Below are 273,137 nucleotides of genomic sequence, written 5' to 3'. Positions count from 1 at the left end.
TTCATTTCACAGCAGACAGACCCGCTCCTGTCTTCTGGTTTCCCCCTCTACTCCAGCAGGAAGCGAGGACCCAAGTTTATTTTTGAATCTTCCACAAAGAATGCCTGTCATTTCCTGCCGTTCCTGCTTCCATATGCAACCCCCAGTTTCTTTTGGAACAATGGGAGAGATTCCAAAACTTCCAAAAGGAATTTTCCCCAATGGTAACATTATGGTATATACTCTGATTCCATAATGCATTAAAATAGTCAATACTGACAGGGTTTGTAGCTGGCCCATTTTAATTCAGACATTTCCTCAGAGATGCTTGTCTGGTAACTTTAAAGACAGCACGAGGAGAGTAAAGTACAGCATTATTAAAATGAATGAGTATCCTGCGGAGATGATGATGGTAAAGACAGTAACACAGGCCTGCCTTGAATCTCCATGTCCTAACCAATCAGCAGCTCTATGTTCCTTTATTTCACAAGCTGCACATTGGTGGCTCAAGTTTGCTGTGAAAATAACTCTCTACCATTCCACCATTTTGCCTCTACTGCATTCCCGCTATCTGTTTTTGATGAATTAACCAGACTTGTCGTGTCCATCAGTTCATTCAGTGTTATAGAGTTCACCATAAGGTGTCAAGGGGAATGAAAGGTGACTCTCACACACTGCATCAGTTTTAGAGAGCAGATGCTTTTAGACACAACTCAGCCACTCGGATTCCACCAGGTGAGAGGTGAGAGGGCCTGTGGGGTCGGTGAGGTGAGAGGGCCTGTGGGGTCGGTGAGGTGAGAGGGCCTGTGGGGTCGGTGAGGTGAGAGGGCCTGTGGGGTCGGTGAGGTGAGAGGGCCTGTGGGGTCGGTGAGGTGAGAGGGCCTGTGGGGTCGGTGAGGTGAGAGGGCCTGTGGGGTCGGTGAGGTGAGAGGGCCTGTGGGGTCGGTGAGGTGAAAGGGTCTGTGGGGTCGGTGAGTTGAGAGGGTCTGTGGGGTCGGTGAGGTGAGAAGGCCTGTGGGGTCGGGTGAGGTGAGAGGGTCTGTGGGGTCGGTGAGGTGAGAGGGTCTGTGGGGTCGGTGAGTTGAGAGGGTCTGTGGGGTTGGTGAGGTGAGTGGGTCTGTGGGGTCGGTGAGGTGAGAGGGTCTGTGGGGTTGGTGAGGTGAGTGGGTCTGTGGGGTCGGTGAGGTGAGAGGGTCTGTGGGGTTGGTGAGGTGAGAGGGCCTGTGGGGTCGGTGAGGTGAGAGGGCCTGTGGGGTCGGTGAGGTGAGAGGGCCTGTGGGGTCGGTGAGGTGAGAGGGCCTGTGGGGTCGGTGAGGTGAGAGGGCCTGTGGGGTCGGTGAGGTGAGAGGGACTGTGGGGTCGGTGAGGTGAGAGGGCCTGTGGGGTCGGGTGAGGTGAGAGGGCCTGTGGGGTCGGTGAGGTGAGAGGGCCTGTGGGGTCGGTGAGGTGAGAAGGCCTGTGGGGTCGGTGAGGTGAAAGGGTCTGTGGGGTCGGTGAGTTGAGAGGGTCTGTGGGGTCGGTGAGGTGAGAAGGCCTGTGGGGTCGGGTGAGGTGAGAGGGACTGTGGGGTTGGTGAGGTGAGAAGGCCTGTGGGGTCGGGTGAGGTGAGAGGGTCTGTGGGGTCGGTGAGGTGAGAAGGCCTGTGGGGTCGGGTGAGGTGAGAGGGTCTGTGGGGTCGGTGAGGTGAGAAGGCCTGTGGGGTCGGGTGAGGTGAGAGGGTCTGTGGGGTCGGTGAGGTGAGAGGGTCTGTGGGGTCGGTGAGTTGAGAGGGTCTGTGGGGTTGGTGAGGTGAGTGGGTCTGTGGGGTCGGTGAGGTGAGAGGGTCTGTGGGGTTGGTGAGGTGAGTGGGTCTGTGGGGTCGGTGAGGTGAGAGGGGTGAGGTGAGAGGGTTTGTGGGGTCGGTGAGGTGAGAGGGTTTGTGGGGTCGGTGAGGTGAGAGGGTCTGTGGGGTTGGTGAGGTGAGAGGTGAGGAGGTGCGTGTGTGGGGGGGGGGGTATATGGGTGGGGGAGTTACCTTTAACCTCCTTATGATGGGTCACCAGGCCCTGGGGAAAAGCCAGGTCTTACCTGTTATATGGATCGTCTGTCAAATCAATTTAGGAGGCTCTCACACGCATAGAGTTTGAAAGTGAGTAACTGACTTCATCTTTCAGTTATGTGAGATATTCCATTTTCATACTGACCTTGACAGCTTTACAACAAAGGGTCAAAGGGACCAAATGTCAAAGGTTAAATGCCACAATATAACCAATCCGCTCCTGGGAACCGGAGTGATGACACAGGAGGGACACCTGGCTAGCTGCAGGGATAGACCTGAAAGTGACCTCAGTCCATTGGCTAAACAAGAGGTACGAGTTCAGAAGTGATATTCTGAGGAGAAGGCTAAAGCCCAGGGCACAGTGCAGAGCTTCTTCCATTACCTCATTCATTTAACCCTTGACCCCCCATTAAACATTCCAACTACTATTAGTCATGTTAGGCCTCAGATAGAGAGGGTTGTGCAGTTATAAAATAAGAATAAGAATTTGATAGATTCATTCCGTGGTTGACTTTTATACAATAGTTATAGCATCGATCTCTGGACCTGAAAGTGACCTCAGTCCATTGGCTAAACAAGAGGTATAAGTTCAGAAGTGATATTCTGAGGAGAAGGCTAAAGCCCAGGGCACAGTGCAGAGCTTCTTCCATTACCTCATTCATTTAACCCTTAACCCCCCATTAAACATTCCAACTACTATTAGTCATGTTAGGCCTCAGATAGAGAGGGTTGTGCAGTTATAAAATAAGAATAATAATTTGATAGATTCATTCCATGGTTGACTTTTATACAATAGTTATAGCATCGATCTCTGGTACTGAAATATCTTCTTTTTTTAAACTCTCCCTGTTTCACTCTAGAGGGATGGTGCAAATACATAAAGGACGAGACCAGCTCATTGCCTCTGACTGCTTCAATGCTGGAGGTAGAGACGAGTACAGTACATTACTCTCCATGGAGCTTCCTGTTGTTTTTCTATCTCATCCAGATGACAGGTGACTAGGCCACAGTGGATGACAAATTTGATCTTATGTTTAAATGATTTGGTTTGGGGTAGAAAGCCCAACGAGGAGGAAGTGTGTGTTTCATATCCTTCCTCTTCCCGTGGACAGACGCAGTGGCACGTGGGGTAAAGAGGGGGATGTCTTCAATAATGCGATCATGTGCTGGTGAAGCAATTGATGACTAGCATGAGCACGTTAGCAAATTAAAAATGCACTGAAAGTATATAAGGCTTCATGAAATTTATGACCAAAATGTTTTATGTTTTTCAAGATATAATTAATGAATATATGTAGTTCAGTTGTTTTGATGTGATTCCAAAAATAAATAGATGACAGTGATCCGGATAAGGATGTCATTTTCCTACAAATAAAAGGGTTTATATTCATTCTGAATATTCATTGACAGTTTGATGGACTGTCTCAGCCTGTCAAATTCCCTCAGTTCTCTACTCTTGCTATTGTGACTAGAGAAGGCCCATTCCAGTTCTCTACTGTTGTGACTAGAGAAGGCCCATTCCAGTTCTCTACTGTTGTGACTAGAGAAGGCCCATTCCAGTTCTCTACTGTTGTGACTAGAGAAGGCCTATTCCAGTTCTCTACTATTGTGACTAGAGAAGGCCCATTCCAGTTCTCTACTGTTGTGACTAGAGAAGGCCCATTCCAGTTCTCTACTGTTGTGACTAGAGAAGGCCTATTCCAGTTCTCTACTGTTGTGACTAGAGAAGGCCCATTCCAGTTCTCTACTGTTGTGACTAGAGAAGGCCCATTCCAGTTCTCTACTGTTGTGACTAGAGAAGGCCCATTCCAGTTCTCTACTGTTGTGACTAGAGAAGGCCCATTCCAGTTCTCTACTCTTGCTTTTGTGACTAGAGAAGGCCCATTCCAGTTCTCTACTGTTGTGACTAGAGAAGGCCCATTCCAGTTCTCTACTGTTGTGACAAGAGAAGGCCCATTCCAGTTCTCTACTGTTGTGACTAGAGAAGGCCCATTCCAGTTCTCTACTCTTGCTTTTGTGACTAGAGAAGGCCCATTCCAGTTCTCTACTGTTGTGACTAGAGAAGGCCCATTCCAGTTCTCTACTGTTGTGACTAGAGAAGGTCCATTCCAGTTCTCTACTGTTGTGACTAGAGAAGGCCCATTACAGTTCTCTACTGTTGTGACTAGAGAATGCCCATTCCAGTTCTCTACTGTTGTGACTAGAGAATGCCCATTCCAGTTCTCTACTCTTGTGACTAGAGAATGCCCATTCCAGTTCTCTACTGTTGTGACTAGAGAAGGCCCATTCCAGTTCTCTACCCTTGCTGTTGTGACTAGAGAAGGTCCATTCAAACCCAGCACACATACTGGGCCTATATACTGTGCACTCCCTCCAGTGAGAAGAAATTATGTTGATCCATTGTTTGCCACAGGTGGAAGAGATAAGCCAGAACACATCTGCCCCCCCCCCCCCCCCCCCCCCTCTTCAGGAGAAAGACAGGGTGGGGTTATTTCATCCAAATTTCAAATGTAACCCTTTTATATAAAATATCCTACCTGTTTAAAACCATTTCCTCCCAAAGCAAAGCTACCTCCCCCTCATGTTGGCAGATCCACAGGCACTCACTCACACACGCACACACACACTCCTCCTCTACATCTTGAATGATTAGGATGTCCTGCTCTGTCGTTCCTGGACAGACAACAGAGGATGCTAAAATGAATTAAGTGTAATTTAGCCCTGTGAGGAGAGCCTAAATCCTAATCATAATACCACCACCACCACCACCACTGCACGTAGTAATAGACAGCATTTGTGTACTATTCTGTACTATGCTTACCTACTGCTAAAAATACTCCATAATTGTCATTATTTGTAGCATGCTGTCATCAATCGAATAGCCATTACAACAACAACAAAAAGATATTGGCATGCGTGAATTTGTTCATAAAAGTTTGGGCACTCTGTAAAAACATTCTTCACATTACAGGATCTTGCTGCCACGAAGCATCTCCAGATGGCAAAAGAATTTATGAAGATTGCCTCATTAACCTTAAGGCACTTTGGGGCTTGGCACTGTGAATGCAGGCAGAGAGAGAGAGAGAGAGAGAGAGATAAAGAGAGAGAGGAGCCTCAGCATCAAGCATGGTAGGCAGTGGAGTAGTCTGGAGCCATGGGGTTTCAGATAGAAAATGCATCTAAATATTTAATTTTAGTTCAAATTTATAGCTTAAAATTCACATTTCTGAGACATTAATGGATTGGAAAGTATTTATATAACATTTAAATAAAAGGCAATTTCTTAATTTCTATCTGCATTTTAAAGCGATTACAGACAGATGTTAACAGAACGGTAGCCTGATAACCCGCAGCATATCAGTTCAAATCCCGCAATTAGTGAGCAACATGGGTCCTATCTGTCCTCCAATCTCAAAAACTTCAGGGGACAAGCTCTCCTCCTTGCGAGTGAGCAATTTGTCAACTGCAATCATTCATGACAGTGTCTTATGCTACCCGAAGGCTCTTCTTTGATTTGATCTAACTCTAAACACATTATTTTATATGAGGACCTGACTGAGTCTGCGCAGGTGTGCCCGCAGCAACCACCGTTCCGCGCCCTGTTCCATTGACAACTCGACGCGCCAGCTAGAGAACATTGCGTGCGGAGCTGTGAGTGTGCGGTAACGGGGGGAGGGGGACGCGGTAGACACTGCTTTCAGACACACAGGGGGAGGAAGGCTCTGTTGATCGTTAGTGTGGGATTCAGGTGTCTCTCGACTCGGCTGGGCTGTGGTTGGTCGGGGGAGGTGTACTGACATAAACAAAGATGGTGTAAACTCCATTGTCCAGACCATGAGGCTCTCTTTAGGTTTGCTTCATTATATCCCTGATAAACTCTAGTTTAGGTTATGGATGTTATGGCTACTTTAAATCCAATGGCCATTGTGCCAGACAGGTTTAATTGACTGGTTCCAGGGTTCACACCCTGATTAAAATGCTGCGGTTTCTCCTGCAGTTGAGACGATAAAAATATAGAAACAAAGGCTGAAGTTTAAATGCATTGATTTATTGGATTATATTCAACCCAAACAAAAAGGGAAAAACTTTCACATATAGGCCTATAGGCTGATCCGGAACTTTCCGTAAAAATTGCATTGGTCGATGTGCGCAGATATGCCAGAAAGAATCTTTACAAAATATGCTAGATAGTGAACAATTATTCTGACATTTAGACTAGGTATCATAGGCTCCATACTCTCAGAAAAACACATTTTCTTTAGGCAGGTTGGAAGGATTCACGTGCGCTGATGTAATTTAGAGATGTTCTTTACAGCCACCAATTATAGGAGCTAGAGCGTGCCGATCCCAGACGGGCGCGCGGATACGCACCCTTATTGAGTTTAGCACACTTATTCATTTATTAAAGGAAGTGCTAAACCAACGAGTTTCACCACCGGTTACCGGTTAAATCATATCAATGGATAGTTTAATTGTATTGATAAAAAAAATTCTCAATACAATTGTAGTCTAATTCAGAGAAGGTGAGCAAACCCAAACTATTCTGCATCCATGGTAAACAATAGCATACAATGGGTTATATTATTTTTGCGGTTTATAAACAAATAGAAAATATGCTACATCATTTGGAATATGTTTTTCCTTTTCTTTTTCAATCGAAACATGCATATTAATTTCCTTGAAAATAACAAAAACGGAATAATTTAGGCACCAAATAAATTATTGCTATACTTACGAATCATTTCCATTCCTGCAAAGAGGCAGGATTAAAGCTCCTAATAAAAAATTGTGTTATTTGATAATGAGCATCAATTTTTTAAACTGTAGACGGAATCCTTGAAGCCTGCCACAGTGGCATTCTCACCGCATCCCATCGCGTTGAATCTCTCTGTGCTGCCCACGTCTGAATCGAAGTCCACCCCATCTGTGTTGAGACAAGAGGGAGGGAATTCAGGTCACATGGTACATGGTACATGGTCCTGGTTGGCTAGGACACTATAGTGGGATGAAATATCTGTTTTTCATTGGACGAGCAGGGGGGAAGGCGGGAGGGGGGGGGGGGGGGGGGCAAAGTGGATAAATAATTCGTGGAGAAAAATGGGGTGGGGTAATGAAGATATATTGATAGAATGGGAACATAGAATGGAGTATATATAATGTATTGATAGAATTGGAACATAGAATGGAGTATATATAATGTATTGATAGAATGGAAACAATATAATGTATTGATTAAATGGAAAATATACAATGTATTGATAGAATTTTAACCTTTATTTAACTAGGCAAGACAGTTAAGAACAAATTCTTATTTTCAATGACGGCCTAGGAACAGCGGGTTAACTGCCTTGTTCAGGGGCACAGGGGCAGAGAGACAGTTTTTATTTTTCTTACCTTGCAAACATAGAAGGGAGAATATATGATAAATCGATAGAATGGAAACATGGAATGGAGATTATATGATATATTGACAGAATGGAGAATGTATTATGTATTGATGGAATGGAAACATAGAATGGAAAATATATAATATATATATATATTTTTTTTTAAATATATATATTTCACCTTTATGTCACGCCCTGACCGTAGAGAGCTTTTTATGTCTCTATTTTGGTTTGGTCAGGGTGTGATTTGGGTGGGCATTCTATGTTCCTTTTTCTATGATTTGTATTTCTGTGTGTTTGGCCGGGTGTGGTTCTCAATCAGAGGCAGCTGTCTATTGTTGTCTCTGATTGAGAACCATACTTAGGTTGCCTTTTCCCATCTGTATTTGTGGGTAGTCTATGTGTAGTTGCATGTCAGCACTCAGTTATTTATAGCTTGACATTCGTTTTGTTGTTTTGTTTAGTGTTTCATTTGTTTATTAAAAAAGTATGTATTCACATCACGCTGCGCCTTGGTCTCCTCACTACGACGAACGTGACAGAACTACCCACCACCAAAGGACCAAGCAGCGTGGAAGAGAGGACTGGACATGGGAGGACATCCTGGACGGCAAGGGATCCTACACATGGGAGGAGATCCTGGCTGGAAGGGATCGCCTCCCATGGGAACAGGTGGAGGCAGCCAGGAAGGCGGAGGCAGCTAGGAAAGGGGCCAAGGATTACACGGGAACACGGCTAGCAAGGAAGCCCGAGAGGCATCCCCCCCAAAATGTGGCAGAGTCAGTTTGGAGACCTGAGCCAACTCCCCGTGCTTACCGTGGCGAGCACGTGACTGGTCAGGCCCCGTGCTATGGGGTGATGCGCACTGTGTCTCGGCCAAGCATTCACAGGCCGGTGTGCTCGGTGCCAGCGTCCCGCATTTGCCGCGTGGAAGTGGGCATCCAGCCAGAACGGGTGGTGCCAGCTCTGCGCTCGAGCCCGCCAGTGCGCCTCCATGGCCCTGTGTATCCGGTGCCTCGGCCAAGGAAGAGGCCTCCTGTGTGTCTCCCCAGCCTGGTGAGTCCTGTGCCTGCGCCCAGCCCGGTGCCTCCAGAGACGGCCTCCAGCCCGGAGCCTCCAGAGACGGCCTCCAGTCCGGTGCCTCCAGAGACGGCCTCCAGCCCGGAGCCTCCAGGGACGGCCTCCAGCCCGGAGCCTCCAGAGACGTCCTCCAGCCCGGAGCCTCCAGGGACGGCCTCCAGCCCGGAGCTTCCAGCGACGCCCTCCAGTCCGGAGCTTCCAGCGACGCCCTCCAGTCCGGAGCCTCCAGCGATGCCCTCCAGTCAGGAGCCTCCAGCGTCGTCCTCCAGTCCGGAGCTTCCAGAGGCGCCCTCCAGTCCGGAGCTTCCAGAGACGCCCTCCAGTCCGGAGCTTCCAACAAGGGTGCCCAGTCCGGCCCCCGCAACGAGGGTCCCCAGTCCGGGGCTCGCTACGAGGGTCCCCAGTCCGGGGTCGGCGGCGAGGGTCCCCGCTCTAGAGGCGCCACCTAAGTGGGCCAAGCCAGAGGTGGAGCGGGGTCTACATCCCACACCAGAGCCGCCACCGCGGTGAAATGCCCACCCAGACCCTCCACTATAGGTTCAGGTTTTGCGGCCGGAGTCCGCACCTTTGGGGGAAGGTACTGTCACGCCCTGACCATAGAGCGCTTTTTATGTCTCTATTTTGGTTTGGTCAGGGTGTGATTTGGGTGGGCATTCTATGTTCCCTTTTCTATGATTTGTATTTCTGTGTGTTTGGCCGGGTGTGGTTCTCAATCAGAGGCAGCTGTCTATCGTTGTCTCTGATTGAGAACCATACTTAGGTTTCCTTTTCCCACCTGTATTTGTGGGTAGTTGTCTATGTGTAGTTGCATGTCAGCACTCAGTTATTTATATACAATATACAATACATAATGTACTGATAGAATGGGAACATAGAATGGAGTATATATAATGTATTGATAGAATGGGAACATAGAATGGAGAATATATTATATTTTTATAGAGTGGAAACAGAATGGAGATTATATGTATTGATCGAATGGAAACAGAACAGAGAATATATAATGTATTGATAGAATAGGAACATAGAATGGAGTATATATGATATATTGATAGAATGGAAACATAACATAGAGAATATATGATATATTGATAGAGTGGAAACAGAATGGAGATTATATGTATTGATCGAATGGAAACATAGACTGGAGAATATATAATGTATTGATAGAATGGGAACATAGAATGGAGTATATGTAATGTATTGATAGAATGGAAACATAGAATGGAGTATATATAATGTATTGATAGAATGGAAACATAGAATGGAGAATATATGTATTGATAGAATGGAAACATAGAATGGAGAATATATAATGTATTGATAGAATGGAAACATAGAATGGAGAATATATGTATTGATGTAATGGGAGCATTGAATGGAGTATATGTGAGATTTTGATAGATTTGAAACATGGAATTGAGAATATAGAATGTATTGCTAGAATGGAAACATAGAATGGAGTATATATGATATATCAATAGAATGGAAACATAGAATGGAGTATATGTAATGTATTGATAGAATGGAAACATAGAATGGAGTATATATAATGTATTGATAGAATGGAAACATAGAATGGAGAATATATGTATTGATAGAATGGAAACATAGAATGGAGAATATATAATGTATTGATGTAATGGGAGCATTGAATGGAGTATATGTGAGATTTTGATAGATTTGAAACATGGAATTGAGAATATAGAATGTATTGCTAGAATGGAAACATAGAATGGAGTATATATGATATATCAATAGAATGGAAACATAGAATGGAGAATATTTAATGTATTGATGGAATGGGAAAATAGAGTGGAGTCTATATATAATGTATTAATAGAATGGGAACATAGAATGGAGTATATATTTTTTTATTTGTTTTATTTCACCTTTATTTAACCAGGTAGGCTAGTTGAGAACAAGTTCTCATTTGCAACTGCGACCTGGCTGAGATAAAGCAAAGCAATTCGACACATACAACAACACAGAGTTACACATGGAATAAAGAAAACATACAGTAGAACAAAAGAAAACAAAAAGTCTATATACAGTGAGTGCAAATTAGGTAAGATAAGGGAGTTAAGGCAATAAATAGGCCAAGGTGGTGAAGTAATTACAATATAGCAATTAAACACTGGAAAGGTAGATGTGCAGAAGATGAATGTGCAAGTAGAGATACTGGGGTGCAAAGGAGCAAGATAAATGAATAAATACTGTATGGGGATGAGGTAGGTAGATAGATGGGCTGTTTACAGATGGGCTATGTACAGGTGCAGTGATCTGTGAGCTGCTCTGACAGCTGGTGCTTAAAGCTAGTGAGGGAGATATGTGTCAATATACACTGCTCAAAAAAATAAAGGGAACACTTAAACAACACACTGTAACTCCAAGTCAATCACACTTCTGTGAAATCAAACTGTCCACTTAGGAAGCAACACTGATTGACAATACATTTCACATGCTGTTGTGCAAATGGAATAGACAACAGGTGGAAATTATAGGCAATTAGCAAGACACCACCAATAAAGGAGTGATTCTGCAGGTGGTGACCACAGACCACTTCTCAGTTCCTATGCTTCCTGGCTGATGTTTTGGTCACTTTTGAATGCTGGCGGTGCTTTCACTCTAGTGGTAGCATGAGACGGAGTCTACAACCAACACAAGTGGCTCAGGTAGTGCAGCTCATCCAGGATGGCACATCAATGCGAGCTGTAGCAAGAAGGTTTGCTGTGTCTGTCAGCGTAGTGTCCAGAGCATGGAGGCGCTACCAGGAGACAGGCCAGTACATCAGGAGATGTGGAGGAGGCCGTAGGAGGGCAACAACCCAGCAGCAGGACCGCTACCTCCGCCTTTGTGCAAGGAGGAGCACTGCCAGAGCCCTGCAAAATGACCTCTAGCAGACCACAAATGTGCATGTGTCTGCTCAAACGGTCAGAAACAGACTCCATGAGGGTGGTATGAGGGCCCGACGTCCACAGGTGGGGGTTGTGCTTACACCCCAACACCGTGCAGGACGTTTGCCATTTGCCAGAGAACACCAAGATTGGCAAATTCGCCACTGGCGCCCTGTGCACTTCACAGATGAAAGCAGGTTCACACTGAGCACATGTGACAGATGTGACAGAGTCTGGAGACGCCGTGGAGAACGTTCTGCTGCCTGCAACATCCTCCAGCATGACCGGTTTGGCGGTGGGTCAGTCATGGTGTGGGGTGGCATTTCTTTGGGGGGCCGCACAGCCCTCCATGTGCTCGCCAGAGGTAGCCTGACTGCCATTAGGTACCGAGATGAGATCCTCAGACCCATTAGATGATGGTAATCAACGTCTATACTGACCATATGCTGGTGCGGTTGGCCCTGGGTTCCTCCTAATGCAAGACAATGCTAGACCTCATGTGGCTGGAGTGTGTCAGCAGTTCCTGCAAGAGGAAGGCATTGATGCTATGGACTGGCCTGCCCGTTCCCCAGACCTGAATCCAATTGAGCACATCTGGGACATCATGTCTCGCTCCATCCACCAACGCCACGTTGCACCACAGACTGTCCAGGAGTTGGCGGATGCTTTAGTCCAGGTCTGGGAGGAGATCCCTCAGGAGACCATCCGCCACCTCATCAGGAGCATGCCCAGGCGTTGTAGGGAGGTCATACAGGCACGTGGAGGCCACACACACTACTGAGCCTCATTTTGACTTGTTTTAAGGACATTACATCAAAGTTGGATCAGCCTGTAGTGTGGTTTTCCACTTTAATTTTGAGTGTGACTCCAAATCCAGACCTCCATGGGTTGATAAATTTGATTTCCATTGATAATTTTTGTGTGATTTTGTTGTCAGCACATTCAACTATGTAAAGAAAAAAGTATTTAATAAGAATATTTCATTTATTCAGATTCACATTCATAGGATGTGTTATTTTAGTGTTCCCTTAATTTTTTTGAGCAGTGTATAATGTATATGTAACGGCTGTCGTCCTCCTCCTCGGACGAGGAGAGGAGAGGAGAGAAGGATCGGTGGACCAATACGCAGCAAGGTATGATGACATAAAGTAATTTATTGAAAGACAAAGACGAATACGAAAACACTTGGAAAATTACAAAATAAGAAAACGACGTAGACGAAACCTAAACATGAACTTACATAACTACACGTAGAACTCACGGACAGGAACAGACTACATCAAACGAATGAACAGCCAAACAGTCCCGTATGGTACGGACACAGACGACACAGGAGACAATCACCCACAAACAAACAGTGAGAACAACCTACCTTAATATGACTCTCAATTAGAGGAAAACGCAAAACACCTGCCTCTAATTAAGAGCCATACCAGGCAACCCAAAACCAACATAGAAACAGGAAACATAGACTGCCGACCCAACTCACGCCCTGACCAATAAACACATACAAAACAAGAGAAAACAGGTCAGGAACGTGACAGTATATACAATATACAATATACAATAATGTATATACAATATATAATGTATTGATAGAATGGGAACATAGAATGGAGTATATATGAATGTAGATATGAATCACGAGAATCTGCAAGATGTGTTGGTCTTCTTAATCTATTTATTTACATGATTCCTTTCTAAATATAAAACACACCTATATCAATCCCAGGATATAATCATGTGATTTACGTGAGACAAAAAATGATGGTAATTGTAATGGCGGTCCTCCTCCTCTTCGACCGAAAAGGAGGAGTATTGAGGGAACCAAGGCGCAGCGAAGTTTGAACGCATATTTATTTAACAAAGACACGAACTTGTATAAACTAACAAAACAACAAAACGGTGAAGACAGACCTATACGACGAACTTACATAAAACAATAAGAACGCACGAATAGGACAATTAGACTACACAAACCGAACAAACCGTAACAGTCCCGTATGGTGCAAACAATTACACAGACACGGAAGACAATCACCCACAACGAACACTGTGACAACGCCTACCTAAATATGACTCTTAATTAGAGGAACGCCAAACACCTGCCTCTAATTGAGAGCCATACCAGGCAACCCAAAACCAACACAGAAACAGAAAACATAGAATGCCCACCCAACCTCACGTCCTGACCAACTAACACACATAACAAACTAACATAAATAGGTCAGGAACGTCACAGTAATCAAAGTCTATACTGACCAAAATATAATTTCTATTGAGAAATGAAAAGAGGAGATGAAGGGATTTTGAGTTAATCAGGATGTAGACTTCTAGAACTCCTGCATTAATAGGCCGACAGAAAATACAATATATTAAGACAGAAAAGAAAGTCAGGATGTTGAAATGTATTAACTGGTAACTCAGTATTTCAGTGTTTTGTACCAGTTATGTCAAAATGATGTGCAGTGTGTATGTGGTTGTGTGTGAGAGTGCAAGGATAATGTGTGTTTATAGCGAAGTGGTGGGAAATGGTGCATGGATAATTCCGACTTCAGATCCTCCAGGGCTCTGAGTACTCGGCCGAATCGATACTCCTCAAAGCATTCTCATGTTACCTCTCAGCACTGTTATGACGCGTGACTTTGACAGGGTCAAGGGTGAAGGGGCTATGAAGGGCTGTGACATATGGTATTGTCTTCTCAGCTTTTGTTTGCTATTTGTGAGGTGAGGGTGGATGCAAGACTGTTTTTCTGACTCTGAAGGTATCTCTCATTCACTTGCTCCATCTCTCTCTCTGCCTCTCTCTCACACACACACACACACACACACACACACACACACACACACACACACACACACACACACACACACACACACACACACACACACACACACACACACACACACACACACACACACACACACACACACAAACATACACAGTACTTATACTGTTGCATAGCCTGCTAAGTGTAAATAGGTTGGGGAGATAGCTATAACATGTACAGAGATAATCCTACAGTAATAACCTCCTTGGGGTCTCTGTAGCTAAAACGCTACTTTCACTGTGGTAGCCATGGTGATCCAACACATTTTAACACATTTCTCCACACTCTGCAACAGCAGTCTGTCTGTATTGCACCCTGTACTTATGACTTGAAGCTATAGGTTTTAAATGCATTTGATTGAATACCATAACATTTTGTTTATCCCTGTAAATTGAAGTTTAAATCTGTTAGATCAGAAATATGTTAGGAAAATGCATTCAATTCAGTAAGATACTGCAACATAGTCTCATATAAAACTGATGAAACATCACGCAAGGTAGAAGTGTCATCTGAAGAAGGAATACAGTGCATTTCCTCCTCCCATCATTATCTCCTGTGTAAATGTGTAGGGGAATATGCATAATTCATGGTAATAATGATGCTCTCAGAGGTAGAAACCTAGATTTGTTCTGTCTAATTTTAGATCAAGGTAAAGAAAAATCCTTGGTTATTTTTCCTCTAAACCTCTAGTCTCTCTTTCATTTCCCTTTCAGAACTTTCAGTCTTTATTCTCATGTGTGTGTGTGTGTGTGTGTGTGTGTGTGTGTGTGTGTGTGTGTGTGTGTGTGTGTGTGTGTGTGTGTGTGTGTGTGTGTGTGTGTGTGTGTGTGTGTGTGTGTGTGTGTGTGTGTGTGTCCGTGTGTGTGTCCGTGTGTGTGTGTGTGTGTGTGTGTGTGTGTGTGTGTGTGTGTGTGTGTGTGTGTGTGTGTGTGTGTGTGTGTGTGTGTGTGTGTGCGTGCCTCTATGCATGTGTTTGAGTTTGTACAAAGAGTAGAGAAGAGATTGATGCATCTTCAATCACTTTAGTTTATTACTGTCATTAAGAACCATATATGTTGACTGTTTCTCCCAGCTTCCCTTGTCACTGATTCATACGCACTGGGGTGTATGTCTGTCTGATGTGCTAACGTAGATTTCCATGGCAACGTATTAATCCCAGGGATTTAACCATATCGGTGCCATACCAGCACTAAGTAAGATCCAGGGATTTCACTTTTTCTGTAACATACCAGCATTAAGTAAGAAATTATGATAGTGTAAGAAGTGATGAAATGTACTGTACCACCTCATGAGGATGAAGCCAAGTTGATGAAGACTCCACTCAGCTTAAGCTGTTAGGGCGAAACTCTATGTCAGCTGTCATTTTTAGGAAAACAATATTTGATGAAAATGATGAATGGCAGGAATGGTAACTAAGTCTGCTGGACTTTAGCTGGCAGAGAGTGAAGTGGAATCCATCTAAGAAATATGCAGTGCCTTCAGAATGTATTCATACCCCTTGACTTATTCCACATTTTGTTACGTTACAGCCTGAATTCAAAGTTTATTAAACATTTTGGGGGAGATTTTGCCTGTGCTTGGCTCCATTCCATTCCTCCATTTCCCAGCCTAAAACCCCAAACAGCAAGCAATGCAGGTGTAGAAGCACGGTGGCTAGGAAAAACTCCCTAGAAAGGGAAGAACCTAGGAAGAAACCTAATGAGGAACCAGGCTATGAGGGGTGGCCAGTCCTCTTCTGGCTGTGCCGGGTGGAGATTATAACAGAACATGGCCAAGATGTTCAAATGTTCATAGATGACCAGCAGGGTCAAATAATAATAATCACAGTGGATGTCGAGAGTGCAACAGGTCAGCACCTCAGGAGTAAATGTCAGTTGGCTATTTTATAGCCGATCATTCAGCATATCTCTACCGCTCCAGCTCTCTAGAGAGTTGAAAACAGCAGGTCTGGGACAGGTAGCACGTCCGGTGAACAGTTCAGGATTCCATAGCCGCAGGCAGAACAGTTGAAACTGGAGCAGCAGCACAGCCAGGTGGACTGGGGACAGCAAGGAGTCATCAGGCCAGGTAGTCCTGAGGCATGGTCCTAGGGCTCAGGTCCTCCGAGAGAGAGAAAGAAAGAAAGAAAGAAAGAAAGAAAGAAAGAAAGAAAGAAAGAAAGAAAGAGAGAGAATTAGAGAGAGCATACTTAAATTCACACAGGACACCGCATAAGACAGGAGAAATACTCCAGATATAACAGAATGACCCTAGCCCCCCGACACATAAACTACTGCAGCATAAATACTGGAGGCTGAGACAGGAGGAGGGGTCGGGAGACACTGTGGCCCCATCTGACGAAAAACAACCCATTCCTTAACAATTACAAGCATACCCATAACCCATACCCCAAATCCGTAAACATAGATATACCCTCATAGATATCATCCTAACCAACTTGCCCTCCAAATACACCTCTGCTGTTTTCAACCAAGATTTCAGCAATCACTGCCTCATCGCCTGCATCCGTAATGGGTCTGCGGTCAAACGACCACCCCTCATCATTGTCAAACGCTCCCTAAAACACTTCAGCGAGCAGGCCTTTCTAATCGACCTGGCCCGGGTATCCTGGAATGACATTGACCTCATCCCGCCAGTAGAGGATGCCTGGTTATTCTGTAAAAGTGCCTTCCTCACCATCTTAAATATGCATGCCCCGTTCAAGAAATTTAGACCCAGGAACAGGTATAGCCCTTGGTTCTCTCCAGATCTGACTGCACTTGACCAGTACAAAAACATCCTGTGGCGTTCTGCATTAGCATCGAATAGCCCCCGTGATATGCAACTTTTTAGGGAAGTCAGGAACCAATATACACAGGCAGTTAGGAAAGTTAAGGCTAGCTTTTTCAAAGATAAATTTTCATCCTGTAGCACAAACTCAAAAAAGTTCTGGGACACTGTAAAGTCCATGGAGAATAAGAGCACCTCCTCCCAGCTGCCCACTACGCTGAGGCTAGAAAAACTGTCACCACCTATAAATCCACTATAATTGAGAATTTCAATAAGCATTTTTCTACGGCTGGCCATGCTTTCCACCTGACTACCTATACCCTGATCAACAGCCCTGCACCCCCCACAGCAACTCGCCCAAGCCTCCCCCATTTCTCCTTCACCCAAATCCAAATAGCTGATGTTCTGAAAGAGCTTCAAAATCTGGACCCCTACAAATCAGCTGGGCTAGAAAATCTGGACGCTCTCTTTCTGAAATTATCTGCTGAAATTGTTGCAACCGCTATTACCAACCTCTTCAACCTCTCTTTCGTATCGTCTGAGATTCCCAAAGATTGGAATGCTGCCATGGTCGTCCCCCTCTTCAAAGGGGGAGACACTCTAGACCCAAACTGCTATAGACCTATATCTATGCTACCCTGCCTTTCTAAGGTCTTCGAAAGCCAAGTTAACAAACAGATTACCTACCATTTCGAATCCCACCGTAGCTTCTCCTCTATGCAATCTGGTTTCAGAGCTGGTCATGGGTGCACCTCAGCTACGCTCAAGGTCCTAAACAACATCATAACCGCCATCGATAAGAGACATTACTGTGAAGCCGTATTCATCGACCTGGCCAAGGTTTTCGACTCTGTCAATCACCATATTCTTATCGGCAGAGTCAACAGCCTTGGTTTCTTCACCAACTACTTCTCTGATAGAGTTCAGTGTGTCAAATCGGAGGGCCTGTTGTCCAGACCTCTGGAAGTCTCTATGGGGGTGCCACAGGGTTCAATTCTCGGTCCGACTCTCTTCTCTGTATACATCAATGATCTCGCTCTTGCTGCTGGTGATTCTCTGATCCACCTCTACGCAGACGACACCATTCTGTATACCTCTGGTCCTTCTTTGGACACTGTGTTAACTAACCTCCATATGAGCTTCAATGCCATACAACTCTACTTCCGTGACCTCCAACTGCTCTTAACCTCACTAGGGTATGTGGGACTAGCGTCCCCCTCGTCAACAGCCAGTGAAACTGCAGGGCGCCAAATTCAAAACAACAGAAATCCCATAATTAAAATTCCTCAAACATACAAGTATTTCAAACCATTTTAAAGATACACTTGTTGTAACTCCACCTACAGTGTCCAATTTCAAAAAGGCTTTACGACGAAAGCACACCAAACGATTATGTTAGGTCAGAGCCAAGTCACAGAAAAACAGCCATTTTTCCAGCCAAAGAGAGGAGTCACAAAAAGCAGAAATAGAGATCAAATTAATCACTAACCTTTGATGGTCTTCATCAGATGACACTCATAGGACTTCATGTTACACAATACATGTATGTTTTGTTCGATAAAGTTCCTATTTATATCCAAAAATCTCAGTTTACATTGGCACGTTATGTTCAGTAGTTCCAAAACATCCGGTGATTTTGCAGAGAGCCACATCAATTTACAGAAACACTCATAATAAACATTGCTAAAAGATACAAATGTTATGCATGGAATTTTAGATCCCCTTCTCCTTAACTTCTTATGGCTGGGGGCAGTATTGAGTAGCTTGGATGAGTAAGGTGCCCAGAGGTGCCCAGAGTAAACTTTCTGCTACTCAGTCCCAGTTGCTAATATATGCATATTATTCGTATATTTGGATAGAAAACACTCTGAAGTTTCTAAAACTGTTTGAATGATGTCGGTGAGTATAACAGAACTCATATGGCAGGCAAAAACCTGAGAAAAAGGTAGTGGGAATTCCCAGGAAGTGGGAAATCTGAGGTTGGTTGTTTTTCAACTCATTCCCTATTAAAGATACAGTGGGATATTGGTCATGTTGCACTTCCTAAGGCTTCCACTAGATGTCAACAGTCTTTAGAACCTTGTTTGACGCTTCTACTGTAAAGTGGGGGCAAATGAGAGGGGAATGAGTCAGAGGTCTACCAGAATGCCTTGAGCTCGTGACGCTCGTTCACGCGAGCAAGCTCTGAGGAAGCTCTGTTCCATAGCAATTCTACAGACAAAGGAATTCTCCGGTTAGAACATTATTGAAGATTTATGTTAAAAACATCCTAAAGATTGATTCTATACTTCGTTTGACATGTTTCTACGGACTGTAACGGAAATGTTTTACTTTTCGTCTGCTCGTGCGTCATGAAGTTGGATTACTGGGCTGAACGCGCTAACAACAAGGAGAAATTTGGACATAAATGATGGACATTATCGAACAAAACAAACATTTATTGTGGAACTGGGATTCCTGGAAGTGCATTCTGATGAAGATCTTTAAAGGTAAGTGAATATTTATATTATTATTTCTGACTTCTGTTGATTGCACAATATTAAATCTAGAATCGGCTTCCTATTTGGTAACAAAGCATCCTTCACTCATGCTGCCAAACATACCCTCGTAAAACTGACCATCCTACCAATCTTCGACTTTGGCGATGTAATTTACGAAATAGCCTCCAACACTCTACTCAACAAATTGGATGCAGTCTATCACAGTGCCATCCGTTTTGTCACCAAAGCCACATATACTACCAACCACTGCGACCTGTACACTCTCGTTGGCTGGCCCTCGCTTCATACTCGCCGTCAAACCCACTGGCTTCAGGTCATCTATAAGTCTCTGCTAGGTAAAGCCCCGCCTTATCTCAGCTCACTGGCCACCATAGCAGCACCCACCCGTAGCACGCGCTCCAACAGGTATATCTCACTGGTCACCCCAAAGCCAATTCTTCCTTCGGCCGCCTCTCCTTCCAGTTCTCTGCTGCCAGTGACTGGAACGAACTGCAAAAATCACTGAAGCTGGAGACTCGTATCTCCCTCACTAGCTTTAAGCACCAGCTGTCAAAGCAGCTCACAGATCACTGCATCTGTACATAGCTCATCTGTAAATAGCCCATCCAACTACTTCATCCCCATACGGTATTTATTTATTTATCTTGCTCCTTTGCACCCCAGTATCTCTACTTGCACATTCATCTTCTGCACATTTACCATTCCAGTGTTTAATTGCCGTATTGTAATTACTTCGCCACCATGGCATATTTATTGCCTTACCTCCCTTATCCTACCTCATTTGCACACACTGTATACAGACTTTTTTCAACTGTATTATTGACTGTATGTTTGTTTATTCCATGTGTAACCTTGTATTGTTGTATGTGTCGAACTGCTTTGCTTTATCTTGGCCAGGTCGCAGTTTTAAATGAGAACTTGTTCTCAACTAGCCTACCTGGTTAAATAAAGGTGAAATAAAACAAACAAAAATAAAAATAACATGATGCAGCCACCACTTGAAAATATGAAGAGTACACTCGGTGTAGATGTAGTGAGAGCACAGAATCCCTCGGATCCTTACCAAGATGGCTACTTCCTGTTGGTTTTCACTCTATTGTAATGGAATGTTTCCCGTCAGGAGGAGACCCAACACAGAGGGGGACCCGGTTAATGCTGCTAGTAACCGCCTGATTACATATGCACACACACACACACACACACACACACACACACACACACACACACACACACACACACACACACATATCTGGATTCACAGCAGATGTCTTCTAATCGTGGTGATCATGTTGAACTGAGGGGGGTAGGAAATAGGAATATGTGATGACTTTCCTCTCGCTTTTCAGTGTTCATTCCTTGACATCCTTTGGTTTATGCATCTGCTGTACAACCGCATCCAGAGTGCTTGGAGAGAGACCAGAGTGATGGATGGGGAACAGGAATAATCTTAAATAATAATCTTAAATGTGTGTCGGGGATGGCAGTGACTAATTCCGATCCTGGAGAGCCTTAAAGTACAGGCTTTTGTTTCAGCTCAGCATTAACATACACCTGATTCAAATAACCGTGGATTAATTTAAAGATCATGATTAATTGATTACTAAATAATTGTACTCTGCAAAAATGGTTTGGTTTCAGATGGAGCTGTAGCATGTACATTGACTATGCAAATTCAAAGCTTTTTGGATCAAGCAGGAAGGTTATTTATGCTGCAGCATGCGACCCCAGTTTCAGGTTCTACGGTGAATGCATTTTTGATTGCCAGGCCATTCTACATAGACATCCGTAATGAATAGCACTCACACCAACAGAGGAATAGTTAAGATACATCTCATACTTTCTTTCTCTTCTCAAAATACAGAATAAACTACGGAAACACAAATCAACAATAACTGTTGAGAAACCATTTGATTCCTTATGAATTGACCATAGGCGGACTAGAGTGAGACATGGCTGATCCCTCTGGGGATAGAGCCCGCCCTGTCACACTGGTGAAACAGCGTCTCTAGATATGAGCAGAAACCATTCCATACCCCATCGGCAAGTGTGTATGTGCGTACAAGTGTGCGAGTGTGTGTGCGTGTGCCTGCGCAAGTTTGTGAATTGGTGTGTCCATGCCCTATCACCGGAGGGTGTATTATGCATTGTTGTTGGCCTGGCCTACATGCTCATCCAAGCATGGCGTAGTGTGGTACAGAACGCACGTCTTCCCCTCCCATCTCTCTCCAGGCTGCTTCATTTGTGTTTGCTGCTGATTTAATGTTAGTTCGCTGTCACATTGATTCTTTATCTGCAGCCCTTTTTTTTGTCTACACTACAATCTAGCTTTAATGCTTTACGGGTTATTTCTAGTTAATTTATAAACACACGTAAATAAACATTATTAATTAAATTGGAGTGCATTTTTTAACAGTACCTTGCATATTATCAAACATTTCTTTATATCTCATTCATTGTAAAAGAGGGCCAAAACATACAGGATTTGCCACTCACCTACTAAGCGTGTGGATTTCTACTGTCCTACCCTGAAATGGTACACATAATGTCACTACTGTAGCAGACCCAATGGTAGATGTCATGTCACTACTGTAGCAGACCCAATGGTAGATGTCATGTCACTACTGTAGCAGACCCAATGGTAGATGTCATGTCACTACTGTAGCAGACCCAATGGTAGATGTCATGTCACTACTGTAGCAGACCCAATGGTAGATGTCATGTCACTAGCAGACCCAATGGTAGATGTCATGTCACTAGCAGACCCAATGGTAGATGTCATGTCACTAGCAGACCCAATGGTAGATGTAATGTCACTAGCAGACCCAATGGTAGATGTAATGTCACTAGCAGACCCAATGGTAGATGTAATGTCACTAGCAGACCCAATGGTAGATGTAATGTCACTAGCAGACCCAATGGTAGATGTAATGTCACTAGCAGACCCAATGGTAGATGTAATGTCACTAGCAGACCCAATGGTAGATGTAATGTCACTAGCAGACCCAATGGTAGATGTAATGTCACTAGCAGACCCAATGGTAGATGTAATGTCACTAGCAGACCCAATGGTAGATGTAATGTCACTAGCAGACCCAATGGTAGATGTATTGTCACTAGCAGACCCAATGGTAGATGTAATGTCACTAGCAGACCCAATGGTAGATGTAATGTCACTAGCAGACCCAATGGTAGATGTAATGTCACTAGCAGACCCAATGGTAGATGTAATGTCACTAGCAGACCCAATGGTAGATGTATCACATTTCAGGTAAGACCCAGATGCAGACAACGTCAAATTAACAACAGTTTATTAATCCAACAGGGGCAGGCAAAAGACAGGTCAAGGGCAGACAGGGGTCAGTAATCCAGATAGGTGGGGCAAAGGTACAGGACGGCAGGCAGGCTCAGGGTCAGGGTCAGGGCAGACAGGGGTCAGTAATCCAGGTAGGCGGGGCAAAGGTACAGGACGGCAGGCAGGCTCAGGGTCAGGGTCAGGGCAGACAGGGATCAGTAATCCAGATAGGCGGGGCAAAGGTACAGGACGGCAAGCAGGCTCAGGGTCAGGGTCAGGGCAGTCAGAAAAGGTCAAAACGGGGAAAACTGGAAAACAGGAACAATCGAGAGACAAGAACGGAGGGGAAAACGCTGGTAGGCTTGACGAAACAAAACAAACTGGCAACAGACAAACAGAGAACACAGGTATAAATACACAGGGGATAATGGGGAAGATGGGTGACACCTGGAGGGGGGTGAAGACAATCACAAAGACAGGTGAAACAGATGAGGCTGTGACAAGATGTAATGTCACTAGCGGACCCAATGGTAGATGTAATGTCACTATCAGACCCAATGGTAGATGTAATGTCACTATCAGACCCAATGGTAGATGTAATGTCACTATCAGACCCAATGGTAGATGTAATGTCACTATCAGACCCAATGGTAGATGTAATGTCACTATCAGACCCAATGGTAGATGTAATGTCACTAGCAGAACACATTTATGTGTAGTAATAAGCCTAAATGACAATTGCACTGCAGTGTTCTGTTTAGAAGGCTGTGTTCTAAGCTATGTGCTGGAATACATGCTTAGAAATCATTCACATTATTTGTTTTGAGTTTCAGTAACAATTAATTGGTTGTTACAGGAATGAGGCATTTTAGCATTCTGAAATCACTAGCTATCGTGTCAAGTTGGTTGGATGTCCTTTGGGTGGTGGACCATTCTTGATACACACAGGAAAATGGTGACATGAAAAACCCAGCAGCTTAGCAGTTCTTGACACAAACTGGTGCGCCTGGCACCTACTACCATACCCCGTTCAAAGGCACTTAAATATTTTGTCATTCACTCTCTGAATGGCACACATGCACAATCCATGTCTCAATTGTCTCAAGGATTAAAAATCCTTCTTTAACCCGTCTTCTCCACTTCATCTACACTGATTGAAGTGGATTTAACGAGTGGCATCAATAAAGAATCATATCTTTCACCTGGATTTACCTGGTCATTCTGTCATGGAAAGAGTAGGTGTTCTTAATGTTTTGTATACTCAGTGTATATGCGTGTGAATACATGAGCTTGTGTGTGTGTGTGTGTGATGGTGTGTGATGGTGTCAGGAGTGAGTGTGTTAAATTCTCTTAGCATGTGACAAATGGATGACCTGTGAAAAAGTAGGTTCCTCAGTGGCCTGTCTCTCACGCTGCATTCTAAAGAGGCAATATATCAATCGGACGAGGTCTCAACACTGCCCTCTCTCTCTCTTTGGCATTTGGTATTTGGTATTTTATTAGGATCCCCATCAGCTGTTGCAAAAGCAGCAGCTACTCTTCCTGTGGTCCACACAACACATGCAACATAATACAGAATAACATTGAACAGCTCAAGGACATAACTACATACATTTACTACAGACATCTTAATTTATTTCTCTCTCTTTCTTTGTATCTCTCTCTATATTTCTGTGTTTGTATATTTCTTTCTCTCTATTTGGTGTTGAATGGGGATGAGGCAGAGACTGTAGGGGAGATGGAGAGAGCGAGAGAGACAGATAAAGAAAGAGAACATCCCCCGCTTATACCTCTCTAATCCATGGTGTCTTCCAGAGAAAAGGGCCCCCTTTTCACGTGTCTCTGCGAAGCCTTTTATACGTGATCCCTTGCTGCTGTACAGCAATGTTGCATTTTATAACCTGTTATAGCCTAAGCTATGATGACCTGTTATAGCCTAAGCTTTGATGACTTGTTATAGCCTAAGCTATGATGACCTGTTATAGCCTAAGCTTTGATGACTTGTTATAGCCTAAACTTTGATGACTTGTTATAGCCTAAGCTTTGATGACTTGTTATAGCCTAAGCTATGATAACCTGTTATAGCCTAAGCTATGATGACCTGTTATAGCCTAAGCTTTGATGACTTGTTATAGCCTAAGCTATGATGACCTGTTATAGCCTAAGCTTTGATGACCTGTTATAGCCTAAGCTTTGATGACCTGTTATAGCCTAAGCTTTGATGACTTGGTATAGCCTAAGCTATTATAACCTGTTATAGCTATAAGGGATCCAAAAGGATTCTTTGACTTTCCCCATAGGAGAACTCTTTTTGGTTCCAACTAGAACTCTTTTGGGTTCCATGTAGAATCCTCTGGGGAAAGGGTTCTACATGGAACCCTTTCCCCAGACGAGCTAAACTTCTTCTATGCTCGCTTCGAAGCAAATAACACTGAAACATGCATGAGAGCATCAGCTGTTCCGGAAGACTGTGTGATCACACTCTCCGCAGCCGATGTGAGTAAGACCTTTAAACAGGTCAACATTCAAAAGGCCGCAGGGCCAGGCGGATTACCAGGATGTGTACCGCGAGCATGCGCTGACCAACAGGCAAGTGTCTTCACTGACATTTTCAACCTCTCCCTGTCCAAGTCTGCAATACCAACATGTTTTAAGCAGACCACCATAGTGCCTGTGCCCAAGAACACTAAGGTAACCTGCCTAAATGACTACCGACCCGTAGCACTCACGTCTGTAGCCATGAAGTGCTTTGAAAGGCTGGTCCTGGCTCACATCAACACCATTTTCCCAGAAACCCTAGACCCACTCCAATTTGCATACCGTCCCAACAGATCCACAGATGATGCTATCTCTATTGCAATCCACACTGCCCTTTCCCACCTGGACAAAAGGAACACCTATGTGAGAATGCTATTCATTGACTACAGCTCAGCGTTCAAAACCATAGTGCCCTCAAAGCTCATCAATAAGCTAAGGACTAAAGGACCCTAGGACTAAACACCACCCTCTGCAATTGACAGCCTATAAGGACCAGGTCAGAGACCTGGCCATGTGATGCCAGGACAACAACCTCTCCCTCAATGTGATCAAGACAAAGGAGATGATTGTGGACTTCAGGAAAAAGAGGACCGAGCACGCCCCCATTCTCATCGACGGGGCTGCAGTGGAGCAGGTTGAGAGCTTCATCACCAACAAACTAACATGGTCCAAGCACATCAAGACAGTCATGAAGAGGGCACAACAAAACCTATTCTCCCTCAGGAGACTGAAAATATTTGGTATACTCAGATCCTCAAAAGGTTCTACAGCTGCACCATCGAGAGGATCCTGACTGGTTGCATCACTGCCTGGTATGGCAACTGCTCGGCCTCCGACTGCAAGGCAATACAGAGGGTAGTGCGTACGGCCCAGTACATCACTGGGGCCAAGCTTCTTGCTACCCAGGACCTCTATACCAGGCAGTGTCAGAGGAAGGCCCTAAAAATTGTTCTCTCTGCTACCGCATGGCAAGCGGTACCGGATCACCAGGTCTAGGTCCAAAAGGCTTCTCAACAGCTTTAACCCCCAAGCCATAAGACTCCTGAACATCTGATCAAATGGCTATCCAGACTATTTGTATTGCCCTCTCCCTCTCCCCCTCTTTTACACCACTGCTACTCTCTGTTGTTATCATCTATGCATAGTCACTTTAATAACTCTACCTAAATGTACATATTACCTCAACTAACCGGTGCCTCCGCACATTGACTCTGTACTGGTACCCCCCTGTATATAGTCTCACTATTGTTATTTTACTGCTGCTCTTTAATTACTTGTTAGTTTTATTTCTTATTCTTATCTGTATTTTTTTAAGCAAGCATTTCACTGTAAGGTCTATTTGTATTCGACTTATGTGACTAATACAATCGGATTTTATTTGAAAAGGTTTCTACCTGGAACCAAAAGGGTTCTACATGGAAACAAAACGGGTTCTTCAAAGGGTTCTCCTACGGAGACCGCCAAAGAACCCTTATTGACTGTAGATAGCACCTTTTTTTCTAATAGTGTGCAGTGCTGAAGTGGCTGCAGAAAATACAGTGAAACTGCAGGAGTGGCTAGAGCTACGGTATTGTGCCCCAGGGCCTTCTGACTGTAAGGCTGACTAATATATCTGTTAGGAGAGAGTGTCACTTTGGAATGGGACTGACCCTAATAAAAACTGACCAGTTGGCATTTTATGTAAGGCTGTATTACTGTGAGGAGGATCCTGAAGCTGAAGTCATACTGTAAGTGTGTGTGTGTGTGTGTGTGTGTGTGTGTGTGTGTGTGTGTGTGTGTGTGTGTGTGTGTGTGTCTGTGTGTGTGTGTGTGTGTGTGTGTGTGTGTGTGTGTGTGTGTGTGTGTGTGTGTGTGTGTGTGTGTGTGTGTGTGTGGGGGGGGGGGGGGGGGGCTTGTCACACTAGCATCCCTATATACTCCCTACAGAGAAGGCTGGTGAGAGTTTCACAACCTTTTCTGCAGCCATTTCAGTATTGTACTTTGTGCTATCTACAGTCAATAAGGGTTCTTCAGCTGTTTGGGGTTTTAGGCTAGGTTTCTGAAGAAGCACTTTGTGACATCTGCTTATGTAAAAAGGGCTTTACAAATATATTTAATTGTAATGTCTGGAATGGAATGGATGGAACCTAGTCAAACAAGTGGTTTCCATATGTTTCATGTGTTTGTGTAGAAACTATTGGTCGCTAAATCCGGAGAAATTACAGACCACGTAAAAAAACTATTGGTCAATAAATCCGTCTAGACCAGGGGTGTCAAACTCATTTCGCATCGTGGGCCACATACGGCCTAGGGAGATGTCAAGTGGGCCGGACCATTAAAATTATACCATACTCTGCTATAAATAACCAAAATATCATGTCTTTCCTTTGTTTTGGTGTAAAGAAGCACAAGAACATTAGGAAAATATTGAAATTTAATGAACTATCCTTTTACAAAACATTTCATGAAACACCTCATATTTCCTTAGACAAATGTGCAATTTACTTTTATCATTCACAAATATGCATTGCAACTGATCCCACTGATTGTACAAAGGCACAAAACTTTAATTGGTACTGAAAAATATAGTAATGCACTTTAAGATTAAATGAGACTTTTAAAGAAAGGAATTTTTAAACCACTTACACATACGCATATAAAATCTAAATGTAATCCCTGCGTACACCTTACAAACTAAGGAGAGTGATTTTAAATGTGTAATGAAGAAAGTGTTCGCCTGTCCTGTAAATCTGTAAACTTCATACATGAAACATACATACACATACAATACATACTGAAAATTTATGGAGTTGTATGAACAGTAGAATTCCATCACACAACTTTTGTTTTGAAGCTGCTGACTAACATTAAAGTGCACATTTTTTAAATCACCACAGTAAGGATTCATCTTCACAGAGCTGTATTCTTTCAATGCAAACAGTATCTAAGGCAGCATTTTAAAGGTGTTAGTCTAGTCTGGACTTGTATTTGTTCCTGAAACTTGGCATCTTTTGGCCTGTACAAGTGCATCAACACCAGGTGTCATGTCCTGACTAGCTGTCACTTTCAGAATGTCATTTAAGTGCTTGTTTGTGAGCCTTGAACGCATTTTTGTTTTATTGATATTCATCACTGAGAAAATTTGTTCACAAAGGTAGGTTGTCCCAAACATGCACAAAATTTTAGCAGCCAGGGCTGTTAATTTGGGGTACCCTGGTAGTAGATACTGATAAAATCTGTCCAGACCTACAGAGGCAAATTTGCCCTTCAAATCTGCATCACACTGCAAATCAATTATCTCTAGCTGAATTTCGACCGGCAGATCAGAAGCTTTAACTGTGAAAGGTGAGCGAAAAACTGAAAATTCTGTCTCAAGTTCACCAAATACCTGAAAACGTTTCTCAAACTCCCGCAGTAGTCCTGCAATTTTGTCTTTGTACCGTTTCATGTCCGCATCAGGTCTGGTCACACACACATCTCTCAGACAGGGGAAATGAGCAGGGTTGCCATTTGCCAGTTGCATCTCCCACAAAGTCAGCTTCAACTTAAATGCATGTATGTTGTCAGAAAACTGTGTGACAACTTTTTTGCGGCCTTGCAACATTTTGTTCAGATTGTTCAAGTGTTCAGTAATATCAACCAAGAATGCAAGGTCCCGTAGCCATTCCTGAGATTGTAATTCCAACACCGGTTTTCCTTTTTTCTCCATGAACTGTCCGATTTCCTCTCGTAGATCAAAGAAATGCCTCAGCACAGCTAATGCTATTTCGCTAGCAATTAGGTAGCTGGCTTTTACCGCTGCTTCACTGACTTCTCGGCTCTGGATGAAAGTTGACTGCTGTTTCCTCAGACCCGCCAGCAATTCGTTAATCTTATCTCTTCTCAGTTGTCCTTGCAAGCCGTCATATTTTTCGCTGTGATGAGTCTCGTAGTGGCGTCGAATATTATATTCCTTCAATACCGAAACTTGTTGCAAACACACCAAGCACGAAGGTTTTCCGTGCATCTCTGTAAATAAATAGGACGTGGTCCATTTTTCTTTGAAAATTCTACACTCCTTATCTACTTTTCTCCGTTTGGATAACGACATTTTGGCTAATGAGGGTGTAGCGGAGAGGTAGAGACCAAGGTATTAACAACGTCGTAACAAGCAGCAGATGGCGCATTGATACCGTCTGCTGTTTTCAGTCTGTCTCAGTGATGCGGCTTGTCTTCTACTCTGATGGAAAGAGTGCGCCCCTTAGCGGATAATCCATGAATTGCAGCGAATTAAAAATATTAATTCCATGTCTTTTATGCATATTTTCCACTTTCAAATTATCCTGCGGGCCTGATCGAACCTCCTTGGGGGCCGGTTCCGGCCCGCGGGCCGTATGTTTGACACCCCTGGTCTAGACCGACCATGTTGAAATGGTCGGCTGGTATGCCCTCACCCGTCTAAGCGGTTGGCTGGTATGCCCTCACCCGTCTGAGCGGTTGGGTGGTATGCCCTCATCCGTCTGAGCGGTTGGCTGGTATGCCCTCACCCGTCTGGCGGTTGGGTGGTATGCCCTCACCCGTCTGAGCGGTTGGGTGGTATGCCCTCACCCGTCTGAGCGGTTGGGTGGTATGCCCTCACCCGTCTGAGCGGTTGGGTGGTATGCCCTCACCCGTCTGAGCGGTTGGGTGGTATGACCTCACCCGTCTGAGCGGTTGGCTGGTATGCCCTCATCCGTCTGAGCGGTTGGCTGGTATGCCCTCACCCGTCTGAGCGGTTGGGTGGTATGCCCTCACCCGTCTGAGCGGTTGGGTGGTATGCCCACATCCGTCTGAGTGGTTGGCTGGTATGCCCTCACCCGTCTGAGCGGTTGGGTGGTATGCCCTCACCCGTCTGAGCGGTTGGGTGGTATGCCCTCACCCGTCTGAGCGGTTGGCTGGTATGACCTCACCCGTCTGAGCGATTGGCTGTTATGACCTCACCCGTCTGAGCGGTTGGCTGGTATGACCTCACCCGTCTGAGCGGTTGGGTGGTATGCCCTCATCCGTCTGAGCGGTTGGGTGGTATGCTCTCACCCGTCTGAGCGGTTGGCTGGTATGCCCTCACCCGTCTGAGCGGTTGGGTGGTATGCCCTCACCCGTCTGAGCGGTTGGGTGGTATGCTCTCACCCGTCTGAGCGGTTGGGTGGTATGCCCTCACCCGTCTGAGCGGTCGGCTGTGAATACCGTCACCCGCTATATACTTCTAACTGATTGGTCTGGTTCTGCCCACTATAGTGCTGTCCAGTTAGAACATGATGTTGAGGCCCATCACTGTACTCTTGATAGTCACCACCACACACACACACAGACACACACACAGACACAGACACAGACACACACAGACACAGCTGTTTCCATTTGAAGATGTTTCTATGATTTTGGTCACCTGAATGACTTGGAATCTTATTGTTGTGGTAATTTCAATGCACGCACAACATTCAGACATTCCTGTTACTGTCGACAATAAAAAGTACCTCAGAAACGTGGCGTCTTCTCCATTCAGACGACGATAACACTCTGACCTGAGTGTGCGGGTGTGTTTCCAAGCGCTCTGATTGGTTGGGAATGGCAGGGCTATGATGGGTGAGGGATACCTAAGGTAACAAGGGAAACTGAAGAGACTGTAAGGGGAAGTTAGGTAGAGAGGAGAGGAGCAAGACGGCCTTTTTTACAGTTTGACTCCGTTCCATTTATTCCATTCCATCCTCCTATAGCTCCTCCCATCAGCCTCCTCTGCCTCCTATAAATATAAAGATTTATATGATTTATCTTTGGTGTAAAAAGGTGTACGGTCAAAAAGTGCAGAGCCCAGAGGTTAACACACGCTAAAAACATGCACTAACCACTGTCCCAATGGAATCAAATCTCTATTACGTGGTTGAAGCGTGCTTCAACAAGGACAGTATCCTCACCATATCAAGAGTGGCAGGTATTCTAGTTGTTAGAGCATTGGGGCAGTAACTGAAAGGTTGCTGGATTGAATCCCTGTGCTGACAAAGTATAAATCTGTCGCTCTGAACAAGACAGTTAACACACTGTTCCCCGGTAGGCCGTCATTGTAAGTAAGAATTTGTTCTTAACTGACTTGCCTCGTTAAATAAATCAAATGAAGAACAGGAATGTGTACATCTGCCAGAGAGCTGGTGGTAGCTCTGTCCTGTGTGACCCAGTAGGCCCACCCCTGGTAAATACAGGCTTGGATGTTCTCTCCATCTTTAAAAATACCCATTGCTGGGTTCTTATATGAGGAGTTAGTTAATATAGCTACTGTAGGGTTGCAGTCCGTCAGGACTCTCTCATTTGGTTCTTGTTAGCAGGTTTCTTCATTTGATTCCATAGAAAGTCTGTCCTATTATTCCATCAAATTGTATCCACATTTCATCTACAGTGCAGACATCACTCTCTGAAAGTACTTCACCCAACACAACATGCAGAGACATGTATTTATTTATTTATATTTATTTAACCTTTATTTAACTAGGCAAGTCAGTTAAGAACAAATTCTTATTTACAATGACGGCCTAACCCGGCAGAACACTAACCCAGATGACGCTGGGCTAATTGTGTGCCTCCCTCGGGGACTCCCAATCACAGCCGGTTGTGATGCAGCCTGGAATCGAACCAGGGCCAGTAGTAACGCCTGTAGCACTAAGATACAGTGCCTTAAACTGCTGTGCCACTGTGTAAATGCACCATGTTCAATAGAATACATAATTCCCTTTGGCGTTGTTGAAGCCTTTCGGTCAGTGTTGAGCATTCTGGAACAGATATCCAAACTACGTTCGGTAGGATCACTGATGTGGAAGTTTTGATGTAATTAAGTAGCTAAAGACTGCCATCTACTGGGCATTGAATAAAATTGTTCCATCGAAGTTATTTGCTTTTTGTACCAACACTGACCACTGCGTGGCAATAATTGAACATGTCAGTGTGAGTATTGTGGAAAATCACTGCAAACTGCACAGTCATCCAGGTCACACCACTATATCTCATAGACTATGGTGGACAAGCACGATTTAAATATTTCACTGTAGTACAGAAATTATACACGCAATAAAACCAATAAAATTCTATGCATAGCTGTGTGTGTGTGTGTGTGTGTGTGTGTGTGTGTGTGTGTGTGTGTGTGTGTGTGTGTGTGTGTGTGTGTGTGTGTGTGTGTGTGTGTGTGTGTGTGTGTGTGTGTGTGTGTGTAAGGCGTAGGAGGAGCCTTTATGGGAAAGCACAGTAAATTACTTCCATTTGAGTCAGAAGGGAGCAATAGAGAGAGAGAGAGAGAGAGAGAGAGAGAGAGAGAGAGAGAGATTTTTATTGTTTATTTCACTTTTGTTTATTATCTAGTTCACTTGCTTTGGCAAAGTTAACATATGTCCCCATGCAAATAAAGCAAATAAATTTAATTGAAAGGGAATTCTGAGAGAGAGAGAGAGAGAGAGAGAGAGATGTGGCTCGAGTTTTCTCTGGATAAAAGGCGGTGTGACGGGTCTTAAAAGGGAGAGGGCGGTGCATTCATTACCAAACAGACACTGGGGTAGATACGCCACAGTATGGATGGCCAGAGACCCCACTCCTTCTTGTCTGACTCCGACATCCCTTATTGTCTGAGCTCTGTCATCACCACACATTGTAGAATAATAGTGAAGACATCAAAACTGTGAAATAACACCTATGGAATCATGTAGTAACTAAAAAAGTGTTAAACAAATCAAAATATATTTTATATTTGAGATTCTTCAAAGTAGAAACCCTTTGCCTTGATGAAGGTTTGCACACGCTTGGCATTCTCTCAACCAGCTTCATGAGTTAGTTACCTGGAATGCATTTCAATTAACAGGTGTGCCATGTTAAAAGTTAATTTGTGGAATTTCTTTCCTGCTTAATGCATTTGAGCCAATCACTTGTGTTGTGACCAGGTAGGGGTGGTATACAGAAGATAGCCCTAATTGGTAAAAGACCAAGTCCATATTTTGGCAAGAACAGCTCAAATAAGCAAAGAGAAATGACAGTCCATCATTACTTTAAGACATGAAGGTCAGTCAATCCGGAACATTTCAAGAACTTCAAGAACATTTCAAGAAAGGAAGACCCAGAGTTACCTCTGCTGCAGAGGATACGTTCATTAGAGTTACCAGCCTCAGAAATTGCAGCCCAAATAAATGGTTCACAAAGTTCAAGTAACAACATCAACTGTTTAGATGAGATTGCGTGAATCAGGCATTCATGGTCGAATTGCCGCAAAGAAACCACTACTAAAGGACACCAATAAGAAGAAGAGACTTGCTTGGGCCAAGAAACACGAGCTATGGACATTAGACCGGTGGAAATCTGTTGGGATGAGTTGGACCGCAGAGTGAAGGAAAAGCAGCCAACAAGTGCTCAGCATATGTGGGAACTCCTTCAAGACTGTTAGAAAAGCATTCCAGGTGAAGCTGGTTGAGAGAATGCCAAGAGCGTGCAAAGTTGTCATCAAGGCAAAGGGTGGCTACTTTGAAGAATCTAAAACATAGAACATATTTTGATTTGTTTAACACTTATTTGGTTACTACATGATTCCATATGTGTTTTCATAGTTTTGATGTCTTCACTGTTATTCTACAATGTTGAAAATTGTCAAAATAAAGAAAAACCCTTAAATGAGTAGGAGTGTCTAAACGTTTGACTGGTACTGGTACAGCAGCCTCTAAAGCTACTCAGTAGGAGTGTCTAAACTTTTGACTGGTACAGGTACAGCAGCCTCTAAAGCTACTCAGTAGGAGTGTCTAATCTTTTGAATGGTACTGGTACTGGTACAGCAGCCTCTAAAGCTACTCAGTAGGGGTGTCTAAACCTTTGACTGGTACTGTATACAGTGCAGCAGCCTCTAAAGCTACTGAGTAGGAGTGTCTACACATTTGACTGGCACTGGTACAGCAGCCTCTAAAGCTACTCAGTCGGAGTGTCCAAATTTTCGACTGGTACTGGTACAGCAGCCTCTAAAGCTACTCAGTAGGAGTGTCTAAACTTTTGACTGGTACTGGTACAGCAGACTCTAAAGCTACTCAGTAGGAGTGTCTAAACTTTTGACTGGTACTGGTACTGGTACAGCAGCCTCTAAAGCTACTCAGTAGGAGTGTCTAAACTTTTGACTGGTACTGTATATAGGGCAGCAACCTCTAAAGTTACTCAGTAGGAGTGTCTAAACTTTTGACTGGTACTGGTACAGCAACCTCTAAATCTACTCAGTAGGAGTGTCTAAACTTTTGACTGGTACTGGTACAGCAGCCTCTAAAGCTACTCAGTAGGGGTGTCTAAACCTTTGACTGGTACTGTATACAGTGCAGCAGCCTCTAAAGCTACTGAGTAGGAGTGTCTACACATTTGACTGGCACAGCAGCCTCTAAAGCTACTCAGTCGGAGTGTCCAAATTTTCGACTGGTACTGGTACAGCAGCCTCTAAAGCTACTCAGTAGGAGTGTCTAAACTTTTGACTGGTACTGGTACAGCAGACTCTAAAGCTACTCAGTAGGAGTGTCTAAACTTTTGACTGGTACTGGTACAGCAGCCTCTAAAGCTACTCAGTAGGAGTGTCTAAACTTTTGACTGGTACTGGTACTGGTATAGCAGCCTCTAAAGCTACTCAGTAGGAGTGTCTAAACTTTTGACTGGTACTGTATATAGGGCAGCAGCCTCTAAAGCTACTCAGTAGGAGGGCTGATCTAGCATCCATTTGGTCTTTTAGATCATAATGAATAAGATTATATGGACTTGATCCCATATCAGCACTCCTACTCTGAGATGCTTTATTCATAATAATAATAATAATAATAATGATTGTCTTAACTCGGTCTTCACCCCAAAGCTTCTCTGTCCTAAACCCAAACCACTGATTCAGGATCAGAACACCTCATCTCTGGTCCTGTGTGGCTCAGTTGGTAGAACATGGACCTTGCGACATTGAGACGGTAGGTTTGATTTCTGGGGCCACCCATATGTAAAATATATGCACACATGAGTTTAGGCCTACTGGAATTCTTATTGCAGAGAAAATGTGTGCTGTGGGAATTGCATACTCTATACCAGGGATCATCAACTAGATTCAGCTGCAGGGTGACTTTTTTCTTGGGTGGGGGGCCGGAACATAATTACAAATAATTAGTAATCTGCAAATTCACCGCAAGAAGCCCAAACAGATATGTTGTCTAAAACAATCATTTCAAACCTTGCTTACATTTGTATACGATCACGTATCTATTACGCGTGGGAATACTTGTGAACAGATCTCTTAAAATAAAATCACTTGGAGCTAATTTCCTGGTGTTTTTACAGTCTTTTACGGAAACGTTTTTTTGTTGTAGTTCAGAACACTTTGGGGGCCAAATATAGCAAAACTCGGCTCGTGGGCCGCCAGTTGGGGAACCCTGCTCTGTCCACTGTATCCAGCAGTGTCTGTGGAATTTCTGAAGGACCGCGCAGGCGCACTAGGGAGATCGCCTTTTAGTCCAGTGCGGCAGGAAAAGCCAGGGGAGACGTCGTGGAGATTGAGGGTTAGGAGAGCAAAACAGTTATAAAGGAAAAAAATTACAGTTGCTTCCGTTTACTTATAACACCATCTTCAAAATATGAATTTAGCTATTCCTGTAAATAGAAGTTGGCGAGCAGTTTCGTAGATAGACGAAACGTTAGTCTACTGGAGGCTATGCTTGCTTGGCAAACTGAAGATAATGTCAGGGAATGGCTGAAAATCCCTAAACTAGTCTATTGCAGTTGCCTGGCTGGAATTGTCTTCTCGTACTGAAAATATCGGACACATGGAAATAAAAACGGTTAGCTTGTAACCGTGGGAAGGATCCACAACACATCTGGGTGTGAGGAATTCCAGTCGGTCTTCGGTTCGGAAACGCATTCGAAGTTTGAACGTAAAGAGACATTTTGCTGCATCGAATTCCTTTTCACGGGATGACATCTACCGCCGACAGAATTCCACGAGTTAACTGACCATCTGCCTCTCCGTAACAGGCCGAGCGAGCCAGGCGTAAAGATGGGTGATGCGGCACATACCAAGGGGTTGAGACGAACCTTTATCGTCCCCTCGATCAAGGCGTTTGATCATTATGATTTCACAAGGGCTAAAATATCCTGTAGCTTCACATGGCTTGTGGCCAAAGCCTTTGGCTCAGGTAGGTGGCGTCTTTTGTTGTCTTCTCAATATTGGTGTGGAAATGTGTAACATTTTATGCAAAATGTTGACAAATTGTGTCAGTGTGCACATCATCATAATAGGGCCAATCATAATTGGTAACCGCGATATTTCTGATGGGCCTAAAGAGCATCTATTATCTGTGTTAAGAATTTGTTATTCGGCTCCAAGGTCCTTGATGAAACATCATCTAGACTTCACCACGCGCGAATGCGACAATGAAACACGCTAATTAGTCATTTCATTAGTCACATCTGGGCGCTCTAATTGACATTGTGCCTGAGGGGAAGCGCACGTGTGTGATGACTAACTGTTGCTCATTCCAATACCTCTGCCTTTTCTGTTCTCAACATGGCAGAGGGCGTTGTTGTTGTACCTACCCTCTCCCATCTGCATGGATGTCTGTGACATGTGATTGATTAGCTATTGCAGCTGGTTCCTGATGTTCACAGCAATGGCCCAATGCCCTACAGGTTGTTGGACCATCTGAACAGTATTAGAAAGATCATTCCATGTGATTTGACCATTGACAACGACACAGTTGTTACTTCACTGGGTGATCTACACCGTTAAGATCAGAATCTATTCTAAACAATCAGAGGAACATTTCCAGTTGTTTCTGGATGAGAGACAGCGCTTAAGCTATATTAAAGGCTTTCGATGGGGCTTCCAGTGTGGCTGGGGAAAGCCTTGGTCTGCAGACTGTAGCCAGAGCAGCCCTAAAACGTGGAATTCCAACTGGCTAGCTCAGTGGCTCTGGGGTTGGTTGGAGGGTGACTGACTCCAGCTCTCTAATGAATGTTTTTAACTACCATCGACTAAGCCAGCTGAACATGACTAGAAGCTCCTCATATAGTAAACAAAGTTTTTCTCAAGTGTATAAATTGGTGTGAAACCCTCACTAGAAGGGCATGGCGTTAACTGCAGGCCTCACCTCATTACTCATTCCTAGAGAATTACATGCTCTTAGCATAGTAGGAGTGGGCAGATTTTCTTTCTTCCTGTTCCTCCCGGTGACACATATTACTGCTCCCTTCCTGCACCAATACAGAGAACTGTGGCCCAATTCATCAGTCCAGTCTACACACACAGCCATGTTTGGCCTAGTTACTATGGCTGTGACAGTAGTCTGACCCACAAAATGCTGAACATGTGCATGTACGTGTAACCGATGTGAAATGGCTAGCTAGTTAGCGGGATGCACGCTGATAGCATTTCAATCGGTGACGTCACTCGCTCTGAGACCTTGAAGTAGTTGTTCCCCTTGCTCTGCAGGGGCCGTGGCTTTTGTGGCGCGATGGGTAACGATGCTTCGTGGGTGTCAGTTGTTGATGTGTGCAGAGGGTCCCTGGTTCGAGCCCAGGTAGGGGCGAGGAGAGGGACGGAAGCCATACTGTTACATACGTACACTTCCACAAAAAGCTGAACATGTGCGTGTAGTACACTTACACACTCACAAAATGTTTTCCTCTATTATGACTGATTCCAGAGGCGTCTGGTTGTTGCTCTCCTGTGTGGCACTGGATCATTGACTAGGTGACTGACTGCTCTCTCTCTCTCTTTGTGTGTGTGTGTGTGTGTGTGTGTGTGTGTGTGTGTGTGTGTGTGTGTGTGTGTGTGTGTGTGTGTGTGTGTGTGTGTGTGTGTGTGCATGCACAAATGCTTTGCGAGCAGCTGTTCTAGAATGTGCTCTACACAGACAGTCCTCTCCTGTCTCTGTAACATCTGTGGTGTTGGCCTTGTGGAGACCCCAGTCGGTGACAACATTTGTCTCCATTACATCACAACACAGGGGCCTGCCTGTGGGATCCTTGGGATGTCCCTACCCTGAACATTAACCAACATTAGTCTCATCTTGTGTGAACTTATTAGCCACAATCAATGTGAGTGACAACAGCTTGGATCGCTTCTTTGGTCTGACTACATGAATGTTCGTACTGCATTGGAGAATAAGTAGTCTGACGTTAGTTTACATAGTGAGCAACTGAACAAAAATGTTACCTTTGAAAACCACTGCTAAAATACATCTAGTTATTTCTCAACGTTGTAGTCCAGTGCTTTGAATCAGACATTGTGAATATAAGCTACACGTTTCTAAGAATGCAATAACTGCATAGTAACAGAAAAGTGATGTTGCTGACAGCTGTACATGTTTTAATGTTCCCTCGCTGTGCTGTGCTCCAATTGGACGACTTTCTATGTTTGGCATAGTAAGGGTGGATGTTCCAGGTCCCGTGTTTGGACTTCCTGTGATGCTACTTCCTGTGTACTTCCTGTTTGATTGGTTGTCCTTGACACAGCAGGTTTTGATGAACTGGTGGAAAACTAAATCCTGCTCACTCTGTAAAGGGTGATCTGCACTCCACACTGTTACAAATAAGCCTGCTTTATTGGTCTAATAGAACCTTTCTGATGGACATATTTTCATTTTCTTTTAAATTGAACCTTTATTTAACTAGGCAAGTCAGTTAAGAACAAATATGAACTGAGCCCTATAACGCCTGTTTGGTTCTTTATTGCACCATCTTTTCTAGCAGCACTTGTATGGCTGTTGTTAGCAAGACTGTGTTAACATTGTAAAGCCTAATGTTCCATCCACTTAAAGGTGTGTAGTATTGTTACTGCTCTAGGAGGCCTAGAGGGAAGAAGTCAGAGAGCTGGCAGTGTGGTGCCAGGACAACAACCTCTCCCTCAATGTCAGCAAGACAAAGGAGCTGATCGTGGACTACACATCTGTAGTGGAGCGAGTTGAGAACTTCAAGTTCCTCGGTGTCCACGTCACTAAGGAACTATCATGGTCTAAAAACAGCAACACAGTCGTGATGCGGGAACGACAACGCCTCTTCCCCCACAAGAGGAAAAGATTTGGCATGGGCCCTCAGATCCTCAAAAGTTCTACAGCTGCACCATTGAGAGCATCCTGACTGGCTGCATCACCGCCTGATATGGCAACTGTTTGGCATCTGACCTCAAGGCACAACAGAGGGTAGTGCGTGCGGCCCAGTACATCAATGGGGCAGCGCTCCTGGCCACCCAGTACCTCTATACCAGGCGGTGTCAGAGGAAGGCCCTAAAAATGGTCAGATTCCAGCCACCCTGGTCATACACAGTCCTTTCTGCTACGGCACAACAAAAGGTACCAGATAACCAAGTCTGAGAACAAAAGGCTCCTGAACAGCTTCTACCCCCGAGCTATGAGACTGCTCAAGAGTTCATCAAATGGCTACCTGGACTATTTCCATTTCCACTTTTTCTTCACATTCTTGCACTGGCTCTGTGCACACTCACTGGACTCTACCCACACACACACATATACTATACTGACACTCCAACATACACACACACTACATATGCTCACACACACCAAATACACAAACACATGCATATTGACGCCACACACACACAAATTCACATATAGACACACTTTCTCACTCTTCACATACACTGCTGCTACTGTTTATTATCTATCCTTATTGCCTAGTCACTTTTACCCCTGCCTACATGTACATAGTCCCTCAACTACCTCGTAACCCTGCACATTGACTTGATACCGGTACTCCTTGTATATAGCCTCATTATTGTTATTTTATTGTGTAAATATTTCCCTTTCTGCACATTTTTCTTACTTTTTATCTCTGCATTGTTGGGAAAGCGCTCGTAAGTAAGCATTTCACTGTAAAGTCTAGACCTGTTGTATTCTGTGCATGTGACAAATAACATGAGATTTGATTTAAGAGTAGAGGTCGACCGATTATGATTTTTCAACGCCGATACCAAATCTATTTAGCCTCAAATAAATAATGAAACATGTTAAATTTGGTTTAAATAATGCAAAAACTAAGTGTTGGAGGAGAAAGTAAAAGTGCAATATGTGCCATGTAAGAAAGCTAACGTTTAAGTTCCTTGCTCAGAACATGAGAACATATGAAAGCTGGTGGTTCCTTTTAACATGAGTCTTCAATATTCCCAGGTAAGAAGTTTTAGGCTGTAGTTATTATAGGAATTATAGGACTATTTCTCTCTATACGATTTGTATTTCATATACCTTTGACTATTGGATGTTCTTATAGGCACTTTAGTATTGCCAGTGTAACAGTATAGCTTCCATCCCTCTCCTCGCCGCTACCTGGGCTCGAACCAGGAACACATCGACAACAGCCACCCTCGAAGCAGCGTTACCCATGCAGAGCAAGGGGAACAACTACTCCAAGTCTCAGAGCGAGTGACATTTGAAACGCTATTAGCGCGCACCCCGCTAATTAGCTAGCCATTTCACATCGGTTACACCAGCCTAATCTCGGGAGTTGATAGGCTTGAAGTCATAAACAGCGCAATGTTTGAAGCATTGCGAATAGCTGCTGGCAAAAGGCACGAAAGTGCTGTTTGAATAAATGCTTACGAGCCTGCTGGTGCCTACCATCGCTCAGTCAGACTGCTCTATCAAATCATAGACTTAATTATAACGTAACACCACACAGAAATACGAGCCTTAGGTCATTAATATGGTCAAATCCGGAAACTATCATCTCCAAAACAAAACGTTTATTCTTTCAGTGAAATACGGAACCGTTCCGTATTTTATCTAACGGGTGGCATCCATCAGTCTAAATATTCCTGTTACATTGCACAACCTTCAATGTTATGTCATAATTACATAAAATTCGGGCAAATTAAAAATAAAAAAAAAATGCAGCAAAATCTGCATCCAAATTTACCGATTTCCGATTGTTATGAAAACTTGAAATCGGCCCTAGTTAATCGACCATTCCGATTAATCGGTCGACCTCTATTTGAGATCATAGGAGCTTTTGTCCATCCTCTCGGGGTTTTGAGGTGGTTTTAAATTAGGGACAGTTGGTGGACTTTATATTGGGGACAGACAGTTGTTGTTGTGGCTAGGTCTGGCTGTTGAGTGGTAAATGCCTGTTATTGTCTGAAATAGCCCCCTTCATCTCTCTGGGTGGTGTCATGACGTTGGCCTGGGCGTAGGTTTATGACAGTCATAAATACCTCTCCCCCTTTTTCCTCTCTCTACCCTACTGATGTGACATTTGGTTAACATAGAGATTCTGGGAACATCAGAAGGTGGGGGGAAATGAACTATATTCTGGTAATCCGACCAATTGATACCGATTATTCAGCCAATTTTTAGTTATATATGTGTGTGTGTGTGTGTGTGTGTGTGTGTGTGTGTGTGTGTGTGTGTGTGTGTGTGTGTGTGTGTGTAATAATGACAATTTGTAACGGTTGTTCTCCTCCTCTTCGTCCGAAGAGGAGGAGTAGGGATTGGACCAAAGCACAGCGTTGTGATATGACATAATGAATTTATTTACAACAGACGAAAAAAACGAAGAACACTTGAAATGATTACAAAATAACAAAACGAACGTGGACAGACCTGAACTATGAGAACTTACATACAACACGAAGAACGCACGAACAGGTACAGACTACAACAACCGAACGAACAAACAAAACAGTCCCGTGTGGTGCACAGACACAAACACGGAAGACAACCACCCACAAACAAACAGTGTGAACAACCTACCTTAATATGGTTCTCAATCAGAGGAAACGTAAAACACCTGTCCCTGATTGAGAACCATATCAGGCTAAATGACAATGAACCTAAACATAGAAACACATAACATAGAATGCCCACCCCAACTCACGCCCTGACCAACTAAACACATACAAAAACAAGAGAAAACAGGTCAGGAACGTGACACAATTACAACAATACTGAATGAAAAATGAACACTTTAATTTTAACTTAATATAATACATAAATAAAAATCTATTTAGTCTCAAATAAATAATGAAACATGTTTAATTTGGTTTAAATAATGCAAAAACACAGTGTTGAAGAAGAAAGTAAAAGGGCAATATTGCAGCCACAGGTCCTTCTGATGCTGCACTCGCGTAACAGGTGGTCAGCCTGCCAGGTGGTCAGCCTGCCAGGTGGTCAGCCTGCCACACAGTCTCCTCGTGGATTGCAATGTAATCGACCATAATCGGCATCCAAAAAGGCCAATTACTGATTGTTATGAAAACTTAAAATCGTCCCTAATTAATCGGCCAACCTCTAATAGTAAGCCTAGCCTATAGAAAGCTAATGGGATCCTCCTCTTTTTAAGAGGCCATTACTCTGTTTTCTCCCGCAATTGCATAGCCTATAGAAATGTTGCGCAACCTGAGCTCATGGGCTCTCATGAAGTGTTTGATTAGATTTTCACGTACATTTGCATTGATGTCAGAGTGATTAGAGGGACAATAGAGTGCTTAGTACGAGTCAGTTAGCAAGTTTGGTAGGCTAGTAATGACCATCAGCAGCATCATGGCTTGGAAAAGCCTAATTACTATGACTAAACGGTCACGTGGAATTTGACTGCCTTCATAACTCGTGACCGCCAGTGTGGTGGAAATACGGTCACCGCAACAGCCCTAAACATACACACTCTCCTGATCGCATGCATGCACAAACTCTGCTCTAAGGTAGGGCTCTGTGGACAGTTTTCTCAGCGTTGTCTCCTGAAAGGACAAAAACAAGCCTAATGACAGGTTTCCACTAGCAACCACTGACACGGTCACCGCAACAGACCTAAACACACACAGACACACAGACACACACACACACACACACACACACACACACACACACACACACACACACACACACACACACACACACACACACACACACCTGAGCGCATGCTCAAACACACACACACACACAGGCCAGGAACACCGTCCTTGCCCCATACGTGCCCTTTCAACCCAACTGCCCCTCTGACTCAAAAACACTCGCAGGACCGCCTGACTCATCATGTGAGAGAAGAGCAGGAAGTGGTGTAGTCTCTGAGGGCAGACTGCAGTACAGTATGTTGGCTTTGTTGAAGAGTAAATCCCATTTAAATCAACAGGATTAAGGCACGTACACACCTCACAGAGACTGTCTAAGTGGCCCAGGGCCTGGGCCTGTCCTACACACCTCACAGAGACTGTCTAAGTGGCCCAGGGCCTGGGCCTGTCCTACACACCTCACAGAGACTGTCTAAGTGGCCCAGGGCCTGGGCCTGTCCTACACACCTCACAGAGACTGTCTAAGTGGCCCAGGGCCTGGGCCTGTCCTACACACCTCACAGAGACTATCTAAGTGGCCCAGGGCCTGGGCCTGTCCTACACACCTCACAGAGACTGTCTAAGTGGCCCAGGGCCTGGGCCTGTCCTACACACCTCACAGAGACTGTCTAAGTGGCCCAGGGCCTGGGCCTGTCCTACACACCTCACAGAGACTGTCTAAGTGGCCCAGGGCCTGGGCCTGTCCTACACACCTCACAGAGACTGTCTAAGTGTCCCAGGGCCTGGGCCTGTCCTACACACCTCACAGAGACTGTCTAAGTGTCCCAGGGCCTGGGCCTGTCCTACACACCTCACAGAGACTGTCTAAGTGGCCCAGGGCATGGGCCTGTCCTACACACCTCACAGAGACTATCTAAGTGGCCCAGGGCCTGGGCCTGTCCTACACACCTCACAGAGACTGTCTAAGTGGCCCAGGGCCTGGGCCTGTCCTACACACCTCACAGAGACTGTCTAAGTGGCCCAGGGCCTGGGCCTGTCCTACACACCTCACAGAGACTATCTAAGTGGCCCAGGGCCTGGGCCTGTCCTACACACCTCACAGAGACTGTCTAAGTGGCCCAGGGCCTGGGCCTGTCCTACACACCTCACAGAGACTATCTAAGTGGCCCAGGGCCTGGGCCTGTCCTACACACCTCACAGAGACTGTCTAAGTGGCCCAGGGCCTGGGCCTGTCCTACACACCTCACAGAGACTATCTAAGTGGCCCAGGGCCTGGGCCTGTCCTACACACCTCACAGAGACTGTCTAAGTGGCCCAGGGCCTGGGCCTGTCCTACACACCTCACAGAGACTGTCTAAGTGGCCCAATCCCATCAAGAGACACAGTCCTAGAGGAGCTGACTGTAGTGTCAGTTATTGTGTGACCAAACTAACCTGCTCCTCTCTCCATCTACAGACACAGCCCCAGAGGAGCTGACTGTAGTGTCAGTTATTGTGTGACCAAACTAACCTGTTCCTCTCTCCATCTACAGACACAGCCCCAGAGGAGCTGTCAGTTATGTAGCCTACACTCCAAAAGGGTTCTACCTGTAATCAAAAAGGGTTATTCAAAGGGTTCTCCTATGGGGACAGCCAAGGAACCCTTTTAGGTTTTAGGGTTCTCCTATGGGGACAGCCAAGGAATCCTTTTAGGTTTTAGATAGCACCTTTTTTGTAGCTATCCTCACACACCCTCCTCAACATCCCTAGACGTGCTCCCAGAGGATGGGGTCTTACTATCCCCAAACTAACCCGTCCCTTCCTCTCTCCCTCCAAAGATGCGGTCCCTGAGGAGCTGGCTGACCCCTTCTACAGGGACCAGTACAGCCAGGAGCACCTGAAGCCCCCCGTGGCGTCCCTGCTGCTGTCTGCAGAGCTCTACTGCCGGGCGGGTAGTCTCATCCTCCGCAGCGATGCCGTCAAACCTCTGCTGGGACACAACGCCGTCATCCAGGCCCTGGCACAGAAGGGACTGTACGTCACAGACCAGGACCGACTGGTCACAGAGAGGGACCTGACCAGCACTCCTATACGCATGGTGAGGATGGAGATGTCTGTCATGCACACACACCCTTTCTTTCTTTCATCCCCCTTTAATCTCTATTCCTTCTCTGTCTCTTTCACTCACACACTCATCCTCAATCTCTTTGTGTATGTGCTCTAAGGTAAGGTTTGATGATAAGTTGGGTATTTGAATCAGCTGGGTAGTGCTTAGTGTTATAACGGACCGTAGCTCCCACGGTTCGGCACGCATGTGAACTGCAGATCAATTGCAAAGTTTAACCATCATAGTGTGAAATACAGTTTTACTGCCGCTGTTACTATCCAAGTTAATAATTCCCTAAATCTTGATGCAGAGCTGCAGTGGAAAGATAAAGACAAGACAGATGCTGTGTTTTACTCTGAAGCCAGAAGGTTGATTTGGTAGTTGTTTTAAATCAGTTGTGTGTTCTGTTCACGTGAACGAGGCATGTTGAATCCCAACAAATCAATCCTGGATGCTCGCGTTGCAGAAAGCAAAGAAGAAAAAATAGCTGAAGAACTGGAAAAGCCTCCCGCTTCATTTAAGTCTCATGTACGGGAGCATTTAGGCTTCCCTGTCAAATAGGATGTCGGAAGCAGGGTGGTGGACAACACCATTACGGTGTGTTGGCATTGTGCCACAAGAAAGCCGTATGATCATGGAAATACATGGAGCACGGCCACACATTTAAAGCGTCATCAACCTGGTGTGTCAGTGACGGGAGCCAACTCAGCCTAGAGACAACAACTTCATGGAAATACATGGAGCACGGCCACACATTTAAAGCGTCATCACCCTGGTGTGTCAGTGACGGGAGCCAACTCAGCCAAGAGACAACTTCTCACCGTGACATCTAAGCCCTTTGCTGCAGAATCAGACCGGACTGAAGCCGTCACCAAATCTACTGGGATGTTTATCACTGCAGACATGAGGCCATACTCTGTTGTGGAAAACAAAAGGGTTTCAAGATATGGTGGAAGTGCTTGAGCTAGGAAATCGCCTGGCAGTATGAAGATCATGCCAGATCTTTATGAACAGGAAAATATCAAAATTGTCAACGAATTATCCAAGGCATCCTCTGCTGCCCTCACCACAGACGGGTGGTCCTCCAGGGTAACAGAAAGCTACGTGACTGTGACTGTTCACTACACCAGAGACGGGTGGTCCTCCAGGGTAACAGAAAGCTACGTGACTGTGACTGCTCACTACACCACAGACGGGTGGACCTCCAGGGTAACAGAAAGCTATGTGACTGTGACTGTTCACTACACCACAGACGGGTGGTCCTCCAGGGCAACAGAAAGCTACGTGACTGTGACTGTTCACTACACCACAGACGGGTGGTCCTCCAGGGCAACAGAAAGCTATGTGACTGTGACTGTTCACTACACCACAGACGGGTAGACCTCCAGGGCAACAGAAAGCTACGTGACTGTGACTGCTCACTACACCACAGACGGGTGGTCCTCCAGGGCAACAGAAAGCTACGTGACTGTGACTCCTCACTACACCACAGAGGAGTGGACCTCTAGGGTAACAGAAAGCTACGTGACTGTGACTGCTCACTACACCACAGAGGAGTGGTCGTCCAGGGCAACAGAAAGCTACGTGACTGTGACTGCTCACTACACCACAGACGGGTGGTCCTCCAGGGTAACAGAGAGCTACGTGACTGTGACTGTTCACTACACCACAGAGGAGTGGTCGTCCAGGGCAACAGAAAGCTACGTGACTGTGACTCCTCACTACACCACAGAGGAGTGGACCTCTAGGGTAACAGAAAGCTACGTGACTGTGACTGCTCACTACACCACAGAGGAGTGGTCGTCCAGGGCAACAGAAAGCTACGTGACTGTGACTGCTCACTACACCACAGACGGGTGGTCCTCCAGGGTAACAGAGAGCTACGTGACTGTGACTGTTCACTACACCACAGACGGGTGGACCTCCAGGGTAACAGAAAGCTACGTGACTGCTCACTACACCACAGACGGGTGGTCCTCCAGGGCAACAGAAAGCTACGTGACTGTGACTGCTCACTACACCACAGACGGGTGGTCCTCCAGGGCAACAGAAAGCTACGTGACTGTGACTGCTCACTACACCACAGACGGGTGGACCTCCAGGGCAACAGAAAGCTACGTGACTGTGACTGTTCACTACACCACAGAGGAGTGGGAGATGTGAAGTCCGGTGCTACAGACACGCCCCCTCTATGAGAGGCACAAATCTGGTGCAGGTACTGCTGGGAGCAGTAGCAGAGTGGACGCTAGAGAGGCCCAATAGCATCCCACCCACCACAGATAATGCCAAGAACCCATAAAATGCAGTGATAGAGGCTGGACTGGGGCCACAGATAGCTTGCTTTGCACATGTGATCAATTTAGCATCTCAAAGGGGAATCTCAGTGAAGCGGATGGACCGCCTCCTTGGGAAAATCAGGAAGGTGGTTTCCTTTTTCCACCGAAGCACAACAGCCGCTCACGTGCTTAAGACCAAGCAGGAAATGTTACAGCTACCGACCCACAAGCTCATACACCATGTCACAACAAGATGGAACTCCACTTATGACATGTAGGAGCGCTATCTTGAGCAGAAGACAGCTGTATAACTCTGCACTGACAGACAAGACCCTGAAAAAACATAAAGCCATCGTCACCTTGTCTGATGACGTGAAAGTGGCAGAGGAGGTCCTCCAGGTGCTCAGACCCCTCAAAACGGTTACAACCCTCTACTGAGCACTGAACCTGCCCCGTCTGTGTCCATGATCCTACCTCTGAAAACAAGGATCCTACCTCTGAAAACAAGGATCCTACCTCTGAAAACAAGGATCCTACCTCTGAAAACAAGGATCCTACCTCTGAAAACAAGGATCCTACCTCTGAAAACAAGGATCCTACCTCTGAAAACAAGGATCCTACCTCTGAAAACAAGGATCCTACCTCTGAAAACAAGGATCCTACCTCTGAAAACAAGGATCCTACCTCTGAAAACAAGGATCCTACCTCTGAAAACAAGGATCCTACCTCTGAAAACAAGGATTCTACCTCTGAAAACAAGGATTCTACCTCTGAAAACAAGGATCCTACCTCTGAGAACAAGGATCCTACCTCTGAGAACAAGGATCCTACCTCTGAAAACAAGGATCCTACCTCTGAAAACAAGGATTCTACAATCCATGGCCCCAAGTGAGGAAGACGGCACCATCACTAGAGATGTCAAGGCTGCCATTAGAGAGGACCTGAACCCCAGATACCCCCCTAATGTACAGGACTACCCTCATAGAGCTACTGCACTGGATCCAAGGTCCAAGTCCTTGTCTCACCTAGAACCTGTCTCACCTAGATCCTGTCTCACCTAGACCCTGTCTCACCTAGACCCTGTCTCACCTAGACCCTGTCTCACCTAGACCCTGCCCTACACCGGAGGACATACAGTGATCTCACCACTGACATTGTGGCCACTGAAGAGGTAAAAAAATAGAGTGAATTACTTGTATAATAAATGTAGTGCAGTCTAATCTTAGTCTATGTTATTAGAATCATCCATTTTTGATTTGGAATAATGGCTTTTTTAAAATGTTATTGCCACAATTATAGTTCTATGAAATATGAAAATAAATAATTTGTTAGTTTAATAGATCACGTCATTTTTTTCTGCAGGGTCAAGCCATAGAGCCGACAGGAGCAGACTCAGAGGCATCTCCTCCACAAAATCATTTGGCCATGAAGAAGCTTTTAGGGGAGACCTTTATGAGCAAAGACACAGGCAAGACGTTTGCCAACACCATCAAAGAGGAGGTGGCATCCTACAAGGCAGCAAGCGGCATTCCTCTGGATGGTGATCCACTGGCATGGTGATCCTCTGGATGGTGATCCACTGGCCTGGTGATCCACTGGCCTGGTGATCCACTGGCCTGGTGATCCTCTGGCCTGGTCATCCTCTGGCATGGTCATCCACTGGCATGGTCATCTACTGGCATGGTGATCCACTGGCATGCTGATCCACTGGCATGGTGATCCACTGGCATGGTGATCCACTGGCATGGTGGGAAAGCAATGAGAGGTCTCCCCTCTCCCCAGACAATGTAGAAATCATCATCTTTTTGAAAAATAATTAGAAGTTATAAGCTCAGGTCTGCTTTGCTTTCTTTCTTTTGTTTGATGATGTGGACACAGGCTATTTTCTTATTCACTATTCAAAGGAAGAAGGTATCATACCTCATATTGCACTTTAATTTAACAATTGAGTATTGAATATTTTATTTTAAGATTTTATTTAAACATTGAAAAGTTCCATGCTTTAAGTGTTCTTTAACTAATAAATGGAAAGAAAAGTTATATTTGTCCCCCTTTTTTTTTGCTCATCCGAAAAATGATCCGATCCGTGACTCAAAACGTGATCCGAACCGTGAGTTTTGTGATCCATTGCACCACTAGTAGTGCAAAAACACAAACCTCTTGTGGTCCCCAGGACTGAGTTGGGGAAACCCTGCTCTAATGTAGGGCTCTGTGGACAGTATTCTCAGCGTTGTCTCCTGAAAGGACAAAAACAAGCCTAATGACAGGTTTCCACTAACAACCACAGGCAGACAGACAGACTGGCGGTACTGTTATGTCACACAGTACAAGGTAAAAATGCCTTTCTTAGGAAAGAGCAAATAAAGCAGAATATTGTTTTTATGTGTGTGTAATGGAACGGAGAGTCATGATCATGGGCTACTCCTCACTATAACGTGTACAGCAGAAAGATTTCAGTTATTTCGTCTGCTCCAATTAGTAAAACCTCAAGCCTTTGGTCACGAACTGAGGATTTAAGCAGTCCTTTTAAATCTACAATCCTTTTCAGTTGATCTTCCATTGAAGAATGTATGGCAGCTTGATATGAGGGTATTTCATGAGCTTTTAAAACATTTAGACTTGATATCAGTTATGAGATATTTATTCTAATCTGATAATGTGTGTTTGAGAGCAATGAGTTTAAATCCAGCCACAATCTCATGCATAGTTAGAGACTGTATATACAGTGCCTTCATAAAGTATTCAGACCCCTTCACTTTTTACACATTTTGTTACGTTACAGCCTTATTCTAAAATTGATCAAATTTAAAAATGTCCTCATCAATCTACACACAATACCCCATAATGACATCACAATACCCCATAATGACAAACAGAAATACCTTACTTACATAAGTATTCAGACCCTTTATTACGAGACTCGAAATTGAGTTCAGGTGCCTCCTGTTTACATTGATCATCCTTGAGATGTTTCTACAACTTGATTGGAGTCCACCTGTGGTAAATTCAATTGATTGGACATGATTTGGAAAGTCACACCCCTGTCTATATACGATCCCACAGTTGACAGTGCATGTCAGAGCTAAAACCAAGTCATGAGGTCGAAGGAATTGTCCATAGAGCTCCGAGACAGGATTGTGTCGATGCACAGATCTGGGGAAAGATACCAAAAGATTTCTGCAGCATTGAAGGTCCCCAAGAACACAGTGGCCTCCATCATTCTGAAATGAAAGAAGTTTGGAACCCCCAAGACTCTTCCTAGAGCTGGCCACCCGGCCAAACTGAGCAATCCGGGGAGAAGGGCCTTGGTCAGGGAGGTGACAAAGAACCCGGTGGTCACTCTGACAGAGCCCCAGAGGTCTTCTGTGGAGATGGGAGAACCTTCCAGAAGGACAACCATCTCTGCAGCACTCCACCAATCAGGCCTTTATGGTAGAGTGGCCAGACATAAGCCACTCCTCAGTAAAAGACACATGACAGCCCTCTTGGAGTTTGACAAAAGGCACCTAAAGACTCTCAGACCATGAGAAACACGATCCTCTGGTCTGATGATTGAACTTGTTGGCCTGAATGCCAAGTGTGACGTCTGGAGGAATCCAGGCACTGCTCATCACCTGGCCAACATCATCCCTACAGTGAAGCATGGTGGTGGCAGCATCATACTTTGGGGATGTTTTTCAGCGGCAGGGACTGGGACACTAGTCAGGATCGAGTACAGAGAGATCGTTGATGGAAAAACTGCTCCAGAGCGCTCAGGACCTCAGACTGGGGTGAAGGTACACCTTCCAACAGGACGACGATCCTAAGCACACAGCCAAGACTATGCAGGAGTGGCTTCGGGACAAGTCTATGATTGTCCTTGAGTGGCCCAGCCAAAACCCAGACTTGAACCCGATCTAACATCTCTGGAGAGACCTGAAAATAGTTGTGCAGCAACACTCCCAGTCCAACCTGACTGAGCTTTAGAGGATCTGCAGAGAAGAATGGGAGAAACTACCCAAATACAGGTGTGCCAAGCTTGTAGCGTCATACCCAAGAAGACTTGAGGCTGTAATCGCTGCCAAAGGTACTTCAACAAAGTACTGAGTAAAGAGTCTGAATACTTATGTAAATGTGATATTTCATTTTTGTGTTTTTTGTTTTGCAAACATTTCTAAAAATCTGTTTTTGCTTTATCATTATGGGGTATTGTGTGTAGATTGCTGAGTTAAAAAAAAAATGTAATACATTTTAGAATAAGGCTGTGACGTAACAAAATGTGAAAAAAGTGTAGGATACTTTTCGAATGCACTGTAACTGCCGACAAAATGGCAGGCTGCATTGCAGTGCTTTTTCTCTCTCATCCTCCCCCCCTCCAATGCCCACATTCTAACCAGTGTTTATAATAAGACCAAACCATTTTTCTCTTGTGAATATTTAATGGCTGCTCGACACAGAGACCACAATTCATCTGCCCCATCTGCTGTGGCATACATAGAATCTCCTTCCCTCCCATCTAATCTTTCTCTCCTTCCCTCTATATCTCCTCATCAGTTATTTCTGTCTTTCTCTATCGCTCTTCTTCCCTCTCTCTCTTCAACAACACTTTCTTTCCCTCCTTGGTCTTTCTTTCTCTCTTTTTCCTCTCTTTTCTCTCGCTCCCCCCTCTCTCTCCCCCTCTCTCTCGTTGTCTCCCTCTCTCTCCTCTCTCTCTCCCCCTCTGTCTCTCGCTGTCTCTCTTCTCTCTCTCTCCCTCCCTCTTTTCGTCTCTCTCTACCCCCTTTCTCTCCTCTCTCCCCCCGCTTTCATCTTTCCCCCTCTCTGTCTCTTGCTCTCTCCCTCTCTCTCTCCCCCTCTCTCTCCCTCTCTCTAAAACATCTATAGAGGATAAAATAAAGTCTCTAGTTCAGTATGTTGAAGATTGATCAATGGAAGTAGTTTCTCAGGTGTGATGACGGGGTGGGTGGAGACGGGGGGACGGGACTTTGACGCAGTCCCCCTGTCCTCTATAGTATCCAAGGACAGGGTAGGACTGTGTGTGTGTGTGTGTGTGTGTGTGTGTGTGTGTGTGTGTGTGTGTGTGTGTGTGTGTGTGTGTGTGTGTGTGTGTGTGTGTGTGTGTGTGTATGTATGTATGTGTAATGAGCGTACAGGGTCCAATGTTAACTTTTTTCACACAGGGCCAATAGATTGGCATGGTTTTAAATGCATTGGGGTCACACAGGGCCAATAGGTTGGCATGGTTTTAAATGCATTGGGGTCACACAGGGCCAATAGGTTGGCATGGTTTTAAATGCATTGGGGTCACACAGGGCCAATAGGTTGGCATGGTTTTAAATGCATTGGGGTCACACAGGGCCAATAGGTTGGCATGGTTTTAAATGCATTGGGGTCACACAGGGCCAATAGGTTGGCATGGTTTTAAATGCATTGGGGTCACACAGGGCCAATAGGTTGGCATGGTTTTAAATGCATTGGGGTCGCACAGGGCCAATAGGTTGGCATGGTTTTAAATGCATTGGGGTCACACAGGGCCAATAGGTTGGCATGCTTTTAAATGCATTGGGGTCACACAGGGCCAATAGTTTGGCATGGTTTTAAATGCATTGGGGTCGCACAGGGCCAATAGGTTGGCATGGTTTTAAATGCATTGGGGTCACACAGGGCCAATAGGTTGGCATGGTTTTAAATGCATTGGGGTCACACAGGGCCAATAGGTTGGCATGCTTTTAAATGCATTGGGGTCACACAGGGCCAATAGGTTGGCATGCTTTTAAATGCATTGGGGTCACACAGGGCCAATAGGTTGGCATGCTTTTAAGTGCATTGGGGTCACACAGGGCCAATAGGTTGGCATGCTTTTAAATGCATTGGGGTCGCACAGGGCCAATAGCATGCTTGGCATGCTTTTCTCTCTATATGCAGGTATTAATAGGCTACATTTGGTTATTATGATGTGTGTTAAAAAGCTGTTTAATAGAATTTAAGTGTACTTGATTCTTTAGAATTCTATTCATTGCATACATGTTGGTTTCTAAAGTACAGTGGATGTCATTTCGAGAAAATAAATGTACATCTAAAAATAAGAAGCTGCCTCTTTAAGACAAACGTTCCTAAAGAGAGATCGTCATGGCTACAGTAGGCTGTATGCTGGCTGTCTTTAATGATCTTTCTTTTAGCAGACTATCAACAGTAGCCAGCGTATTGCTAGCATGTTCTCTATTGACGGTTTCCTTTTGTAAATCACTTTCCCTAAAATAAATAAGCTCAGCGAGTAGAGATGGTTCTTTTTGCTCGGGTCACGGTGTGCTGTGTGAACGTATCAACGTCTGTACTGCTCAGGTGCTCGTCAAGTTGGGACTCGTGGATAGTAATGCTTGAATGAACGGCCAGTTCTATTGCGGAAATACAAATAGCATGACTTTGCCGTGTATAGTCTTCTATGTTTTTTGCGACGGAGCAAGTAAATGTTGAACTGGAATACAAAAATGCGCCGAAAAGTTACTGGCCCGGTCGATATCCACTGGAGAGACAGGTTTTTACTGGCCCCGGGCCAGCGGGCCATCGTTACTGTTGGTCCCTGGGGTGTAAACAGGGAATTGACCTTAATTGGCGACAAAGCCTACAGCCAGTTAATTTACTAGCCTGTATATCCTCCCTGACACACACACACACACACACACACACACACACACACACACACACACACACACACACACACACACACACACACACACACACACACACACACACACACACACACACACACACACACTATATACACGCCCACACCTCTTTGTCCTTTAAACATGCACAATCTCTTCAGGATAGGCAGCTGCAGAGTGTAGCTCCCCATAGGAGTTGAGACAGTGTGTTTATGTACACTCAGCAGTCTGTGTAGTTTAGTGCAGATACGTGGTTGTTGCTGGGTTGGGTTTATGATGACCTCGTGGTTTTTCACACACGGCTACTTGGCCTGGGTACAGGTCAGAAGGAGGGTTGAGGATGACAGCAGGAGGAGGAGTGCAGTGGGGGAGCGGGGCAGGCCGACAGAGGATGAATAGAGAGGGGGAGTGAGGGAATGGAGGGGTAGATGGGCTTCGGCTTGGCTGGGGTCTAGGGAGGAAGCGGGAAAGGACTGTTTAAAGAGAGGGGGGAAAGAGGAGAGGAAAGGGGGTGGAGTTGAGGACTATGTTATGGTATTAGAGGAGGAGAAGACAGGGAATATATCTGTAGAGAGAAGAGAGAATATATCTGTAGAGAGAAGAGAAGAGGGAATATATCTGTAGAGAGAAGAGAGAATATATCTGTAGAAAGAAGAGAAGAGGGAATATATCTGTAGAGAGAAGAGAGGGAATATATCTATAGAGAGAACAGAGGTAATATATCTGTAGAGAGAAGAGAGGGAATATATCTGTAGAGAGAAGAGAAGAGGGAATATATCTGTAGAAAGAAGAGAGGGAATATATCTGTAGAGAGAAGAGAGGGAATATATCTGTAGAGAGAAGAGAGGGAATATATCTGTAGAGAGAAGAGAGGGAATATATCTGTAGAGAGAAGAGAGGGAATATATCTGTAGAGAGAAGAGAGGGAATATATCTGTAGAGAGAAGAGAGGGAATATATCTGTAGAGAGAAGAGAGGGAATATATCTGTAGAGAGAAGAGAAGGAATATATCTGTAGAGAGAAGAGAGGGAATATATCTGTAGAGAGAAGAGAGGGAATATATCTGTAGAGAAGAGAAGAGGGAATATATCTGTAGAGAGAAGAGAGGGAATATATCTGTAGAGAGAAGAGAGGGAATATATCTGTAGAGAGAAGAGAGGGAATATATCTGTAGAGAGAAGAGAAGGAATATATCTGTAGAGAGAAGAGAGGGAATATATCTGTAGAGAGAAGAGAGGGAATATGTCTGTAGAGAGAAGAGAAGAGGGAATATATCTGTAGAAAGAAGAGAGGGAATATATCTGTAGAGAGAAGAGAAGGAATATATCTGTAGAGAGAAGAGAGGGAATATATCTGTAGAGAGAAGAGAGGGAATGTATCTGTAGAGAGAAGAGAAGAGGGGATATATCTGTGTAGGGAGAAGAGAGGGAATATATCTGTGTAGGAAGAAGTGGGAATATATCTGTGTAGGGAGAAGAGAGGGAATATATCTGTGTAGGAAGAAGTGGGAATATATCTGTGTAGGGAGAAGATAGGGAATATCTGTGTAGGAAGAAGTGGGAATATATCTGTGTAGGGAGAAGAGAGGGAATATATCTGTAGGAAGAAGTGGGAATATATCTGTGTAGGGAGAAGAGAGGGAATATATCTGTAGGAAGAAGTGGGAATATATCTGTGTAGGGAGAAGAGAGGGAATATATCTGTAGGAAGAAGTGGGAATATATCTGTGTAGGGAGAAGAGAGGGAATATATCTGTAGGAAGAAGTGGGAATATATCTGTGTAGGGAGAAGAGAGGGAATATATCTGTAGGAAGAAGTGGGAATATATCTGTGTAGGGAGAAGAGAGGGAATATATCTGTAGGAAGAAGAGGGAATATATCTGTGTAGGGAGAAGAGAGAAGGATTATATCCATGCTCCAGAGAAGGAGAGGAAAGGGGGAATGGGTATGTGGTATATGAGGAGAGGAAAGGGGGAATGGGTATGTGGTATATGAGGAGAGGAAAGGGGGAATGGGTATGTGGTATATGAGGAGAGGAAAGGGGGAATGGGTATGTGGTATATGAGGAGAGGAAAGGGGGAATGGGTATGTGGTATATGAGGAGAGGAAAGGGGAATGGGTATGTGGTATATGAGGAGAGGAAAGGGGAATGGGTATGTGGTATATGAGGAGAGGAAAGGGGGAATGGGTATGTGGTATATGAGGAGAGGAAAGGGGAATGGGTATGTGGTATATGAGGAGAGGAAAGGGGGAATGGGTATGTGGTATATGAGGAGAGGAAAGGGGAATGGGTATGTGGTATATGAGGAGAGGAAAGGGGAATGGGTATGTGGTATATGAGGAGAGGAAAGGGGAATGGGTATGTGGTATATGAGGAGAGGAAAGGGGAATGGGTATGTGGTATATGAGGAGAGGAAAGGGGGAATGGGTATGTGGTATATGAGGAGAGGAAAGGGGGAATGGGTATGTGGTATATGAGGAGAGGAAAGGGGAATGGGTATGTGGTATATGAGGAGAGGAAAGGGGGAATGGGTATGTGGTATAGGAGGAGAGGAAAGGGGGAATGGGTATGTGGTATATGAGGAGAGGAAAGGGGAATGGGTATGTGGTATAGGAGGAGAGGAAAGGGGGAATGGGTATGTGGTATAGGAGGAGAGGAAAGGGGGAATGGGTATGTGGTATATGAGGAGAGGAAAGGGGAATGGGTATGTGGTATATGAGGAGAGGAAAGGGGAATGGGTATGTGGTATATGAGGAGAGGAAAGGGGGAATGGGTATGTGGTATATGAGGAGAGGAAAGGGGGAATGGGTATGTGGTATATGAGGAGAGGAAAGGGGGAATGGGTATGTGGTATATGAGGAGAGGAAAGGGGGAATGGGTATGTGGTATATGAGGAGAGGAAAGGGGAATGGGTATGTGGTATATGAGGAGAGGAAAGGGGGAATGGGTATGTGGTATATGAGGAGAGGAAAGGGGGAATGGGTATGTGGTATATGAGGAGAGGAAAGGGGAATGGGTATGTGGTATATGAGGAGAGGAAAGGGGGAATGGGTATGTGGTATATGAGGAGAGGAAAGGGGGAATGGGTATGTGGTAAATGAGGAGAGGAAAGGGGGAATGGGTATGTGGTATAGGAGGAGAGGAAAGGGGAATGGGTATGTGGTATAGGAGGAGAGGAAAGGGGAATGGGTATGTGGTATATGAGGAGAGGAAAGGGGAATGGGTATGTGGTATATGAGGAGAGGAAAGGGGGAATGGGTATGTGGTATATGAGGAGAGGAAAGGGGAATGGGTATGTGGTATATGAGGAGAGGAAAGGGGAATGGGTATGTGGTATATGAGGAGAGGAAAGGGGAATGGGTATGTGGTATATGAGGAGAGGAAAGGGGGAATGGGTATGTGGTATATGAGGAGAGGAAAGGGGAATGGGTATGTGGTATATGAGGAGAGGAAAGGGGAATGGGTATGTGGTATATGAGGAGAGGAAAGGGGAATGGGTATGTGGTATATGAGGAGAGGAAAGGGGGAATGGGTATGTGGTATATGAGGAGAGGAAAGGGGAATGGGTATGTGGTATATGAGGAGAGGAAAGGGGAATGGGTATGTGGTATATGAGGAGAGGAAAGGGGAATGGGTATGTGGTATATGAGGAGAGGAAAGGGGAATGGGTATGTGGTATATGAGGAGAGGAAAGGGGAATGGTTATGTGGTATAGGAGGAGAGGAAAGGGGAATGGGTATGTGGTATAGGAGGAGAGGAAAGGGGAATGGTTATGTGGTATAGGAGGAGAGGAACGGGGAATGGTTATGTGGTATAGGAGGAGAGGAAAGGGGAATGGGTATGTGGTATAGGAGGAGAGGAAAGGGGAATGGGTATGTGGTATAGGAGGAGAGGAAAGGGGAATGGGTATGTGGTATAGGAGGAGAGGAAAGGGGAATGGTTATGTGGTATAGGAGGAGAGGAAAGGGGAATGGTTATGTGGTATAGGAGGAGAGGAAAGGGGAATGGTTATGTGGTATAGGAGGAGAGGAAAGGGGAATGGTTATGTGGTATATGAGGAGAGGAAAGGGGGAATGGGTATGTGGTATAGGAGGAGAGGAAAGGGGGATGGGTATGTGGTATAGGAGGAGAGGAAAGGGGGAATGGGTATGTGGTATAGGAGGAGAGGAAAGGGGGAATGGGTATGTGGTATATGAGGAGAGGAAAGGGGGAATGGGTATGTGGTATAGGAGGAGAGGAAAGGGGGAATGGGTATGTGGTATATGAGGAGAGGAAAGGGGAATGGGTATGTGGTATATGAGGAGAGGAAAGGGGAATGGGTATGTGGTATATGAGGAGAGGAAAGGGGAATGGGTATGTGGTATAGGAGGAGAGGAAAGGGGAATGGGTATGTGGTATAGGAGGAGAGGAAAGGGGGAATGGGTATGTGGTATAGGAGGAGAGGAAAGGGGGAATGGGTATGTGGTATATGAGGAGAGGAAAGGGGAATGGGTATGTGGTATATGAGGAGAGGAAAGGGGAATGGGTATGTGGTATAGGAGGAGAGGAAAGGGGAATGGTTATGTGGTATATGAGGAGAGGAAAGGGGAATGGGTATGTGGTATATGAGGAGAGGAAAGGGGAATGGGTATGTGGTATATGAGGAGAGGAAAGGGGAATGGGTATGTGGTATAGGAGGAGAGAGGGAATACGTGCCGGTGCTTCACTGCAGTACCATAGAGGGTGGGGTCTCAGAGCAAGTCTGCAGTACCATAGAGGGTGGGATCTCAGAGCAAGTCTGCAGTACCATAGAGGGTGGGATCTCAGAGCAAGTCTGCAGTACCATAGAGGGTGGGATCTCAGAGCAAGTCTGCAGTACCATAGAGGGTGGGGTCTCAGAGCAAGTCTGCAGTACCATAGAGGGTGGGATCTCAGAGCAAGTCTGCAGTACCATAGAGGGTGGGGTCTCAGAGCAAGTCTGCAGTACCATAGAGGGTGGGATCTCAGAGCAAGTCTGCAGTACCATAGAGGGTGGGATCTCAGAGCAAGTCTGCAGTACCATAGAGGGTGGGGTCTCAGAGCAAGTCTGCAGTACCATAGAGGGTGGGATCTCAGAGCAAGTCTGCAGTACCATAGAGGGTGGGATCTCAGAGCAAGTCTGCAGTACCATAGAGGGTGGGATCTCAGAGCAAGTCTGCAGTACCATAGAGGGTGGGGTCTCAGAGCAAGTCTGCAGTACCATAGAGGGTGGGATCTCAGAGCAAGTCTGCAGTACCATAGAGGGTGGGATCTCAGAGCAAGTCTGCAGTACCATAGAGGGTGGGATCTCAGAGCAAGTCTGCAGTACCATAGAGGGTGGGATCTCAGAGCAAGTCTGCAGTACCATAGAGGGTGGGGTCTCAGAGCAAGTCTGCAGTACCATAGAGGGTGGGATCTCAGAGCAAGTCTGCAGTACCATAGAGGGTGGGATCTCAGAGCAAGTCTAGGTACGTATGGAGCATGTCAGTCTTTATAACACATGCACGCTCGACCACACTGCCCAATATTACAGTTGTCAGACATCCAGCAGAGTGGAGCTATGAATATCTCTCTCTCTCTCTCTCTTTTCCCGTCTCCCTCATATCTCTTTCTCCCACCCCCCCTCTCTCTCCATCTGAGACAGTGTTCCATCCACACCTCTCTGTAAGTGCTAAAAGCCTGCTATGAGAGACACATAGGGAGCTAAGAGCAAGGAGCGCGCTGTACAGGGAGGAGATGTTATTTCATGTGTCAGTACGTGTGTGAAAAGCCTAATCTGGAATGACATTAGGAGGCATGCCTACGTGACAGTCACAGTACTTAAGAGCAGACCAATAGAATGTATACACTCTAGATCAGGGGTGTCGAACTCATTTCATGGATGCCATAGTGTCTGTTCTCCATCCATCTCTATGTCCTCCATCCATCTATCTCCTTGTAAAGTTCAGGGCCATATCTCAATAGTCTCAAGTGGTCTCCTCTCTTCCTTACACTGCACTGATCTGAAAACCCATGATAGGTTAAAGAATTGTGGCCCTGAAGAATGTCTACTTTGAATAATCTTTCACATGTCCAGCTTTATTGTAATCAGTGTATTCCAGTGGAGACTCCTTAGAGGAGGAAGAAGAGGACCATCCTACTCAGTGAATTTCATACTTGTGAAACATTTAAATTTTTTAAATGTTTTGATAAAACTATACTAAATATATTCAGGTCACCAAATAATTGATTAAAACACACTGTTTTGCAACAGCACTCTGTAGAGTAGCACCATGGTGTAGCTGGAGGACAGACAGTTTTCCTTCCATAGACTTACACAGTAATTATGACAACTTCCGGAGGATGTCCTCCAGCCGATCAGAGCTCTTGCAGAATGAACTAACATGTTGTTCATTCAATCAAAGGATCAAAGAATGAATCTAGTACTGAAAGCATAAGCTACAGCTAGCTAGCACCACGGTGCATACATTGTGGTGAGTAGTTGATTTGCCGAAAACATTTTTAAGCCAGACTCAGTAAGTCTCATTTATATTTCTGAAATATCAAACTCTCGGGGCGACAAAAGAAACCCATGCAAGACGTAATGTAAACAAACCTGGACGAGACGACGTGTAAACAAACCCGGGCGAGACGTAATGTAAACAAACCTGGACGAGACGACGTGTAAACAAACCCGGGCGAGACGTAATGTAAACAAACCCGGGCGAGACGTAATGTAAACAAACCCGGGCGAGACGTAATGTAAACAAACCCGGGGCGAGACGTCGTGTAAACAAACCCGGGCGTGACGTCGTGTAAACAAACCCGGGCGTGACGTCGTGTAAACAAACCCGGGCGTGACGTCGTGTAAACAAACCCGGGGCGAGACGTCGTGTAAACAAACCCGGGAGAGACGTCGTGTAAACAAACCCGGGGCGAGACGTCGTGTAAACAAACCCGGGCGAGACGTCGTGTAAACAAACCCGGGCGAGACGTCGTGTAAACAAACCCGGGGCGAGATGTCGTGTAAACGAACCCGGGCGAGACGTCGTGTAAACGAACCCGGGCGAGACGTCGTGTAAACAAACCCGGGCGAGACGTCGTGTAAACAAACCCGGGCGAGACGTCGTGTAAACAAACCCGGGCGAGACGTCGTGTAAACAAACCCTGGCGAGACGTCGTGTAAACAAACCCGGGCGAGACGTCGTGTAAACAAATCCGGGCGAGACGTCGTGTAAACAAACACGGGCGAGACGTCGTGTAAACAAACCCGGGCGAGACGTCGTGTAAACAAACCCGGGCGAGACGTCGTGTAAACAAATCCGGGCGAGACGTCGTGTAAACAAACCCGGGCGAGACGTCGTGTTAACAAACCCGGGCGAGACGTCGTGTAAACAAACCCGGGCAAGTCATCGTGTAAACAAACCCGGGCAAAACGTTGTGTAAACAAACCCGGGCGAGACGTCGTGTAAACAAACCCGGGCGAGACGTCGTGTAAACAAACCTGGGCAAGTCATCGTGTAAACAAACCCGGGCGAGACGTCGTGTAAACAAACCTGGGCAAGACGTCGTGTAAACAAACCCGGGCAAGACTTCATAATGTGATCAGAGAGTTCTCAAATGGCTGCTGGGCCAGTATTAGTATTAGACAGCCGGGCCAGCCACCCTTTGATCAGTCAGTATTAGACAGCCGGGCCAGGCACCTTTTGATCAGTCAGTATTAGACAGCCGGGCCAGCCACCCTTTGATCAGTCAGTATTAGACAGCCGGGCCAGCCACCCTTTGATCAGTCAGTATTAGACAGCCGGGCCAGCCACCCTTTGATCAGTCAGTATTAGACAGCCGGGCCAGCCACCCTTTGATCAGTCAGTATTAGACAGCCGGGCCAGCCACCCTTTGATCAGTCAGTATTAGACAGCTGGTGTCCTCGTTTGCTTGTAGCATATAACAAGCATGTAAGCTTGTTACAGTAGAGTTACTGTATTATAAAATGTACATTTACAAGTGGAGTCAACTATGAACGTTACAGCAGTAAAATGCATGTCATCCTTTGATCACACACACACACACACACACACACACACACACACACACACACACACACACACACACACACACACACACACACACACACACACACACACACACACACACACACACACACACACACACACACACAGCCTTAGTTGCTGAATAACTGGCAACAAAAGCAGGATTTATGCTTTACGCCACACTAATAACAGCTTTACTACCGTGTTTGATGACCTAACGAGAGAGGATGGGATGTCAATATGTGTTCTCTTCAAGCAATGTCCATGTTTTCACTGTGAGAGGAGAGGAGTACAGCTGTCTCTATGACCCGTCATACGTTATCTGCTCATAAAACCACAGCCTTAGAAGGTGCTACTGTCACCAACCAAGTCCCATTAGGAATGGTACTGAAGACACACACAGCAGATATCTTTATGAGGGGATTAGTGAAAGCTAGGGCATGTCTTTTAATCCATGTTTACTGTCAACACCAGTACGGATTTCATTCCAGTGACTGTAAGCAGCTTGATCAGTTCAAGCTCACCCCAACTCAGCTATCTAGCGTGACAGTATCTTTCCCTACACTCTTAAAAAAGGGTTCCAAAAGGGTTCTTCGGCTGTCCCCATAGGAGAACTCTTTTTGGTTTCAGGTTAAACCCTTTTTGGTTCCAGGTAAAACCATTTTGGGTGCCATGTAGAAGAACCTTCTGTGGAAAGGGTTCTACTTGGAACCAAAACGATTCTACCTGTAACCAACAATTGGGGTGGCAGAGAGCCTAATGGTTATAGCGTTGGGCCAGTAACCGAAAGGTTGCTGGATCAAATCCCCGAGCTGACAAGGTAAAAAATGTTGTTCTGCCCCTGAACAAGGCAGTTAACCCACTGTTCCCTGGTAGGCCGGTAGGCTGTCATTGTAAATAGGAATTTGTTCTTAACTGACTTTCCAAGTTAAATAAAAGGGTTCTCCTATGGGGACAGCCGAAGAACCCTTTTAGGTTCTAGATAGCACTTTTTTTTCCAATGAGCAACAATGTAAAAAAAAAAGCCTCCGAAACAACACTTTGAAATAGTTTTTCAATAGTACACAAAGTTAAAATATCAAAATATTTATATATTTTCATATTTTCTCATAGCATATTATAGCAAACAACTTTATCAACACGGACACGAAGTGACTGTCTGTCTCTGCTATTACATCACAGAGTGCACTCCTCCCTAATTTTGGTTGCATTACAGTATCTAATATATCCACTGTTTTATTTGTGTTTTTATTTAATTGAATTGAAAAGTGTTTACTCCCATAAGCCCAACATGCCTCAAAGTTATTATACTTCTGCCAGCTTAAGAACATGTTCAAAACATTAAAGATGAGTGTGTTTGTGTACATACAGCCAGAGGGTTCAGAAGAGACTCGGACTACATCTCATAACTGCACACTCTGTCTATAAAGCTGTTGGTTTAAATCCAGTGGATTCCTGGATAATAAAGTCCAGTGTACTGTGAGCCTCTTGGGCTGTCAGTCAGAACAGAAGAGCTGCCAGCTGTGTGTCTGTCTTTTACCTTACTTTGATTCCGTAGACCAACTGTATATCACTGAATTCTCTCTCTCTTCTCTCTCCTCTCTCCTCTCTCCTCTCTCTCTCCTCTCTCCTCTCTCCTCTCTCTCTTCTCTCCTCTCTCCTCTCTCCTCTCTCCTCTCTCAATTGAGATGGTTTGGGATGAGTTGGACCACAGAGTGAAGGAAAAGCAGCCAACAAGTGCTCAGCATATGTGAGAACTCCTTCAAGACTGTTGGAAAAGCATTACAGGAAGCTGGTTGAGAGAATGTCAGGAGTGTGCAAAGCTGTCATCAAGGCAAAGAGTGGCTACTTTTGCCAGCAGCATACCACCCTGCATCCCACTGCTGGCTTGCTTCTGAAGCTAAGCAGGGTTGGTCCTGGTCAGTCCCTGGATGGGAGACCAGATGCTGTTGGAAGTGGTGTTGGAGGGCTGGTAAGAGGCACTCTTTCCTCCGGTCTAAAAAAAGATCCCAATGCCCCAGGGTGTGATTGCAGACATTGCCCTGTGTAGGGGGCCGTCTTTCAGATGGGATGTTGAACAGGTGTCCTTACTCTCTGTGGTAACTAAATGATCCCATGGCAATTATTGTAAACGTAGAGGTGTTTACCCTGGTGTCATGAGTAAATTCCCTTAATCTGGCCCCCATACCATCATGGTCACCTAATCATCCCCAGCTTCCAAATGACTCATTCATCCCCCCTCTTCTCCCCTGTAACTATTCCCCAGGTTGTTGCTGTAAATGAGAATGTGTTCTCAGTCAACTTACCTGGTAAGATAAAATAAAAAACTTTTGATTTGTTTAACACTTTCTTGGTTACTACATGACTTCATTGTTTTGATGTCTTCGCTATTATTCTACAATGTATAAAATACAAAAAATTAAGAAAAACCCTGGATTGAGTAAGTGTCCAAATGTAGGGCTTTTGTTAACGTTAAGGATTCCCATTTCATTTGAACATTCACAGCCCTAGAAGAGGGTATATACTGTATGCTATGTTAGGCATCTACTAGAACTATGAAGTTACACAGGTCCTCATTTCATATGTCTGAATCACACCGATTATGCTGCATCAGATTAAGCAGTTGATCTGTCATTCTTGGAGGAGTGATGTCAGAAAATACAGTCAACTGACGGCGATAAAATAGTAATTCGATGATCTATTTAATGTATAGCTTTCCCCAAATCCTAACTGTGTAATGTTTTACCACTGTAGTCTGTAGTGACACTCTACGGCCTCCTCCACGTCTCCTGATGTACTGGCCTGTCTCCTGGTAGCGCCTCCATGCTCTGGACACTACGCTGACAGACACAGCAAACCTTTTTGCCACAGCTCGCATTGATGTGCCATCCTGGATGAACTGCACTACCTGAGCCACTTGTGTGGGTTGTAGACTCCGTCTCATGCTACCACTAGAGTGAAAGCACCGCCAGCATTCAAAAGTGACCAAAACATCAGCCAGGAAGCATAGGAACTGAGAAGTGGTCTGTGGTCAGCACCTGCAGAATCACTCCTTTATTGGGGGTGTCTTGCTAATTGCCTATAATTTCCACCGTTTGTCTATTCCATTTGCACAACAGCATGTGAAATTTATTGTCAATCAGTGTTGCTTCCTAAGTGGACAGTTTGATTTCACAGAAGTGTGATTGACTTGGAGTTACATTGTGTTGTTTAAGTGTTCCCTTTATTTTTTTGAGCAGTGTATGTGTCTCTATGGGGTCATTATGAACAGAGGTTTGTGGGTCATGATGAACAATTTTTTTCTGTTTTGTGTTTCCCTGTTTTGTTCCTTGGTGCTGTTCGTTTTGCTGCTTGGTGCTGTTGGATTTGCTGCTTGGTGCTGTTCGTTTTGCTGCTTGGTGCTGTTGGTTTTGCTGCTTGGTGCTGTTGGTTTTGCTGCTTGGTGCTGTTGGTTTTGCTGCTTGGTGCTGTTGGTTTTGCTGCTTGGTGCTGTTGGTTTTGCTGCTTGGTGCTGTTGGTTTTGTTCCTTGGTGCTGTTGGTTTTGCTGCTTGGTGCTGTTGGTTTTGCTGCTTGGTGCTGTTGGTTTTGCTGCTTGGTGCTGTTGGTTTTGCTGCTTGGTGCTGTTGGTTTTGCTGCTTGGTGCTGTTGGTTTTACTTCAGTAGTTTTATTGGAATAACAGACTCAGTTCATTGCTAGGTTTCCTATAGATTGTCCTTATAATAGGCCACTTGCAGTTTTGTGACAACACAATGCCACAGATGTCTCAAGTTTTGAGGGAGAATGCAATTGGCATGCTGACTGCAGGAATGCCCACCAGTGCTGTTGCCAGAGAATTGAATGTTCATTTCTCTACCGTTTTAGAGAATTTGGCAGTACGTCCAACCGGTCTCACAACCGCAGACCACGTGTAACCACGCCGGCACAGAACCTCCACATCCGGCTTCTTCATCTGCGGGATTGTCTGAGACCAGCCACCTGGGCAGGTGATGAAACTGTGGGTTTGGACAACTGATCCTCACCAGGATCTTGACCTGACAGCAGTTCGGCATCGTAAGCGACTTCAGTGGGCAAATGCTCACCTTCAATGGCCACTGGCACGCTGGAGAAGTGGGCTCTTCACGGATGAATCTCGATTTCGGCTGTACCGGGCCGATGGCAGACAATGTCGTCATGCTGGCGAGCAGTTTGCTGATGTACCCCATGGTGGGGTTATGGTATGAGCTGGCATAAGATACAACAAACACAATTGCATTTTATCAATGGCAATTTGAATGCACAGAGATGCTGTGACAAAATCCAGCATGATAATGATCGGCCCTATGTCACAAGGATCTGTACACAATTCCTGGAAGCTGAAAATGTCCCAGACCTTTCATGGCCTGCATACTCACCAGACATGTCACCCATTGAGCATGTTTGGGATGCTCTGAATCGACGCGTACGATAGCGTGTTCCAGTTACCGTCAATAATCAACAACTTCGCCCAGCCATGCAACAGCCTAATCAACTCTATATAAAGGAGATGTGTCACGCTGTATAAGGCAAATGGTGGTCACACCAGATACTAACTGTTTTTTTAAGGTATCTGTGACCAACAGATGCATATCTGTATTCCCAGTCGTGTGAAATCCATAGATTAGGGCCTAATGAATTTATTTAAATTGACTGATTTCCTTATATGAATTGTAACTCATTAAAATCTTTGAAATTGTTCATGTTACGTTTATATTTTTGTTCCGTGTATACAAGTTATTTTTATATTTACGTCATTTAGCAGACACTCTAATCCAGAGCGGTTTACAGGAGCAATTAAGGATTTTTTTTCACCTAGTCGGCGTGAGGATTCGAACCAGAAACTTTCTGGTTACTGGCCCAACGCTCTTATCTGCTAGGCTACCTGCCTACTGTGATAACTACATAATGTAGTACTAGGTAATGTAACATGCAGTCATTTCGGCTTGAATCAACTGATTGTAGATCAGCCGTCCTACCACACTAGTTACCTTCTGAATCCATCTGAATGTGAAAGGCAACGCTGACCTGCGTCCCAAGCAGGAAGTAAACACACACTAGAAATGTTAGAGGGGAGCAGACCCATGAAGAGGCAGGAAGAGCAGCTGTTCTGTTCTGCCACCCCCCCCCCCCCCCCCCCCCCCAAGGAATGGAAAGGCCAGCAGAATGTCATGCTTTGTACTGTTCTACTCAGACCAACACACACACTCACACACATTTACACTCAAACCAAAACACACTCACACACATTTACACTCAAACCAAAACACACTCACCCACACATTTACACTCTAACCAAAACACACTCACACACATTACACTCAGACCAACACACACTCACACACATTACACTCAGACCAACACACACTCACACACACATTTACACTCTAACCAAAACACACTCACACACATTACACTCAGACCAACACACACTCACACACATTACACTCAGACCAACACACACTCACACACATTACGCTCAGACCAACACACACTCACACACATTCACTCAGACCAACACACACTCACACACACATTTACACTCAGACCAACACACTCACACACACATTTACACTCAGACCAACACACACTCACACACATTACACTCAGACCAACACACACACTCACACACACATTACACTCAGACCAACACACACACTCACACACATTACACTCAGACCAACACACACACTCACACACACATTACACTCAGACCAACACACACTCACACACATTACACTCAGACCAACACACACTCACACACATTACACTCAGACCAACACACACTCACACACACATTTGAGTTCCCCATTTAGAACTTAAGTGACGTCCATGAATGTTTTCATAAGTACTGAAACCGGTTTTGTACCAAACATGCCCAATGTTTTTTTGTGACGTACATTTGATCTTAGATGGATATCTTTGACCCTCAGTCTCACCGGTTTGTTCTGGTTGACATGAAGAGGGAATGGGAACTAATGTTCTCTGTGAAACATTGATGATGGTGTCCTCTCTGAGCATCTAGTCTAGCAACCATCTCTAGTCCATGTTCTCTGAGAGGATCCACTCTAACACCTCTCCATCTCTCTTCCCCAGAGTTCCCACCTGGCCCTGATAGACACTCTGATGTTGGCGTACACGGTGGAGATGGTGAGTGTGGAGCGGGTGATGGCGTGTGTCCACAGATGCTCCTCCCCTCTCAACGACCCCTCCTCCCACCCCGACGGACACATCAGAGATCTGCCCTACGACACTGAGGACGCAGTCACCACATGGATCAACAAGGTAGGGTACTAAGATACACACACACTCCTCTAATACCAGAGATATTATATATTAGGCCCCGCTGTATATTCTTAAAGCTGAGATCCCAGAAAGGTGAAACGACGCCACTGGCCGCCCCTAGCACATTTGTTATTGTTTTTGATTAGAGGAAATGAGCAGCCAGCATTGTGGGTAAAAACCTAGTAGAACTCAGCTGTTCTATGGGGCGTGCAATGATGTCAGAGGGAAAAAACGATGTTTGTTGTTTTAAGTAACGTCTCTGTTGTAATATTGCAAACGGACGTGGCAGTTTCACACGCAGCTTCCGTTTTTAATTAGATTTTATTTCACCTTTATTTAACCAGGTAGGCCAGTTGAGAACAAGTTCTCAACATGTCAAATCAGATTACTGAGAGAGACCCCGGTCAGAATAAACTTGATCTCATTTTAAGGTCTGTTTACACAGGATTGGGAGGTTTAACCAAGAACCAAATGTACGTACAGTCAGAGTCTTAGCCCTAAAAGATAGTTCTTGTTAGCTGCTAAAATTCAGATAATGCATCCCCACCGTTGGAATCCTAATAACATCCCATTAAATCAAGTCTGGCTCTGTGTCATTGAGCTTGTTTACATTCCTCCCTGCAGAAGCCCATGTGTTTCCTGCTCCCTGCTGCAGGCCAAGGCCAGACGGATACCAAAATGTACACACACACACACACACACACACACACACACACACACACACACACACACACACACACACACACACACACACACACACACACACACACACACACACACACACACACACACACGTGTACACATAATGAGCCATGCATGGAAAAATGCACACTCATGCGGAGATATGATGGATGAACACAAATATTAACATGAATAAACACACACTCAGGAAACGCACAGATACACACATGATCACTTACTTGTGGATGGACTCACACATTTTCACACACAGCAGCTCGCAGGCATACAGTAAGTAGTGCACCATAGTGAGTCTCAGTTCATGGTGTGTGTGTGTGTGTGTGTGTGTGTGTGTGTGTGTGTGTGTGTGTGTGTGTGTGTGTGTGTGTGTGTGTGTGTGTGTGTGTGTGTGTGTGTGTGTGTGTGTGTGTGTGTGTGTGTGTGTGTGTGTGTGTGTGTGTGTGTTACATCACTGGCACTGGAGCCCTTTGAAGAGACAACAGCCCTAGAAAAACAAGATTAGGACTTTTTCATTAAAACCTATCAGACAATGGACTCCTTCTATTTCCCCATGATGTTTGTTACACTCGTACACAACAAGGTTTAGAGCTGGAACATTTATGAGCCTATGAGAGATGTTTTCATGTGCTGAATGATGAAGTCATAGTAGTGCTTTGAAGTTTAACTGAAGTAGCTACATTATGGAAGCTGTAATCTCCCCTACATTATGGAAGATGTAATATCACCTACATTATGGAAGCTGTAATATCACCTACATTATGGAAGCTGTAATCTCACCTACATTATGGAAGCTGTAATCTCACCTACATGATGGAAGCTGTAATATCACCTACATTATGGTAGCTGTAATCTCACCTACATTATGGAAACTGTAATCTCACCTACATTATGGAAGCTGTAATCTCCCCTACATTATGGAAGCTGTAATATCACCTACATTATGGTAGCTGTAATTTCACCTACATCTCTCTCTCTCTCTCTCTCTCTCTCTCTCTCTCTCTCTCTCTCTCTCTCTGTCTCTGTCTCTGTCTCTGTCTCTGTCTAGGTGAATAAGCACCTCAGGGAGATTCTGGTGGAGGAGCAGAGGTTGAGAGAGAGCTCTTGTCTTGAGACCACAGCTACAGGAGCTCAGAGGGTGAGTACAGACCTTCCCCCTGCTAACAGGAACTCAGTCTCATGCCAGCTGTATAGAGAGACACTGCTACGCTATGAGAGGGAGAGAGAGACTGCACTGCAGGGACTTATGTAAGGCCTACATTCTTAGAAAATAAATGTTGGCTTCCATGTAGAACCATCTGTGGAATGGAACCCAAAAGGTTTCTACCTGGAACCAAAAATGGTTCTCCTATGGGGTTAGCTGAAGAACCCTTTTGGAAGGGGGGTGGGGGGGGTGAGAGAACATCGTCTTTTGAATACTCTATCAGTTGTTGACACAGGAGACAGTCACAGTAGCCACTGGGTCATTTCAGATTGAATAGGACACACAGGGGGGATTCTAGCAGCTTCTTACCGCCCACTGTTCTAGATGCAGGGCTTTTTCACTCAGAAAAGTCTTGGCCGGGTCCCAGTCGCCTATGTGTCCAAACCGTATTAATATTCAGGATGGAAAAACATTTTCAGTGTTAACTTAAATGACTAAAACCAGATTTAAAGTATGTAGAAACGATAATAAACCTATATATTTTCTACAAAGATCATCTTCGAGAACTAACAATCACCTAAATAAAAGCTAGACAGTCAGGGAGAATCTACATTTTTTTAAATGATGCATTCAGTAGTATTTTTGTCATGGAATGAGTTGATTTAGTTATAATGTTTGAGTCACTCAGATAGTATAAGCCATGGCAGAATGTGTAGAATTGCAGGAAATTAGCTTTAAAACTGCTAATTTTGTCACTGCAGCCAATAGGAGGGCCTCTAAAATGTTTGGTCGGCGACTGCACCATTGTCCACACCCAAGGCCACGCCCCAGCAAAGCCCACCACCTGAGCCTTCCTAGGCCTGATGGTTCTCTCCTCTCTGTAGACCTGATGGTTCTCTCCTCTCTGTAGACCTGATGGTTCTCTCCTCTCTGTAGACCTGAGCCTTCCTAGGCCTGATGGTTCTCTCCTCTCTGTAGGCCTGATGGTTCTCTCCTCTCTGTAGGCCTGATGGTTCTCTCCTCTCTGTAGACCTGATGGTTCTCTCCTCTCTGTAGACCTGATGGTTCTCTCCTCTCTGTAGACCTGATGGTTCTCTCCTCTCTGTAGACCTGAGCCTTCCTAGGCCTGATGGTTCTCTCCTCTCTGTAGACCTGAGCCTTCCTAGACCTGATGGTTCTCTCCTCTCTGTAGACCTGATGGTTATCTCCTCTCTGTAGACCTGATGGTTCTCTCCTCTCTGTAGACCTGAGCCTTTCTAGGCCTGATGGTTCCCTCCTCTCTGTAGACCTGATGGTTCTCTCCTCTCTGTAGACCTGAGCCTTCCTAGGCCTGATGGTTCTCTCCTCTCTGTAGACCTGATGGTTCTCTCCTCTCTGTAGACCTGAGCCTTCCTAGGCCTGATGGTTCCCTCCTCTCTGTAGACCTGATTGTTCTCTCCTCTCTGTAGACCTGAGCCTTCCTAGGCCTGATGGTTCTCTCCTCTCTGTAGGCCTGATGGTTCTCTCCTCTCTGTAGACCTGATGGTTCTCTCCTCTCTGTAGACCTGAGCCTTCCTAGGCCTGATGGTTCCCTCCTCTCTGTAGACCTGAGCCTTCCTAGGCCTGATGGTTCTCTCCTCTCTGTAGACCTGAGCCTTCCTAGGCCTGATGGTTCTCTCCTCTCTGTAGACCTGAGCCTTCCTAGGCCTGATGGTTCTCTCCTCTCTGTAGACCTGATGGTTCCCTCCTCTCTGTAGACCTGATGGTTCTCTCCTCTCTGTAGACCTGAGCCTTCCTAGGCCTGATGGTTCTCTCCTCTCTGTAGGCCTGATGGTTCTCTCCTCTCTGTAGACCTGATGGTTCTCTCCTCTCTGTAGACCTGATGATTCTCTCCTCTCTGTAGACCTGAGCCTTTCTAGGCCTGATGATTCTCTCCTCTCTGTAGACCTGAGCCTTCCTAGGCCTTATACCTGTAGGATACTGTAGAACAGTAGATTTATACCTGTAGGATACTGTAGAACAGTAGATTTGTACCTGTAGGATACTGTAGTACAGTAGATTTATACCTGTAGGATACTGTAGTACAGTAGATTTATACCTGTAGGATACTGTAGAACAGTAGATTTGTACCTGTAGGATACTGTAGTACAGTAGATTTATACCTGTAGGATACTGTAGTACAGTAGATTTATACCTGTAGGATACTGTAGAACAGTAGATTTATACCTGTAGGATACTGTAGTACAGTATATTTATACCTGTAGGATACTGTAGAACAGTAGATTTATACCTGTAGGATACTGTAGTACAGTAGATTTATACCTGTAGGATACTGTAGTACAGTAGATTTATACCTGTAGGATACTGTAGTACAGTAGATTTATACCTGTAGGATACTGTAGAACAGTAGATTTGTACCTGTAGGATACTGTAGTACAGTAGATTTATACCTGTAGGATACTGTAGTACAGTAGATTTATACCTGTAGGATACTGTAGTACAGTAGATTGATCTGGTCCTAATGGTTCATGTAGATCAATGTGTAAATCAATGACCAGTAAGACCTAGGTGTAATTACAGTACAGAATCTCATCCTGGTTATGGTAGTGTTCTCAGTTTAAACCCAGTGGAAGTGTAGCCTGGGTGCCTGACTGTTTTTGCATTCAACAACGATACAGCATCTATGCCGTACAGGACGAGTAGCCTAGTAAAGAGGGCATCGTAGCCTAGTAAAGAGGGCATCGTAGCCTAGTAAAGAGGGCATCGTAGCCTAGTAAAGAGGGCATCTATGCCGTACAGGACAAGTAGCCTAGTAAAGATGGCATCGTAGCCTAGTAAAGATGGCATCATAGCCTAGTAAAGAGGGCATCGTAGCCTAGTAAAGATGGCATCGTAGCCTAGTAAAGAGGGCATCGTAGCCTAGTAAAGATGGCATTGTAGCCTAGTGAAGATGGCATTGTAGCCTAGTGAAGATGGCATTGTAGCCTAGTAAAGATGGCATCGTAGCCTAGTAAAGATGGCATCGTAGCCTAGTAAAGATGGCATCGTAGCCTAGTAAAGAGGGCATCGTAGCCTAGTAAAGATGGTATCGTAGCCTAGTAAAGAGGGCATCGTAGCCTAGTAAAGATGGCATCGTAGCCTAGTAAAGAGGGCATCGTAGCCTAGTAAAGATGGCATTGTAGCCTAGTGAAGAGGGCATTGTAGCCTAGTAAAGATGGCATCGTAGCCTAGTAAAGATGGCATCGTAGCCTAGTAAAGATGGCATCGTAGCCTAGTAAAGAGGGCATCGTAGCCTAGTAAAGATGGTATTGTAGCCTAGTAAAGATGGCATCGTAGCCTAGTAAAGAGGGCATCGTAGCCTAGTAAAGATGGCATCGTAGCCTAGTAAAGAGGGCATCGTAGCCTAGTAAAGATGGCATTGTAGGCTAGTAAAGAGGGCATCGTAGCCTAGTAAAGATGGTATTGTAGCCTAGTAAAGATGGCATCGTAGCCTAGTAAAGAGGGCATCGTAGCCTAGTAAAGATGGAATTGTAGCCTAGTAAAGAGGGCATCGTAGCCTAGTAAATAGGGCATCGTAGCATAGTAAAGATGGCATCGTAGCCTAGTAAAGATGGCATCGTAGCCTAGTAAAGAGGGCATCGTAGCCTTGTAAAGATGGCATTGTAGCCTAGTAAAGATGGCATCGTAGCCTAGTAAAGATGGCATCGTAGCCTAGTAAAGAGGGCATCGTAGCCTAGTAAAGATGGTATTGTAGCCTAGTAAAGAGAGCATCGTAGCCTAGTAAAGATGGCATCGTAGCCTAGTAAAGAGGGCATCGTAAGCTAGTAAAGATGGCGTCGTAGCCTAGTAAAGAGGGCATCGTAGCCTAGTAAAGATGGCATCGTAGCCTAGTAAAGAGGGCATCGTAGCCTAGTAAAGATGGCATCGTAGCCTAGTAAAGAGGGCATCGTAGCCTAGTAAAGATGGCATCGTAGCCTAGTAAAGATGGCATTGTAGCCTAGTAAAGATGGCATCGTAGCCTAGTAAAGATCGTATTGTAGCCTAGTAAAGATGGCTGTGTAGCCTAGTAAAGAGGGCATTATAGCCTAGTAAAGATGGCATCGTAGCCTAGTAAAGAGGGCATCGTAGCCTAGTAAAGATGGTATTGTAGCCTAGTAAAGAGGGCATCGTAGCCTAGTAAAGAGGGCATCGTAGCCTAGTAAAGATGGTATTGTAGCCTAGTAAAGAGGGAATCGTAGCCTAGTAAAGATGGTATTGTAGCCTAGTAAAGATGGCATCGTAGCCTAGTAAAGAGGGCATCGTAGCCTAGTAAAGAGGGCATCGTAGCCTAGTAAAGATGGTATTGTAGCCTAGTAAAGAGGGCATCGTAGCCTAGTAAATATGGTATTGTAGCCTAGTAAAGATGGCATCGTAGCCTAGTAAAGAGGGCATCGTAGCCTAGTAAAGATGGCGTCGTAGCCTAGTAAAGAGGGCATCGTAGCCTAGTAAAGAGGGCATCGTACCCTAGTAAAGATGGTATCGTAGCCTAGTAAAGATGGCCTCGTAGCCTAGTAAAGAGGGTATCGTAGCCAATTAAAGATGGTATTGTAGCCTAGTAAAGATGGTATCGTAGCCTAGTAAAGATGGCATCGTAGCCTAGTAAAGAGGGCATCGTAGCCTAGTAAAGATGGTATCGTAGCCTAGTAAAGATGGCATCGTAGCCTAGTACAGAGGGCATCGTAGCCTAGTAAAGATGGCATCTTAGCCTAGTAAAGAGGGCATCGTAGCCTAGTAAAGATGGTATTGTAGCCTAGTAAAGATGGCATCGTAGCCTAGTAAAGAGGGCATCGTAGCCTAGTAAAGATGGCATCGTAGCCTAGTAAAGAGGGCATCGTAGCCTAGTAAAGATGGTATTGTAGCCTAGTAAAGAGGGCATCGTAGCCTAGTAAAGATGGCATCGTAGCCTAGTAAAGAGGGCATCGTAGCCTCGTAAAGATGGCATCGTAGCCTAGTAAAGAGGGCATCGTAGCCTAGTAAAGATGGTATTGTAGCCTAGTAAAGAGGGCATCGTAGCCTAGTAAAGATGGCGTCGTAGCCTAGTAAAGATGGCGTCGTAGCCTAGTAAAGATGGCGTCGTAGCCTAGTAAAGATGGCGTCGTAGCCTAGTAAAGATGGTATTGTAGCCTAGTAAAGATGGCGTCGTAGCCTAGTAAAGAGGGCATCGTAGCCTAGTAAAGAGGGCATCGTAGCCTAGTAGAGGGCATCGTTCATTGCATGCATCTACATCATACTACATGCTTAGCTTGAATAACCCCAGATTAAACTACTCTGTGTGTGTGTGTGTGTGTGTGTGTGTGTGTGTGTGTGTGTGTGTGTGTGTGTGTGTGTGTGTGTGTGTGTGTGTGTGTGTGTGTGTGTGTGTGTGTGTGTGTGTGTGTGTGTGTGTGTGTGTGTGTGTGTGTGTGTGTGTGTGTGTGTGTGTGTGTAAGCGTGAGAGAAAGAAAGTGTGTGCTCGTGACAGTGCATCTGTGCCGTGACAAAGAGTGCTTGTTTACATGTGTGAGGTGTGTGAGGAGCCTTTATATACATCCATACGTCCCTCTCCTTACTCTGATTCCATACATTAACTGTCACTGACCGTCATCTCTCCGTGTTGTTGTTGCCATGGCTGCAGGCACTCTACAGGAGGGAGTATGCCCAGCAGAGGTCAGCTCCATCACTCCCCCTGGTGGACAATCTGCTGAAGGACAACACAGATGGCTGTGCCCTGGCCGCACTCCTCCACTTCTACTGCACAACGTCCATCAGACTGGAAGGTACCGTACAGGAGGATTATTCCATCACGTCGTACCTGTAGCCTTCTCTAGTTGGTCTGCTTTATACTAATAGGTTACAGTAACGTAACCTATTCACTCAGAATGGAAAGCACAGTAGGCTGTCGTTACACAAGTGTTTGACCAGATGAGCATGGGTGAAGTTAGGCCAGAATCACATACATTTGTTATATTAGAAAATATGGGCATTCAATCACAGCAAACAATATATTTGCTGGACAATATGATAGCTATAAGGTGACAGTATGCATCCAACAGCTGTTGAAGTATTAGAGAGGGACTGTTTGGGAACAGAATTACCTCAGGGCTCAAGACAAGGATTACTTGTAAATGAAAAAGATATCAGTAGCATCAATAGCTATATTGTTTCAACCATTAGACTCACAGACAACTGAAGAGGGAATTTCCCCACGGTATGACCTCAGGATCTATTCTGGGTCAATTTCCCCTGACCCTGCCATTACACACCCACATGTGTTTTTCTGGTTTGAAAATCCCAGAATTGATTTAAAATAGAAAAGTTATTTACAGCCAACTATTGTGTTCATTATTAAGTATTCAGATAACAGCTGTAAAGGGATTCCAAATGGACTCATTGCATTTATTATTTTAAATAATTGATGGTGTCAAAGTACCATCAACAGCAATATTGTTTTTTTTTTCATTAGACATGCAGACAACAGTGACAGTGACCCCTGACCTTGAAATTAGCTCAGCTGACAGGAACCTTCCTTATCACCATGACATCAGTAGCTAACACACAGAGAGAAGAGAGAGAATAGCTAACATACACACAGAGAGAGAAGAGAGAGAATAGCTAACACACACACACAGAAGAGAGAGAATAGCTAACACACACAGAGAGAAGAGAGAGAATAGCTAACACACACAGAAGAGAGAGAATAGCTAGCTAACACACACAGAGAGAAGAGAGAGAATAGCTAACACACACACACACAGAAGAGAGAGAATAGCTAACACACACAGAGAGAAAAGAGATAATAGCTAACACACACACACACACACAGAAGAGAGAGAATAGCTAACACACACACACACACACACACACACACACACACACACACAGAAGAGAGAGAATAGCTAACACACACACAGAGAAGAGAGAGAATAGCTTCTCCTCTATCCTGCAGCAGTAGATATGATACAGAATGATTCCATTGGAAAGAAGATTAGCCCCTAGTGATGGAGTCAATGTGTACAATTTGGCCAACAACGTCAAAGAGTCCATGAGGTTCAGGTTTTTTCAATAATAATGGTGTCATTTGGGGATGAACAATTAAACCTGAGTGAAATACATATCATGAGAGATAGCGAAGGAGAGAGAGAGGGGAGAAGGAGGCAGAGACATGAGAGAGCGGGGAGGGAGAGACAGAGAGAGAGATGGCGAGAGAGGGGGGAGAGTTTTTTATTTAACGTTTATTTAACTAGGCGAGTCAGCTAAGAACAAATTCTTATTTACAATGACGGCCTACCGGGGTACAGTGGGTTAACTGCCTTGTTCAGGGGCAGAACGACAGATTGTTACCTTGTCAGCTCGGCGATTCAAGCTCTAACCACGAGGCTACATGCCACCCCAAAAGAGACAGATGGGGAGGGAGGGGGAGAGAGAGAGAGAGCGAAAGAGAAAGAGAGAGAGAGAGAGAGGTATTAGTGGCATGTTTCAGTTTTGAGCCTGTTTATACAGTAGCCAGTGGGCCAGACTCCACCCACTATTCCAATAATGCCCCAGGGCCAGGCTAAGACGTGATTGGTCAGGAGTTAATAGCAACATAGTCCGTTGGATGAGAGAAGAATGTTGACTTATTTATTGAAAGATAAACATTTCCACTCCCTCTACTTGTGCCCAGTCATATATAGATGACTCTGTGTGCTACTATCACATGTTCACTGCCCTTGACCCTGCCTTCTAACCCCGCCTCCTCCCACTGTTATTCAAATACTACTAAATACTTTGTAAAAGATACATTTGTAATAAAGTACATTACACATCCCGGCGTCGCCTCTTCACTGTTGATGTTGAGACTGGACAGAGGACCTCTGCCTAGAAAGCCAGCATCCCGGAGTCGCCTCTTCACTGTTGATGTTGAGACTGGACAGAGGAACTCTGCCTAGAAGGCCAGCATCCCGGCGTCGCCTCTTCACTGTTGATGTTGAGACTGGACAGAGGACCTCTGCCTAGAAAGCCAGCATCCCGGAGTCGCCTCTTCACTGTTGATGTTGAGACTGGACAGAGGAACTCTGCCTAGAAGGCCAGCATCCCGGCGTCACCTCTTCACTGTTGATGTTGAGACTGGACAGAGGAACTCTGCCTAGAAGGCCAGCATCCCGGAGTCGCCGCTTCACTGTTGATGTTGAGACTGGACAGAGGAACTCTGCCTAGAAGGCCAGCATCCCGGAGTAGCCTCTTCACTGTTGATGTTGAGACTGGACAGAGGAACTCTGCCTAGAAGGCCAGCATCCCGGAGTTGCCTCTTCACTGTTGATGTTGAGACTGGTGTTTTGCAGGTACTATTTAATGTAGCTGCCAGTTGAGGACTTGTGAGGCGTCTGTTTCTCAAACTAGACACTCTATTGTACTTGTCCTCTTGCTCAGTTGTGCACCGGGGCCTCCCACTCCTCTTTCTATTCTGGTTAGAGACAGTTTGCGCTGTTCTGTGAAGGGAGTAGTATACCGCGTTGTACGAGATCTTCAGTTTCTTGGCCAATTCTCGCATGGAATAGACTTCATTTCTCAGAACAAGAATAGACTGACGGGTTTCAGAAGAAAGGTCTTTGTTTCTGGCCATTTTGAGCCTGTAATCAAACCCATAAATGCTGATGCCTTATTGCTTCTTTAATCAGGACAACAGTTTTCAGCTGTGCTAACATAATTGCAAAAGCGTTTTCTAATGACCAATTAGCCATTTAAAATGCTAAACTTGGATTTGCTAACACAACGTGCCATTGGAACACAGGAGTGATGGTTGCTGATAATGGGCCTCTGTACACCTATGTAGATATTCCATTTAAAAAATCTGCCGTTTCCAGCTACAACAGTCATTTACAACATTAACAATGTCTACACTGTATTTCTGATCAATTTGATGTTATTTTAATGGACAAACATTTTTTGCTTTTCTTTCAAAAACAAGGACATTTCTAAGTGACCCCAAACAAACAAGCCATTGATGCATTGCTGAAGATTTTCGGATATGTTTGAAAACAAACCCTTAAACTCTAACTCCGCCCCTGTGCGCTCTCCTCTCCCCACCCTCCAGATATCTGTCTGAAGGAGACCATGTCGCTGGCTGACAGTTTGTACAATCTGCAGCTGGTGCAGGAGTTCTGCAGGGACAACCTCAACCACTGCTGCCACTTCTCCCTGGAGGACATGCTCTATGCCCACTCTTCCATCAAGGTAGGCTCTGTTTTCACTCCTCCATCAAGGTAGGCTCTGTTTTCACTCTTCCATCAAGGTAGGCTCTGTTTTCACTCCTCCATCAAGGTAGGCCCAGGGGGACAGGACAGAGAGGGAGGCTGTGGACTAGGGAGGAGGTCTGGGGGGACAGGAGGGGGCTAAGGGGGCACAGGAAAGGGGCTGAGGGACAGGAAGGGGGCTGGGGAGACAGGAGGGGGGCAGGGGGGTCATGGCCTGGGTTAGGTAGGGAGGGATATGGAGTGTTGACATTGGAGGTAGAGTGGTGCTATATATATATATATCTCGTTGAGTGGTATGTGTGGACAAATGGCTGAAAGGGGGTATTTTGAATTTAACCTTTATAGAGTTAGCAATGATGCATATAGTTAGTAATGATACAGAGTTAGGGTTAGTAATGATACATAGAGTTAGTAATGATGGTTAGGGTTAGTAATGATACATAGAGTTAGTAATGATGGTTAGGGTTAGTAATGATACATAGAGTTAGTAATGATACATATTTAGTAATGATACAGAGAGTTGGTAATGATGCATATAGTTAGTAATGATACAGAGTTAGGGTTAGTAATGATACATAGAGTTAGTAATTATGGTTAGGGTTAGTAATGATACATAGAGTTAGTAATGATACATAGAGTTAGTAATGATACATAGAGTTAGTAATGATACATAGAGTTAGTAATGATACATAGAGTTAGTAATGATACATAGAGTTAGTAATGATACATAGAGTTAGTAATGATACATAGAGTTAGTAATGATACATAGAGTTAGTAATGATACATATAGTTAGTAATGATACATATAGTTAGTAATGATACATATAGTTAGTAATGATACATAGAGTTAGTAATGATACATAGAGTTAGTAATGATACATAGAGCTAGTAATGATACATAGAGTTAGAGTTAATAATGATACATAGAGTTAGTAATGATACATAGAGTTAGTAATGATACATAGAGTTAGTAATGATACATAGAGTTAGTAATGATACATAGATTTAGTAATGATACAGAGAGTTAGTAATGATACATAGAGTTAGTAATGATACATAGAGTTAGTAATGATACATAGAGTTAGTAATGATACATAGAGTTAGTAATGATACATAGATTTAGTAATGATACAGATTTAGTAATGATACATAGATTTAGTAATGATACAGAGAGTTAGGGTTAGTAATGATACATATAGTTAGTAATGATACATAGAGGTAGAGTTAGTAATGATACATAGAGTTAGTAATGATACAGAGAGTTAGTAATGATACGTAGAGTTAGTAATGATACATAGAGTTAGTAATGATACATAGATTTAGTAATGATACATATAGTTAGTAATGATACAGAGAGTTAGGGTTAGTAATGATACATAGAGTTAGTAATGATACATAGATTTAGTAATGATACATAGAGTTAGTAATGATACATAGATTTAGTAATGATACAGAGAGTTAGTAATGATACATAGAGTTAGTAATGATACATAGAGTTAGTAATGATACATAGAGTTAGAGTTAATAATGATACATGGAGTTAATAATGATACATAGAGTTAGTAATGATACATAGAGTTAGTAATGATACAGAGTTAGGGTTAGTAATGATACATAGAGTTAGTAATGATACATAGAGTTAGAAATGATACATAGAGTTAGTAATGATACATAGAGTTAGTAATGATACATAGAGTTAGAAATGATACATAGAGTTAGTAATGATACATAGAGTTACAAATGATACATAGAGTTAGTAATGATACATAGAGTTAGTAATGATACATAGAGTTAGTATTGATACATAGAGTTAATAATGGTACATAGAGTTAATAATGATACATAGAGTTAGAGTTAGTAACGATACATAGAGTTAGAGTTAGTAACGATACATAGAGGTAGAGTTAGTAATGATACATAGAGTTAATAATGATACATAGAGTTAGTAATGATACATAGAGTTAATAATGATACATAGAGTTAGAGTTAGTAATGATACATAGAGTTAGTAATGATACATAGAGTTAGAGTTAGTAACGATACATAGAGGTAGAGTTAGTAATGATACATAGAGTTAATAATGATACATAGAGTTAATAATGATACATAGAGTTAATAATGATACATAGAGTTAGAGTTAGTAACGATACATAGAGTTAGAGTTAGTAACGATACATAGAGGTAGAGTTAGTAACGATACATAGAGTTAGAGTTAGTAACGATACATAGAGTTAGAGTTAGTAATGATACATAGAGTTAGAGTTAGTAACGATACATAGAGTTAGAGTTAGTAACGATACATAGAGTTAATAATGATACATAGAGTTAGTAATGATACATAGAGTTAGTAATGATACATAGAGTTAGTAATGATACATAGAGTTAGTAATGATACATAGATTTAGTAATGATACATAGAGTTAGTAATGATACATAGAGTTAGTAATGATACATAGAGTTAGTAATGATACATAGAGTTAGTAATGATACATAGAGTTAGAGTTAATAATGATACATGGAGTTAATAATGATACATGGAGTTAATAATGATACATAGAGTTAGTAATGATACATAGAGTTAGTAATGATACAGAGTTAGGGTTAGTAATGATACATAGAGTTAGTAATGATACATAGAGTTAGAAATGATACATAGAGTTAGTAATGATACATAGAGTTAGTAATGATACATAGAGTTAGAAATGATACATAGAGTTAGTAATGATACATAGAGTTAGAAATGATACATAGAGTTAGTAATGATACATAGAGTTAGTAATGATACATAGAGTTAGTATTGATACATAGAGTTAGTAATGATACATAGAGTTAGAAATGATACATAGAGTTAGTAATGATACATAGAGTTAGTAATGATACATAGAGTTAGTAATGATACATAGAGTTAGTAATGATACATAGAGTTAGTAATGATACATAGAGTTAGTAATGATACATAGAGTTAGTAATGATACATAGAGTTAGTAATGATACATAGAGTTAGTAATGATACATAGATTTAGTAATGATACAGAGAGTTAGTAATGATACATAGAGTTAGTAATGATACATAGATTTAGTAATGATACAGATTTAGTAATGATACATAGATTTAGTAATGATACAGAGAGTTAGGGTTAGTAATGATACATATAGTTAGTAATGATACATAGAGGTAGAGTTAGTAATGATACATAGAGTTAGTAATGATACAGAGAGTTAGTAATGATACGTAGAGTTAGTAATGATACATAGAGTTAGTAATGATACATAGATTTAGTAATGATACATATAGTTAGTAATGATACAGAGAGTTAGGGTTAGTAATGATACATAGAGTTAGTAATGATACATAGATTTAGTAATGATACATAGAGTTAGTAATGATACATAGATTTAGTAATGATACAGAGAGTTAGTAATGATACATTGAGTTAGTAATGATACATAGAGTTAGTAATGATACATAGAGTTAGAGTTAATAATGATACATGGAGTTAATAATGATACATAGAGTTAGTAATGATACATAGAGTTAGTAATGATACAGAGTTAGGGTTAGTAATGATACATAGAGTTAGTAATGATACATAGAGTTAGAAATGATACATAGAGTTAGTAATGATACATAGAGTTAGTAATGATACATAGAGTTAGAAATGATACATAGAGTTAGTAATGATACATAGAGTTAGAAATTATACATAGAGTTAGTAATGATACATAGAGTTAGTAATGATACATAGAGTTAGTATTGATACATAGAGTTAATAATGGTACATAGAGTTAATAATGATACATAGAGTTAGAGTTAGTAACGATACATAGAGTTAGAGTTAGTAACGATACATAGAGGTAGAGTTAGTAATGATACATAGAGTTAATAATGATACATAGAGTTAGTAATGATACATAGAGTTAATAATGATACATAGAGTTAGAGTTAGTAATGATACATAGAGTTAGTAATGATACATAGAGTTAGAGTTAGTAACGATACATAGAGGTAGAGTTAGTAATGATACATAGAGTTAATAATGATACATAGAGTTAATAATGATACATAGAGTTAATAATGATACATAGAGTTAGAGTTAGTAACGATACATAGAGTTAGAGTTAGTAACGATACATAGAGGTAGAGTTAGTAACGATACATAGAGTTAGAGTTAGTAACGATACATAGAGTTAGAGTTAGTAATGATACATAGAGTTAGAGTTAGTAACGATACATAGAGTTAGAGTTAGTAACGATACATAGAGTTAATAATGATACATAGAGTTAGTAATGATACATAGAGTTAGTAATGATACATAGAGTTAGTAATGATACATAGAGTTAGTAATGATACATAGATTTAGTAATGATACATAGAGTTAGTAATGATACATAGAGTTAGTAATGATACATAGAGTTAGTAATGATACATAGAGTTAGTAATGATACATAGAGTTAGAGTTAATAATGATACATGGAGTTAATAATGATACATGGAGTTAATAATGATACATAGAGTTAGTAATGATACAGAGTTAGGGTTAGTAATGATACATAGAGTTAGTAATGATACATAGAGTTAGAAATGATACATAGAGTTAGTAATGATACATAGAGTTAGTAATGATACATAGAGTTAGAAATGATACATAGAGTTAGTAATGATACATAGAGTTAGAAATGATACATAGAGTTAGTAATGATACATAGAGTTAGTAATGATACATAGAGTTAGTATTGATACATAGAGTTAGTAATGATACATAGAGTTAGTAATGATACATAGAGTTAGTATTGATACATTGATTTAGTAATGATACATAGAGCTAGTAATGATACATAGAGTTAGTAATGATACATAGAGTTAGTATTGATACATAGAGTTAGTATTGATACATAGAGCTAGTAATGATACATAGAGTTAGTAATGATACATAGAGTTAGAAATGATACATAGAGTTAGTAATGATACATAGAGTTAGTAATGATACATAGAGTTAGTAATGATACATAGAGTTAGTAATGATACATAGAGTTAGTAATGATACATAGAGTTAGTAATGATACATAGAGGTAGAGTTAGTAATGATACATAGAGTTAGTAATGATACATAGAGGTAGAGTTAGTAATGATACATAGAGTTAGTAATGATACATAGAGTTAGTAATGATACATAGAGTTAGTAATGATACATAGAGTTAATAATGATACATAGAGTTAGTAACGATACATAGAGTTAATAATGGTACATAGAGTTAGTAATGATACATAGAGTTAGAGTTAGTAACGATAAATAGAGTTAGAGTTAGTAACAATACATAGAGTTAATAATGATACATAGAGTTAGTAATGATACAGAGAGTTAATAATGGTACATAGAGTTAGTAATGATACATAGAGTTAGAGTTAATAATGATACATAGAGTTAGAGTTAATAATGATACATAGAGTTAGTAATGATACATAGAGTTAGAGTTAATAATGATACATAGAGTTAGAGTTAGTAATGATACATAGAGTTAATAATGATACATAGAGTTAGTAATGATACATAGAGTTAGTAATGATACATAGAGTTAGAAATGATACATAGAGTTAGTAATGATACATAGAGTTAGTAACGATACATAGAGTTAATAATGATACATAGAGTTAGTAACGATACATAGAGTTAATAATGATACATAGAGTTAGTAATGATACATAGAGTTAGTAATGATACATAGAGTTAGTAATGATACATAGAGTTAGTAATGATACATAGAGTTTGTAATGATACATAGAGTTGGTAATGATACATAGAGTTTGTAATGAGACATAGAGTTGGTAATGAGACATATAGTTTGTAATGATACATAGAGTTGGTAATGATACATTTAGTTGGTAATAATACATAGAGTTTGTAATGATACATAGAGTTAGTAATGATACATAGAGTTAGTAATGATACATAGAGTTAGTAATGATACATAGAGTTAATAATGATACATAGAGTTAGTAATGATACATAGAGCTAGTAATGATACATAGAGTTGGTAATGATACATAGAGTTAGTAATGATACATAGAGTTAGTAATGATACATAGAGTTAATAATGATACATAGAGTTAGGGTTAGTAATGAATTGGGTGTGTGTGTGTGTTTGTGTAGAAGGGGCCCATTTTGCCATACTGACTGTTCCGCAAAGTCAAATAAGCGTTGGTGTGTGTGTGGGTGTGTGTGTGCGTGTGCGTGCGTGTGTGTGTGTGTGTGTGTGTGTGTGCGTGTGTGTGTGTGTGTGTTGCTATTCCAAAACAGACAGGACCCGTTAGCTAGCCAAGCTCTCCCCTTAAGACAGACAGACAGAGGCTGCTTAGAGAGAAGTGGCTGCTATTTTCTCTGTGCCTGCCTCTCCCTGCCTCTCCCTGCCTCTGTTGTTCTGCCCTTTTCTATCACAGGATGAGAGAACTGTTGATTATTTATGTGCTACAAATAATACAGAATGAGTTCTGATTTACTGCTCATTCATACAGAATGTGCAATGTAATCATGTAATGTAAACATGTCATGTAATGTAACCATGTGATGAAACCATGTAATGTAGCCATGTAATGTAACCATGCAATGTAACCATGTAATGTAACCATGCAATGTAGCCATGTAATGTAACCATGCAATGTAACCATGTAATGTAATGTAACCATGCAATGTAACCATGCAATGTAATGTAACCATGTAATGTAATGTAACCATGCAATGCAACCATGCAATGTAACCATGCAATGTAATGTAACCATGCAATGTAACCATGTAATGTAATGTAACCATGCAATGTAACCATGCAATGTAACCATGCGATGTAATGTAACCATGCAATGTAACCATGTAATGTAATGTAACCATGCAATGTAACCATGCAATGTAATGTAACCATGCAATGTAACCATGTAATGTGGTTATAGACTGCTAGAATGCGTAACATGTAGTATAGGGAACATTAGTCAGAACCAATTGGGATTCTGGTCCTGCCCCTAACTGTTGGCACACTGTGTCCTTTCCTTAGACTGTGTGTGTGTGTGTGTGTGTGTGTGTGTGTGTGTGTGTGTGTGTGTGTGTGTGCGTGCGTGCGTGCGTGCGTGCGTGCGTGCGTGCGTGTGTGTGTACCAACCTCCTATTTAGTGAGACAAACACAACCAATAGGGGGCACAGGGTCCCCTTTGGCCTGTCGTGTACACACACACACACACAGTCACGCCCTGACCTTAGAGAGCCTTTTTATTTCTCTATTTGGTTAGGTCAGGGTGTGATTATGGGGGGCATTCTAGTTTTTCTATTTCTTTGTTGGCCGGGTATGGTTCCCAATCAGAGGCAGCTGTCTATCGTTGTCTCTGATTGGGGATCATACTTCAGCAGCCTTTTCCACCTTTAGTTTGTGGGATCTTGTTTTTGTATAGTTGCTGTGTTAGCGCTACAAAACTTTACGTGTTGTTTATCTTGTTTTTTGGTGTTCATTTAATACATTTATGATGTACGCCTACCACGCTGCACCTTGGTCCAATCGTTCCATCAACGAACGTAACACACACACACACCATGCACCACTGGGTGTGTATAGACTGGTCACAGTGCAACAAGCGTCTCAGGGAGGGGCAGAGCGTGAGAGAACGTGTCCTGAAGAGCAGCTAAAGGCCCTGGCATGGAGTCAACTCACTACTGGCCAAACTTTCTCCTGAACCCCTAACCAGACCACCACAGTGTGGGTGGGTGTCCTACACTCTAAAATCAATTCAATGTCCAAAAGCTCTTGACAATCCAAAGGGGAATATCCAAGCAACAATGTTTTGAAATCTGCAGTCCAGTCTTAGTTTGCGGGGAGGTTGTGGTCAATGAAGACCCTCCAATCCATAGAGACAGAGGCCCAGTCAGAAGAAGTGGGTGATAAAGCGCTCAACAAATGAATGACTCTTGGATGGAGGTCTCCAGAGCTCATCTGTTTCTACCATTTAAATGATTAATGGAATGAAGCCATATTATACTCTGTGATGTGTGTGTCTATGGCACACTCTAATATATATCAGTTTTCTCCACTATACACTAGATGTTGAGGTAACGGAGAAATCTGAGGCTGCCAATAACACACACACCAACACTCAGTTACTTAGCAACCAGGGTAGCTTGGAGGCAGCTTTACCTGTATCCCTGACCTCATCATTGATCTACCAGCCACTATACAGTATGTTGCCTCGTCTGTGACTTGTCTCAACAGGGACACCTTCTGGACAAATGCAGTTATTTGGCTGTATTACATTTCCTTTCCCCCTATCTAACTCGTGTGTGTGTTTTGTCCTGTTGCAGAGTAACTACCTGGTGTTTACGGTGTGTTTTGTCCTGTTGCAGAGTAACTACCTGGTGTTTACGGTGTGTTTTGTCCTGTTGCAGAGTAACTACCTGGTGTTTACGGTGTGTTTTGTCCTGTTGCAGAGTAACTACCTGGTGTTTACGGTGTGTTTTGTTCTGTTGCAGAGTAACTACCTGGTGTTTATGCTGTGTTTTGTCCTGTTGCAGAGTAACTACCTGGTGTTTACGGTGTGTTTTGTTCTGTTGCAGAGTAACTACCTGGTGTTTACGGTGTGTTTTGTTCTGTTGCAGAGTAACTACCTGGTGTTTACGGTGTGTTTTGTTCTGTTGCAGAGTAACTACCTGGTGTTTACGGTGTGTTTTGTCCTGTTGCAGAGTAACTACCTGGTGTTTACGGTGTGTTTTGTTCTGTTGCAGAGTAACTACCTGGTGTTTACGGTGTGTTTTGTTCTGTTGCAGAGTAACTACCTGGTGTTTACGGTGTGTTTTGTTCTGTTGCAGAGTAACTACCTGGTGTTTACGGTGTGTTTTGTTCTGTTGCAGAGTAACTACCTGGTGTTTACGGTGTGTTTTGTCCTGTTGCAGAGTAACTACCTGGTGTTTACGGTGTGTTTTGTTCTGTTGCAGAGTAACTACCTGGTGTTTACGGTGTGTTTTGTTCTGTTGCAGAGTAACTACCTGGTGTTTACGGTGTGTTTTGTTCTGTTGCAGAGTAACTACCTGGTGTTTACGGTGTGTTTTGTTCTGTTGCAGAGTAACTACCTGGTGTTTATGCTGTGTTTTGTCCTGTTGCAGAGTAACTACCTGGTGTTTACGGTGTGTTTTGTTCTGTTGCAGAGTAACTACCTGGTGTTTACGGTGTGTTTTGTCCTGTTGCAGAGTAACTACCTGGTGTTTACGGTGTGTTTTGTTCTGTTGCAGAGTAACTACCTGGTGTTTACGGTGTGTTTTGTTCTGTTGCAGAGTAACTACCTGGTGTTTACGGTGTGTTTTGTCCTGTTGCAGAGTAACTACCTGGTGTTTACGGTGTGTTTTGTTCTGTTGCAGAGTAACTACCTGGTGTTTACGGTGTGTTTTGTTCTGTTGCAGAGTAACTACCTGGTGTTTACGGTGTGTTTTGTTCTGTTGCAGAGTAACTACCTGGTGTTTACGGTGTGTTTTGTTCTGTTGCAGAGTAACTACCTGGTGTTTACGGTGTGTTTTGTCCTGTTGCAGAGTAACTACCTGGTGTTTACGGTGTGTTTTGTTCTGTTGCAGAGTAACTACCTGGTGTTTACGGTGTGTTTTGTTCTGTTGCAGAGTAACTACCTGGTGTTTACGGTGTGTTTTGTTCTGTTGCAGAGTAACTACCTGGTGTTTACGGTGTGTTTTGTCCTGTTGCAGAGTAACTACCTGGTGTTTACGGTGTGTTTTGTCCTGTTGCAGAGTAACTACCTGGTGTTTACGGTGTGTTTTGTTCTGTTGCAGAGTAACTACCTGGTGTTTACGGTGTGTTTTGTTCTGTTGCAGAGTAACTACCTGGTGTTTATGCTGTGTTTTGTTCTGTTGCAGAGTAACTACCTGGTGTTTACGGTGTGTTTTGTTCTGTTGCAGAACAACTACCTGGTGTTTACGGTGTGTTTTGTCCTGTTGCAGAGTAACTACCTGGTGTTTACGGTGTGTTTTGTTCTGTTGCAGAGTAACTACCTGGTGTTTACGGTGTGTTTTGTTCTGTTGCAGAGTAACTACCTGGTGTTTACGGTGTGTTTTGTTCTGTTGCAGAGTAACTACCTGGTGTTTACGGTGTGTTTTGTTCTGTTGCAGAGTAACTACCTGGTGTTTATGCTGTGTTTTGTCCTGTTGCAGAGTAACTACCTGGTGTTTACGGTGTGTTTTGTTCTGTTGCAGAGTAACTACCTGGTGTTTACGGTGTGTTTTGTCCTGTTGCAGAGTAACTACCTGGTGTTTACGGTGTGTTTTGTTCTGTTGCAGAGTAACTACCTGGTGTTTACGGTGTGTTTTGTTCTGTTGCAGAGTAACTACCTGGTGTTTACGGTGTGTTTTGTTCTGTTGCAGAGTAACTACCTGGTGTTTATGCTGTGTTTTGTTCTGTTGCAGAGTAACTACCTGGTGTTTATGCTGTGTTTTGTCCTGTTGCAGAGTAACTACCTGGTGTTTATGCTGTGTTTTGTTCTGTTGCAGAACAACTACCTGGTGTTTATGGCAGAGCTGTTCTGGTGGTTTGAAGTGGTGAAGCCTTCGTTTGTACAGCCCAGAGTCTTTGACCCACAAGGTAAGGATATTGGTGTGTGAAAGCCAAAAAGGATGATGATGGTTGGGATTATGAAGATAAATCAACATCATTTGCATATCACATTATATTTCAGTTTTCACCAGAACTCAGATCACGTCACATACCTTTATTGACTTTGAGAATCCCAAAGAATGATTGGTGTTTGTTTGTACCCAGGCTGTGATCCTGCCCATTCATCCAGGACTATGGGTCCTATGTGTAGCCCAGCCAAAAAGGACTTTGGGGACAGACCTGACAGCCCAAAACACGACAGGTATGAATTCATATTGAATAATCACCTGTAGTTATTTCATTTTCTTTTATTGAATAATGTTGTGAAAGGTCCAGCATAGTTCAACTTAGCAGTTACAGGAGGTATGCTCTTGAGCTTTATCGTAAAATTCTCTCTCTTGCTCTCTCACTCTCGCTCTCTCAGGCTTCAACCAGACTCTGCTTCAGGTAAGAACACAGGAACTACCTACCCCTCTCCTCAGAATTACAAACACTCCTTTATCTTATCTGGCTGAACACTCTGAACTACTACTGGTACTCTGTGGGAGTCAAGCTAATAATTTTCCTTGTTCCTGGCAGGTGTGATCAAGAGGTCGGCGTCCATGTCCTATGTGGACGGCTGTGTGGGGACGTGGCCTAAGGAGAGACGGTCTCGGGGCATCTCCTTTGAGATTCCTCTGGACGGGGACCCAAGCGCCCCTCCCTGTCAGGGTCCTTCCCTCCGAGGCATGATCCGCTCTGCCAGCACAGAGGGCCTGGGGGGGTTCAAAGTTAACCACACACCTCGTGGGGGCATGCGGCACCAACTCCCCTTTCAGCCGGTCAGCGTTTACGATCAGGGTTGCAGTGCCGGACACATACCCGAGGAGGACTACGACAGGGACTCACTTAACTACAACTCCCATAAAGCACTGGGGCGTGGGCAGACTCAGCCACATAGGAACCAGAGCAGGTACGTCTGATGGATCTGTTGTGGGTTTTAATGTCTGCACGGGGGACACATACTGAATGTAAATATGTTACATACATGTTAACTGTTAGATGCTATGAATAAGTATCTAATAAATTATCATACATGTCTGGTAATCTAGATATTCCAATGGCGTTCTCCCAGAGAACGGCAAGGGCGGCAGTGGCCCCGTCAGCCCGTCAACCCCGCCCAGCATCGAGGAGGCCCTGAATATCATCCACGACACAGAGAGGCCCCACGGCAGCCTGGGGCCCGGGGCCAACGGCTTCTTCCTACATGATGGAGCCGAACCTCCAGACCCAGGCGACGACCCTGACGACTACCCAGGATCGGCTAAGGCCCGGGCGGACGAGGCCGACCCCAACTCAGCCTCTACGGATGAGGTGGACACAGGGATCCACGTGAGGACGGAGGACATCCAGGAGAGTTTGGAGGAGGACAACTCTTCCCTCAGGGACTACTCTGATATAGACCCTGACTATGAGGCTATGACCCGATCCTGTCCCCTAACAGACGGGGATGGAGAGAGGGGGGTGAGGAACAGAGACAGGGTAGAGAGGAGCAGCCCATGCCCCAGCTCGGTGCCCCCCGCTCCCCTGTCCCATGTGCCCAGCCCTGCCTCATCCTCTGGCGGTTCAGGCGGAGGCGTGGTTCGCATGACCAGCTTCGCCGAGCAGAAGTTTCGTAAGCTTGAGGGACGGAGCAGTGGAGGGACCACCCCCGAGAGCTCCGAGCTCAATGTTCCGAATACGCCCCCCGCACAAACTGCCACACCTGAGGTCAGTAGAGAAACTGTCTCTGTGATATATTACTCTGTTCCCTCTCAACTCCCTTTTCCTACTCTGTGTTTCTCTCTCTCTCTGCCCCTCACAGGGCTCAAGCCCCGCCCACCCAGCCCAAAGCCCGGCCACACCCTCTACCAGAGACCACACCCACCTGCTGTCGTCAGAGATGGTGCACCTGAAGATGAAGCTGGAGGAGAAACGCAGAGCCATCGAGGCCCAGAAGAAGAAGGTACAGGCTAGTTCAGCTTCTGCGAGCGTCTTCTCTCATCCTATTCCCTAAGGGTTCCTATTCCCTATTTCCATAGTGCTCTGGTCAAAAGTAGTGCACCATTTACTTAGGTGATTGGGTATTGTGTCAGACAAAGAACAAAACAGCGGTCTACCAGTGTATTTTTAAAGGAGGAGTCTAATCAAATGATTAGAGTTAGTTATCAATCAGAAATCACTTCATTTGAACCATCCTCTTGTTGGATAATTTAGCATACCAAGCCAGCATGTTCATTGGCTATTAAAAATGTGTAATCAACAATTTTTGTCACTGTTTCAGGTGGAGGCAGCGTTCACCCGGCATCGTCAGAAGATGGGCCGTACAGCCTTCCTCAACGTAGTGAGACGGAAAGGGATAACCCCCTCTCCCACCAGCCCCATCCCTGGGGGCCCAGACCTGGACAAGTCCTCCCCAGACCCCCTCCTCACCCCGTCAGGCAGTCTGGGCCAGGCGGAGAGGTGCAAGCCCGATGGAGCCGCTCCCAAGTCCCCCTGCGAGGAGGGTGCAGGTGGGTCACCACTATAGCTCCTGATCAAATCAAAAACTTTGTCATGTACTTTTATTTTCCACTCTTTGGAGCATCTGAAAAAGACATCTTGGTCTCAGCTTTGACTCCAAATCAAAATAAAGGTTCAATAAAATGTAGCCTGGTCCCAGCTCTGTGTTCTGTTGACAAGTTTGTCTCGACAATGACCATTATTACAAAATGATAGAGGGCCAGGCTAGAGAGCAGTCATACTTCAGGATGTGGTACTGTTTAATACATGTGTGATACCCACCTTATAAAGTAGACGTGTCCTCTGTGTCTTGCTCCAGGGCTAGTGGCTGGAGAGGTGGACCTGGCTGAGTACACGAGCTCCATCGAGAGGCTGAACACGTCCCTGGGGTTCCTGCAGACGGAGATGCAGCGGCTGGCTCAGCAGCAGGACAGGATCATGGCCATGAGGGAACAGCAACAGTCCTGGGTCATACCTCCTCCAGCGCCCTCACCACACAGGTACCACTGACACACACACACACACACACACACACACACACACACACACACACACACACACACACACACACACACACACACACACACTGGTATAATAATCAATACACATAAATTGTACATTAGAATGGCATGAAATGTTGACAAAAACCATGTGTCATCATTCATTAATTGTGGTAACATCAATTATCGCAATACTTTTATTGCTTGGTTAGTTGTCATTGCAAAAATGTCATTCCACATTTCTACTCTCTCTACAGGCAGCTACGGGAGCTCCGGCGCAACAGCGTAGCCGGCCGGGGGTCCGTGGGGTCCCTGTCCCCCATCCTGTCCTCTGCCGGTGGTTCCCCCCGCGCCCCCCACCGTTCCCCTGGAGGCCTCAAGCGCCGACCAGCCTCCTTCCACGCCAGCACCCCTCACACCCCCCGTACCCCACGCCCCAGTGAGCTCAAGGTAACCCCCTTAAGACGGATGCTCAACACCCCCACGTCCGTGGACAGTCTGCCCAGGCTACGACGCTTCTCCCCGAGCCAGACCCAGGTCACCTCCTTTGCCTACCTGGGACATGATGAGGGTCCTGGGGCCACAGAAGAGGGCAAGGAGGGAGGGGCCCCAGGGGGAGCAGAGGAGCCCCAGAACCAAAATGAGCAGCCTGAGACACAGCCAGAGGTAGCAGAGTCGGGGATAAGGAGTGCAGGCGCTCATCCCTCCTCGCCCACTAAAGGGAGAGAGCAGAAGAGGAGAGATGGAAGGACGGAGAAGTTGGCAGAGGTGCTGTCCCAACCCAGTAGAGACCTGGTAGAAATACCATTGTCCGCACTGAAGCCTCTGGGAGGACAGGGTCTGGAGACGAGTGGAGAGCTGTACGGAGACGACCAGAAAATGTGTTGTGGGTTCTTCTACAAGGTAGGAATTTCAGAATTGTGAGAAGACCGTACAAGTACTGTATTTAGCATGTTACGACTCTAACATGTTGAATGTGTTCATTGATCCATTTTTGTTATAATCATAAAATATTAAAGTTACAGTGTAAACAATGTAAAAGCAACAGGACAGTATAATGTTCATGCAGAACTGTGTGTCTGGGACAAAATGAACTATGGGATGACTCATGAACCATCACTTCTTCTGGGTCTGGGACAGTAATTGTGTGTTCTGCCAGAGTAGTAAACCGCTGAGCGATGCCAGGAGAATGGAGCCAACAGAGCTATGCTACTACATTTACATTTACATTTAAGTCATTTAGCAGACGCTCTTATCCAGAGCGACTTACAAATTGGTGCATTCACCTAATGACATCCAGTGGAGCAGCCACTTTACAATAGTGCATCTAAATCTTTTAAGGGGGGGGGGGGGGGGGGCAGAAGGATTGCTTTATCCTATCCTAGGTATTCCTTGAAGAGGTGGGGTTTCAGGTGTCTCCGGAAGGTGGTGATTGACTCCGCTGTCCTGGCGTCGTGAGGGAGTTTGTTCCACCATTGGGGTGCCAGAGCAGCGAACAGTTTTGACTGGGCTGAGCGGGAACTGTACTTCCTCAGTGGTAGGGAGGCGAGCAGGCCAGAGGTGGATGAACGCAGTGCCCTTGTTTGGGTGTAGGGCCTGATCAGAGCCTGAAGGTACTGAGGTGCCGTTCCCCTCACAGCTCCGTAGGCAAGCACCATGGTCTTGTAGCGGATGCGAGCTTCAACTGGAAGCCAGTGGAGAGAGCGGAGGAGCGGGGTGACGTGAGAGAACTTGGGAAGGTTGAACACCAGACGGGCTGCGGCGTTCTGGATGAGTTGTAGGGGTTTGATGGCACAGGCAGGGAGCCCAGCCAACAGCGAGTTGCAGTAATCCAGACGGGAGATGACAAGTGCCTGGATTAGGACCTGCAGTAGGACCTTCTACTGTAGGAGAATGGAGCCAACAGAGCTATGCTAGGAGAATGGAGCCAACAGAGCTATGCTACTGTAGGAGAATGGAGCCAACAGAGCTATGCTAGGAGAATGGAGCCAACAGAGCAATGCTAGGAGAATGGAGCCAACAGATCTATGCTACTGTAGGAGAATGGAGTCAACAGAGCTATGCTAGGAGAATGGAGCCAACAGAGCAATGCTACTGTAGGAGAATGGAGCCAACAGAGCTATGCTATTGTAGGAGAATGGAGCCAACAGAGCTATGCTAGGAGAATGGAGCCAACAGAGCTATGCTACTGTAGGAGAATGGAGCCAACAGAGCTATGCTAGGAGAATGGAGCCAACAGAGCTATGCTACTGTAGGAGAATGGAGCCAACAGAGCTATGCTAGGAGAATGGAGCCAACAGATCTATGCTACTGTAGGAGAATGGAGTCAACAGAGCTATGCTAGGAGAATGGAGCCAACAGAGCAATGCTACTGTAGGAGAATGGAGCCAACAGAGCTATGCTAGGAGAATGGAGCCAACAGAGCTATGCTAGGAGAATGGAGCCAACAGAGCTATGCTACTGTAGGAGAATGGAGCCAACAGAGCTATGCTACTGTAGGAGAATGGAGCCAACAGAGCTATGCTAGGAGAATGGAGCCAACAGATCTATGCTACTGTAGGAGAATGGAGTCCACAGAGCTATGCTAGGAGAATGGAGCCAACAGAGCTATGCTAGGAGAATGGAGCCAACAGAGCTATGCTACTGTAGGAGAATGGAGTCAACAGAGCTATGCTACTGTAGGAGAATGGAGCCAACAGAGCTATGCTACTGTAGGAGAATGGAGCCAACAGAGCTATGCTAGGAGAATGGAGCCAACAGAGCTATGCTAGGAGAATGGAGCCAACAGAGCTATGCTACTGTAGGAGAATGGAGCCAACAGAGCTATGCCAGGAGAATGGAGTCAACAGAGCTATGCTAGGGGAATGGAGCCAACAGAGCTATGCTACTGTAGGAGAATGGAGCCAACAGAGCTATGCTAGGAGAATGGAGCCAACAGATCTATGCTACTGTAGGAGAATGGAGTCAACAGAGCTATGCTAGGAGAATGGAGCCAACAGAGCAATGCTACTGTAGGAGAATGGAGCCAACAGAGCTATGCTAGGAGAATGGAGCCAACAGAGCTATGCTAGGAGAATGGAGCCAACAGAGCTATGCTACTGTAGGAGAATGGAGCCAACAGAGCTATGCTACTGTAGGAGAATGGAGCCAACAGAGCTATGCTAGGAGAATGGAGCCAACAGATCTATGCTACTGTAGGAGAATGGAGTCCACAGAGCTATGCTAGGAGAATGGAGCCAACAGAGCAATGCTACTGTAGGAGAATGGAGCCAACAGAGCTATGCTAGGAGAATGGAGCCAACAGAGCTATGCTACTGTAGGGGAATGGAGCCAACAGAGCTATGCTACTGTAGGAGAATGGAGCCAACAGAGCTATGCTACTGTAGGAGAATGGAGCCAACAGAGCTATGCTACTGTAGGAGAATGGAGCCAACAGAGCTATGCTACTGTAGGAGAATGGAGCCAACAGAGCTATGCTAGGAGAATGGAGCCAACAGAGCTATGCTAGGAGAATGGAGCCAACAGAGCAATGCTACTGTAGGAGAATGGAGCCAACAGAGCTATGCTAGGAGAATGGAGCCAACAGAGCTATGCTAGGAGAATGGAGCCAACAGAGCTATGCTACTGTAGGAGAATGGAGCCAACAGAGCTATGCTACTGTAGGAGAATGGAGCCAACAGAGCTATGCTACTGTAGGAGAATGGAGCCAACAGAGCTATGCTACTGTAGGAGAATGGAGCCAACAGAGCTATGCTACTGTAGGAGAATGGAGCCAACAGAGCTATGCTAGGAGAATGGAGCCAACAGAGCTATGCTACTGTAGGAGAATGGAGTCAACAGAGCTATGCTACTATAGGAGAATGGAGCCAACAGAGCTATGCTACTGTAGGAGAATGGAGCCAACAGAGCTATGCTAGGAGAATGGAGCCAACAGAGCTATGCTAGGAGAATGGAGCCAACAGAGCTATGCTACTGTAGGAGAATGGAGCCAACAGAGCTATGCCAGGAGAATGGAGCCAACAGAGCTATGCTAGGAGAATGGAGCCAACAGAGCTATGCTACTGTAGGAGAATGGAGCCAACAGAGCTATGCTAGGAGAATGGAGCCAACAGATCTATGCTACTGTAGGAGAATGGAGTCAACAGAGCTATGCTAGGAGAATGGAGCCAACAGAGCAATGCTACTGTAGGAGAATGGAGCCAACAGAGCTATGCTAGGAGAATGGAGCCAACAGAGCTATGCTACTGTAGGAGAATGGAGCCAACAGAGCTATGCTACTGTAGGAGAATGGAGCCAACAGAGCTATGCTAGGAGAATGGAGCCAACAGATCTATGCTACTGTAGGAGAATGGAGTCCACATAGCTATGCTAGGAGAATGGAGCCAACAGAGCAATGCTACTGTAGGAGAATGGAGCCAACAGAGCTATGCTAGGAGAATGGAGCCAACAGAGCTATGCTAGGAGAATGGAGCCAACAGAGCTATGCTACTGTAGGAGAATGGAGCCAACAGAGCTATGCTAGGAGAATGGAGCCAACAGAGCTATGCTACTGTAGGAGAATGGAGCCAACAGAGCTATGCTACTGTAGGAGAATGGAGCCAACAGAGCTATGCTACTGTAGGAGAATGGAGCCAACAGAGCTATGCTACTGTAGGAGAGTGGAGCCAACAGAGCTATGCTACTGTAGGAGAATGGAGCCAACAGAGCTATGCTACTGTGGGAGAATGGAGCCAACAGAGCTATGCTACTGTAGGAGAATGGAGCCAACAGAGCTATGCTAGGAGAATGGAGCCAACAGAGCTATGCTACTGTAGGAGAATGGAGCCAACAGAGCTATGCTACTGTAGGAGAATGGAGCCAATAGAGCTATGCTACTGTAGGAGAATGGAGTCAACAGAGCTATGCTACTGTAGGAAAATGGAGCCAACAGAGCTATGCTAGGAGAATGGAGCCAACAGAGCTATGCTACTGTAGGAGAATGGAGCCAACAGAGTTATGCTACTGTAGGAGAATGGAGCCAACCGCGCTATGCTACTGTAGGAGAATGAAGCCAACAGAGCTATGCTACTGTAGGAGAATGGAGTCCACAGAGCTATGCTAGGAGAATGGAGCCAACAGAGCAATGCTACTGTAGGAGAAGGGAGCCAACAGAGCTATGCTAGGAGAATGGAGCCAACAGAGCTATGCTAGGAGAATGGAGCCAACAGAGCTATGCTACTGTAGGAGAATGGAGCCAACAGAGCTATGCTAGGAGAATGGAGCCAACAGAGCTATGCTACTGTAGGAGAATGGAGCCAACAGAGCTATGCTACTGTAGGAGAATGGAGCCAACAGAGCTATGCTACTGTAGGAGAATGGAGCCAACAGAGCTATGCTACTGTAGGAGAATGGAGCCAACAGAGCTATGCTAGGAGAATGGAGCCAACAGAGCTATGCTAGGAGAATGGAGCCAACAGAGCTATGCTACTGTAGGAGAATGGAGCCAACAGAGCTATGCTACTGTAGGAGAATGGAGCCAACAGAGCTATGCTACTGTAGGAGAATGGAGCCAACAGAGCTATGCTACTGTAGGAGAATGGAGCCAACAGAGCTATGCTACTGTAGGAGAATGGAGCCAACAGAGCTATGCTACTGTAGGAGAATGGAGCCAACAGAGCTATGCTAGGAGAATGGAGCCAACAGAGCTATGCTACTGTAGGAGAATGGAGCCAACAGAGCTATGCTACTGTAGGAGAATGGAGCCAACAGAGCTATGCTACTGTAGGAGAATGGAGTCAACAGAGCTATGCTACTGTAGGAAAATGGAGCCAACAGAGCTATGCTAGGAGAATGGAGCCAACAGAGCTATGCTACTGTAGGAGAATGGAGCCAACAGAGCTATGCTACTGTAGGAGAATGGAGCCAACCGCGCTATGCTACTGTAGGAGAATGAAGCCAACAGAGCTATGCTACTGTAGGAGAATGGAGCCAACAGAGCTATGATACTGTAGGAGAATTGAGCCAACAGAGCTATGCTACTGTAGGAGAATGGAGCCAACAGAGCTATGCTACTGTAGGAGAATGGAGCCAACAGAGCTATGCTACTGTAGGGGAATGGAGCCAACAGAGCTATGCTACTGTAGGAGAATGGAGCCAACAGAGCTATGCTACTGTAGGAGAATGGAGCCAACAGAGCTATGCTAGGAGAATGGAGCCAACAGAGCTATGCTACTGTAGGAGAATGGAGCCAACAGAGCTATGCTACTGTAGGAGAATGGAGCCAACAGAGCTATGCTACTGTAGGAGAATGGAGCCAACAGAGCTATGCTACTGTAGGAGAATGGAGCCAACAGAGCTATGCTACTGTAGGAGAATGGAGCCAACAGAGCTATGCTACTGTAGGAGAATGGAGCCAACAGAGCTATGCTACTGTAGGAGAATGGAGCCAACAGAGCTATGCTACTGTAGGAGAATGGAGCCAACAGAGCTATGCTACTGTAGGAGAATGGAGCCAACAGAGCTATGCTACTGTAGGGGAATGGAGCCAACAGAGCTATGCTACTGTAGGGGAATGGAGCCAACAGAGCTATGCTACTGTAGGAGAATGGAGCCAACAGAGCTATGCTAGGAGAATGGAGCCAACAGAGCTACTGTACAGTATACCACTGCAGATGGGATAGCTAACAGCTACTCAGTGTATTTTCTGGAGGCTACAATCAACTTTCAACAGACACAACTCAATCAATCACATTTATTTTATAAAGCCCTTTTTACATAAGCAGTTGTCAAAGTGCTAAACAGATACCCATCATAAAACCCAGAGAGCATGCAATGCAGATGTAGAAGCACAAATGTCCTTATCCCAGTAAAATATCTAGCCACCACTGCACAACATGCTCTAACTGGTTAAAATTGGTCATATGCATCTGCCATGATGGAATGGATGCCTGAATTCCCCCTGACATACATTTGACTGATCTTAATGAGTGATTTTGAAGTGAGAGGATGTGACAATGCTGTCTGATCTCATTTAGTCTCTGGAGCTACAAAAAAAAAAGTTCTGTAAACTAGCCTTCATGTTGGCACCAAACGTTCCATGACAAGAAGATTACAATCTCCACTCTAAGTATAACTTTGGTGTCAACATGCAGCCATTTAAATTCTGAAATGTTTGCAAACCTATTTCTGACTCTGTGTCCACCCCGTACCCCTCCAGGACGATGGGAAGGGAGAGGAGGACATGGCGGTGAAGAGGGCTGCTCTGCTTGAGAAGAGGCTGAGGAGAGAGAAGGAGACACAGGAGAAGAAACAGCAGCAGGAGCTGGAGCAGGAGCAGAGGAAGGAGGAAGCACGGTCAGTCTGCACCTTCAAGGCCTTGTACCCATTCTACTCTTATGCCAGGTCTGAAAACTACCCTTAGGATGTCTGAAGGGGACTGAAAACTGCTATTAGGGAGTCTGAAAACTACCTTTAGGGGGACTGAAAACTGCTATTAGGGAGTCTGAAAACTACCTTTAGGGGGACTGAAAACTGCTATTAGGGAGTCTGAAAACTACCTTTAAGGGGACTGAAAACTGCTATTAGGGAGTCTGAAAACTACCTTTAAAGAGTCTGAAAACTATCTTTAAGGGGACTGAAAACTGCTATTAGGGAGTCTGAAAACTACCTTTAAGGGGACTGAAAACTGCTATTAGGGAGTCTGAAAACTACCTTTAGGGGGACTGAAAACTGCTTTTAGGTAGTCTGAAAACTACCTTTAGGGGGACTGAAAACTGCTATTAGGGAGTCTGAAAACTACCTTTAGGGGGACTGAAAACTGCTATTAGGGAGTCTGAAAACTACCTTTAGTGGGACTGAAAACTGCTATTAGGGAGTCTGAAAACTACCTTTAAGGGGATTGAAAACTGCTATTAGGGAGTCTGAAAACTATCTTTAAGGGTTTAAGGGGACTGAAAACTGCTATTAGGGAGTCTGAAAACTATCTTTAAGGGGACTGAAAACTGCTATTAGGGAGTCTGAAAACTACCTTTAGGGGGACTGAAAACTGCTATTAGGGAGTCTGAAAACTACCTTTAAGGGGATTGAAAACTGCTATTAGGGAGTCTGAAAACTACCTTTAGTGGGACTGAAAACTGCTATTAGGGAGTCTGAAAACTACCTTTAGTGGGACTGAAAACTGCTATTAGGGAGTCTGAAAACTACCGTTCGGGTTTGGTTTCAGACCCAAGCTACTTCTCTTTTATTCATTGAGGGGTGAATCTTAACTTCCACTTGGAATGTAGTCAGTGAAAATCCGCCCCTTAGTAACTTCTCTTATTTTGTAATCCCACAAAATAATAGAAGTATAGAATATAGAAGCTTCAACTCTTTTCTCCCTTTTCCCTAGGCTGAAAGCAGAGGAGGAGCAGCAGAAGCGAGAGGACGACAAGCAAAGGAAAGATTACATAAAGAACGAGTACATGAGGAGGAAGCATTTGAAGCAGGTGGAGGATATGGATGTCAGGCCTCGCCATGGAAGTCTTAAAAAGAAGCCACGCCCCAAATCCATCCACAGGGACGTCATGGAGTCACCCAAGCCCCCCATCAGAGCCACGGGTAACACACACATACTACAAATAGTATACAAATAGATTCACACACACACAAGTGTTTGTTTTACTATCCTTGTGGGGACGCAAAAATGTATTCCCATTCAGAATCCTATTTTCCTTAACCCTAAAACGAACCCTAATTGTAACTCTAAATCTAACCCCTAACTCTAAAATAGCCGTTTTCCTTGTGGGGACCAACACATTAATTGAATACATTTTTGTGTTGTTACATTCACCGGATAGGTACAGGGAAATGTGTTGTTTTACAGGGTCAGTAATAGTAGTACGGCACCCCTGGAACAAATTAGGTTAAGTGTCTTTCTCAAGGGCACAGACAAAGTGAAAATAGGTTTATAAAAATAAATAAAGAATGTATTCAAACAAAACAACAGAAATACCTTATTTACATAAGTATTCAGATCCTTTGCTATGAGATGCGAAATTGAGCTCAGGTGCATCCTGTTTCCATTGATCATCCTTGAGACTTTTCTACAAATTGATTGTACATGATTTGGAAAGGCACACACCTGTCTATATAAGGTGCCACAGTTGACAGTGCATGTCAGAGCAAAAACCAAGCCATGAGGTTGAAGGAATTGTCTGTAGAGCTCAGAGACAGGATTGTGTCGAGGCACAGATCTGGGGAATGGTACAGAAAAATGTATGCAGCATTGAAGGTCCCCAAGAACACAGTGGCCTCCATCATTCTTAAATGTAAGAAGTTTGAACCACCAAGGCTCTTCTTAGAGCTGGCCGCCCGGCCAAACTGAACAATCGGGGAAGAAGGGCCTTGGTCAGTGAGGTGACCAAGAACCCGATGGTCTCTGACAGAGCTCTAGAGTTCCTCTGTGGAGATGGGAGAACCTTCCAGAAGGACAACCATCTCTGCAGCACTCTACCAATCAGGCCTTTATGGTAGAGTGGCCAGACGGAAGCCACTCCTCAGTGAAAGGCACATAACAGCCCACTTGGAGTTTGTCAAAAGGCACCTAAAGGATGCAGACCATGAGAAACAAGATTCTCTGGTCTAATGAAACCAAGAGCGTCACGTCTGGAGGAAACTTGGCACCATCCCTACGATTAAGCATGGTTGTGGCAGCATCATGCTGTGGGGATGTTTTTCAGCAGCAAGGACTTGGAGACTGGTCAGGATCGAGGCAAAGATGAACAGAGCAAAGTACAGAGAGTTCCATGATAAAAACCTGTTCCAGAACGCTCAGGACCTCAGACTGGGGCAAAGGTACACCTTCCAACAGGACAACGACCCAAAGCACACAGCCAAGACAACACAGGAGTGTCTGAATGTCATTGAGTGGCCCAGCCAGAGCCCGGACTTGAACCTGATCGAACATCTCTGGAGAGACCTGAAAATAGCTGTGCAGCAACACTCCCCATCCAACCTGACAGAGCTTGAGAGGATCTGCAGAGAGGAATGGGAGAAACTCTCCAAATAGAGGTGTGTCAAGCTTGTAGCGTGATACCCAAGAAGACTTGAGGCTGTAATTGCTGCCAAAGGTACTTCAACAAAGTACTGAGTAAAGGGTCTGTGTGTAGATTGATGAGGGGAAAAAAACATTTAATACATTTTAGAATAAGGCTGTAACCTAACAAAATTGGGAAAAAGTCAAGGGGTCTGAATACTTTCCAAAGGCACTGTAGATGTGTATTTAGTACACACACACACTCAAACATGTCTTCTGTGTTTACCTCGTCCAGGTACTCGACCGCGGGGGTTCTCAGTCTCCAGCATGTCCCTGGCCTCCCTCAACCTGGCCGACAACGACAGCAACGCGGGAGATAAGAGGACCCCCAGGTGAGGTTAGCTATTGGCTGATTAAAAAGACCGTACAGTTATCCCGTTCCTGGTTTAGCCAGCTCTTTTGGCATGACAATCTCAAAGGAGTTGAGTTAAGCACAAACAGACTGGCACCCAGGCTGGCTACGATACAACAAAGGCCTTACAGAGCATCAAGAGCTTGAATACTACTTCAAGAGGACATTAATGTGTCTTATGACTTGTCTATGTAATGCAACCAAAATTGTTTTCATTCTGCATCTTAACCTCTGCATCTTAATCTTCCTCTCTCTCTCCTCCTCCTCGCTCTATTCCTCTCTCCTCTCTGTTTTCCCCTCTGTTTTGCACAGACCCCCCAGAAGCAGTAAACTAGGCACTGTGAGAGGCCATATCTCTTTCTTTTTAAGCTCTCCCAAAGAGAGAAAGGGAAGGTTAGTAAGGCCCCTGCCTCCCTAGATCAGCCGAGGGCCTATACTTTTATCTAGCTTTTATGTTTCTGCTGCTGCATCACAGACCAGATTGATCAATCAATTCCATTTTTACTTGAGGTAATATCTTTGCAAAGAAAATCCCCATCTGACAGAATATTTAAAGAACTCACATATATGTTTTGATAATGTTTGAGCAAGACACATACAATGTACCAACATCAATTCTAAGATTGAACTGAGCCATAGAGAACACGTGTTTTTAATGTAAAAAGAGCTATATAAAATACATTTGATTGATTGATAATATGTTATTTCACGTTCATGCTGTATCATTTGAGGGATGACCATTTACCTACTTTAAACCAGCAGAATCATTCCCCTCAGTACCACAGCTGCTTCTGCCTCAATTCATACATGATGCCTTTAGCTTCCTGCCTCCGCTCTGCTTTATGTCTCACCGACTTTGCTCTTTCTCTGCTGTAGCACTCACTGCTCTGAGGCTGCTCCATGATAACTGCCCCAGACTAGCTGCTTCATGATAGCTGCTCCATGATAACTGCCCCAGACTAGCTGCTTCATGATAGCTGCTCCATGATAACTGCCCCAGACTAGCTGCTTCATGATAGCTGCTCCATGATAACTGCTCCAGACTAGATGCTTCATGATAACAGCTCCATGATAGTTGCTTCATGATAGCTGCTCCATGATAACTGCTCCAGACTAGCTGCTTCATGAGAGCTGCTCCATGATAACTGCTCCAGACTAGATGCTTCATGATAACAGCTCCATGATAGTTGCTCCAGACTAGCTATTTCAAGATAGCTGCTCCATGATAACTGCTCCAGACTAGCTGCTTCATGAGAGCTGCTCCATGATAACTGCTCCAGGCTAGCTGCTTCATGATAGCTGCTCCATGATAACAGCTCCATGATAGTTGCTCCAGACTAGCTGCTCCATGATAGCTGCTCCAGACTAGATGCTTCATAAAAACTGCTTCATGATAACTGCTCCAGGCTAGCTGCTCCATGATAACAGCTCCATGATAGTTGCTCCAGACTAGCTATTTCAAGATAACTGCTCCATGTTACCTGCTCCAGACTAGCTGCTTCGTGATAGCTGCTCCATGATAACTGCTCCAGACTAGCTGTTTCAAGATAGCTGCTCCATGATAACAGCTCCATGATAGTTGCTCCAGACTAGCTGCTCCATGATAGCTGCTCCAGACTAGCTGCTTCATGATAACAGCTCCATGATAGCTGCTCCAGGCTAGCTATTGCAAGATAACTGCTCCATGATAACTGCTCCAGACTAGCTGCTCCAGACTAGCTGCTCCATGATAGCTGCTCCATGATAGCTGCTCCAGACTAGCTGCTCCAGATTAGCTGCTCCATGATGACTGCTCCAGACTAGCTGCTCCATGATAGCTGCTCCAGACTAGCTGCTCCAAATTAGCTGCTCCATGATAACTGCTCCAGACTAGCTGTTTTATGATAGCTGCTCCATGATAACGAATCCAGACTAGCTGCTCCATGATAGCTGTCTATAATAAGTGGTCCAAACTAGCTGCTCCATGATAACTACTCCAGACTAGCTGCTCCATGATAGCTGCTCCAGACTAGCTGCTCCATGATGACTGCTCCAGACTAGTTGCTCCAGACTAGCTGCTCTATGATGACTGCTCCAGACTAGTTGCTCCATAATACCTGCTCCAGACTAGCTGCTCCATAATACCTGCTCCATGATAGCTGCTCCATGATGACTGCTCCAGACTAGTTGCTCCATGATAGCTGCTCCAGACTAGCCGCTCTATGATGACTGCTCCAGACTAGCTGCTCTATGATGACTGCTCCAGACTAGTTGCTCCATAATACCTGCTCCAGACTAGCTGCTCCATGATGACTGCTCCAGATTAGCTGCTCCATGATAACTGCTCCAGACTAGCTGCTCCGTAATACCTGCTCCAGACTAGCTGCTCCATGATAACTGCTCCAAACTAGCTGCTCCATAATACCTGCTCCAGACTAGCTGCTCCATGATGACTGCTCCAGACTAGCTGCTCGATGATAGCTGCTCCAGACTAGCTGCTCCATGATAGCTGCTCCAGACTAGCTGCTCCATGATAGCTGCTCCAGACTAGTTGCTCCATAATACCTGCTCCAGACTAGCTGCTCCATGATAGCTGCTCCAGACTAGCTGCTCCATTTTTTTAGCTGATGTGTGTTCTTGTTACCTCTATATACTAGACCCAGAGCCATCCAAGCTGCAGCAGGCAGACGCTTTCCCGTCCCAGGCACTGACTCCCACGGCCAGGCTCACTCTGAATCACAGCTGTCCCCCAGAATCACATCACAATGATCACAGTCCCTTTGTTTTGTATGCAGAGACTTCAAGCTAGGTTACACACTAAAGGCGTCAGCATGCCTCAGTTTGGCTGGCGCCTAGCCGAACCGAACTAGTGTGCTCGCATACTCCCTTAAAAGACCTTCACTTGAAAAATTATATAAAAACGGCAATAGTACTGTTTGTCCATTTTGAGACGCCATAGCCATACACTTCCTCAAAATAGTCAGAATGGATCTAAGAACTCTAAATCTGTCATTCATTTTGACGTTTTTTCTGAGGAGATCTTAGTCACGCAATTTTACATCTAACTAAGATGTTTGTTGCAATATTTTTCAATGAAAACTAGTCATCTCTTGTCGAATGACAACAAAAACGTTGTTGAAGAATCCCTACTGTTGACCAATTACCGACAAAGCGGCTTAGACTTCGGCTCCAAATTTCGGCTTGCCTCCAGAAAAATTGTTGTTTGCCCAGACAGCCAAAAAAAACCTCACCGAAGTCCAAAAACAAACAAAAACGTCACAAAATGTCATCATAATATATACACGAACTCTACAGAACTGTTTCATCAGGAAAGCATGCGGACTCCTTAACCCTAACCCCAACCAGGACATGACTGAGCCTGGGCCTGGGACATGAGGCTGCCTGCTGCAGTGGGATACTGTGTGTCTTGTTACTGTACTGTTGCCTAAAGCTGCTGTATCCTACTGCAGTATCTCCTCAGTATCCTAGCAGGCAGAATGTAGGACTGAACTGTAGCTTTGCTTTGCTCCACTGCACAAGCTTCTGATCTGATCCCAGCCACGGAGAGATCACTGTGCAGGATCTAATAGGAGGGAACAGGGAGGGCTGCCTGGGAGAACTGTGTCACAGTGTCTGACCCTGTCTCTCTTTGTCTGTCTGTTGTCTCTCCTTGTCTCTCTGTGTTTGTCTCTGTATATGTCTGTGTTTTTGTCTCTATGTCTGTCTCTATGTCTGTCGGTCTCTGTTTTTTGTAAACGTGTCTGTGTGTGTCTGTTATTCTGTGTGTTCTGGCTTGTGTGTTTTCTTGTTCCTGTGTGTGTGTGTCAATGTACTGTTTGTGTGTGTGTGTAAATCCCTAGGCTAGACTCTGCGAGGCCAGACTCTGCAGAGGGCAATCTGTCGTCCTGCCCGTCTCGTAATGGAGAGAAGGACTGGGAGAACGAGTCCACAACCTCCTCCACTCCCTCCAACCAAGAGTACACAGGTACGGACCGCTCCACTACAATCACAGTATTCTGCTTTCAAAAGGAGACCAAACTACTGCAGTATACTGGAGCTCTCTGGTCCATGTGTAGAACAGGCTGTGTTCTGACTTTCTCTTAGTATGCCACTGCATACCTTATGCTGGTATCTGATTTTTCCCTCAGGCCCAAAGCTGTACAAGGAGCCCAGTGCCAAGTCCAACAAGCATATCATCCAGAATGCACTGGCCCACTGCTGCCTAGCGGGCAAGGTCAACGAAGAGCAGAAGAACAAGATAATAGATGTAGGCCGTTTGATGTACACTCTGCTACTTTCTCTCATGTTACTTCACTCTCTTACTTCACGTTTTGTTCCTTTGTTTTCCTTCCCTATCTCTTTCAGGAAATGGAGAGGTCGGGGGCCAATAACTTCCTGGTTCTATTCCGGGACACGGGTTGCCAGTTCCGCTCGGTGTACTCTTACTGTCCAGAGACGGAGGAGATCACCAAGCTGGCGGGCATCGGGCCAAAGAGCATCACGGCCAAGATGATCGAGGGACTGTACAAGTACAACTCGGACAGGAAGCAGTTCAGCCACATCCCGGCCAAGACCATGTCGGCTAGTGTAGACGCCATCACCATCGCCCCCCACCTGTGGCAGACCAAGAAACAGGGCACACCCAAGAAACTGGGTAGTCTCAAGTAGTCACAGCAACAAGCCGTTTTCATAACAAACCAAGGATATTGTTGTTCGGTGTCTTGGGCTATAGTTGAGGACTGAGGGGAGACTTTGTGGGTTATCCGACCCAGGAATGGACCCAGGTCTGGGTTTGACCTGGGATATTACAGGGTTTGGTATGAACGGTGCTAAAGAGTCCAGCTTTCTAATGTTCTTTCCCAGTAAGATATCCCCAGAACACTTAAACTCAGCATTCATCTGGGTCTGATATCTGATATACAATATAGATGGATGATTATGTAGAAGGGTTTTTCTTCTTAACAAAACACTGCTGAAATTATTACTGGAATGTAGGAGAAAAAAACAACACAAGCCTCAAGGGACATTGTTGTTGTTATGCAAGACTGTGTGTGTGGGGGGGGGTAAGAGTCATTCTAATGGAGCACGCGTGTGTGTGTTCGTCAGCATGCGTGGGTGTCCATGTTCTTGTATGCCCAAAAAAGAGGGGGGCTGATGAAAGCCTTACTGAATCAGACCACTGAAGCACTGAATGTCATCTCTCTGAAATAGACCGAGTTTGAGTTCTCTGTTCATCATGTTTGGCCTTATGCTTGTTTTGTGTGTCATATGAAAGCACAGCGATTATGTTATATTTAAGCGCCAGTTGTGATGTTTTTGTGAGTGCATGATGATTGGCTGTGTGTGGGGCTTGCTTTTCTCTGGCTGAAAGAGAAGACTGAGCAGTTGGGTTTGTGTAATGTGTTAACAAGTGCCAAGATTGAGTGAGGTGAGAACCTCAGAAATAGGTTGTTGTTACTTTCGATAAGAACTAGATTGTAAAATCATTGATTTAAGTATCATCTACAGTACCAGTCAAAAGTTTGGACACACCTACTCGTTCAAGGGTTTTTGATTATTTTTACTATTTTCTACAATATTAGTGTGCAAAGCTGTCAAGGCAAAGGGTGGCTACTTTGAAGAATCTCAAATATAAAATATTTGTTGATTTGTTTAACACTTGTTTGGTGTCTTCACTATTATTCTACAAAGTAGAAAATAGTCAAATTAAAGAAAAACCCTTGAATGAGTAGCTGTGTCCACTTTTGATTGATACTGTAGTTCACGGGAATGTCAGCAACTGACTCAATATATTTATGTTTTTGATAAGACTTTGGAAGTCTTAAAATATCATTGACAGAAATATAAATATACTTTAAGACTATATACACTGTATAAGTTAATTCAGTTTGTATATAAATACCTATTCCATTCAAAATGAATGAGTCACACTAGCGTTTTTCATTTAATATGGACGTATATAAACTTAATATATATGGGGCCTTTTGTTGTTTAAAACATGTAAGTGTGTAATCGCTGTTCAATGTCACTGACAGGACGATTTACAGCTGTAGAATAGCAGCAAGTTTCACAAATTGTGTCATGCGCCTGTGCAACTCAGAGAAAATGTCTTATAAAGGATATTGTTGGGATACAGTATGTTTTTGGACCTCACAGATATTTAAAAGCATTTTACTTTATTGTGGATAGTATCTTAACTGTTGAATTCCCTTTACACTCAAAGTAGTCCACAATACATCTATGTGTACATATACAATTGAGAGTAATTCATCGATAGCAATTCATGATACTTTCCCACTGTAGATTGCAGTATTTGTTGTTGTATAACTGTGTACTTACATAAAGTAGATCACAGAAAGATGAAACATTTCTACTGTATGCTTTAACATTTGACATTATTCTAACCTATGGAAGGAAACTGGCATTTATTTTATGTTGGAGTAAAGCCGTGTGTACATTATATACAGTGTTTTTTCCTAAACCATTTTCCATTTTGAGATTTCATATGAGCAGCATATCTGTCTCAAAAGGAAGTATTTTGAAAGCATGAGAGGGTAAAATATGTTATGTATGAGTGACGGGCAACACATAGAAAGAGAAATGACTGCGAACTGTGTCCCACTGCATACTATTGTCGGTAGTGGATAATCAGATATGTATGAGATGCCATTCTGTGTTTTTCCCAATCTAAATTCGTTTTATTTTAACCCTGTCAATATTTTCATGTATTTATGTTATTTTTATATATTCCTTTGAACTATATTAAAATGTTAATTTTCATTGAAACTTGTGATCAATGTTTTTGAAGCTTGGTTATCCACTTAGGCTAGCTCAGATTTGTATTATTTGTTGTTACTGCATTACATAACAAGTGGGTCTTGAACCTGCAACCTGAGGCCACAGGGCAAACAAACGCACCTTCTGTGCCATGATGGTCAAGACCTCATGGAAGATGCATAGGTTTACATACAGGGATTACATACCAGTGGTAAAAATATCAAGATGAACAGTTTGTCATTTTACTGTTCTTTTACTGTTTTCCCATAGAAAACCTAATGATTGAGAAATAATACACTATTCGTCCTCTCTTGCACCCAAGAACAACCTTAGGCAATCAAATGAGAATAATACCAACCAGATTTACGTCGTATCACTCTGTCGTAATCCTCTTTAAACCTTTTCAGAGGGCCATGTCCTTCAAGCATTTAATTGTATTTACCCGACTGTTGAACTTCCCACTGTGAATCTGCGATTACATGTACATGGAACACTTCCTAATCTGGGAGGTGAAGGCATTGGATTATCCATCCACCATCCTGTCCTCTCTTGGGGTTGGAAGTGACACACACCTGACAAGTAATTATCTCATCGCAAGTGGCATAATTGTACGTTGATTACAGTTTATTTGATGGTCATGTTCAATAGATGGTAGGAATGTCGATCGTTATCGCAAGGGCTATGCGGGTTTTATGTTGCAAGAGAAGAGACGCTTGGGGCGCCCCTATGAAAATACTGGGATTTGATTGGTAGACAGACGAAGCGTTGCGCTTGACAACCGAAGGGGCTGGGTAGCAGGCTACTTACTACCAGCAGCAGAAATCGATCCGAGAAGACAACAGAAAGGGAGAGAGAAACAACAAAAGAGACTGACGAACAAAACAAAACAGAATCGCTCTGACAGCTACGATTTTCAACAACAGAAACAAATCTAAGGAGCGTGTTTTCAGCCCATGTATTTTTAGACCAAGGTGAGCTTTAAATCGCATTGAGGGCGTGTTTGTTAATGCGTGGGATGCCTCGCCACCCATCCCGTCTGTGCTGCTAGCGGATGATGCATGTCTCTCGCTTGGCCTGGCTAGCCATTCTTCTGGTCATGGTCTGAATCTGTCATAGCGGTTTTCGGTGTGCGTTCCTGACAACAGTACTTAACATATGCTCATGTTAGGTAGTTAGTTAGCGTGCTAATATTTCGGAGAAATGTGTGCTTGTCTTGTCGTTTATTTCATAACATCAGACAAGAACAGGTTGGGGTGAAGCAGATAGCTAGCTACTTAGCTAACGTTAGTAGCTAGCTAGCTAATTGTATGTGTTTGAACCCCACCTATAGCTGCAGTGTCTAGCTACATTGTTAGCTAGTTCTAGATTGTAAATAGATGTTGATTTATTGGAACCCTATATAACGTTATAAGTTTTATAATTAACTAGTTAGCTAGTTCAACCTATTTTTAGGTGATGTGCTGCGCATAGTTTCCTTGCTGCTGCTGTAAGTGTCACCAGCAATGAATCTTTGCAGTTTGGTTGTTCATTTTCTTTTCTGAATGTTTTGTTGATTGCCAGATATCTAACCTTGTTCTTTGTTGAATGCACCTATTCTTTAACTAAATGTAAAATCAGAATGTTGTAACATTTATCAGTATGCTTTGAGCAACCACTTGCTTGGACATGTTGTTAATAGTAACGACCCTGGGTTTATAAGCGCGGAAATCGACTCTGCCGCACGAGCATGCTTTTGCGCTACAGTCGATAGCGCGCCGAACCTCGGGCTAGAAGGTCGAGGGTTCGAGACCTGCTCCATTACAATAACAATGCAAATTGCAGTGCAACACCAAGATAGCAGGACTATTGACATACTGTAACTATCTAAATCCTTACTCAGCATTCAGGCTGCGTTATCCCCTGTGCAACTGTAGCCTAAGCAGTAAATCAATTAAATCGACGGTAATATAACTTGTTTGCAGTTGTAGGGTTGATGGCAATTGTCGTAATTTGTGGCTCAAATCCTAATTATCATGACAGTAACCAAAATTAATGGTATTTCTCCTATTTGTATCCCCTGGTGAACCCTTGAACAAAAGTGAAATTAAATATGATAGGTTACAGTTCACGTCTGTTAGCCTTCCTGGCATGGGGTTTCCAAACTTTGTCGATTTGCCATAAATGCGATCCTAATCCATAATGTGTTACTGTTATTACTACATAATTAATAGCACAGCTGTGATTGGATTAACTCTGCTGCCTACTTTCTATTGACGCCGATTTGCTGTTAGTCTGCTAATCACAGTGGTCAGATTTGGGGCTTGGTTCCATTATGTTGAATTGAGGAGTACGTCATGTCGTTCACATTGAGTAGGCCTAGGTTTCCTGTGCTTGTTTTCTGGTAGGAATTGAAATATATTAAGCTAGACTTCTTGAAAGTCTATTCAAAAGTAAGCAAGGTCAGTTGTAACATATGTTGGCCAAGTGAAAATATCAGGAGCAACAAAGACTGTTGAACACAGTGTGGCAATAAAGAGACATTGCATTACATTAGAAATTGATTGTTTAGCAGACAGATACTAGGCTGCCTTTCTACAATCAACATGAGAGCCTCCGTTTATGGTGTGTTTACTTACCCTGGGTTTTGTTGTTGGTGGTGTGTGTGTCAGCCCGTCGTCACCATGACAGCGGAGGAGATCATCAATGTGAAGGAGGTGGAGATCATCAAGGTGATCCTAGACTTCCTCAACTCCAGGAAGCTCCATATTAGCATGCTGGCCCTGGAGAAGGAGAGTGGAGTCATCAACGGACTCTACTCTGACGACATGCTCTTCCTCAGGTACACAAAGGCCTGGGTCGTATTCATTAGGCACCAAACGGCAAAAAAAAAAAAAAACTTAAACTATTCAATAAGGAATGTCCATTTTAGTTTTCTGTTGCAAAATGTTTTGTTACGTGTGCCCTAATGAATATGACCCTAACATTACTGTTTGGGTCTCACTATGTGGATAGTGTTAGAAATACAAAGGGTTTGGGGCTCTCCCATAGCATATCAGGACACCTCCATAAGCAATTGCTGCAAAACAACAGTTGACAGATTAATTAGAGTTAATTATAATTATTTGGAAGTGGCATTTTTCAGGCTCATATTAATAGGTCACTGGTTGCTGAACTAAGTGCTGAAACACAATGTTCAGAAAGTGTAGCATAAATTCCTTTGTTTCTGCAATAATGATCCAGACCACCTCTATGCTAGACTGGATTGGAGTGCCCCTTTTTTAAATGTCAGCCAACAATGTACTGTTACGCCACTTTGGTATTCCACTCAGCTGAGTTTGTGAAATGACTGGAGTTGGACTCCCTTTCACACAGAGGGCCCCACTGTTACCGGGTGACCATTCACTGCCTGTCTTATCTGCCCCTGTATTACACTGACCAATCAAGACAATCTGTTTCCGTAGGAGATGGCAAGCAGGGAAGTGAATTGGAGAATCCCTTGTTTACATATTTGGTTGGTTTTTGTTCTGTGGTTTTGTTTCTGTATTAGGAAGTTTACTGAAATTATCTAGCTAGTGTCAATGGGAGTGTGAATAGGCTCAGAGCACATAACAGGGGCTGCATTAGGTGTCACTAACACAGAACACTGAGTATATTACACCTGATTTATTTTCTCGCTTTTTTGTTGAATTGTTTCTCTGTCCAGGCAACTGGTGCTAGATGGGCAGTGGGACGAGGTGCTTCAGTTTATTCAGCCGCTGGAGTGCATGGACAAGTTTGACAGGAAGAGGTGAGACTTCATTAATATGACACTAATTCTGTGGTCAGAGATGAATGTATTTAGTCTGACTGTACCTGACCATTTCTACACTTAGCAATGCTACATTATTGCCTTTTCAAACAACTACACGTTAGCAACCTGACACCCAGGCTTGAATGTACAGGCAGATGCTGGGTTTGAATTACTTTTCTGAGACATGTTCTTGGGCCATAATGTATTGTTGTCGTAGGTTCCGTTACATCGTCCTGAAGCAGAAGTTTCTAGAGGCCCTGTGTGTGAACAACGCCATGTCTGCTGAGGACGAGCCACAGCATGTGAGTCAACAGACAAAGAATAGCCACTCTCTCTCAATTCATTCGAAAGGGGGCTTTATTGGCATGGAAAACGTGTTTACATTACGAGTGAAATAAACAAAAATGAGAAGACAAACTATTTGAATTTAACAGTAAATATTGCACTCAAAAAGCTTTTAAAAAAGATTGACATTTCAATTGTCATGTCAGCGATGTACAGGGTTTTACATCAGCTATGTACAGCGTTTTACATCAGCTATGTACAGGGTTTTACATCAGCTATGTACAGGGTTTTACATCAGCTATGTACAGGGTTTTACATCAGCTATGTACAGGGTTTTACATCAGCTAAGTACAGGGTTTTACATCAGCTAAGTACAGGGTTTTACATCAGCTATGTACAGGGTTTTACATCAGCTATGTACAGGGTTTTACATCCGCTATGTACAGGGTTTTACATCCGCTATGTACAGGGTTTTACATCCGCTATGTACAGGGTTTTACATCAGCTAAGTACAGGGTTTTACATCAGCTAAGTACAGGGTTTTACATCAGCTCTGTACAGGGTTTTACTTCAGCTCTGTACAGGGTTTTACATCAGCTCTGTACAGGGTTTTACATCAGCTCTGTACAGGGTTTTACATCAGCTCTGTACAGGGTTTTACATCAGCTCTGTACAGGGTTTTACATCAGCTCTGTACAGGGTTTTACATCAGCTCTGTACAGGGTTTTACATCAGCTCTGTACAGGGTTTTACATCAGCTAAGTACAGGGGTTTACATCAGCTATGTACAGGGTTTTACATCAGCTCTGTACAGGGTTTTACATCAGCTCTGTACAGGGTTTTACATCAGCTCTGTACAGGGTTTTACATCAGCTATGTACAGGGTTTTACATCAGCTAAGTACAGGGTTTTACATCAGCTAAGTACAGGGTTTTACATCAGCTATGTACAGGGTTTTACATCAGCTATGTACAGGGTTTTACATCAGCTATGTACAGGGTTTTACATCAGCTCTGTACAGGGTTTTACATCAGCTCTGTACAGGGTTTTACATCAGCTCTGTACAGGGTTTTACATCAGCTCTGTACAGGGTTTTACATCAGCTCTGTACAGGGTTTTACATCAGCTATGTACAGGGGTTTACATCAGCTCTGTACAGGGTTTTACATCAGCTCTGTACAGGGTTTTACATCAGCTATGTACAGGGTTTTACATCAGCTAAGTACAGGGTTTTACATCAGCTAAGTACAGGGTTTTACATCAGCTATGTACAGGGTTTTACATCAGCTATGTACAGGGTTTTACATCAGCTATGTACAGGGTTTTACATCAGCTCTGTACAGGGTTTTACATCAGCTCTGTACAGGGTTTTACATCAGCTCTGTACAGGGTTTTACATCAGCTCTGTACAGGGTTTTACATCAGCTATGTACAGGGGTTTACATCAGCTATGTACAGGGGTTTACATCAGCTATGTACAGGGGTTTAGCAATGTGCTGATGGCTGTAGTACGAATAGGGTCTCCGCCTCTCTCTCGCCCTCTTCCTTCCTTGCTGGACCTTGTTTTAGTTGTCTGTCTATGGCATTACATATTCCATCTTCCTGTCTTTGTTTATCTGTCTCCCTCTGAATGAGCAAACAACTGAATCACAAATCACGAAACAGCCCTCCTTTCCTTTTCCATCTGTCACTGCCTCTTCTTTTTGTTCCTAGTAAACACACAATCTCTGAGGTTTCTCTACTCATTGTCCTATATTAGCATAGTCACAGAGAATGCAGATCTGAAACCAGCTTGTGTCTCCCAACTGGATTAGTGTGGGCTCCTCCTGTGTTTGTGTATAAGGCTGCGTTTACACAGGCAGCCCAATTCTGATCTTTTGCCCAGCATGAGGTAGTGTGTGTGACACGTGAGTCTGATTTCGCAAGTTTCTATGTGTTTGTGTTAGGTCTAGATTTGTTTCCCGTGAAAATCTCTTTTACACATTTATTCGAAGCAGTTCAAAGCCACGCTGGCATTTTTTCCCTTGGACATGATCGCAATCTGGGCCCTTCTACCTTGGCAGTTATAATCTAGGCCTCAGAAACCGATAACGAGTAGCTACTCTTCTACAGGATCTACAGACATTCTGGGCTTGGATGTTCAAAACCATTATTTTTCATCCCCCCCTTCTCTCTCGGTCTCTGAGGGAATGTTGAGTCTTGAGGGATGCCACATTGCCTCTAGGAATGAAGAAATATGCATAAAAGGCATTTTTTGTGTGTGTGAACACTCTACACTGCATCAAGTAGCCTACTCCTACATGTGAGGGAAACAGTAACCAGCTGCTACATGTGAAGACAGTAGCCAGCTCCTACATGTGAAGACAGTAGCCAGCTGCTACACGCGAGGGGAAACAGTAGCCAGCTGCTACACGCGAGGGGAAACAGTAGCCAGCTGCTACACGCGAGGGGAAACAGTAGCCAGCTGCTACACGCGAGGGGAAACAGTAGCCAGCTGCTACACGCGAGGGGAAACAGTAGCCAGCTGCTACACGCGAGGGGAAACAGTAGCCAGCTGCTACACGCGAGGGGAAACAGTAGCCAGCTGCTACACGCGAGGGGAAACAGTAGCCAGCTGCTACACGCGAGGGGAAACAGTAGCCAGCTGCTACACGCGAGGGGAAACAGTAGCCAGCTGCTACACGCGAGGGGAAACAGTAGCCAGCTGCTACACGCGAGGGGAAACAGTAGCCAGCTGCTACACGCGAGGGGAAACAGTAGCCAGCTGCTACACGCGAGGGGAAACAGGAGTCAATGTGAGGTGGCTCATAATCTAAACTCTCTCTTGTCTCTCAGCTCGAGTTCACCATGCAGGAGGCGGTGAAGTGTCTTCATGCCCTGGAGGAGTTCTGTCCGTCTAAAGACGACTACAGCAAGCTATGTCTGCTCCTCACTCTGCCTCGTCTCACCAACCACGCTGACTTCAAGGCATGACACGTTTTATAGTTATGGCATCTGATCTTACGAATGGTATCTGTTCATTTCAAATAATAATAATGCATATTTTATTCTAGCACTGTGATTGATGATAATATTTACTTTGAAGAAATGTTGGTAATAGTTTGCTGAAAGCAGGTATCAAAGGGCATTATTACATTGTTATAAACATGTTTTATACCTTTATTTAACTAGGCAAGTCAGTTAACAAATTCTTATTTTCAATGACGGCCTAGGAACAGTGGGTTAACTGCCTGATCAGGGGCAGAACGACAGATTTCTACCTTGTCAGCTCGGGGATTTGAACTTGCAACCTTTCGGTTACTCGTCCAACACTCTAACCACTAGGCTACCCTGCCACCCCATGTGTGAGCGCTTATGATATAGCTATAGATTAATAATAAACATACAGTACCAGTCAAAAGTTAGGATACACCTGCTCATTCAAGGGTTTTTCTTTATTTTTTACTATTTTCTACATTGTAGAATAATAGAAGACATCAAAACTATGAAATATCACATATGGAATCATATAGTAACCAAAAAAGTGCTAAACAAATCAAAATATATTTTAGATTATTCAAAGTAGCCACCCTTTGACTTGATGACAGCTTTGCACACTCTTAGGATTCTCTCAACCAGCTTCATGAGGAATGCTTTTCCAACAGTCTTGAAGGAGTTCCCACATGCTGAGCACTTGTTGGCTGCTTTTCCTTCACTCTGTGGTCCAACTCATCCCAAACCATCTCAATTGGGTTGAGGTCGGGTGATTGTGGAGGCCAGGTCATCTGATGCAGCACTCCATTACTCTCCTTCTTGGTCAAATAGCCTTTACACAGCCTGGAGGTATGTTGAGTCATTGTCCTGTTGATAAACAAATGATAGTCCCACTAAGCGCAAACCAGATGTGATGGCGTATCGCTGCAGAATGCTGTGGTAGCCATGCTGGTTAAGTGTGCCTTGAATTCTAAATAAATCACAGACAGTGTCACCAGCAAAGCACCATCACACCACCTCCTCCATGCTTCATGATGTGAACCACACATGCGGAGATCATCCGTTCACTTACTCTGTGTCTCACAAAAACACGGCGGTTGGAACCAAAAATCTCAAATTTGTACTCATCAGACCAAAATAAAGATTTCCACCGGTCTAATGTCCATTGCTTGTGTTTCTTGGCCCAAGCAAGTCTCTTCTTATTGGTGTCCTTTAGTAGTGGTTTCTTTGCAGCAATTCGACCATGAAGGCCTGATTCACAGTTTCCCCTGAACAGTTGATGTTGAGATGTGTCCATTACTTGAACTCTGTGAAGCATTTATTTGTCCTGCAATCTGAGGTGCAGTTAACTCTAATGAACTTATCTTTAGCAGAGGTAACTCTGTGTCTTCCTTTCCTGTGGCAGGCCTCATGAGAGCCAGTTTCATCATAGCACTTGATGGTTTTTGCGACTGCACTTGGATGATGGACTGTCGTTTCTCTTTGCTTATTTTAGCTGTTCTTGACATTAATATGGACTTGGTCTTTTACCAAATAGGGCAGTCTTCTGTATACTACCTCTACCTTGTCACAACACAACTGATTGGCTCAAATGCATTAAGAAGGAAAGAAATTCCAAAAATTAACAAGGCACACCTGTTAATTGAAAAGCATTCCAGGTGACTACCTCATGATGGTTATTTCATAGTTTTGATGTCTTTACTATTATGCAATGTTGAAAATAGTAAAAATGAAGAAACCCTTGAATAAGTAGGTGTGTCCAATCTTTTGACTGGTACTGTATGTTTATATTATTTATCCATAACTCAAAAGCATGTTTTATTATTCATCTATAGCTAGATCTTATTTTTTCAATGTGGAAGTTTTCCAACTGTCTCCAAATGTATTAATATGAGACGACCCTGGTGTCATGGGTTGGTTTTTATCTAAATGACTTAAGTATGAATTGTATAAATGTTTCCCCTCCAGGACTGGAACCCCAGCACGGCGCGGGTGCACTGTTTTGAGGAGGCGTGCACCATGGTGGCAGAGTTCATCCCTGCAGACAGGAAGCTGAGTGAGGCGGGGTTCAGGGCCTCAGGGAACCGCCTCTTCCAGCTCCTCATTAAAGGAATTCTCTATGAGTGCTGCGTAGAGTTCTGTCAGGTGGGGGGATCCAAGTGTTCTGTTACAAAGCATTGTACAAATGACATGCATTTTAGATCATATATGATTTCCATGCTTGGTGAATAGGATGGGTGGGTTGGTTAGTTGGTGGATTTAGTTAGTTTAATGATTGATTGATTGACTAACTAATATATTGTGTGCCTCTGTCTCCAGAGCAAGGCGACAGGCGAGGAGATCACGGAGGGCGAGGTGCTCCTAGGGGTGGACATGCTGTGTGGGAACGGCTGTGACGACCTGGACCTGTCCTTACTGTCCTGGATGCAGAACCTGTCCCACAGCGTCTTCTCCTGCGCCTTCGAGCAGAAGTTGCTTCAGATCCACGTGGACCGCCTGGTCAAGCCTGCCAAGGCCAGCTACGCAGACCTCCTCACCCCTCTCATCAGCAAACTATCCCCCTACCCCTCCTCGCCCCTCCGCCGCCCCCAGTCCGCAGACACCTACATGTCCCGGTCTCTGAACCCGGCCCTGGATGGCCTGTCATATGGGCTGTCTGGCCAGGAGAAGGGGGGCCCAGGGGGGGACACGGCAGGGAGGAAGGGGATGTCCCCCATGTCTCATTCCTTCGCTAACTTCCACACGGGGGGTCAGAGTCTGAGCAGGAGTCTGATGCTGGACAGCTATGACTGCCACAGCATCTTTGAGGAGTCTCCTGAGAGGTGTGAAAGATGAGGATACTTTAGATTTATGTTGCACTTTTTCAAAAACATATTTTTTTGATGTCGTACGGGCACGACAAGTCATTACAGCACAAACAGATCTTAGACCAGGATAGTAATGATCTGGAAGTGATCTGCCACTCATTTGTAGCACTAGTAGTCTTCCTCTAGAAGAATGGCCGAGCATCGTCTAGGGTAGGCTAAGCATTGACATGATTTCACCTGTTGGGTTGAGCCTGGAGTAGACGGAGGACTAAGCTCTGTAGTAGGAAGCACTAGAGAGCCTCTACCTTCAACGACTGTCGAAGAAGACGCTCAGTGATGCTCAATCAACACCCACTTATTAGGGAATAGCAGAGTGACAGTAGTGATTATCTGAGGAGTGGACATTACAGCAGTCGTTAATGCAGTAACATACACATTACGTAGTCCATTAATGTGGTCTCTCTGGGTCTGTCTCTGTAGCTCCAGGACGGACACGCCCGTGGATAAGATGATGAGTTCAGGCACCCTGCGCCCCGACTCCGCCCCCGGAGAGGACGCCCCGTCACCAGGCTCTGCAGAGAGGAACGAGGTAAACACCTGATGAGGAGGATTTACCATGTCTCTTTTGCTAAATATACACATTTTGGCCTTTTTGAACCGGTTCAGACAAACCCTATAGAGTCATCTTCCCTACTGATGTGTGATGATTGGGGTTGTGGAGAGAGTTACTTTCAAAGATGGTGGCGTCCCTCAGTCTAAATATAAGCCTGAGATGAATCTGTCTGTGAGACTCACTGAGTCATCGACCGTCTGTGGCTTACAGAGCCTGGGTTACACCCAAGAGACCTGCCGCCTGCTCTATTCTCTTTCCTTGTCCCTCATCCCTCTCTCTCTTTCATTCTGTCTGAGTTACACAACAGTACAGCCCAAAGGACACTAGTTGCCTGACTTCCCTCTAATTATGGCCTAGCCTTAGAGAGCAGACTGTTCTCTGCTCTACCCCGCCACAGCTGTCCTGTCTAGCCTATAGCCAGACTGACTGTAAAGCCCTGCTCTGCCCCGCCACAGCTGTCCTGTCTAGCCTATAGCCAGACTGACTGTAAAGCCCTGCTCTGCCCCGCCACAGCTGTCCTGTCTAGCCTATAGCCAGACTGTGACTGTAAAGCCCTGCTCTGCCCCGCCACAGCTGTCCTGTCTAGCCTATAGCCAGACTGACTGTAAAGCCCTGCTCTGCCCCGCCACAGCTGTCCTGTCTAGCCTATAGCCAGACTGACTGTAAAGCCCTGCTCTGCCCCGCCACAGCTGTCCTGTCTAGCCTATAGCCAGACTGTGACTGTAAAGCCCTCCTCTGCCCTGCCACAGCTGTCCTGTCTAGCCTATAGCCAGACTGTGAATGTAAAGCCCTGCTCTACCCCGCCACAGCTGTCCTGTCTAGCCTATAGCCAGACTGTGACTGTAAAGCCCTGCTTAGACTGATAAACAGACCAGTAGCAGAGTGGGACATTAGACTGATAAACAGACCAGTAGCAGAGTGGGACATTTGACTGATAAACAGACCAGTAGCAGAATGGGACATTAGACTGATAAACAGACCAGTAGCAGAATGGGACATTAGACTGATAAACAGACCAGTAGCCGAATGGGACATTAGACTGATAAACACAGACCAGTAGCAGAGTGGGACATTAGACTGATAAACATACCAGTAGCAGAGTGGGTCATTAGACTGATAAACAGACCAGTAGCAGAGTGGGACATTAGACTGATAAACACAGACCAGTAGCAGAATGGGACATTAGACTGATAAACAGACCAGTAGCAGAGTGGGACATTAGACTGATAAACAGACCAGTAGCAGAGTGGGACATTATACTGATAAACAGACCAGTAGCAGAATGGGACATTAGACTGATAAACAGACCAGTAGCAGAGTGGGACATTAGACTGATAAACAGACCAGTAGCAGAGTGGGACATTAGACTGATAAACACAGACCAGTAGCAGAGTGGGACATTAGACTGATAAACAGACCAGTAGCAGAGTGGGACATTAGACTGATAAACAGACCAGTAGCAGAGTGGGACATTAGACTGATAAACAGACCAGTAGCAGAATGGGACATTAGACTGATAAACAGACCAGTAGCAGAATGGGACATTAGACTGATAACAGACCAGTAGCAGAGTGGGACATTAGACTGATAAACAGACCAGTAGCAGAGTGGGACATTAGACTGATAAACAGACCAGTAGCAGAGTGGGACATTAGACTGATAAACAGACCAGTAGCAGAGTGGGACATTATACTGATAAACAGACCAGTAGCAGAATGGGACATTAGACTGATAAACAGACCAGTAGCAGAGTGGGACATTAGACTGATAAACAGACCAGTAGCAGAGTGGGACATTAGACTGATAAACACAGACCAGTAGCAGAGTGGGACATTAGACTGATAAACAGACCAGTAGCAGAGTGGGACATTAGACTGATAAACAGACCAGTAGCAGAGTGGGACATTAGACTGATAAACAGACCAGTAGCAGAATGGGACATTAGACTGATAAACAGACCAGTAGCAGAATGGGACATTAGACTGATAAGAGAACAGTAGCAGAGTGGGACATTAGACTGATAAACAGACCAGTAGCAGAGTGGGACATTAGACTGATAAACAGACCAGTAGCAGAGTGGGACATTAGACTGATAAACAGACCAGTAGCAGAATGGGACATTAGACTGATAAACAGACCAGTAGCAGAGTGGGACATTAGACTGATAAACAGACCAGTAGCAGAGTGGGACATTAGACTGATAAACAGACCAGTAGCAGAGTGGGACATTAGACTGATAAACAGACCAGTAGCAGAATGGGACATTAGACTGATAAACAGACCAGTAGCAGAGTGGGACATTAGACTGATAAACAGACCAGTAGCAGAGTGGGACATTAGACTGATAAACAGACCAGTAGCAGAGTGGGACATTAGACTGATAAACAGACCAGTAGCGGAGTGGGACATTATATAAACTGTGTGTGTGTGTATATATATATATGGCTATATGGCTCTGGCTATACCCCCCCCCCCCCCCCCCCCCCCCCCTGCCTCTCTGGCTATACCCCCCCGCCCCCCCGCCTCTCTCCCTCCTCCTGGTTGTGCTACTGGCCTGCCCCCGGTCAATGTGTTAAGTTAATGCCCATCTGAAAGCAGAGGGTACAGTAGAGGAGGTTACGACACCTTCCTTCTCCTCTCTCTGAAGGGGTTTGCCGTCACGTCTGGCTTTGAATGTGAATGGCACTATGTAAGAAGTTGGCTGTACTTCCAACAGTTTGTTGTTTAATAAATGTGTGTTACCACCTTAGTTGCGTGACTCGACAGAGAAGTTTGAGGAGTTCTACCGCCAGCGTTTGAGGGTCCAGCAGCACCTGGAACAGAAGCAGCAGCAGAGACAACTCTACCAGCAGATGCTGCTGGAGGGAGGGGTACAACACAGTGACCAGCCAGCCCCCGGGACAGACGCCATGCAGCACAGCCTCACTGAGAAGTTCCTCAACAGGTTAGACACACACAGCACAGGACTTCAGTTCCCCAAATAGGTCAGGTATTCACCCACCACAGTTTTGATGAGTTGATTTCCATTTGGACTCTCCTTGTCTTGGACTGGTCCCTCTGCTACACACCTCAGATGTTATGTAATGTACTAGCTCTTCCTTCCTGACACTTGTCAGATTTAGAAGACCTTCCTTCCCTGTACAACTCATGGCTTGGATCTGATGCGATGCAGTGGAGAGGTGAATGCACCAATTTGTAAGTCGCTCTGGATAAGAGCGTCTGCTAAATGACTTAAATGTAAATGTAAATGAGAGACACTGACGTTATATCGAAACATTCAGGACTGACTTGATTTTAAAACATATGGGAACATTTTGAGTCTAGTTAGAAGAACAGAAAGGAAAGAACTAAGAAAGGCCCCAAAGAATTCTAATGATGTCATTATGCCCTGCCCTTCTAAATAATACAGGGGGAGGGTTGCAGGGAGGGGTGTGAAGGAGGAGAGGGGGTAGTTGGGGAGAGCGATCAAAAGCTCTTTGTCCAACTGATGCACACCACAGTCTAGAAGGGAGAGTATGGCCTGACCCTATGATGACATCTCTATGAAAGACTATATACAGTATCAGTAAACATTCTATTTCCTGTGTCTAGGCTGATGTCATAGAGCCCCTATCTAGGGTTCTATATCTATGGTAAAAACAGAATGTTAATGAGAGTCCAGCCTGGAGGATGGTCCACCGTTGGACTGTTCTATTGTCCTGTGCCACTACATGTTGCCTGCTGCTTAGAGATAGACTGTCGTGTTCTTCCACTAACAGGGTCTGAAAGGGGAGGTTGGATTGTGTGTGTGGAGTTTGGTTTGGGGAAGGTGGTCTCAGGGGTGTTGTTGCGGGTGGTTTTCTATGGGTAGGTGGTTGTCTATGGGTGGGTGGATGTCTATGGGTGGGTGTCTATGGGGTGGGTGGGTGTCTGAGGTGTGTAATGATGGGGTGTATAATGGAACTCAGTACAAAGCCCCAGATGGAGCAGGGTGTGCCTGGGAGTTGGGCTGGGGAGAGGTGGGGGTGTGGTTATTAACACTAATGCTCCCCTGTTCTTTATGAAGTATCTTTAATACCCTGAGCACCAGCTGCTCCTGTGGTGCCTGGAACCAAACAATCATTATCTAACTATGCTCTGTCTGTGTGTCTGGAGTCAGACTGTCATTATCTAACTATGCTCTCTGTCTTTGTGTCTGGAGTCAGACTGTCATTATCTAACTATGCTCTCTGTCTGTGTGTCTGGAGCCAGACTGTCATTATCTAACTATGCTCTCTGTCTGTGTGTCTGGAGTCAGACTGTCATTATCTAACTATGCTCTCTGTCTGTGTGTCTGGAGCCAGACTGTCATTATCTAACTACGCTCTCTGTCTGTGTGTCTGGAGCCAGACTGTCATTATCTAACTATGCTCTCTGTCTGTGTGTCTGGAGCCAGACTGTCATTATCTAACTATGCTCTCTGTCTGTGTGTCTGGAGCCAGACTGTCATTATCTAACTATGCTATCTGTCTGTGTGTCTGGAGCCAGACTGTCATTATCTAACTACGCTCTCTGTCTGTGTGTCTGGAGCCAGACTGTCATTATCTAACTACGCTCTCTGTCTGTGTGTCTGGAGCCAGACTGTCATTATCTAACTATGCTCTCTGTCTGTGTGTCTGGAGCCAGACTGTCATTATCTAACTACGCTCTCTGTCTGTGTGTCTGGAGCCAGACTGTCATTATCTAACTACGCTCTCTGTCTGTGTGTCTGGAGCCAGACTGTCATTATCTAACTACGCTCTCTGTCTGTGTGTCTGGAGCCAGACTGTCATTATCTAACTACGCTCTCTGTCTGTGTGTCTGGAGCCAGACTGTCATTATCTAACTACGCTCTCTGTCTGTGTGTCTGGAGCCAGACTGTCATTATCTAACTACGCTCTCTGTCTGTGTGTCTGGAGCCAGACTGTCATTATCTAACTACGCTCTCTGTCTGTGTGTCTGGAGCCAGACTGTCATTATCTAACTACGCTCTCTGTCTGTGTGTCTGGAGCCAGACTGTCATTATCTAACTACGCTCTCTGTATGTGTGTCTGGAGCCAGACTGTCATTATCTAACTACGCTCTCTGTCTGTGTGTCTGGAGCCAGACTGTCATTATCTAACTATGCTCTCTGTCTGTGTGTCTGGAGCCAGACTGTCATTATCTAACTACGCTCTCTGTCTGTGTGTCTGGAGCCAGACTGTCATTATCTAACTATGCTCTCTGTCTGTGTGTCTGGAGCCAGACTGTCATTATCTAACTATGCTCTCTGTCTGTGTGTCTGGAGCCAGACTGTCATTATCTAACTACGCTCTCTGTCTGTGTGTCTGGAGCCAGACTGTCATTATCTAACTACGCTCTCTGTCTGTGTGTCTGGAGCCAGACTGTCATTATCTAACTATGCTCTCTGTCTGTGTGTCTGGAGTCAGACTGTCATTATCTAACTACGCTCTCTGTCTGTGTGTCTGGAGCCAGACTGTCATTATCTAACTACGCTCTCTGTCTGTGTGTCTGGAGCCAGACTGTCATTATCTAACTATGCTCTCTGTCTGTGTGTCTGGAGCCAGACTGTCATTATCTAACTACGCTCTCTGTCTGTGTGTCTGGAGTCAGACTGTCATTATCTAACTACGCTCTCTGTCTGTGTGTCTGGAGTCAGACTGTCATTATCTAACTACGCTCTCTGTCTGTGTGTCTGGAGTCAGACTGTCATTATCTAACTACGCTCTCTGTCTGTGTGTCTGGAGTCAGACTGTCATTATCTAACTACGCTCTCTGTCTGTGTGTCTGGAGTCAGACTGTCATTATCTAACTACGCTCTCTGTCTGTGTGTCTGGAGTCAGACTGTCATTATCTAACTACGCTCTCTGTCTGTGTGTCTGGAGTCAGACTGTCATTATCTAACTACGCTCTCTGTCTGTGTGTCTGGAGCAAGACTGTCATTATCTAACTATGATCTCTGTCTGTGTGTCTGGAGCCAGACTGTCATTATCTAACTACGCTCTCTGTCTGTGTGTCTGGAGCCAGACTGTCATTATCTAACTACGCTCTCTGTCTGTGTGTCTGGAGCCAGACTGTCATTATCTAACTATGCTCTCTGTCTGTGTGTCTGGAGCCAGACTGTCATTATCTAACTATGCTCTCTGTCTGTGTGTCTGGAGCCAGACTGTCATTATCTAACTACGCTCTCTGTCTGTGTGTCTGGAGCCAGACTGTCATTATCTAACTACGCTCTCTGTCTGTGTGTCTGGAGCCAGACTGTCATTATCTAACTACGCTCTCTGTCTGTGTGTCTGGAGCCAGACTGTCATTATCTAACTACGCTCTCTGTCTGTGTGTCTGGAGCCAGACTGTCATTATCTAACTACGCTCTCTGTCTGTGTGTCTGGAGCCAGACTGTCATTATCTAACTACGCTCTCTGTCTGTGTGTCTGGAGCCAGACTGTCATTATCTAACTACGCTCTCTGTCTGTGTGTCTGGAGCCAGACTGTCATTATCTAACTACGCTCTCTGTCTGTGTGTCTGGAGCCAGACTGTCATTATCTAACTACGCTCTCTGTCTGTGTGTCTGGAGCCAGACTGTCATTATCTAACTACGCTCTCTGTCTGTGTGTCTGGAGCCAGACTGTCATTATCTAACTACGCTGACATCAGAGAGTGACATTTACATGAATTACATTAGTAAAGAGACATGGCACAAGACCATCAGAGATTACACCTGTGTGTGTGTGTGTGTGTGTGTGTGTGTGTGTGTGTGTGTGTGTGTGTGTGTGTGTGTGTGTGTATTACCCGGTGTGTTCTGTCTACCCAGGTCTATTCAGAAGCTGGAGGAGTTGAACGTAGGGATGGAGAGTCTAGGTGAGGAGGTCCAGTCTCTGTCCCAGCAGTGTAACGGCACGGGCCCCACCCCGGAGAACAACAACGGTGACCCCGCAGGCCTGACCCCTGACCCCACTGTGACCCTGACCCCCGAGCAGGGCCGCCCTCAGGGAGGAGGGGTGGTCAGCAGCACCCCACAACGCACCGCAGGGGGACGGGAGGTGCCCCCACCTAATGAATCCCCCGTGGTCTCCCAGAGGTGAGATACGTGTGTGTGTGAGGGACGGGGGAGTGTGTCTGTGGGTGGGGTGTCTGTATGGCGGGTGTGTATACGTGTTTTTCTTTGTGTACATGGCAGGGTTTCTGTTAGACATTTGAGAAATTCATATGCATTGGCTGCGTAACGCGTTAGTGTCCACCCACTGTAAGCTCAAAATCACATTATTATTGTAATTCATCTGAACAGAATATAAATTGGCCTGTAAAGTTGTAATAAAACAATGTTCTTATACCAACGACATGTTTTATTGAAAAGCATAACACTGCCTGTTGTATCTTCATCCCTGCTGGAAATCATAAATTAATATCATGAAGAAACACAATTCAGCCTAGAAGAACAAGTCGCCTTCACATTAATTAAACACAACTTTAAAATGTAATATTGTATAAAATCATTTGTGAACGACCTGTCCTATAGGCTGTTTGTATGAACATTTTAATTAATAAATAACAAAGCACAGCTGTTTTCAAATAAAATCGAGGTCTCTAATTTAATTTAGCCTAGGCATGAGCATTTTAAATAACAACTGGGGAGAGGTGTTGGAGGAACACGAGGGTTGGTCCGCCCCACGCCCGCTGCCGTTCAGCACCACAGCAGGGGAAAGAGGCCACTCTAGACGGCCACAAAAGGAGGAAGGTATAAAACTAATGTTGGACAATCACATTTGATATGTAAATAAACTAAATTTGTTAAGGCTGGTTCATTGATAGCATTGTAAAATAAGATGTCTAATGTGAAGCGAGGACCGTGCGCCATGCATTTATGAAAGCGCTTATTTCCAGAGATCAAATTATATCTCTCTTTACTGGATGATGTTAATGTTTATTATAATTTGACCTATCTTGGAGTCGTGACTCATGTCATGTGTGATATACGTGGCTTATTGATAACTACTCTGTTTCCTACTACAGACAGTTGGCTGCCTAGTTATTGCAACATTTTAACTGATGTGAATAGTTGGCAACGATGTTTAACTCAACTGAAATGCACATGATCCACATCATTACTCTAGTCTATCAATCATTTCCAAGTCTTTATACATGACAGAGGGGTGGCAGCAGAAGTGCTAGGACAGGGCCTGACCAACACAATAATATGCCTCTAACTTACTTGGGTGTGCGGTGGACCTTGGCCTGCTCAAAGTGAGCCGCTGCTGTTGGAAAGTAAAACTTGTCCAACTCCTTGGAGCAGCTTGATGCACATCAGCCTCATTACTTTGTCCTCAAGAAGGCGGCCATCTTTACTCTGTTTTTGGAGAAAGAATCCCCTCTCTGCGGGAACACTGGAAATGGGGATAATCTTCGTAAAGTTTACCCAGTCGAGGGACACTTAGCTGAAGTCTCTTATGAGGACCTTGTGTCTTTAAGGTGAGTAACAATAGAAACACCTACACTGATGTCCCAGCAGCTTCAGCATTCAAACATTGTTATTGTTTTACAATGATTGCCTACCATGAAACAGTGGTTAACTGCCTAGTTCAGGGGCAGAACGACAGATCAGGGACTCAATCCAGCAACCTTTCGGTTACTGGCCCAGTGCTCTAACCACTAGGCTACCTGCCTCCCACTGATTTATTATCCTATGAAGTATATGGCTAAATTCCCAATCTGGCCCTCAAACCATCATGGTCACCTAATAATCCCAAATTTACAATTGGCTTATTCATCCCCCTCCTCTCCCCTGTAACTATTCCCCAGGTCGTTGCTGCAAATGAGAACGTGTTCTCAGTCAACTTACCTGGTAAAATAACGGTAAAATAAATAAAATAAATAAAAAATATTTGCCTTTGAATTTGGAGCACATCCACCGGTATTGAATAAAAACATTATTTTGCAATGGCCGGCAACAGGTTTTACACTGATCAGCCAAAGGCAGGCATTTACCTGCTAACGGAAACCCTGGTACAGGGTATGCACAGAGCAATGTACTCATGCTATATCTGTGTGTGTTTTAGTCCCCAGAAAGTAGCTGGACAGACCTCTGGATTAGATGACTCACCAGGAGCCCTCACCCGGAGTAAAGAGGTAGGTGCCTCGTTCTCATTCTCTCACATACAGTCTCTGTCTACACTCCCACTGTAGGCTTAGCAGGACATGAATCTTTCTCTGGGATGGGATAGGAGCCGGCAGTTCAGTCGGCAGTCCTGTATCCACTATGATGTCATGCACAGTAACCCTGGATTATACCCTGTGATGAGTGGAGATTTCATCCATTAGATTCCAGTTAAATCAGCAGTGATAAAGGCTGTTATATGTTAGCATGAGCTGTTGGCTCTATTTCAGAATCATGAATAGCGTAAGGCTTAGAAGATCAACACAGATTATACTGGTAATTACAGTGTCTTCAGAAAGCCTTCACACCCCTTGACTTGTTACACGTTTGGTTGTTACAGCCTGAATTTAAAATGGATTAAATTGAGATTTTTGTTGGTTCACTGGCCTACACACAATACCCCATAATGTCAGTGGAATTATGTTTTTAGAATTTTTTTATAAATTGATTACAAATTAAATTTCTTGAGTCAATAAGTATTCAACCCCTTTGTTATGGCAAGCCTAAATAAATTCAGGAGTAACAATTTGATTAACAATTTGATATCCCTTTGAGCATGGTGAAGTTATTAAATACACTTGGGATGGTGTATCAATACACCCAGTCACTACAAAGATACAGGCGTTCTTCCTAACTCAATTGCCGGAGAGGAAGGACAATAACCTTAAACACAAGGCCAAATCTACACTGGAGTTGCGGCTCAAGTTAGTATTGACTTAAATCTATGGCAAGGTGCAAATGGTTGTCTAGAAGTGATAAACAACCAATTTGACTGAGTTTGAAGAATTTTGAAAATAATAATGGGTAAATGTTGCACAATCCAGGTGTGCAACGCTCTTAGAGACTTACCCAGAAACACTCACAGCTGTAATCACTGCCAAATGTGCTTCTACAAAGTATTGACTCATTGCATTTCATTTTCAATCAATTTGCTGAAATGTCTAAAAACATGTGTTCGCTTTGTCATCATGTGTAGATTAATGAGGAAAATATTTTATTTAATCCATTTTGAATTCAGGCTGTAACACAACAAAATATGAAAGTCAAGGGGAATTAATCATTTCTGAAGACACTGTTAAACCCATACAGTGCCTTTGGAAAGTATTCAGACCCCTTGACTTTTTCCTCATTGTTACGTTACAGCCTTGTTCTAAAATCGATTAAATAAATCTATTTCCTCAGCATTCTACAAACAATACCCCATAATAACAAAGCGAAAACAGGTTTAGACATTTTTGCAAATGTATTAAAAATTAAAAACATACCTTATTTACATAAGTATTCAGACCCTTTGCTATGAGACTTGAAATTGAGCTCAGGTGCATCCTGTTTCCCTTGATTTTTCTGCAACTTGATTGGAGTCCACCTGTGGTAAATTTTATTAATTGGACATGATTTAGAAAGGCACCTATCTATATAAGGTCCCACAGTTGACAGTGCATGTCAGAGCAAAAACCAAGACATGAGGTCGAAGGAATTGTCTGTAGAGCTCAGAGACAGGATTGTGTCCAGGCACAGATCTGGTGAAGGATACCAAAACATTTCTGCAACATTGAAGGTCCCCAAGAACACACTGGCCTCCATCATTCTTAAATGGAAGACGATGAGAACCACCGAGCAATCAGGGGAGAAGGGCCTTGGTCTGGAAGGTGACGAAGAACCAGATGGTAACACTGACAGAGCTCTAGAGTTCCTCTGTGGAGATGGGAGAACCTTCCAGAAGGACAACCATCTCTGCAGCACTCTACCAATCAGGCCTTTATGGTAGAGTGGCAGACAGAAGCCACTCCTCAGTAAAAAGCACCTAAAGGACTCCGATCATGAGAAAGAAGATTCGCTGGTCTGATGAAACCAAGATTGAACTCTTTGGCCTGAATGCCAAGCGTCACGTCTGGAGGAAACCTGGCACCATCCCTACGGTGACGCATGGTGGTGGGAGCATCATGCTGTGGGGATGTTTTTCAGCGGCAGGGACTGGGAGACTAGTCAGGATCGAGGGAAAGATGATTCGAGCAAGCCAATCCTGTCTCTGAGATCTTTGATTGAAACCTGCTCCAGAGTGCTCTGGACCTCAGACTGGGGGCGAAGGTTAACCTAACAGGACAACGACCCTATGCAAACAGCCAAGACATGGCAGGAGTGGCTTCGCAACAAATCTCTGAATGTCATTGAGTGGCCCAGCCAGAGCCCGGACTTGAATCCGGTCGAACATCTCTGGAGAGACCTGAAAATAGCTGTGCAGCAACGCTCCCCATCAAACCTGACAGAGCTTGACAGGAACTGCAGAGAAGAATGGGAGAAACTCTCCAAATACAGGTGTGCCAAGCTTGTAGCGTCATACCCAAGAAGACTCAAGTCTGTAATCACTGCCAAAGGTGCTTCAACAAAGTACTGACTAAAGGGTCTGAATACTTATGTAAATGTTTCAGTAGTTCATATTTCAGTTGATTTATTCTAATTCAGCAAAAATGTCTTAAGCATTTTTTGCTTTGCCATTATGGGGTATTGTGTGTAGCTTAATGAGGGGAAAAACAATTTAATCAATTTTAGAATAAGGTCTGAATATGTTCCGAAGGCATTGTATCTGTGTGTGTGTGGGCAGGTCTGTGTGCGCGTGTGGGCAGGTCTGTGTGCGCGTGTGGGCAGGTCTGTGTGCGCGTGTGGGCAGGTCTGTGTGCGCGTGTGGGCAGGTCTGTGTGTGCGTGTGGGCAGGTCTGTGTGCGTGTGGGCAGGTCTGTGTGCGCGTGTGGGCAGGTCTGTGTGCGCGTGTGGGCAGGTCTGTGTGCGCGTGTGGGCAGGTCTGTGTGCGCGTGTGGGCAGGTCTGTGTGCGCGTGTGGGCAGGTCTGTGTGCGCGTGTGGGCAGGTCTGTGTGCGCGTGTGGGCAGGTCTGTGTGCGCGTGTGGGCAGGTCTGTGTGCGCGTGTGGGCAGGTCTGTGTGCGCGTGTGGGCAGGTCTGTGTGCGCGTGTGGGCAGGTCTGTGTGCGCGTGTGGGCAGGTCTGTGTGCGCGTGTGGGCAGGTCTGTGTGCGCGTGTGGGCAGGTCTGTGTGCGCGTGTGGGCAGGTCTGTGTGCGCGTGTGGGCAGGTCTGTGTGCGCGTGTGGGCAGGTCTGTGTGCGCGTGTGGGCAGGTCTGTGTGCGCGTGTGGGCAGGTCTGTGTGCGCAGGTCTGTGTGCGCGTGTGGGCAGGTCTGTGTGCGCGTGTGGGCAGGTCTGTGTGGGCAGGTCTGTGTGCGCGTGTGGGCAGGTCTGTGTGCGCGTGTGGGCAGGTCTGTGTGCGCGTGTGGGCAGGTCTATGTGCGCGTGTGGGCAGGTCTGTGTGCGCGTGTGGGCAGGTCTGTGTGCGTGTGGGCAGGTCTGTGTGCGTGTGGGCAGGTCTGTGTTTGTGAGAAACTGAGACCTAAGTGTTCTTAAGTCTGCTGACGGGCTACTTAGGCATATTTTCTACTAGCTCGGTACCTGAGGAGAGGGCTATTTTAATTCTGGTCTCTGATGTTGATTTTGTGTGTTGCAGGGGGACAAGCCCAAGCCCCTGTTTGTAGCTGTGAATACCCTGGAAGACACTCAGGCAGTGCGCGCTGTAGCCTTCCACCCCACGGGAGCACTATACGCTGTGGGCTCCAACTCTAAGACGCTACGCGTGTGTGCCTACCCAAACGCACCACTGGACACCAGGTAACACACACACAGCGAGGGACAGACACACACACACACACAATGAGGGACAGACACAGCCTAATAAGTCCTGAAATGATTTATCTACTGTTCAACTACTTTGAGCTATTCTGCTGTTAAGAGACTACGATTTAGCCCTCTGTCTCTTTCTCTCCTTTCTCTCTACCCCCCCTCACCCCTCAGTGGGGTATCAGGTATGACCAAGCAGCCGGAGGTTTGTTTTAAGAGGAATAAGCACCATAAGGGTTCTATCTACTGTGTGGCCTGGAGTCACTGTGGACAGCTGCTAGCCACCGGCTCCAACGACAAATATGTCAAAGTCCTGCCCTTTAGCTCAGAGACCTGCAACGCCACAGGTAAACTCAATACAAGGGTTGGGAGGCTATTCCATCTTACATCCACTCTATACACAGATTAGGATCAATTCCATTTAATTGATCTCCTGAAATGACTATTGAGTAAAATCCAATGTACAACTGACAATGAAACTTCCAGTTCTCTTATTTTCTCTTTGTGAACTCTTTTAGTTTTCGTTTTAGTCTTACTTCCTGTCCCTCTCTCAGGTCCAGACCTGGAGTTCAGTATGCACGACGGTACCATCAGAGACCTGGCGTTCATGGAGGGACCAGAGAGTGGAGGGGCCATTCTGATCAGTGCCGGAGCCGGAGACTGTAACATCTACACCACTGACTGTCAGAGAGGACAGGGCCTACACGCTCTCAGTGGACACACAGGTACACACACACACACACACACTAATTTTCTCCACAGTACTCATTTACACACACTCATGTACTACTTACTTAATCATCTTTGTTCCTATATGGAAAATTAAGGCCTCCACGAGAGAGCGACGTGAGACTGATGATCTGTGCCTTCATCCTCAGGTCATATCCTGTCTCTGTATACGTGGGGAGGGTGGATGATAGCGTCAGGCTCTCAGGACAAGACTGTGAGGTTCTGGGACCTGAGAGTACCGAGCTGCGTTAGAGTGGTGGGCACTGCCTTTCATGGATCAGGTGAGTACTGCTACCTCACACACACGTGTTTCTTTGACTCGCTTACATATGTCTCTGTCCTCGTCCTCTCAGGCAGTCCTGTTGCCTCGGTAGTGGTGGACCCTAGCGGTCGTCTCCTAGCGACGGGCCAGGAGGACAGCGGCTGTATGCTTTATGACATTAGAGGGGGACGCATGGTGCAGACGTACCGGCCCCACTCCAGTGATGTGCGCTCCGTTAGGTTCTCCCCCGGGGCACACTACCTGCTCACTGGTTCCTACGACACTAAAGTCATGATCAGCAACCTGCAAGGTAAGGAAGACATCTAGTGGCTACGTCTGAAATTGATTCTATTTTCTGCGCATAGTTCGAAACACACTTTTTCCTCATTCTGTTACGTCACAGCCTTGTTCTAAAATGGATTAAATCTGTGGGGTTTTCCATCATCAAGCTACACACAATGACAAAGCAAAACAAAATGGAAATATCACATTTACATAAGTATTCAGACCATTTACTCAGTACTTTGTTGAAGCACCTTTGGCAGCGATTGCAGGTTTCTTCCAGATGAGACGCTTGGCATTCAGGCCAAAGAGTTCAATCTTGGTTTCATCAGACCAGAGAATCTTCTTTCTCATGATCGGAGTCCTTTAGGTGCTTTTTACTGAGGAGTGGCTTCAATCTGGTCTCCTCTACCATAAAATCCTGATTGGTGGAGAGCTGCAGAGGTGGTTGTCCTTCTGGATGGTTCTACCATCTCCACAGAGGACCTCTACAGTTGTGGCCAAAGGTTTTGAGAATGACACAAATATTAATTTTCACAAAATCTGCTGCAAAATCTCCCTCTTTGCCATGCAAATGAACTGAATCCCCAAAAAACATTTCCACTGCATTTCAGCCCTGCCACAAAAGGACCAGCTGACATCTTGTCAGTGATTCTCTCGTTAACACAGGTGTGAGTGTTGACGAGGACAAGGCTGGAGATCACTCTATCATGCTGATTGAGTTTGAATAACATACTGGAAGCTTAAAGGAGGGTGTTGCTTGGAATCATTGTTCTTCCTCTGTCAACCATGGTTACCTGCAAGGAAACACGTGCCGTCATCATTGCTTTGCACAAAAAGGGCTTCACAGGCAAGGATATTGCTGCCAGTAAGATTGCACCCAAATCAACCATTTATCAGATCATCAAGAACTTCAAGGAAAGCAGTTCAATTGTTGTGAAGAAGGCTTCAGGGCGCCCAAGAAAGTCCAGCAAGCGCCAGGATCGTCTCCTAAAGTTGATTCAGCTGTAGGATCTGGGCACCACCAGTACAAAGCTTGCTCAGGAATGGCAGCAGGCAGGTGTGAGTGCATCTGCACGCACAGTGAGGCAAAGACTTTTGGAGGATGGCCTGGTGTCAAGAAGGGCAGCAAAGAAGCCACTTCTCTCCAGTAAAAACATCAGGGACAGACTGATATTCTGCAAAAGGTACAGGGTTCGGACTACTGAGGACTGGGGTAAAGTCATTTTCTCTGATGAATCACCTTTGATTGTTTGGGGCATCCGGAAAAAATCTTGTCCGGAGAAGGTGAGCGCTACCATCAGTCCTGTGTCATGCCAACAGTAAAGCATCCCGAGACCATTCATGTGTGGGGATGCTTCACAGCCAAGGGAGTGGGCTCACTCACAATTTTGCCTAAGAACACAGCCATGAATAGAGAATGGTACCAACACATCCTCCGAGAACAACTTCTCCCAACCATCCAGGAACAGTTTGGTGACGAACAATGCCTTTTCCAGCATGATGGAGTACCTTGCCATAAGGCAAAAGTGATAACTAAGTGGCTCGGGGAGCAAAACATCAATATTTTGGGTCCATAGCCAGGAAACTCCCCAGACTTTAATCCCATTGAGAACTTGTGGTCAATCCTCAAGAGACGGGTGGACAAACAAAAACCTACAAATTCTGACAAACTCCAAGCATTGATTATGCAAGAATGGGCTGCCATCAGTCAGGATGTGGCCCAGAAGTTAATTGACAGCATGCCAGGGCGGATTGCAGAGGTCTTGAAAAGGGTCAACACTGCAAATATTGACTCTTTGCATCAACTTCATGTAATTGTCAATAAAAGCCTTTGACACTTATGAAATGCTTGTAATTATACTTCAGTATTCCATAGTAACATCTGACAAAAATATCTAAAGACACTGATTCAGCAAACGTTGTGGAAATCAATATTTGTGTCATCCTCAAAACTTTTGGCCACGACTGTAGAGCTCTGTCAGAGTGACCATCGGGTTCTTGTTCACCTCCCGGACCAAGGCCCTTCTCCCCCGATTGCTCAATGTGGCCGACCGGCCAGCTCTAGGAAGAGACTTGGTGGTTCCAAACTTCTTCCATTTAGGAATGATGGTCACTGTGTTCTTGGGGACCTTCAATGTACCTTTCCCCAGATCTGTGCCTCGACACAATCCTGTCTCGGCGCTCTACGGACAAAACTCTTTGACCTCATGACTTGGTTTTTGCTCTGACATGCACTGTCAACTGTGGGATCGTATATAGACAGGGGTGTGCCTTTCCAAATCATGTCCAATCAATTAAATTTACCACCGGTGGACTCCAATCAAGTTGTGTAAACATCATGGATGATCAATGGAAACAGAATTTCTAGTCTCATAGCAAAGGGTCTTACGCCGCTGCTACTCTATCTATGCGTAGTCACTTTAACTCTACATATTACCTCGACACCGGTGCTCCGCACATTGACTAACGGGACCCCTTGTATACAGTCTTGCTATTGTTGTTTTACTGCTGCTCTTTAACTACTTGTTACTTGTATTTTTTAAACTCATTGTTGGTTAGGGGCTTGTAAGTAAGCATTTCACTGTAAGGTCTACATCTGTTGTGTTCGGCTCATATGACTAACATTTGATTTGAATACTTATGTAAATAAGTTTTTTTTTTTTTTTATACATTTGCAAACATTTCTAAAAACCTGTTTTCGCTTTGTCATTATAGAGTATTGTGTAGATTTGATAAAAAAAAAAGATATATATTTTGAATTTAGGCTGTAACACAAAAAAATGTGGAGTAAGTCAAGGGGTATGAATACTTTCTGAAGGCACTGTAGTGCACTACTTTCAACCAGGGCCCATAGAACTCTGGTCAAAAGCAATGCACTATGTAGGGACTAGGACGGCATTTCAGACAGTCGCTAAATAGTCTCTGGTGATAGTTGTGTGTGATTTGTTGGTCTAATCATAAAGCAAAAAAAACCTAGACGTATTTATTTGGTTTAGCTGTTTTCAATGACTTATGAGGAATCACTATCCAGGATGGAACTGAAGCTAGCCTATCTGGCCAGTGTGCCATCCCTGCTCACCAGTCCAAGCACATGTATTTAGGCTGTTTGTACACACAATATATAAAAAAGTGTTTTTGTCTGTGCAGGTGACTTGACGAAGCCGTTGCCCCTGACTCTGGTAGGGGAGCACGGTGACAAGGTGATCCAGTGCAGGTGGCACACACACGACCTGTCCTTTCTCTCCTCCTCCGCTGACCGTACCGTCACACTCTGGACACACAACCCCTAGTACCCACGCACTCTACACTCCCTCACCACTTGCAACCAACAGGACGGTTTATCCCTCTGGAGTGAAGTCCGAGTGGTTGTATCTTTTAGACGTTTTAAGGTTTGATTTCATGTCATGCTCGGCTCCCCTCACTGCTTCTGGGAACAACTCACTCTGGCAAATGCATCCTGTACTCAGTGGTTCAACAGGTGTGTCTGGGGGGATGGGGTACAATGGGGTACGTGCCCCACCTGGAGATGTTTCGCTACGGTGCCTTGAGTTATCCAGTTTCCACAAGAAAGCTTTATCAATACAGAAACCCACGTGGGTCCTCTCCATTTCGGGGTCAAAGTTGAACTTATCTGTGACATCGTTCCAGAAACAAAATGTACATTCCTCATTAGTTTGCACAGTCATCAGTGTGCTTTTTACAGCTTGTTACCATGCTGCTATTATTTGAGAAGAAACCAATGTTGTGATCTAAACTGCTGACTGTGTGTGTGGTTCATTGCATCAGTGTGGGATATCAACTATCGAGTTGAATCTGTTGCTTCGATCAACCAGCTATAGATTGATTAGCTGTTGTCAATACTACTAGTATACCCCTAATGTGGAACTTTCCCATGTCTAACACTACTGTGCAAGTTTGCCTATCGCGTCACTGGCTTTGTAAAAAAATGCTGTCTTCAGGCAGATGTTTCTTGCATTGGCTAGCTATCAAATGGAAAAATAAAATACTTGTTTTATATCGACATGGAAGGGAATTACAGCTACATCTGCTTGGCCAGATGCAGCGTACAGTTAAGTTGTAAGCAACAATCACTTGTATAGTTTTACTTAGTTCTGCAATGTTACTGGTTGTTACCTAGAAGGCAGTCTTTGACCATTTTTAAAGGGATTCTTATGCACAATGAAATCTTACAAAAAGCATGGCATTGCTCTACATCACATTTGTGAACCTGTATTGCTTCCGTTAGTTCTGTTTCTTAGGTTTGCACCAGACACTTGAGGCTTGAGTTTTAGGCTTTGTTCATCAATTTTAAAATAAGGCCAAACCAATAAATGTATTTATTTATAATTTGTTATTGTATGTCTAGTCATGATTTTCTGTTGATATGAAATAAGATGGTGGTTCTTGTATTTAGCTTTTATAAAACTTGTTTTAAAAAGTGACTGAGAGAAATGAAAAAGTGTGATCGCTGCTGTGGTATCTAAATAAAAGCCTCTGACCCTTGACTGAACTAGTGTGATCTCCTGATAGGATATACTATGCAATGGCATAGGACTCTAGTTAGTACACACTAAAAAGGTCTGAAGTTTGAAATGTATCATTCAAGAACTTTAGGAATAAGATGTAAGCATACTTCCGGCGCCGACAGATGGCCGCCTCGTTTCGCGTTCCTAGGAGAAATTGTCAGAACTAGAAGCACAAGCATTTCGCTGCACTCGCAATAACATCTTCTAACCATGTGTGTGACAAATACAATTTGATGTATGGTTTGGTAGGTGATTTCATAGTTGCCTTGTGGAAAGCTGTGCTTCGACACCGCTCCAGCTAACTCAACTTTGGGTTTGGTGAGCCATTAAAGACAAAACAATTTCTATACTAAATAAATGAAGCTTTATTCCTCTGATGTCATAGGAAGTACAGAAGAGCATCAGGGACTGTACACATCCACGGGTAAATTCATTATTTTATCAATGATTATTAAGCCTGAGAGCATTTTCTTTTTTTGTAAATCCTTACCTAAATGAGGTATCCCATCCCGCCATTCATAACCACAACTTCTATCATACAGACAATTAAATACATTTATCAGATGCAATTAGGGTTAAGTGTCTTGTTCAAGAGCACATCGGCAGATATTTATTTTTTTACCTGGTCGGCTCGGGATTCGAACCAGCGACCTTTGGGTTACTGGCCCAACGTTCTAACCGCTAGGCTACCTGCTGGAAAGAGTGCTGTAACAGTCTAGTCTACTTCAGAAAAATCTGGTGCAAAATCAAATCAACCTCAAAGTGAGGTGAAATGGCAGTACAAGAGCTTAGAAATAAATGGTAGAATAAATACACTGCAGTCAAGACTCATATCTAAAGATACATTTTCAGGTGATGGTAGTAAAATTCTATGGAGTACATAATTAACATAAGATGAGTAGGTTCAGGGCATCATGTTTGTCTGTGCAGTTTCACAACATGTCGAGTATTCCCCATAAGGAAAGATGGTTCCATATTCCAGAACCCTTCAGTGGGTTTCTTTTAGAGTTCCTGACTGTTCCACTGTGGTTCCCTATAGGCACCTACATTAATGCTAGCAGTGCTTTCAACTGGGAAACATGAGGCTTCTGAATCCCACCACGGGCAGGATTATCGATGATTACCAGCAACACAGTCTCTGCTACGTAGAGAAAAGACCATAGACTAACTTTTCAATGTAAAATAGCATCAATGTCATGGACAAATACAAAACACCCTTCCTCTTCCACACTGTTCACCTCCAGAGAGGCTCACTCTCCTGGGTTTTTCCCCCCGCCATCGGGGGCCCTCTCCTTGGGCAAGGCTCAGTTGGAGCATGGCCGTGCTGCAGAGGGCAGGGTGACCCGCTGCTCGTCCATGCGTTTGGCCTGGGACCTCATGATGAGGCTGAAGAAGTCCTCGTCTGGGACAGTGGGGCCACGTGCTGGGGGAGGGGCACACCGCTGGTCATCCAGACGGGAACCCTGAGAGAGGGATAGGAGAAACTGTTACCTATATGAGAAGGATCAATTTCAATGTAAACACTGAGATGTAATTTTTGCTACAATGTGCCCTGACCTACTAAACACCACCCTAATGAAAAGTGGCCTACAGTGGGCTCCAAAACTACTGGCACCCCTGACTGGCAATGCACAAACAATACTTACAATATCATTATAGAGAAACTCTAAATACCAACATGTGAGACATACTGTACTTTATTCATGTTTCAATGGAACCAACCAAAAGTATTTAATACAAAATAAATTTAACCAAAATCAAGGTTTCATAATTATTGGCACTACTCATTTACTACTTAGTGCAACCACCTCTGGCAAGGATAACAGCGTGGATTCTTTTCCTGTAATGTTTGACAAGGTTAAGGAACACATTTGGAAGGATTTTGGACCATTCTTCTATGCAGATCCTTCACATTCTTGGGTTTGCGCTTGTCCACTCAGCCCACAGGTTTTCGATTGGATTGAGGTCTGGCGACAGATGGCCATGGCAGAACATTGATTTTGTTATCACAGAACCATGTGTGGATCTTGAGGTATGTTTTGGGTCATTGTCTTGTTGGAAAGTCCACCTATGCCAAGAAGGCTGGGACTTGGCCAAAGGCAACCAGATTGTCAGCCAAAATTGCCTGATACTTGGTAGAATCCATTATGCCATCAATCTTAACCAGTGCCCCTGGTCCTCTGTAATTAAAACAGCCCCAAAACATCACTGACCCCCCTCCATATTTCACCGTGAGTATGAGGTGCCTCTCCTTGTATGCATCTCTGTTTTGACGCCAAACATGCTGATGCTGTATCTGAACAAAACGTTACATTTTGGTCTCATCTGACCAGAGCACCTTCTTCCAATCATAATTTGAATGACATTTGGTAAACTCCAAGCGCTTGCGTCTGTCTTGGGGTCAGAAAGGGCTTTCTTCTGGCAACCCTTCCAAAGGGCCTGTGGATGTGGAGGTGGCGTCTGATGGTGCTTTTTGAAACCTGGTGACCCCAAGACGCCACCAAGGCCTGCAATTCTTTCACAGTGATTCTTGGGGATTTTGTTGCTTATCTTACCATCCTTCTCCCTATCCTGGGGGGCAAAATGCATTTGCGTCCTCTACCCGTGAGGTTTTCAACTGTTCCATATCTTTTGCATTTTCTAATAATTGCCCTGACAGTGCTCAGTGGTATATTCAATCGTTTGTGGATCTTCTTGTAGCCATTACCAGATTTATGAAGGTCTATGAACTGCCAGTTCTTTTGTTTTCTTCATGGTGTTGGATGACAGCGAGATATTGCATGTGTGTTACCTCATTTTTATACCCTAGTGAAACAGGAAGTGATGTACTGGCTCAATATAGTTCCTTAAGACTTAGATAAACTTAATTAAGTGGAATTTAATTTGTGGTTTAATTTTGTTAGATGTTATTTACAATAATCTTTAAGGGTGCCATTAATTGTGAAACCTTGATTTGGAGGACATTGATTTTTAATTAAATCAATAAATTATTTTGTTTGGTTCCATTGAAACATTAAAGTACAGTATTTCTCACATGTTGGTATTTTGAGTTTCTCTATAATGATATTGTTTATATTTGTTTAAGCATTGTTTGTGCATTGCCAGTCAGGGGTGCCAGTATTGGAGCCCATTGTATTTAATACACACCTGGCACTTGACGAGCATGTTGAAGAAGTCATCGTCAGGCTCAGCGTCATCTGCATTGGCCATCAGGTGGTTGAGGACAGCCTGGCTTTTGTTCTGGTGGACCCGAAGGACGGGCAAACTACCCCCAGCACCTCCACCGTCCTCTAACCGGCAACCCTGGGAACCAGACCCAGAACCCAGGCCTGTTACAGCCGCTGACTCTGACACAGCTGGAGGAGAGAGGGAGGGATCAAAGGCGCATTTTTGCCATGGATTTCGTTGGAAGCAGGTATAAACAGTCATACAAGGTCATATAACAGTGTGTGTTTACTCTTACATTTCCTCATGGCTCTGGCTGGAGAGTCAGAGGAGCTCTTATCCTGTATGGAACAGCGCTGGTCGTCCATCCTGTTGCTCTGGAAACGACTCAGCAGGTCAAAGAAGCCCTCGTCCCCGAGCATGTCTGGACTGGCCCTCTGAGTGAGAATTAAATACTTTATTATGATCTACAATGAAAAGTGGGGGTAAGCATAATAGCCACACTTTAATAAGCTATAAGTAGTAGAGGTGTAGACGTATTATTGGTAGTATCAGTAGTAGAGTATAGTAGTGATAGTAGTGTAGTATTGGTAGTAGTAGCAGCATGGTAGAGTAGTAGTAGAGTTTAGTAGTAGTACAGATCAGTAGACTATAGTAGAAGTAGTAGTGGTAATTAGAGTATCAGTAGAAGTAGTAGTCAGTAGAGTATCAGTAGAAGTAGTAGTCAGTAGAGTATCAGTAGAAGTAGTAGTCAGTAGAGTATCAGTAGAAGTAGTAGTCAGTAGAGTATCAGTAGAAGTAGTAGTCAGTAGAGTATCAGTAGAAGTAGTAGTCAGTAGAGTATCAGTAGAAGTAGTAGTCAGTAGAGTATCAGTAGAAGTAGTAGTCAGTAGAGTATCAGTAGAAGTAGTAGTCAGTAGAGTATCAGTAGAAGTAGTAGTCAGTAGAGTATCAGTAGAAGTAGTAGTCAGTAGAGTATCAGTAGAAGTAGTAGTCAGTAGAGTATCAGTAGAAGTAGTAGTCAGTAGAGTATCAGTAGAAGTAGTAGTCAGTAGAGTATCAGTAGAAGTAGTAGTCAGTAGAGTATCAGTAGAAGTAGTAGTCAGTAGAGTATCAGTAGAAGTAGTAGTCAGTAGAGTATCAGTAGAAGTAGTAGTCAGTAGAGTATCAGTAGAAGTAGTAGTCAGTAGAGTATCAGTAGAAGTAGTAGTCAGTAGAGTATCAGTAGTAGAAGTAGTCAGTAGAGTATAATATAAGAGTATCAGTAGTAGAGTATCAGCAGTAGAGTATAGTAGTAGTAGAGATCAGTAGACTATAGTAGAAGTAGTAGAGTATCAGTAGTCAGTATGAGTATCAGTAGAAGTAGTAGTCAGTAGAGTATCAGTAGTTGAAGTAGTCAGTAGAGTATAATATAAGATTATCAGTAGTAGAAGAGTATCAGCAGTAGAGTATAGTAGTAGTAGAATATCAGCGGTAGAGTATAGCAGTAGAGGATAGTAGAAGAGTATCGTAGTAGAGTATCAGGAGTATAGTAGTAGAATTAGTCAGTAGTAGAGTATAGTAGTAGAAGTAGTCAGTAGAGTGTAGTAGTAGAGTATCAGTAGTAGAAGAGTATAGTAGCAGAAGAGTAGTCAGAGTTTCAGTAGTAGAAGAGTGTCAGTTGAGTATAGTAGTAGAATATCAGTAGTAGAGTATAGTAGTAGACAAATGTCAGTAGTAGAATATTGTAGTCAGTAGAGTATCAGTGGACAGTAGAGTATAGTAGTAGAGTATCAGTAGTAGTCAGAGTATAGTCATAGAAGTGGTCGGTAGACTACCGTAGTAGAAGAGTATCATGAGTATAGTAGTAAAAGTAGTCAGTAGAATACAGTAGTAGAAGAGTATCAGCAGTAGAAGTAGTCAGTAGAGTATCATTAGTAGAGTATCAGTAGTCGGTAGAGTATAGTAGTAGTCAGAGTATAGTGGTAGAAGTAGTCAGTAGAGTACCGTAGAAGAGTATCAGTAGTAGAGTATAGTAGTAGACGTAGTCAGTAGAGTATCGTAGTAGAGTATCAGTAGTAGTCAGAGTATAGTGGTAGAAGTGGTCAGTAGAGTATCAGGAGTATAGTAGTAGAAGTAGTCAGTAGAAAACAGTAGAAGTATATCAGTAGTAGAGTATCGGTAGTAGAAGTAGTCAGTAGAGTACCGTAGAAAAGTATCAGTAGTAGAGTATAGTAGTAGAAGAGTATCAGTAGTGTAGTATAGTAGTAGACGTAGTCAGTAGGGTATCGTAGTAGAGTATCAGTAGTAGTCAGAGTATAGTAGTAGAAGTAGTAGAATATTATCTGGAGTAGAAGAGTATCAGGAGTATAGTAGTAGAGTATCAGAAGTAGAAGAGTATAGTAGTAGAGTACCAGTAGTAGAAAAGTATAGTAGTAGAGAATAGTAGTAGAAGAGTGTCAGTAGAAGTAGTCAGTAGTAGAGTGAAGTAGTCAGTAGAGTATCAGTAGTAGAAGAGTATCAGTAGTAGAAGAGTATCAGTAGTAGAATATTATCAGTAGTAGAATATTATCAGGAGTAGAAGAGTAGAAGTAGTCAGGAGTATAGTAGTAGAATAGTGATAGTAGTAGAAGAGTGGCAGTAGTAGAGTATAGTAGTAGAAGAGTATCAGTAGTAGAGTATAGTGGTAGACGTAGTCAGTAGAGTATCAGTAGTAGAAGAGTATCAGTAGTAGAATATTATCAGGAGTAGAAGAGTATCAGGAGTATAGTAGTAGAAGTAGTCAGGAGTATAGTAGTAGACGAGTAGAGTATCAGTAGTAGAATAGTATAGTAGTAGATAGAAGAGTAGAGTATCAGTAGTAGAATAGTATAGTAATAGATAGAAGAGTGTCAGTCCTAGAAGAGTATCAGTAGTAGAGCATAGTAGCAGAAGAGTATCGGTAGTATAATAGTAGAAGTAGTCAGTAGAGTATCGTAGTAGAGTATCAGTAGTAGTCAGAGTATAGTGGTAGTAGTCAGTAGAGTATCATGGTAGAAGAGTTTCAGTAGTAGAGTATTGTAGTAGAAGAGTATAGTAGTAGAAGTAGTCAGTAGTAGAGTATAGTAGTAGAGTATCGTCGTGGAAGTAGTCAGTAGAGTATAATGGTAGAAGAGTATAGTAGTAGAAGAGGATAGTAGTAGAGTATCAGTAGTAGAGTAGTCAGTAGAGTATCAGTAGTAGTCAGACTATAGTGGTAGTAGTCAGTAGAGTATCATGGTAGAAGAGTATCAGTAGTAGAGTATTGTAGTAGAAGAGTATAGTAGTAGAAGTAGTCAGTAGTAGAGTATAGTAGTAGAGTATCGTCGTGGAAGTAGTCAGTAGAGTATCGTCGTGGAAGTAGTCAGTAGAGTATAATGGTAGAAGAGTATAGTAGTAGAAGTAGTCAGTAGAGTATCGTAGTGGAAGTAGTCAGTAGAGTATCGTCGTGGAAGTAGTCAGTAGAGTATAATGGTAGAAGAGTATAGTAGTAGAAGTAGTCAGTAGAGTATCGTAGTGGAAGTAGTCAGTAGAGTATCGTAGTGGAAGTAGTCAGTAGAGTATCGTATTGGAAGTAGTCAGTAGAGTATCGTAGTGGAAGTAGTCAGTAGAGTATAGCAGAAGAGTATCAGTAGTAGAGTATATTAGTAGAAGAGTATCAGTAGTACAGTAGTAAAAGTAGTCAGCAGATCGTATTAGTAGAAGAGTATCATGAGTATAGTAGAATAAGTAGTCAGTAGTATAGTAGTAGAAGTAGTCGGTGGAGTATGGTAGTAGAATAGTATAGTAAAATAGTATTAGTAGTAGAGCATAGTAGCAGAAGAGTATCAGTAGTAGAAGTAGTCAGAGTATCAGTAGAGTATCAGTAGTAAAGTATAGTAGTAATGCACCAATTTGTAAGTCGCTCTGGATAAGAGCGTCTGCTAAATGACTTAAATGTAAATGTAAATGTAGTAGTCCGGATATAGTAGTAGAAGAGTATCAGTAGTAGAAGTAGTCAGTATAGTCGTAGAAGAGTATCAGTAGAAGAGTATCAGTAGTAGAGGTAGTCAGTATAGTAGTAGAAGAGTATCAGTAGTAGAGTATAGTAGTAGAAGTAGTCAGTGGAGTATCAGTAGTAAAGTATAGTAGTAGTCTGAATATAGTAGTAGAAGAGTATCAGTAGTAGAAGTAGTCAGTAGAGTATAGTAGACAAAGTAGTCAGTAGAAGTATAAGTAGTAGTAGTTTCAGAACTAGGAGAATGGTTAATGGCTAAGAGTTACTTTAGGACTAGATAAATCATGTTTTTCCTCTAACCTTCTGTGGTCCCTGTGCGGGGGTCTGTGAGGTGTTACTGGTGTCCTGCAGGACTTTACTGGAGCCCCCAGCCTTGTGCTTCTTGCTCCGCAGACGGCTGACGAAGAACAACTTAGAGGAGCTCTTAGCCAGGGTGGGTTTAGACTGCTTGGTCAGGATGTCACTGGTCCACTTCTGAGCCTGGAGACAAGAGGAGAGACACACTTTGTGAATACACATCACAAACACCTCAAATAGAGAATTGACGTTATACATACAAAACATTTGAAAGATGCAATGTGTAATTTCACTCATTTCAGGCCAAAAGTGCACTTTGAATTGCCACTAAGCCTAGGGAATAGAAAGTTACAGATTGCACCTTTGAACCCAGTAACTTACGTTGATCTTGTCTGGGGTGAGTTTCATAAGCTCCAGGTTTTCCATGCTGTGCCGTCTGCCCATCCTGGGCCTGGCCCCGTGCAGGTTGTAGTCGATGTCCTTGACGGGGTTCTCAGACAGGGTGGAGTCGTTGGTTCTATAGCTCAGCCCCAGGACCATCTGCAGGTCTGACACGTTCATACGGGCTGTGAGCTCTCCACTCCGGTCCCCAGTCTGAAACACACACTAAATTAGGATCGACCTTGATGTAATCAGACACTTTTTTACATGGATAGGGTTTCTACGAGCATGAGTTTTAGCTGACCACAAATGTAGGATTCAGTATAAAATTGTGGTCCTACTCACGAGGTGGGTCTGATGATTAGGGCTGTGGCCGTCACACAATTTCATCAGCCGGTGATTGTCAAGCAAATAACTGTCAGTCTCATGGTAATTGACCGTAATTAGCATCTCCTTGCTTCCTACAAGCCACGGATGCAGACCATTGGAACATCTACATTTAAAAATAAAATAATAATATAGCCTACACCTTCACAATCAATCCATGATTTATTTTAGACAGCTCTAAAGAAACATGAAATTAAGAAAATGTAGTCTATTTCAGAAGAGCAGAATAGCATACTCTGAGTTGTCCTTCTGTTAGGCCCTGATTTGGCTGTGGGCTACACTAGTTAATTTAGCAGACAAGATTTGCTTAGAATTCCGTGCCATTATTTTATAGTATGAAGAATACAATTGAACGAAGCTGAACAAAATAGAAAGAGAAGGGCTGCTAAGGTAGACAATAGTAGATGTTGGTAGACAGAAGGTGCTCTTTGGTAAAAAGGGTCAATTGGTTATCAAAAAGAATGGAGGACCCAGGCACTCTTCATATAATTAATTACAATGCCTTTATTGGTATGGCATGTTAGATGGAAACAAAAGGTTTAAAAACTCAGCCGCCTTTCGGCTGCATGGCTTTTGTATTATCATTTATTTGTACTCCCTGACAATGTCCTCTCTTGAACAGCTTTTTCCAATCAGCCCTGATTTGAAGATGGAGTGGTTACACAATTCATTGGACAACACAGAGTAAGCAATACTAAACATATCTACAGTATTTCCCTTTTTAATATCTAATCAAAAAAGTCAATTCCAAAGCTAGAACACCTAGAAAGGAAGTTCTAACCTTAAATATGACTGGGCAAAGTACCAAGAAGAGGAAAGCCATCTATTCCATAGTACACTAGAACACAGCAAAGACAGACAACAACAGTCCAAAACATAGCTCAGGGCAATAGAGAAAAATGGCCACTAGGTGTTTTAGGGTACTATGGAATAGATGGTTCTCCTATTCAAGGTTGAACTACCTTTCTAGGGGTTCTGATGCTTTTAGCTTGGAGTTACATTTTTGATAACATATCTACAGTATTTCACTTTTTAATGTGTATAGTATTGCATGCTAGGTGTTGTCCAATGAATGCTGTAACCACTCCCTCTTCAAATCAGGAATGATTGGAAAAAGCTGCTTAAGAGGACATTGTATTATCATTTCTTTGTACTCTGACGAAGGCCATGCAGCGATAATTACATGAAGAGTGGCTGGGTCCTACTTTCTTTTTTAAAATAGAAAGTGTATTTTCTCCAAACGATTTGAGGAAGTGCGCACATTTGGTAATCTGTGTTGAGCAGTTAACAAAGAAATAGGTACTCCTATATGCTTAGAGTTATTAATGTAAATTTAGTTGTTCTACAAACAATGGGCTATACGTTTAGATTTTTAATACATTCTAAGCCTGCATGATGAGACTAATGATGACTTGAAAAAAGTAACTTGAAAGGCATGAGCTCTGCTTTGTTTTTTGTGCAGGCTGTACACACTTCATCAGGTCTCTCATTCACAATTTGACAAGCACTTGATAATGCCTTGAATTTCACGGTGGCATCCCCTTTGTGGCCGTAATGCACCCCCAAAAATTCCATGCCTTTTGCGTCCAGTGGCCGTTGTCCCCTTAGCCCAGAGTGCTGCGTTGTGCCCTTCTCCCTGACACGAAACCTTAACCAGCTGCGCGCGTGCACCATCGTGCATAAATATATCTTGTTCCCCCACACCAAACGCGATCACGACACGCAGGTTAAAATAGCAAAACAAACTCTGAACCAATTATATTAATTTGGGGACAGGTCGAAAAGCATTAAACATTTATGTCAGTTTAGCTAGTTAGCTTGCACTTGCTAGCTAATTTGTCCTATTTAGCTAGCTTGCTGTTGCTAGCTAATTTGTCCTGAGATATAAACATTGAGTTGTTATTTTACCTGAACTGCACAAGGTCCTCTACTCCACCAATTAATCCACACATAAAACGGTCAACCGAATCGTTTCTAGTCATCTCCTTCCAGGCTTTTTCTTCTCTTGACTTTATATTGCGATTGACAACTTTCATAAATTAGATGCATTACCGACACGGACATCGTTCGTCTTTCAGTCACCCACGTGGGTATAGAGATGGCACTTGGGTACCCGCTTCTATAAACCAATGAGGAGATGGGAGAGGCGGGACTTGCAAAGCGATCTGCGTCAGAAATATAACTGATTTCTATTTTAGCCCTTGGCAACGCAGACGCTCGTTAGCGCGAGAGCAGTGTGTGTGCAATAATTGAATAACATAGATTTCTTAATTTATTTTGCAACGCGAGCGGTATGGTTAGCCTGTGAGTGCTGCACACTCCGAAGGACCAATCACTAACAAGGCTCTTCATCACGTGATCGGGTACTTCTCACAGGCTACAAGTGAAGACAGACACATCGGGGACGCAACTGCGCAGTCCTTATCCAATTCCGAGGTGCATATTAAAAGATACTGGAAGAACTGTCCACATTTACTTTAATCAACCAACAAGATATGTATGCCTAACGAACAACAAAAGCACTATGTCAATCTACTATCCCCCTTAGTACAAAAGTCAACCTATTCAATAATGTGCGAGAAATAAATATTCCAAACATAGTCTGGGACGGTTGTGGGATGTGATAGATCCCAAATTGAATAATAAACTCAGCAAAAAAAAGAAACGTCCTCTCACTCTCAACTGTGTTTATTTTCAGCAAACTTAACATGTGCAAATATTTGTATGAACATAACAAGATTCAACAACTAAGACAAACTGAACAGGTTCCACAGAAATGGAATAATGTGTCCCTGAACAAAGGGGGGGGGTCAAAATCAAAAGTAAGTCAGTATCTGGTGTGGCCACCAGCTGCATTAAGTACTTCAGTGCATCTCCTCCTAATGGACTGCACCAGATTTTCCAGTTCTTGCTGTGAGATGTTACCCAACTCTTCCACCAAGGCACCTGCAAGTTCCCAGACATTTCTGGGGAGAATGGCCCTAGCCCTCACCCTCCGATCCAACAGGTCCTAGATGTGCTCAATGGGATTGAGATCCGGGTTCTTCGCTGGCCATGGCAGAACACTGACATTCCTGTCTTGAAGGAAATCACACACAGAACAAGCAGTATGGCTGGTGGCATTGTCATGCTGGAGGGTCATGTCAGGATGAGCCTGCAGGAAGGGTACCACATGAGGGAGGAAGATGTCTTCCCTGTAACACACAGCGATGAGATTGCCTGGAATGACAACAAGCTCAGTCCGATGATGCTGTGACACACCGCCCCAGACCATGACGGACCCTCCACCTTCCTTCGACAATAAACGCGAATCCGACCATCACCCCTGGTGAGACAAAACCGCGACTCGTCAGTGAAGATCACTTTTTGCCAGTCCTGTCTGGTCTAGCGACGGTAGGTTTGTGCAACTGTGATGTCTGGTGAGGACCTGCCTTACAACAGGCTTACACAAGCCCTCAGTCTAGCCTCTCTCAGCCTATTGCGGACAGTCTGAGCACTGATGGAGGGATTGTGTGTTCCTAGTGTAACTCGGGCAGTTGTTGTTGCCATCCTTTACCTGCCCTGCAGGTGTGATGTTCGGATGTACTGATCCTGTGCAGGTGTTGTTACACGTGGTCTGCCACTGCGAGGACGATCAGCTGTTCCTTTCTGTAGCTCCGACTTAGGCGTCTCACAGTGCAGACCACAATTTATTGCCTTGGCCACATCTGCAGTCCTCATGCCTCCTTGCAGCATGCCTATGGCACGTTCATGCAGATGAGCAGGGACCCCGGGCATCTTTCTTTTAGTGTTTTTCAGAGTCAGTAGAAAGGCCTCTTAAGTGTCCTAAGTTTTCTTAACTGTGACCTTAATTTCCTACCGTCTGTAAGCTGTTAAGTGTCTTAATGACCGTTCCACAGGTGCATGTTCATTGAACAAGCATGGGAAAACAGTGATTAAACCCTTAACAATTAAGATCTGTGAAGTTATTTGGATTTTTACAAATTATCTTTGAAAGACAGAGTCCTGAAAGGGGGATGTTTCTTTTTTTGCTGAGTTTATGTGTGACATTTTGTTTTGATATAGAATGGACCATTATCATGCACCGGTCTCAAAACAGGAGCAGTGAGAGAAAATACATGTCATCTATGCACTTAAATAGTTAATTTTCATGCAAGCAAGGTAGGCTTCTGTTGTAAAGAGAAGCAATGTGCTTAATATTAGGAAAGTTGAGAAATAAATATAGTAGGCCTAGCCTATAGAAATCATGGAATCCTCCTCTTTTTAGTAGAGGCCATTACTGTTCTCGCCAATTGCATAGCCTATAGAAATGTTGCGCAACCTGAGCTCATGGACTCTCATTTAGTGTTTTATTAGATTTTTTTTTTTTTGCATTGATGTCAGAATGATTAGAGGGACAATAGAGTTCTGAGTACCAGGCAGTTAGCAAGTTTGGTATGCTACTAATGACCATCAGCAGCACCAGAGCTTGGAGAAGCCTAATTACCTTGACTAAACGGTCACATGGAATTTGACTGCCTTCATGACTCGTGACTGCCGGTCATACGGTCACCGCAACAGCCCTACTCATGATACTTTATGATAATGTAGTCTACCTCTTTGGAGATCTCCAGGTGTTTCTCAGCAAAGTGCATGGCTTGGTCATGGTTCCCCAGGGCTGTGTGAGCGTTCCCTAAACTCCAACACGCCCGGCCCTCACCGATCCTGTCGCTGAGGTCCTGTGCGATGATGAGGTGTTTGAGGTGGTAGTCTATGGCCCTATCGTAGTCCTGGAGCAATGTGTAGGTGTTTCCCAGACTGTAACAGGCCTGAGCCTCTACAGCCCGGTCCTTCAGCAGTTTGGCCAGCTGCAGAGTCCTCCTGACAACCACAACAGATCACTGGCTCTCATTCAGAGTGACACACACCCCAAAGGCTACTCTGTTCCTGAAATGTTGTTTAGTATATGAATGCACACATGCAGACACACACAAACTAATCTGTTTTCTGTCTCTCTTGACATTGTGTCCTTTGAGGCATGGCTGCTGCCATCTCTCTCCTGAAACCCTACGGTGTTCTAACAGTGTTACACCCTCCACACTGAAAGAAGTGTTGTTTTCTCAGGGGGAGTGAACTTCATTAAGAGAAGATGAATGGTTGGGCTGGGGGTTTGGCTCACTTGTAATGCTCGGCTGCCACTTCAAATTCCCCCAGAAAGATATAGGCGTTCCCCAGGTTGCAGTAGGCCCTTCTCTCTGCCGAGCGGTCGCCAAACTCCTTGGCAATCTGGAGGCGCTGGGAAAGAAATGGACGAACACACACACACACACAATTACAACACCTTGGTCTCGGTACATCCAGCGACTCTAGTCTTCCATTGTGTCATATGTTTACCTCCAGTCTTTCTGGATTGAAATGAGCTATACAGGACATTATAATGAACTGCAGAGCACCATTGAAAAGAGAAATATATCTGACAAAAGGCTAATGGCTGGACTTAATCAAAACTGCCTAAGTAATGTTTCTGGAGTTCCTTTGTGTACAAACTACTGCTCATCTTCCAGTGAAGGGAGTCTAACTGGTATTTCTACTACAGTACGTAAACCCACACTATTCTGTTTGGCCATAGGGTAAGTGTGTGTTTTATATGCTACAGCAGTAGAGTTTTGATTGAATCCAGCACTTAATGATAGGTTATAAACTTTGATCCAATTATAATTACCTGTTCATGTGAGGCCACTGCATTCCGGAAGTCTCCTAACAGGTAGTGTGTGTTGCCAAGGTTACCGTATGTTCGGCCCTGGGCGGCACAATCTCCAAGCTCCTTCACTATGGATAAGTTTGCTCTGACAATACAGACAAACCATTGAAAATAAACATTGTTTAAAAATACAGTACCATTCAAAAGTTGACACCAACTCATTCAAGGGTTTTTCTTTATTTTGACTATTTTCTACATTGTACAATAGTGATAGCATACCTGTTAATTGAAATGTGTGTATATAATATATATGAAATAAAATGCAAATTAATTACTTAAAAATCATACAATGTGATTTTCTGCATTTTTGTTTTAGATTCCGTCTCTCACAGTTGAAGTGTACCTATGATAAAAATTGCAGACCTCTACATGCTTTGTAAGTAGGAAAACCTGCAAAATCGGCAGTGTATTCAAATAGTTGTCCTCCCCACTGTATATATACACTGCTCAAAAAAATAAAGGGAACACTTAAACAACACAATGTAACTCCAAGTCAATCACACTTCTGTGAAATCAAACTGTCCACTTAGGAAGCAACACTGATTGACAATAAATTTTACATGCTGTTGTGCAAATGGAATAGACAAAAGGTGGAAATTATAGGCAATTAGCAAGACACCCCCAATAAAGGAGTGATTCTGCAGGTGGTGACCACAGACCACTTCTCAGTTCCTATGCTTCCTGGCTGATGTTTTGGTCACTTTTGAATGCTGGCGGTGCTCTCACTCTAGTGGTAGCATGAGACGGAGTCTACAACCCACACAAGTGGCTCAGGTAGTGCAGCTCATTCAGGATGGCACATCAATGCGAGCTGTGGCAAGAAGGTTTGCTGTGTCTGTCAGCGTAGTGTCCAGAGCATGGAGGCGCTACCAGGAGACAGGCCAGTACATCAGGAGACGTGGAGGAGGCCGTAGGAGGGCAACAACCCAGCAGCAGGACCGCTACCTCCGCCTTTGTGCAAGGAGGTGCACTGCCAGAGCCCTGCAAAATGACCTCCAGCAGGCCACAAATGTGCATGTGTCAGCATATGGTCTCACAAGGGCTCTGAGGATCTCATCTCGGTACCTAATGGCAGTCAGGCTACCTCTGGCGAGCACATGGAGGGCTGTGCGGACCCACAAAGAAATGCCACCCCACACCATGACTGACCCACCGCCAAACCGGTCATGCTGGAGGATGTTGCAGGCAGCAGAACGTTCTCCACGGCGTCTCCAGACTCTGTCACGTCTGTCACATGTGCTCAGTGTGAACCTGCTTTCATCTGTGAAGAGCACAGGGCGCCAGTGGCGAATTTGCCCATATTGGTGTTCTCTGGCAAATGCCAAACGTCCTGCACGGTGTTGGGCTGTAAGCACAACCCCCACCTGTGGACGTCGGGCCCTCATACCACCCTCATGGAGTCTGTTTCTGACCGTTTGAGCAGACACATGCACATTTGTGGCCTGCTGGAGGTCATTTTGCAGGGCTCTGGCAGTGCTACTCCTTGCACAAAGGCGGAGGTAGCGGTCCTGCTGCTGGGTTGTTGCCCTCCTACGGCCTCCTCCACGTCTCCTGATGTACTGGCCAGTCTCCTGGTAGCGCCTCCATGCTCTGGACACTACGCTGACAGACACAGCAAACCTTCTTGCCACAGCTCGCATTGATGTGCCATCCTGGATGAGCTGCACTACCTGAGCCACTTGTGTGGGTTGTAGACTCCGTCTCATGCTACCACTAGAGTGAGAGCACCGCCAGCATTCAAAAGTGACCAAAACATCAGCCAGGAAGCATAGGAACTGAGAAGTGGTCTGTGGTCATCACCTGCAGAATCACTCCTTTATTGAGGGTGTCTTGCTAATTGCCTATAATTTCCACCTTTTGTCTATTCCATTTGCACAACAGCATGTGCAATTTATTGTCAATCAGTGTTGCTTCCTAAGTGGACAGTTTGATTTCACAGATGTGTGATTGACTTGGAGTTACATTGTGTTGTTTAAGTGTTCCCTTTATTTTTTGAGCAGTATGACAATATGCCCTTTATTTCTACTCTATAGTACTAGATGTAAGGCACATGAACACACCAACTCACTCATAGTATTCCGCTGCTTTCCTAAGTGCAGTCATGACCTCCTCAGGGAACTCTCCGGGCTCCGCTCCACTCCAACAGATGGCCTTGCCTTTGGCATGATACACATTCCCAAAGTTATACAGCGCCCTCGCCTGCCCCACCTAACGAAGAGACAGAAGAACAGAGGTAATGTCAATTCCAAAACCGTTAAAAAAATTGTTAAAAAACGCTGAATTTAAATACCGGAAAAAAGCGCAAATGAGTTAATCTCACCTTGTCGTGCAGGTCCACGGCGATGTCTAAGTGCCTCTGACAGCAGACCAAAGCCTCATCAAATCTACCCAACACCTTTAGCGTGTTGCCTAGATTACCACTGGCTTTCGCCTCTCCCTGCTGGTCCCTGATGGTCCTGAGAATGGGATAGTAAAATGTCATCATGGGAAGGAAAAGCCCATCTACTTTAAAATTGCAAAATGCTTACGTCCAAACAGCGGAATTATGTGGCGAGGTCATGCTGATAAAGGGAACAATGACCTGGTCTTACTCCGAGAAGCTTTACTAATACGGCCCTGGTGACGGGCGTATTCTTTCCTGCCTGGTGAAGGGCGTATTCTTTCCTGCCTGGTGGCGGGCGTATTCTTTCCTGCCTGGTGGCGGGCGTATTCTTTCCTGCCTGGTGACGGGCGTATTCTTTCCTGCCTGGTGACGGGCGTATTCTTTCCTGCCTGGTGAAGGGCGTATTCTTTCCTGCCTGGTGAAGGGCGTATTCTTTCCTGCCTGGTGAAGGGCGTATTCTTTCCTGCCTGGTGAAGGGCGTATTCTTTCCTGCCTGGTGAAGGGCGTATTCTTTCCTGCCTGGTGACGGGCGTATTCTTTCCTGCCTGGTGAAGGGCGTATTCTTTCCTGCCTGGTGAAGGGCGTATTCTTTCCTGCCTGGTGAAGGGCGTATTCTTTCCTGCCTGGTGAAGGGCGTATTCTTTCCTGCCTGGTGAAGGGCGTATTCTTTTCTGCCTGGTGAAGGGCGTATTCTTTCCTGCCTGGTGAAGGGCGTATTCTTTCCTGCCTGGTGACGGGCGTATTCTTTCCTGCCTGGTGACGGGCGTATTCTTTCCTGCCTGGTGAAGGGCGTATTCTTTCCTGCCTGGTGAAGGGCGTATTCTTTCCTGCCTGGTGAAGGGCGTATTCTTTCCTGCCTGGTGACGGGCGTATTCTTTCCTGCCTGGTGATAAGGGTGTTCCTACCTGGTCAAGGTGAGGTCATGATGGTGGAACTCCAAGGCCTTGCCGTAATCATGCAGGTGGAAGTAGGCGTTGCCCAGCTGGCTATAGATGGCACTCAGCACCTGCAGGTCCTCAGTGCCAACCTGGATGGCCGCCTCGAAGAAGGACACCCCTGCGCTGTAGTCGTCCACCTTACAGAGCCGCTCCCCCTCCAGGGCCAGCTCCAGACAAGACGCCTCCATCCTACAGGGGGCAGCAGAAACGGTTTAGGTAGAAGATAGGATTAGAGGTCCACGGTGGCGTTCAGTAGGCACAGACGGGAGAAAATAGTATTTTTCAAAACAACCCAAGTTTATTGAGCCTAAACGTCCCAAAGTTGCCACAGTTCAAATCAACCAGAAACCAAAGCCACCCATTAGCCTAAATGTTCAAGTTATAGAAGCAGAAAAAACGTATGACTAGCATCCCTCTCACTCGCCATCAGACTGTGAATGTGGAGTTTGTTTGGCTACTTCCTTCATAGTCCTGAGGACAATAGCCTTGGTTTATCAGGGTTTGTTTGTTATGGTTAGGGCTGACTTCCTCTCTACGTGGTCACTACAGTACAATATGCAGCAATCTGGCAGACAGCTCCGCTGAGGACTGGGCTATTCAGTGGGCTCAATGTTTACAGAACATTCAGACAGAAGTGTATTGTCTACAGGCATGGTTCTCTGCTGTGTAGAATAGGGATTGAGCAAGACATTGGATCTGCCACGCTCAGGGTGCTGTAACATTCTGTGTGTTTCGGTCACTTTAACCCCAGACAGGGTCAGAGAGGAGCATCCACAGATGCAGGTGGATTAACAGATTAGGAGCAGATTAGTGATATTCATGCAGCCTGGCTTCAATTGTTACACAGTCTCTTTACCATCTTGTGTGTTCTCCTGCAAAAACACCCATCCCTTTGTTAGATATGAACTGTATTCATGCATGTTTTTTTACTTCAAGTTTCCCCTCTTATATCAAGTGCTCCCCACACACCCAGTGTTCTGTTTAGAAAGCTCTCACAGAATACTGACTGACATTACACCTGACCTACTAAACACATTATGCATTATGAAACTTTATAAAGGGTTATAACATTGATACTGAAGGGAAAACATCTATAGTTTTGTTTACTGTGTTTTACTGTTTACAGACTGAACAATGTTACAATGAGCTGGTGTCAGTCTTGCAGGTAAAATGACAAATGATTGTACTGTACAGTGACAGATACTGAATTTGACCTAATGTGGTTATTTTAACCACACACCAACCATACCTGGGTTTCTTTCTCCTACAACAGCACATGGTACATCTGAGTGGCATCTAAAGAGGCTTCCACTGGGTTTAAAGAGGATTCCTGTGCAACAGTCGAGAGCTAAACACAAGGGCTCAGGTAGCCTACACTCTTCAATGTCTCACAGATTATTTCACCAAAACATTGAAAAAGATCTCCATCCATTCCCACAAGTCACCAACGAACATATTTCTTTGCATGCCGCACACTACGGTTGCAATAAAGTAGGCTAACCCTAAGGATAAAAGGGGAAAATCTACTGTCAGCGTTACATGAGGTAATCTACTTGTCTCTCTCTGGCCTCATCACCTGGCTGGAATTACTACAGTGGGTCCTACAGTGATTATACAGGCCCTGTCTACAAAGCTGCTGGGCAGCATCAGAGAGCTTTGTCAGATTCAGCTGGCTAGGAGGTAAAACTGGGCAAAATGGATATAGCGATAAAAATCCCTATCGCGATCATTTGCTTGAATTGATGTAATAACCATAAATAGAACGATAGGGTTTATAACAAACATTTCCTTTAAAACTACTACTTCTAGTTCATGGTTGTAGCCATCAATTGTCCCATTAACAATCACCCATATTAGCAAACTTGTCATTTCACACTTCTCTAGTATAGGCTACTTATCCTAATGAACAATATCAACAAAATACTTGCGATAAGTGCTCAGTATGGTCGTTGTCGATCATTTTCAGTTTATCGTGCCAGCTCTAATGGGAGGTTTAAGTTATTCAATTAAAACGTACAAGGTTTGACTAGGAGTTAGGCCTACCTTCAACACTAACACTGAATCGTTTGAGAACATATGCCATAATTGTCACCTCCGCGTTAATGCTCAAATGCATTTTACAAATGGTTGACCAGGAAAATGCCTATAAATCCTATAGGCGGAGATGAACATGGTTGAACATACAACCATGGTGCCTTCTACCAAACAGATGTCCCTCCACTCCTTTCAAAAGAAGTTGAATCATCTAATTTGGAAACTAGAAATACAAAGCAAATCATCATGAATGTTTCAGAGGCTTGTTAAATATTGATTGAGAAGCCTGGAGCAGTTTTTGCTGTTTTTTCCCCAGGTCACACCTGCCGGTGCCCTTTACTTTGGGCCAGGTGCTTGGTGACACCTATGAAAGTCAGTGACCTGCCAGTCTGCCACAAACATGGGAACAGGAACCACTCAACTAGTCCGTCTATAGTCCAACCATCCCTCTGTCTCAACTCCACTTACATGGAACTTCCTCTCACAACTCCACTTAAAATGGAAGAAGAGAAATGTAGCCTACCAATTCACACCTGAAAGCTCTGGAAAACCTGATCTCATCCCACATGCAGACTTTTGAGACATTAGGATGAGATCTAGACTACATGGTCTACTGTGTCAAATCCCACAATGATCATTGTTGTTAAATTCTTGTTCCAATTCTTAAAAAAAAAAAATTCACTTCAATGAAGGGAAGTTTAAAGTACCCAATCTAGGCCGTACATGAAACAAAATATGTTGACCAACGATTGAGACAGTGACAGTATAATGCTGGGTGGGGTATGAGGAGGGTATTGCCTACCTGTATCGGACACGATAGGACTGGTCCTCATCTTGAATGCTAACCAAAGAGCCAACGGAATCCATTTAAGATCATAAGTGGGACGATCCCAGTTAATCCGAAAAATTGTGATAATGAAAAAACTAAAAGTCAAAAAACATCTGATGGACCTAGGAGTGGTCTGAACCTTCACAACAAGAATTGTTGGAAAATCCTAATATTCCCTTTTCTTGTAAGGTTGTTTGTCCTTCGACTGTTAGTCTGTCTAGAGACATGACCAGAGCCCCAGACAGAGATCCTCAGACAGAGTTGCCAGTCAGTCCACGAGGCTGCATTTCTCCTACTGTTTGAGTTTGGCTTGCCTTGTCAGTGCCACCACAGCTCTCCTCGGCAGCCTTCTGTGAAGAGAACACAAGATGCTGTGTGTGAAGCTTCATTCTGGCCACGCGACAACATGGCAACACCCACTAAACAGCGTGCACACGCAGGGCAGGACAGGAGTGGATATGTTCACCCCTCACCACACGCAAGCTGTCAATCAATGACTCAATCATCAGTGCTCAGGGTCTACTTAAGTGTGAAGATACAGCTAGCCTAGGCAAACAGACAAACAGGAGAGGATTTTTCCCAATCACCAGAGATACATGTAATATACTGTATGCAAATCATTGGTAGACAAAAGAGAACATGTATCCACCATAGCAAAGATAATTATAATTGCAAATTGATTAAACTTTTATTATTTAGCAAGCAGTAGGTAAAGTAGCCTGGCTGATGAAAGAAGTTTGAAAAAAGACCTGCACAGTTACGACTGCGTGGAAAATCCATTGTTAGTACAGTGATAAGAAAGCCTAGTAGTCGTAGATGAGGAGCGCCACCAGCGCAAGGCCAAACGCTGCCTCCTTCCCACATGATAAAGTAGGCCGCCTCTTTCCAGACGCACGTTTTAGTAGGAAGGAGTAGGCCTGATTAACAGGTCACGTTTTAGTAGGAAGGAGTAGGCCTGATTAACAGGTCACGTTTTAGTAGGAAGGAGTAGGCCTGATTAACAGGTCACGTTTTAGTAGGAAGGAGTAGGCCTGATTAACAGGTCACGTTTTAGTAGGAAGGAGTAGGCCTAATTAACAGGTCACGTTTTAGTAGGAAGGAGTAGGCCTAATTAACAGGTCACGTTTTAGTAGGAAGGAGTAGGCCTAATTAACAGGTCACGTTTTAGTAGGAAGGAGTAGGCCTAATTAACAGGTCACGTTTTAGTAGGAAGGAGTAGGCCTAATTAACAGGTCACGTTTTAGTAGGAAGGAGTAGGCCTAATTAACAGGTCACGTTTTAGTAGGACTGATTAACAGGTTATTCCTGAAACCAAATTACACTACCAGCTAAGTGTCAAGAGCACAATTATTACAAATATAAAAAACAGTAAGCGGTATTCAAATGTATGCTGCAGGTGCATATTAATATTCATTGGGGGATAATAGAAAGAGGCATATTCTGATGGCAGGTAGTATCGCAACGCCTGTAACTAAATGACATTCACAAAGATTATTCAAAGACTTGGTTGTTGTGAATCATCACTTTTCTAATCCAGGAGTAATCTACTTTCAACCTGGGGATGGTTCACCACAGACCTCTTTGTCGAGCTGCTTGTTGCGTTGTGAATACAGCATGATACCATACCCTTTGTTGGTATAATTGATCTCTTTCAGGCAGAGAGTACACCTGGCATAGCCCTTTTTATCCACTGTATTGAAAAAGTGAGAAAGAGGGAAAGTGTGTGGTGTTCCTTTCAACTCTAGTGGCTTCCAGCTTCACCCTTGTATATAGTCTTAACATTCTGTATACTCCTTGTCCTAAGGGTAAAAAATGACCCGCATTCACTAAACCCCTAAAATAAAGCAGCTTAATTGAATTTTAAACCCAAAATATATTTTGCATTTAGAAACAACCTGTCATTCATCAAACTTTGAATATCTTGGTTTTCCCTCTTCACAATGCAGAAAGACTGCATTTAATCAGTGGACAACCCTAGTTTTTATTACAACACACATGTCAATTGTTTTCTTTACTAAAGTAGAGGTTTATTATTACTAAAGGTACTGCATAGGTGTAAAAAAAAAAAATTGTTTTGCAAGAGATAGCACTTGTATAGCCTAAGAAAGTAGCAGAAATGTGCAGAGTAGTTTTGAATGCATTGTATTGAAGGGAAACAACCATTTTTTGGCAACATAATGATATATTCTTATATACTGTACAATGAGGAATTCAACTACAAAATACTAGTCTCCTCCCATTTTTTAAAACCATAGCCCCCACCCACAAGGTGTATAAACAAATAAGATGGACACAAAACAAAAATGTGAAAAACAAATCAATCAACTCTAATTAGAGTTGCAAGTGTGTGTGCACGGACTTTGCAGATCTCACATTTACATTTTCAGCACATAGTATGTTTTCCAGTCCTTCTTTGGGAGGCAGAATTGGCATCTCCTCCTCTTGCCTGCCCCAGCTGCAGCCTCAGATGGATCAGGGCAAGATTCAGCCCCCTGAACAGCTTTCACATGTGCTGCAGAGGCTGCTGTGCGAAGGAGGCGCTCCCTTCTTTGAATGTGTGCCTTTCCCAGCTGCTCCAGGAACACCCTCCGCTTGTTCCGCTTATCAGGCATCCAGGTAGGGTTGATCTTGTTCCATATCACGAAGACATTGTATGAGGACACTTCAATGATGTTATGGAAGATGACCAGGGGCCAGTCATCCTCCTGCAGCTGTAAGTTTCAATCACCTTGTCCAAGTTGAACACGCCTCCTTTGTTGTGGTTGTAGTCCAGGATGATGGCTGGCTTCCTGTCCTCACGATCACTGATCTCAGCTGTTTTGTGCAGTGTGCTCAGGAGGACCACACTCTTGTTCCTCTTTGGGAGGTAAGAAACTAGAGTGGTGGTGGGGGTGAAGGCAAACTTTGATGAGAAGGCCTCCTCCCCCTTGTTGCGAGGAGTGCAAGGGGGAGCTCAGGCTTGTTCTTTCTAACTGTGCCAGCCATGGTGATCTTCCTCTTCAGGAGCTGCTGGCTGAGTTCAATCAGTAGCACACAATCTCAATTTCTCATAACTGCCGGGCCAAAAATTTGTTGTACGCTTTGTACCCTGGTGGTGTACAGCTTTCATGGAAATATGAACAAAGGTGATGTTTCACTTTTTCTAAATGTTGAGGTCACTCTAGGAAGTCATCCAATTTCAAGTTGAAAAAATATAATTTAGGCGGTTCTCTGCTGTTAAACATTGTGTCGGGTAATTTTTTACCCTTAACTTATCTAGGATAGGGGGCAGCATTTTCACTTTTGGATAAATAGCGTGCCCAATTTCAACATCCTTCTACTCATCCCCAGAATATAAGATGTGCATATTATTAGTGGATTTGGATAGAAAACACTCAGAAATTTCTAAAACTGTTTGAATCATGTCTGTGAGTATAACAGAACCTATGTAGCAGGCAAAACCCGATGACTAACCATTCAGATTTTTTTTTTTTTAAGTCACTGTCTGTTCAATGATTTTTCATTGGGATACTAGATTTCTAATCAACCTGTTTGCAGTTCCTACCGCTTCCACTGGATGTCACCAGTCTTTGGAAATAGGTTGAGGTTATTCCTTTGTGCAATGAAGAACTACGGCCATCTGGAATCAGTGTAACATGTGTACTGTTTGAGAGTTGCGCAAGACTAGAAAAGTAGTCTGTTGTCCTCCTGTATTGAAAACAGATAGACCCGTCTTCAATTTGATCGATTATTAACGTTTAAAAATACCTAAAGTTGTATTACAAAAGTAGTTTAAAATGTTTAGGCAAAGTTTAGAGGTAATGTTTTTGATATTTTGTAGTGACGTTGCGCAAATTGGAAGCTGTTTTTTTCTGGATCAAACGCGCCAAATGAATGGACAATTTGGATATATATGGACGGAATTAATCGAACAAAAAGACCATTTGTGATGTTTATGGGACATATTGGAGTGCCAACAAAAGAAGCTCGTCAAAGGTTTATATTTTATTTCTGTGTTTTGTGTTGCGCCTGCAGGGTTGAAATATGCTACACTCTCTTTGTTTACTGTTGTGCTATCATCAGATAATAGCATCTTATGCTTTTGCCGAACAGCCTTTTTGAAATCTGACATGTTGGCTAGATACACAACGAGTGTAGCTTTAATTTGGTATCTTACATGGAGTGATTTAATGAAAGTTTGATTTTATATCATTTTTTTTTTAATTTGGCGCTCCACATTTTCCCTGGCTATTGGCCAAGTGGGACGCAAGCGTCCCACATATCCCAGAGAGGTTAAGACAACACAAGGGTTAAGCCAGCTCCAGCTACACTTGAGCCCTGAATCCACTTGTTTAACTTCTCTAGATAGGTGGGACGATAGCGTCCCACTTGGCCAAAATCCTGAAAAAATGTAGCGCGCCAAATTCAAATATATTACTATAAAAATCTATCTTTCATGAAAGCACACATGAAAGACACCAAATTAAAGCTACACATGTTGTGAATCCAGCCAACATGTCTGATTTCAAAAAGGATTTATGAGGAAAGCACACCAAACAATTATGTTAGCTCAGTACATAGCCACAGAAAAACACAGCCATTTTCCCAGCAAAAGATAGTAGTAACAAAAACCAGAAAGAGATCAAATTAATCACTAACCTTTGAACATCTTCATCAGATGACACTCATAGGACATCATGTTACACAATACATTTGTTTTGTTCGATAATGTGCATATTTATATCCACAAATCTCGGTTTACATTGGCGCCATGTTCAGAAATGCCTCCAAAATATCCGGAGTAATTACAGAGAGCCACGTCAAATAACAGAAATACTCATCATAAACTTTGATGAAAGATACATGTTTTACATATAATTAAAGATACACTTGTTCTTAATGCAACCGCTGTCAGATTTAAAAAAAACTTTACGTAAAAAGCACACCATGCAATAATCTGAGACAGCGCTCAGATTTAACAACATTTCTCCTCCATTTTGGAGTAAACAGAAATACAAAATTACATCATAAATACTCCCTTACTTTTGATTATCTTCATCAGAACGCAGTGCCAGGAATCATAGTTCCACAATAAATAGTTGTTTTGTTCGATAATGTCCATTACTTATGTCCAATTAGCTAATTTTGCTAGCATGTGTAGTACACGTGTCCAAACGCTCGCGCAGATGCAGGCAAACATCGGACGAAAACTTCAAAAAATTATATTCCAGGTCAAATAAACTGGTCAAACTTAGTAGAGAATCAATCTTCAGGATGTTGTTATCATTTATATCCAATAACGTTCCAACCGAACCATTCTTTCATGTCTGTATAAGTAATGGAACGCAAGGCGACAACATGAGGAAAGCGCGTGACCAAGAACTGGCAATCTGCCAGACCACTGACTCATTCCCCTCCCATCCGGTCCCACAACACAGCATAAGCTTTATTCCACGTTCTACTGACTGTTGACATCTAGTGGAAGGCGTATGAAGTGCAAACAGATCCATATATTACTGGGAATTGAATAGGTGATGACTAACAACGACCACTCAGAATTTTCACTTCCTTTTTAGATTTTTTCTCAGGTTTTTGCCTGCCATATGAGTTCTGTTTTACTCACAGACATCATTCAAACAGTTTTAGAAACTTCAGAGTTTTCTATCCAATAGTAATAATAATATGCATATATTAGCATCTGGGACATAGTAGGAGGCAGTTCACTATGGGCACGCAATTCATCCAAAAGTGAAAATGCTGCCCCCTATATCAAAGAAGTTACCAAACAACGCCACGTTTTCACCTAATTCTCTCATTCTGAAAATTAACCACATACTGTAGAGGGAAAACATTACTTCACAGATACTCTAGTTAGATTGCCAGGATCCAGTAAGCAACTAATGCGCTATAACTTGAGGAACAGCAAGGAGTCGTACACCAGTTAATACTATAGCGAATGGTTAGATTACTAACGTTAGCTCATCTGATGTTGTAACATTAGCTAGCTAACATTAGCTGTCTGACCTCATTAGCCAGCTAATTTTCACACCATAAAAACTCAATTATTTGATCAGTTAAGTTGGATATTGTCGCACAACATTTCTCTGGCCAGCTAACGGAGAATTCGACACCCAACTACTGTAGCAAGATACTTAACAATACTTGTGGTGGAACACTTTCTCCCTCACCTCAAACTTTCCAAATGCCAGTTGTTTTTCGGTTACAGCTCATGAAGTACGCTTCATCAACTTCTCACCCCGTCTCCGTGGTCAGGCTTCTCACCTACCTCTTCGTTATCGTTCAGGGGATGCGCTGCTGTAGCTGGTAAACTTTCATTCCACTCTCTTTCAGCACGCGCTGATGCTACAACTAGCACATTGGTGTCTCTTCTCTCTTCAGTTGAGTGCTGTGTTTTGTTATGTGACCGATTGGCTGAGCCTTGGATACAGACAGTATTGCTCCAAACACGCATCACTCGGTCGCATACAGCCAGTAGTGATCCAAAGCCCTCCCCCTCACTTTTCTCATTGGATCTACACGAGTCACCTTTTTTGGATTCAAAATGGCGAATTTCGCCGAAAGATGATTGTATTAGAGGTCGACCGATAAATCGGCATGGCCGATTAATTTGAGCCGATTTCAAGTTTCATAACAATCTGTATTTTTGGACGCCGATTATGGCCTTTTACATTGCAATCCACGAGGAGACTGCGTAGCAGGCTGACCACCTATTACGTGAGTGCAGCAAGGAGCCAAGGTAAGTTGCTAGCTAGCATTAAACTTATCTTATATAAAAACTATCTTAACATAATCACTAGTTAACTACACATGGTTGATGATATTACTAGTTTAACTAGCTTGTCCTGCATTGCATATAATCAATGCGGTGCCTGTTAAATTATCATCAATTCACAGCCTACTTCGCCAAACTGGTGATGATTTAACAAAAGCGCATTCGCGTCAGGGTATATGCAGCAGTTTGGGCCACCTGGCTCGATGCACTGTGTGAAGACAATTTCTTTCTAACAAAGACCATAATTAATTTGCCAGAATTTTACAAAATTATGACATAACATTGAAGGTTGTGCAATGTAACAGCATTATTTAGACTTAGGGGTTGCCATCCGTTCGATAAAATACGGAACGGTTCCGTATTTCACTGAAAGAATAAACATTTTGTTTTCAAAATGATCGTTTCCGGATTTGACCATATAAACGACCAAAGGCTCGTATTTCTGTGTGTTTATTATATTATAATTAAGTCTATGATTTGATAGAGCAGTCTGACTGAGCGGTGGTAGGCAGCAGCAGGCTCGTAAGCATTCATTCAAACAGCACTTTACTGCGTTTACCAGCAGCACTTTGCAATGCTTGAAGCACAGTGCTGTTTATGACTTGAAGCCTATCAACTCCCGAGATTAGACTGGCAATACTATAGTGCCTATAAGAACATCCAATAGTCAAAGGTATATGAAATACAAATGGTAGAGAGAGAAATAGTCCTATAATAACTACAACCTAAAACTTCTTAACTGGGAATATTGAAGACTCATGTTAAAAGGAACCACCAGCTTTCATGTGTTCTCATGTTCTGAGCAAGGAACTTAAATGTTAGCTTTTTTACATGGCACATATTGCACTTTTACTTTCTTCCTAAACACTGTGTTTTTGCATTATTTAAACCAAATTGAACATGTTTCATTATTTATTTGAGACTAAATTGATTTTATTTATTTATTATGTTAAGTTAAAATAGAATCTGAGCCACCTCTAACAGTAATAGATCCAATGGGACATTTCACTGCAGTTACAACATGATGACGTCACAAAGTGTGTTTGAGAGCTCACTTTGTGGATGACCTAAATGCTGGGCCCGGCTAGCAGCCGTCCATCCAAGCCAATGAGCAAAATTGTAACCAAAACACTGGTTATCACTAGGCCATCTGCTCTGCTGTTTAGCTGCCATGTAAGTCTGTGTGAAGTCTTTAACAAAATATAGTTTTGGCAAGTCGGTTAACCTCTTGACGATAGGGGTCAGATTATTTTTTTTGTTTTTAAAATAACGTTCAAGGTAAACAGACTATTTCTCAGGTCCAGATCGTAGAATATGCATATAATTTACAGATTAGGATAGAAAACACTCCAAAGTTTCCAAAACTGTCAAAATATTGTCTGTGCGTATAACAAAACTGATTCTGCAGGCGAAAACCTGAGAAAATCTAACCCGGGAAGTGATTTTATCTGTGTTTCCTGGCCCGTCTTTCTTCCATTTAAAAGGGGTATCAACCAGATTCCTTTTCCAATGGCTTCCTCAGGCTGTGACCAGGCTTTAGACAGTTTCAGGCTTTTATTTTGAAAAATTAGCGAGATTTTTCAAAACTAGTCAGGTGTCCTCTGAATAGTTCCTGCGCGAGAGGGGTAGCTCTCCATTTTCTTTCTCTCTTTTATTGAATAGGTTATGGTCCGGTTGAAATATTATCAATTATGTTTGTTAAAAACAACCTGAGGATTGATTATAAAAAAACATTTGGCATGTTTCTACGAACATTACGGATACTTTTTGGAATTTTCGTCGAACGGAACTAGGCTTTGGTTTTCTGAACATAACGCGCAACCCAAATGGCATTTCTTTGTTATAAAAGTAATATTTATCGAACAAAAATAACATTTGTTGTGTAACTGGGAGTCTCGTGAGTGCAAACATCCGAAGATAATCAAAGGTAAGCGATTAATTTTATTGCTTTTCTGACTTTCTTGACCATGCTAATTTGGGGCTAGCTGTTGTAGCATTGATTGATACACTCACAAAAGCTTGGATTGCTTTCGCTGCAAGGCATATTTTCAAAATCTGACACGATAGGTGGATTAACAACAAGCTAAGCTGTGTTTTGGTATATTTCACTTGTGATTGCATGATTATAAATATTGTTAGTAATATTTTGCGCCCTGCAATTCAGCGGTTGCTTATGAAAATGATCCCGCTAAAGGGATCCGTAGCGCAGAGAAGTTAAGAGATCTACTTCGTGCATGACAACAAAAAAATCCAACAATTGTTTACAAACAGATTATTTCACTGTATCACAATTCCAGTGGGTCAGAAGTTTACATACACTAAGTTGACTGTGCCTTTAAACAGCTTGGAAAATTCCAGAAAATGATGTCATGGCTTTAGAAGCTTCTGATAGGATAATTGACATAATTTCAGTCAATTGGAGATTTACCTGTGGATGTATTTCAAAGGCTACCTTCAAACTCAGTGCCTCTTTGCTTGACATCATGGGAAAATCAAAAGAAATCAGTCAAGACATCAGAAAAAAAATTGTAGACCTTCACAAGTCTGGTTCATCCTTGGGAACAATTTCCAAATGCCTGAAGGTACCACGTTCATTTGTACATACAATAGTACGCAAGTATAAACACCATGGGACCACATACCCGTCATACCACTCAGGAAGGACTCGCGTTCCTAGAGATGAACGTACTTTGGTGCGAAAAGTGCAAATCAGAACAGCAAAGGACCTTGTGAAGATGCTGGAGAAAACCGGTACAAAAGTATCTATATCCACAGTAAAACAAGTCCTATATCGACATAACCTGAAAGGCCGCTCAGCAAGGAAGAAGCCACTGCTCCAAAACCGCCATAAAAAAGCCAGACTATGGTTTGCAACTGCACATGGGGACAAAGATTGTACTTTTTAGAGAAATGTCCTCTCGTCTGATGAAAAAAAAAAACAGAACTATTTGGCCATAATGACCATCGTTGTGTTTGGAGGAAAAAGGGGGACGCTTGCAAGCTAAGGAACACCATCCCAACCGTGAAGCACAGGGGTGGCAGCATCATGTTGTGGGGGTGCTTTGCTGCAGGAGGGACTGGTGCACTTCACAAAATATATGGCACCATGAGGAAGTAAAATTATGTGGATATATTGAAGCAACATCTCAGGACATCAGTCAGGAAGTTAAAGCTTGGTTGCAAATGGGTCTTCCAAATGGACAATGACTCCAAGCATCCTTCAAAGTTGTGGCAAAATGGCTTAAGGACAACAAAGTCAAGGTATTGGAGTCACCATCACAAAGCCTTGACCTCAATCCCATAGAAAATGTGTGGGCAGAACTGAAAAAGCATGTGCGAGCAAGGAGGCATACAAACCTGACTCCGTTACACCAGTTACACAATTTAAAGGCAATGCTACCAAATACTAATTGAGTGTATGTAAACTTCTGACCAATAAATCATTCTCTCTACTATTATTCTGACATTTCACATTCTTAAAATAAAGTGGTGATCCTAATTGACCTAAAACAGGGAATTTTTACTAGGATTAAATGTCAGGAATTGTGAGTTTAAATGTATTTGGCTAAGGTGTATGTAAACTTCCGACTTCAACTGTACCTTGTCGCAAACATCCGCCCAAAACTCATCACTGATAGACAGAGATCCTTTTCCCAGATTCTTTTCACTGACGTAAAGGAGGAGCCTACATTCTCAGAAAGGAGTCTGCTCCTATTTGGCTAAGGTGTATGTAAACTGCCGACTTCAACTGTATGTGTCTGGGCCGGTGACAAGGCTGTCTGTCTGCGACTATGACGTAGTGGTTAATAGGACAAGTGATATAGGACTACAGTGCAGCTGTGGCAACAAAAGCAGTCATTTGAAAGAACAGCTTGACAGGAGGCTGGCTCCCACATCACACACACAGAACTGTTATCATTAGCTCATCTTTAATGTACTCACAGGGTGGTCTATTCACTCTGTGTTTACAGCCTCTCATTAACCTGTCCACAGCCTCTCATTAACCAAGCAAACCCGGAAACACCAAAGCATAATAATGCATGAGAGCAGTAATGCAGCCAGAAAATCACCATCAAAACAGAGGGGACAGATCTAGAAAGAGGCACCCCTCACCTGAAATGATTCAGTGTGGAGATTGGCGAGCAAACAGGATTGGGACTCTGAGAAGCCCGAAGATTTTAAGATACACGTGATATAGATTTCTATCAATAGTTGAATGTCCTTCTACTGGTTTTTTTCACATTTTGTTGCCTAGTTCCCTTATTCATTTCCCAGAAGAGATTAAGTCATACCATGATTTCCCAGAAACATACACTGGACAATTTAACACAGCAATTTCACAGTACCAAACTAACTAAATTAGTAAACTGTAGATATTGTGCACACACGAGATATGGCTATAGGCCTATAACATACTGTCTTTGATTTAACAAATTATATTTATTTTGACGAATACAGCTAAGGCGTTCCCCAAATAGTGAACTGAGAGATTTGATCAGCAAATCAACTGAGAAAACTAACTAGGTAGCCAACAAGCCAGTTCTAACAAATGTGCAAGCTACAACAACCCTATAGCTATTTATTTAGCTTATAGCTAGAGGGCTATGCTATGGGTACACAACCAGAGAACCTTTATAACCTGTAACCGTAGCTAACGTTAGCTCAGCTGGCTAACGTCAGCTAGTCCACTTACGTTAGGCAGTCCAGTTCGAACAATGCATTTTATTCCCCGTTTCGATACTTCGACTCGGACGGTAAATACAATTTCAGTTTTATTCTACAACTTCATAATAAAACGTTATATTTATTGCCATATGTGCTTATAAATTCGCCACTTTCCTAACATAACTAGCAATAAACTTTTGGAAAACTTCAATGAGTCGACTCTGTTTTGTTAGTCCAGTAGCCAATCAGCGGAACAGGTTCAAAGATAGCCACGCCCATAATATCCGTCTGTGGACCAATGAGATTTCAATAATGAATTTCAACTATAGGATGAGTGAGTAAATCACGTTATCCTCATGCAGCTTCAAGGTGTCAAGTGTGTCTGCAAAATATGCAATAATCAGAAGAATAAAACAAAGAGTCATTCTCGACAATAATGGCATTTACTAATGCAAACATCTCAGTTTGGGGGGGTTGAAAACTAGTAAGTAAACTAAGTAAACTGACTGCCTGAAAAAGTAGGAGCCTGTCTACTTGCACTGCCACTGTTGCAGAACGTTAGGCAGTAGCTAGCTGTTAATAAAATGTAGATAGCTGCTAGCAAACTGACAGGATAAGTTAGTATTGTTAGCATAAATTGAGAAGTTGGCCAAAACACACAGGTGCTTTCAAAAGCTCGGCGTTTGTCAGCAGCAGGGAAGGAAGAGAGTGAAGTGAGCTCGCTGCTCCCCCATATTTTTTGAGAAGGTTTCAGGAGTTTACTGAAGCGATCTAACTCCTCCCCTCGCACGTCAAGTTCAGACGTGATACAATGTACATTATTGATGAAGCCACATACATTCGACTGCTTTAGATCTTGAAACAATGTTGCAGACGTAACTGGTTAGTTATGTCAGAACTTGAAGATCCCATAAGAAACATTGCTGTGTAGCATATAACACATTCTAAATAGATGAGATTGGGGCCAGGTCAGGAGAGTTTCATTGGGTACAACAGGTATATGCTGATAACTTGCCAGCAAGTCTTGGGGTTGATTGTTTTGAGAGGTTGCACAGACTTCTCAGCAGGATAGAGATTTGTTTTATTTAATTTAACCTTTATTTTATCAGTTTAGTTATCCTAATATAATTGCACTTATACCGACTGCATACAGCTTAGTCTGTCATGCTTTTGAACTTCTAACACTGGATCTTCAAATGCTCGTTATGCTGAAGAGCAAGTTTATCAAGTCTCTCACACCACTTATACACACACATCACTCATACACACACCTACATGCTGTAGGCGAGGCCACACACACACACACAGAGTGCTTGACTTGGATTGAAATAGGTGCTGGTGCTCATTTTGTGTGACGGTACTGTTTATATGTAGGTGCAGGAACTACTGACTGCTATAGTTTAAGCCAATATTCTGTAAGAGGTGCAGGAACTCAAGCAGTAGAACATTTGAGGTGCCGGTACTCAGCTCCGGTGAGCTCCTGCCCCTGTCAAGCACTGCTCACACACAAACCTACCATTATACTCACATCACTCACGCCCACACATCGCAAAAATTGCTGCATTGTTAGTTAGGGCTTGTAAGTAAGCATTTCACTGTAAGTGACAAATAAAATTAGATTTTGATTTGAAGTCCACTACCTGCTCCCTAACTTCTCCAAGGTGCCCCCAAGGTGAAAATCTCAAAGAGTACCAGCGGTCCGGTGAGACCCTTCAGCCAGTCACCCATCTTCTCCAGGCCCCGAATCTTCTCCAGGCCCGAGTCCTCACTGGGTAGGTCCTCTGCTTAGAAGGTGATCAACATTGGGATGGAGGACTCCATTCAGCCCTCACAGAGGCTCTACAACAGAGTGATGGAGGACTCTATTCAGCTCTCACAGAGGCACTACAACAGAGTGAATGAGGACTCTATTCAGCCCTCATAGAGGCTCTACGTGTTCAGAGACCAGAACAAACAGACAGACCATCTCAGGACTGGTGCATCATTTACAGGTGGGTTCAGAGGGCCAGTAGCCTGTAAACCACTCTACAAATGAGTCACACATCCTTCATGCATAACATATCTCTCTCATATCTCTCTTTGAGGCTAAATATGATAAACTGCTGACTATGCAGAAAACTTCATTGATCAGATGAGACTCTACAATGGACTCTACAATGGCCTGGTCTTTCTGTTAAATGGACTTAAATAACCTTCATACTATTGTCACTTTTTTAACAATCTCAAAAAGTCTCAATGGAAATGTTGTACAACTTGTAAACATTTCTTTCAACAGACACAAGCGCTGTCTAATCTTACCCTGGAGTTTGACTGTGGTGACCAAGAAGACCCCCCCAACACCCTATCTCCATCAGGCAAGATGCTGTCTCTGACATCTGATATGACAGGTTCTCGCTCTGTTACAAATTACCTGGCCAAGAGCCACCTGTTTCCTTAGTGACAAATGGGGTCGGATGACATATGATTCTGGTTACACGCACAGTCACAACCCAAGAGGGAGGATTCACCCCCCCCAAAAAAAGAGTGAGGATTCAAGGACAAAGTAGAGAAAAATTATAACAAATGTATTACACAACAAGTTTACATGAAATGATGCAACTTGAGGAATGAAATGAGTAATTTCTCATTATATTACATTTTTTCACATTAAATCATCATCAATTACAAATAAGATCATTTCCATTTTCAATGATGTAGGATGTAGGCCATAACATAAACTGGATTTGCACCATCTCAGTTTGTGTTTGCAGGACAATTCACTGAGGAGCCAAACCAACAAAACCACTCTAAACAGCCCAACGCTTCTCCGACCCACACTGACCAACCGAGTCCTAGTGAAGGGGAAAGGATGGCCAGGGAGTTGAGGGATATAGTCAGTCGGTTTATGCAGAAGGTAACCTGTAAAACAAACTAAAGCTTTATTGTGGTGCATTACTACACTTAATTTAAATATACTGAATTGAAAATGAATTGAAAATGTGTTGAAGGGGCCTCCCGGGTTGCGCAGTGGTCTAGGGCACTGCATCGCAGTGCTAACTGCGCCACCAGAGTCTCTGGGTTCGCGCCCAGGCTCTGTCGCAGCCGGCAGCGACCGGGAGGTCCGTGGGGCGACGCGCAATTGGCATAGCGTTGTCCGGGGTAGGGAGGGTTTGGCCGGTAGGGATATCCTTGTCTCATCGCGCTCCAGCGACTCCTGTGGCGGGCCGGGCGCAGTGCGCGCCAACCAAGGGGGCCAGGTACACGGTGTTTCCTCCGACACTTTGGTGCGGCTGGCTTCCGGGTTGGAGGCGTGCTGTGTTAAGAAGCAGTACGGCTGGTTGGGTTGTGCTTCGGAGGACGCATGGCTTTCGACCTTCGTCTCTCCCGAGCCCGTACGGGAGTTGTAGCGATGAGACAAGGTAGTAATTACTAGCGATTGGATACCACGAAAATTGGGGAGAAAATGGGATAAAAAAATAAAAAAAATGTGTTGAACACCATGTCAATTACTATTGAAGAGCAACAATTGGTTAATTATTTTAATTTACTTAAAAAGTATATTTCTGTTCAGGACTGTGTTCTAAAGTGTATAAATTGCCTGGCTGGGCTGATGAGACAGTGGATTGTGCAGTCAGAAGGAACAGAGTAAATAGGCACTTTAACGTCAGCGGCTGGAATAGACACCGCCTGGAATGCGGTTTTAACAAATTATATTTGTTCATATAAGTTATATTTATACTAGATTAGGAGGGGGATTTATACTAGATGTCCTCTACCCAGACACAGAGACAACAGCTGATAGACAATAGAACTCACAGGGCTGATGCAATTGTAGGCTTTATACAAAAAAATAGCCAGTCTGCAGACTACTATCCATCTGACTGAGGATATTGGAGAGAGGAGACCCAGCCTACAGACTACTATCCATCTGACTGGGGATATTGGAGACCCAGCCTACAGACTACTATCCATCTGACTGGGGATATTAGAGAGAGGAGACCCAGTCTGCAGACTACTATCCATCTGACTGGGGATATTGGAGAGAGGAGACCCAGCCTACAGACTACTATCCATCTGACTGGGGATATTAGAGAGAGGAGACCCAGCCTACAGGCTACTATCCATCTGACTGGGGATATTAGAGAGAGGAGACCCAGCCTACTATCCATCTGACTGGGGATATTGGAGACCCCGTCTGCAGACTACCATCCATCTGACTGGGGATATTGGAGAGAGGAGACCCAGCCTACAGACTACTATCCATCTGACTGGGGATATTAGAGAGAGGAGACCCAGCCTACTATCCATCTGACTGGGGATATTGGAGAGAGGAGACCCAGTCTACAGACTACTATCCATCTGACTGGGGATATTAGAGAGAGGAGACCCAGCCTACAGACTACTATCCATCTGACTGGGGATATTGGAGAGAGGAGACCCAGCCTACAGACTACTATCCATCTGACTGGGGATATTAGAGACCCAGTCTGCAGACTACCATCCATCTGACTGGGGATATTAGAGAGAGGAGACCCAGCCTACAGACTACTATCCATCTGACTGGGGATATTAGAGACCCAGCCTACAGACTACTATCCATCTGACTGGGGATATTGGAGACCCAGCCTACAGACTACTATCCATCTGACTGGGGATATTGGAGAGAGGAGACCCAGCCTACAGACTACTATCCATCTGACTGGGGATATTAGAGAGAGGAGACCCAGCCTACAGACTACTATCCATCTGACTGGGGATATTGGAGAGAGGAGACCCAGTCTGCAGACTACTATCCATCTGACTGGGGATATTGGAGAGAGGAGACCCAGCCTACAGACTACTATCCATCTGACTGGGGATATTAGAGACCCAGTCTGCAGACTACTATCCATTGACTGGGGATATTAGAGACCCAGTCTGCAGACTACCATCCATCTGACTGGGGATATTAGAGACCCAGTCTGCAGACTACCATCCATCTGACTGGGGATATTGGAGAGAGGAGACCCAGCCTACAGACTACTATCCATCTGACTGGGGATATTGGAGAGAGGAGACCCAGCCTACAGACTACTATCCACTTGACTGGGGATATTGGAGAGAGGAGACCCAGTCTGCAGACTACTATCCATCTGACTGGGGATATTGGAGAGAGGAGACCCAGCCTACAGACTACTATCCATCTGACTGGGGATATTAGAGAGAGGAGACCCAGCCTACAGGCTACTATCCATCTGACTGGGGATATTAGAGAGAGGAGACCCAGCCTACAGACTACTATCCATCTGACTGGGGATATTAGAGAGAGGAGACCCAGTCTGCAGACTACTATCCACCTGACTGGGGATATTAGAGAGAGGAGACCCAGTCTGCAGACTACTATCCACCTGACTGGGGATATTAGAGAGAGGAGACCCAGTCTGCAGACTACTATCCATCTGACTGAGGATATTGGAGAGAGGAGACCCAGCCTACAGACTACTATCCATCTGACTGGGGATATTGGAGACCCAGCCTACAGACTACTATCCATCTGACTGGGGATATTAGAGAGAGGAGACCCAGTCTGCAGACTACTATCCATCTGACTGGGGATATTGGAGAGAGGAGACCCAGCCTACAGACTACTATCCATCTGACTGGGGATATTAGAGAGAGGAGACCCAGCCTACAGACTACTATCCATCTGACTGGGGATATTAGAGAGAGGAGACCCAGCCTACAGGCTACTATCCATCTGACTGGGGATATTAGAGAGAGGAGACCCAGCCTACTATCCATCTGACTGGGGATATTGGAGACCCCGTCTGCAGACTACCATCCATCTGACTGGGGATATTGGAGAGAGGAGACCCAGCCTACAGACTACTATCCATCTGACTGGGGATATTAGAGAGAGGAGACCCAGCCTACTATCCATCTGACTGGGGATATTGGAGAGAGGAGACCCAGTCTACAGACTACTATCCATCTGACTGGGGATATTAGAGAGAGGAGACCCAGCCTACAGACTACTATCCATCTGACTGGGGATATTGGAGAGAGGAGACCCAGCCTACAGACTACTATCCATCTGACTGGGGATATTAGAGACCCAGTCTGCAGACTACCATCCATCTGACTGGGGATATTAGAGAGAGGAGACCCAGCCTACAGACTACTATCCATCTGACTGGGGATATTAGAGACCCAGCCTACAGACTACTATCCATCTGACTGGGGATATTAGAGAGAGGAGACCCAGTCTGCAGACTACTATCCATCTGACTGAGGATATTGGAGAGAGGAGACCCAGCCTACAGACTACTATCCATCTGACTGGGGATATTGGAGAGAGGAGACCCAGCCTACAGACTACTATCCATCTGACTGGGGATATTAGAGAGAGGAGACCCAGCCTGCAGACTACCATCCATCTGACTGGGGATATTAGAGAGAGGAGACCCAGCCTGCAGACTACCATCCATCTGACTGGGGATATTAGAGAGAGGAGACCCAGCCTGCAGACTACCATCCATCTGACTGGGGATATTAGAGAGAGGAGACCCAGCCTACAGACTACTATCCATCTGACTGGGGATATTAGAGAGAGGAGACCCAGTCTGCAGACTACTATCCATCTGACTGGGGATATTGGAGAGAGGAGACCCAGCCTACAGACTACTATCCATCTGACTGGGGATATTAGAGAGAGGAGACCCAGCCTACAGACTACTATCCATCTGACTGGGGATATTGGAGAGAGGAGACCCAGTCTGCAGACTACTATCCATCTGACTGGGGATATTGGAGAGAGGAGACCCAGCCTACAGACTACTATCCATCTGACTGGGGATATTAGAGAGAGGAGACCCAGCCTACAGACTACTATCCATCTGACTGGGGATATTGGAGAGAGGAGACCCAGTCTGCAGACTACTATCCATCTGACTGGGGATATTGGAGAGAGGAGACCCAGCCTACAGACTACTATCCATCTGACTGGGGATATTAGAGACCCAGTCTGCAGACTACTATCCATTGACTGGGGATATTAGAGACCCAGTCTGCAGACTACCATCCATCTGACTGGGGATATTAGAGACCCAGTCTGCAGACTACCATCCATCTGACTGGGGATATTGGAGAGAGGAGACCCAGCCTACAGACTACTATCCATCTGACTGGGGATATTGGAGGAGGAGACCCAGTCTGCAGACTACTATCCATCTGACTGGGGATATTGGAGAGAGGAGACCCAGCCTACAGACTACTATCCATCTGACTGGGGATATTAGAGACCCAGTCTGCAGACTACTATCCATTGACTGGGGATATTAGAGACCCAGTCTGCAGACTACCATCCATCTGACTGGGGATATTAGAGACCCAGTCTGCAGACTACCATCCATCTGACTGGGGATATTGGAGAGAGGAGACCCAGCCTACAGACTACTATCCATCTGACTGGGGATATTGGAGAGAGGAGACCCAGTCTGCAGACTACCATCCATCTGACTGGGGATATTGGAGAGAGGAGACCCAGCCTACAGACTACTATCCACTTGACTGGGGATATTAGAGAGAGGAGACCCAGCCTACAGGCTACTATCCATCTGACTGGGGATATTAGAGAGAGGAGACCCAGCCTACAGGCTACTATCCATCTGACTGAGGATATTGGAGAGAGGAGACCCAGCCTACAGACTACTATCCATCTGACTGGGGATATTAGAGAGAGGAGACCCAGCCTACAGACTACTATCCATCTGACTGGGGATATTAGAGAGAGGAGACCCAGCCTACAGACTACTATCCATCTGACTGGGGATATTAGAGAGAGGAGACCCAGTCTGCAGACTACTATCCATCTGACTGGGGATATTGGAGAGAGGAGACCCAGTCTGCAGACTACTATCCATCTGACTGGGGATATTGGAGAGAGGAGACCCAGCCTACAGACTACTATCCATCTGACTGGGGATATTAGAGAGAGGAGACCCAGCCTACAGGCTACTATCCATCTGACTGAGGATATTGGAGAGAGGAGACCCAGCCTACAGACTACTATCCATCTGACTGGGGATATTAGAGAGAGGAGACCCAGCCTACAGACTACTATCCATCTGACTGGGGATATTAGAGAGAGGAGACCCAGCCTACAGACTACTATCCATCTGACTGGGGATATTAGAGAGAGGAGACCCAGTCTGCAGACTACTATCCATCTGACTGGGGATATTAGAGACCCAGTCTGCAGACTACTATCCATCTGACTGGGGATATTGGAGAGAGGAGACCCAGCCTACAGACTACTATCCATCTGACTGGGGATATTGGAGACCCTGTCTGCAGACTACCATCCATCTGACTGGGGATATTAGAGAGAGGAGACCCAGCCTACAGACTACTATCCATCTGACTGGGGATAGTAGAGAGAGGAGACCCAGCCTACAGACTACTATCCATCTGACTGGGGATATTGGAGACCCAGTCTGCAGACTACCATCCATCTGACTGGGGATATTAGAGAGAGGAGACCCAGCCTACAGACTACTATCCATCTGACTGGGGATATTGGAGAGAGGAGACCCAGTCTGCAGACTACTATCCATCTGACTGGGGATATTGGAGAGAGGAGACCCAGCCTACAGACTACTATCCATCTGACTGGGGATATTAAAGAGAGGAGACCCAGTCTGCAGATGCCTCCTCAGTTGTGCAGGACTGCAGTGGACTACTGGCTGACCAGACCTACTCAGAGTGTACCTGTTAAACCGCGTGGTGAAGATTCACACAGCTTCTGCTGTGGTCCTAGTGGAAGTGTTGATGTTTTCCTGTAGAGGCAGTACAACTGGGCAAAGGTTAGTCTAAAAACAAAAGTAAACTTGACCATATGAAAATGATAACCAGGACAGGCTACCAGGTAATAAGGCTTACATCACAGTGGCCAAAACCCTAATGTTTTTGAGTTGACTAACCTATCTCTCGCTGTGTCTCCAGTGAGGCGATGCAGGCCCTACAGTCGGAGGTGTCCCAACTGAGGAGAGACCTGGAAGAGGGTCTGGTCCAGCTGCCTCACCTCTCCCAGAGGATGGACTACCTTACCTCCAGATACAAACAGGATAGAAGGCTTAAAACCAAGCTGCTGATGTCTTCTAGTGCCAATGTGTAATTTAGTATTAGTTTGGTTAGCATGTAATTGAGATATTGCTTATATTAGCATGTAATGTTAGTCAATGTAAATGTAATCTCGGTTAAGCCAGAACTAAAGTCTTACGTTATTGGTCAGATGCTCAATTAAGTTCTTGGTCCATTCATGTTAAGATAAGAGATAAAGATATGTTAGAATGAGGAGTGGAACCAAAGTGAGGAGCTTGACCCTATCTCTTTGTAAGTTATGGGCAAGTGTATGGGCCAAATGTTCCCTCCCCTTCTGAAAGTCGAAAGATGCTAACACCTGCGAAATCGTGACTTGTCCAAATAACCAGTGACCGGAAATTATTACTGCTCGTTATCAATCAATATCTACAGAATAAAAACGTATGTTTTTTCCTAATTTATTTTATTAATTTATGTTTACGTAGTCTGCCCACCAGAGATTATTGTAAATGTAATGTGTTTAATTGTCAATGTCATTGTGTACGAAGTTACAATTCCCTGGCCTGTGTATGGTCCTTTTTCCCAGGTATAGACAGTGTGGAGTCGGACCGCTCTGAGAACATGCTGCCATTCCACAGTACACCACTAGGTGGCAGGAGAGGGAGCAGCAAGCCCTAATCGTGCTCGGACAGACCAGGGAAAACCCAGAGCAAAAAACACTCCAATACAGTGGTGGTCCTGGTATTGACTTTCTCCTAATGGGTGTAAAATACAGTGATAAGTTGGAAAAACAAGAGTGATTCTTACATTTTATGTTTAACAAAATATGAAATCAGTTGTTGAGTCAGATTTTGGTCATTCAGTTTGCAGAATTTGCCTTAAAGTTCTCTTCGGTGGTCCTGAAGGTAGTTGTGTGTTTCTTCATCCATTTTACAATCCGAGAACTGTTCTCTGGAGATTTCTAATCTCCCCCACTCCAGTATTCCAGCACTCATGCAAGAACCCAAGCTACAGATCTCCATGTAAGGACCAACAACCAGTCCACTCCTGCCCATAAGACACTGTCATGACTGGGCCTCATGACTACTTTATTCATTTCATTATCAATTCACAATTTAAAGATGCACTATGCAGAAATCAAAGACCAAGGAGAAGAACAGCTGAGATGCTTCCCACCCAGTGTTGTCCACTCCTACACTATATTCTCACTCACAGTGTGAGCGCACCAGGTGCTGTCTGTCTCCCACCACAGAAGGAGCTCTACCCAGTCAGACTCACCTCTACTGCCCAGCAATGTGTTTTTCCAGCGGACACTTCCCCCAGCTCTCAGCCCCCCTCCACCCTCCCCCAGGACCGAGGCAGAGCAAGCAGGCACAGGGCCAACAAGGTGAGGCTGCCACATGGAGATAAGAGAACATTCTTTCAACATCAATGGGTACTAGTCATGTTTTACCTGGTATTTACTGAGGAATTATGAGGTAAAATGGGTTTAATGCAGAAGCCACATTTCAGTTGAATACATTCAGTTGGACAACTGACTAGGTATCCCCCTTTCCCGTACTGTAATAATTATGTCAAAGTATTTTGCAAATGTAACGGCAGCCTTCCCTCTTCACTAAAAGAGGGGGTGAAACAGGGATCGGACCAACACGCAGCGTAGCCAGTGCTCAACATGTTTACAAAAACTACAGAGAACACTAAACAAATACAAAATGATACAGACCTATCTGGTGCAGAATACAAACACAGAGACAGGAAACAACCACCCACAATCCCCAACACAAAACAAGCCACCTATATATGATTCTCAATCAGGGACAACGATTGACAGCTGTCTCTGATTGAGAACCATATTAGGCTGAACACAGAAACAGACGAACTAGACACACAACATAGAATTCCCACCCAGCTCACGTCCTGACCAACACTAAACAAGCAAAACACATAAGAACTTTGGTCAGGACGTTACAGCAAAGAATAGTAATCCTAAAGGAATCAAATAACTATTTGTTGGTTCATGTCATGTAACGTCATAATTACATCATCCGTTTACAATTAGAAAAACTTCTGAATGTATTTTAGTGAGGAAAACATGCTTTCCAGATGTGGAAGTTTTTAGAAAACTGTTGTATTAGAGAAATTTGACTGAATCTGATCATTTTATTTTGAATTAAACTATTTACAATCAGTTATTTTGTAAATGTCATATGTTTTAAAAGATAACATCTTGGTGTCGCAAAATTGCAGCCATATTCCAGAGGCTCGTGTGTGTTAAGATGAGCACAAGAGGGACGCTTCACACAGGAGTCTATTCTACTGTAACTTTAAAAGCATTTGCTTGGTAACAACATTGGTAACAACATCTACCTCAGTACTACTATTATTACTACCAGTATCATTCAGCCACCTCAACTTATTCCCTCTATGGCCACAGGACATCCTTATCACACTATTCTAGTACTACCCAGCCAACTGTCCATCCACCATTCCCCTACACAAAGGGACAGAGATTATGTTGATAAAAACTAGGCCAGATTTTGAATATTACATTACAGGAAAAGCCCCTTCACTTCTGAGAATGTGTATCGACTTTGGTCCCCCTTAACTATAATTTGTTCACATGACACCCTCCCGCCCATTGTTTTCACCCTGTGGATATCGCAGACAAAACCGACACTTATTGAGTTTTTCTATCAGACAGCTTTGTGTTCCCCTTGCTCTGTCCCAGCCCGGTGCCAAGTTGTGTGTTTTGTTGTAGAATATTCTGTTTCCCTGTTGTTCTCTTATGGGTGTCTGAGGAGAAGTGTCCGGGCAACATGCCTAACCGCCCCGTCCAATTTTCTTTTAGATATAGGTTTCCCTAGACCTACAGACATCAACACACAACCCATCTCTTAGATATGATCTTAAACAACACAAAACAGTTCATTTTCCTGGAGGCTTGGGATTCTTTCATGCACTGTGGTCGTGGATTCCTGTAAAATACCTAAATTACCACAATATCACATTTCCTCTCTAAAGACACTGAAACCATTTTATTATATCTCTCATTAGTAGGTCAAACCAGAGGTGGCCAGATCAGCTCCAGGTCAATCCCTAATCCATAAAACGTCACTTTCACAGCTATCACACTGATACTGTCCATGTGTCCTCCCAGAGGTGTGAAACTGCCCTGTGACCTTGAGTTGTCTGTCAACACCTTGATTATGCCAGTTGGATGTCTTCCAGCTGAGCTACCTATCTACCATTCTGCTCCCTCCCTGGGCTGTGTACTGAAGCCTGATCTGGTGTGTTCTCTGGGGGGTAACCATGGTCCACCATGACATCCATATAAAAGGAGAAGAAGCTAGTGCAAGTCAAAGTCTAAGTGCTGTGCCCACACAGTGTTATACCTGATCCCTACACAATCAAACACAAACACAAATTTAAGGACATATTGTGGCGCCACACTCAAACCTGAACTAAGAGGCCAGACCACCAACTTTTTCAGTCGCCTGCCATGGGTCAGTGCTAGGTGTTTGTGTATGTCTTGTAATAGCAGTAGTACTAACACAGAATAACACACTTTACACATTTTCTTTTTGAAACTACACGGGAACTGACAATCACACCTGACAATAATCCTCCAAATTGCCTGTGAATGAACTCCCATGGTTGAGTGCTCCAACTCCTGTCTACCTCGAATAAGTGCTTTAGGACATTTTTCTAGATAAGCCCTTTTGTTGAACTCTCATTGGGAAAAGGGTGATATATATATATCACTTATAGTAGCCGTGACAACAATACAATGGGGCTGGAGATAGCCTAGTAGCCTAAGGGCGTTGGGCCAGTAACCGCAAGTTGTTGGTTCGAATCCCCAAGCCGACCCTTGAGCAAGGCACTTAACTCTAATTGCTCATTTTGAATCTTCTATTTTTAGAATTTTTTATTGTTGGACATAAAAGAGTGTAAAAACACCTGTTCCAAAGTGTTTCAACGCATAATAGAGAGATATATGTGATATAAATGTAAGCAAGGTTTAAAATTGTTACATTTTAGTCTAATATTATAACTGCTTGGGCATCTTCTTGTCAATTTTCAGTCTACAAAATTATTTTTAATTATGTTCCGGACACCTGAACATCCGCTGAACATCCGCTGATTTTTTTTTCAAAATAATCAGCTCGTGGCTGAAACTAGTTGATGATCCCTGGCATATGGTATCGCTCATATTGTTTATTTAGATGTATCGTGATCCTGTCTCTGTCTGATATCCTCTCATTCTGAGGCATACATTTAATGATCGTTATCTTACCCTGGTGTTCATCTATACTCTATTTATCTATTTATGTAATAACCTATTTGAAAGATTATATATAACATACATTTGTTTTCTTCTTTTGTTGGACATTTTGACTGAGGTGGTCAGCGACATAGAATTACATGTAGAATCTCTGTAGTCTGCAATTTATCCAATCACACAGGTTCACAGGTTGGTTCCTGGAACTTCACAGTCCAGGTCAACTTCCCGGTTGGTTACTGGAAAACACTGGTTCCTGACAATAGAAAAAGCTCTCGCTTTGAATAGTGGACAATAGTATTAGTTTGGCTGAAACAATAATGTTTTGGGAAGGACATTTTCTGGCCTGTATCCCCTATTTATAAAACTATCAATATGACCTCAAGTGTCCGTCACCAAGCCTAGGGATTCATCTGATATTTATAAGTAGAGGTACAACTAGAAAAAGAAAAAATGTAAATGAAGCATCACATATCAGTTGTGTGCCATGGATAGGGGACAGGTCTCCCCTAAAGGGACCATTCTAATCTTGATGGGATCACCTACAAGACTGTAATAAATCATAACAATAGAAATACGAAACTCAGATCAAGTTTCAGATCTATCTCTGTAAAGTTTCATTTGCTCAGATTTCTCTCTTTGTCCTTGGTTGACAAAACAGCCTTATCCATGCTTGATCCTTTTTTCTCTCTCGATTTACTCGTACACACCCACACCTGTTCAAGTTAAGAATTAGTAGTGACTAGTCAATGGTTCATATTTGCATCTTCTGTTAGCTAAGGGGTTCTTGGAGAAACCTTTAATGGTTCGATGTAGCAACGGGTTTCTGGAGTGGAGGTGTGGCTTAGTATTTTAGTTAGGTGTTTGGCCACCTGTTAGAGTAAATGTCATTCCTGTTCATCTGTTCTGTTGTGTCATCACATGTTAAGGTTGAACAATGACAGTTTGGTAGCTTTAATGAGGCTAACAGAGGTGTATGAGTTCCTCAAGAGCCTATGCAAATCCCAAAGTTGGAATAGTTACCACTTTATTACTATAAATAATCAGCAATGTTAATATTATTAATATTATATTCAAAAATATAATATGTAAAGATATTCAAGGACGGTTGGCCAAAAATATCTGAAAGCCACACTTCCAATAAGCCATGCCTCCAATCTGATTGTCTGTCACCTCTACAATAAATAATAAGGAATGTTCAAAATTGAACCCCTCCCATGACAAAAAAGTTCAGGTTTGAACCTTTACATAGGGGTTCCTCAAATAGACCCTTTTCAGAAGTGTTCCTCCAGGAACCTTTTAAACTAGAATGTTTCCACTGGTGTGGCAACCCAAAAGTTTCTTCCAGACACCTTTACATCTAGAGTGTAGGATCTGTAGGATCTAACTTAGAGAGCCACGCATGACAGAGATATAGTCACTGGGGAACAAGGAGTGTTCAGTTCAAGCTCTAGTGTCTTTGTCAGTACCAAACAATTAACCTTCGCTGTATGACATGGAACACCTAGTAGTATACACGTTTCTTCACATCTTAACTGATGACCTTGCTGCATATGAGGTTAATAACTTCCTTCATGACCAGACCAGTCTTTGTCATCAGTCTTTGGTCCTTTGTATTTGATTTGAATAAATAGGATAGTTTTGGACACACAGTACTGCTGTGGACTGTGGTGAGTAACAAAGTGAGCCTACTGGGTCAGATAATGGGTGATACTGAGTCCTGTGAGCAGTAACAAGATGGCGCCAGAGGGGATGGCTGCCGTTTCATGGGCTCTTATTAACCAACAGTGCTATTTTGTTTGTTTGTTCACGTTTTTTTTAACCATATTTTGTACATTCTGTTGCTGCTACCGTCTCTTTTGACCAAAAATAGCTTCTGGAATCAGAGCAGCGATTACTGACCTTGAACTGGAAGAAGAATTTCTCATTAACGAGTCGGATGAGAGGGATTTACTCCAGACACCGAACAGGCCCACATCCCCGTCATTCGCAGGAGAAAAAGACGCAAGAGGTATCGCGGAAAGAGATCGGGGTGCCTTGTGAGGATACGCCGACGAGTGGCTAATCTTCCCTTGCCATCCGTACTACTAGCCAACGTACAATCGCTGGATAATAAATTAGACGAACTCCTACCAATGGGACATTAAATACGGTAATATCTTATGTTTCACCGAGTCGTGGCTGAACGACGACATGAATAACATACAGCTGGCAGGTTATACACTCTATCGGCAGGATAGAACAGCAGCCTCTGGTAAGACAAGCGGTGACGGTCTATGTATATTTGTAAACAACAGCTGGTGCACGATATCTAAGGAAGTCTCGAGGTTTTGCTTGCCTGAGGTAGAGTATCTCATGATAAGCTGTAGACCACACTATCTACCTAGAGAGTTTATCTGTATTTTTCTTAGTTTTTACATACTGATGCTGGCACTAAGACCACACTCAATGAGCTATATACCGGCATAAGCAAACTGGAAAACATTCATCCAGATGTGGCGCACCTAGTGGCCTGGGACTTTAATGCAGGGAGACTTAAATCAGTTTTAGCTAATTTCTATCAGCATGTTAAATTTACAACCAGAGGGAAAAAAACTCTAGACCCCCTTTACTCCACACACAGAGACATGTGCAAAGCTCTCCCTCGCCCACCATTTGGAAAATCTGACCATAATTCTATCCTCCTGTTTCCTGCTTACAAGCAAAAATTCAAGCAGAAAGCACCAGAGACTCGGTCAATAAAAAAGTGGTCAGATGAAGCAGATGCTAAGCTACAGGACTGTTTTGCTAGCACAGACTGGAATATGTTCCGGGATTCATCCAATGGCATTGAGGAGTATACCACCTCAGTCATCGGCTTCATCAATAAGTGCATCGATGACGTCGCCCCCACAGTGACTGTACTTACATACCCCAACCAGAAGCCATGGATTACAAGCAACCTCCTGCCGCTTTCAAGGAGCGGGACTCTAACCCGGAAGCTTATAAGAAATCCTGCTATGCTCTCCGATGAACCATCAAACAGGCAAAGCATCAATACAGGACAAAGATCTAATCGTACTACACTGGCTCCGATGCTCGTTGGATGTGGCAGGGCCTGCAAACTATTACAGACTACAAAGGGAAGCACAGCCGAGAGCTCCCCAATGACACGAGCCTTCCTTCAGAGGAAGGCCCAAAAAATTGTCAAAGACTCCGCCCGGGCAACGAAGGACGGGCTTCGTAAGAAGCATTTCAAGGTCCATTTCAAGGTCTCCAGATCTCAACCCCATAGAAAATCTTTGGAGGGAGTTGAAAGTCTGTGTTGCCCAGCAACAGCCCCAAAACATCACTGCTCTAGAGGAGATCTGCATGGAGGAATGGGCCAAAATACCAGCAACAGTGTGTGAAAACCTTGTGAAGACTTACAGAAAACGTTTGACCTCTGTCAATGCCCACAAAGGGTATATAACAAAGTATTGAGATAAACTTTTGTTATTGACCAAATACTTATTTTCCACCATAATTTGCAAATAAATTCATTAAAAATTCTACAATGTGATTTTCTGGAATTTTTCTTCTCATTTTGTCTGTCATAGTTGAAGTGTACCTATGATGAAAATTACAGGCCTCTCTCATCTTTTTAAGTGGGAGAACTTGCACAATTGGTGGCTGACTAAATACTTTTTTGCCCCACTGTATGTGTTATATTTCTTTGTTTTTGGCTGAGTGTGGTTCCCAATCAGAGGCAGCTGTCTATTGTTGTCTCTGATTGGGAATCATACTTAGGCAGCCTTTTCCCACCTGTGTTTTGTGGGTAGTTGTTTTCTGTTTAGTGTGTCTTCACCTTACAGAACTGTTTCATTTCTCACTTTGTTATTTTGCTTGAGTGTTTTTGGTGAATAAATGATCATAAACACGTACCACGCTCCGCTTTGGTCCACTTCTTCAGACGAGCGTTACACAGGTGTTGTAGCTCCAGCACAACAGGACGTTATCCACTGTAATGCAGAGCCATGCAAGCATAATTTTGCCATTATACAACTGGATATTTAACTCACCAACATACAGCATGCAGTATACAGATAGCACACATGAACACACCTGGCCTATGACTGTAACACTATAGCTAAGCCATTATACATACTGTAGCGACTAGCACAGACAGCAGTGTGTTATGTGGTAGGCTATTAGTGGGTTGTGTTGTACTTACCAGTGTTCGCGGGGTCCGACATGCCAATCAACCTGCTATCTGCCAATCACGGGAATGCCTGGAATGTTCTGAAGCCGGGCATCCTGGTGGTTGGCGGAGTGGCGTGGAGGGGGGTTGGGCAGGGGGATGGAGCATTGGAAGTTAAGACCAGGTTTAGCCTTTGTTCTTTCTCTTACGTCTGGCCTTCACAAGAGAAGGTCACGGTTGGCTTGTATGGTATCTTTCATTTATTTGGTGTGGGCTACAGCCAAACAGTGTAAAGTTGGGTTAATAAACCGTCAATTTGTAAACTCAACCCTCTGTCTGGACAATTCTTCCTTTATGGTCTAGTCAGGTCATTACAATACATTTACTCAACTGCTGTTGTTGACAAATGACAGTAGCTATTTAATGGGGCACAGTGTAATAGTGCACCTGTGTACATCCAGTACTACAATTGAGTAGGCTATCTTTCCTCCTCCTTCTCTGATAGGCCTGCTGGTACCCTGGCAGTGGGAGGGCTCAATCTTTGGTATTTGCTGAAAACAATAAAAGAATTGTCATTTCATTCCCCCTAAAAAAAACGAAAAACGTCAAAGTTGACACTACCCTGCAGTCATAATCAGAAATAGCATCGGCCTACTATACATCTTTAGCCTCAAGGCAGAGGCTCTCCAGGAAGAATGGGAGCAACAGATTTTAAAGTGATACAGCTTTTGCTTTTAATCAGTTTATCTGAGGTAAGAACAGATCTTTACTAATTAGACCTAAAAATAATGTGTTGCTTAAACAATCTTAGTGTTGATTATTGCAGTTGTATATGCTATTGTTATTCTGCTGTGTCATTGTAACCATCTGAAAACATGCACGTTGTATGATTCTAGAAATGCATAGAGACAGAGGGAGACGTTTGGGAAATAAATACATAGGATTTTTAGAGTAGCACTGCTTTCAACAAGTGTATGCCCAACCTTGGCTCAATAGACAAATTCATTCATGGAGGAGAAAAAAACCCTGAGCTCACTGACCAGTCCTGAAATCTGTGTTGAGTGAAGAAAAAATGTGCTGCCTCTCGGCCTGTCATGCAGGGTGAATATTATACAGGACAGGGGTATAAATGTTCCTTTTAGGGATAACATATGAAACACCACCGCTACCGTTGAAATGCTTTCCGTTAGCGTTAATGTTTATGTTTGGTTTTCAGATATGTGGAGCGCAAAAAGGTATTCAAACAACCCTTTGTTAACTTTTTAAAACAAACTTTCCCACATAATTGCTTGAGAGACGCACACATTAACATTCTCTTTTATTTCACTGTTATTACACCATTATAAAGTACATGCAAATAATAAGCCTAAAATGTATTTAATGATTTCTGTTCTTTCACAACGTTGCAGACATAACATTATCCGTGTTCCAAGTCTCCACAAAAAGTATGACGGTGCGATGGAGTCGTTACTCTGGCGCCAGTTCCTACAAAATCACCGCCACACCAAAGAATTCTCCTCAACCGTCCGCATTCGCTCAGTTTAGCGGGAACTCCGTCATGGGCTCTGTTAACTCTCTCTCCGCCAACACGATGTACACCATGCGGGTCGAGGCCATTGACAAAGCGGGCAACATCCTGAGCAGTGCAGAGTTGGACGGAAGCTCATGTATGTATGCATGCATAATGGCCATGTGTGTGCGTAATGGACATATTGTGAATTATGTATAATGCATTGTAGGCCTGCTATTCTGTCAATGCTTTGAATAAGGTATTTGAATAAGAAGATGATGATGATAATTATGATGATAATGATAATTATGATGATGATGATGATAATTATGATGATAATGATAATTATGATGATGCTAATTATGATTATGATTATGATGATAATTATGATGCTGATGATGATTATGCTGATTATAATGATAATTATGATGTTCATGATGATGATGATGATAATGATAATTATGATGTTCTTGATGATGATGATGATGATGATGATAATGATAATTATGATGTTCATGATGATGCTGATAATTATGATGATGATAATGATGATGATGATGATGATTATGATTATGATGATAATTATGATGCTGATGATGATTATGCTGATTATAATGATAATTATGATGTTCATGATGATGATGATGATAATGATAATTATGATGTTCTTGATGATGATGATGATGATGATGATAATGATAATTATGATGTTCATGATGATGCTGATAATTATGATGATGATAATGATGATGATGATGATGATGATTATGATTATGATGATAATTATGATGATTATGATGATGATGTCTATATCCCTGTGTGTGATGATGCTCTGTTCTGCTCTGCTCTGACCACCAGCCCCCGAGGTACCTACCATTAAGCAGGCCTACTCCAAGCGGAGCGACAGCATCACTGTGGAGTTCAGTGAGGTGATGGGGGCGAGAGGCTACATCCTGCGAGCTGAGTCTGAGGTGGGAGACTTCTTCTCAGAGACCGCGGTGACCAGCTCCCCTGGCACCGTACTGCAGCTGCAGCCATACACAGACTACACCCTCAGTGTCATGTCTGTCAACAGCGCGGGACGCAGCCAGCCCTCAGCACCTGTCCAGATCAGAACGGGTAGATGGTTTAGATACATACACCTGTCCAGGTTTATACACCTGTTCACATACACCTGTTTAGATACATACACCTGTCCAGGTTTATACACCTGTTCACATACACCTGTTTAGATACATACACCTGTCCAGGTTTATACACCTGTTCACATACACCTGTTTAGATACATACACCTGTCCAGGTTTATACACCTGTTCACATACACCTGTTTAGATACATACACCTGTCCAGGTTTATACACCTGTTCACATACACCTGTTTAGATACATACACCTGTCCGGGTTTATACACCTGTTCACATACACCTGTTTAGATACATACACCTGTCCAGGTTTATACACCTGTTCACATACACCTGTTTAGATACATACACCTGTCCAGGTTTATACGCCTGTTCACATACACCTGTTTAGATACATACACCTGTCCAGGTTTATACACCTGTTCACATACACCTGTTTAGATGTTTAGATATATACACCTGTCCAGGTTTATACGCCTGTTCACATACACCTGTTTAGATACATACACCTGTCTAGGTTTATACACCTGTTCACATACACCTGTTTAGATACATACACCTGTCCAGGTTTATACACCTGTTCACATACACCTGTTTAGATACATACACCTGTCCAGGTTTATACACCTGTTCACATACACCTGTTTAGATACATACACCTGTCCAGGTTTATACGCCTGTTCACATACACCTGTTTAGATACATACACCTGTCCAGGTTTATACACCTGTTCACATACACCTGTTTAGATACATACACCAGTCTAGGTTTATAAAAAAAGCCTTAAGTTTGTTACAATAATTAGAAAGTAAAATGACAATTAGTGTCTATCTGATCCAAGCCACAAGAAGAATCGATCACAGGCAATAAGTCTATCCATCAACTTTCACTCACTCTTCAAATGAAATTAAAAGTTGTTTACTTAATATCGTAATGACTGTATCATGACTGAAACGCTACCTCTCCATAGTGTCTGAGAGACAAAGGGCTGCTATCTCCATAATGGAGTGCAGTTTCACAGCTCTATTGTCATAGTGGGTGCCTTGTGCGGAAACTGTATCTCCCCATTTAAGCCTTAAAACATATCAGAACATGAAAAGGGAAACCATGAGAACTAGGTTCTCCTCTCCCCAAGGAGAACTGGACGTATCATAAGGACAGGAAAATGGATTCTATTTCACTAGCAAACAAAAAAGATGACTCTCTTTTCGGCCAGGTTTGGACTATTTCAATGTATTCTCTCTTCTTTTTTCTTTGCCTGGAACAGGTTTGTTTCCTTCCTGGATAGTATCCTCTCTCTCTTTCTCGCTCTCTCTCTCTCTCTCTCTCTCTCTCTCTCTCTCTCTCTCGCTCTCTCTCTCTCTCTCTCTCTCTCTCTCTCTCTCTCTCTCTCTCTCTCTCTCTCTCTCTCTCTCTCTCTCTCTCTCTCTCTCTCTCTTTCTCTTTCTCTTTCTCTCTGCCTCTTTTCAACACATCTATTAGTTTATTAATCTACCTTTTTTCTCCCTTCCCCCTCTACCTTTTTTCTCCCTTCCCCCTCTTCAGTGGTGGTGGCCCCACAGCTAAACTCCACCTCTCCCAGAAATGACACCATCCTGGTGACCTGGTCCCCGGTCAACAACACGGTCCTCTACACCCTCTGCATCATCAAGGATGGCTCCAACTCTCGCCTCAAACTCAACACCAGCGACCCATTCATGACCTTTGATGGCCTGGAGCCCGGTACCACCTACTGCATCAAGGGCACAGCCTGGGACCTGGACGGTCGCCCCGGAGACGACCTCACTGTGTGTCAGATCACCCGTAAGCATGGCAACTGGATGTTTGGTTAATAATATTAGCTTGTATTAAAACCTCTTAGGAGAGAAAGAGATCTGGCAAGGTGCCAGAAAGGGAAAAGTTATTTATGCTTTGTATCTAGAGACACAATAGTGAACAATAGACACAATGTAACACATAATCAGCATATAACATCAGTCTTTGAAATTGTCAAAGCCTTTGAGAGTCACTTGGTGGGAGGTGTCTGCTATGGTGCTGGTACAATTTTCCGTCATAGCCTGTCCACTAGATGTTGGCACAGTTCATTAGAACCCAGGTATGACTTTATATGCCATCTAGATATATAAGTGTGTCTATGTGAATATGTTAATCTCATGTTCATATCAGTAAAATATTTTTTTTGTGTCGTTCTTTGAATAACTGTATCTCTGTCCCCCCACTAGGTCCTCTCAGCCCTGAGGCCGTCCAGGTGTTTTTGACCCAGACCAGGTCTGGGGGTTTGGCAGTCTACTGGCAGATGGTGCATGGGGCAGACGTCTACTTGGCAAGGACCTCTACTGGTCAGAACTGCTCTGCCTCAGAGAGGTTCTGTATGATCAGCCCACTGAGCTGCGGGCAGAACCACAGTGTGACTGTTACTGCCGAGAACAGCGCTGGAACCAGCAACCCCTCTGACCCTGAGGAATTCATCACATGTATGTATACCCCCTGACCTTTGACCTCTTACCTCTGGCTCTGGCTCTGACCCCTAACCCAAAAATCAAATAAATAAATAAAATAAAAATGTATTGGTCGAGTATACAGATTTGCAGATGTTATTGGTGGTGCAGCGAAATGCTTGTGTTGCTAGCTCCAACCGTGCAGTAAAACATAGCAATACAAATAATACACACATAATCCAGAATTTAAAAAAAACCCATAGTTATATAGGATGAGCCATGACTACAGTAGAATACAGTATATGCATATAAAGTGAGTAAAACAGTATGTAAACATTATTAAAGTGACCAGTGTTCAATGACTATGTACATAGGGCATCAGTCTCTAAGGTGCAGGGTAGAGTACCGAGTGGTAACCGGCTAGTAACAGTGACTAAGGTTCAGGACAGGAGACAGGGTACAGGGCGGAGGCTGAATAGTGGTGACTGTTCAACAGTCTGATGGCCTGGAGATAGAAGCTGTTTCTCAGTCTCTCTGTCTCAGCTTTGATGCACCTGTACTGTCTTCGGCATGGCTCGGGTGGCTGAAGTCCTTCACGATCTTCCTGTGACACAAGGTTTTCTAGATGTCCGGGAGGGCAGTACTTGCAACACTACACTGTAGCCATACTAACATGAGTCTTTCCGGTGTTATTACAAAGGTAGGAGGTCAATGTAAGCTGACGTCCCCAATATTATTACTATGATATAAGGTAATGTAATGTTATCCTAATCTCTCTTGTCTCTCTCGGGCACACATGTGTAATAATAGTGTATTTACATGTACTTGCAATACTTCCAGTGTTATTACTATGGTATAAGGTAATGTAATCTCTTGACCCTCTCTGTCACACATATGTAATAATAGTGTATTTTATTACTATGGTATAAGGTCTATAATGTAGAGTCCTGCCTGGAGTTACATGCATATCACTCTTGTGTCTCTCTGTCAGTCCCATGCCCTGTGGAGAGAATCTGGGTAGATGAGCACCAGGCGGGCAGCTGCTGGGTGTCGTGGACTGAGATGCCCCTGGTGGAGTACTACATCGCTTTTGTCAAGAGAGACGATGGGTCTGAGGAGCGCTGTAACACCACTGACACCACCTGTCACTTCTACTGCATGTGTGGCTACACCTACCTCATCACCATGTTCACCTACAACCAGGCTGGCTCCAGTCCACCGGGAGACGTGTTTAATTATACCACCAGTAAGAGTTATTATATTGTCCACACACACACACACAGCTTTGTCAAGTCACTCATCTCTCTTCTCTTCCTCCCTAGTTCCCTGTTGCCCAGAGGACGTTACCATAGCACTGGTGTCCACGGAGACCCTGGAGATCATGTGGTCGTCGGTGCGGGGGGCGGAGCTATACGAGACGACGGCGGAGGAGATTGATGATGTCATCCACTGTAAGGACACGGCGCCTGTGTGTGCTTTGTCCAACCTACGCTGTAACACACAGTACAGTGTGGTGGTGACACCATGCAGCGAAATACGAGGCTGCAACCACACCTGCAAACCTCACACACATGAGACAGGTAAAACACACATCAATACAATAGGTAACAAACAGTGCAATGGTGTATTCACTTTAAATTACATAGAAAACATTTTATTTTAAGAATGAGATCAGCTCTTCCTCAACTTTACTGTCTTTGTTCTACATGGGATCTCACTTTACCATTACAAGACCAGTAGAGGCTGCTGAGGGGAGGACGGCTCATAATAATGGCTGGAACGGAGCAAATGGAATGGATCCTAGGTTCCTGCCTTTCTAGGGAGTTTTTCCTAGCCACCGTGCTTCTACAGTCGTGTCCAAAAGTTTTGAGAATGACACAAATATTTATTTTAACTAAGTCTGCTGCCTCAGTTTGTATGATGGCAATTTGCATATACTCCAGAATGTTATGAAGAGTGATCAGATGAATTGCAATTAAATGCAAAGTCCCTCTTTGCCATGCAAATGAACTGAATCCCCCAAAAACATTTCCACTGCATTTCAGCCCTGCCACAAAAGGACCAGCTGACATCATGTCAGTGATTCTCTCGTTAACACAGGTGTGAGTGTTGACGAGGACAAGGCTGGAGATCACTCTGTCATGCTGATTGAGTTCGAATAACAGACTGGAAGCTTCAAAAGAAGGGTGTTGCTTGGAATCATTGTTCTTCCTCTGTCAATCATGGTTACCTGCAAGGAAACACGTGCCGTCATCATTGCTTTGCACAAAAAGGGCTTCACAGGCAAGGATGTTGCTGCCAGTAAGATTGCACCTAAATCAACCATTTATCGGATCATCAAGAACTTCAAGGAGAGCGGTTCAATTGTTGTGAAGTAGGCTTCAGGGTGCCCAAGAAAGTCCAGCAAGCCCCAGGACCGTCTCCTAAAGTTGATTCAGCTGCGGGCCCGGGGCACCACCATTACAGTGCTTGCTCAGGAATGGCAGCAGGCAGGTGTAAGTGCATCTGCATGCACAGTGAGGTGAAGACTTTTGGAGGATGGCCTGGTGTCAAGAAGGACAGCAAAGAAGCCACTTCTCTCCAGGAAAAACATCAGAGACAGATTGATATTCTGCAAAAGGTACAGGGATTGGACTGCTGAGGACTGGGGTAAAGTAATTTTCTCTGATGAATCCCCTTTCCGATTGTTTGGGGCATCTGTAAAAAAGCTTGTCCGGAAAAGACAAGGTGAGCGCTACCATCAGTCCTGTGTCATGCCAACAGTAAAGCATCCTGAGACCATTCATGCGTGGGGTTGCTTCTCAGCCAAGGGAGTGAGCTCGCTCACAATTTTGTCTTAGAACACAGCCATGAATAAAGAATGGTACGAACACATCCTCCGAGAGCAACTTCTCCCAACCATCCAGGAACAGTTTGGTGACGAACAATGCCTTTTCCAGCATGATGGAGCACCTTGCCATAAGGCAAAAGTGATCGGGGAACAAAACATCGATATTTTGGGTCCATGGCCAGGAAACTCCCCAGACCTTAATCCCATTGAGAACTTGTGGTCAATCCTCAAGAGGTGGGTGGACTAACAAAAACACACAAATTCTGACAAACCAAGCATTGATTATGCAAGAATGGGCTGCCATCAGTCAGGATGTGGCCCAGAAGTTAATTGACAGCATGCCAGGGCGGATTGCAGAGGTCTTGAAAAGGAAGGGTCAACACTGCAAATATTGACTCTTTGCATCAACTTCATGTAATTGTCAATAAAATCCTTTGACACTTATGAAATGCTTGTAATTATACTTCAGTATTCCATAGTAACATCTGACAAAAATATCTAAAGACACTGAAGCAGCAAACGTTGTGGAAATTAATATGTGTATCATTCTCAAAACTTTTGGCCACAACTGTACATCTGCATTGCTTGCTGTTTGGGGGTTTAGACTGAGTTTCTATATAGCACTTTGTGACATTGGCTGATGTATTGTGAAAAGGGCATTTGGGCATAAATAGGGCATAAATACATTTGATTGATTGATCAAACACATGGAAACCATGTGTATTTATGTGTATTTGATACCATTCCACTAATTCTGTTCCAGCCATTACCACGAGCCTGTCCTCCCCAATGAAGGTACCACCAACCTCCTGTGTACAAGACAAGGATAAGGATAAGCTTTAACCAATCAACAAATGAAACAATTAACCAGTCCATTAACCCCTCGTCTCTCCTCTAGCTCCCTGTTCTCCAGAGATCCTGAGTGTATCTCAGACCAACTCATCCTCGAGTGTCAGTGTGTTGTACACGGCCCCCAACACCCCCAACACCACCTACACTGTCACAGCCGTGGGCCTCACTGACACACACACCTGTCAATCACTCTCCACCTCTTGCCAGCTCACACAGCTTCCCTGCGGAGCCACCTATGATGTCACAGCGTATGCCAGGACAGCAGTGGGGCCAAGCCTGTCCAGCTATAGCGTGCCCCTGGAAACAGGTGCGGAAAACCCTGTATGACAGAGTGTATGTGGTTGTTAGAGCAAATCTAAAACGATATCCTATTTGTGCAGTATGGGAATAGGGTGTCATGTGAACCATAAATGTACAGACCATAGATATACATACCATGGATATATAGAACATAGATATACACACCATAGATATACATACCGTAGATATATAAACCATAGATATAAAGACCATAGATTATACAGACCATAGACATACAGACAATACAGATAACTCTCGGGCAGTCTCATTTGACACCGTCTTTCCTATGCAGTGCACTAGTTTTAGCCAGATATCTAAGAATCTGTTCTGTTCCCTCGCCAGGTCCCTGCTGCCCCCACACCCTAACAGTAGACCAGGTGACCCAGGCCATGACCAACGTCACCTGGTCCCCCGCTACAGGGGCGCGCTCCTATGTCACGGCGCTGACATCACCTCGGGGACACGCCAAGTGCCACACCATGGACACACACTGCCTTATGGGATGCATCACCTGCGGGACCAACTATAGCGTGAGCCTGGAGGCCATCAGCAGGACAGGCCACAAGGCAGAATGCAGATATCATGGGTTCTCATCCAGTGAGTATGAGTATGCATAGGCCACACAGACAGACAGACAGACAGACAGACAGACAGACAGACAGACAGACAGAGCTAGTCAAAGGTAGATATACTGAAAACACACCCACACACACATACATGCATGAACGCACAGAATATTCTTGCACACTCAACAAACTGCTAAAAAATCACAAACAAACACCAATATTTCCCCCCAATTTGCATCCTGTCCATTCAAGACCACGTCATATAAATCTTCAATCTTTCCTCCTCTCTCGCTCCCAGGCGCCTGTTGTCCATCGAGTGTCAAGCTCTACCGGATGGCCAACAGAACTCTGAGGGTGTACTGGCACTCCTCGGGCCCCCAGAATCACACAGTGAACCTGATTGGGACAGGCACCAACCACACCTGCATCTCCCCGCCCCTCAGCAGCTCCTGTGACGTGGCCAAGGTCATGTGTGGGGACGTCTACACCATGGTGGTGGCACCTGTCAATCAGGATGGGAGCAAAGTCACATTCTGTCCCGGCAGGATCTACTCTGGTGAGTGTAGTTACTTAGTTAGTTAGTTAGTTGGTTAGATGGTTAGATGGTTAGTTAGTAGTTCAAAGCTAGTTAGTGGGTAGTTAGTTAGTAGTTTGTTGGTGGTTAGTAGTTAGTTAGCAGTAGTATTTGTTAGTTAGTAGTTAGCTATTAGTAAAGTTGAAGTCGGAAGTTTACATACAGTTAGGTTGGAGACAAAACTTGTTTTTCAACCATTCCACAAATTTCTTATTAACAAACTATAGTTTTGGCAAGTCGGTTAGGACATCTACTTTGTGCATGACACAAGTAATTTTTTCCAACAATTGTTTACAGACAGATTATTTCACTAATAATTGTAACGATCTGGGTGTCGTGGGTCTGAAGTCAGGTGCAGGAAACAGAGAGTTCAAAATAGTGCTCTTTATTGCACAAACGGCGGACACAGGCCACCTCACAAAACCACTAAGTGCCGAACAAAACAAACACCTCAAACACAGGGACTAAAACAGTATAGCAAAAACCCACGAACAGGAACAAACACGTTCGTCTCAAATGTACACAAATGTTACACCAAACAATCCCGCACAAAGAAACAGGCGGGCCGGCTGACTAATAAAGCCCTACCAATCACCACAACTCATGACAGGTGTAATCAATCAACATACAAGGAGGGGGAGAAAGAAACAGTGGCAGCTAGTAGGCCGGCGACGGCGACCGCCGAGCGCCACCCGAACGGGAAGGGGAGCCACCTTCGGTCGAAGTCGTGACAATAATTCACTGTATCACAATTCCAGTGGGTCAGAAGTTTACATACACTAAGTTGACTGCCTATAAACAGCTTGGAAAATTCCAGAAAATTTTGTCATGGCTTTAGAAGCTTCTGATAGGCTAATTGACATCATTTGAGTGATTTGGAGGTGTACCTGTGGATGTATTTCAAGGCCTAAGTTCAAACTCAGTGCATCTTTGCTTGACATCATGGGAAAATCAAAAGAAATCAGCCAAGACCTCCTAAAAAAAATTGTGGACCTCCACAAGTCTGGTTCGTCCTTGGGAGCAATTTCCAAACGCCTGAAGGTACCACGTTCATCTGTACAAACAATAGTATACAAGTATAAACACCATGGGACCACACAGCCGTCATACCGCTTAGATAATTTTGTACCTGTTTCCTCCAGCATCTTTACAAGGTCCTTTGCTGTTGTTCTTATATTGATTTGCACTTTTCTCACCAAAGTACATTCTTCTCTAGGAGACAGAACGCATCTCCTACCTAAGCGGTATGACGGCTGTGTGGTCCCATGGTGTTTATACTTGCATACTATCCCATAGAAAATTAGTGGGCAGAACTGAAAAAGCATGTTTTAATTATTTTTTTTACCTTTATTTAACTAGGCAAGTCAGTTAAGAACAAATTCTTATTTTCAATGACGGCCTAGGAACAGTGGGTGAACTGCTTTGTTCAGGGGCAGAACGACAGATTTTTACCTCATCAGCTTGGGGATTCGATCTTGCAACTTTTCGGTTACTAGTCCAACGCTCTAACCACTAGGCTACTTGCCGCCCCAAAAAGTGTGTGCGAGCAAGGAGGCCTACAAACCTGACTCAGTTACACCAGCTCTGTCAGGAGGACTGGGCCAAAATTCACCCAACTTATTGTGGGAAGCTTGTGGAAGGCTACCCGAAACGTTTGCCCCAAGTTAAACAATTTAAAGGCAATGCTACCAAATACTAATTGAGTGTATGTAAACTTCTGACCCACTGAGAATGTGATGAAAGAAATAAAAGCTGAAATAAATCATTCTTTCTACTATTATTCTGACATTTCACATTCTTAAAATAAAGTGATGATCCTAACTGTCCTAAAACAGGGAATTTTTAAATGTCAGGAATTGTGAAAAACAGAGTTTAAATGTATTTGCCTGAGGTGTATGTAAACTTCCGACTTCAACTGCAGTTCGTTAGCTAGTAGATAGATAGTTAGGTAGTTAGTTAGTTTGAAGTTCATAGCTAGTTAGTAGTTAGTTAGTTAGTAGTTAGTCAGTAGATAGTTAGTTAATGAGTTAGTTAGTTGTTAGTTAGTTAGTTGTTAGTCAGTTAGTTAGTTAGTCATGAGTTAGTTAAATAGTTAGTTGTTAGTTAGTTAGTTAGTTAGTTAGTTAGTTAGTTTGTTAGTTAGTAGTTAGTTAGCCATTAGTTAGTTAGTTCATTAGTTAATTAGTTAGTTGTTACTTTGTTTGTTTGTTAGTTAGTTAGTAGTTGGTTAGTTAGTTACTAGTTAGTTAGTTAGTTACTAGTTAGTTAGTTAGTTACTAGTTAGTTCGTTAGTTAGTTGTCAGTTCATTCATTTGTTTGTTTGTTAGTTAGTTAGTTAGTTCGTTAGTTAGTTAGTAGTTGGTTATTTGATTCGTTGTTCGTTAGGTGGTTAGTTGTTTTGTTGGTTAGCTTGTTACTAGTTAGTTGGTTTGTTAGGCACATAAATATATTCTGTGATTGATAGGTCAAACTGGGAATGTCTACAGTTAGTTTGTATCTAATGGCATTGTTCTCATTCTCTTACAGTGTCCTGCTCCGGAAGCAATGTAGGAATGGGTAAGTGTCTAGCGTCCGATAGTAAACTTCACCGGGCAACTTTACTGACATTGTGTATCCTACCCAATACACTCTAAAAAGAAATGGCTCCTGGAAGATCTTTTATGGGTACTTCAAATTGAAACTGTGGGGGAACCTCTTCAAAGAACCCCCTTTAATGGTTCCTCAAATAACCTTTGGGGGTTCATTTGTTCCATTATTATTATTAATCAGCATAACATAACAACAATAACAACAATAACACAATATTTTAGTTGTCAGTGTTTATTATGATTTGTGGCAAAGCAGAATTAAAAAATCTAAATATGAGGTCAACTCCCAGCAGAGCTCCAAGTTCAATCAATATATCCTCTTGCGTGTTAATGTGTTGATATCCTTCGTGTCCATAGCCAGAAGGGTTTTGCAGTGTAGGGAGGGTGAAGTCTGTGAATACAAAAATAATAATTATACAGATGATTAAGAAAACGTGCACATGACAGCTTTCATTCCTTGGTTTTTGTGGTAAATGTAAATGAAAATATGTCACTTTTGACAACAGTTTTCATACACATACCTTGTCCATAATGTAGAGACCTCTGGGATCTTCATCGAAGAGCTCAGTGAGGAGCAAGATGGCTGCTGTGATTGAATCCTATAAGGTTTTAGAGAACCCATTAATTAAAATTAGATGATAGCCTACAGTACATGTGATCTGCATGACATTATGTGACAAACCAATACCAATTGTACATACCTTTGTGTGCCTCCTCGTCAGAATACCTGCAGACACACATAAAGTGGGCAGTTCAGTCATCTGCGTCCAATGCAGCTAAAGCCATCAACATATTCTTACCTCTTTGTTGATTGACATCCACTGAATTGTGTCCATGTTCTCTTTTGTAAATAATTTTATAAGGGGGAAAGTGCCCAACAACACAGCCATTTGCATAAATATGAAAAGATAGACGGCATCATCATAAAACGATACCAATTTAGATCATACAAGGGAGGAACTTTACCTTAAATCGAGGAGAGCTTAAAAATGGTCAGCTGTTTTTCAAATTCAAATCCACATTTTTCAGTTGGGCAGTTAGGTTCCTGGAAGAACTCACAAGAGCTAAGGAGGTTCCTCGATGAACCCCACCTCCTATGGGGTTCTTCAAAGTACCTTTTGGGGGCATTTTTCAGTGCCCAGAACCCTAAGGTTCTTCAAAGAACTTTGAGGATCTTAGAAGAACCCTTGTTGAAACTCCTAATTTTTTGAGTATATGTTGAACACCATTATTTCTCTTTCTCTTCTTTCTAGTGATCTATCGGGGAAAGAGAAGTGTCGATTAGAGGTGAGTTTAAATTGTGTATAACAAAATCATCAACTGTAAAAAAAGACTAAAAACTGATCATAAACTCTGTTGTGTAAACTTTTGAAACGTTCATTGTGTCATCCTTTATACATCGTCATCTACTATATCAAATTATGAAAGATCCAGAAGAAAGGTGCTTTCACAACACCTGTCCTTTGTGTTACCGCATGTCATAAAGAGTATCGCGTAACTTCATAAGCATCCATAAATTGCATCAGTCTATATGAGGTTGTCAACAACAATAAAGGCTGCAGGTAGTCTAGCGGTTAGAGCATTGGGCCAGTAACCGAAAGATTGCTAGTTCAAATCCCTGAGGTGAAAAATATGTTAATGTTACCTTGAGCAAGGCACTTAACCCTAATTGCGCCAGGGTTGCCGTTGCTAATAGTTACCCGTGACCCAACTGTCTGAGGGAGAGCAAAAAATCACATTTCCTATTCACAAATGCATCTTAATAAACACTTGTGTGAAAATAGGACAAATATAAACACCAACCAAATTAATTATGTTTTAAGACCAGACCTCTTTGTATAGAAAGGTCAATGTCCCAGTGGAACAACAGACTGAGAGGACAGGTCAGACAGGCATTCTTAGAAGAGGTGAGACAGTATTCTTAGAGGTGAGACAGTATTCTTAGAAGAGGTGAGACAGTATTCTTAGAGGTGAGACAGTATTCTTAGAGGTGAGACAGTATTCTTAGAAGAGGTGAGACAGTATTCTTAGAAGAGGTGAGACAGTATTCTTAGAGGTGAGACAGTATTCTTAGAGGTGAGACAGTATTCTTAGAAGAGGTGAGACAGTATTCTTAGAAGAGGTGAGACAGTATTCTTAGAAGAGGTGAGACAGTATTCTTAGAAGAGGTGAGACAGTATTCTTAGAAGAGGTGAGACAGTATTCTTAGAAGAGGTGAGACAGTATTCTTAGAAGAGGTGAGACAGTATTCTTAGAGGTGAGACAGTATTCTTAGAGGTGAGACAGTATTCTTAGAAGAGGTGAGACAGTATTCTTAGAGGTGAGACAGTATTCTTAGAAGAGGTAAGACAGTATTCTTAGAGGTGAGACAGTATTCTTAGAAGAGGTGAGACAGTATTCTTAGAAGAGGTGAGACGTTATTCTTAGAAGAGGTGAGACAGTATTCTTAGAGGTGAGATGGTATTCTTAGATGAGGTGGGACAGTATTCTTAGAAGATGTGAGACAGTAGTCTTAGAAGAGGTGAGACAGAATTCTTAGAAGAGGTGAGACATTTTTCTTAAAGGTGAGACGGTATTCTTAGAGGTGAGACAGTATTCTTAAATGTGAGACGTTATCCTTAGAAGAGGTGATACAGTATTCTTAGAAGAGGTGAGACAGCATTCTTAGAAGAGGTGAGACAGCATTCTTAAAAGAGATGAGACAGCATTCTTAGAAGAGGTGAGACAGTATTCTTAGAAGAGGTGAGACAGTATTCTTAGAAGAGGTGAGACAGTATTCTTAGAAGAGGTGAGACAGTATTCTTAGAAGAGGTGAGACAGTATTCTTAGAAGAGGTGAGACAGCATTCTTAGAAGAAGTGAGACAGTATTCTTACAAGAGGTGAGACAGAATTCTTAGAAAAGGTGAGACAGTATTCTTAGAAGAAGTGAGACAGTATTCTTAGAAGAGGTGAGACAGTATTCTTAGAAGAGGTGAGACAGTATTCTTAGACGAAGTGAGACAGTATTCTTAGAAGAGGTGAGACAGCATTCTTAGAAGAGGTGAGACAGCATTCTTAGAAGAGGTGAGACAGTATTCTTAGAAGAGGTGAGACAGTATTCTTAGAAGAGGTGAGACAGTATTCTTAGAGGTGAGACAGTATTCTTAGAGGTGAGACAGTATTCTTAGAAGAAGTGAGACAGTATTCTTAGACGAAGTGAGACAGTATTCTTAGAGGTGAGACAGTATTCTTAGAGGTGAGACAGTATTCTTAGAAGAGGTGAGACAGTATTCTTAGAAGAGGTGAGACAGTATTCTTAGAAGAGGTAAGACAGTATTCTTAGAGGTGAGACAGTATTCTTAGAGGTGAGACAGCATTCTTAGAAGAGGTAAGACAGTATTCTTAGAGGTGAGACAGTATTCTTAGAGGTGAATATATGTATATATATTTTAATTGAACCTTTATTTAAGTCAGTTAAGTCAGTTAAGAACAAATTCTAATTTGTTTACAATGACGGCCCACCCCGGCGACGCTGGGCCATGGGACTCCCAATCAGGCCGGATGTGATACAGCCTGGATTCGAACCAAGGACTATAGTGACACCTCTTGCACCGAGTGGCAGGGCCTTAGACCGCTGCGCCAATCAGGTGCCTCGGGAGCCTTGGGAGTCAGAAACATTTATTCTAGTGTCAAAATTGACTACAAAGTGTAAATAGGATCATCATAAAGTCAGTATTCCAAAACTGATTTTTGTGAGATTTGTTTAACTGAAGATGTCACAACTTACATGAGGGTTCGGTTTGATTTCAAACCTGCCAACACTGCCTGGCACAATCTAATCAAGGCTGGCAGTAATCAAATCATCCATCTGTTTAGACAGTGGTAATGAAAAACTTAGAAGAAGAACGGGGAAACAGAAAGAAACCTTGACAGCAGAGTGACTGACATTCCGTAGACAAGAGGCTTGAACAACAGCAGCTTTAAAGACAGCTAACACATTAACACCAGTTCTACTGTTATACATCTGTCCCTCATCTGTCCCTAATATGTCCCTCATCTGTCCCTCTGCTCTGTCCCTCTGCTCTGTCCCTCATCTGTCCCTCTGCTCTGTCCCTCATCTGTCCCTCTGCTCTGTCCCTCATCTGTCCCTCATCTGTCCCTCATCTGTCCCTCTGCTCTGTCCCTCATCTGTCCCTCATCTGTCCCTCATCTGTCCCTCTGCTCTGTCCCTCATTTGTCCCCCATCTGTCCCTCTGCTCTGTCCCTCATCTGTCCCTCTGCTCTGTCCCTCTGCTCTGTCCCTCATCTGTCCCTCTGCTCTGTCCCTCTGCTCTGTCCCTCTGCTCTGTCCCTCATCTATGTCCCTCTGCTCTGTCCCTCTGCTCTGTCCCTCTTGTATTGCAGGTAATCCTCTGGAAAGACACAACATGTAATCTACTTATATCAACGTCTGTCCCGTCTGTCAAGAAATCAGCTGAAATGTCATTGTTTTTTATTCAGTCCCCCTCCTTTGATTCTATCTTCATCTGTCTATGCTGTCTGGGTCCAACATGTGTCCTTATGACAAACCATCATTATGTTCATTATTAAAGGTGTGTTATCTTCAGTTTATAACTCAATAAGACTTGATGCAGGGTGATATGACTATAAAGAGACATGCAAGCTTGTGAATTATACATTATAATCTCTACAATCAAAATGACACATTAAATGTGTTCAATTACAAATGCTTGACGTTGACGTTTCGTTATCTGTATCCGCTGTGTCCTTCTCCAACATATATTGTGTTTAACTAACAGACTGAAACTGTGATTTTTGATCCTACTGTTTAGCAGAGAGAAATCATTACAATGTATGTCCTTTGTGTAAGTCTACCTTTATGGACCAAGAGAAACAAGAGAAACGGTGTGCCACATCATACATTTGTCTGTGAGCTGTACAGTCTTTTTTTTCTTTTTATACATGAAATAACATAAGTATCCCTAAGTAGGAAGCCTCCATAGGGTTGTTGTTAAGCATGTTATGTAACAGTGGTCATATGGCTGTTTGTTGGTCACTGTGAAAGAGGAGCATAGAGAACATACTAGAATACCACTGGAGCTCAGGCTGCTGCTGAGGGGAGAACGGATTATAACAATGTCCAGAACGGAGCAAATGGAATGGCATCGAACACCTGGAAACCATGTGTTTGCATGTATTTAAAACCATTCCATCTATACCTCTCCAGCCATTACCACGAGCCCATTCTCCCCAATTAATGTGTGAACAACCTCCTGTGCACTGGAGTCATGCCTGGAGTCATACATGTCATATGGATGATACGTCAGGTCATATTAATGTTCCCATTGCATTCATTGTGTTCAAACAATAAAACACACCCTATTGCATTACCACACTGTGTGGCGTCAATCAATGAATCTCTTGGAGTAATTCAGACTTATCTCTGAAAGATTAATAATAAAGATATTATGTACAGTACCAGTCAAAAGTTTGAACACACCTACACGTTCAAGGGTTTTTCTTTATTTTTACTATTTTCTACATTGTAGAATAATAGTGAAGACATCAAAACTATGAAATAACACATATAGAATCATGTAGTAAGCAAAAAAGTGTTAATCAAATCCAAATATATTATATTTTAGATTCTTTGAAGTAGCCACCCTTTGCTTGATGACAGCTTTGCACACTCTTGGCATTCTCTCAACCAGCTTCATGAGGTCACCTGAAATTAGATCATGAGGTCACCTGGAATGCATTTCAATTACCAGGTGTGCCTTGTTAAAAGTAAATTTCTGGAATTCTCTCAACCAGTTCCCACATATGTTGAGCACTTTTTGGCTGCTTTTCCTTCACTCTGCGGTCCATCCCAAACCATCTCAATTGGGTTGAGGTTGGGTGATTATAGAGGCTAGGTTACACAGCCTGGAGGTATGTTTTGGGTCATTGTTCTGTTGAAAAACAACTGATAGTCCCACTAAGCGCAAACCAGATGGGATGGCATATCGCTGCAGAATGCTGTGGTAGCTGCGTCTCACAAAGACACAGCTGTTGGAACCAAAAATCAACACATTTGGATTCTTCAGACCTAAGGACAGATTTCCACAATGTCCATTGCTCGTATTTCTTGGCCCAAGCAAGTCTCTTTGTCTTTTTGATGTCACAGTATTGGTTTCTTTGCAGCAATTCGACCACGAAGGCCTGATTCACGCAGTCTCCTCTGAACAGTTGATGTTGAGATGTGTCTGTTTCTTGAACACTGTAAAGCATCTATTTGGGCTGCAATCTGTGGTGCAGTTAACTCGAATGAACTTATCCTCTGCAGCAGAGGTAACTCTGGGTCTTACTTTCCTGTGGTGGTCCTCATGAGAGCCCGATTCATCATAGCGCTTGATGGTTTTTGCGACTGCACTTGAAGATTCTTGAAATTTTGCGGATTGACTGACCTTCATGTCTCAAAGTAATGATGGACTGTCGTTTCTCTTTGCTTATTTGAGCTGTTCTTGCCATAATATGGACTTGGTCTTTTACCAAATAGGGCTATCTTCTGTATGGCACCCCTACCTTGTCACAAAACAACTGATTTGTCACAACACACATTTACTTATAACAAGTCACACATGCATTCCAGGTGACTACCTCATGAAGCTGGTTGAGAGAATGCCAAGAGTGTGTAAAGCTGTCATCAAAGGGTGGCTACTTTGAAGAATCTCAAATATAAAATATGTTTTGATTTGTTTAACACTTTTTTGGTTACTGCATGATTCCATATGTGTTATTTCATAGTTTTGATGTCTTCACTATTATTCTAAATGTAGAAAATAGTCAAATTAAGAAAAACCCTTGAATGAGTAGTTGTGTCCAAACTGTTTGACTGGTGCTATATATGATATAGAGCGTTGAACCACATAGCATAATATTACACAGTATTGTGACTGTTATAAAAGCGGTTCTGGGACAAGGACCCTAGTCAGAATGCATAACTAAGAACAGCTATCATGTCACTACATAGGAACAATAATAGTCACTAAATTGAAATGGAAAGTTAGAGAATAACTCCATGGAATAAAAGCATGTTGATAAAATATGAACTATAGCCTGTTACAGGGTCTTCAATCTGTTCTTGCCCAGGGACCCCCTCCCACCCAAAGCGGCGACCCAGGGACCCCCTCCCTCCCAAAGCGGCGACCCAGGGACCCCTCCCACCCAAAGCGGCGACCCAGGGTCCCCCTCCCTTCCAAAGCGGCGACCCAGGGACCCCCTCCCACCCAAAGCGGCGACCCAGGGTCCTCCTCCCACCCAAAGCGGCGACCCAGGGCCCACCATCATACTTTAGCAAAAAATAAATGTTTTACATGTCTGGTCTTATCATCAGGTGAATGAAAAGGGCAAGAGATGTAATCAACATATAAAATATATTTTGATTTGTTTAACACTTTTTTGGTTACTACATGAATTCATGTGTTATTTCATAGTTTTGATGTCTCCACTATTATTCTACAATGTAGAAAATAGTAAAATATTAAGAAAAAACGTTGAATGAGTCGGTGTGTCCAAACTTTTGACTGGTACTGTATATATATATATATATACATTTGGCGGACCCCCTGCATTACCTCTGCCGCGGACCCCCGGTTGAATACCCCTGGCCTATAGTGCTTCCAAAGAACATACAGAACAGTCTGTTACTGGTCTGAATAGAACTAAATCAACAGTACACAGACACAATCCTGCTTCACCAAAACAATGAAACCACTGCCATACACACCATTTCTAAGAAGTCAAGAAACGGGGGGGAAACAAGTAAGAAAACATGTGTAGGTATAGGAGCCAGGAGTCAGTGTGCCTGAGGCGGACACGATCAGCTATCTGACACCCTCTCCATGAAGAGCTAATTGGCATAGCACTGGGCCGGCTGCAATACCTCATCTAGCTAGGAGACAAACACAAACACCCAGGGAGGGGTGGAGAAAGAAAGAGAGAAAGAAATTAAGAAAGAGAGATAGAGAGGTGTGGACCAATTGTTAGCCGCTGCTTGGCCTTTACAAAAAGCTACATGCAACAGGCTATCACATTCACCTACATAACGCCCATACCGGAATACAGTTCATCCCCATGTGAATATATAATAATGCCTGTAGATATTGTTTATCCATTAGTAATGAATATAGGTGACATTTAACTGTTGTTGTTAGTGTTGTGGAGTTTTAAGGCCTCCTTCAAGCACATTAAATTGTTATGTATTCCATATACATACAGATAACATTCCATCTACAGGCTTTTCTACAGAATGATTCAGCAAACCAACTTCCTCCAAAGATTAGAATCTCAGCTGTATCCTTGCTGTATACAGGTGATCACGTTTAAACAACTTGTGTAATCTCAGTGAGATCACCAGTGAGAGACCTGGCCTGCAAATGTTGCTATTTGGTTTTGAAAAGGATAATGTGCTGTTGGTCTGAGTTCTGGATATTTTTCCTTGAGTTCCTTCATCTGTCTGTCATGGATGTGGTTTGATTATGGAGGCGAAAGAAACACACACCTGGTTAGGAGAGGTGCTGGCTAGCGGAGTGGAACACCTGTTTAGGAGAGGTGCTGGCTAGCGGAGTGGAACACCTGTTTAGGAGTGGTGCTGGCTAGCGGAGTGGAACACCTGTTTAGGTGAGGTGCTGGCTAGCGGAGTAGAACACCTGTTTAGGAGAGGTGCTGGCTACCGGAGTAGAACACCTGTTTAGGAGAGGTGCTGGCTAGCGGAGTAGAACACCTGTTTAGGTGAGGTGCTGGCTAGCGGAGTGGAACACCTGTTTAGGAGAGGTGCTGGCTAGCGGAGTGGAACACCTGGTTAGGAGAGGTGCTGGCTAGCGGAGTAGAACACCTGTTTAGGAGAGGTGCTGGCTAGCGGAGTGGAACACCTATTTAGGTGAGGTGCTGGCTAGCGGAGTGAAACACCTGTTTAGGAGAGGTGCTGGCTAGCGGAGTGGAACACCTGGTTAGGAGAGGTGCTGGCTAGCGGAGTAGAACACCTGTTTAGGAGAGGTGCTGGCTAGCGGAGTAGAACACCTGTTTAGGAGAGGTGCTGGCTAGCGGAGTGGAACACCTGTTTATGAGAGGTGCTGGCTAGCGGAGTAGAACACCTGTTTAGGAGAGGTGCTGGCTAGCGGAGTAGAACACCTGTTTAGGAGAGGTGCTGGCTAGCGGAGTAGAACACCTGTTTAGGAGAGGTGCTGGCTAGCGGAGTAGAACACCTGTTTAGGAGAGGTGCTGGCTAGCGGAGTAGAACACCTGTTTAGGAGAGGTGCTGGCTAGCGGAGTGGAACACCTGTTTAGGAGAGGTGCTGGCTAGCGGAGTAGAACACCTGTTTAGGAGAGGTGCTGGCTAGCGGAGTAGAACACCTGTTTAGGAGAGGTGCTGGCTAGCGGAGTAGAACACCTGTTTAGGAGAGGTGCTGGCTAGCGGAGTAGAACACCTGTTTAGGAGAGGTGCTGGCTAGCGGAGTAGAACACCTGTTTAGGAGAGGTGCTGGCTAGCGGAGTAGAACACCTGTTTAGGAGAGGTGCTGGCTAGCGGAGTAGAACACCTGTTTATGAGAGGTGCTGGCTAGCGGAGTGGAACACCTATTTAGGTGAGGTGCTGGCTGGCAGAGTGGAACACCTGTTTAGGAGAGGTGCTGGCTAGCGGAGTAGAACACCTGTTTAGGAGAGGTGCTGACTAGCGGAGTGGAACACCTGTTTAGGAGAGGTGCTGGCTAGCGGAGTAGAACACCTATTTAGGTGAGGTGCTGGCTAGCGGAGTAGAACACCTGTTTAGGAGAGGTGCTGGCTAGCGGAGTGGAACACCTATTTAGGTGAGGTGCTGGCTGGCAGAGTGGAACACCTGTTTAGGAGAGGTGCTGGCTAGCGGAGTGGAACACCTGTTTAGGAGAGGTGCTGGCTAGCAGAGTAGAACACCTATTTAGGTGAGGTGCTGGCTGGCAGAGTGGAACACCTGTTTAGGAGAGGTGCTGGCTAGCGGAGTGGAACACCTGTTTAGGAGAGGTGCTGGCTAGCGGAGTGGAACACCTGTTTAGGAGAGGTGCTGGCTAGCGGAGTAGAACACCTGGTTAGGAGAGGTGCTGGCTAGTGGAGTGGAACACCTATTTAGGTGAGGTGCTGGCTGGCAGAGTGGAACACCTGTTTAGGAGAGGTGCTGGCTAGCGGAGTGGAACACCTGTTTAGGAGAGGTGCTGGCTAGCGGAGTGGAACACCTGTTTAGGAGAGGTGCTGGCTAGCGGAGTGGAACACCTATTTAGGTGAGGTGCTGGCTAGCGGAGTAGAACACCTGTTTAGGAGAGGTGCTGGCTAGCGGAGTGGAACACCTATTTAAGTGAGGTGCTGGCTGGCAGAGTGGAACACCTGTTTAGGAGAGGTGCTGGCTAGCGGAGTGGAACACCTGTTTAGGAGAGGTGCTGGCTAGCGGAGTGGAACACCTGTTTAGGAGAGGTGCTGGCTAGCGGAGTAGAACACCTGTTTAGGAGAGGTGCTGGCTAGCGGAGTAGAACACCTGTTTAGGAGAGGTGCTGGCTAGCGGAGTGGAACACCTGTTTAGGAGAGGTGCTGGCTAGCGGAGTGGAACACCTGTTTAGGAGAGGTGCTGGCTAGCGGAGTGGAACACCTGTTTAGGAGAGGTGCTGGCTAGCGGAGTGGAACACCTGTTTAGGAGAGGTGCTGGCTAGCGGAGTGGAACACCTGTTTAGGAGAGGTGCTGGCTAGCGGAGTGGAACACCTGTTTAGGCGAGGTGCTGGCTAGCGGAGTGGAACACCTGTTTAGGAGAGGTGCTGGCTAGCGGAGTAGAACACCTGTTTAGGAGAGGTGCTGGCTAGCGGAGTGGAACACCTGTTTAGGAGAGGTGCTGGCTAGCGGAGTGGAACACCTGTTTAGGAGAGGTGCTGGCTAGCGGAGTAGAACACCTGTTTAGGAGAGGTGCTGGCTAGCGGAGTAGAACACCTGTTTAGGAGAGGTGCTGGCTAGCGGAGTAGAACACCTGTTTAGGAGAGGTGCTGGCTAGCGGAGTGGAACACCTGTTTAGGAGAGGTGCTGGCTAGCGGAGTGGAACACCTGTTTAGGAGAGGTGCTGGCTAGCGGAGTGGAACACCTGTTTAGGAGAGGTGCTGGCTAGCGGAGTGGAACACCTGTTTAGGAGAGGTGCTGGCTAGCGGAGTGGAACACCTGTTTAGGAGAGGTGCTGGCTAGCGGAGTGGAACACCTGTTTAGGCGAGGTGCTGGCTAGCGGAGTGGAACACCTGTTTAGGAGAGGTGCTGGCTAGCGGAGTAGAACACCTGTTTAGGAGAGGTGCTGGCTAGCGGAGTGGAACACCTGTTTAGGAGAGGTGCTGGCTAGCGGAGTGGAACACCTGTTTAGGAGAGGTGCTGGCTAGCGGAGTAGAACACCTGTTTAGGAGAGGTGCTGGCTAGCGGAGTAGAACACCTGTTTAGGAGAGGTGCTGGCTAGCGGAGTAGAACACCTGTTTAGGAGAGGTGCTGGCTAGCGGAGTAGAACACCTGTTTAGGAGAGGTGCTGGCTAGCGGAGTAGAACACCTGTTTAGGAGAGGTGCTGGCTAGCGGAGTGGAACACCTGTTTAGGAGAGGTGCTGGCTAGCGGAGTGGAACACCTGTTTAGGAGAGGTGCTGGCTAGCGGAGTAGAACACCTGTTTAGGAGAGGTGCTGGCTAGCGGAGTAGAACACCTGTTTAGGAGAGGTGCTGGCTAGCGGAGTAGAACACCTGTTTAGGAGAGGTGCTGGCTAGCGGAGTAGAACACCTGTTTAGGAGAGGTGCTGGCTAGCGGAGTAGAACACCTGTTTAGGAGAGGTGCTGGCTAGCGGAGTGGAACACCTATGTAGGCGAGGTGCTGGCTAGCGGAGTGGAACACCTATTTAGGTGAGGTGCTGGCTAGCGGAGTGGAACACTTAAAAAAATAAAGGAGAGCCGCACACTCTAGGAGCTCAGATGCAAATATTTAATGTCCAACGTTTCGACAGACAAGCTGTCTTCAACAGGGTATAATGACAAACACCGCGGGATGACTCGTTTATATAGTGTTAAAAGACACACAGGTGTCTGTAATCATGGCCGGGTGTGGCCTGATATCATTGGTTAATTCTCATATATTAAAATAGCTACAAAAAACATAACTGGACAGCATACGACCACAGATGCAATTTGGCTACATAAGCCTACAAACATTTACAATAGCAAGATCACAATAATCACAAGAATGGTGTCACGATCGTGTTGACATGAACGAGAGGACCAAGGCGCAACATGATTTGAATACATCTTCTTTTAATAACAACGACGAAGATGAACACGACACACTTATACAACACTAACGAAAACAACAAACGATCGTGAAAACTTCAAACGTAAGTGCACACACAAACTACCTACGTCGAACTATACATATACACAAACAATGACCCACAAACAGCTAAACCCCATGGCAGCCTTAAATATGGCTCTCAATTAGAGACAACCGAAATCAGCTGTCTCTAATTGAGAACCCATTCCGGCCACCATAGACTTTCCTAGAGCTACACCCAACATAGACACAGCTAGACACATACACTCAACACAAAACCATAAACTACAACAAACACCCCCTCTACCATCTAATACCCCAAAATACACACATACCCCATGTCACACCCTGACCTAACTAAAATAATAAATAAAACAAATAATACTAAGGCCAGGGCGTGACAAATGGCTTCAGATCAAAGTCTACGTTGAGACCGAATGGAGCAAGAGTCTTTAAATTAAAGATCCAGGCAGCCTCTCATTTTAACAATAAATTGTAGAGGTCACCCCCTCTCCTAGGGAGGTAGACATGTTCGATGCCAATTTAACGTAGAGACGAAATCGAGTGGTTTTCTTCCAAAAAGTGGGCCGCAACTGGGTAAGTCGAGTTTTTGCACCCAATGGTGCTACGATGCTCTGAGATACGTACTTAAAATTTGCGCTTTGTTTTACCCACATCATTTTTACCAAAATGACAAGTTATAAGATAAATAACTGCCTTAGTGGAGCACGTAATAACACCTTTGACTGGGATTTGTTTCCCTGTTTGTGGGTGTTTGAAGGATCTACATTTAATAGTGCCATTGCATAGAGCACAGCCATTACACTTGTAATTTCCATCCAGTAGGGGCGCAAATTCATGTTGTGCAGGGATATCTTGGGGTGGTAAATCAGAGTTTACCAATTGATCTCTGAGGTTTCTGCCCCGCAAGAATACAACCATGGGAAAGTCCGAAAACATATCAAGTCATCCCGCAGTGTTTGTCATTATACCCTGATGAAGACAACTTGTCTGTCCAAACATTGGACATAAACTTTTTGCATCTGAGATCCTAGAGTGTGTGGCTCTCCTTTATTTTTTTGATTCCAAGTGACCCAGTAAGACTAAAAGAGAACATGAGGCCTATTTGGGTTTGGTGGGAATGGTGCTGGACTGAGGTAGATGGACTGAGGTAGATGGACTGAGGCAGATGGACTGAGGCAGATGGACTGAGGTAGATGCACAGGGACAGATGGACCGAGGCAGATGGACTGAGGTAGATGGACCGAGGCAGATGGACTGATGGTAGATGGACTAAGGGCAATGGAGATGGACAGGGGAAGTGGAAGAGAGGAACAGAGGGCCTAACAGTGAGGGGTAGGTCCGGTACAAAGGAGTGACCGAAGGAGAGGGATCTGAGTATTGTATCTCTGTATCTCTCTGTATCTCTCTGTTCACATCACTTTTCCCTTAATCATAGATCAACACAATTTCCACTCATTGTGTAAGGTTTGAGTTTCAGGCTCTGAATCAAGGTGGCATATTTGTTTTCACACGCAGCTCTTATCTCAAACTCTAGAATCTCAACCACAATGGACGCATAATAGATGCTTAATCCCTCATTGTCTTCTGACAAAGACAGTCAGTCAAGGTTAGATGAGATGCGCAAATATGGAGAAAGAGTCATTTTAAATCCCATCATTCAACCCTTCCCATAATCACACACGGAACACCACAACTTGTACTATCTCTAGTTCACCATGAAAGACCCAAGTCAAAATCCCAGATTCTGTATCTGGCCTTTCTTTCTCCACATAAAGATAGACATGAATGTGATGCTTAATTTCTTAATACAGGTTTTATTCTCAGCTATTCTGAACTAGGCCTTTCACTTAGAATAAGTATATGTCTGTTGGGTTTCTAGGTGCCAAAGTCTTTGTAACTCACAGTACATGATCCCTGGTGAGGTCTAATCCTACAACAAGAGGAAGATGTAACCCGCTGCCTGACATTATGACGTGAAGGAAGAGATGGGGAGAGTACACTGACTTCTTCCCATTGACTTTGTAAAGCAAACACAATAGACGTAACAAACAATACCTGAACACAAGGTACAATAGGATACTTTACTTGTGACTGCTAGGTCCATTTGAAACTCAAACAGTAGTTACACAGCTCTTAACACGTGTGTATACAAATGTCTAGGAAACACGATTCTATTGTCACCAAACCAGGATGTACATTTAGGAATTAATTGACTTAGAATGACCACTGTATTTCAAGTAAGTGAAAGCATTATCACGTTATTTCATGCCAGTGGGTTTCAAACAGGAAGACAATATAATTTAAAAAACATCCTTAGAGACATTCTCAGACACATAACTTCCTACAGAACACTTTATTTTCAAATTAGGAGAAAATTAGGCTGTAATTAGGTGTAAATTAAGCAGAAATGAGGAATAAATATCACATACAGTACCAGTCTAAAGTTTGGACACACCTACTATTTCAAGGTTTATCCTTTATTTTGACTATTTTCTACATTATAGAATAATAGTGAAGACATCAAAACTATGAAATAACACATATGGAATCATGTAGTAATCCAAAAAGTGTTAAACAAATCAAAATAGATTTCATATTTGAGATTCTTCAAAGTAGCCACCCTTTGCCTTGATGAGAGCTTTGCACACTCTTGGCATTCTTTCAACCGGCTTCACCTGGAATGCTTTTCTAACGGTCTTGAAGGAGTTCCCACATATGCTGAGCACTTGTTAGCTGCTTTTCCTTCACTCTGCGGTCCAACTCATCCCAAACCATCTCAATTGGGTTGAGGTCGGGTGATTGTGGAGGCCAGGTCATCTGATGCAGCATTCAATCACTCTCCTTCTTGGTCAAATAGCCTTTACACAGCCTGGAGGTATGTTGAGTCATTGTCCTGTTGATAAACAAATGATAGTCCCACTAAGCACAAACCAGATGGGATGGCGTATCGCTGCAGAATGCTGTGGTAGCCATGCTGGTTAAGTGTGCCTTGAATTCTAAATAACTGACAGTGTCACCAGCAAAGCCCCCCCACACCATCACACCTCCTCCTCCATGCTTCATGGAGGGAACCACACATGCGGAGATCATCCGTTCACCTACTCTGCAGCTCACAAAGACACGGCGTTTGGAACCAAAAATCGAACATTTAGACTCATCAGACCAAAGGACAGATTTCCACCGGTCTGATGTCCATTGCGCATGTTTCTTGGCCCAAGCAAGTCTCTTCTTATTGGTGTCCTTTAGTAGTGTTTTTTTAAAGCAATTCAACCATGAAGGCCTGATTCACGCAGTCTCCTCTGAACAGTTAAGGTTGAGATGTGTCTGTTACTTGAATTCTGTGAATTTATTTGGGCTGAAATCTGTGGTGCAGTTAATTATAATCAACTTATCCTCTGCAGCAGAGGTAACTCTGGGTCTTCCTTTCCTGTGTCGGTCCTCATGAGAGACAGTTTCATCACAGCGCTTGATGGTTTTCGCAACTGCACTTGAAGAAACTTTCAAAGTTCTTGAAATTTTGCGGATTGACTGACCTTCATGTCTTAAAGTAATGATGGACTGTCATTTCTCTTTGCTTATTTGAGCTGTTGTTGCCATTATATGGACTTGGTCTTTTACCAAATAGGGCTATCTTCTGTATACTACCTCTACCTTGTCACAACACAACTGATTGGCTCAAACGCATTAAGAAGGAAAGAAATTCCACAAATGAATTTTTAACAAGGCACACTTGTTAATTGAAATGCATTCCAGGTGACCTCATGACCTAATTTCAGGTGACCTCATGAAGCTGGTTGAGAAAATGCCAAGAGTGTGCAAAGCTGTCATCAAGGCAAAGGGTGGCTACATTGAAGAATCTCAAATATAAAATTACTACATGATTCCATATGTGTTCTTTTACATTTTGATGTCTTCACTATTATTCTACAATGTAAAAAAATGTCAAAATAAAGAAACACCCTGGAATGAATAGGTGTGTCCAAACTCTTGACTGGTACTGTAATCATACCTTGCAGGAAACAGCATTTATCGAAAACCATTTTTTGAGAACAAAGATCAGGTGTAAGGTGTCTGGACATCACCTGGAAACCCCCTCACACACTTTCTCTTCTTCCCATCATGATACCTGTACACTGACCTAAGCCCACAGGCAGAGAGGAGAGAGTACAGCTGTCCTTATTGGGGGCTCTCTGATTGGATCCCACAGAGCTGATCTACCCGTGCCCTGCCGCTGAAGATTCCAGATAAGCTCCTGTATCCAAGCTCCCATGTACCTATGGATGTAACTTATTGAAACACTAACAGTCATCATGGAAAAGCTTGGAACTTTATATTTACCTTTCATCTTATTGTCATTGACTCAGGTAAGTGTTAATTCTAATGCATTCTTTTGTATTTTGTTTTTTATTTGTGGATGATGGAGGTAGATGCTGTGATTTGTCTTGTACATTATTTTTTTTAAACTTTTGTCCTTATTGCTTTTTCAGATACAGCATGCATTAGCAGGTGAGTTAGCTGGGCTTATATTGGAAGTATTTGAAGAGTTTATTTCCAAAACGCTATATCCACAACTTTTTCACATTTGTGTTTTTTCCATCAGAACTTAGTGCTTATGGGTACTTCTATGTGTGTAAAATATCACTGTTCTCAATTTTTTTATTCATAGATTTTAGATGTGTATTAAAATGTTCGTTTTTTTGCAAAACGCTATATATCCATTGTTTAGCTGGAATGGAATGTTCATATCCTGTATATCATATAAATCCAACCCATCATATAAATCTAGCCTCTTGCCATAGTGTTAGAGTTAGGCCTCATCCTGAAAGGCACCCTATTCCCTATATAGTGCACTACTTTTGACCAGAGCCCAGATCTCATATTACTGTATTGATAATCGGTTATTTATTTATTTAAATATTGACGTCACAAAAGTATCATATGTACAGTTGTTTATTACATTTTTTATTATTTGTCACATTTGACTTTGTAAAACCTTTGCAGTGCTACTTTTGTCTACATCTACATTTGTAACCACATGTGTAACGTCAGGAGAATGATGGGTGTGGAGTCAGGCGCAGAGAGCAGAAGTTTCACGGGAAAAAACGCTTTAATGTCCACAGTAAACAGGAACGGGTACAAAAATGGGTGAAGCCAAAACACAGGCGCAAACACAACCCAAAGACGACTGTTACATAAACCGGAACAGCGAAAACCCAACATCAACAATACACCTCCTACGTACAATAACAACAAGCCCGCACAAACACAAGCGGGTTAAAGGAACTTAAATAGTACCCACCCCAAAAACCCAACAAGGAACAGGTGAAACCAATTAGACAAAAACAAACGAAAAGGAAAACGGGATCGGTGGCAGCTAGTAGACCGGCGACGACGACCGCCGAGCGCCACCCGAACAGGAAAGGGAGCCACCTTCGGTGATATTCGTGACAAAATGTGTCTCTCTGAAATAAAAACATCTCGTAAAACAAATACACATGCATTTCATTGAACAACCCCATGCCATGATTAGATGTGGAAATAACACACCAATCTCTTTCAGAATTTCTTTAAACAAAAAAAGTGAATTCGTCAACATTTCTGAAAATGGATATATAACATTTTGGAATGAAACACTTCATTTTATTGTGGTAGAAGGTTTATTTATGTGGTGGTTCACAACTTAATATACAGTATTTTATAAAGAAGATATTGTGCTACACTGGTATTTCAGGTTAAACATGTAACGTGGCAATGCACCAACGTCAACCCTTAGAAATGTCTATAGATGTAGAACAAAAATTATTATTAATTCAATACAACAACAATTTATTTTGTCTCTCAAATATAGATTTTAATCATTTTTTTGTAGTGTATTCTAATAATGACCAGTCATTGTGAATTGATAAAAGAGAACTAACTAGCTATTGAATACTGTGGTTGTTTGGAAACTACACAGAATACATGTTAAAATGTCATCATCATTATCAATATTTCAGCTGATGTGTTTTCTATGCTCCCAGATGCACAACTTCTAACCTTTATTTGTAGCACAGGGCCTAACTATAGAACTCATTAACAATTGATCAAATATTATTGTCCAATGTCTTCGTTTGTACTGCTACGTCATGCTATCCTTCATAACTGACAACTTTTCTGTTCTCTATTCAGCTTGTAGTATCACGTCAATAACGTCTCCTTCAGCATCGACACTGAACGTCCAATGGAACAGTTACCTTGGAGCCACAAATTATTTTCTGGATTTGCGGGTCGTGAACTCAATAAGCATTGCGCCAGTTGTGGTGACACTGCCTGCGTCAAGTACGCAAAGGCTGATCCAAGGATTGCGGCCAGGGAGTGTTTACCAAGTCCAATTGAAAGTCTTTCAGTTCTACTATGTGATGTGCACTAATACGCAAATTGCGACAACAGGTAACTCTCCTACGTGTAAAATGACCAATAGTTAAATAGTCCATGTTTACCTATTTTCATTGATTTTTTTGAGTGTTAGTCATCAACAGTTTCCTTATCTTGTTTCTAGTTCCCGCCACATCCCAAATCACCTATTCCAAGGCGATATCGAGTACCTCGATCAGATTTGAATGGTCCGGCGTCACTGGGGCTGACAAGTATTTGTTGGTTGTGGACGGGTTCAGTAACGGAGACAGATACAACCACAGTTTCACTACGCTGACTGGACAGGTGGATGGGCTCACACCTGCAAAGTCTTATAACTGCTATGTCTACTCTTCCAACCAAGCGGGACTGGGGACCAGCAGCATGACCAAGACAATCACTACATGTAAGTCTGACAAATAGAATCATACAGGCTATATGATAAAGTATGTAAAACAGTGTAGAACGGCTCATAATAATGTCCGGAACGGAGCAAATGGAACGGCATCAAATGCCAGGAAACCATGTTGTTTGATGTATTTGATACTATTCCACTGATGCCACTCCAGTCATTACCACGAGCTCGTTCACCCCAATTAAAGTGCCACCAGCCTCCTTTGATATACAGTAACAGGACAAACTCAAATTGCGCATGTCTATAGCAAGGGCCCTGAGTTTTTCCTAGTCACATCAAGTGGTCAGGAAAGACTCAGATGATCCCTAGTAACAGTGGTGTCTGTAGTACTGTCCCTACTAATCACACCATTATCACTTTCCCTACAGTGGTACAACCGCCAGCTGGTGTTGCCGTAGTAGCGACAGGAAGGAGCACAGCCCGTGTAACTTGGCAGACGGTCAACAAAGTTCTGTTGTATCAGGTCAGCGTTACAGACAGCAACAAACCCAGCGTGCCTGTACTGAAGAACACCACCACTACGTACATGGACGTCAGTAATCTACAACCCTGCTCCACATACATTGTAGGAGTGTCATCAGTCAACGCCTTCCTAGAGCCTGGAGAACCCACTAATGTCTCACACATCACATCCAGTGAGTACTGTTGGAAGAGAGAAAACGAGATGAAATGACAGTCAGTGAGAGAGAGGAAATTAGATGAAATTACAGTCAGAGAGAGAGAGAGGAAATTAGATGAAATTACAGTCAGAGAGAGAGAGGAAATTAGATGAAATTACAGTAAGAGAGAGAGAGGAAACGAAATGAAATGACGGTCAGAGAGAGAGAGGAAACGAGATGAAATTACAGTCAGAGAGAGAGGAAATTAGATGAAATTACAGTCAGAGAGAGAGAGGAAATTAGATGAAATTATAGTCAGAGAGAGAGAGAGGAAACGAGATGAAATTACAGTCAGTGAGAGAGAGGAAATGAGATGAAATTACGGTCAGTGAGAGAGAGGAAATTAGATGAAATTACAGTCAGAGAGAGAGAGAGGAAATGAGATGAAATTACAGTCAGAGAGAGAGAGAGGAAACGAGATGAAATTACAGTCAGAGAGACAGAGGAAATTAGATGAAATTACAGTCAGAGAGAGAGAGGAAATTAGATGAAATTACAGTCAGAGAGAGAGAGAGGAAACGAAATGAAATGACGGTCAGAGAGAGAGAGAGGAAACGAAATTAAATGACGGTCAGAGAGAGAGAGAGAGGAAACGAGATGAAATTACAGTCAGAGAGAGAGAGAGGAAATGAGATGAAAGACAGACAGGCAGACAGGCAGACAGACAGACAGACAGACAGACAGACAGACAGACAGACAGGCAGACAGACAGACAGACAGACAGACAGACAGACAGACAGACAGACAGACAGACAGGCGTGGCATAACCTGTATTTGTCCTTGCTTTTAGCCATCAACAGGGTCATGTCCATCTCAATGAACTACAGCTGTTCTAGTGGGGTGGTGACAGTGACTTGGGGACAGGTGTTGGGAGCCAACTCCTACAGGTGACTATTGTCTCTTATTTACCTGGTTTGATTGTGCTGTTCTATGTGATTGCTACATCTTCCTCAGTTGAATGCCTTTTTCTTAGGACCAAGAGTTATTCCTGATCCCTTATCCAGGGTCTGGTGTTTTTCCCAATCAGGTCACATGGTCCGGGTAAAACTCTTGTGTCCCCTCTCATTGAAAGTGGCTCTGAATAACACACATATGTTATGTACATCTGCTAAATGACTCAATGACCAAACTGTGAATGTGTTGTCAAGGGCGGAGGCTGTAGATGTGAATGGGACGGCCCTGTCCTGCACCTCTGCCTCAAACACCTGTCAGATCACCATGTTGAACTGTGGAAAGAGATACCTGATCCAGGTCACTGCCAGCTCATTGGACTGCCAGAGCACCTCCAACACATCCACATACTTTGAGACAGGTGAAGGACATGTGGATGTACAGCCTACCTCTACTATCTTGCTATCCCCTCCTCTCTGTCTACATCTTTTTCTTCTATTTGATCTGTTATCTGTTCCAGTTCCTCTCACGTTTACACTCACACACACACATACACCCCCCAACCCCCTCCACACACACATACACCCCCCAACCCCTCCACACACACATACACCCCCCAACCCCCTCCACACACACATACACCCCCCAACCCCCTCCACACACACATACACCCCCCAACCCCCTCCACACACACATACACCCCCCAACCCCCTCCACACACACATACACCCCCCAACCCCCTCCACACACACATACACCCCCCAACCCCCTCCACACACACATACACCCCCCAACCCCTCCACACACACATACACCCCCCAACCCCCTCCACACACACATACACCCCCCAACCCCCTCCACACACACATACACCCCCCAACCCCCTCCACACACACATACACCCCACAACCCCTCCACACACACATACAGTACACATTCTACCAGACACACTTAATATGTCTCCAACAACTGATCCCTCAATTCTAAGGGACTCTCTCCTGAACCTTCCCATAGTATCTGATGTTTGTTACCCATAGTATCCTAATCACTGGTACACACTCAGCAGAAATATATAGTTCTGAAGAGGCCTATTGACTAGACTAGTCTCTATTGAGTAGAGGGAGGTTGTATGAAAGGTCAGACAGTGATAGTGTCTGTCATACCAGGAAGTGAAAATGTTATACTCACACCTAGACATGTGTGAGGTATAGAGTGAAAACTCACAAAGGAATACGTTACCTACCGTACCTGTGTTGACAAGGAGAGACAAAGACAAAGTGATTTATGTTGAGTTTCAATATTTCCCTCCGTTATTGTTCTGGTTGACTTGGGAACATTAGAGTTGAACCTCCATCCAACTGGCTCTATTTCATATGATGTTATATATCTCACAGTTCCACATTCACTGTCCAATTTACAGCAAGTTCACTTGTTTGTTTCCCTTCCAGACAGTGTACAGAAAAACCTTTTTAGGGCACTTTTTACCTCCCCCAACTTGTCCAGTTCTATTTCCAGTTGACTACCCTTTACCATGTGCCCTAACCCCTAAAGCCCCCTACTCTCTACTCCTGTCCCACCCTACCCCCTAACTTCTTACTCTGTACCCCTATCCCACCATAACCCCTAACCCCTAACTCTGTACCCCTGTCCTACCCTAACACCTAATTAGCCCCTTACTCTGTACCCCTGTCCCATCCTAACCCCTAACCCCTTACTCTGTACCCCTATCCCACCTTAACCCCTAACCCCTTACTCTGTACCCCTGTCCCATCCTAACCCCTAACCCCTTACTCTGTACCCCTATCCCACCTTAACCCCTAACCCCTTACTCTGTACCCCTGTCCTACCCTAACACCTAATTAGCCCCTTACTCTGTACCCCTGTACCCCTGTCCTACCCTAGCCTCTAACCCCTTACTCTGTACCCCTGTCCCATCCTAACCCCTAACCCCTTACTCTGTACCCTGTCCTACCCTAGCCTCTAACCCCTTACTCTGTACCCCTGTCCCATCCTAACCCCTAACCCCTTTCTTTGTACCCCTGTCCCATCCTAACCCCTAACCCCTTATTCTGTACCCCTGTACCCCTGTCCTACCCTAGCCTCTAACCCCTTACTCTGTACCCCTGTCCCACCTTAACCCCTAACCCCTTACTCTGTACCCCTGTCCTACCCTAACATCTAACCCCTTACTCTGTACCCCTGTACCCCTGTACCCCTGTCCTACCCTAGCCTCTAACCCCTTACTCTGTACCCCTGTCCCATCCTAACCCCTAACCCCTTACTCTGTACCCCTGTCCCATCCTAACCCCTAACCCCTTACTCTGTACCCCTGTCCCACCCTAACCCCTATCCCCTTACTCTGTACCCCTGTCCTACCCTAACCCCTAACCCCTTACTCTGTACCCCTGTCCCACCCTAACCCCTAACCTCTTACTCTGTACCCCTGTCCCACCCTAACCCCTATCCCCTTAATCTGTACCCCTGTCCCACCCTAACCCCTAACCTCTTACTCTGTACCCCTTTCCCACCCTAACCCCTAACCTCTTACTCTGTACCCCTGTCCCACCCTAACCCCTAACCCCTAACCCCTTACTCTGTACCCCTGTCCCACCCTAACCCCTAACCTCTTACTCTGTACCCCTGTCCCACCCTAACCCTTAACCCTCTCTCTCTCTCCCCCACCAGTACCCTGTGCTCCCTCCCAGCTGGCGACGTACCGTGAGTGTTCCAGTAATGTGATCATCTTCTCCTGGGCTCCCACCAGTAACACCAACTACTACGTAGCTACGTCGCTGGCCTCGAACGGACAGCTGGTGGAGTGTCGCACCAAGGGCACAGAGTGCTTTTTCACCAACACGGTCTGCGGACACACCTACCAGTTCACCGTTTACGCCGTCAGTAATTGCAACAGCAAAACCAGTTCCTCGAAGCACATCCGGACCTGTGAGTGAAGGGAGGGGGTGTAGGGAAGGTGTGGTGGGGGTAGGGGGAGGGACAGAAAGAGAGCTTTCTCTACCTAGTGGCTACCTGTGGTAATGCAAGGTAACGTGTGTGTCTGTGTGTGTACTTGTATTATACATGTCTGTGTGTGTACAACATGAGTGAATTCTCTAACCCCCTCCCTCCCTCCCCTCCCCAGCCCCTTGTATCCCCCAGAACATAAAGACGCATGCGGAGTGTCGGTCTGATGTGTTGATCACCACCTGGGACAAGACAGCAGGGGCTCTGTCCTACACAGTGGAATCTCAGGGTAACATCGGAGACAGCTACAACTGCAGCTCCTTCACCAACAGCTGTGCTATGCCTGGTGTGGCCTGTGGAGACAGTCTGAGCGTGTGGATCACTGCCTCAGATGATGACTGTACCACAGAGAAGGAGCTGGGAGAGACAGCTAAGACTGGTGAGTACTGGAGGATGGGCATATTGTTATGTTATAGTGTAGGAAGAGGATAGAAGAGACTGACAAGTCTGGTGGTGATTTGGATCTGCGGCTAGTTGAGCCACCTATAGGGAGGACTGGAGCTTCCATATCATAGCTGAGAAATAATGGCATCATATACATTTACTTGTCGTTACTTCTAACCTCTCTCCTCCTCCCTTCCCCAGTCCCTTGTACCCCTACCAACGTGTCAGCCTCTGTGGAATGCAGCCCCAACTCTGCCCTTATGAACTGGACGGTGAGCCAGGGTGCAGTGTTCTACATCGCCATGGCACAGCACGCAGACGGCACGGTGCGATCCTGCCACTCCATGGGCCCTAACTGTCTCATACAGGGCTTAAACTGCGGCAAAACCTACACCGCCAGCGTCATAGCAACCGACACGAAGTGCAACAGCTCCCAGAGCCAACTGGTCACTGTAGAAACTGGTAAGTGATGGGGGGGGGGGGGGGGTCTAAAATGACGCCCTAGGCTCTAAGGTGGGCACTACTTCAGAGGATTACTGTATGGGGATTTATACACAAGTAGTGTTTGAGTCATTAAGTTCAGGTTAAGTTTATTTCTCATATGCAACAGAACACATGGTGTACACAGAGGAGTGGAGCGCTTACTTGCAAGTTCACCCCTCAACGATGCGACAACAATAATAATAGAAAACTAATAAAGTAATACAAATAAAAGCTTAATGGAATAATTTTTGGTTTGTTTTAGCAGAGGTATAAATGTATGGAGTGAAAAATACATAATTTTCTTTAGGAACGCAGTGAAGTAAAAGTGAAAGTTGTCAAAAATATAAATAGTAAAGTACAGACACCACAAAACACTACATAAGTAGTAATTTTTACTTAAAACCTCTTGGCGCACAGATCCCTTTAGCGGGATGATTTCCGTAAACATCCGCTAAATTGCAGAGCGCCAAATTTTTTCAAAAATACAAAAAATATTTAATTTCCTGAAATCACAAGTGCAATATACCAAAACACAGCTTAGCTTGTTTTTAATCCACCTGTCGTGTCAGATTTTGAAAATATGCTTTACAGCGAAAGCAATCCAAGCGTTTGTGTGAGTTTATCGATCACTAGACAAAACATTACAAACAGCTGGCAGCAATGTAGATTGGTCAAGAAAGTCAGAAAAGCAATAAAATTAATCGCTTACCTTTGATAATCTTCGCGTGTTTGCACTCACGAGACTCCCAATTACACAATAAATGTTCCTTTTGTTCGATAAAGATTATTTTTATATCCAAAAACCTCCATTTGGTTGGCGCGTTGTGTTCAGTAATCCACAGGCTTGTGCAGGTCATGAAGGGCAGACGAAAATTCCAAATAGAGTCCGTAAAGTTCGTAGAAACATGTCAAACATTTTTTATAATCAATCCTCAGGTTGTTTTTAACATAAATAATCAATAATATTTCAACCGGATGGTAAACTACTTCAATACAAGAGAGAAAGAAAATGTTAAGCTACCACTTTTGCACGCATGAACTAATCGAAGGACATCAGGCAGTCCACTGACGCGATTTGATAAATCTCGTTAATTTTTCAAAATAAAAGCTTGAAACTATGTCTAAAGACTGTTCACACCCTGTGGAAGACATAGGAAAAGGAATCTGGTTGATATCCCTTTAAATGGAGGAAAGGAAGGCAATGGAACAGAGATTTTTCAAAATAAGAGGCACTTCGAGGTTGGATATCCTCAGGTTTTCGCCTGCAAAATCAGTTCTGTTGTACTCACAGACACTATTTTGACAGTTTTGGAAACTTTATACTGTTTTCTATCCTAATCTGTCAATTATATGCATATTCTAACATCTGGGCCTGAGAAATAGGCAGGTTACATTGGGAACGTTATTTTAACAAACATAAAAATACTGCCGTCTAGCTTCAAGAGGTTAATTAAGTACTTTACACCACTGCAAACGAGTGGTTTCATGTGGTTGATACCATTTCACTGACTCCATTCCAGCCACCCACTCTCTCTTTCTCTCTCCCCTTATCACTCTCTCCCCCCCTCTCTCTTCCTGTCTCTCTCTTTCTCTCTCCCTGCAGGTGCCTGTCCCCCCACCAATGTCACAACGTCTCTGCAGTGTGATGGCAACATGGGCACTGTCTCCTGGACGACCGTTGCCAGGGCGGACATGTACCTAGCAACCGCCACAGGTGACGACGGACACACCCACACCTGCAGCTCCAACTCCACCGACTGTTCCTTCACCGACCTGCACTGCGCCGAGACCTACGCTGTCACCGTGGTTGCCATGGAAAGGGGCTGCCATAGCGACCCCAGCCCTGACGTTGAACTCAGAACAGGTGAGAAGAGACAGAGTCTGTCTGTCTGATCTGTCTGTGATGAATATCTTGTAGATCTAGAACTCGATTACATCCTTCATAATCTCTCATGGACAAACACACGTAACATAGAACGATATCGTAGCATCTCTCAACAGACTGTGGGATGAGACGATTAACCAGGGACTTTGTTCCGCTGCGTAGATTTTTCCGCCCCTGATCATTTAGACAAATCACGATTTCGCAAGTGTTCACATCTTTCGAATTTCAGACGGGGAGGGGACATTTAGCCCATCCATTTAGTGGGGTGGAGACTTTGATAGTCTGGTTTGTATCTTTTCTCATACATCTATCCCCTGAACCTGATGGAGGATCTGACACATTAACGCAAGATTTTAGTTCTGGGTGTCCGAGACTCCATTCTTCATTACATTCCCACTTGTTGGACTTGAGTTAGCAACTGTATACTCTAGTACTTCTGTTGTCTCTGGACTGCTCAGCACTGTGTCCACCCATCGACCTGGAGGGCATGGTGTCCTGTTCCACCAACATCCTGTCCCTGACCTGGGATGCCAGCCCAGTGTACGGGGCCAACTACCCCTTACACTCCCAGAAGATAGGGGGCGCTATCTACACCACTTCATATCCCGCAATTATTTTTTTTATTTTTTTGACAGATAGCCAGGTGCACAGTCCAACACTCAGACATATTTACATACAATGCATTTGTGTTCAGTGAGTCTGCCAGATCAGAGGCAGTAGGGATGACCAGAGATGTTATCTTTATAAGTGTGTGAATTTGAACATTTTCCTGTCAAAATGTAACAAGTACTTTTGGGTGTTAGGGAAAATGTATGGAGTAAAGAGTACATCATTGTCTTTAGAAATGTGGTGAAGTAAAGGTAAACGTTGTCAAAAATACAAATAATACTCTCTCCTTTTCTCTGTCTCTCCCTTCTCTCTGTCTCTCTCTTTCTCCATCACCCCTCTCTCTCTCTCTCCCTCTCTCTCTTTCTCTCTCCCTACAGGTGCCTGTGCCCCCACCAATGTCACAACGTCTCTGCAGTGTGATGGCAACATGGGCACTGTCTCCTGGACGGCCGTTGCCAGGGCGGACATGTACCTAGCAACCGCCACAGGTGACGACGGACACACCCACACCTGCAGCTCCAACTCCACCGACTGTTCCTTCACCGACCTGCACTGCGCCGAGACCTACGCTGTCACCGTGGTTACCATAGAAAGGGGCTGCCATAGCGACCCCAGCCCTGACGTTGAACTCAGAACAGGTGAGAAGAGACAGAGTCTGTCTGTCTGATCTGTCTGTGATGAATATCTTGTAGATCTAGAACTCGATTACATCCTTCATAATCTCTCATGGACAAACACATGTAACATAGAACGATATCGTAGCATCTCTCAACAGACTGTGGGATGAGACGATTAACCAGGGACTTTGTTCCGCTGCATAGATTTTTTCCGCCCCTGATCATTTGGACAAATCACGATTTCGCAAGTGTTCACATCTTTAAAATTTCAGAAGGGGAGGGGACATTTAGCCCATCCATTTAGTGGGGTGGAGACTTTGATAGTCTGGTTTGTATCTTTTCTCATACATCTATCCCCTGAACCTGATGGAGGATCTGACGCATTAACGCAAGATTTTAGTTCTGGGTGTCCGAGACTCCATTCTTCATTACATTCCCACTTGTTGGACTTGAGTTAGCAACTGTATACTCTAGTACTTCTGTTGTCTTTGGACTGCTCAGCACTGTGTCCACCTATCGACCTGGAGGGCATGGTGTCCTGTTCCACCATCATCCTGTCCCTGACCTGGGATGCCAGCCCAGTGTACGGGGCCAACTACACCTTACACTCCCAGAAGATAGGGGGCGCTATCAACACCACTTCATATCCCGCAATTCGTTTTTTTTTTTTTGACAGATAGCCAGGTGCACAGTCCAACACTCAGACATAATTTCCATACAATGCATTTGTGTTCAGTGAGTCTGCCAGATCAGAGGCAGTAGGGATGACCAGAGATGTTATCTTTATAAGTGTGTGAATTTGAACATTTTCCTGTCAAAATGTAACAAGTACTTTTGGGTTTTAGGGAAAATGTATGGAGTAAAAAGTACATCATTGTCTTTAGAAATGTGGTGAAGTAAAAGTAAACGTTGTCAAAAATACAAATAATACTCTCTCCTTTTCTCTGTCTCTCCCTTCTCTCTGTCTCTCTCTTTCTCCATCACCCCCACTCTCTCTCTCTCTCCCTCTCTCTTTCTCTCTCCCTACAGGTGCCTGTCCCCCCACCAATGTCACAACGTCTCTGCAGTGTGATGGCAACATGGGCACTGTCTCCTGGACGGCCGTTGCCGGGGCGGACATGTACCTAGCAACCGCCACAGGTGACGACGGACACACCCACACCTGCAGCTCCAACTCCACCGACTGTTCCTTCACCGACCTGCACTGCGCCGAGACCTACGCTGTCACCGTGGTTACCATGGAAAGGGGCTGCCATAGCGACCCCAGCCCTGACGTTGAACTCAGAACAGGTGAGAAGAGACAGAGTCTGTCTGTCTGATCTGTCTGTGATGAATATCTTGTAGATCTAGAACTCGATTACATCCTTCATAATCTCTCATGGACAAACACACGTAACATAGAACGATATCGTAGCATCTCTCAACAGACTGTGGGATGAGACGATTAACCAGGGACTTTGTTCCGCTGCGTAGATTTTTTCCGCCCCTGATCATTTGGACAAATCACGATTTCGCAAGTGTTCACATCTTTCAAATTTCAGAAGGGGAGGGGACATTTAGCCCATCCATTTAGTGGGGTGGAGACTTTGATAGTCTGGTTTGTATCTTTTCTCATACATCTATCCCCTGAACCTGATGGAGGATCTGACGCATTAACGCAAGATTTTATTTCTGGGTGTCCGAGACTCCATTCTTCATTACATTCCCACTTGTTGGACTTGAGTTAGCAACTGTATACTCTAGTACTTCTGTTGTCTCTGGACTGCTCAGCACTGTGTCCACCCATCGACCTGGAGGGCATGGTGTCCTGTTCCCCCAACATCCTGTCCCTGACCTGGGATGCCAGCCCAGTGTACGGGGCCAACTACACCTTACACTCCCAGAAGATAGGGGGCACTATCAACACCACTTCATATCCCGCAAATATTTTTTTTATTTTTTTGACAGATAGCCAGGTGCACAGTCCAACACTCAGACATATTTACGTACAATGCATTTGTGTTCAGTGAGTCTGCCAGATCAGAGGCAGTAGGGATGACCAGAGATGTTATCTTTATAAGTGTGTGAATTTGAACATTTTCCTGTCAAAATGTAACAAGTACTTTTGGGTGTTAGGGAAAATGTATGGAGTAAAAAGTAGATCATTGTCTTTAGAAATGTGGTGAAGTAAAAGTAAACGTCAAAAATACAAATAATACACTCTCCTTTTCTCTGTCTCTCCCTTCTCTCGGTCTCTCTCTTTCTCCATCACCCTTCTCTCTCTCTCTCCCTCTCTCTTTCTCTCTCCCTACAGGTGCCTGTGCCCCCACCAATGTCACAACGTCTCTGCAGTGTGATGGCAACATGGGGACTGTCTCCTGGACGGCCGTTGCCAGGGCGGACATGTACCTAGCAACCGCCACAGGTGACGACGGACACACCCACACCTGCAGCTCCAACTCCACCGACTGTTCCTTCACCGACCTGCACTGCGCCGAGACCTACGCTGTCACCGTGGTTACCATGGAAAGGGGCTGCCATAGCGACCCCAGCCCTGACGTTGAACTCAGAACAGGTGAGAAGAGACAGAGTCTGTCTGTCTGATCTGTCTGTGATGAATATCTTGTAGAACTCGATTACATCCTTCATAATCTCTCATGGACAGACTCACGTAACATAGAACGATATCGTAGCATCTCTCAACAGACTGTGGGATGAGACGATTAACCAGGGACTTTGTTCCGCTGCGTAGATTTTTTCCGCCCCTGATCATTTGGACAAATCACGATTTCGCAAGTGTTCACATCTTTCACATTTCAGAAGGGGAGGGGACATTTAGCCCATCCATTTAGTGGGGTGGAGACTTTGATAGTCTGGTTTGTATCTTTTCTCATACATCTTTCCCCTGAACCTGATGGAGGATCTGACGCATTAACGCCAGATTTTAGTTCTGGGTGTCTGAGACTCCATTCTTCATTACATTCCCACTTGTTGGACTTGAGTTAGCAACTGTATACTCTAGTACTTCTGTTGTCTCTGGACTGCTCAGCACTGTGTCCACCCATCGACCTGGAGGGCATGGTGTCCTGTTCCACCAACATCCTGTCCCTGACCTGGGATGCCAGCCCAGTGTAAGGGGCCAACTACCCCTTACACTCCCAGAAGATAGGGGGCGCTATCAACACCACTTCATATCCCGCAATTTTTTTTTTTTAATTTGACAGATAGCCAGGTGCACAGTCCAACACTCAGACATATTTACATACAATGCATTTGTGTTCAGTGAGTCTGCCAGATCAGAGGCAGTAGGGATGACCAGAGATGTTATCATTATAAGTGTGTGAATTTGAACATTTTCCTGTCAAAATGTAACAAGTACTTTTGGGTGTTAGTGAAAATGTATGGAGTAAAAAGTACATCATTGTCTTTAGAAATGTGGTGAAGTAAAAGTAAACGTTCTCAAAAATACAAATAATACTCTCTCCTTTTCTCTGTCTCTCCCTTCTCTCTGTCTCTCTCTTTCTCCATCACCCCCCCCCCCCTCTCTCTCTGCGTCTCTCCCTTTCTCTCTCCCTACAGGTGCCTGTCCCCCCACCAATGTCACAACGTCTCTGCAGTGTGATGGCAACATGGGCACTGTCTCCTGGACGGCCGTTGCCAGGGCGGACATGTACCTAGCAACCGCCACAGGTGACGACGGACACACCCACACCTGCAGCTCCAACTCCACCGACTGTTCCTTCACCGACCTGCACTGCGCCGAGACCTACGCTGTCACCGTGGTTACCATGGAAAGGGGCTGCCATAGCGACCCCAGCCCTGACGTTGAACTCAGAACAGGTGAGAAGAGACAGAGTCTGTCTGTCTGATCTGTCTGTGATGAATATCTTGTAGATCTAGAACTCGATTACATCCTTCATAATCTCTCATGGACAAACACACGTAACATAGAACGATATCGTAGCATCTCTCAACAGACTGTGGGATGAGACGATTAACCAGGGACTTTGTTCCGCTGCGTAGATTTTTCCGCCCCTGCTCATTTAGACAAATCACGATTTCGCAAGTGTTCACATCTTTCGAATTTCAGAAGGGGAGGGGACATTTAGCCCATCCATTTAGTGGGGTGGAGACTTTGATAGTCTGGTTTGTATCTTTTCTCATACATCTATCCCCTGAACCTGATGGAGGATCTGACGCATTAACGCAAGATTTTAGTTCTGGGTGTCTGAGACTCCATTCTTCATTACATTCCCACTTGTTGGACTTGAGTTAGCAACTGTATACTCTAGTACTTCTGTTGTCTCTGGACTGCTCAGCACTGTGTCCACCCATCGACCTGGAGGGCATGGTGTCCTGTTCCCCCAACATCCTGTCCCTGACCTGGGATGCCAGCCCAGTGTACGGGGCCAACTACCCCTTACACTCCCAGAAGATAGGGGGCGATATCAACACCACTTCATATCCCGCAATTATTATTTTAATTTTTTTTTGACAGATAGCCAGGTGCACAGTCCAACACTCAGACATAATTTACATACAAAGCATTTGTGTTCAGTGAGTCTGCCAGATCAGAGGCAGTAGGGATGACCAGAGATGTTATCTTTATAAGTGTGTGAATTTGAACATTTTCCTGTCAAAATGTAACAAGTACTTTTGGGTTTTAGGGAAAATGTATGGAGTAAAAAGTACATCATTGTCTTTAGAAATGTGGTGAAGAAAAAGTAAACGTTGTCAAAAATACAAATAATACTCTCTCCTTTTCTCTGTCTCTCCCTTCTCTCTGTCTCTCTCTTTCTCCATCACCCCCCTCTCTCTCTTTCTCTCTCCCTACAGGTGCCTGTGCCCCCACCAATGTCACAACGTCTCTGCAGTGTGATGGCAACATGGGGACTGTCTCCTGGACGGCCGTTGCCAGGGCGGACATGTACCTAGCAACCGCCACAGGTGACGACGGACACACCCACACCTGCAGCTCCAACTCCACCGACTGTTCCTTCACCGACCTGCACTGCGCCGAGACCTACGCTGTCACCGTGGTTACCATAGAAAGGGGCTGCCATAGCGACCCCAGCCCTGACGTTGAACTCAGAACAGGTGAGAAGAGACAGAGTCTGTCTGTCTGATCTGTCTGTGATGAATATCTTGTAGAACTCGATTACATCCTTCATAATCTCTCATGGAGAGACTCACGTAACATAGAACGATATCGTAGCATCTCTCAACAGACTGTGGGATGAGACGATTAACCAGGGACTTTGTTCCGCTGCGTAGATTTTTTCCGCCCCTGATCATTTCGACAAATCACGATTTCGCAAGCGTTCACATCTTTCACATTTCAGAAGGGGAGGGGACATTTAGCCCATCCATTTAGTGGGGTGGAGACTTTGATAGTCTGGTTTGTATCTTTTCTCATACATCTATCCCCTGAACCTGATGGAGGATCTGACGCATTAACGCCAGATTTTAGTTCTGGGTGTCTGAGACTCCATTCTTCATTACATTCCCACTTGTTGGACTTGAGTTAGCAACTGTATACTCTAGTCCTTCTGTTGTCTCTGGACTGCTCAGCACTGTGTCCACCCATCGATCTGGAGGGCATGGTGTCCTGTTCCCCCAACATCCTGTCCCTGACCTGGGATGCCAGCCCAGTGTACGGGGCCAACTACCCCTTACACTCCCAGAAGATAGGGGGCGATATCAACACCACTTCATTTCCCGCAATTATTATTTTTAATTTTTTTTGACAGATAGCCAGGTGCACAGTCCAACACTCAGACATAATTTACATACAAAGCATTTGTGTTCAGTGAGTCTGCCAGATCAGAGGCAGTAGGGATGACCAGAGATGTTATCTTTATAAGTGTGTGAATTTGAACATTTTCCTGTCAAAATGTAACAAGTACTTTGGGGTTTTAGGGAAAATGTATGGAGTAAAAAGTACATCATTGTCTTTAGAAATGTGGTGAAGTAAAAGTAAACGTCAAAAATACAAATAATACACTCTCCTTTTCTCTGTCTCTCCCTTCTCTCGGTCTCTCTCTTTCTCCATCACCCTTCTCTCTCTCTCTCCCTCTCTCTTTCTCTCTCCCTACAGGTGCCTGTGCCCCCACCAATGTCACAACGTCTCTGCAGTGTGATGGCAACATGGGGACTGTCTCCTGGACGGCCGTTGCCAGGGCGGACATGTACCTAGCAACCGCCACAGGTGACGACGGACACACCCACACCTGCAGCTCCAACTCCACCGACTGTTCCTTCACCGACCTGCACTGCGCCGAGACCTACGCTGTCACCGTGGTTACCATGGAAAGGGGCTGCCATAGCGACCCCAGCCCTGACGTTGAACTCAGAACAGGTGAGAAGAGACAGAGTCTGTCTGTCTGATCTGTCTGTGATGAATATCTTGTAGAACTCGATTACATCCTTCATAATCTCTCATGGACAGACTCACGTAACATAGAACGATATCGTAGCATCTCTCAACAGACTGTGGGATGAGACGATTAACCAGGGACTTTGTTCCGCTGCGTAGATTTTTTCCGCCCCTGATCATTTGGACAAATCACGATTTCGCAAGTGTTCACATCTTTCACATTTCAGAAGGGGAGGGGACATTTAGCCCATCCATTTAGTGGGGTGGAGACTTTGATAGTCTGGTTTGTATCTTTTCTCATACATCTTTCCCCTGAACCTGATGGAGGATCTGACGCATTAACGCCAGATTTTAGTTCTGGGTGTCTGAGACTCCATTCTTCATTACATTCCCACTTGTTGGACTTGAGTTAGCAACTGTATACTCTAGTACTTCTGTTGTCTCTGGACTGCTCAGCACTGTGTCCACCCATCGACCTGGAGGGCATGGTGTCCTGTTCCACCAACATCCTGTCCCTGACCTGGGATGCCAGCCCAGTGTAAGGGGCCAACTACCCCTTACACTCCCAGAAGATAGGGGGCGCTATCAACACCACTTCATATCCCGCAATTTTTTTTTTTTAATTTGACAGATAGCCAGGTGCACAGTCCAACACTCAGACATATTTACATACAATGCATTTGTGTTCAGTGAGTCTGCCAGATCAGAGGCAGTAGGGATGACCAGAGATGTTATCATTATAAGTGTGTGAATTTGAACATTTTCCTGTCAAAATGTAACAAGTACTTTTGGGTGTTAGTGAAAATGTATGGAGTAAAAAGTACATCATTGTCTTTAGAAATGTGGTGAAGTAAAAGTAAACGTTCTCAAAAATACAAATAATACTCTCTCCTTTTCTCTGTCTCTCCCTTCTCTCTGTCTCTCTCTTTCTCCATCACCCCCCCCCCCCTCTCTCTCTGCGTCTCTCCCTTTCTCTCTCCCTACAGGTGCCTGTCCCCCCACCAATGTCACAACGTCTCTGCAGTGTGATGGCAACATGGGCACTGTCTCCTGGACGGCCGTTGCCAGGGCGGACATGTACCTAGCAACCGCCACAGGTGACGACGGACACACCCACACCTGCAGCTCCAACTCCACCGACTGTTCCTTCACCGACCTGCACTGCGCCGAGACCTACGCTGTCACCGTGGTTACCATGGAAAGGGGCTGCCATAGCGACCCCAGCCCTGACGTTGAACTCAGAACAGGTGAGAAGAGACAGAGTCTGTCTGTCTGATCTGTCTGTGATGAATATCTTGTAGATCTAGAACTCGATTACATCCTTCATAATCTCTCATGGACAAACACACGTAACATAGAACGATATCGTAGCATCTCTCAACAGACTGTGGGATGAGACGATTAACCAGGGACTTTGTTCCGCTGCGTAGATTTTTCCGCCCCTGATCATTTAGACAAATCACGATTTCGCAAGTGTTCACATCTTTCGAATTTCAGAAGGGGAGGGGACATTTAGCCCATCCATTTAGTGGGGTGGAGACTTTGATAGTCTGGTTTGTATCTTTTCTCATACATCTATCCCCTGAACCTGATGGAGGATCTGACGCATTAACGCAAGATTTTAGTTCTGGGTGTCTGAGACTCCATTCTTCATTACATTCCCACTTGTTGGACTTGAGTTAGCAACTGTATACTCTAGTACTTCTGTTGTCTCTGGACTGCTCAGCACTGTGTCCACCCATCGACCTGGAGGGCATGGTGTCCTGTTCCCCCAACATCCTGTCCCTGACCTGGGATGCCAGCCCAGTGTACGGGGCCAACTACCCCTTACACTCCCAGAAGATAGGGGGCGATATCAACACCACTTCATATCCCGCAATTATTATTTTAATTTTTTTTTGACAGATAGCCAGGTGCACAGTCCAACACTCAGACATAATTTACATACAAAGCATTTGTGTTCAGTGAGTCTGCCAGATCAGAGGCAGTAGGGATGACCAGAGATGTTATCTTTATAAGTGTGTGAATTTGAACATTTTCCTGTCAAAATGTAACAAGTACTTTTGGGTTTTAGGGAAAATGTATGGAGTAAAAAGTACATCATTGTCTTTAGAAATGTGGTGAAGAAAAAGTAAACGTTGTCAAAAATACAAATAATACTCTCTCCTTTTCTCTGTCTCTCCCTTCTCTCTGTCTCTCTCTTTCTCCATCACCCCCCTCTCTCTCTTTCTCTCTCCCTACAGGTGCCTGTGCCCCCACCAATGTCACAACGTCTCTGCAGTGTGATGGCAACATGGGGACTGTCTCCTGGACGGCCGTTGCCAGGGCGGACATGTACCTAGCAACCGCCACAGGTGACGACGGACACACCCACACCTGCAGCTCCAACTCCACCGACTGTTCCTTCACCGACCTGCACTGCGCCGAGACCTACGCTGTCACCGTGGTTACCATAGAAAGGGGCTGCCATAGCGACCCCAGCCCTGACGTTGAACTCAGAACAGGTGAGAAGAGACAGAGTCTGTCTGTCTGATCTGTCTGTGATGAATATCTTGTAGAACTCGATTACATCCTTCATAATCTCTCATGGACAGACGCACGTAACATAGAACGATATCGTAGCATCTCTCAACAGACTGTGGGATGAGACGATTAACCAGGGACTTTGTTCCGCTGCGTAGATTTTTTCCGCCCCTGATCATTTCGACAAATCACGATTTCGCAAGCGTTCACATCTTTCACATTTCAGAAGGGGAGGGGACATTTAGCCCATCCATTTAGTGGGGTGGAGACTTTGATAGTCTGGTTTGTATCTTTTCTCATACATCTATCCCCTGAACCTGATGGAGGATCTGACGCATTAACGCAAGATTTTAGTTCTGGGTGTCCGAGGTTCCATTCTTCATTACATTCCCACTTGTTGGACTTGAGTTAGCAACTGTATACTCTAGTCCTTCTGTTGTCTCTGGACTGCTCAGCACTGTGTCCACCCATCGACCTGGAGGTCATGGTGTCCTGTTCCACCAACATCCTGTCCCTGACCTGGGATGCCAGCCCAGTGTACGGGGCCAACTACACCTTACACTCCCAGAAGATAGGGGGCACTATCAACACCACTTCATATCCCGCAATTAGTTTTTTTTTTTTTTGACAGATAGCCAGGTGCACAGTCCAACACTCAGACATAATTTACATACAAAGCATTTGTGTTCAGTGAGTCTGCCAGATCAGAGGCAGTAGGGATGACCAGAGATGTTATCTTTATAAGTGTGTGAATTTGAACATTTTCCTGTCAAAATGTAAAAGTACTTTTGGGTTTTAGGGAAAATGTATGGAGTAAAAAGTACATCATTGGCTTTGGAAATGTGGTGAAGTAAAAGTAAACGTTGTCAAAAATACAAATAATACTCTCTCCTTTTCTCTGTCTCTCCCTTCTCTCTGTCTCTCTCTTTCTCCATCACCCCCCTCTCTCTCTCTCCCTCTCTCTCTTTCTCTCTCCCTACAGGTGCCTGTGCCCCCACCAATGTCACAACGTCTCTGCAGTGTGATGGCAACATGGGCACTGTCTCCTGGACGGCCGTTGCCAGGGCGGACATGTACCTAGCAACCGCCACAGGTGACGACGGACACACCCACACCTGCAGCTCCAACTCCACCGACTGTTCCTTCACCGACCTGCACTGCGCCGAGACCTACGCTGTCACCGTGGTTACCATGGAAAGGGGCTGCCATAGCGACCCCAGCCCTGACGTTGAACTCAGAACAGGTGAGAAGAGACAGAGTCTGTCTGTCTGATCTGTCTGTGATGAATATCTTGTAGATCTAGAACTCGATTACATCCTTCATAATCTCTCATGGACAAACACACGTAACATAGAACGATATCGTAGCATCTCTCAACAGACTGTGGGATGAGACGATTAACCAGGGACTTTGTTCCGCTGCGTAGATTTTTCCGCCCCTGATCATTTAGACAAATCACGATTTCGCAAGTGTTCACATCTTTCGAATTTCAGAAGGGGAGGGGACATTTAGCCCATCCATTTAGTGGGGTGGAGACTTTGATAGTCTGGTTTGTATCTTTTCTCATACATCTATCCCCTGAACCTGATGGAGGATCTGACGCATTAACGCAAGATTTTAGTTCTGGGTGTCTGAGACTCCATTCTTCATTACATTCCCACTTGTTGGACTTGAGTTAGCAACTGTATACTCTAGTACTTCTGTTGTCTCTGGACTGCTCAGCACTGTGTCCACCCATCGACCTGGAGGGCATGGTGTCCTGTTCCCCCAACATCCTGTCCCTGACCTGGGATGCCAGCCCAGTGTACGGGGCCAACTACCCCTTACACTCCCAGAAGATAGGGGGCGATATCAACACCACTTCATATCCCGCAATTATTATTTTTAATTTTTTTTGACAGATAGCCAGGTGCACAGTCCAACACTCAGACATAATTTACATACAAAGCATTTGTGTTCAGTGAGTCTGCCAGATCAGAGGCAGTAGGGATGACCAGAGATGTTATCTTTATAAGTGTGTGAATTTGAACATTTTCCTGTCAAAATGTAACAAGTACTTTTGGGTTTTAGGGAAAATGTATGGAGTAAAAAGTACATCATTGTCTTTAGAAGTGTGGTGAAGAAAAAGTAAACGTTGTCAAAAATACAAATAATACTCTCTCCTTTTCTCTGTCTCTCCCTTCTCTCTGTCTCTCTCTTTCTCCATCACCCCCCTCTCTCTCTTTCTCTCTCCCTACAGGTGCCTGTGCCCCCACCAATGTCACAACGTCTCTGCAGTGTGATGGCAACATGGGGACTGTCTCCTGGACGGCCGTTGCCAGGGCGGACATGTACCTAGCAACCGCCACAGGTGACGACGGACACACCCACACCTGCAGCTCCAACTCCACCGACTGTTCCTTCACCGACCTGCACTGCGCCGAGACCTACGCTGTCACCGTGGTTACCATAGAAAGGGGCTGCCATAGCGACCCCAGCCCTGACGTTGAACTCAGAACAGGTGAGAAGAGACAGAGTCTGTCTGTCTGATCTGTCTGTGATGAATATCTTGTAGAACTCGATTACATCCTTCATAATCTCTCATGGAGAGACTCACGTAACATAGAACGATATCGTAGCATCTCTCAACAGACTGTGGGATGAGACGATTAACCAGGGACTTTGTTCCGCTGCGTAGATTTTTTCCGCCCCTGATCATTTCGACAAATCACGATTTCGCAAGCGTTCACATCTTTCACATTTCAGAAGGGGAGGGGACATTTAGCCCATCCATTTAGTGGGGTGGAGACTTTGATAGTCTGGTTTGTATCTTTTCTCATACATCTATCCCCTGAACCTGATGGAGGATCTGACGCATTAACGCCAGATTTTAGTTCTGGGTGTCTGAGACTCCATTCTTCATTACATTCCCACTTGTTGGACTTGAGTTAGCAACTGTATACTCTAGTCCTTCTGTTGTCTCTGGACTGCTCAGCACTGTGTCCACCCATCGATCTGGAGGGCATGGTGTCCTGTTCCCCCAACATCCTGTCCCTGACCTGGGATGCCAGCCCAGTGTACGGGGCCAACTACCCCTTACACTCCCAGAAGATAGGGGGCGATATCAACACCACTTCATTTCCCGCAATTATTATTTTTAATTTTTTTTGACAGATAGCCAGGTGCACAGTCCAACACTCAGACATAATTTACATACAAAGCATTTGTGTTCAGTGAGTCTGCCAGATCAGAGGCAGTAGGGATGACCAGAGATGTTATCTTTATAAGTGTGTGAATTTGAACATTTTCCTGTCAAAATGTAACAAGTACTTTTGGGTGTTAGTGAAAATGTATGGAGTAAAAAGTACATCATTGTCTTTAGAAATGTGGTGAAGTAAAAGTAAACGTTCTCAAAAATACAAATAATACTCTCTCCTTTTCTCTGTCTCTCCCTTCTCTCTGTCTCTCTCTTTCTCCATCACCCCCCCCCCCCCTCTCTCTCTGCGTCTCTCCCTTTCTCTCTCCCTACAGGTGCCTGTCCCCCCACCAATGTCACAACGTCTCTGCAGTGTGATGGCAACATGGGCACTGTCTCCTGGACGGCCGTTGCCAGGGCGGACATGTACCTAGCAACCGCCACAGGTGACGACGGACACACCCACACCTGCAGCTCCAACTCCACCGACTGTTCCTTCACCGACCTGCACTGCGCCGAGACCTACGCTGTCACCGTGGTTACCATGGAAAGGGGCTGCCATAGCGACCCCAGCCCTGACGTTGAACTCAGAACAGGTGAGAAGAGACAGAGTCTGTCTGTCTGATCTGTCTGTGATGAATATCTTGTAGATCTAGAACTCGATTACATCCTTCATAATCTCTCATGGACAAACACACGTAACATAGAACGATATCGTAGCATCTCTCAACAGACTGTGGGATGAGACGATTAACCAGGGACTTTGTTCCGCTGCGTAGATTTTTCCGCCCCTGATCATTTAGACAAATCACGATTTCGCAAGTGTTCACATCTTTCGAATTTCAGAAGGGGAGGGGACATTTAGCCCATCCATTTAGTGGGGTGGAGACTTTGATAGTCTGGTTTGTATCTTTTCTCATACATCTATCCCCTGAACCTGATGGAGGATCTGACGCATTAACGCAAGATTTTAGTTCTGGGTGTCTGAGACTCCATTCTTCATTACATTCCCACTTGTTGGACTTGAGTTAGCAACTGTATACTCTAGTACTTCTGTTGTCTCTGGACTGCTCAGCACTGTGTCCACCCATCGACCTGGAGGGCATGGTGTCCTGTTCCCCCAACATCCTGTCCCTGACCTGGGATGCCAGCCCAGTGTACGGGGCCAACTACCCCTTACACTCCCAGAAGATAGGGGGCGATATCAACACCACTTCATATCCCGCAATTATTATTTTAAATTTTTTTTGACAGATAGCCAGGTGCACAGTCCAACACTCAGACATAATTTACATACAAAGCATTTGTGTTCAGTGAGTCTGCCAGATCAGAGGCAGTAGGGATGACCAGAGATGTTATCTTTATAAGTGTGTGAATTTGAACATTTTCCTGTCAAAATGTAACAAGTACTTTTGGGTTTTAGGGAAAATGTATGGAGTAAAAAGTACATCATTGTCTTTAGAAATGTGGTGAAGAAAAAGTAAACGTTGTCAAAAATACAAATAATACTCTCTCCTTTTCTCTGTCTCTCCCTTCTCTCTGTCTCTCTCTTTCTCCATCACCCCCCTCTCTCTCTTTCTCTCTCCCTACAGGTGCCTGTGCCCCCACCAATGTCACAACGTCTCTGCAGTGTGATGGCAACATGGGGACTGTCTCCTGGACGGCCGTTGCCAGGGCGGACATGTACCTAGCAACCGCCACAGGTGACGACGGACACACCCACACCTGCAGCTCCAACTCCACCGACTGTTCCTTCACCGACCTGCACTGCGCCGAGACCTACGCTGTCACCGTGGTTACCATAGAAAGGGGCTGCCATAGCGACCCCAGCCCTGACGTTGAACTCAGAACAGGTGAGAAGAGACAGAGTCTGTCTGTCTGATCTGTCTGTGATGAATATCTTGTAGAACTCGATTACATCCTTCATAATCTCTCATGGACAGACGCACGTAACATAGAACGATATCGTAGCATCTCTCAACAGACTGTGGGATGAGACGATTAACCAGGGACTTTGTTCCGCTGCGTAGATTTTTTCCGCCCCTGATCATTTCGACAAATCACGATTTCGCAAGCGTTCACATCTTTCACATTTCAGAAGGGGAGGGGACATTTAGCCCATCCATTTAGTGGGGTGGAGACTTTGATAGTCTGGTTTGTATCTTTTCTCATACATCTATCCCCTGAACCTGATGGAGGATCTGACGCATTAACGCAAGATTTTAGTTCTGGGTGTCCGAGGTTCCATTCTTCATTACATTCCCACTTGTTGGACTTGAGTTAGCAACTGTATACTCTAGTCCTTCTGTTGTCTCTGGACTGCTCAGCACTGTGTCCACCCATCGACCTGGAGGTCATGGTGTCCTGTTCCACCAACATCCTGTCCCTGACCTGGGATGCCAGCCCAGTGTACGGGGCCAACTACACCTTACACTCCCAGAAGATAGGGGGCACTATCAACACCACTTCATATCCCGCAATTAGTTTTTTTTTTTTTTGACAGATAGCCAGGTGCACAGTCCAACACTCAGACATAATTTACATACAAAGCATTTGTGTTCAGTGAGTCTGCCAGATCAGAGGCAGTAGGGATGACCAGAGATGTTATCTTTATAAGTGTGTGAATTTGAACATTTTCCTGTCAAAATGTAAAAGTACTTTTGGGTTTTAGGGAAAATGTATGGAGTAAAAAGTACATCATTGGCTTTGGAAATGTGGTGAAGTAAAAGTAAACGTTGTCAAAAATACAAATAATACTCTCTCCTTTTCTCTGTCTCTCCCTTCTCTCTGTCTCTCTCTTTCTCCATCACCCCCCTCTCTCTCTCTCCCTCTCTCTCTTTCTCTCTCCCTACAGGTGCCTGTGCCCCCACCAATGTCACAACGTCTCTGCAGTGTGATGGCAACATGGGCACTGTCTCCTGGACGGCCGTTGCCAGGGCGGACATGTACCTAGCAACCGCCACAGGTGACGACGGACACACCCACACCTGCAGCTCCAACTCCACCGACTGTTCCTTCACCGACCTGCACTGCGCCGAGACCTACGCTGTCACCGTGGTTACCATGGAAAGGGGCTGCCATAGCGACCCCAGCCCTGACGTTGAACTCAGAACAGGTGAGAAGAGACAGAGTCTGTCTGTCTGATCTGTCTGTGATGAATATCTTGTAGATCTAGAACTCGATTACATCCTTCATAATCTCTCATGGACAAACACACGTAACATAGAACGATATCGTAGCATCTCTCAACAGACTGTGGGATGAGACGATTAACCAGGGACTTTGTTCCGCTGCGTAGATTTTTCCGCCCCTGATCATTTAGACAAATCACGATTTCGCAAGTGTTCACATCTTTCGAATTTCAGAAGGGGAGGGGACATTTAGCCCATCCATTTAGTGGGGTGGAGACTTTGATAGTCTGGTTTGTATCTTTTCTCATACATCTATCCCCTGAACCTGATGGAGGATCTGACGCATTAACGCAAGATTTTAGTTCTGGGTGTCTGAGACTCCATTCTTCATTACATTCCCACTTGTTGGACTTGAGTTAGCAACTGTATACTCTAGTACTTCTGTTGTCTCTGGACTGCTCAGCACTGTGTCCACCCATCGACCTGGAGGTCATGGTGTCCTGTTCCACCAACATCCTGTCCCTGACCTGGGATGCCAGCCCAGTGTACGGGGCCAACTACCCCTTACACTCCCAGAAGATAGGGGGCGATATCAACACCACTTCATATCCCGCAATTATTATTTTTAATTTTTTTTGACAGATAGCCAGGTGCACAGTCCAACACTCAGACATAATTTACATACAAAGCATTTGTGTTCAGTGAGTCTGCCAGATCAGAGGCAGTAGGGATGACCAGAGATGTTATCTTTATAAGTGTGTGAATTTGAACATTTTCCTGTCAAAATGTAACAAGTACTTTTGGGTTTTAGGGAAAATGTATGGAGTAAAAAGTACATCATTGTCTTTAGAAGTGTGGTGAAGAAAAAGTAAACGTTGTCAAAAATACAAATAATACTCTCTCCTTTTCTCTGTCTCTCCCTTCTCTCTGTCTCTCTCTTTCTCCATCACCCCCCTCTCTCTCTTTCTCTCTCCCTACAGGTGCCTGTGCCCCCACCAATGTCACAACGTCTCTGCAGTGTGATGGCAACATGGGGACTGTCTCCTGGACGGCCGTTGCCAGGGCGGACATGTACCTAGCAACCGCCACAGGTGACGACGGACACACCCACACCTGCAGCTCCAACTCCACCGACTGTTCCTTCACCGACCTGCACTGCGCCGAGACCTACGCTGTCACCGTGGTTACCATAGAAAGGGGCTGCCATAGCGACCCCAGCCCTGACGTTGAACTCAGAACAGGTGAGAAGAGACAGAGTCTGTCTGTCTGATCTGTCTGTGATGAATATCTTGTAGAACTCGATTACATCCTTCATAATCTCTCATGGAGAGACTCACGTAACATAGAACGATATCGTAGCATCTCTCAACAGACTGTGGGATGAGACAATTAACCAGGGACTTTGTTCCGCTGCGTAGATTTTTTCCGCCCCTGATCATTTCGACAAATCACGATTTCGCAAGCGTTCACATCTTTCACATTTCAGAAGGGGAGGGGACATTTAGCCCATCCATTTAGTGGGGTGGAGACTTTGATAGTCTGGTTTGTATCTTTTCTCATACATCTATCCCCTGAACCTGATGGAGGATCTGACGCATTAACGCCAGATTTTAGTTCTGGGTGTCTGAGACTCCATTCTTCATTACATTCCCACTTGTTGGACTTGAGTTAGCAACTGTATACTCTAGTCCTTCTGTTGTCTCTGGACTGCTCAGCACTGTGTCCACCCATCGATCTGGAGGGCATGGTGTCCTGTTCCCCCAACATCCTGTCCCTGACCTGGGATGCCAGCCCAGTGTACGGGGCCAACTACCCCTTACACTCCCAGAAGATAGGGGGCGATATCAACACCACTTCATTTCCCGCAATTATTATTTTTAATTTTTTTTGACAGATAGCCAGGTGCACAGTCCAACACTCAGACATAATTTACATACAAAGCATTTGTGTTCAGTGAGTCTGCCAGATCAGAGGCAGTAGGGATGACCAGAGATGTTATCTTTATAAGTGTGTGAATTTGAACATTTTCCTGTCAAAATGTAACAAGTACTTTGGGGTTTTAGGGAAAATGTATGGAGTAAAAAGTACATCATTGTCTTTAGAAATGTGTTGAAGAAAAAGTAAACGTTGTCAAAAATACAAATAATACTCTCTCCTTTTCTCTGTCTCTCCTTTCTCTCTGTCTCTCTCTTTCTCCATCACCCCCCTCTCTCTCTCTCCCTCTCTCTCTTTCTCTCTCCCTACAGGTGCCTGTGCCCCCACCAATGTCACAACGTCTCTGCAGTGTGATGGCAACATGGGGACTGTCTCCTGGACGGCCGTTGCCAGGGCGGACATGTACCTAGCAACCGCCACAGGTGACGACGGACACACCCACACCTGCAGCTCCAACTCCACCGACTGTTCCTTCACCGACCTGCACTGCGCCGAGACCTACGCTGTCACCGTGGTTACCATAGAAAGGGGCTGCCATAGCGACCCCAGCCCTGACGTTGAACTCAGAACAGGTGAGAAGAGACAGAGTCTGTCTGTCTGATCTGTCTGTGATGAATATCTTGTAGAACTCGATTACATCCTTCATAATCTTTCATGGACAGACTCACGTAACATAGAACGATATCGTAGCATCTCTCAACAGACTGTGGGATGAGACGATTAACCAGGGACTTTGTTCCGCTGCGTAGATTTTTTCCGCCCCTGATCATTTCGACAAATCACGATTTCGCAAGTGTTCACATCTTTCACATTTCAGAAGGGGAGGGGACATTTAGCCCATCCATTTAGTGGGGTGGAGACTTTGATAGTCTGGTTTGTATCTTTTCTCATACATCTATCCCCTGAACCTGATGGAGGATCTGACGCATTAACGCAAGATTTTAGTTCTGGGTGTCCGAGGTTCCATTCTTCATTACATTCCCACTTGTTGGACTTGAGTTAGCAACTGTATACTCTAGTCCTTCTGTTGTCTCTGGACTGCTCAGCACTGTGTCCACCCATCGACCTGGAGGTCATGGTGTCCTGTTCCACCAACATCCTGTCCCTGACCTGGGATGCCAGCCCAGTGTACGGGGCCAACTACACCTTACACTCCCAGAAGATAGGGGGCACTATCAACACCACTTCATATCCCGCAATTAGTTTTTTTTTTTTTTGACAGATAGCCAGGTGCACAGTCCAACACTCAGACATAATTTACATACAAAGCATTTGTGTTCAGTGAGTCTGCCAGATCAGAGGCAGTAGGGATGACCAGAGATGTTATCTTTATAAGTGTGTGAATTTGAACATTTTCCTGTCAAAATGTAAAAGTACTTTTGGGTTTTAGGGAAAATGTATGGAGTAAAAAGTACATCATTGGCTTTGGAAATGTGGTGAAGTAAAAGTAAACGTTGTCAAAAATACAAATAATACTCTCTCCTTTTCTCTGTCTCTCCCTTCTCTCTGTCTCTCTCTTTCTCCATCACCCCCCTCTCTCTCTCTCCCTCTCTCTCTTTCTCTCTCCCTACAGGTGCCTGTGCCCCCACCAATGTCACAACGTCTCTGCAGTGTGATGGCAACATGGGCACTGTCTCCTGGACGGCCGTTGCCAGGGCGGACATGTACCTAGCAACCGCCACAGGTGACGACGGACACACCCACACCTGCAGCTCCAACTCCACCGACTGTTCCTTCACCGACCTGCACTGCGCCGAGACCTACGCTGTCACCGTGGTTACCATGGAAAGGGGCTGCCATAGCGACCCCAGCCCTGACGTTGAACTCAGAACAGGTGAGAAGAGACAGAGTCTGTCTGTCTGATCTGTCTGTGATGAATATCTTGTAGAACTCGATTACATCCTTCATAATCTCTCATGGACAGACTCACGTAACATAGAACGATATCGTAGCATCTCTCAACAGACTGTGGGATGAGACGATTAACCAGGGACTTTGTTCCGCTGCGTAGATTTTTTCCGCCCCTGATCATTTGGACAAATCACGATTTCGCAAGTGTTCACATCTTTCACATTTCAGAAGGGGAGGGGACATTTAGCCCATCCATTTAGTGGGGTGGAGACTTTGATAGTCTGGTTTGTATCTTTTCTTATACATCTATCCCCTGAACCTGATGGAGGATCTGACGCATTAACGCAAGATTTTAGTTCTGGGTGTCCGAGACTCCATTCTTCATTACATTCCCACTTGTTGGACTTGAGTTAGCAACTGTATACTCTAGTCCTTCTGTTGTCTCTGGACTGCTCAGCACTGTGTCCACCCATCGACCTGGAGAGCATGGTGTCCTGTTCCCCCAACATCCTGTCCCTGACCTGGGATGCCAGCCCAGTGTACGGGGCCAACTACACCTTACACTCCCAGAAGATAGGGGGCGCTATCAACACCACTTCATATCCCGCAATTCTTTTTTTTTTTTTTTTGACAGATAGCCAGGTGCACAGTCCAACACTCAGACATAATTTACATACAATGCATTTGTGTTCAGTGAGTCTGCCAGATCAGAGGCAGTAGGGATGACCAGAGATGTTATCTTTATAAGTGTGTGAATTTGACCATTTTCCTGTCAAAATGTAAAAGTACTTTTGGGTGTTAGGGAAAATGTATGGAGTAAAAAGTACATCATTGTCTTTAGAAATGTGGTGAAGTAAAAGTAAGCGTTGTCAAAAATACAAATAATACTCTCTCCTTTTCTCTGTCTCTCCCTTCTCTCTGTCTCTCTCTTTACATTTACATTTACATTTAAGTCATTTAGCAGACGCTCTTATCCAGAGCGACTTACAAATTGGTGCATTCACCTTATGACATCCTCCATCACCCCCCTCTCTCTCTCTCCCTCTCTCTCCTTCTCTCTCCCTACAGGTGCCTGTGCCCCCACCAATGTCACAACGTCTCTGCAGTGTGATGGCAACATGGGGACTGTCTCCTGGACGGCCGTTGCCAGGGCGGACATGTACCTAGCAACCGCCACAGGTGACGACGGACACACCCACACCTGCAGCTCCAACTCCACCGACTGTTCCTTCACCGACCTGCACTGCGCCGAGACCTACGCTGTCACCGTGGTTACCATGGAAAGGGGCTGCCATAGCGACCCCAGCCCTGACGTTGAACTCAGAACAGGTGAGAAGAGACAGAGTCTGTCTGTCTGATCTGTCTGTGATGAATATCTTGTAGAACTCGATTACATCCTTCATAATCTCTCATGGACAGACTCACGTAACATAGAACGATATCGTAGCATCTCTCAACAGACTGTGGGATGAGACGATTAACCAGGGACTTTGTTCCGCTGCGTCGATTTTTTCCGCCCCTGATCATTTGGACAAATCACGATTTCGCAAGTGTTCACATCTTTCACATTTCAGAAGGGGAGGGGACATTTAGCCCATCCATTTAGTGGGGTGGAGACTTTGATAGTCTGGTTTGTATCTTTTCTCATACATCTATCCCCTGAACCTGATGGAGGATCTGACGCATTAATGCAAGAATTTAGTTCTGGGTGTCTGAGACTCCATTCTTCATTACATTCCCACTTGTTGGACTTGAGTTAGCAACTGTATACTCTAGTACTTCTGTTGTCTCTGGACTGCTCAGCACTGTGTCCACCCATCGATCTGGAGGGCATGGTGTCCTGTTCCCCCAACATCCTGTCCCTGACCTGGGATGCCAGCCCAGTGTACGGGGCCAACTACCCCTTACACTCCCAGAAGATAGGGGGCGATATCAACACCACTTCATATCCCGCAATTATTATTATTTTTTTTTTGTTGACAGATAGCCAGGTGCACAGTCCAACACTCAGACATAATTTACATACAATGCATTTGTGTTCAGTGAGTCTGCCAGATCAGAGGCAGTAGGGATGACCAGAGATGTTATCTTTATAAGTGTGTGAATTTGAACATTTTCCTGTCAAAATGTAACAAGTACTTTTGGGTGTTAGGGAAAATGTATGGAGTAAAAAGTACATCATTGTCTTTAGAAATGTGGTGAAGAAAAAGTAAACGTTGTCAAAAATACAAATAATACTCTCTCCTTTTCTCTGTCTCTCCCTTCTCTCTGTCTCTCTCTTTCTCCATCACCCCCCTCTCTCTCTCTCCCTCTCTCTCTTTCTCTCTCCCTACAGGTGCCTGTGCCCCCACCAATGTCACAACGTCTCTGCAGTGTGATGGCAACATGGGCACTGTCTCCTGGACGGCCGTTGCCAGGGCGGACATGTACCTAGCAACCGCCACAGGTGACGACGGACACACCCACACCTGCAGCTCCAACTCCACCGACTGTTCCTTCACCGACCTGCACTGCGCCGAGACCTACACTGTCACCGTGGTTACCATGGAAAGGGGCTGCCATAGCGACCCCAGCCCTGACGTTGAACTCAGAACAGGTGAGAAGAGACAGAGTCTGTCTGTCTGATCTGTCTGTGATGAATATCTTGTAGAACTCGATTACATCCTTCATAATCTTTCATGGACAGACTCACGTAACATAGAACGATATCGTAGCATCTCTCAACAGACTGTGGGATGAGACGATTAACCAGGGACTTTGTTCCGCTGCGTAGATTTTTTCCGCCCCTGATCATTTGGACAAATCACGATTTCGCGAGTGTTCACATCTTTCACATTTCAGAAGGGGAGGGGACATTTAGCCCATCCATTTAGTGGGGTGGAGACTTTGATAGTCTGGTTTGTATCTTTTCTCATACATCTATCCCCTGAACCTGATGGAGGATCTGACGCATTAACGCAAGAATTTAGTTCTGGGTGTCTGAGACTCCATTCTTCATTACATTCCCACTTGTTGGACTTGAGTTAGCAACTGTATACTCTAGTACTTCTGTTGTCTCTGGACTGCTCAGCACTGTGTCCACCCATCGACCTGGAGGTCATGGTGTCCTGTTCCACCAACATCCTGTCCCTGACCTGGGATGCCAGCCCAGTGTACGGGGCCAACTACACCTTACACTCCCAGAAGATAAGGGGCGCTATCAACACCACTTCATATCCCGCAATTCGTAATTTTTTTTTTTTGACAGATAGCCAGGTGCACAGTCCAACACTCAGACATAATTTACATACAAAGCATTTGTGTTCAGTGAGTCTGCCAGATCAGAGGCAGTAGGGATGACCAGAGATGTTATCTTTATAAGTGTGTGAATTTGAACATTTTCCTGTCAAAATGTAACAAGTACTTTTGGGTTTTAGGGAAAATGTATGGAGTAAAAAGTACATCATTGTCTTTAGAAATGTGGTGAAGTAAAAGTAAACGTTGTCAAAAATACAAATAATACTCTCTCCTTTTCTCTGTCTCTCCCTTCTCTCTGTCTCTCTCTTTCTCCATCACCCCTTCTCTCTCTCTCCCTCTCTCTCTTTCTCTCTCCCTACAGGTGCCTGTGCCCCCACCAATGTCACAACGTCTCTGCAGTGTGATGTCAACATGGGCACTGTCTCCTGGACGGCCGTTGCCAGGGCGGACATGTACCTAGCAACCGCCACAGGTGACGACGGACACACCCACACCTGCAGCTCCAACTCCACCGACTGTTCCTTCACCGACCTGCACTGCGCCGAGACCTACGCTGTCACCGTGGTTACCATGGAAAGGGGCTGCCATAGCGACCCCAGCACTGACGTTGAACTCAGAACAGGTGAGAAGAGACAGAGTCTGTCTGTCTGATCTGTCTGTGATGAATATCTTGTAGAACTCGATTACATCCTTCATAATCTCTCATGGACAGACTCACGTAACATAGAACGATATCGTAGCATCTCTCAACAGACTGTGGGATGAGACGATTAACCAGGGATTTGTTCCACTGCGTCGATTTTTTCCGCCCCTGATCATTTGGACAAATCACGATTTCGCAAGTGTTCACATCTTTCAAATTTCAGAAGGGGACATTTAGCCCATCCATTTAGGGGGGTGGAGACTTTGATAGTCTGGTTTGTATCTTTTCTCATACATCTATCCCCTGAACCTGATGGAGGATCTGACGCATTAACGCCAGATTTTAGTTCTGGGTGTCCGAGACTCCATTCTTCATTACATTCCCACTTGTTGGACTTGAGTTAGCAACTGTATACTCTAGTACTTCTGTTGTCTCTGGACTGCTCAGCACTGTGTCCACCCATCGACCTGGAGGGCATGGTGTCCTGTTCCACCAACATCCTGTCCCTGACCTGGGATGCCAGCCCAGTGTACGGGGCCAACTACACCTTACACTCCCAGAAGATAGGGGGCGCTATCAACACCACTTCATATCCCGCAACTAGTTTTTTTTAAATTTATGACAGATAGCCAGGTGCACAGTCCAACACTCAGACATAATTTACATACAAAGCATTTGTGTTCAGTGAGTCTGCCAGATCAGAGGCAGTAGGGATGACCAGAGATGTTATCTTTATAAGTGTGTGAATTTGAACATTTTCCTGTCAAAATGTAAAAGTACTTTTGGGTTTTAGGGAAAATGTATGGAGTAAAAAGTACATCATTGTCTTTGGAAATGTGGTGAAGTAAAAGTAAACGTTGTCAAAAATACAAATAATACTCTCTCCTTTTCTCTGTCTCTCCCTTCTCTCTGTCTCTCTCTTTCTCCATCACCCCCCTCTCTCTCTCTCCCTCTCTCTCTTTCTCTCTCCCTACAGGTGCCTGTGCCCCCACCAATGTCACAACGTCTCTGCAGTGTGATGGCAACATGGGCACTGTCTCCTGGACGGCCGTTGCCAGGGCGGACATGTACCTAGCAACCGCCACAGGTGACGACGGACACACCCACACCTGCAGCTCCAACTCCACCGACTGTTCCTTCACCGACCTGCACTGCGCCGAGACCTACACTGTCACCGTGGTTACCATGGAAAGGGGCTGCCATAGCGACCCCAGCCCTGACGTTGAACTCAGAACAGGTGAGAAGAGACAGAGTCTGTCTGTCTGATCTGTCTGTGATGAATATCTTGTAGAACTCGATTACATCCTTCATAATCTTTCATGGACAGACTCACGTAACATAGAACGATATCGTAGCATCTCTCAACAGACTGTGGGATGAGACGATTAACCAGGGACTTTGTTCCGCTGCGTAGATTTTTTCCGCCCCTGATCATTTGGACAAATCACGATTTCGCAAGTGTTCACATCTTTCACATTTCAGAAGGGGAGGGGACATTTAGCCCATCCATTTAGTGGGGTGGAGACTTTGATAGTCTGGTTTGTATCTTTTCTCATACATCTATCCCCTGAACCTGATGGAGGATCTGACGCATTAACTCAAGATTTTAGTTCTGGGTGTCCGAGACTCCATTCTTCATTACCTTCCCACTTGTTGGACTTGAGTTAGCAACTGTATACTCTAGTCCTTCTGTTGTCTCTGGACTGCTCAGCACTGTGTCCACCCATCGACCTGGAGAGCATGGTGTCCTGTTCCCCCAACATCCTGTCCCTGACCTGGGATGCCAGCCCAGTGTACGGGGCCAACTACACCTTACACTCCCAGAAGATAGGGGGCGCTATCAACACCACTTCATATCCCGCAATTCGTTTTTTGTTTTTTTTGACAGATAGCCAGGTGCACAGTCCAACACTCAGACATAATTTCCATACAATGCATTTGTGTTCAGTGAGTCTGCCAGATCAGAGGCAGTAGGGATGACCAGAGATGTTATCTTTATAAGTGTGTGAATTTGACCATTTTCCTGTCAAAATGTAAAAGTACTTTTGGGTGTTAGGGAAAATGTATGGAGTAAAAAGTACATAATTGTCTTTAGAAATGTGGTGAAGTAAAAGTAAGCGTTGTCAAAAATACAAATAATACTCTCTCCTTTTCTCTGTCTCTCCCTTCTCTCTGTCTCTCTCTTTCTCCATCACCCCCCTCTCTCTCTCTCCCTCTCTCTCCTTCTCTCTCCCTACAGGTGCCTGTGCCCCCACCAATGTCACAACATCTCTGCAGTGTGATGGCAACATGGGCACTGTCTCCTGGACGGCCGTTGCCAGGGCGGACATGTACCTAGCAACCGCCACAGGTGACGACGGACACACCCACACCTGCAGCTCCAACTCTACCGACTGTTCCTTCACGGACCTGCACTGCGCCGAGCACTACGCTGTCACCGTGGTTACCATGGAACGGGGCTGCCATAGCGACCCCAGCCCTGACGTTGAACTCAGAACAGGTGAGAAGAGACAGAGTCTGTCTGTCTGATCTGTCTGTGATGAATATCTTGTAGATCTAGAACTCGATTACATCCTTCATAATCTCTCATGGACAAACACATGTAACATAGAACGATATCGTAGCATCTCTCAACAGACTGTGGGATGAGACGATTAACCAGGGACTTTGTTCCGCTGCGTAGATTTTTTCCGCCCCTGATCATTTGGACAAATCACGATTTCGCGAGTGTTCACATCTTTCACATTTCAGAAGGGGAGGGGACATTTAGCCCATCCATTTAGTGGGGTGGAGACTTTGATAGTCTGGTTTGTATCTTTTCTCATACATCTATCCCCTGAACCTGATGGAGGATCTGACGCATTAACGCAAGAATTTAGTTCTGGGTGTCTGAGACTCCATTCTTCATTACATTCCCACTTGTTGGACTTGAGTTAGCAACTGTATACTCTAGTACTTCTGTTGTCTCTGGACTGCTCAGCACTGTGTCCACCCATCGACCTGGAGGTCATGGTGTCCTGTTCCACCAACATCCTGTCCCTGACCTGGGATGCCAGCCCAGTGTACGGGGCCAACTACACCTTACACTCCCAGAAGATAAGGGGCGCTATCAACACCACTTCATATCCCGCAATTCGTAATTTTTTTTTTTTGACAGATAGCCAGGTGCACAGTCCAACACTCAGACATAATTTACATACAAAGCATTTGTGTTCAGTGAGTCTGCCAGATCAGAGGCAGTAGGGATGACCAGAGATGTTATCTTTATAAGTGTGTGAATTTGAACATTTTCCTGTCAAAATGTAACAAGTACTTTTGGGTTTTAGGGAAAATGTATGGAGTAAAAAGTACATCATTGTCTTTAGAAATGTGGTGAAGTAAAAGTAAACGTTGTCAAAAATACAAATAATACTCTCTCCTTTTCTCTGTCTCTCCCTTCTCTCTGTCTCTCTCTTTCTCCATCACCCCTTCTCTCTCTCTCCCTCTCTCTCTTTCTCTCTCCCTACAGGTGCCTGTGCCCCCACCAATGTCACAACGTCTCTGCAGTGTGATGTCAACATGGGCACTGTCTCCTGGACGGCCGTTGCCAGGGCGGACATGTACCTAGCAACCGCCACAGGTGACGACGGACACACCCACACCTGCAGCTCCAACTCCACCGACTGTTCCTTCACCGACCTGCACTGCGCCGAGACCTACGCTGTCACCGTGGTTAATATGGAAAGGGGCTGCCATAGCGACCCCAGCACTGACGTTGAACTCAGAACAGGTGAGAAGAGACAGAGTCTGTCTGTCTGATCTGTCTGTGATGAATATCTTGTAGAACTCGATTACATCCTTCATAATCTCTCATGGACAGACTCACGTAACATAGAACGATATCGTAGCATCTCTCAACAGACTGTGGGATGAGACGATTAACCAGGGATTTGTTCCACTGCGTCGATTTTTTCCGCCCCTGATCATTTGGACAAATCACGATTTCGCAAGTGTTCACATCTTTCAAATTTCAGAAGGGGAGGGGACATTTAGCCCATCCATTTAGGGGGGTGGAGACTTTGATAGTCTGGTTTGTATCTTTTCTCATACATCTATCCCCTGAACCTGATGGAGGATCTGACGCATTAACGCCAGATTTTAGTTCTGGGTGTCCGAGACTCCATTCTTCATTACATTCCCACTTGTTGGACTTGAGTTAGCAACTGTATACTCTAGTACTTCTGTTGTCTCTGGACTGCTCAGCACTGTGTCCACCCATCGACCTGGAGGGCATGGTGTCCTGTTCCACCAACATCCTGTCCCTGACCTGGGATGCCAGCCCAGTGTACGGGGCCAACTACACCTTACACTCCCAGAAGATAGGGGGCGCTATCAACACCACTTCATATCCCGCAACTAGTTTTTTTTAAATTTATGACAGATAGCCAGGTGCACAGTCCAACACTCAGACATAATTTACATACAAAGCATTTGTGTTCAGTGAGTCTGCCAGATCAGAGGCAGTAGGGATGACCAGAGATGTTATCTTTATAAGTGTGTGAATTTGAACATTTTCCTGTCAAAATGTAAAAGTACTTTTGGGTTTTAGGGAAAATGTATGGAGTAAAAAGTAGATCATTGGCTTTGGAAATGTGGTGAAGTAAAAGTAAACGTTGTCAAAAATACAAATAATACTCTCTCCTTTTCTCTGTCTCTCCCTTCTCTCTGTCTCTCTCTTTCTCCATCACCCCCCTCTCTCTCTCTCCCTCTCTCTCTTTCTCTCTCCCTACAGGTGCCTGTGCCCCCACCAATGTCACAACGTCTCTGCAGTGTGATGGCAACATGGGCACTGTCTCCTGGACGGCCGTTGCCAGGGCGGACATGTACCTAGCAACCGCCACAGGTGACGACGGACACACCCACACCTGCAGCTCCAACTCCACCGACTGTTCCTTCACCGACCTGCACTGCGCCGAGACCTACGCTGTCACCGTGGTTACCATGGAAAGGGGCTGCCATAGCGACCCCAGCCCTGACGTTGAACTCAGAACAGGTGAGAAGAGACAGAGTCTGTCTGTCTGATCTGTCTGTGATGAATATCTTGTAGAACTCGATTACATCCTTCATAATCTCTCATGGACAGACTCACGTAACATAGAACGATATCGTAGCATCTCTCAACAGACTGTGGGATGAGACGATTAACCAGGGACTTTGTTCCGCTGCGTAGATTTTTTCCGCCCCTGATCATTTGGACAAATCACGATTTCGCAAGTGTTCACATCTTTCACATTTCAGAAGGGGAGGGGACATTTAGCCCATCCATTTAGTGGGGTGGAGACTTTGATAGTCTGGTTTGTATCTTTTCTCATACATCTATCCCCTGAACCTGATGGAGGATCTGACGCATTAACGCAAGATTTTAGTTCTGGGTGTCCGAGACTCCATTCTTCATTACATTCCCACTTGTTGGACTTGAGTTAGCAACTGTATACTCTAGTCCTTCTGTTGTCTCTGGACTGCTCAGCACTGTGTCCACCCATCGACCTGGAGAGCATGGTGTCCTGTTCCCCCAACATCCTGTCCCTGACCTGGGATGCCAGCCCAGTGTACGGGGCCAACTACACCTTACACTCCCAGAAGATAGGGGGCGCTATCAACACCACTTCATATCCCGCAATTCGTTTTTTGTTTTTTTTGACAGATAGCCAGGTGCACAGTCCAACACTCAGACATAATTTCCATACAATGCATTTGTGTTCAGTGAGTCTGCCAGATCAGAGGCAGTAGGGATGACCAGAGATGTTATCTTTATAAGTGTGTGAATTTGACCATTTTCCTGTCAAAATGTAAAAGTACTTTTGGGTGTTAGGGAAAATGTATGGAGTAAAAAGTACATAATTGTCTTTAGAAATGTGGTGAAGTAAAAGTAAGCGTTGTCAAAAATACAAATAATACTCTCTCCTTTTCTCTGTCTCTCCCTTCTCTCTGTCTCTCTCTTTCTCCATCAACCCCCCTCTCTCTCTCTCCCTCTCTCTCCTTCTCTCTCCCTACAGGTGCCTGTGCCCCCACCAATGTCACAACATCTCTGCAGTGTGATGGCAACATGGGCACTGTCTCCTGGACGGCCGTTGCCAGGGCGGACATGTACCTAGCAACCGCCACAGGTGACGACGGACACACCCACACCTGCAGCTCCAACTCCACCGACTGTTCCTTCACCGACCTGCACTGCGCCGAGCACTACGCTGTCACCGTGGTTACCATGGAAAGGGGCTGCCATAGCGACCCCAGCCCTGACGTTGAACTCAGAACAGGTGAGAAGAGACAGAGTCTGTCTGTCTGATCTGTCTGTGATGAATATCTTGTAGATCTAGAACTCGATTACATCCTTCATAATCTCTCATGGACAAACACATGTAACATAGAACGATATCGTAGCATCTCTCAACAGACTGTGGGATGAGACGATTAACCAGGGACTTTGTTCCGCTGCGTAGATTTTTTCCGCCCCTGATCATTTGGACAAATCACGATTTCGCGAGTGTTCACATCTTTCACATTTCAGAAGGGGAGGGGACATTTAGCCCATCCATTTAGTGGGGTGGAGACTTTGATAGTCTGGTTTGTATCTTTTCTCATACATCTATCCCCTGAACCTGATGGAGGATCTGACGCATTAACGCAAGAATTTAGTTCTGGGTGTCTGAGACTCCATTCTTCATTACATTCCCACTTGTTGGACTTGAATTTGCAACTGTATACTCTAGTACTTCTGTTGTCTCTGGACTGCTCAGCACTGTGTCCACCCATCGACCTGGAGGTCATGGTGTCCTGTTCCACCAACATCCTGTCCCTGACCTGGGATGCCAGCCCAGTGTACGGGGCCAACTACACCTTACACTCCCAGAAGATAAGGGGCGCTATCAACACCACTTCATATCCCGCAATTCGTTATTTATTTTTTTTGACAGATAGCCAGGTGCACAGTCCAACACTCAGACATAATTTACATACAAAGCATTTGTGTTCAATGAGTCTGCCAGATCAGAGGCAGTAGGGATGACCAGAGATGTTATCTTTATAAGTGTGTGAATTTGAACATTTTCCTGTCAAAATGTAACAAGTACTTTTGGGTTTTAGGGAAAATGTATGGAGTAAAAAGTACATCATTGTCTTTAGAAATGTGGTGAAGAAAAAGTAAACGTTGTCAAAAATACAAATAATACTCTCTCCTTTTCTCTGTCTCTCCCTTCTCTCTGTCTCTCTCTTTCTCCATCACCCCTTCTCTCTCTCTCCCTCTCTCTCTTTCTCTCTCCCTACAGGTGCCTGTGCCCCCACCAATGTCACAACGTCTCTGCAGTGTGATGGCAACATGGGCACTGTCTCCTGGACGGCCGTTGCCAGGGCGGACATGTACCTAGCAACCGCCACAGGTGACGACGGACACACCCACACCTGCAGCTCCAACTCCACCGACTGTTCCTTCACCGACCTGCACTGCGCCGAGACCTACGCTGTCACCGTGGTTACCATGGAAAGGGGCTGCCATAGCGACCCCAGCACTGACGTTGAACTCAGAACAGGTGAGAAGAGACAGAGTCTGTCTGTCTGATCTGTCTGTGATGAATATCTTGTAGAACTCGATTACATCCTTCATAATCTCTCATGGACAGACTCACGTAACATAGAACGATATCGTAGCATCTCTCAACAGACTGTGGGATGAGACGATTAACCAGGGATTTGTTCCACTGCGTCGATTTTTTCCGCCCCTGATCATTTGGACAAATCACGATTTCGCAAGTGTTCACATCTTTCAAATTTCAGAAGGGGAGGGGACATTTAGCCCATCCATTTAGGGGGGTGGAGACTTTGATAGTCTGGTTTGTATCTTTTCTCATACATCTATCCCCTGAACCTGATGGAGGATCTGACGCATTAACGCCAGATTTTAGTTCTGGGTGTCCGAGACTCCATTCTTCATTACATTCCCACTTGTTGGACTTGAGTTAGCAACTGTATACTCTAGTACTTCTGTTGTCTCTGGACTGCTCAGCACTGTGTCCACCCATCGACCTGGAGGGCATGGTGTCCTGTTCCACCAACATCCTGTCCCTGACCTGGGATGCCAGCCCAGTGTACGGGGCCAACTACACCTTACACTCCCAGAAGATAGGGGGCGCTATCAACACCACTTCATATCCCGCAACTAGTTTTTTTTAAATTTATGACAGATAGCCAGGTGCACAGTCCAACACTCAGACATAATTTACATACAAAGCATTTGTGTTCAGTGAGTCTGCCAGATCAGAGGCAGTAGGGATGACCAGAGATGTTATCTTTATAAGTGTGTGAATTTGAACATTTTCCTGTCAAAATGTAAAAGTACTTTTGGGTTTTAGGGAAAATGTATGGAGTAAAAAGTACATAATTGGCTTTGGAAATGTGGTGAAGTAAAAGTAAACGTTGTCAAAAATACAAATAATACTCTCTCCTTTTCTCTGTCTCTCCTTTCTCTCTGTCTCTCTCTTTCTCCATCACCCCCCTCTCTCTCTCTCCCTCTCTCTCTTTCTCTCTCCCTACAGGTGCCTGTGCCCCCACCAATGTCACAACGTCTCTGCAGTGTGATGGCAACATGGGCACTGTCTCCTGGACGGCCGTTGCCAGGGCGGACATGTACCTAGCAACCGCCACAGGTGACGACGGACACACCCACACCTGCAGCTCCAACTCCACCGACTGTTCCTTCACCGACCTGCACTGCGCCGAGACCTACGCTGTCACCGTGGTTACCATGGAAAGGGGCTGCCATAGCGACCCCAGCCCTGACGTTGAACTCAGAACAGGTGAGAAGAGACAGAGTCTGTCTGTCTGATCTGTCTGTGATGAATATCTTGTAGAACTCGATTACATCCTTCATAATCTCTCATGGACAGACTCACGTAACATAGAACGATATCGTAGCATCTCTCAACAGACTGTGGGATGAGACGATTAACCAGGGACTTTGTTCCGCTGCGTAGATTTTTTCCGCCCCTGATCATTTGGACAAATCACGATTTCGCAAGTGTTCACATCTTTCACATTTCAGAAGGGGAGGGGACATTTAGCCCATCCATTTAGTGGGGTGGAGACTTTGATAGTCTGGTTTGTATCTTTTCTCATACATCTATCCCCTGAACCTGATGGAGGATCTGACGCATTAACGCAAGATTTTAGTTCTGGGTGTCCGAGACTCCATTCTTCATTACATTCCCACTTGTTGGACTTGAGTTAGCAACTGTATACTCTAGTCCTTCTGTTGTCTCTGGACTGCTCAGCACTGTGTCCACCCATCGACCTGGAGAGCATGGTGTCCTGTTCCCCCAACATCCTGTCCCTGACCTGGGATGCCAGCCCAGTGTACGGGGCCAACTACACCTTACACTCCCAGAAGATAGGGGGCGCTATCAACACCACTTCATATCCCGCAATTCGTTTTTTTTTTTTTTTGACAGATAGCCAGGTGCACAGTCCAACACTCAGACATAATTTACATACAATGCATTTGTTTTCAGTGAGTCTGCCAGATCAGAGGCAGTAGGGATGACCAGAGATGTTATCTTTATAAGTGTGTGAATTTGACCATTTTCCTGTCAAAATGTAAAAGTACTTATGGGTGTTAGGGAAAATGTATGGAGTAAAAAGTACATCATTGTCTTTAGAAATGTGGTGAAGTAAAAGTAAGCGTTGTCAAAAATACAAATAATACTCTCTCCTTTTCTCTGTCTCTCCCTTCTCTCTGTCTCTCTCTTTCTCCATCACCCCCCTCTCTCTCTCTCCCTCTCTCTCCTTCTCTCTCCCTACAGGTGCCTGTGCCCCCACCAATGTCACAACGTCTCTGCAGTGTGATGGCAACATGGGGACTGTCTCCTGGACGGCCGTTGCCAGGGCGGACATGTACCTAGCAACCGCCACAGGTGACGACGGACACACCCACACCTGCAGCTCCAACTCCACCGACTGTTCCTTCACCGACCTGCACTGCGCCGAGACCTACGCTGTCACCGTGGTTACCATAGAAAGGGGCTGCCATAGCGACCCCAGCCCTGACGTTGAACTCAGAACAGGTGAGAAGAGACAGAGTCTGTCTGTCTGATCTGTCTGTGATGAATATCTTGTAGAACTCGATTACATCCTTCATAATCTCTCATGGAGAGACTCACGTAACATAGAACGATATCGTAGCATCTCTCAACAGACTGTGGGATGAGACGATTAACCAGGGACTTTGTTCCGCTGCGTAGATTTTTTCCGCCCCTGATCATTTCGACAAATCACGATTTCGCAAGCGTTCACGTCTTTCACATTTCAGAAGGGGAGGGGACATTTAGCCCATCCATTTAGTGGGGTGGAGACTTTGATAGTCTGGTTTGTATCTTTTCTCATACATCTATCCCCTGAACCTGATGGAGGATCTGACGCATTAACGCAAGATTTTAGTTCTGGGTGTCTGAGACTCCATTCTTCATTACATTCCCACTTGTTGGACTTGAGTTAGCAACTGTATACTCTAGTCCTTCTGTTGTCTCTGGACTGCTCAGCACTGTGTCCACCCATCGACCTGGAGGTCATGGTGTCCTGTTCCACCAACATCCTGTCCCTGACCTGGGATGCCAGCCCAGTGTACGGGGCCAACTACCCCTTACACTCCCAGAAGATAGGGGGCACTATCAACACCACTTCATATCCCGCAATTATTTTTATTTTTTTGACAGATAGCCAGGTGCACAGTCCAACACTCAGACATAATTTACATACAAAGCATTTGTGTTCAGTGAGTCTGCCAGATCAGAGGCAGTAGGGATGACCAGAGATGTTATCTTTATAAGTGTGTGAATTTGAACATTTTCCTGTCAAAATGTAACAAGTACTTTTAGGTGTTAGGGAAAATGTATGGAGTAAAAAGTACATCATTGTCTTTAGAAATGTGGTGAAGAAAAAGTAAACGTTGTCAAAAATACAAATAATACTCTCTCCTTTTCTCTGTCTCTCCCTTCTCTCTGTCTCTCTCTTTCTCCATCACCCCCCCCCTCTCTCTCTCCTTCTCTCTCTTTCTCTCTCCCTACAGGTGCCTGTCCCCCCACCAATGTCACAACGTCTCTGCAGTGTGATGGCAACATGGGCACTGTCTCCTGGACGGCCGTTGCCAGGGCGGACACGTACCTAGCAACCGCCACAGGTGACGACGGACACACCCACACCTGCAGCTCCAACTCCACCGACTGTTCCTTCACCGACCTGCACTGCGCCGAGACCTACGCTGTCACCGTGGTTACCATGGAAAGGGGCTGCCATAGCGACCCCAGCCCTGACGTTGAACTCAGAACAGGTGAGAAGAGACAGAGTCTGTCTGTCTGATCTGTCTGTGATGAATATCTTGTAGATCTAGAACTCGATTATATCCTTCATAATCTTGCATGGACAGACGCACGTAACATAGAACGATATCGTAGCATCTCTCAACAGACTGTGGGATGAGACGATTAAACAGGGACTTTGTTCCGCTGCGTAGATTTTTCCGCCCCTGATCATTTTGACAAATCACGATTTCGCAAGTGTTCACATCTTTCGAATTTCAGAAGGGGACATTTAGCCCATCCATTTAGTGGGGTGGAGACTTTGATAGTCTGGTTTGTATCTTTTCTCATACATCTTTCCCCTGAACCTGATGGAGGATCTGACGCATTAACGCCAGATTTTAGTTCTGGGTGTCCGAGACTCCATTCTTCATTACATTCCCACTTGTTGGACTTGAGTTAGCAACTGTATACTCTAGTACTTCTGTTGTCTCTGGACTGCTCAGCACTGTGTCCACCCATCGACCTGGAGGGCATGGTGTCCTGTTCCACCAACATCCTGTCCCTGACCTGGGATGCCAGCCCAGTGTACGGGGCCAACTACACCTTACACTCCCAGAAGATAGGGGGCGCTATCAACACCACTTCATATCCCGCAATTATTATTATTTTTTTGACAGATAGCCAGGTGCACAGTCCAACACTCAGACATAATTTACATACAAAGCATTTGTGTTCAGTGAGTCTGCCAGATCAGAGGCAGTAGGGATGACCAGAGATGTTATCTTTATAAGTGTGTGAATTTGAACATTTTCCTGTCAAAATGTAACAAGTACTTTTAGGTGTTAGGGAAAATGTATGGAGTAAAAAGTACATCATTGTCTTTAGAAATGTGGTGAAGTAAAAGTAAACGTTGTCAAAAATACAAATAATACTCTCTCCTTTTCTCTGTCTCTCCCTTCTCTCTGTCTCTCTCTTTCTCCATCACCCCTCTCTCTCTCTCTCCCTCTCTCTCTTTCTCTCTCCCTACAGGTGCCTGTCCCCCCACCAATGTCACAACGTCTCTGCAGTGTGATGGCAACATGGGCACTGTCTCCTGGACGGCCGTTGCCAGGGCGGACACGTACCTAGCAACCGCCACAGGTGACGACGGACACACCCACACCTGCAGCTCCAACTCCACCGACTGTTCCTTCACCGACCTGCACTGCGCCGAGACCTACGCTGTCACCGTGGTTACCATGGAAAGGGGCTGCCATAGCGACCCCAGCCCTGACGTTGAACTCAGAACAGGTGAGAAGAGACAGAGTCTGTCTGTCTGATCTGTCTGTGATGAATATCTTGTAGATCTAGAACTCGATTATATCCTTCATAATCTTGCATGGACAGACGCACGTAACATAGAACGATATCGTAGCATCTCTCAACAGACTGTGGGATGAGACGATTAAACAGGGACTTTGTTCCGCTGCGTAGATTTTTCCGCCCCTGATCATTTTGACAAATCACGATTTCGCAAGTGTTCACATCTTTCGAATTTCAGAAGGGGACATTTAGCCCATCCATTTAGTGGGGTGGAGACTTTGATAGTCTGGTTTGTATCTTTTCTCATACATCTATCCCCTGAACCTGATGGAGGATCTGACGCATTAACGCCAGATTTTAGTTCTGGGTGTCCGAGACTCCATTCTTCATTACATTCCCACTTGTTGGACTTGAGTTAGCAACTGTATACTCTAGTACTTCTGTTGTCTCTGGACTGCTCAGCACTGTGTCCACCCATCGACCTGGAGGGCATGGTGTCCTGTTCCACCAACATCCTGTCCCTGACCTGGGATGCCAGCCCAGTGTACGAGTCCAACTACACCTTACACTCCCAGAAGATAGGGGGCGCTATCAACACCAACTCATATCCCGCAATTAGTTTTTTTTTTTTTTTTTTGACAGATAGCCAGGTGCACAGTCCAACACTCAGACATAATTTACATACAATGCATTTGTGTTCAGTGAGTCTGCCAGATCAGAGGCAGTAGGGATGACCAGAGATGTTATCTTTATAAGTGTGTGAATTTGAACATTTTCCTGTCAAAATGTAAAATGTACTTTTGGGTGTTAGGGAAAATGTATGGAGTAAAGAGTACATCATTGTCTTTAGAAATGTGGTGAAGTAAAAGTAAACGTTGTCAAAAATACAAATAATACTCTCTCCTTTTCTCTGTCTCTCCTTTCTCTCTGTCTCTCTCTTTCTCCATCACCCCCACTCTCTCTCTCTCCCTCTCTCTCTTTCTCTCTCCCTACAGGTGCCTGTCCCCCCAACAATGTCACAACGTCTCTGCAGTGTGATGGCAACATGGGCACTGTCTCCTGGACGGCCGTTGCCAGGGCGGACATGTACCTAGCAACCGCCACAGGTGACGACGGACACACCCACACCTGCAGCTCCAACTCCACCGACTGTTCCTTCACCGACCTGCACTGCGCCGAGACCTACGCTGTCACCGTGGTTACCATTGAAAGGGGCTGCCATAGCGACCCCAGCCCTGACGTTGAACTCAGAACAGGTGAGAAGAGACAGAGTCTGTCTGTCTGATCTGTCTGTGATGAATATCTTGTAGAACTCGATTACATCCTTCATAACCTCTCATGGACAGACTCACGTAACATAGAACGATATCGTAGCATCTCTCAACAGACTGTGGGATGAGACGATTAACCAGGGACTTTGTTCCGCTGCGTAGATTTTTTCCGCCCCTGATCATTTGGACAAATCACGATTTCGCAAGTGTTCACATCTTTCACATTTCAGAAGGGGACATTTAGCCCATCCATTTAGTGGGGTGGAGACTTTGATAGTCTGGTTTGTATCTTTTCTCATACATCTATCCCCTGAACCTGATGGAGGATCTGACGCATTAACGCCAGATTTTAGTTCTGGGTGTCCGAGACTCCATTCTTCATTACATTCCCACTTGTTGGACTTGAGTTAGCAACTGTATACTCTAGTACTTCTGTTGTCTCTGGACTGCTCAGCACTGTGTCCACCCATCGACCTGGAGGGCATGGTGTCCTGTTCCACCAACATCCTGTCCCTGACCTGGGATGCCAGCCCAGTGTACGGGTCCAACTACACCTTACACTCCCAGAAGATAGGGGGCGCTATCAACACCAACTCATATCCCGCAATTAGTTTTTATTTTTTTTATTTGACAGATAGCCAGGTGCACAGTCCAACACTCAGACATAATTTACATACAATGCATTTGTGTTCAGTGAGTCTGCCAGATCAGAGGCAGTAGGGATGACCAGAGATGTTATCTTTATAAGTGTGTGAATTTGAACATTTTCCTGTCAAAATGTAAAATGTACTTTTGGGTGTTAGGGAAAATGTATGGAGTAAAGAGTACATCATTGTCTTTAGAAATGTGGTGAAGTAAAAGTAAACGTTGTCAAAAATACAAATAATACTCTCTCCTTTTCTCTGTCTCTCCTTTCTCTCTGTCTCTCTCTTTCTCCATCACCCCCACTCTCTCTCTCTCCCTCTCTCTCTTTCTCTCTCCCTACAGGTGCCTGTCCCCCCAACAATGTCACAACGTCTCTGCAGTGTGATGGCAACATGGGCACTGTCTCCTGGACGGCCGTTGCCAGGGCGGACATGTACCTAGCAACCGCCACAGGTGACGACGGACACACCCACACCTGCAGCTCCAACTCCACCGACTGTTCCTTCACCGACCTGCACTGCGCCGAGACCTACGCTGTCACCGTGGTTACCATTGAAAGGGGCTGCCATAGCGACCCCAGCCCTGACGTTGAACTCAGAACAGGTGAGAAGAGACAGAGTCTGTCTGTCTGATCTGTCTGTGATGAATATCTTGTAGAACTCGATTACATCCTTCATAATCTCTCATGGACAGACTCACGTAACATAGAACGATATCGTAGCATCTCTCAACAGACTGTGGGATGAGACGATTAACCAGGGACTTTGTTCCGCTGCGTAGATTTTTTCCGCCCCTGATCATTTGGACAAATCACGATTTCGCAAGTGTTCACATCTTTCACATTTCAGAAGGGGAGGGGACATTTAGCCCATCCATTTAGTGGGGTGGAGACTTTGATAGTCTGGTTTGTATCTTTTCTCATACATCTTTCCCCTGAACCTGATGGAGGATCTGACGCATTAACGCCAGATTTTAGTTCTGGGTGTCCGAGACTCCATTCTTCATTACATTCCCACTTGTTGGACTTGAGTTAGCAACTGTATACTCTAGTACTTCTGTTGTCTCTGGACTGCTCAGCACTGTGTCCACCCATCGACCTGGAGGGCATGGTGTCCTGTTCCACCAACATCCTGTCCCTGACCTGGGATGCCAGCCCAGTGTACGGGGCCAACTACACCTTACACTCCCAGAAGATAGGGGGCGCTATCAACACCACTTCATATCCCGCAATTATTATTTTTTTTTTGACAGATAGCCAGGTGCACAGTCCAACACTCAGACATAATTTACATACAAAGCATTTGTGTTCAGTGAGTCTGCCAGATCAGAGGCAGTAGGGATGACCAGAGATGTTATCTTTATAAGTGTGTGAATTTGAACATTTTCCTGTCAAAATGTAACAAGTACTTTTAGGTGTTAGGGAAAATGTATGGAGTAAAAAGTACATCATTGTCTTTAGAAATGTGGTGAAGAAAAAGTAAACGTTGTCAAAAATACAAATAATACTCTCTCCTTTTCTCTGTCTCTCCCTTCTCTCTGTCTCTCTCTTTCTCCATCACCCCCCCCCCCCTCTCTCTCTCCCTCTCTCTCTTTCTCTCTCCCTACAGGTGCCTGTCCCCCCAACAATGTCACAACGTCTCTGCAGTGTGATGGCAACATGGGCACTGTCTCCTGGACGGCCGTTGCCAGGGCGGACATGTACCTAGCAACCGCCACAGGTGACGACGGACACACCCACACCTGCAGCTCCAACTCCACCGACTGTTCCTTCACCGACCTGCACTGCGCCGAGACCTACGCTGTCACCGTGGTTACCATTGAAAGGGGCTGCCATAGCGACCCCAGCCCTGACGTTGAACTCAGAACAGGTGAGAAGAGACAGAGTCTGTCTGTCTGATCTGTCTGTGATGAATATCTTGTAGAACTCGATTACATCCTTCATAATCTCTCATGGACAGACTCACGTAACATAGAACGATATCGTAGCATCTCTCAACAGACTGTGGGATGAGACGATTAACCAGGGACTTTGTTCCGCTGCGTAGATTTTTTCCGCCCCTGATCATTTGGACAAATCACGATTTCGCAAGTGTTCACATCTTTCACATTTCAGAAGGGGACATTTAGCCCATCCATTTAGTGGGGTGGAGACTTTGATAGTCTGGTTTGTATCTTTTCTCATACATCTATCCCCTGAACCTGATGGAGGATCTGACGCATTAACGCCAGATTTTAGTTCTGGGTGTCCGAGACTCCATTCTTCATTACATTCCCACTTGTTGGACTTGAGTTAGCAACTGTATACTCTAGTACTTCTGTTGTCTCTGGACTGCTCAGCACTGTGTCCACCCATCGACCTGGAGGGCATGGTGTCCTGTTCCACCAACATCCTGTCCCTGACCTGGGATGCCAGCCCAGTGTACGGGTCCAACTACACCTTACACTCCCAGAAGATAGGGGGCGCTATCAACACCAACTCATATCCCGCAATTAGTTTTTATTTTTTTTATTTGACAGATAGCCAGGTGCACAGTCCAACACTCAGACATAATTTACATACAATGCATTTGTGTTCAGTGAGTCTGCCAGATCAGAGGCAGTAGGGATGACCAGAGATGTTATCTTTATAAGTGTGTGAATTTGAACATTTTCCTGTCAAAATGTAAAATGTACTTTTGGGTGTTAGGGAAAATGTATGGAGTAAAGAGTACATCATTGTCTTTAGAAATGTGGTGAAGTAAAAGTAAACGTTGTCAAAAATACAAATAATACTCTCTCCTTTTCTCTGTCTCTCCTTTCTCTCTGTCTCTCTCTTTCTCCATCACCCCCACTCTCTCTCTCTCCCTCTCTCTCTTTCTCTCTCCCTACAGGTGCCTGTCCCCCCAACAATGTCACAACGTCTCTGCAGTGTGATGGCAACATGGGCACTGTCTCCTGGACGGCCGTTGCCAGGGCGGACATGTACCTAGCAACCGCCACAGGTGACGACGGACACACCCACACCTGCAGCTCCAACTCCACCGACTGTTCCTTCACCGACCTGCACTGCGCCGAGACCTACGCTGTCACCGTGGTTACCATTGAAAGGGGCTGCCATAGCGACCCCAGCCCTGACGTTGAACTCAGAACAGGTGAGAAGAGACAGAGTCTGTCTGTCTGATCTGTCTGTGATGAATATCTTGTAGAACTCGATTACATCCTTCATAATCTCTCATGGACAGACTCACGTAACATAGAACGATATCGTAGCATCTCTCAACAGACTGTGGGATGAGACGATTAACCAGGGACTTTGTTCCGCTGCGTAGATTTTTTCCGCCCCTGATCATTTGGACAAATCACGATTTCGCAAGTGTTCACATCTTTCACATTTCAGAAGGGGAGGGGACATTTAGCCCATCCATTTAGTGGGGTGGAGACTTTGATAGTCTGGTTTGTATCTTTTCTCATACATCTTTCCCCTGAACCTGATGGAGGATCTGACGCATTAACGCCAGATTTTAGTTCTGGGTGTCCGAGACTCCATTCTTCATTACATTCCCACTTGTTGGACTTGAGTTAGCAACTGTATACTCTAGTACTTCTGTTGTCTCTGGACTGCTCAGCACTGTGTCCACCCATCGACCTGGAGGGCATGGTGTCCTGTTCCACCAACATCCTGTCCCTGACCTGGGATGCCAGCCCAGTGTACGGGGCCAACTACACCTTACACTCCCAGAAGATAGGGGGCGCTATCAACACCACTTCATATCCCGCAATTATTATTTTTTTTTTGACAGATAGCCAGGTGCACAGTCCAACACTCAGACATAATTTACATACAAAGCATTTGTGTTCAGTGAGTCTGCCAGATCAGAGGCAGTAGGGATGACCAGAGATGTTATCTTTATAAGTGTGTGAATTTGAACATTTTCCTGTCAAAATGTAACAAGTACTTTTAGGTGTTAGGGAAAATGTATGGAGTAAAAAGTACATCATTGTCTTTAGAAATGTGGTGAAGAAAAAGTAAACGTTGTCAAAAATACAAATAATACTCTCTCCTTTTCTCTGTCTCTCCCTTCTCTCTGTCTCTCTCTTTCTCCATCACCCCCCCCCCCCTCTCTCTCTCCCTCTCTCTCTTTCTCTCTCCCTACAGGTGCCTGTCCCCCCAACAATGTCACAACGTCTCTGCAGTGTGATGGCAACATGGGCACTGTCTCCTGGACGGCCGTTGCCAGGGCGGACATGTACCTAGCAACCGCCACAGGTGACGACGGACACACCCACACCTGCAGCTCCAACTCCACCGACTGTTCCTTCACCGACCTGCACTGCGCCGAGACCTACGCTGTCACCGTGGTTACCATTGAAAGGGGCTGCCATAGCGACCCCAGCCCTGACGTTGAACTCAGAACAGGTGAGAAGAGACAGAGTCTGTCTGTCTGATCTGTCTGTGATGAATATCTTGTAGAACTCGATTACATCCTTCATAATCTCTCATGGACAGACTCACGTAACATAGAACGATATCGTAGCATCTCTCAACAGACTTTGGGATGAGACGATTAACCAGGGACTTTGTTCCGCTGCGTAGATTTTTTCCGCCCCTGATCATTTGGACAAATCACGATTTCGCAAGTGTTCACATCTTTCACATTTCAGAAGGGGAGGGGACATTTAGCCCATCCATTTAGTGGGGTGGAGACTTTGATAGTCTGGTTTGTATCTTTTCTCATACATCTATCCCCTGAACCTGATGGAGGATCTGACGCATTAATGCCAGATTTTAGTTCTGGGTGTCCGAGGTTCCATTCTTCATTACATTCCCACTTGTTGGACTTGAGTTAGCAACTGTATACTCTAGTACCTCTGTTGTCTCTGGACTGCTCAGCACTGTGTCCACCCATCGACCTGGAGGGCATGGTGTCCTGTTCCACCAACATCCTGTCCCTGACCTGGGATGCCAGCCCAGTGTACGGGGCCAACTACACCTTACACTCCCAGAAGATAGGGGGTGCTAACACCACCACTTCATACCCAACCTCTGACACCTCCCTGTTCATCACCGGCCTGCAGTGCGGGGAACGCTACGAATTCCAGGTCGTCACTAGCGACGGGACCTGCAACAGCAGTCCGAGCCATCCACTGGAGATGGATACAGGTAAGCAGAGCCTTACTGTTGGTTCAATATCTAATTATAGCCTAATATGGTCAATTTCCTTATCTCCTGCTTGGGTGAAACACTGTGACGATTTTGTGCTAAAAATGCTCACCACCCATTGGCTGACATCTCATCACATGACCTCTGTCTCTGTGCCCGTTAGCTCCATGCCAGCCAACCCATCTGGCTGCACATGTGGACTGTGGAACCAACCGAGGCAACATCTCCTGGTTTGAGAGCGTTGGCGCCTCCTACTATGTTGCTGAGGTTACGGGCGGCCATGGGCACGTGTCTTCTTGTACCTCCAACAATACTTCCTGTGCGGTGAAACTGCACTGCGGGAGGACGTACTCGGCTACACTGGTTGCCTCCACTGACTCCTGCAACAGTACTCTGCACGCCACCATTGAATTTGACTCAGGTAAGAAACACCCATAAATTCCCCCAAACACACTGCACTCTTTACACAATCATTCTGTTTTTGTGCTCTCAAAACCCAACATGTCACATATGTAAGACAATCACACATTTCACTCTCCTCTCTCTTCCTTCGCCCAGCCCCCTGTCTGCCTGAGAACGTGTTGGCAGAGCTGGACTGTAACTCCAACATGTTAGCGGTCAAGTGGCAGCAGACCCCTGGGGATGCAGACGACACCTACACAGCCCTGGCCATCGGCAGTGACGGCTACCAGGCCTCCTGTAACTCCACCTCTAACTCCTGCAGCATCCCCAATCTGCAGTGTGGCCAGACCTACGAGGTGGCTGTCACCTCCTCCTCCATCAACTGTTCCTTCATCGCTGGTTCAGACTACCGTGTTCAGTCTGGTATGTGGGCTCTAGTTCTGACAAATTAGGTGTCTTTTCCAATATCCACACTAGCACTTAGAATGCTCAATACTCAACTTCAGTATAAAAAGCTAGTGTGAATAGAGAAGTGAGATCCATCTGTTTCAGTTTTCAAATGAAATGACGAGGGTCCTGACCCACGTGACCTGACCAGGAGAAACTGGGCATTAGTTATTGTCAATTAACACCTCTCTCCCCCTTTCCCTTCCACTCTCCAGCCCCCTGTAAGCCCCAGAACACCACGCTGGACCTGGAGTGCAGCACCAACGTTGCCACGGTGATCTGGGATCTGACCAGCACGTCTCAGAACTACACGGTGACGGCCACGGACGTGTCCGGCACCAACACCAGCTGCAGCACCAACGAGACCAGTTGCTCCTTCTCCCAGCTGAGTTGTGGCGAGATGTACACATTCAGCGTCACGGGCCATACCAACGTGTGTATGAGCGAGGTCAGCTCTCCCATGCAGATGCTCACAGGTACTCGTGCACCTACAGTTCTCGTACATTTGATGGAGGAAATGTATGATAAATATAAAACATTTCTATGTAGTTCATTTTGCATTAATACAATGCAATGTATTGCCCCAGGCCACACAATATAACTTTTTGATGTTATATAAAATCCATTATCAGGAGCAAAAGATGGCCTACCACCAAGCTGCTTAGATAAAGCTCCCCTCTCTCTCTCCCCAATCTCTCTCTCTCTCCATCCCTCTCTCTCCCTCAATCCCTCTCTCTCCCTCCATCCCTCTCTCTCTCCCTCCATCTCTTTATCTCTCTCCCTCCATCCCTCTCTCTTTCCCTCTCTCTCTCTCCATCCTGCTCTC

The 273,137-nt window shown here is 44.5% G+C and overlaps 4 protein-coding genes across 10 annotated transcripts; 3 read left to right on the top strand and 1 right to left on the bottom strand.

The window, feature by feature from the left end:
- The first annotated feature begins 35,763 nt into the window (after positions 1-35,763).
- LOC129813692 (calmodulin-regulated spectrin-associated protein 2-like) lies at positions 35,764-110,273 on the top strand. 5 transcript variants are annotated; one of them, XM_055866113.1, is made up of 22 exons: positions 35,764-36,465; positions 44,884-45,143; positions 68,212-68,400; positions 70,145-70,234; positions 75,873-76,014; positions 79,311-79,450; positions 89,989-90,079; positions 90,257-90,353; positions 90,516-90,538; positions 90,671-91,043; positions 91,183-91,840; positions 91,935-92,075; positions 92,394-92,622; positions 92,931-93,111; positions 93,369-94,014; positions 100,307-100,443; positions 101,477-101,685; positions 103,398-103,494; positions 103,827-103,907; positions 107,369-107,478; positions 107,642-107,760; positions 107,859-110,273. In XM_055866113.1, the coding sequence occupies exons 1-22, from the start codon at positions 36,327-36,329 to the stop codon at positions 108,159-108,161; spliced, it is 4,455 nt and encodes a 1,484-aa protein (XP_055722088.1). In that variant the 5' UTR covers positions 35,764-36,326; the 3' UTR covers positions 108,162-110,273. The 5 variants fall into 5 exon arrangements, with proteins under 5 accessions (XP_055722088.1, XP_055722087.1, XP_055722091.1 ...); XM_055866112.1 differs by having other exon boundaries at positions 107,354-107,478; XM_055866116.1 differs by lacking the exon at positions 44,884-45,143 and having other exon boundaries at positions 107,354-107,478.
- Positions 110,274-111,027: 754 nt separating this feature from the next.
- On the top strand, positions 111,028-139,328 carry LOC129813691 (WD repeat-containing protein 47-like). Of its 2 annotated transcripts, none has more exons than XM_055866110.1 (17): positions 111,028-111,241; positions 112,919-113,088; positions 113,953-114,036; positions 114,257-114,341; positions 117,160-117,291; positions 119,266-119,442; positions 119,617-120,119; positions 120,585-120,693; positions 123,468-123,661; positions 127,527-127,793; positions 129,769-129,838; positions 133,378-133,538; positions 133,722-133,894; positions 134,102-134,272; positions 134,426-134,557; positions 134,630-134,848; positions 137,971-139,328. In XM_055866110.1, exons 2-17 carry the CDS (start codon positions 112,931-112,933, stop codon positions 138,111-138,113), a joined length of 2,778 nt encoding a protein of 925 aa, XP_055722085.1. In that variant the 5' UTR covers positions 111,028-111,241; positions 112,919-112,930; the 3' UTR covers positions 138,114-139,328. The 2 variants fall into 2 exon arrangements, with proteins under 2 accessions (XP_055722085.1, XP_055722086.1); XM_055866111.1 differs by lacking the exon at positions 111,028-111,241 and adding an exon at positions 111,303-111,397.
- A 368-nt stretch (positions 139,329-139,696) lies between these two features.
- LOC129813690 (G-protein-signaling modulator 2-like) lies at positions 139,697-171,154 on the bottom strand. Of its 2 annotated transcripts, XM_055866107.1 has the most exons (13): positions 170,963-171,154; positions 159,471-159,847; positions 156,602-156,823; positions 155,634-155,769; positions 155,382-155,521; positions 153,275-153,398; positions 152,732-152,847; positions 152,169-152,433; positions 147,187-147,399; positions 146,809-146,988; positions 142,813-142,951; positions 142,497-142,705; positions 139,697-140,812 (listed from the first exon to the last, which is right to left on the bottom strand). In XM_055866107.1, the coding sequence occupies exons 2-13, from the start codon at positions 159,533-159,535 to the stop codon at positions 140,654-140,656; spliced, it is 1,968 nt and encodes a 655-aa protein (XP_055722082.1). In that variant the 5' UTR covers positions 159,536-159,847; positions 170,963-171,154; the 3' UTR covers positions 139,697-140,653. The 2 variants fall into 2 exon arrangements, with proteins under 2 accessions (XP_055722082.1, XP_055722083.1); XM_055866108.1 differs by lacking the exon at positions 159,471-159,847.
- A 17,973-nt stretch (positions 171,155-189,127) lies between these two features.
- Positions 189,128-206,571, top strand: fndc7a (fibronectin type III domain containing 7a). The gene is made up of 14 exons (XM_055867713.1): positions 189,128-189,184; positions 189,649-189,667; positions 189,842-190,099; positions 190,801-191,061; positions 192,629-192,886; positions 193,306-193,557; positions 194,513-194,767; positions 194,844-195,101; positions 197,250-197,510; positions 197,846-198,100; positions 198,368-198,625; positions 201,170-201,199; positions 202,485-202,518; positions 205,616-206,571. The coding sequence occupies exons 1-13, from the start codon at positions 189,128-189,130 to the stop codon at positions 202,514-202,516; spliced, it is 2,454 nt and encodes an 817-aa protein (XP_055723688.1). The 3' UTR covers positions 202,517-202,518; positions 205,616-206,571.
- Positions 206,572-273,137: the final 66,566 nt, after the last annotated feature.

This window comes from Salvelinus fontinalis, chromosome 17 (genome assembly GCF_029448725.1).
Source record: "Salvelinus fontinalis isolate EN_2023a chromosome 17, ASM2944872v1, whole genome shotgun sequence".
Taxonomy (NCBI): Eukaryota; Metazoa; Chordata; class Actinopteri; order Salmoniformes; family Salmonidae; genus Salvelinus; species Salvelinus fontinalis.
Note: the sequence above shows the minus strand (reverse complement) of the source record. Positions and strands in the feature narration are given on the sequence as shown.

What these genes read in the sequence shown, in the direction of transcription:
- LOC129813692 (XM_055866112.1), top strand. Translation starts at nt 36,327, where the DNA reads ATGGGTGATGCGGCACATACCAAGGGGTTGAGACGAACCTTTATCGTC. An exon ending in CCAGCACTCCTATACGCATG is followed by an intron (nt 45,144 to 68,211) that starts GTGAGGATGGAG and finishes TCTCTTCCCCAG; the next exon opens with AGTTCCCACCTGGCCCTGAT. An exon ending in CCACATAGGAACCAGAGCAG is followed by an intron (nt 91,044 to 91,182) that starts GTACGTCTGATG and finishes CTGGTAATCTAG; the next exon opens with ATATTCCAATGGCGTTCTCC.
- LOC129813691 (XM_055866110.1), top strand. Translation starts at nt 112,931, where the DNA reads ATGACAGCGGAGGAGATCATCAATGTGAAGGAGGTGGAGATCATCAAG. An exon ending in GACGACATGCTCTTCCTCAG is followed by an intron (nt 113,089 to 113,952) that starts GTACACAAAGGC and finishes TTCTCTGTCCAG; the next exon opens with GCAACTGGTGCTAGATGGGC. An exon ending in AGAGACCTGCAACGCCACAG is followed by an intron (nt 133,895 to 134,101) that starts GTAAACTCAATA and finishes TCCCTCTCTCAG; the next exon opens with GTCCAGACCTGGAGTTCAGT.
- LOC129813690 (XM_055866107.1), bottom strand. Translation starts at nt 159,535, where the DNA reads ATGGATTCCGTTGGCTCTTTGGTTAGCATTCAAGATGAGGACCAGTCC. An exon ending in TCCTATCGTGTCCGATACAG is followed by an intron (nt 156,824 to 159,470) that starts GTAGGCAATACC and finishes TGCCCCCTGTAG; the next exon opens with GATGGAGGCGTCTTGTCTGG. An exon ending in AGCCAGAGCCATGAGGAAAT is followed by an intron (nt 142,706 to 142,812) that starts GTAAGAGTAAAC and finishes TCTCTCCTCCAG; the next exon opens with CTGTGTCAGAGTCAGCGGCT.
- fndc7a (XM_055867713.1), top strand. Translation starts at nt 189,128, where the DNA reads ATGGGAGCAACAGATTTTAAAGTGATACAGCTTTTGCTTTTAATCAGT. An exon ending in CGTGTTTAATTATACCACCA is followed by an intron (nt 194,768 to 194,843) that starts GTAAGAGTTATT and finishes CTTCCTCCCTAG; the next exon opens with TTCCCTGTTGCCCAGAGGAC. An exon ending in ACCTCACACACATGAGACAG is followed by an intron (nt 195,102 to 197,249) that starts GTAAAACACACA and finishes TCTCTCCTCTAG; the next exon opens with CTCCCTGTTCTCCAGAGATC.